This window comes from Lates calcarifer, linkage group LG12 (assembly GCF_001640805.2).
Source record: "Lates calcarifer isolate ASB-BC8 linkage group LG12, TLL_Latcal_v3, whole genome shotgun sequence".
NCBI classification, from domain to species: domain Eukaryota; kingdom Metazoa; phylum Chordata; class Actinopteri; family Centropomidae; genus Lates; species Lates calcarifer.
This window is the reverse complement of record NC_066844.1, coordinates 26090251-26296998: the sequence shown is the minus strand read 5'-3', so window position 1 is coordinate 26296998 and position 206748 is coordinate 26090251. Positions and strand designations below refer to the sequence as shown.

Here is a 206748-nt window from a genome sequence, read left to right as displayed (position 1 = left end):
AAAAAAAAAAAAAAAACAATAACCGCCTCGAGACGACACTCCTCCACCGGGGTCGGTGTGTTTGTGGAGGACAGGTGTCTTTTATTTGTCAGGTATTTGTGATATGCCACACACTTTAAGCACACATGGCGCAGCGGTGTCGTATTCTCAGACAGTTCATACCGCGCGCTCTGTTGCAGCTCCGCGAGATATGAAAACACGCCCGGCCGGTGGAGCGTCTGTGGCGGTGCTGGGTGTGATCCAACAGCAGACTGCCCCCCTCCCTCTCTCCCTCCCTCCCTTTTGATGTCCGGTTATATTTTCAGCTGTTAATGATGAAATTCAGCAGAATTCTTCTTTAGTCCGCGATAAAAACTTTTATTCACTGTTATTGTCTCTGATAGGTCTCTAACCTGTTTTATTTGATCAGTAACTACTGATTTATTTCGCTCTGTTCTACTGCAAATCACTATAATATGAGAATGAATCTCACAATAACAACATAGGCTGACACATCACACCAAAACAATAATATATAAGCATGTTATTATAGATTATAACAGATAAATACACTAAAAAAAACACACGTTATGTATATGAGATGCATTAAAAAGGTATATAGATATACAGTAATTCTTAAAAATAGAATTATACTAAATATTAGGAATATTTAGAATAGCACAATTCACACTTACAGACGAGCTGTAGTCCCCACTGTGTCATATTCACTGATAACCTATGATTGAATATTACAGCTCTGACACAACAGATTCGATAAAGTCACTATAAACTTATTAACGCGGACCTTAGTGTTTACAGATAAAGGAATCACTGATAGCTCTCAGTTGAAATGTTAGTTTAACCACAGAAGCTGCTTTTGATGACCCACTGTAATGTCACATTTCCTGATGTAAATAGCCTTTAAAAGATTATGTCGTTTACCATTGTTGTATTATTCAGAATAGTTCTGAATTGATAAAAGTCACTGAGGACGGTAAACACGATAAAAGTCGTTGATTTAAAAATGTATCGTTATGTAATGTGAGATTAAAACCATTAAGTTCAACAAGGTCACCCTGTCAGACATAGGAGGAGCCATACAGTGTGTTATCCTATGATAGTACAGTGTTGGATCGTGACCATGGAGAAGGTAAACAACAGCAGCGACCACCACCACAACAACAACATCAACAAAATAAACCCACGTTTCATCATGCTCCACTCTGCGATGCGGACTCTTCGTCCCGCTCCTGACACTTTTTCTGCCCTAATCCCAAACTCAGCACACACAAACTGTTTTCCATGCACGGTGCAACGTGCACGGCTCAACATGCACAGCCCCATAGCAACAGCGCCAAGTAGCGAATAGAAAGCTCAAATACTGTCTCTAGGACCCGGGTTAAAGCGCTGCAGGAAGCACCGCGAACACGTCACGACTTGAGTGGCTGTTGCTGAGTAGTTCAGCACACTTTCTCTACACCCCTCCCTCTCCACCCCTGCTGCCGTCTGTTTATTTTGTCAGTCCCGTCGTCTGTGTTGTATTCATTATAAAACACTGTTTACAACCGCAGACCCGGGCTGCCTCCTGTTCAGCTTTCTCAGAATAAAGTGATGATGATGATGCTCTGTGTTTTCAGATAATGAAAAAAGTGCATATAAGATAAATATACAACATTTCATAGATCACATACCTATTATTTATCCCGTATTCTGTTATTTATTTGTTGTCTTATGTTATTTTTATGACACTCGTCGAGCCACCTGAGGTCAGGCTGTAAACAAGCGCTCCAAACTGAGCAGTGCGGTCATGTGGATCAGCTTTTAGACGAGATTTCCTCTTCACTAATGGCTGTATTTGGAGATATAAGTTCCTATGGTGCTGCTGTAATGTTTTCTCCCTAAATTCCCTTTTGTCTGCTTGGTCATAAAAACAGAGAGAAATTCTGTTTTAATTGATGCTTTTAGCAGAGCTACATAACACAACGGTGTCATATATTACATCAGATATTTCTATCAGTAAAGCCCACATAACTTTATCAGACTGTGATATCATGGCAGTATCTACATGTCTATGTAGATATAGTTAAAATACTAAACAAGTAAAACAGCAACATTTTCAATACTAGTGAAAAATAATAATTGAATTGTAAAGATGGAGTTAAGGTGTGGACAGAGGAATTTGTTTTTCTTTGTCGTGCTGCCACACTGATTTAAAACAAATGCAGGTGTTTGAAATTGAACCAAAAATCAGCGATAGCAGAAAAAAAGAAGAAGAAAAGTCGACCGTGGTGGTTGTTAATGTTCTGAGTTATTTTTCCACCTAAAATCAAATCTTGGCTTTTGTTTTCTTTTGTTTTACAGAAAGAAAGAGTCTGGGGAATTTCCAGTCACCACACCACACTCCGGTCTTTCTGTCCTGTGCCCTTGGTCAAAGCTCCACACCCAGTTCCCCCTGACACACACACACACACACACACACACACACACACACACACACAAAGCAGCTGTCGGAAATCTTCCCCCTCTCTGAACTGAGACCAACTGATACAGCTGTTAACATGTACTGGTGATACAGTAAGTCCTTTCTCTTGGCTTCATGTGTTTCTGTGGCTCTCTGACCTTCTCTGAGATTTGGGGGAAAAAAAATTAAAAATGTAAAAATATCTGTCTGTGTGTTTCAGGTGAAATGTCTTTTAAAAGTTCAAAGTGGCAGTGACACACGGGTGAGATTTTAAGGCAATACAAGTGGGGATATTTGCCAACAATCATGACTAACAGTGCTTTGTCTTTAAGCTTTAGGTCCCTGTTGTTACTACATTCATCTTTTTTGCCAATGCCCATCACAGCCGAGTCCGATACTGCAGTTCCCTATTGTCTGATGACACTCATTAATCAACTTATTTGCATTTTATTTCCTGCAGAGGTTCTCCATCGATCATTTCCTTTACAGTTTAACGTCCAGTATTCACACAAAACAGAAAAACGATCTTAACGTACTTAAAGTTAGAAATGATTTCAGGTTTATTTGTGAGTTATCAAACTGCCCCACAGTCCCACCTCGTCCCGTCCAGGTTTAACAGCTAAATGTCACATCCACTTGTTGAGATTTCAGTGTTTGGAGCTTGAGGACGGCTTTGCCAGACAATCTTGTTACGTACGTTAAAACCCGCTCACAACCTGAGCGTCACCTATCTTTACCCTACCATCTCCGTCTTCCCCTTTTGTCATTCGCTACCAGCCTCATTCTGCCCCACAACGGCATCCACCCTGTTTTACCTCCACCCACTTCCCCTCTGTCCTTCTCTCTGCTTCACCACAGGCTCCTCACCTGTCCAGACTCATTCAGGAAAATCTGACAAACTGATGCAGAGGCCCCCGCATGATTTGTTTTTCCCCTCTCTGTATTTTTGATGTTCGTTTTTCTCCCTCCACTTCTAAATTTCCTTCCCTCCATTTTATTTCCATCATTGTTCTGATTAGAGATGTTCATACTGTTTGCTTTAAAGTGCTAATATTTGTGTTGTCAATTAGAATTTGTTAAATATTTGATTATATAACAACGGGATGATTCTGTAGTCGATTTCCACAACTATTTAAAATGCTCACACAGTTTTTACACACAGTTATTTTCATAATCTAAACTACATTGTCCAAAAAGCCTCAACAATACAGTCGCAGGTGTTATTATCATCATGTAAAACTACAATCAGCGCCTTGATTTCTTCATTTCCTTTCACCGACATATGTGCCAAAGATAAAACAAAACAACAAAAAAAAAACAAGCCCAAGTGAGGGACTGTAGGGCATTAAAGTTTAAAAGCCTGTCTGAACAGGTGGGTTTACTGGCAGCGAGACACACACTCACACACACCAGGCTCTAACTCCATCCCTCTCTTCCTCTTCCCTTTAGTTTTCCTCATATCAGCACTGGAAACAGAGATTTTGGAGCAATTGGTGCTCCCTGCAGCCTCTCTGTTCAGCTGCTCTGCGCTGCTCAAGACTTAAATATTTACTTTGTCCAGTGGAGTAAAGGTTAGTGGGAGCTGCTGTATTTATGAGTAGCTGTTTTTTTCTGGTATTTATATTACTAAAAGTCCACGGAGATAATTTTTTTGTTTGAATATATTACCTCATTATAAAATCGCCTGTTTTTCCTATAGGACTTCTGCCTTTATCGTTCATTCTTTGTCCTTTTATCTTCATTGGTATTCAGTGCCACAGCGAGAGCTACAGTGTGAAATCAAACTGTAATACTTAACGCCGTTGTTAACAACATTTTGAGCTGAAGCCTTGGTAAATCCTCAGCTGGTTAACTGTGCGGACACATATCTTAACAGACGGGTCCGCGCTGACCCGCTCTACCACACCTAAAATAGAAGGACAAATGCAGTATAATATGATATACAGTACACAGTATGTCTCTGTGCTCGTCTGGGGCATTCCCTTCTAAGTTGGAGCTCTGGATCTAATTCCCTGGAAGCCACACTTGATACGTCCAGTCGGAGCAGGCCGCCCCACAAGTAGGGGAAAGGGAAAGAAAGCTGGGGTCCATACTCAGCAGTTAAACCCCTCTGAAATAAAATATGACTCTGGCAGTGAGACGCAGCTGCTGACATTCAGTAGAAACCAGTAGCAGTGGTTTATCATATAGACATCTATCCAGCTAATGGGGACATTTAGCAACACTCTGCATCTCAGTAAACTATTAATCCACCTGTGGCGGCTGTTACTTAACTCAGGAGCTGCTGCGTCTGGATGACTCATCAGAGGCTCCTGATCTCTGCCCTACTGTACGTTATCTGTCTGCCCTGGACACTAATACCATCACCTGACACCAGACACGAGCCAGCTTTGTGTTAACCTGCTAATGCCTGATGGATCTGAGGTCGACCTCAGTGAGAGTCGGATAAAACACCTCAGGTTTGATCTCACTGACCTGGATACTTCATCATTCCACAGACATTTTCTTTGTGTCTGAACTCACTGTTGTACGACTTCATTCAGTGTCTAGTTGACTACAGTGCACAATGGTCTTATCAAGTTTTTAAATACTTAAAAACAGATTTCTGGGACCTTTGTTAAAGAGTGGATGGTAGAGAGTCCACAGAGTCATATACAACAGATTTAGTTTTAAACCCAGTTGGTCTGAAATGCCAAGTTACTGCTTTTTTAGGGATAACCCGACAAAAACAAGAGACTTAATGATTTAACATTTTCAGTGTGTGATAATTCTCTCTACAGGGAGTTTTAATGGGACTGAAAATGTGTTAAAGAATGACAGAACAGTTTGCACCAATATCTGTGGAGGCTGAATATCAGTGTACAGTAAGTTTGACCTTTTTTTAATTACATGTTTTGCTGCCACCTAGTGTTCATGATTGGGCATGACAATTATTTACCTACAAAGGAGTATTTTTTATAAAGATTTTGAACACCTGTATGGAACAGGTGAGAATTTAATAATGAAATAAATATGATTTTAAAGGTTGTAACTGTAAAGCACAACGCAAAGTGTTTTACAATACAAAGTCTGGTGTCTATACATACTCTGTGTTGCAAAACCAGCAGCTGATGAGTCATTACCAGGAATGTGTGTCTGTGCTTGTACCTTTTACGATGAAAAGTGTAAGTCATCTTACATCAGCTCTGCACTCATCTGAAACGTTTCACTGTTCAGGGATCTGTCAAGACATGTCCACATACGTAAGGGGAAGAAACAGAAACTTGAATCATTCCAACGCCTTCAGTAATTTGGTAAAGTTCATAAAGTTTAATAATGATAGTATCTGATTTATTATTTTCATCCATCTGATAAAAGAATGAGGTCAGTGATTATGTTTTTAACAGCGACCTTCAGCCCATGAAATCAAACAAGCCGAGTTTATCGCACTTTGTTTTTATTTATTGATCTGTTTCCATGACCACAGATGAACAATACAGTGGACTTGTAGGCAATGACAAAGCAGATTTAAAGTTTTGTCTGTGGCGTCTGGTCTCAGTCATATAATAATATAGTTACAAGCGACTGAGCGTGAAGAAACAATAAGGTACACAGGCATATTTACAAGCTTTCCTTCCGTCACTCGGCCCTGACACCCGCACAAACGTGCTCCTGCTACAACGCTACAGGACAATAGCTGATTTTTTTTCTTTTTTACACAGTCGACAACATCTTAGATGTGTCATCTATCAACCCGACACTACTGTGATCCATTTAATTTGACCAAAGTATACAGTACAAATCTAATATTAGTGTGAGGTTCAAAGGAATGGGAGGAATTTCTTCTGTTCAATACTAATAATTATAAAAACAATCCAGTCTAAAACTCAAGAAGCTTAACAGGGGACTGCGATCAGTGGCATGTATAGAGTGGAGAGATGTGTTTTCAGTTTATATCAATTTGATGCATGAAAAAGGAAGAAGGAAAGGAGGGTGGACAAGAACATTTGGTCTTTTTTTCTGTTATTCCATCTTTTCCAACTTTCTAACATTCCACTTAGTGAAAAAAGGCAGAGGCAGGAGTAGAGAGCAAGAGAGGGACAGCCAGAAAGAACAGAGTTAAACCCAAATCCCCCTCTCTGTGCTCTCTAGCCAACTCTTAATTTGTCCATGTTCTAACACTCCCCTGGACCGGCCCAAACTCTGCCACCGTTTATTTGGAGAGCTTCTTCATCCGCTGATCTAGAGCAGCAAAGTTCTCTTCTATAGCCACCAGATTTTCCTTCATCGTCTGCTGGACCTGGGGGAAAAGAAGCAGGAAATAAGTTAGGTAAGAAGAGACAGAGAGAGAAGAGAGGAGGTATAAGAGTTTGGAGGAGAGAGATACAAGACATTTGAAAACATCATCTATCAACTATCCAACAGGTTAATAAAAATTATCATTACATGCTGCTCTGTTAAATATACTTTTCATCAATCTGTCCTGAATATGCAAATTAAATTTCACAGAGTTAAAAGACACAAATGACTGAAAATGCTAGAGAAAGCCGTCATTATAAAGCATCCAGGAGGCTACAGAATAACTGGCTTTGCTCAATAAGAAATGATGTTTCTGTGAAAGCGTGTCAACGTCAGATTCAATAACCCTCTACAGCCATGGGCCATTTTAGAATACAATGCGAGTCTATGGAAAGTACGACCAGAACTTTTCTGACTTCAGAAGATTTCAAGTTTTAACAAACATCATCAAAAAATAAGGTTTGACTTGACAGGGCACTGCTTTGTCCATTTAGCCAGAAGCCTTGAACTGTGAAAGCACAGGTTGATTATTGACTGCAGAGCCTCTGTCCTCTTAACAGGCTGCTGCACTTTGTTATATTGTTACTGTTGGCCATGAAAAGCTGCCTTCGCTGCACTCTGAAGTGTATTAGAGGACACGTCTTACACTCAATATTCCACATACACAGGAGGTTACAGCTAAGTGGCTGAGTTTGTCACATATTCTCAACATTTTCACTTTTTCTATCAAAAAGAAAACATCTGTAGACAAGAAGATGTTCATCTTAAAAGAACCTGAGCTCCTCACTACATGAAGAGCTCAGGTCCTGTGAGGCTTTGTTCAGACTGCAGGTTGTTTTTAAAATCAGATCTTTAGGCACTATCATTTACAAGTGATCAGATCAGATTTGTGTGTCCAGACATCACCAACCGATCTGATTATCAAAAATCACATTTCATATTTTTGTTTTGTTTAAACAAAAAAAGCAATCTGGATAAGTGCTGTGTGCTGGCGGTCTGAACAAGGCCTAAGAAGTGAGCAGACCACACTCACACAGAGCTCAAGCTTCCTACCTGTGTTAGCAGGGTGTTATTGTCCTTCAGAGAGTTGTTGATCATCTGCTGAGTGGTGTCCAGGTGGGTCAGCAGCTGGCCAAACTGCATGGCTACGGGAACGAGGGGGGGGGTTGATGAAGTGAAATCAAAAGGCGGGAGAGGGGGGAGACAGGATGGACGAATAAGTGTGTAAAAAATCAAATATTGTTTCTGCTCTCAGTCGAAGTGGAGGGGAGTGGAAAGAAGTGTAATTTTAACCTGAAACTGATGAATGACTGCTTGAAAGATTAAACAGAGTATTTGGTTTTACTTGTTTTGCCTTCGTCAGGAGAGAAAAATGAAATCAGTGCAGCCAAACCTTATTGAGCGAGGAACACTCCAGCTGCAGACTGTGACAGATCGCCACAAAGAGAAGCTGGATGATAAATGACCTCTATCAGCTCTCAGAAATGAATTATCAATATAATCTATTAATGCCAAGGTTCTGCTTTCATGTGCTAAATAATAAAAAGATGATAATGTGATATATAATATCATGCATCTCTTTCTCCCTGAGGGGGTGTTTAAACAGTACTGCAAGATTTAGTCTAATTCTATTGCCATTTTCAGTCTCCCGTTCACTGATTTTTTGCCCTTTGTTTTAATAGAATGGCATGGTTTAGACTAATTCCATTATCCGTTTGAATCCTATTTTCGCGTAGTTTTCATCTTTTGTCTCACACACACACACACACACACACACAGACGTTCCCGTTGTGGATGCAAATCTTTCAGACCAAGTATTACTCCCCGGCACAGCGCTGGTTGAAACATGATCCGGGTTCACACCCTGTTGTTATGTTCAGTCTCTACATCCTACATATTTTGAATCTTTAATGCCATTCCCCACCCCCACTAACCTACATACATCCTCTCCTTGAACTCTCATGGGTGTCATTTCAAGGTTCTTCTCTCCTCACATAAAAGAGTAGAACATAAATTATCCAAGTTTTCATTGTTATGATCTTCACTGGGTGAAATCTGCCCCTGGAGCAGTACTATTACAATATTTGCAATATGAACCAATTACTCAACACCAGTACATTCATATAAAGTTATGGAGTAAAGTGATGTGACGGTAAACTCCTCCATTTCCTAACACCTCAATTACTAATATTGCCTCATGACTTACGGAGTCATGTGAGGACACAAACAAAGTCTCGAGCTACAAACCACTTTCAGCTCCTGTGTGTTACCTTGCTCATGCAACTCTTTGACAGCGACGAGCCTCTGCACCACCTGAGGTATGGAAGTGGACAAGGCGTCCCACTTCTGCACCACGTCATAAAGCTGCGACACCTGACAGGCAAACACACACACACACACATACAGTCAGATTAAAATAAAAAAAGCTCCAGCTAAAAGAACATGTTCACTTTGGGAAAAGCCACAGGTTTGCCAACTACAGTGTTATTGTGATCATTTTCATCATAGTGGAAATACGGCTGACACAGCCTGAGGTCACACACCGATACACAGGAAAAGACTGGTACAAAAAACAACCTTTAAACTGTGTAAGTGATTCAATGACATTATTATCCATAATGTCAAATTAAAGCATGTTTTTATACTATCTTCATTCTTTGTGAAGGTAATGATGTCTTACGTCCTGGTCAATAAGTCATAATTACAGTATTTTCTCAAACAGCCATATACAATAACCTGAAAATCTATAAACAGAAACCACTCTGAATGACTTGTCATTCACAGTGATAATATAATTAACACCACCTGCCCTCTACTGGCCTATTAAGGGTAAAACACTTCACACACATGAAAACATTACTCTGGACATGATGCTGAGCTGACACTCACTCATACTGTCTGATGATAAAACTCTCACTGGTTAAAGGTTGTGCCAGCTGTTCGTTAAAAACAGAACTAGATTCAACTTTAATATTTAACTCTCCACTGTTTAGTCTGGCTGCCACAGGCTACACTCTAAATTATTAGTGGAGATTTTCCTAATGAATATCTTCTCACTAAGTTAATGGTTATATTATACAACTTTGAACAGAAACTTCTCAGCTCTCATGAGCATGAGCATAGAGTGATTACTAACCTTGTTTTGTGTGTCAGCATCCTCAATCGCTGCCTTGTGTTTTGCAATCTCATTCATCTTACCGAGGACACTCTGAATGGGAGGAAAAAAAAACTTTAGCAGTCAGACAGATAAGAGGGAAAACAGGGATTCATTAGGGAATTGTCAGTACTGTTTCAGGGCACACTGCACCATCCAACCGTAGGGAAATGTAGCACATTTTAAAAGTTAAGAATCAGTCGTTTCAACAATTGCGGTGAGCCACCTAACTGCTGTCGAGAGACGTCCTATCACTACAGAATTAAAAAAGGAAACAACAAAACAAACAGCATGGTCACAGCTGCAATTGAAATAAACAAATACTTTCCAATAACCCCAAACCCCTTGCAGTTCTATGTCCTGTTTTCTGTTTTTACATTTGTTACACAATATACAACGTGTACTAGACGCTGGCTTTGATTTGCAGGGCGGCACCTTTGCCAGAGCTGGCCTGGCTGTTCCCACACTCATCCCTGTGCTCAGCATAAACAGATGAAATATTGAACTTCTCACTGAACTCTCGATAAGACAGCAAAACAAACACATCTCTCAAAATACTTCAGTTTTACATGCGGTGTGTTTATGGGAAACCACAATGCACAAATCAGTACAAAGCCTCCCTGTGCTGCATGCTGTGCAGGAATTAATTACCTGCAATCTTGCCTCCACTTGATCCAGAGTGGCAGAGTCCAGTGCGCTGACCCTCGCCTGCAGGAGATCTATGGTGTCCTGAAACACACACACACACACACACACACACACACACACACGAGTTATATATATGCTTGAGCACAAAACGTGGTGTTCTTGCTCTTACTACTGGCACAGCAGCAATAAACAAACTTGGAGGAAACTGATGTCATCTTTGAAGTATGACCCAGTTCTCTGGCTGCACATCAGATACACAGCTATGACAAACTCCATACAGTGTGTTCTAAAGAAAGTGGTCGACTTCTCACCATCAAACTGGCTCCTTGTACGCCAGCGCTCAGAGGTCCCTGCAACATAAACACAACGAAGGAAAATATATTTTTAACAGGAGGCAATAAAGCCATCCCCAAAAATTACACAAATCAAGTGGAAGGTTTTATTTCAATTTCACTTTGTGGATGACTACACAGCAAAAGAAGCATGAAAATTCTACTGGTGTGAGAGTGAAAGAGAGGAAGGAGATAAACAGAAATTGGTGTGAATGAGACCGAAAAGCATTAAAGAGGATGTGTGTGTGCGTGCGTGCGTGTGTGTGTGTGTGTGTGTGTGTGTGAGTCACTGTGCACCTGCTTGTCTGATCCTGAGCCAACAGCGATCTCCAGCTCAGCTAGACGCTTCTCCAATTCCGCCATCTACAGGGACAGAACAACAGGCAACACATTGCTGGTGGTGACAACGGCATCCCACAAAACACACATACACACACAAACACCCATGCATATACCTCTCTGCCTTTTGTCCTGTTTATTGCCATCAAATATTCTGACATTCCTCTCATGAGAATGAAAACAAAAACACGTCAAGGAGATCACACCACTGAACCATTTGCTCATTTTGTGAGTGCATTCATCCCAGACACTTGACTGCTGCCACCACCTCCCTTTCCACTTTACCTTGGCAGACTCATTGAATTTCTCCTGCTCTGGTCTGCTGTGCAGCTCGTACAGTACCACTCCATCTGGGCCCTTAGCTGATGGCGTCGGCTTGCTGTCTCCTGCAGCGCTGCCACGGCTGCCCTTGGCCGCCTCCAGCTGGGTGAGCAGACGCCTGTGGGAAGGAAGGAAAGGCGAGACACAAAAGGATTATATGTTCAATATTCTTATCAGTCCCTTTTCACTTCCAGTCTTTTCAGGATCTGTTGTGAACTACAAGGTCAAGGCCAGCTGCTTCGACACTTTTCATTCCTTTCTTTCACTCGTGTTACAGCCTCTGAGTTTCTCTGTGCCTCCTCTCACTTAATCGCTCACCTTCTCCAGCATTTATTTCCCTTCCTCAATCATCTGTCCATCAGTTCCTGTGCTCCCCAGGTGGCACTACACTGAGATCAGTAGGGTTTATGTGTGCAGATACCAGCTATACCGCCTTTTCTTTCTCTCTCTCCCTCTCTCCTTAAATCAGGGTTATAGTCCAGGGCACAGTGAATGAATCCATGCTGACCATCTCTTGCTGACTTTATCCTCTGCCTCTCTCCATCCACTCCCCACCTACTAGCTCATCACTCTGTCAGGGGTCTGATAGCTCGTAGCATCAGGTTTCAGATTCCAGATGCTTGTCTTCTTGCTTTATTGTCTTGTCACCCTCCTCTCAGCTCACCTAGCCAGCGCTCCATCTGGATCGGCCAGGTTGATGTGCGCCTGTGGTCCCAGCAGCGAGTCGAGATGGGCAGAAACCAGCTGCTGTTTGAGCTGGGCTGCCTGCTGGGCGAGTACCACCGGGGTCAGCCGCTCCTCTGCATTGCTTTCCTTTGTGGCAGCCTGCGAGAAAAGGGACACTGAAGTTAAGTACAATGTACAACCAGTAGGGACAATAAAGCCTGGAATTATTATCGTGTTTTTTCAGTTCTTCCTAGTAGTATATAACAATATCTTCTAATGATAAAGTCCATTAAATCAATGCAACCTGAACCCAGATAATGCAGCAGAAATGGAAGAATAGAATAATTAGTTTACTGTATGTAGCAGTAGCATCAGTGCTCGCTACAGGTCTGATGTAGCTGAAGGATTTAACAGGATGCTGCATGAACAATCCACTGTCACAACAATCCCACTTTTAGATTATGGGCATGTAACATCTCCAGACAGCCCACAGTCACACACAGAAACACTGGCGCTACTGCCTACGGCAAGCAAGAGAAAACATCTCATACTTTTGTAAATTACATTCAAAACTTTAAAAAGCCTTTTAAGGCCTTTTCTGAACAAACTCAATTCAGTGTAAGACCTGCAGATGACCCATTTAAAAGCTTTGGGAGGTTTGCAGTGCTTTCCCATGTAAGTGCAAGTAGCAAGTGCAAATTTTGACCACAGTCAGAACGGCCACAATTATGAGAAAAACCACCAGGAAGAAAAATGGCAGAATTGCCCTTTAACAGTCTTTGAACTGTCACTCAGATTCTGGTGATTCCTGCATGATAAGTTATGATGACACTCTCTCCCAGGCATGCAGCCTTTGACATTCACAACATTATCCCAGATGAATTCGAACACATCACTTGGAGCATGTCAGCTGCCCTGGGGAGGTTTTTCATAAGTCTAAATTGAGAGGCTGTGGCAGAAAAGCAGCTTGTTCTCAGAGTAAGACTGCATATTCTGTCAGTATGACCTGCATGAGCAAAAAACCAACAGATACTGTCACTGAAACTGCTCAGTCAGAGCAACAGACTCTGCTCTGTGTGCAGTCGAGTTGACGACACCCAAGGTTTAATTAGCTTCCTGGGTTGCAGGGTCTTTGTACGTTTGAAACACAGTTCTGTGCACTGGTTTTAATCAAAGCTCATTTTCTCTCGTAGGGATGTCAAGAGAGGCGAATGCCAAAGTTCAGAAAAAAGAGATGAAGATACTTCTCATTCTACGATACGATAAGTTCCACAGACATCGTAGGTAATATAGATGTCATTTTTCTAGGACTGGTGGAGGCAGCGTCAAATAGAAAGCTAAGAAGAAGGAAGGATCTGTGAACTGCGACACCACACTATTTATCTGTCACCATGTTAGTCCCTCTATTGTTTTCTATTTTTTGCCATGGTATCATATTGTGATATTTCAGTTATATTGGTACTGTACTGTTCTATTTAAAAAAGCACAGACAGCAAGATAAAGGCTAGATAGTCAGTGTCTGCCAAGTCTTATGGGCAACGGAGAAGTGTGCTTGAGGGCATGTGTGTCTTGTCACCTGGATGGCGTCCACCTCCTGGGTGAGTTCCTGGATCTCGTTCACCAAGCGCTGATACTTCTGCTGGGGCGTCTCCTTCACTCCACAGCCCTCTCCAAGCTAACAAAAAAAAAAAAATATGAGAGGAGGGAAAAAACACAACAACAAAGCAGGTGTAGCACAGACAGAGCCTCCCTGAAACGATCACACACCATGTCAGACTCTTTGACTTTATCAGGAAACACGTGTAGAATGTGAAATAAAAAGCATAACGATGCTGTTATCCTTGAAAGGGAGCATCTTCTGAGAGAATAAAGAGTACAGCAATGAATACAATGTACTCACAATTTCAAATTCTCCTGACTCATAGCCCACTCTTCTGCTTTTACTGATTCTGTCTGAGAAGTCTGTGAAAAGGAGACAAATGGATTTTAAGAGAAATCGAGAAACAGACACAAAAAAGCAGACCAGAGTCTGTATGAAGCCCAGACTGAGACAGAACAAGATCTGGGGTTTTAAATCACCAAAGAGATGGATCAGCTTTGTTACAGCCGTAACGGAGGAGCAGCATTTTGAAGCAACAGCAGCTGTTAACTGCTGTTAATACAACTACTGTTGTATTTTGTAAAGGATGCTGTGTGCAACGTTTCATGTTTTTTTAACATGTTTTTTGTTTACTTATAGTCAATTAAAGTTCCTCCTCCGTTAAGATTAAATCCTGCATTTTGTAGAAACTATTCTGAAAAGATAGGCAACGTTGTTTTGTGTAGTTATTTGTTTTGTGTATATTTACAATGATTTTAAGTCACTGATTGTTATCTAAAAGGAAACAGCAAACAACAACACACTAAGGCACGCTTAAAATAAAGGAAGGTGTGCTGATAATTTAGTGAAAGTCTTGTATATTTGTTGTTGTCAACCGATCCCATGAAAAGACCAAAACCAACGGTGTGTTCGTCCTGTTTTTTCTAACTTCCTCAGCCTGTCTGTTGCTCTCCATTTGTTCCAGCTGAAGATACAAATATTTAAAGTAGGTCAGTTTTATTTAGAATAGATTACTCAAAGAGTCACTAGGTGTATTTAATGGGGATCTTTTTCAGCCACAGATTCATAATGCTGGTTAAAATAAATATGTGCGATCAACTGAAGATAGACTGGACTTAAATGCAGGATCATCTCATCCAGTGCAACAGCTTGGCTCATTGTGTAATGTGTTTTTAATAATTTGTGTACGACAATGGAGGCTGAAAGCACAGAGAAATAAGCTGTATGATCCTTTAAATACATTGCTTCATTGCTGGTTTTGATCTTTTCAAAAAATCTGCTTATTATGACACGTATGGAGAATATCAGCAGGCCTGTCCCTTCAGTCAACAAGTCAACATGCACAGATAAGTGTTTTTTTCATCCACTGCAAACTGACCAAGTCCCTTGGTGCTGACGTGCTTGTCTTTGAACTTGTCATAGGCTGCGTTGGGGTTGACCACAATCCTCTCCACACTCTCACTGCAGAGCTCCTCCTGTCGTCGGAAACATCAGGAAATAAAGTCAGATGAGCGAACACAAAATCATAAAGGGTACGTTAGGACTCCAGAGACAGCAAACACTTAAAAATGAGCCTTGGCTTACTGAGTCAGTGAGCAAAAAGTCTCGAAGCTCAAGGCAAGTTTGAAAAATGTTGACAGGTTGGTAAGATCTGAGAGGAAATCCTACACTTGATCACTGCCCCAGAAATACGATTTCAAAGACACTGAATTATGCGTTTGAGTCCACGGGTGTGTAATCGCTCACCAGGGTCAGATACCCTCAGAAATGAAAAACCTTTGTAGGCATGAATCATGAAATTTCTTTAGGGCTGTCTTGGGGGGAACCAGATGATTTCAACATAATTTGAAGTAGCAGGCAAGAGACAGATGAGCAAAATTAGACATCATGGCCATGTCCAGACCATAAATATATACAATATCTTTAATATTTCAAGAAAAATACCTCATTATAAAAATATATACTTAATGAGGCATAAGTCTACTATGGTAAAAACAATGTTACATGACAACTAATGCTAGAAACTACTACATTCACATTTCTAAATGATGGTTTTTTGATTAGTGATTTTGGGGAGTACACAAGACTCATTTGATCAACACCTCCTTGTGATCAATAATGATGAGCTAGAGGCTATGGGTAGGATTAAAACACCACTGACACATACAGATCAATGACATGAGTCCGGGCTCACACAAAGATTCGGATAAATAAATAAAAATAAAAAAAGGACACACCAACGAAACACACAGAACACAAGACGGTTACACAGATGTCGGGAGGGAGGGAGGGAGGGAGAGGAGGAGGTGGAGGAAGAGGAGGAGAGTTAGTCAGGCTCTTACCAGCTCCTTGGGTTTCCAAAGAGAGTTAGAGAAAGTAACGGAAGAGCAGAGGGAGAGAGAAAAGTTTGGAGGGGGAGAGAGAAAGAGAGAGGGAGGGAGAGAGAGAGAGACAACACAGATTAATGTGGTTATCACATGCCATGCACACAACAGGAACAGTTGGCCAGGGTCGGGGAAAGATAAGAAAGAAAGCAGTGTTCTGAGAGTTTCTGCTAAAAACCCTGGAGACACTTTGTTCAGACAGCGTGTGATGTCTCCAGTTCTTTCTCTCTTCCCCAATGATCCATTAACACCACAGAGTAACTTTCTCTTTTGATCCTATACCGGACTTTATAATGCAGCGTGACCATAATGCTCTGACAGAGAGCATTGAAGGTCTCACAACATTAAGTTATGGATGTAGGGTGTTGGTGTTGAGTCATGAGTCAGAGTGAAGGGTAACGGGTGGTTTAAGGGCGCCTAAAAGAAGTCAAGAGATGAAAAAGGCTTGAAAATTCTAAAATGCATTCTGTTACAGAAACTGATATTTATCATAAATCATTCTTAGTTACATGCAGTTCACCTGAAATGAATCTGCTAGTATATTCAAGTTAAGGCCCCTGTACAAAGTGTGATTTTGGCCTGTCACCGACAAACATAATGATGTCTTTAATCATGACTCCAAAAGATGCTGTGATCCTACAGAGCGCAGAGAGACGTGTCCACCGACAGCTGATTTAGAGCTTTGGTGACCACAGATAGCCTGCTTCAAAGTTCTGACAGTGTTAGAAATATAGGACTATATTCTCAATGTGACTGCTGCTGTGACCAACATTTACAAACCAATCGATCTTAATATGACATCAAATTAGGGACATAAAAATACAATTTCATTTCCCGTGATATAACATGAGGCCAGGAACAGCTATGGCTCCAAAAACTGAGTCTGTAGCTCAAGACTGAAACTGACAAAGAAACTGTCATCTCAACATGTGATAGGCATAAACCAAAAAGATGGAGGCAAAACAAAAAGGAATTTGTGGAACTCTGGCAAAGAAGGAAATCTTGGTATTTTGTCTGCTTGTATTTTCAAAATGTTGATGATTTGTTTCTGCTTGCATTTGTTTTCTAATAACATCATGATGCTATGATTCATCCAATAATCTGACGTGAACCAAAGTTAATAATTAAGTCTGAAGCATATTGTGACTTACATTATATCCATCTCACAGTATGACATGCAGTGAACCAGTAGGATGTTAACACACAGTGTACAGAGGCCTTTAAACTGTCCAGTTAGTCAGAACAGAGGTTAGGTTAGCCAGGAAGCAACTGTTAGAACATGATGACAGGTTAACAAGGGAAATCTCTACAACAAATAAACACTTTTTAGTCTCTTCTCAGAGCCCCACACTCACACAGACACACACTTGAGCCTTCACTGCTTTATCAAAGCATGACTGAGTGAAAAGGAGAATTAAAGTGCTGCTGAAGACCCAGCATTATCCTTATAGCCCTTGAAAAGTTTAAATGAGCAACACAAATAGGAGGGAAAAAAATCAATCTCTTGCACTTCAAAACAATCAAAAAGTGATGAATTACAGAGTACAAAAGGGTCACTCCATTAATCTAGCTCTCATTTCATCACAATCAGCAGAGGTAGGAAAAGTGGACATGAGATTCGAAGAAAACATGCATAAAAAGCATGGCATTAAGCTCACTGAGAGTAAAATGGAGAGCCAGTCTTACTTGTACAAACTAGGGTCCCAGGAAGGGTGGGGAAGAGTCAAAACAAGGACAAGGGTATGGGAAGAGCAAATGTGGACACATGGAAGGGAAAATGCCAATTAGGATTCACTCAGCTGGTCAGTAAAAAGCCTAGACATGTTTAAAGCAAAGTCAGACCAGCTTCACCTGAATGTTTACAAAGCGTTTCCCAGTTAAAAAGGACTGAACTCTGCTCAGTGTTTAGGTTGGCTGACAGTGAAAAAAGCCATTTCTAAGTATCACAAAACCACCATCATGACCTATGATCATGTGAGCGATTTTGTTACCCGAGTCCTTTACAGATTGTGCATGGATGCTACTTTGGGAGAGAGGTTTACTGTCTTCCCTTACTCATTTCTCTCCATGCGTAAATAAGCAGACATACTAATCAGTGTTATATATAAAGGATAATTTTTACAGGTGCTTCAAAGGGCAGCTCAGTATCAAATGAAATATGAATTGGACATACTCTGACATAGTTACTTTGGAAACTTTTCAAATGAATTAGATTTATTCATGAAGTGTCATTAAGTCAAGAGGCAGTGATACACTCACTTATCAGTTTAGTAAAGTTTACTAAAACTAATGCAGTCTAACACTGCACTGTGTTATGTTCACAGGTGTTCCTAATATTTTGCACCCTATTCACATGACCTAAGGAAGGCTAAACAACAGACAAAGCCTCTTTGTATGGTGAAGTACAGGTCAACAGCAGAACTGTACATTAAAACTATGCAACACTGTTGTACGTTAGGTTTGGTTGGGTGTGCCTAATAAACTGACAAGTTGGTTTATAACCACCTCTTGACTTCATGACGACTAACAGCTCAATAATTAACATCAGGTAACATCAGATTACTTACAAGTACTGCTGATCTACAATCAGTGCTTTGCCATGTAGGCAGTAATACGGCTTATACTATGTCAAGAACATGCATGGTTAGGTATTTAATCGTAACAGGAATAATGTACACTAAGTAAAACAAAGAAATCAGCAGTTTGTCCTAGATTTTAAATAAAAACATTGGTTAGCTAGTTAGTTAGCTTAATGTGCAGCGAATTAGCTAAGTGACAGTCTGCAAACTGCCAAGCCCAGTGACAACAAAACGTCCACCTACCGACTCAAACTGTGCCTGGTCATCCTCTGGAAGGTCACCGGTCTCATACACGTCCGGCTCGTTGAAGGCCTGTTGAAACAATAAGGTAAACAATATGTCAAACGATCACATATTCCGTTTACTGATGTTAGCCTGGCCAACGCCCCGGCCCATTCAACAACACGCATCCAACTAGCCACCCTTTCTCCCAACTAGACTCTATTACACTATTACACAACAATGCTGGAAAAGCCTGACAACTAAAATATGCAACTATTAGTTGTATAGTCATTGCAAACAATAAGACAACGGAGGCAACAGCAGGGGTGTTAGCGAACCTAGCTGTCACAGCTTGCGGCTAGCGTTGCCACATAGCCATATAGCTAATCTGTCTGTTAGCATTAGCCACTTACAATTCCTGGCAAGTTCGCGTATTTAGGATCAGCCATTGTCAGCGGGAAGCAAAGACGAGACCAACAAAATCACGACAGAATCTGATAACAGTTCTTAAAACGTGTAAATTGTCGATGGACCGTATCGAAATGTAACAAAAGCTAACGGTAGATGAGCCAGCAGTCTCTCAGCCGGCGGACCCTTCCAGGCTGATGTGGTCACTCGCTTGATTTGACAGCGTGTACGTTGGGTTTCTCACAAGCACAGGCGCGCGGGCGGTGCCGTGTTCGCTTAAAGCATTGTGAGAGAGTTCGACGGCCTGCCAGCGGCAACAAAACAAACATCCCCGGGAAAGTGGCGCGTCGTTGCGCATGCGTTCCATTTGACCAATACGATTTAACGGTCCCGTCTCTGTTGTTTAGCATCGTTTTTTTTTTATTTCCCCTTCAAATACAATATTTTCTGCTGCACTAATGATTCATTTAACAACTATTTTACTTTAACAACAAAATTATTTTGTGTTTAATATCAAAAGGCACATGTTTGAATTGTAACAGAGGCGTCACATGGTGGCGCTAAAGGCACGAGCAAACAACTGAATCAATGGGCCAAAGATGGCAGACTGAGAAGATGATTCACTCTGTTGGAAAATAAAATACCCACCGTACCTAAAGTGGTTTCATACTATTCTATTCTCTGTGTGTGTGTTACATTTGTTACATAGCATGAAAACAAATTAATAGGAATTGCCTATCTTAAATTAATTATTACATTGCATGCACAGTGACTTATATGCCATATATTAACTGGTAACTCAGCAGCTGTTTTTTACACAATACTGGAAAATGAATGAAACTGTGTTTTGAGAAATCTGCTTTTCTTCCTTCCCATAACTAGTAGCCTATTACTGCTACTGTTGATCAATCACAAACAAATCTGTAGGGCAGTGCCAATGTAGGCTGATTAAGCTGCAGTGAAATCTCATGCACTGTGAGACATAGATATGTTTTCAGTGTAAACATACTACAAGTATCATTATTCATTCTTACTGTAGTTCTTGTCTTGTACATCCTTGGCAACGTGGGTGTGATAACAGTTATTAAAACATGTAAATTATCAATGAACTGTATCAAATAAAGGGACACATGAAGATCAGTTTACTCATGAGGGATAATAAGCCTGTGAAAACAGTTCATGTCCTCCTTGGACTTGAGACCTAAAAATTATCAGAGAGAATCTGTGTTACAAACTTGGGGTGTGGAATTTGAAGGACCTTTGTATTTACCACACAGGGAGTGTCTGATGAAAGTCACAGGTTTATCATGGAGAGTCCAAAATCCAGCTCTTTTTTAAAAAACTTTAACCTTATGAAGGACTTGAAATCAGGACATATTTCTAATCTGTCTTGCCTGCTCCCTGACTTTGAGCTGGTGCAGTGCTCCAACGATGGAGAGCCCTTTAAATCTTTTGGCAAAAATCATGGAGCCTTTGGTTCCCACATGACTATCCAGTCATGCAAAACAGCATTACCATGGAGACCAGTCTGGTGCAGACCTGAGAAAAAAGATGCTCTCACAACTAAACAGAAAAATACCTCCCCACATGCTGGTGGTACTTTGGGCATGTTGTGCAAGTTGCAGAAATATGGTTAAAACTAAAGGTGTCTCAACTTCTACATCGAGGCCAGAATAATTGAGGTAGCAGGAATAAAAGGTGGAGTCGGAGCTCCCTGCTCCTCGGTCCCTCTGCTCAGTGGTGCTGATGAGAGAGGATTTGAGTCCCTACTTTACCACGCCCCGCCCCCAGTGAGAGAGCAGGGGATGACAGCGATGCAAGGCATGCTTCTGAGGAGCCTGCAGCCTATCCAGACACCGCCGACCGGACCAGTGTGGACTCTACTTCCCCATTTACAACTCTCCGTTTGTTGCCCACCTGCTCAGCTGCACCTGAGTTTGGTTTGAGGGTATTTTAAACAAGAAAAACTCTCAAGCGGGGTTTCTTTTGCTTTTTTGGTTTTACATTTCTTCAATGATTTTGGCTGTAGTCTCTCCCAAAACTCGTAGTAGTCCATTCTTCCAAATGCCTCGCCTTCCAGTCTCGCTCTGCATGTGGGTATAGCCGATGGTCTCAGCCTGCGTCCTGGTGGCTCACGGCAAAAGCTTGCACAGGGAATTCTTTTTCAATCTTTTATAAATTCCTCTTTCTCTTTTGGAAGCGCGTCTACATATTTTTTTTTTTTTTTACCACAATGGCTGATGCTAATGCAGAATGCAATATCAAGGTGTTGTGTCGATTTCGTCCACTGAACCAGTCCGAAATTATCCGCGGAGATAAGTTCATCCCACTATTTCAAGGAGAAGACACTGTCATCCTCGGGGTAAGTTATTTCTAACGATCCCTTCTTCTTTTTTTCCCCTCACCTTTCCATGCAGTCCATGAACGCTAACGCTAGGGGTTACACTTTTCATCTCGCACACATCAAAAATTATTCTGGCCAGACAAGACCAGAGGCTTAAAGGCTCCTGACAGGGATCAAACTAAGTATAGCCCCCTATCAATATTCTGATCAGCATGTTGCATCATTCAGGTGTGTGCTGCTGCCACTAAAAGACACCAAGGCTTCAGTCACTCAGGCTAAGCCTTGCAGGGGGGAAAGGGAGTAGATCAAAATGATGAACAGCCACTCATGTCATGTTTTTAGATGATTTGCCAGCCTCATCTCCTCCTTTTTGAAATTCAGCCCAAAATCAATAAATTCCACATGCCTGAGCTCTGCCAACACAGTGATAAAACAAAAAGAAGTCAAAAACTCATCAGTTTCTAAAAATGCATCCTCACCCCACCTCAGTGATCCCACACTGTGTCTCATTATTTGTTTCTGTTGTATTGATCTGCTGGATTTTTGGTGAATCGTCTGTCTCGGGAAATTATGCAGGATTGATTGATGTTGTTGGTGTTTCCCGCAGACAGGCTTTAATGCACCAGTGAATTATCAGGTGCCGCAGATCTAATGAGAGTCCTAATTATGCTCTGTGGGTTGTTTCAGTCCAGTAAATGGTTTTTGGCTTTGTCTCAGTACAAACTGAACAGCAGCTAATGATTACTGTCCCTGCTTTGGAGCGGCCACGAAAAAATGGACCAAACTATAAAATGTTTATCAGGGTGATGGATACATGCTGGAGGCTGAGGTTAACTGTGTGATTTTGATCCCATCACCAATGACATTTTAGCAAAATGACTGGCCTGCAGGGGGAAGATTAGAGTGCTCTAATGGAAATGTACTTGTTTGGATGTAAAGCGCATCTGGGCCAAGGCTGACACACACACACACACACACACACACACACACACACACACACACACAGAAACTGAAGTGCATGCATGAACAGAAACATGCACATATGTGTTGAGTTGCTCCTGCTCACAAACACACTCACAGAGAGAGAGAGAGAGAGAGAGAGAGAGAGAGAGATCCACACCCATTTGGCCTGAGGGTTGACTTCAAGTGTTGATGAAGACAGCAGAAAATCCCTATCGGCTTACTCTCGTCACACACCTGCATGCACACACCCTCACACACTCACACATTGAAATGCAAGACAGCATTGTCGGGGTACTAGATATCCCTGCACGACTGCCTTGTATATCCTGGCTGTAGCAGCAGGACGTCTTCCACAAGCAGATTGAATGCTCATTATCACATTATTTTGAGGCTTTCTGAAGATGGCAGGTTGGCATTACAACAGCTTGAAATCGTTCATTACTGCATCAATCTTGGCAACTGTGTTTACTGTAAATATATTCGGGGTGTTTTTCGAAGACAGCAGCAGAATGGAAAAATCATTCAAATGGTCATTCATGCAGATTTATTTTTAACCACTGCATCTCCGCTGAAAATTTTACAGTCATTTCCTTACATAATTTATTTGACGTCAGTGCTTCTGTCAGACAGGAAATGTATACTTCATATCAGCCTATAGATGATGAGAGTTAGAAACTGTGCGGATATGAGGTGAAATCCTATTAGCCAATTAAGAGCAGTGTGATCTGTCACCATGAAAACATACACACTGCACTGCTGTGTGCCAGCGGCCTTCCAGATAATGTCTGGAAATAAAAGCGTGCGGGTCTGTGCTTATATTTCCAGTCATTTCATGCAGTAACTGCCCCTCAATTTCCTTCTATTCAGATGAATGTAATCACAAGCGCGCGTGCAGTTTTCATTTTTGTGAAAGTAATTACTTGGGAGGCCTGAAGGATGTGAAGGGTTTTTAGGTGTGCAAATGTATTCAGAGCGTGTGTGTGTTTTTCTTCTCTTTTAGCATCGGAGCACTCACAGAAGAAGTTGTAAAAAAAACATGTCTCCTGAGAGTTGAAATGCTGTGGTCGTCAGATTGGATCAGGATTTAAAATATCAGGCCGGCAGGCAAAGCGGCGTGCTGCAGCGACCCCAGTGAAACAACTAAAGCGCTCACATTCTGACGGTTGATAAAAACAATTCGCGTCCAGGCAGCGCTGATGGCCTCACATTTGTCTGCTGGAGGAAGGCTTCTCTTCCAGAACTTGTTAACTGACAGCAGCAATGATTTGGGTTTGTTGAGTGATGGTTTGACCGCACCTGGGTGGCAGACAGGAGGAGACTTGGAGAGATTAAAGATCGGGGAAGATGGTGTGTTGGTGTGCCCTGAATTGATGAAGGAATGTCTCTGGAGCCTCAAAAATGCTGGTAAAGTCTGAGTGGAGAGATGTGCAGTGTTTTCACACCAGAGACAAAACCTGAAGACTTGGGTGTGAATTTTGATGACCTGAACTTGAATTCTGATGTGAGCATCTGTCAATATAAAACTGCCTGAGAAAACAACATTAAAAAAAAAAAAAAAAAACAATGCAAAACTTGTTGTTCTAGCCTGGTGTTACCAAATGGTTTATGAATAACACAGCAGTTTACTCAAGTCATTCTGTTATCACTATGCATCTTTTGCTTTTTGTGCCACTTTATTTCTCTATCCCTCTTCCCCTAACCCGTTAAATAACAAAAAGCTTAAAATGCTCTGACAGAATGTGTTTATATCCAATCCCATGAGATCACAATAGCTTTAATTAATTAATTTGCTTTCAATGCAGTATTTTTTATGTATTCTAACAGGGAATACTTTAAGTAAGACCACTGGCAGGATAATGGCACATTGACTTCCCTTCATTTCCCAAAAGTCTGTTGAGTCCGTTTCTTAACAGACATTTCCATTAGTTTATTTTTGACAGGTGTAACAGTGGCAGAAATAGATAAGACACGTAAAGATAGTAAACTTCCTGAGAAGTGCTGCGATGCAATACCTATCTTTACAAGTTCTCTAAGCCTCCATAAGCTACCTGTCAAACCAGATGACGCTGAATTGAGCAAGGTTGTATTTTCTATCTTATGAATTCAACTTTTCATTTGTTTCCCTCTTTCAAAGGTTACATGGCCTCGCTTAAAAGCAGCATTTTCCAGTCACAACTTTGACATATCATCAGTATATAAAGTGCTTAGTGAGCCACTAGTAGCCCATGATTTGCTCTCCACCAGCTCCTGGGGGAAATATCTGTCTCTTTAGCTGCCACTGTGTTTGTGTGCTCTTTTGTTGCTAGGTGGGTAGCATACAGTGGGTTTGTCAGAGCATCTTCTTAGCTGCCACAGCAGTGAGCTACAATATGATAAAACACTCCATAGAGCTGAGGAGAACTACAGAGTTGGCTGATAATTCTATGTGATCAGTTTCTATTTTAAGATTATTGATTAGTTTTAAACCCAACATGGCACAAACTTGAGTACATCAACATTTCATGCTGAGGACTTAAGAATCGATTTGAACTGCAGGTTTGGTGATTTCACTGCCATATTAGAATATCTCCTACACTCGAATCCACTTGACACCAGTTGAGAGGAATCGATGCCATTTCTGAAGCAGCAGTGCAGCAAAAGCAACAAGCAAAACACAAGAGCACTGAGCAGAATCACTCAATCAACCCCGAACCCACTAACACAGCCGATGTTTGATCAACAAAGAAATGCATTTTTCTTCAAAATGAAGCAAAGAAAGGCTTTTACTGTGGATCCACATCGGAGACAGTCGGTTCGTCAGCACCTCTTTGAAGCACTTTCAGACACTGACACACCATCTCTCCCTGGAGTAATTTCAATGCCAACAGCAATGTGTCACATCCTCTACCTGTGTGACCCGTGTGACACCAAAATGAATGTTTATTATTATGAGTTTGTTTCTAGTGTCTTTTTTCATCTCACATGCTCGCCCACCTGTAGAGCCCTGCAGGGCTCCGTGGCTATCTGACAGTAATAACCGTACTCAGCCTGCGCTGCCCCAAGGCACGGCCTTTGTGTTTGCTCCACAGCTGGAGTGACACAGCTGTCTCTAGTATTTCACTGTCTGGAATAATGCGGCGTCACAGGGGCCAGATTGTCCCTCCTAATCTTCTGGCAGGCGAAAAAGACTGCCACGATGAATCACGCCTTGGATTCAGTTCTATGAATAAATAAATGATCATGGCCGCCTCAGAGGCAGCAAGATATGGAATTTTTTCTTTCTCGCTCAGCAGGCGATGACATACAGATATCACGTGCAAGTGCCATACGAGCTGTGCACAGGCTAGGCTTATTAAGAACAGACTGTATGCATGAATGCATCATACCAGTGGCACCACCTGATCATAAGAGATGAGTTAGGTGTCTGTGTGAAGTAACTGTCATTTCAGACCTGTGCTGTTCCCTTTGTGATAGTTTCTGTCGTTTATTATACTTAAGCTGCGAGAGCTTTAAGAGCCTCGCTGGCGCTCAAGAGGATAAACAGCATCATTTTCATCCCCTTTGTCCAAAATGAAATAATTTTATGGTTCATTTGGCTGCCATTGTTGCAAACCCTTGTGATTATTTTTGGCTACACGCTTGGGCTGAGTTTAACTTAAGGGGGTAAGGGAGTATGACACAACTTGTTAACACAGATTATTAGATCCCTCTTCATTTCTAAGCATAACTATTTTTGAGGGAGCAAGAGCAAAGAGCTGAAAATCTCCAGAGTGGATTTACTCCACAGCATCTCTTAAACTATAGGTCATTGTGTCTCTGAAACTGTGGCTCCCTTTTATCACAGGCCATTCAGGCTCTCCAAGTTTAGAGGTGCATTGAAATGAGTGTGCTTTCAGAGCGAGGCCGGGATGAATTAGTTTTGGATCGAAAACATAAAAACAAAAAGTCTCTTCTTCATGTTTGGTACCCAAACTGATAACTCAGCCGTTATCCCGTCACGGTCAACCTCCAGGTACGAGTGTGTGTGTGTGTATATTTGATAGTTGTGTTGACTGTAGTTTATAAAACTCATTACATCATCACTCATTGACCTCCCTGTCATTGTCATATCGAACCATTAGACTTTTTTCTTCTGGTTGACCATGACAGATAGTGAGGAGTGAGAACTTGTTTGAGATGAAATGGGTTCCTCCGCCCACGTTAGCACGCCCAATTGAAATCTGCGCATTAAAGAACTATTGATTCTCTATTTTTGGGCACACCATTTATAATTCTATGGATTACCCTTCCCTGCTGCTGTTCCCTTGTGTGCTTACAAGTCTTCTATAGAAACTCCACAGTGTTGGAGGCTGCTGTGTTCACAGCTTGTTTACATTTTTAGGAAGAATAGGATTTAGAGCAGCACTGTCAGAGAGGTTCACAGAGATGGAAGCTCCCAATTCTCATTTGGGCTTCGCACAAGAAGGTGCTTAAATTCTCCCACTGAGATTTATGAAAATGAACTGAGATCATATGGTGTGCTACTGTTGCAGAAAATAGCCATGTAATATCGTTAGGAATTAACCTATTCTTCATCAGCGGCCACTCAGCTTCTAAGACGTCTGATTTCTTCTCCTCCTATCGTGCCTGGCTGAGAGCTATTTCTCCTTTTCTTCCCTCCATCCCTTTCTTGATTAGGCACCACGGCAGAAAATAGAAATGGAAAACAGCTGCCGTCGAAACAAACTGTTGACAGTGCGTGTCGGGGCGCAGCGTTAAAGTCATCTACCTGTCTCGTACCTTTTGTTATTTATAGTTCCGTTGGAGCTGTTTTCTCCTCAAGGAGGTTTCTCTGCGATGGCTTTAACTGTCTGAAAACCAAACATAATCAGAAATGGAGGTCCAGAGGGCCCCCCTACTCCTCCACCCCCTGAGCACGCTTTAGTGCTCTAATTCTATCACTGCAGTGCACACACCCTATCCAATTAGGCAGTGTAATGGGATTGCTGTGTAGGGTCGAGATCTGTGCTCATTTCTCCCGTTTGGACACCACCATCAGAGCAGCTACCACTTGGGATCAGACCTCATCTTCTTCCTTCCTCCCTCTCTCTCTCCTCCTCACTGTGTTTTTCTCCGTCTTGCTGTATTTCATGGTGTAACGATTCTGCTGCTCATTTCCTCATGACTCAGCAGTATAGTTTTGGGAGGATGTGAGAGGAGAAGCTCAGTCTTGTCTGCCGTCTCATTAAGTTCAGTCGAGGCTGCGAGCGTGTTTTAATGGTGTCGGGGTGGGGGTGGGGGGCTCCAGCTGTCAATCAAGACTCTGAATATTAAGGGATCAAGTGACTGGTGAGGTTTACTTCATACCAAACTGCCTGTGAGACGTGAGGATGTGCAAAATGAGACTTGCACATCCTTTGGAGGGGGAAGTTGATATTCTAATCACCATTACTTTATGCCTAACTTGTTCTGCTTGAAACTGTAGGGAACCTAATCTAGCTAGCAGCAGCTCTCCCTCTCATCTTTTCCTTAATATTAACATTATACTGACACCAATTTAGTGAGCAGCCACACTCAACAGGATATTAGCTGCCAGTTCCTTCAGCTCATCTTTATTTTTACTCAGCGTGCACGTGTGCCAGGGTTAGATAAGCTTGTGCCAGTTCGCCCATACTTTTCCTGCCCATTTCTCTCCCCTTTATGACAGAAGTGGGCTGTGACTACCAGGCTTTCAGCTCCGGGGAGCGTTAATGGAGCATCCTCTCCTCATTAGCCACGGCCCTGCCCAGGATGCTGCTCGGTCCCCGTGTCTGCCCTCGTTGGCTTTCCGCGGGGCTGTTGGTCGTAACCGTCCGCACATGTTTGCACACGTGTCTGCACATGCCAGGACCCCCTGAGCGGTTGGTGCTGTATCAGCCTGCTAACGGCACAGGGAAGGAAATCCCAGGGAGAGGAAAGGAGCATCCCTGCCCCCTGCCAGCCCAGGATTTGTGTTTCCTTCAGTTAATCGCAGTTCAGTTTATTGAACTGACACTCGAGAACACTGACATCTAGTCTAGGTCACTGCTTCTTTTTCTCCCGCCCTTTCTCAGGGGAGCTGTGCTTTCAAACACATTCTCCTCTACTGTTTTTGGTCTAGGTTAATCTAATTTGCCCTGATTTTAGGATTTTATTCAAACTACATTACATTAAAGAGACTTGGAAAATCTTGGCAAACATCAATTTCAAGCTTATTTTAATCTTTCCATGGGCCAGGATTGGTCCCAACCCAGACTTTAAAAACACTTCTTCAGGCTACAGCACCATGATGCTGCTTCTCAGTGGCTCTCAGTGGGTACACTGATTATCACGACACACTGATTTTTTCCTCCATCTCTTCCTCTCTCTCTGAATTTCTTATTAATTCTGTTTTATGCAAACTTTTTTTTTTTGCCCTTTTATTATCCAAATTACCTCTCTGCATGGCTCAGTCATTAGTTGAAGCTGAATTACAAAGAGAATCTCCACAACCGTGTTGTTGATTTTTACAGCGAATTTAAATCATTGCTCACTAGTACTTCTTGGATTGCTCTGTTTTCCACATAGCTATTCCCCCAGCTTCACTGGGTTTAATAATTGCCGCCAGCGCACGCAAGTTAATAGAAATGTGTCCTCATGTTGCTGCATTTCACTCGCTCCTTCCATCCTATCCTTTTATTGTCTAATTTATTATTCATTCTCTGCCACACGTGGTCATTAACAGGGCTCATACTAATGGCGCGATGTAGCTCGTTGGCAATAGTTGGTGGATTACTGCATGTGTCTTCCTCTGGCACTTGTGCTTTTGAGGATCAGTCACAGTGTCGAGGCTCTGGACTCAGATTTAATTGGAACTGTGGACCAGGACCACACAAAATCTGTGTTTCAATTTGGCACAGAGCTAGAGATGTCTGCTGCTGCTGTCGAATTATAAGTTGCCTGCATTATCATTTCATCAGAGAATTACTTCTCGACTAAATTCAGCTGGTGCAGTTGGCTCACAGGTTTATGCACTAATTGAATTATGGGTAAAGAGGTATCGATGGCTCAGTTAAAAGCTTTCTGTCTTGACGTAGCTTCACTCTCAAAAGCAGTGTACGTTTTTGTGGAATATTGTTATTTCCTTTTATAAATGGAACAGTGTGCCTTCAGTTTAACAAGAAAACATGCAGATAAAATTATACTTGTGATGAATTGATGCTTTGCCCTGTTCCCTAAATGTAAGTGAGTGTTAATTGGATTATTTTACACATTCAGAGCTACATTAACACTTAACAGGAGTGATGCTTTTTCAAGGTAAGCTTACTGCCTGAAAACTGAGATTTCTTCAGCATTAAATGCTAAATGTGTTTGGCTTTCTTCCCTGTTGTGCAGCAGCAGTGCAGACAGAGACAAAGCTGCTGTCAGGAGTAATCTTGTATCCTGTGTGAATTAATTTTGACTGGATTTACTTATACACAGGTTCAGCTGAGAGCAGGTGACTGTCGGCTGAAATGGAGATAACGGCCGCAGAGTCCACAAGATACTTCCTTTGACATCAAATATTCCCTTTGAGAGAGACGACGGCTAATAGCCGGCCTCTCTCACACTGTCAGGTTCTGATCGAAGCTCTTTGCTCCAGGCTGAGGTCGCTGATCCCAATTCATTTAGACAACTCATTTCTTTCTCAAGGTGCACTTCTATTTTTTGTGTGGTTTCTATAAATCTATAACATAAATAACTGGAAGGCGTGTGAAGGCTGGAGGCCCAATCTAACGTGACATTGTAGGCAAGCAACCGGAACAGTCAAAGTGTCACTTAGATGATGAGGCGTCTTCGTCACCGCTGACAAGTGTTTCCCTCGCTTCCTCGGACTTCCCTCCCTCTCTTTTATTCTCTCTCTGTCTCTGCAGTATATACAATGGCAGCCTATTTGACCTGGGTATAATTCTCTGTGTGCTTTGCTGTCAGAGGATGTTCTAGCTTCTCCTGGGTATAAAGTAAAGCTGGATATCATCTGAGATTTTGTGATATCTCAGTAGTCATTCATAGACATCTGGTATCTTCCTTGGCCAGAATAAGACTGATCCTACTCTCATGTATCTATGATAAATATGAATCCAGCAGCTGGTTAGTTCAGCTTCACAGTGACGACAAGAAAGAGTTCACCCCAGTAAAACCACAACACTTCAGTTTTTGAATGGATAAAACAAACAAGATACAGCGTGTTAACTGGTGAGCTTTGGAGGTGCTGAAGTGGATTTAGTTTCCTTTGGACAGAGCCAGGCTAGATGTTTCCCCTTGTTTCCAGACTTTGTGCTAAGCTAAGCTAAGGTAGCTGCCTGCTGAAGTAAAAAAGAGTCGTAGATCTTCTCTAACTCTCAGCAAGAAAGAAAATAAGAGTAGTTTCCAAAATGCCAAGCCTTTTATGTGAGGATTTCAAGGGCAGGCAGATTGTGAGATTGCTTTTCAACTGCTGTTTCCCAACGTCAAGAATTAACTTTGAATCTCAACTGTCAAAACTAGTTTTTAAATCAGGAATCACCTGATCCAAAAATAACAAACATGATTATGAACAAACAGGCAGTCGACACCAGCTTTCAGTGCCTGACAATTTCTGATGTTCTTCTCTGTGAAGAAGCTTTGAGGTTTAACGCCCAGCTGCAACACAGGCAGGTTCGAGCTGTGGTGTCACCTCTGGAGTGGTGGCATTTTCCAGATGGCACTTAAGAGACTAAGAATATTTTTCATCAGGTTTATTGCTGTCTTTTTTCTTTCTCCGTCTATTATTCCTGTAATTTTCTGGCTGCTCTCGGTTCATCTGTTGTGGTTTGGATTCGGTTGCTGTCTTTATTGTCCTGAACTCAGTGATGATGTGACTCTAAATCTCCATCTTTCTCACTCTTCCTCTCGTCCAGAGGGAGGTTGGTGTTGCTCCTATTTTCAGGTCTGAAACTCAGTGAACAAAACCCAATCTTTCCTTCCCTCAGCTCTCCCTCTTCCCCCCTCACTCATCCTGATGAATTATGCAGAGTATTTCACTTTGATGGGGGACTAATTGCTCCACTTCCATGCGTGGATCTTTAATAAACAACTTGACGCAGGAAAATAAGTGAAATTATTAGATGAGTGTTAACAATGTAATTTTGGGTGGTAAACTTCGGTTCCCTAAGCTAGTGATTAAGTAAAATAGCTACAAAAATCGCTTTAATAAGTACAAGATAGCTGCAAGACAACTGGAAAAATAAACTGCCACTACTGGATCTCTGCATTCAGTCTCCACTACTGTATATCTGAGGCACTGAGAGGCGCTTTACCCTCGAGGCATTGTGCCAGTCGATTCTCCTTAGACTTGTCAGTGGAGTGAATTAGAAAATACAGTAATGTTTGGTAATATTGTGTGACTGGAGCTTTTGCAGTTGCGAGGGGTTTTCTGTTGTTGAGAGAGCCGCTAATGATGCTGTTATCTGGAGCTCGAAGCCTGATTAGCTTGACGGATGGAGCAGACATTGGCAGCCTGAACTCCTCTCTCCTGTCAGTCTCACTGTGCTCGTATGTGAATCTGTGTGTGTGTGTGTGTGTGTGTGTGAGGAGAGAGTGTAGAGTTGATGAGTTTGTGGAGGAGACAGATACAGAGACTGACACACACACACACACACACACACACACACAGTCTGATAAGAGAAAATAGGAGCCCTCCTCCTCCTCCTCTTCCTCCTCTGCCCTCCGTCGAGCTTACATACCAGCACCAAACCGCTGCAAACGAGCCATGGAGCAAAAAGAAGTGAGCAGCCGCCTTCCTGCCTGACAGTCAGCCCACCAACGTGTAGGAGGAAGAGGAACACATGCTTAATCTTCTTATCATCTCATCCAGCTCTGCCTTTAAAACACGCAGCTATACGTCTGCTGGTTAGTGGGAGGGACGCTTTGGGTTGAAACTAGGTGGAGAGGAAGGATGTGACAAGAATTAAAACCCTCTGAATGGAAGCTAAATGTGTGTGTGTGTGTGTTTGTGTGCATGCATTGGAGAGTATTGTCCCCTCTCAGCAAGTATTGGCAGTCGACAAACATTCACCATATGCAGAGGGTGTTGTTTTGTGTGTTAGCCTTTTCTTGTGGATATTGTTACTGCGTCTCTGAGGCTGTCCTCATCAGACAAATGAAGGCATTGGTCAATTGCACAGACGCGTAAAACAAGCTACATTTTCCTGACAGGTGACCTTTTGTGGTCGTGTGAATAATGCCTGTCGTCGGTCAGAAGCAGAGGTGGATGTAGCATGAAGTAAATATAGAGCTGTAAAACCTCACAGGGGCGGGAATTGGAAATAACGTGTGACTTTGACACAGGAGACAGCTGTCGGTGTTGGTTTTGTAACCTTGACTGATTTGTTTTAACCAGAATTGTGACCTCTCCTTAACTTCAGAGATGCCCTGTGAGGATTTCTCGTAAAGAATATTATGAGTTACTGTCTCGCATCCAACAAAAATCCTGGGTATATTTGATGCTTATGATACAAAAAAACAGTGAAATGTCTCAGCAGTCACTCACATCAGGATGAATTGTACTAATGTTAGTGATCCCATAACTCCTCATCAGGTCAAAGCTGTTATTAGTCTTCATCAGTTTATGACCAAACACCTGCTAAACTAATAACGTCTCTAACAGCATCTCTGTAGACTCTTGCTCTTGTTCTAGCGCCATATGCGTTTTGGAGAGCACTGGCAAACAACCTGTACTTTCATTCAGCTCAGAGGACTTGTTGGTGCCTTCATGGCAGGTTATTGTTTGCATGGGGACATAAGTACAAGATTTAAATGAGTCTGGACACTGTATGCCAAGCCCTCTGGTTAGAGAGGTGCCTCTTTGGTCCCCAGGGTCCTCCACCCTGTCTGCACAGCAGACCTCCATCTAAATTCAACAGCTGCTGCTGCAACCCTTCATCCCTCTCTTTTTTCCTTTTCCTGGCTCTTGTTAACTCATTTTCCTCCCTTCACTTGATTGCCTCTCGTTCTGTTTCCCTCACCCGTCATTTTTCGATCTTGATTGTGTTCCGCTCCCTCTGCCTCTGTTTGTTGCTCTGTTTATGCTGACTATATGTCTTGTTTTTTCTGCTATCATTACTTCTCATTGTTGTTCTCTCCTTGTGTTGGTTGTGTTGAGCTCGGTCTTGTTTTTCGGCTTCTTCTTGCCCAATGCCAGTGATTCTCACAGTTTCTGTTGATTATCGCAGTTTTTAATTCTCTCTCTCTCTCTCCATCTGTCTTTCTCTCTCTCTCTCTCTCTCTCAATGCCCACAACCCACCACCTCTTTGTCTCCTGGCAGACAGCAGCAGATTGCAGGCTGGACAGGGGATGTGGGTGTTTGACATCACACACAAAGCTGAGGGCCATGAACAATGTCTGCATGTACAAACATAATTGGATGTATTATTTGCACACATGTACACATATACACACACCACTCACATTGCACACTTTGCTTCCCACCCCAGCATTCTACATCAACCTGAATGCATATAATTGAAAAGACTCGTGTTAAATTATGCAGACAAACAAGTAAGTGTTTCTGTACCTGTCCAGACCGACAGGCCTGACAGAGAGATGGATGTGCAGATAGAGAGTTTACAGAATGTCCAGCACCTTTATGTTATTATCATATTTATGCAGCATGAGAGGAGATTAGTACTTTAACATGGAGCCAGTGAAACAAATGATTGGCAAAGGGCTGTTTCTCATCCAGCTTACATAACTGACTCATTTTATTCACCCCGATGAAGACCACATCACGACTCCCCCTCTCTCTCCCCTCTCTTATTTAGTGTGGTTTGCATGTGTGTACTGTGTAACATTACAAATGGCTCACAGGGAGCAGAGTCAGCCCTAATCAGTTCTGATGGGGAACTTGTTTGTACCTGCAGCTGTGATTACAGCAGCTGAAAACAACAGCTAAACAGTTCAGCTTATTAGGAAATGGAGGAGACGCGCTCAAAATTGAAGCTTGGGTTCTGCCAAACTGTCTCCACCTTCTGTCACAGACAAATTATTTTATGCAAAGCTAGGACTGTAAAGTGGGAGGTCACTGTGGAAATGTTCCCACTCAGTGTTTTGCTGAATTCAGCTGCAGCTCTTGGGAGTGGCACAAATTGCATTTTGTCTTCCTCGTTAGCGGCTGCTTTTCTTTATAAAATAGTTTAGAAGAGAAGCACCGAGTGTCAGGAGAGAAACACCTTGATTCTCTTGGCAGACCAACATAAAAGCTGCCATCTAACCTGTGGTGATAACAGGTGAAGTGACTGAAGAAATCAGTGTTTTTCAGACGTCATTTGGTGGTATGAGGCTTGGCAGCAAGTTAAACCATGGCAACAGTGAACGGCTTGTACAGCTGCTCTGTATAACAGTAACTATATCTCAATGATGTAGATTTTACAATTATTATGCCATAGAGATGTATAAAATTTGCAGGGCTACAAAACAGAGATAAACACCATGCACTCCAGCTAAAGCTAATTTAGCCCCATTTTCATCAGAGTAGCAGTTAACTGACTCCAGTGGAGTTCATGTGATTTGTCTGAACTACATTTAATCACATATTTAAATCTGTAGATTCATTTATTGTCTGTTTTGTTTGTTCAGGTGGAGAAGAGGCTTGTGTAGTTACTGCTCCAGTGTAGAATATTGGTGTCTTTATAAAATTTGTGTTTTCATCATTAATTTCTTCCCATAATCCATGTGAACAATAAAATCTTTTCTGTAGCAATGATGGAATTCACAGAAAAAAAAAAGTAAAAGCCAACATAATAAATGTATTGTGTTTCTGACCTGAAGGAAGAGTGAATTACACCACAAAAGCAATTCATCCTTGAAAGTCTGGAACAGAACTTATTATTCAAGCCACTGACAAAGTTGTGTGCGCAGGGATTTTGTGTCGAGCTTATTGTTGACAGTGTCTCTTTAAAGGGTTGAGAAGCAGCAGGGCCAATGTGTAATACTTTGAGGTTCAGGGGATTATTGGTGTATTTTATCTAAGACTGGTGGTGCAGACATAATCACGGTTTAGGGCCATGTTGCATGGCGTTTATGTAAAGGACAGAAACACATGTATTGGCTAAAATGTCATTTTCTTTATGGTAGATTATGTAACAGTACAAAGCATAAGCATTGCAGTTGGATGAGAGTATGAAAACCAATCAGAAATAATAACATGCAAGATGGTGCACAGTGTGTGAGAGCAGCTCTCCTTGTCAAAACAGCTTTAATCCCTACATTTTTCTTCTTTAATTTCCCTGAGGGATCAATAAAGTTTATTTTATTGCCATAATTCAAGCATTGATAATGTGTTACTCCCTCAGGACAATACTCTTTTCTTTCCTCGCAGAAATAGAACAAGACACACAGAGCCTGTATGAATTTAAGGCCTCGCTTATGTAACATGGCACTCCCACTTACTCTCACTATACAACCCTCAGGACAATAAGGATAGAATATAAAACTGCTGGTTTGTGGCCAGTATAAATCCTGTCCATTACCCAGTGTGTCCACATTACATAAGAAACCTTTATCATCAGTCAGGAGATGAAATGCTCATGAAGACAGAGCAGGATCGCGTGTGTCAACACCCGAGATGATCCTGGTTTGAGCTCAACACATCATTAAATGATTGCTCACTCTTTACTGTCACACTATTCAATAAACACAAAAATACCTCGAACAAAGGAAAGTTAAATGCAGGTCAATAAATCAGATAGAAAAGTTTGGAAAATGTGTAGAAATGTACAGTTGCAACACACGGCTGCTGTGATGTTAAACACATATGCATGCATCCCTGCACACACACACACACACACACTGTGCATTAAATTAGGCCTATTAGCAGTCAGGCATGTTTTATTGAAGAGACTAGATTTCTCTCGCTTCATCTTCATCACAATATCTTGGCTGATGACTAAATATGTCTGACTGAGTAGCTGACTGAATATCTGGGGTAACTGGCTTTTTAGGATCCTATCTTTTCTAGCTGTCTAATTAATTGGCTGACTGGCAATCCAAGCCTGTGTGTTGAATTAGCATATCTCCGGCTGGCTGTGTGACTTGTTTAATGGCTGATAGTCTAGCTGGTTGGCTGACTCGTTTGCTTCCTCGCTGGCAAACAGGCTGTTTACTGACATACGGCCTGCTCTCCTCTCTCTCTCTCTCTCTCTCTCTCTCTCGCCGTCTTCCTCACATGCAGACACTGGTTTCAGGTCATCCACTTTCTTCTGCCCTCTTTGCATTTCCACTCCTCTGCTCCACTTCCCCACTCCATTTCTTCTCTCCACTCCATCACTTCAAGTCTTCCAAGCCCTTGAACGCCGCCTCTAATGGCTTCACCTCAGATGTGATCTCTCTCTCTGTCTCTCTGTCTCTCTTGGGGTCACACAGGCTTTTGCTCAAGGTTTCATGCTGCACTGCGCTCATTCAAAAACACCCACTGCTTCTCAATAGCACAAAATACACAGAGGATGTGTACTGTGCCGCTCAAAAGGAGACAGATGGGCCTTTTAATGTGATATATGCACTGCTATTCAGGCCTAATACACACAGATGGACACAGCAGCTATAAAGCATGTTCACTGTGCGTAAAGGCAATATTGATGTGGCACTTTTTTATAGTGGCAATATGGTTTTACATAATGTTTTAGTGATAAACATGATGTGTGAGTGAAGTCTCCCTCTCTCTCTCTCTCCCTCTCTCAAATTCACACACCCTTGTGCTCTGCTTCACAAACTTCCCAGGGCAGATTTTACAGTGAGTCACAGGGGAGGCTGAGGTGTTGACAATAATCTAAAGGACTCTCTAAACTGTCTGCGCTGTGTAGCTGACTGTGTTTGTCACTGGCCTTCACAGGGGAAGTCGTACGTGTTTGACCAGGTGTTCCCCACCAACGCCACCCAGGAGCAGGTCTACAACACCTGTGCCAAGCAGATTGTCAGAGGTGAGTCTCACACACAGCTGATTCACCTTCAATCACTGTATTCTTGGGATCTCTGCATCAACTTTAGTCAGTTTACACCTCTGTTCTTTGAGTGCATGCTTTAATAGCTCCTAAGAAACAGGGAGAAAACCAATTTCCATGACACAGTGTAGTCACACAACCTACAGGTATGAGTGCAAAATGCACAGATGCACGGCAGTGAGTGGTGAATCCAGAGGGGCCCCCAGATCAAACGAAACCAATACCCCAGAGAGTCAAATCTTCTTTCCTTCGCCCCTCCCTCCGTCTGCATCTCTCTACATGTCTGCCTCTTTTCTTTTTTTTTCTTTTCCTCGGCTGTTAGGCTTTCATTTTTCTACCACCTTCAAAGTGACTCTGGAACTCAATTGAACTGGTCCTAGATGGAAGATGAGAAAGAGATTGATTTAGAGGGAGAGATAACTTATAGAGTGTGAGATTACCATGTTGGCTGAGGAGAGAAGAAATAAAGAGGCAAGATGAATCGGTGAAGGCCAGGAAAAATTCATGGTTAGGGGATTTAGGCAAAATGGAGGAAGGAGATGAGAAGAGAGATGTGAGATACAGAGGGCACGCCAGGCCAGAGAGAGCTGGTTTTAGAGAGGCAAACATGTTTTCGCTTTCTCCCCCTCGTTTTGTCTGTTCCTCTCTTTCTTTGCCTTTCTGCCTCTCCTCTCTTCCTCGTTTCCCTTTTCCTTTTGCAGTGGTCTCTCTTCTGTTGTCTAGCGTTCCCATTTCCCCCCGTCTTCATTTCCTTTCATGAGACATGCTCTTTATTCATCAGTTGTGTGTCGTGCACTGTCTCAGTCTCACTGTGACCAGCGCGGCAGCAGAGGAAGACATGTTGCTGAGCTGCGAGAGTACAAGCAAAAAGCACAGGAGTGGAGGAGAGGAGGTGGAAAGGTTGCTGCTGCACGGCTTCAGCTGAAAGCCTCTGTGATTAGTTTGTGGTCAGCTAACCTGTGGTGGCCCGGCCTTTCAAGGGTGATATGTTTTTCTTTATCCATGTTTGACTTTTACCACGGGGGTTTATTAGACTGTGTCAGCAATATGACATTCAGCAGCATGCTGCTTTATAACCTCAGCTGGTGAGGCGGTGTTGTTTTCACTGCAGCTCCCACCACATCAGTGGAGAGAATAATATATCTATGGTGGGCTGGTCCTTCACCGTGCGTCTCCTGGTGACTTTAACACTGCAGGTAGATGTTGTTTATTGTGTGCAGCCACAGAGGTCGTTCAGCTGCTAACCAGGCTTAAATACCATGTACCGCTCAGTGCACACAGTCTTTATGCTCAGTTTGATCGTCTTTGGAGCAAAGGTCAAACATATTTGTCTTTGTCTGGGCACTTGTCTGCCCTCCGCTTGCTGCTGATGCACCTGTCTGGCAAAAATTCTCTAATTTTCTTTTTGTCTGGGGCTCTTAAAGCCATTTTTCATTTCACATTGTTTTCTTTGTGGCTTTACTTCTTTATTTTCTTCTTCTTCCTTGTTTCAGATGTACTGGGTGGATACAATGGGACTATCTTTGCCTATGGGCAGACTTCCTCGGGAAAGACACACACCATGGAGGTACAGTATCGCTAAATAATTCAAAAGGTAGACCTCGTGCTGAGGTACACACACACATACACACACATTTCTTTATAGCATATCCCCTCCTCTGCTCTCCCTCCATCACCGTCATCGCTCACTATCTCACGTTCCCAGCCTTCTGTGGGAAGTAACCTCCTTTACAACTCTCTCTGGGAAACAACCCTGGTCCTTTTCAAGTCAAAAGCCTATCTGCTCTCCTTTCTTTTACTATTCTCTCTACCTAACTCAGCCCCTTGGGTTAGTGGGTTGAGGGGTTAGGAGTTAGGGTTTATCCCACTCTTCACTCACATGTTCTTATCTCGTCTCTTTCTTCTCATAGGGGAACCTTCATGATCCCCAGGGAATGGGAATCATCCCCCGGATCGCAGAGGACATTTTCGAACATATATTTGCCATGGATGAGAACCTAGAATTCCATATAAAGGTTGGTGTGGATTTCAAATTATGTCTGCTCGTGCGTGTATTTCTGCAGCTGTCACACACTCACAGGGATGTACATGTTCAATTTTGCTCTTACACACTGTGATGCGTTCAGTGGGAATTCGGCTTGAACCTCTGATGTAATCCTCACATGGATGGGCTGAATCAGCCCAGCATCAATAAATCATGATATATAAACCACGATAATCCTGCAATATTTGTTGTGCTTTTTCCCTTTTACACCACAGCCTTATAATAGAGGATAATACCTCACCACAGGAGGACAGATTACTGCTAAATCATTTTGCATATTTGCATTTGTCTCATTCTCATCATTTATCTGTATCAGCTTCTCTCTCCAATTTATTCCAAAGATCAGCTGCTCCATCACCTGTAACATCTTTTTGTTACAGGTATCCTACTTCGAGATCTACATGGATAAAATCCGGGACCTGCTGGACGGTGCGTCTGTGCACTAAAAAAATATGAAAACACAACTCACATTTATTAACAGCGTACAGCTCTTCTGCAGTACACAGATGGAAATTCAAACCCTTACAGCTACACCTAGGTGCATAACAATAAACTGTAACGATGTCATCAAGGGGGTAATATCTACTGAGGATTGGGACGGAGCATGTCTCCCTCATGAAATCCTATTTTATGCATCCTGAGAGGAAGACTGCAGACATATCTCAAGGCAGAAAAAAGTACTTAAACCACGTCTGCATCTTTTCTGGGTGAAACAATCTGTATTTTATTAAGAGCTGAGGTAATATATAAAAATAAGCTAGAATTGAACATCCTTTTAAAAAAATCGATAAGTAAAGCTCTGAGCTCTTTGTAGGAAAAACACAAAAACAAAGTTATCTATTATAAAGTATTAGGTCTCTATCAAGGAAAAGCAGGCTTTTATGAAGTCACCAGGCCAGTGCGATAACAATACTGAGGTTTACAAAGCACCGTAAATTTTTATTAGGGATTTTTTTATTAGTTTTATCATTAATAGTGTCCTCCTCACTTCTGAAACCAAACCTTGGTTGTCGTGGTAATGATTGAGATCTATGATAACAGTGCAACAAGTCAAGAAGCTTTGATTGATAAAGTTAAATTGAAAAAGTAAACAACCACAATGCCTTCCTTTATACCTTTGCTTATCTGCCTCACACAATAAAGCTTTGTGGTTTTCTGTGTTCCACACTCAGAAGCACCACAACATTGCAGTTCATAGTCTTATCACTGAGATACAGTGGGCTATATAACCACTGCGAGATGATGGAGAGGCCTGAACAGAGAGCTCTAGGTAGCATCCCTGTGATTACATCTTTAATGGAGCCAGAGACAGTGGTGAAAGCCCCCATCTGTATGCAGGGGAGTTCTCAGCGGCTGAGGAACATTTAAGCTATGTACAAAAAAAAAAAAAAAAAGAAAGAAAGTCGACAACAAGCGAGATGAATCGATGCAGCACAGAGAACACCCTGTGGAGGTATTTGCAAAGAGAAAAAGTGACTGTAAGGCGATAAAATACACAAACACGGACACACACCTGCACACACACAAACACACACCATCTCCAATGAAAAAGCAGCACCACAGTCCCGTGAAATTTAATTACCACTGACAAGATAGGACTTTCAAATGTGAAATGACTAATGCCGGAATTTGGGCCAATAAGTGGCTTTGCCAAAAAATTAGTATTTTGTTCGTTGACATAAGCAGAGGCACATGCTTAACCTCTCTGTGACTTTGGCAAAAAATAGTTCAGTCCCATTAAAAACATTCAGAGCTGCAGCCTCAAATGTTCTTTTCACACCGCATTAAGCCAAGTCTGACTCACAAACGTGAAGGGAACATAGTCAGGTCTGATCATAGTTGTGATGAGAGTAAAAACACACTTTCGCATGCCAGCGCTCATTTGCATACACACAGACATGTTGGCCTTTCTGTAGCTGTGAGGACACTCTTTGACATAATGCATTAAAGCTAATTCTAACCTGAACCTTAAAACCCAGTCTTAACCATCAAACGCTCACACACGTTATGCTTTGGGTAAAACAAAAACAGTAACTCTCTCCTTATTTCCCCTCACACTCCAGTGACAAAAACCAACCTGTCAGTGCATGAAGACAAACACAGAGTTCCCTATGTGAAGGTGAGTCATTAACTGTTAGGTATGATTCAGCATGGCAGGAAATACTCATTCATCTCTATAATGTAGATGTTGTTTGTGTTATGAGTGTACATGGGGGGGAATGGCTTGACAGTTTGGAAAATGTGCTTATTCCCATTCATTTTGCCATTAAACTACTACCAGCTGCCGGTTAGCACAAAGACTGGAAACAGGGAGAAACAGGTAGACTAGCTCTATTAACTTCTAACAACTTATTAACACCTTAGACCTAGCAGTGAGCTCTATATGGACAGAGTTTAGAGTGAATCTTCTCATCGAGGTAGCTAGCTAACGAAGCGCCAGAGGGTGGTGCGGGAATGGGCACTAAAACCCGGAAGTAAGTTAGCATTTTAGCACTCCCGGCTCCCTCCTTAAAATCAGTGGGTTCTTTGGTTAGATGCTTGAAATAAGGTCTGTGGTTAACGCAAGCTCAAGACATTTTCACGTTTCGTCCTACGACATAAACCAGAAAATACCCCACTTATGATTTTTAGCCTTTTACGTGAGACGTAAATGAGGCCACAGACGTTGTTGACGTCATAACGCTGCACACGAAAACCGCTCTACTCACCAGTTCACCTCCTTCTTCTTCTCTTTCTTCTCCTTTTCCGTCTTTCTTCTTTTTTGGCGGTTGACAAACAGCTGAAAGGACCAGTCCGTTACAGCCTCGTTTAGTTTTTACTCGCTGTCGTTCAAACTTTTACTAACTTTCTACTCAGAAAAGTTTTCGTAGAGGACGTCGGCGGTTAAATGACTCTGGTGGACGCTTAGCGGTGATGACGTTGACGTCACGCGACCGTGGTGTAGTTCATTTATAGCCTAGCATTAGCTTGTTACCTCTGGCGATTGTATTTAGCCTTCGAAAATAATATAAGACGTGTTCATTTGTAAAGATAAACTTTTGTTGATCATAGTTTAATTTTTGTAACGATCTCAAAACCAATGAAAAAATCCTATTGGCTGTACGTCGAAGGAAACTTCCGGGTTGGCCTATAAAAATCCCTGCAGCACTCTATAAGCTAATTTCCCAAGATGTCAACTTTTGCTCTAATGTTTGAGGGTAGTGCATCAAAGCAAACTGTATATGTTGATAGTTAAATGTGTTTTTTCACTGCACAAATAAAAGTGTTAACGTGTTTCTTTCACAAAGGGCTGCACTGAGCGCTTTGTCACAAGTCCTGAGGAAGTGATGGATGTGATAGATGAAGGGAAGGCCAACCGCCACGTTGCTGTCACCAGTGAGTCACACCATTGATCTTCCTGATGTTCTGACACTCGCACTGTCAGACATTTCACATCAGACTTTTTTCACAGTTAAAGTAAAATTCTAATAAGGTACAAAGGTGAGAAATACATGATGAGGTGCAAAGTGAATTCCTAGCTCGACAACTCTGTCTATTAGAAAAAATGTACTGACATTTTTGGTAAGGAGTCTGACTTAGTCTCTCCTCTCCTCATCCTGTCATTACTTTGTTCTTTAGACATGAATGAGCACAGTTCCCGCAGTCATAGCATCTTCCTGATAAACATCAAGCAGGAACACGTGGAGACGGAGCAGAAGCTGAGTGGGAAGCTGTACCTGGTCGACCTAGCTGGTAGCGAGAAGGTAGGATGCGTGGGGAATTTTCTCTAAGACACATTAAAACTAGGTCTTTACAGTGCTATTAACTCGCAATATTCACTGTCAGCAGGATTTTGTGACAGAGACCAGGCGTCCTCTCTCAGAAATGGTGTTTTCAGATATCAAAGAAGCAGATAAACAATGTTATTAAAGCTCTGAACTTCACGCTTAAAGCACTCACTTTATGGCACCGCACTGAATTTTTATTAAACTCTACATTATAGATAATCTGCCTTAGAGACTGAGGACTGGCTCTTACTTTGAGGGGTTGTTTTGACTTAGTCTGTCGCTGATGCAATATCTGTGTCTGTGTTTGCTCATTTTGAGGAATCTAATCGGTTCCACTGATGGAGACAAAAGATTATTTTCTGAGAACACTCAAAACTAATTTTTTTAAGGTCAGATCATCTCTAAAAGAGGTTTCAGCCAAGACAGAGGTCACATTGAAGGGACCCACAAACTAATTGTTCCCCTGTTTCAAGGCCTTTTAGGTGAAATCTGAGTCAACTGGCCTCATCACACAATCTATAAAACAATTTTTATCCAGGACATGGGTCACACTCTGGAAAGCAGACAGAAAACACATTAGAGACACAGCTGAACATGGCCCTTGGCTCCTGGTGTTGATAGTATTGATGCAAAATATAGAATAGTGTGTGCTTAGAGTAGTAGTAAATGGCCTTTTAGTCAGGATAGATGCTGACGGCTGCGGTTCGTAACTATAAGTGCTGATGCTGCATCTGTAAGTCATCCCTGGAGGGGGGGTTCTGCTCCGGCAACTTCTTAGACTTCGATACAAAATATTATGACTGAACAGGAAGCTGGTGCATGCTCCACAAAAGGCTTTGATAGGACGACTTGCTCTACTCTATAATTAAGCTCCTCATTATCTTGCTGTAAATAATTGTATCCCACAACGATTATGACACAGTGTGATGTGCCTTTCCTGTTAAAGTTACATGTCGAGCAGAAACCTTCTCAGAAGCCTGTTTTTAAAAATTCATGATACAATACTGGTATTTCCATATAATTATCTTGCAGGTGTCCTGGAAAGAGCAATGTAATTATGCACAAATTATGGGAAAAATAGAGACAATCCATGTATGTTGAATGATATGTTTTTTGCATGTTGGACTGACCTGCTGTTCACTAATGAAAAGACTCTCTCGATTAAACCAGCAATTAATTAGAATGAATTAATTGGATGTCTACTAATGAACAGTGTCAGCGTTTTCTCCATAATTAGAACCAAATTACATTTCCGGGAGCCTTCTTTTGAATTTACGGTTACAAATCAGTTCATTTTCCAGGGAATTATAAGAAACAACAGGATGTGTGAAATAAAGCATTAGAGGAAAATAGATATGGGTTTTTCCTCCATTTTTATGCTGATAATGTGCTTTACAAAATAATTCCTTCTATGTGTGTGTGTATCTGTGTCAGGTCAGTAAGACAGGTGCAGAGGGAGCAGTGCTGGATGAGGCCAAGAACATCAACAAGTCTCTGTCGGCCCTGGGGAACGTCATCTCAGCCTTGGCCGAGGGAACGGTACGTGGAGAAATCTCTGCAGTCTTTCTTTTCTATCAAGACTCCACGTACCTGAGCTCAGGCTATTTTCTTCTTGCTTGTTTGCTTTCAGCAGATACCTTATGCTTGTCGTGTTTTCCCAAATTGAGCTCAGGCTGCAGTGAATTAGCTGAAAGTATTAGATCAGGACAATTTAAGTGTCCTGAATGAGCAGATTTGTTTGGTACCTAATGCCACTGACAGTCAATCAAAGCCTGATCACAGCACACAGTGAATCAGCTAAATATTCCTGCACTGTAAAATATATCTTGTTTTAACTTAAGATATGACTGAAAAGGCTGCCTTAAAGTTGTTCTTCAGTAGTTGTCTGAACTTGCAAATCTACTTCAGCTTAAGTAAAACTGAATGTTGTGTAGACCTTTGTCCTGTTTATTTGATTTAAGTTTCTAACTTCCATTTGAACATAACTAATGCAGTCTATCTTGTGAAGTTTGTCTGGGTTCATTTTCTCAGTTTCAGTTCTCCTGTTAACTTACAGCGGTGGCTGCTCCTGTCAGAGCCACTTTGTGTCAGAGGCAGGAGAAAGAAGAAGAAGTGTGCAGGACGTAGGGACTGAATTCAGTGCTAACTTTTCATCGTGGTTAGCATTGTTTCATTTTTATGAAAAGAAACAACCATGAAAACGCAGAGAGTTTCCATCATGCTTGTCTGGTTGTTCTGGGAAATCTGCTAACATGCTAGTTTTGTTTCTTTAAAAACGTCTCATATCTGTACAGGAAATGTTAGGTTACCACCAGCAGCTGACCTGGTTACAGCGTAAAGAGTGGAAACAGGAGGACATAGCCTGGCTCTGTCCAGAGATAACAAATTCACTAAATGTGATCTGGGCTTTTGCAGAGTCCTCTCATGTGGACATTCTTGTCCTGTAGTTGGGTGGATGATGCAGTGACATGTGAACTAGTTTTCTGTCCCTTCATCCATAATCCTCAGTGCTGCTAAAGCTGGTCACTTATTTCCATATTTCACCAAATTCAACCAGTGAATTCACACAGCTGGTCCATTCCACCCACTCTGTGGTCCTTCCAGGGTCCATCACTGTAATTAAAACACTCACCATCTATTATTATGCAACTCTGAAGGCTTAGGGAACTCCTCATAAACCTAATGGAATGGCTCACAGACTGTAAATGCCTCACAAATCTTTCATAAATCTACTGCCATTCATTTTTTATTCACTGAGCAAGGACGCAGTCTCTTTGAAGGCGTTCCAAAGGTTAAAAAGGTAATTCAGTGAATGATGCAGCAGACGGAGAGAAACCTCTTCTTTCTCTGTTCTCTGCTGCCGCTCACAACATTTAGTTGTGTATTTTTAGTCTTGAAAAAGAAAAACTGGTGTGCACTGGTGCAGCAATTCAGAATGTGTTCCACAGCCTTTTAATCCTTGCGTTTTTATGCCTTTCTCGCCATTTCTGAGTCTCTTTCTTCCTTCCCCCCCTTTTTTTTTATCTCTTTGTAGAAATCCCACGTGCCGTATCGTGACAGCAAAATGACTCGCATCCTGCAGGACTCACTGGGCGGGAACTGTCGCACCACCATGTTCATCTGTTGCTCTCCCTCCAGCTACAACGATGCAGAGACCAAATCCACCTTGATGTTTGGCCAACGGTAACATGCTTCCATGCTAAGTAGCCATGGGCTGCTGCACCGTGTGGCACAGAACACATCCCTGTCTCGCTCAGCTGCAGCCGTCGGGATGTTTTCTGCTGAAATATGTTCAACTCAGATATGCAGTTCACATATGACTGCCTCTAACTTTGCTTTTGACGACCCGCACACAGCTTTAGAGGCAGGGTTTGTGTTGCAATTTGGTTTCTGATCAAGCTGGGATTGATTCCTTGAAGAATGTCTTTTCTAATCTTAAGAGTAAGCTGCACTCACACAGATGCAGAATTTTGGTTTGCTTGCCAGCTTTCTACTGCCATTGCTCACTGTCAACTCAAAGAAACTCACAGATGGAAAGAAAGAAAGAAAAAAAAAAAACCTCCTTATGCATCTCCAGCCTTTTCCCTCTACCAGAATAGAGACTGACATGATAGTGTTGGTTGAAATAAATAATGTATGACTGAGCAAAGGGAGTGACAGAATCCACAGCAGATATTTGAATTTTACTGAACAGAAAATGTGGTCTCTTATCTCCCTCTGTCAGCCATAGTAGCTGTTAAACGCCACGACTAATCTCTGTTTATTAAATCAATACGACGTCAAAATTACTGACACGATATTAAACACTTTATTCTGTTATCAATGAATCAAGTGACTGTAACGTGACAGTTAAAGTCTTTAAATGTACAGCTGTGATTCAGAGCAGGCTACTGAAAGAAAGAGTTTAGAGTTTCAGTTAATGTTAGAAACACAGGCTCAGGATTTGATGCACAGTCTAAAGACACAGCACATAAATAAGCTGTTACCACTTTGGTCAACATTAACTTTGTGTCACCTGATGTTTCACTATCCAAATAAAGTGGTATCTAAATTCTGATGTGATGACACGACTTTATATAGCGCTGTTTGTCTTGCTAATATCAGAGACTAAATGAATAAGGACAACAGTGTTTTCTCAGTGGAGTGTGAAATTATGTGATAGCCACTGATGTGAAATTCACAACCAGAGCTGAGTGCTGTGGCTGTGGCATCATGAGCGTTTCAGCTTATTTGCCTCATAATTAATCATTTATAGTCTCATACATGCTCTGTTCTCTTATAAACTGCATGATTATTATATTTTATGTGTGAATATATTTTAAGAGGTCTGAAGCGTTTGCACATTTTGAATTCTTACCTCAGAATACCTCCCTCTCCCTCCATGCACCATCAAACACAGTTGGTAGAAAGCCAATTTGCATAGCAATTAATGAGATGCAAGCCCATTTTCATTGAGCAGCCATGGCTGAAATACCCTTGTTGACAGTTCCTCTATTCTCTGCTGTTCTCTCACACTTTTTTCCTTTCCTTTCTATATCTTCTCCCCCCTTCCTCACCCTCCTACCCGCACACTGTTTCCTCCCTCCTCTCTCTTTCTGATTCTCCCTGCATCCCTCCAATTAGAGCCAAGACCATCAGAAACACTGTATCAGTGAACCTGGAGCTCACAGCAGAGCAGTGGAAGAAGAAGTACGAAAAGGAAAAGGAGAAGAACAGGTCAATGAAGGAAACGATTCAGAGGCTCGAGGCTGAGCTGAACCGCTGGAGGAACGGTAATAATTGCACTGGTATCATGCTGCCAGCTCACAAAACCACTCCTCCAGGGGAGAGCTGTGAAAATTTTTGCCCAGGCCTTTTGACATTATCAGGATTTTTTTTGTGTTTAATGTCAGAATAAAAATAAGTTCATATTTTTAACCGCACAGGCGGCCCGACATCTTTGCCGACTGGAATTATTTCAACAACCAGTGGATGATTCACCATGAAACAGTCATGGTCGTTAGAGGGTGAATTATTTTGACTTCTCATTTAGCCTCATCATCCGGTGGAGATTTTTGACTGAGAAACATTGCTGCAGCTGTCCCCTATATTCCATATATTCTCCTTCTTGTCAAACAGAACATTCCTGTATTTCCCACAGTGCAACTCAAACACCGACAGTTCAGTTGTTTTGGGTGTGTTATGCTAGTTGCAGCCAACGTAGCCTCAAGCTGCAGACTTCCATGTTGTAAAACCTACTCATAGCTACTAACGTGGCTGTGACTTGTCATCAAATTATGCTAATAAATGATACAGTTTTATAAAAACAGCTGTAAACCAGAATCCTGAATCAGGATTTTATGTTTGGTGGAAAAGATCACCTGACAAGCTTCCACTCAAAAGTAAGAGGGGTTTGTGCTGGAGGTCGCTGGTACAGCCGCTATATAATCCCCTATAGAAAAACCACTTAACTACACATCCCTGTTCCAGTCTCTCTAACTGCATGGAAGAGTACTCACTAACAGCAGCCTGCTCGCATGCAGACATTACTTCTCAGTCCACATAAGTGCAGATTTAACCTCATTCCAAATACATGCCAGTGGAGATATGGGAAGGGAGCAGCCAAACACACTCTCTGGACTTGTGCCCAAAACACTTAAAAATCCCTGTCTGGCTATTTCTGTTTCATATTATTCTGACTTTTACTCTTTGTATAAGTGGATTACCCTCACATTGTGCTGGAGGGAAGAAACACTGGAAGCTTTATGTTTTATGAATCTGTATGTATTAATAATCCTCGCAGCAACAAGGGCTAATCACATCTACAGAAAAGTCATAACTTACACTGGTCCTCTTCCATGTCTTCACGCACAACCTCTGTGTCAGTACACGCACAAGGACACAAGCTCATGAAGCGCTACACACACATACTCCCTCATAATTACACACACACACTCACACACACATCTATCCTCTCCTGCTGGACCTGAGGTCAATCCAAATGTCAGTGCTCTCAATGGCAGTGATTGGTTGACATTCAGGCAGTGTAATGAATCCCGTCCTGTGTTTTTCTAGAAGATCATTCCCTCAGCGTTTGATCCTGAATTTTAAAAACGCTGCAATGCATCTTTATCGAACAGCTATCAGTGAAAAATATTCCTTTTATCGCTTCATCCCACTCAGCTGATTCTCCTTCACACACACACACACACACTCTCTCTCTCTCCACTCCCTTCCTCTCCGTCTCTCTTACAATTTAGTACTTTTAATTTCCTAATGGATCATTTTGACAACATCATTGCCCCCACTCCCTCCTCACTGCTCCCTGTGTTGTTGCCCACCTCAGGCCAGGAACTCCCTGAGACGGATGCCGTTGACCTCCATCTTGCACCACATTACCCGACTCTTTAGTCAATGATGGCCCAAAGACAGGAGCAGCTGTCTCAACAGTAAATTCTCTCCAGTCTAGAGCGGGAATCTTGTACGGTGTGCAGTGCAGGTTTTTGTTACCTTTAACCTGGAAGCTGCTTTTAGTGATGTGCACACCCTCAACTACACAGGACAACCTAGGCTGTGAAAGGTGTATTGTCTTAATTGATTTTTCTTGACCTTGTCTAAAGCGCTCAGTTTCCACATTGATTCTCTTATCTTCAGCCACAGTTCATCATATCAGTCAAATCAGTGCTGAGTCACACAAGAACCAGAAGTAGAAGCTTCCCATATGGTTCTGTAATAACACAAAGAAAAACAGATGCAGAAAAGTGACATTTAATATGCTGGAGATGTGCACTTAATGAAGCTCAAGCTTAGCCCTCTTCAGACAGCATCAAGAGCTTTGTGTTGATGTAGAAATGTGGCAGGAAAGTTATATAAAACTGTGAATACAAGATACAGAATATAATCTTTCTACATAATGAGATATTAAACATTTAAAAAATTTACATCTTTTGTAAGCAAAGACATCCTGAAACACCCTTTGTCCTGATCATCCGATTATTTATGGCCTGCATAATGTAAAGTGTTTAAATGTTAAACATGTCATTATGTGAGAGGATCATACACTCTTGGTGTTTGTTGTTCAGATCACTTTCTGCTTTTGCCCATGTCTAAACACATCAGCATAAACCTGTTCACACTGTCTGAGGAGGAGCATCAGGCCTGAAATGCATCACAGTCTGGATTATCTGTCAGTCCGAGCTTTTGTCTGTGTTCATTATGCCATTAACTGCCTGTTCTTGAGCACAATTAGCATATTGAATTTTCTCTCTTTTCTGCACACTCCAGCACACTCCCTCCTTTTCTTTGTGGAACTCAAAGTCAGAGACAAGAAAACTGACATTCTAATATTTATAATTGTGGTATTTTGCATTGCTGTCGTGTTTGAGTGCATGAAAAGAGGATGCTCATTTGTGGCGCTGAAATATCTCAGCCCTGAGATTTAAATTCAGGAATAAGGAAAGGACATATGTTGACGATAAACCCACTAATCCCTTTTTTCATGCATTAATCCGTAGGGGAGGATTTTGCAGAGATAAGAGCAACATTTACCAAATAAAATCTAATATTCTGGTCTCTCATCTTTAGGTGAGGATGTTGTTGTGTCGGGGCAGTCGAGTGAGGGATTGGAGGAGGTTACCCTGGTGCCTCCGGGATCCGAGGAGCCGGTTCTCGACATCTGCAGCCCCTGCAGCCCCTGCAGCCCCTGCAGCCCCTGCTCCATTGCGTCGTCCATTGTGGTTCACATTTCTGAGGAGGAGAGGCAGAAGTATGAGGAGGAGATCCGCAAGCTTTACAAACAGCTGGACGATAAGGTGATGAATGAGTGCCACATGAGGACAATTTGTGAGCATGAATGTGGAGCTGATTATGCAACCGTGGCTGAGATTTTTATAACGGTATACACACATGAATACAAAGAGCGAATCATACATGTATTATTCATGTTAATGAATTCAGGATCAGACACAGTGGGGACTAATGTAGCAACTGTTAGGAATAGATGTCACTGGGGAAATAGTGTTATACACTGAAAAGCATTTAATCTTTAATTTATTGAACACATGATATCATCTGTGAATGTCTGCTGTGCTACTATAGTATATAGTATAGGAGCATATATGTGCTCTTATCACTTTTATGAAGATATTGCATTAAATATGAGCAACTTGTCTGTTGATACGTCGGCACAGTTTTGTGTTTTGTGCATATGAGTTTTTTAGTAACATAAGCTTACATTTCCACACAGGTCACACATATTGTACAGGGCAATCATGGGGATGCATATATTTTATTCTTCTCTACCTATGTAGTACACAAACAGTAGCAGACCTGATGCCAGGATATTCTATGTTACATGTTAAAGGTATTTATACACAGGACAGACCTGGATCATTTTTTCTCTTACACGTGTTTCTGGTTGAAGGTATCGATCAGTTCACCACAGACCATCAAATAGATGCTTTTTGAACAGTAGTTTGACAAGTGTAGCTATGACAGTGCACAAAGTATCTGTACAGTCTGAACTGTATTTATGTAACACGTCTCTTTACCACTAAAGGATGATGAGATCAACCACCAGAGCCAGATGGTGGAGAAGCTGAAGGAGCAGATGCTCGACCAGGAGGAGGTAAAAGACCTTTCTTCTGCTTCCTTTTCATCAGTTTGGTTAAACGGCCCACACCAGGCTGCATGTCTGCAAAACACTTTGAATAGAAAGTGGAGAGTTTTATCATCCTGTCCTTGAGATGAGTGACAAAAGAAAAAAAAAAGAAGCTCTTTTCAGGTGCCAGGAAGCACTCGAAGAACACCGAGTGACTTTGTTTAATCATGAGTGTGTTATTTATGTGTTTAAAATAGAAGATACATTTCAGTGGCTGCTCAGGGAGAAGAGATCAATACAAAAAATGATGATGGACTGAAGCAGGATGTGTAATACCTACAGTAACTGGTCATTCTGATACATGTTGTGTTTTTGTTCATGAGAGGGGAAAGAGTCATGTTACCTATTTTAGCTGAGGTGGCTGATAAACAAACAGGGACGTGCTCTCCAATAATCAGGTCTAATACGTTGTGATGATCTTTATGTAGCAGGAAACGGTTTCCCTTCTCACATACATTTCCACAGTAAACAGGCTTGTTTGTCTGTATATGCTACAGCAGTTAAAAAACCCTTTTATAAGGTAATTACAAACAGCATTTAAAAGCATACATTCCAAACAGTGAGCTAAACAACCTGAAACAGACTTTAGTGTGCCAGCACACTGCCAAGTAAAGGACTCCACATTAGCAGAATGAGTTCATTCATATCCCAAAATGGTCCTGCTGTGTGTTGAGCTGATGTGATAGTAAGTACCCAGCCTTAGTTTGTGTGCAGTAACGTGAATCTACATCCATTTGGCCAAGCTGAAGCTGTGTGCTACAGTGCAAACATGCAGGCACCCTGGGCCGAGCAGCATCTACATTTAATGACATCTATTTAGTGAAATGACCCACGGTGGACTGCAGCAGTGCAGATGCAGGCAAATAACATGGTGGCAAAGATGAATATTTAAAATGTGTTTCGTCTGTGAAATTACTCCTGTATTGTGTAACACATGCTTATCTCTTATTACCAAGACAACAGGGTAAAGCTCACAGTTATGTTTTATTAAAACCCAGCAGCTCTGACTCATGAATAATGTAGAAGAGGCTGATATTTGTTCAGAATATTTGACTTTGTGCATTTTCAACCAGATCTTTTTTTACTTACCGTTTGTATTAAGCTGTTAAACCTCCGTGCCTCTCAGCTTCTAGCATCATCCAGGGGCGACAGCGAGAAGGTGCAGTCGGAGCTCGGCAGGCTGCAGACGGAGAACGACTCTGCGAAGGCGGAGGTGAAGGAGGTCCTCCAGGCCCTGGAGGAGCTGGCAGTAAACTACGATCAGAAGAGTCTGGAGGTGGAGGAGAAGACCATGCAGAACAAGCTCCTGGCTGAAGAGCTCGCAAAGAAGATGGTGGGTCAGGCTTTCAGGAGGCTCGTTATTAATATTTGTTATTATAATGTATGTTGTGGCTGAAAATGAAAAATAAAAACAAAGAGGCTGACACCACAGAGGATTTAGAAATAATTGTCCTAGCTTTATCGAAAACTGATTAAGGGAGTGATAGACAAATGTACTGTGGTACATGATATACTGCTATGTTCAGAAAAGGAACTTTCAAGTATAAAATAATCTGTTCATCTGTGGTTTTAAGCTCCCGTCTTTGAGATTGTGTAGAGCAACTGGTTCAAAATGCAAATAGGGAGATAATAATAACTGTGGTGCCAACAGTTTTGAGCAGATATATGTAAGAAAAACAGAAAAATATCAGAGAAAAACGTGTTGTTGCACTATAACCAAAAACAAGTGTTAGAAGACGGTGACGCATTTCAAAGTAATCTCAACAGACCACGCCCGGATTTTTGCTGAATTGCTTGTTTGCGTGAGGGAAGCAGTCAGCTGCTGTCAAAGATTAAACTGTAGTTAATTAAATCTGGCACCGTTTATCTACAAAGCCTGGGAAATTTAGTTATTAATGATATTCTGATTTTATGGCGCAGAGTCTTTCAGTAACTGTGTACTGCAGCGTTTACAGTCATGTCATTTTTTAGAGGCTCTGAAAAGTCTGCATTTCAGTCAGATGGTCTTTTTTTTCCTCAATCACCTTCTTAGTAGGTACAGTAAGGTAAAGTAAACGTTTGCATGTGACTGGATCTTTGTGCAGCATTAATCAATGAGGCAAAAAGGAGAATAAGTCAAATAGAGATAGAACTAAAACAGAGAGTATGGGCAGAGCTGGTCAGTCCTTAGTGAAGTTATTGTGACTGGCTTAGTGGACAGAGCAGACCATTATTCACCTTCCTAAAACCTCTTCAATATTTCATGCGCCGTTTTACAATCTGCCATCCAGTCCTCCCCTCCCTCTCTGTCTTTCTCAGAAGCCTGTCCAGAAATTGATGAAAGGAGCCGACGATGTAACCACTGAGTGCACATTTTAGTCCGCTGAAACCCCCTTTTCCTCCTCAATCACATCACTTAGCGCATCTCATCTAAGGCTTTCTCCGTCAGTTATGCTCTGACCTCTCACACCTGACACAGCTTCTTCTGAGGGAGGCCACCTGCCAGTTTGACACGATGTGAAACTGAACACCATCTTAAAAAATAAAAAAGTACATTAAAAAAACCCGGCTCTCAGGGTCTCTTCCCAGCTTCATCTCCCCCTGACTCTTTAAGACCACCTCTCTCTCTGCATCCCAGCTGTTATGCTAATGTGCAGTGTTGCAGATTTTTCCATATCCACGGTTGAAATGGGGCGGCACTGACCTAAAAAAAATGTTGCAATGGAGCACATTCATTACCGTCCTCACCCCACCCGTCTCCTCATCTCTGCTCTCAGTGGAAACTCCTCTTCTTCTTCAGGAGGCCACGCCATCGCTCACTGCCACTGCCATTCACCTGCTCCTTTAAACACCTTCTTTCATCCATCTGTCCACTCCCTCTCTATCGTTATGATTAACTCCATTCATCATTCAACCGACCAATTCGTCTCTGTGATACCACTTCATAAATCTTTCCTCAATGAGACTGAACATTTTTCATTAACCTCTCCTCTCCCTCTCTTTTTACTTATTCACAAACGAATCGATTTCAGTTAATTATTTACTGCCATTTATATTGTGTTAATGTTTTGACGTGATAAGCGACCTGGAAAATGAACCCAGGGCTTAAAGTTAATGAAGGAGATGAAGATGGAGAGGCTGATAGAGGAGTAACTGTATTTAAGTTACTGTGTTGAAGAAGGTGGTTAATGGTGCTTTCAGATGGTTTGATGATGACGCTGTTAAAGAAAGAGCTCCGGTAGATTATTTCTCTGATAACAGATGAGCTACTAAGTATAAAATGAAACACCTGTGTCAACAAGAGTAAAAAAAACTCTCCAGGTTTAGTTACCATAGTAGCATCAGTATGGAAACTAGAATTCAGGTGTCGCTCGTCTTACTCATGTTGAAAAATTGAGGCCCAGTGTTGAAGAATTTGTTTCTGGGGTAAAATCCTTTGATTTCATTTAGTTAGTAGTAGTGCATCGCTTGAATCCAGATTGTTTCATTGTGTTCAGGCCATTGTTTAGAAGCTGCTCGCTGTACGAAACAGAGAAGGATGAAGTAAGTTCCATCATTCACTCTTTCATCCAGCGCTGACGCCATCAACCCCCGATCTCGGTAGTTTATTGATTTGTAATTCAGAGGCCATTATGTTTTTGCTGCTTGGATTTCTTGGATGAGAATGAGGTCAGGGGTTAAAATGCATCTCACAGCTGTTTGTGCTTTAATGTTAAAGGACTCTCAAACCCCATTTCTCCCCCACTCAGTATTCTCTGCCTTTACTATTCCCTTGTACTTTCCAATCTCCTCTGGCTCTACTCTCTGCCTGTTTGTGTTTCCCCTCTCACACCACCTCTGTTTTCACTCCCTCGTCTCACTTCTCTCCGCCCGCAGGGTCACCTGATCGCTTTAGAGGCAGAGTTGTCCCGTATCCAAGAGGTGAGCAGCCACCAGAGGAAACGCATCGCTGAGATTCTCAACGGGCTCATGAGGGACCTGAGCGAGTTCAGCACCATCGTTGGAAACAGGGACATCAAGCTGGTGAGTGGAGCAGAGGCTGCAGGTTTGGAGACGTTGCCAAGGAACAAACAGTGTCTGTAACAAAATAGAAAACACTGGAATAAAGTGCTTGAATCTGTGTCAACAGAAGAGAAATTTCAAAACATGTTCAGTGGGTTTATTTCTGTATTTTAAGCCTCTTTACTTAAACCTTTGGATCTCCATCTCTCCCTGGTATCAAGGCAAGAAAAAAACATTTAAATATCATAACTCAGTCAAACCAGTACATGCAAACAGATCACATGTGATTCACGTAATGCTTGAAGCAGTGCAGCTTGCTACCGATAGCAGTGATAAACAGCCATAAATAAGATGCAGATCATCTGGTTTTGAGCTCTGATCTTACTGGTAATGCTCAAATTTAAATGTTTTCTTCTATGGATTCTTCAAAATGTTAAAATAATCAGAGCTGACTTTCTGTATCCATCATCAGAGGCATGATGGGAAGCCTATTTCTGTGTCCAAACATGTCTAGCTGTAGTGACTTTAAAAAAAGAGTGGAAACCGAGTGAACAGCTAAGGGTTAACAGTGTCTAATTTATATGTACTGTATATTCTGTGTCTGTTTATCACACTTGCACAGAGTGAAATATTAAAACCTGAGACAGACCGGAAAATCCTCTACATCTACACACTTCTCTCTAATTTAGCTTGACGCACCTGAAGGGCCATACATCAAACAACAAAGTCAATATGCACTATATGGGGATGGTGTATAGACATACTCACTGTCATGTCTAATGTTTAGATTGATTTTGATGTGTAGGTTCATTTCAGAGCCTCTGAATCACAGCAGCTGTTAAATGATGCGGTTATCCTAATGGATGTGCGCACAAAATGCCAGAAAGTGTTTCTCTAAGATGCCTCCTGCTTCAACTTCCCAGCTGTCTTTAAATCGTCCCTCCACTCAATCTTAACCGAGCATCTCTACTACTCTCTGCCTCATTCATCTCCAGCCCATGGAGATCACTGGCGCGATCGAGGAGGAGTTCACTGTGGCTCGCCTCTACATCAGCAAGATAAAGTCAGAGGTGAAGTCGATGGTGAAGCGCTGCCGCCACCTCGAGAACCTCCAGATGGAGTGTCACCGCAAGATGGAGGAGACGGGGAGAGAGCTGTCCTCGTGTCACCTCCTCATTTCACAGGTGAGGGGCTGGTGAGAATAACAAGTGGAGGAGCTGGAATTTTAATCTGTTACTGCAGAGGCTAAACGTTGGTGTTGACGTGGAAGAATCAGGACAACAGACACTGAAACTTCCCAGTGCAAAATATGAATTATCACCAAAAATGACTGAGCTTGGTTTCGAGCACATTCCTCTTCATCAGTTTAATTAACATCGCACATTTCTATGTAGGCCTTTGTGTGATGTTAATTACTGCGATGAAGAGCTGTGTGCTCAAACCATCACTCAAATGTCTGTGGGAATAACAGATGTTTCGCATCAAAAGCTGTCCTGATTCTTAAAGAACTGTCTGCTCTGTATTCTGTGTGGTTGCCTGAAGTCATCATGGTACATTTTACTATCTTTGGTATTTAAATTAAATCCCCTGATGAATCAGAATCATAAATATTCAGTGTAAACTATACCCATCTACCATGAGTAAAAAGTACATTATATCCTTGGTGTAAAGTGTTCTCTTGGGTAGAGGTCCTTTGCTCATCAGTAAACTTCCTGCATCTGAAACTCTCTCTGACTTTCAGCACGGGGCCAAGATCCGCTCTCTAACGGAGTATATGCAAAACGTGGAGCAGAAGAAGAGGCAGCTGGAGGACAGCTACGACTCTCTGAGCGAGGAGCTGGCCAAACTCCAAGCTCAAGGTAGAGTAATGTATATCATTATTGTAAAAGACCGAAGTACAGTAGTAGCTGCCTTAATATATTGATCCAGTCAAACACCAATAACATTAGATAAACAGGTTTGGATAGCTGCACTGTGAGGCACAGTGAAGCTTTGACCTAAATGCTGATGTTGATGGTCATCAGGATTCATCCTCTGGGCACCATGAATATCCTCAGTACTTGACCACAATCCATCTCACAGCTGTTAAGATATTTCAGTCTGGACCAGCAAACTATCCATATAGCATGGCACTGCAGTGGCCAGCAAGACTAAACAGCAATTGATGTAAAATCTCAGCACAAAAATACTTGAAATATACAGTCAGCATATTTGTAAGAGTGCATGAATCAGGCTTTTGTGGCAAACCTGAAGTTCAAGGATCAGTGCTGCACTAACACGGTCAGAGCAGTACATATAAAATATACAAGTACTGTATTTGGAATAAAAGTGTCTTTTCCTGAGGCTCAGGTTGAGATATTTTACCTACGTGAGTGAAATATCAAACCAACAGCAAGAGTTTAACATTAACTCAGACCCTAAGGTGAAGGAGGAAAATATCAATACGGTCAGACAAGCAAACCCCACAGATTCATGGTTGATAAATCAGGCAAAAAAAACAAGGCTTCAGGAGTAAATCCACTCAACATTAAAACGATCTTCGCTCAATATAAATCTGAATAAAGCAGAGGTTTAAAGCTGCAAATTGTCTTAACTGAACCCCACATTTTTAATGCCACTGAAGGAATTAAAATGATAAATGATGATCTGCTAAACACTGTGTGACAGTCTTACTCACTGCGCAGTGACGGGCAATATTGAGACTGATCTACACTGTAAATCTTGCTGCGCTGCTGACTTTAGATGCCAAAGTTAAATTTAAGGTTAATGGTCTGACACAGTCAAACAAAATAATGTCAGGGCAAAGTAAAATGTAAAAAGACGACAAATCTGTCGCTGCGTCTCAGATCAACCGAGCCGGAAAAGGAAGGAGCTGCCTCTCTGCTTAAAACCACTTTATTGGCTTCAGTGGAGAGGTTTAGCCGGTGCCAGAGGCCTTTCTGTCCCGTCAAGAGAAAAGAAAAACAAGGATAAATTCTGATGAACAGCTTAGGCTCCCAAACACTTCACAGCCGCAGCATGAATAGATTAATGGTACGTTTGAGATCTGTGTGAGGTCCAGCTGACTGCAGATACTCCCAGGACACTGACACAATTCACAAATCAGGCCAAAGGCAATGTAAGTCATTCTTCCTGAGGAGTCCCACAGAACTGCATTAAATAACCGCTGGATTTAAGGGCAGGTAAATCAATTTTGGCCCTACTCCACACCTGAGCCGGCAAACTCGAGTCATTACAGAGGTAGATAAACTCGTAAGTGCCGCAGGTCATGTTGATCACACAGCCTGGTGGGAGGCAGAGAGCTCGTAATTTCATCATCAGACGCCAGGAACAGCAGCGAGTCAACAACAGAACGGGTCGGCGTGAGACAATAGCTGTCATTTGCAATAATAGATATTATTACACCCAAGGCATGACTGGGATCACGCTGACCTCGCTGTCAGCATCAAGCAGCCGTGCAGCTGTGATGTCAAAGTCAGGTCACTGTCACCTCTTTCATCTACATCAGTGTGTTACTCTCTTATCGGTCTGCCTTTCCCTTCCTCCTCTTTCTTCTCTTCTCTCTCTGTCTTGGTTTATCTCCCCATCAATCTCTCACTGTCTTCCCTCCTGAATGTGTGTGTTTCAGAGAGTGTGTCACAGATGACCAGGGGGGAGAACCACTCGTCTGTCCAGGATTTCTGTGATATAAAGGTAGTCATGGCTACAGTGATAGCATCTTAATGTAATGACCTTTTATCGCTCCACCTCAGCACTCAGCTAACTGCAGGTGTGCATGTGCGACTGCAGCCACTATATATTAATGTGCATCTAAACTACTGCAGGGCTGCAACTAACAAATAAATAAATAAATTAAGGAATGGTTTGACATTTCAGTAAGCATGTGACATGCAGTTTTCAGCTGCTAAACCTGTGCAGCTGTCAGTGTTTGTTGTTTTACATTATCTGCTTGTATTTGTGCACATGTTCATGAGCTGAGTTTCTGCATGTCAGTGTGTATTTGTGCAACATGTTCCTAGTTTCGTTCGTTCATTCTCAACAGCAGCGTATGACACAGTCTGCTGTTTGTGTATGTGTGTGTTCAGCGCCCATGTGGCCTCGCATGTCCATGTGTGCACTGGTGTGTGTAATTTCCTCCTCTCTTGTTATTTAGTCATTTTGTTCTCGTTTTGTTCCCACCTCTGGGTACTCTCTCTCTCTCCTCTCACATACTCTATGTGTCTCTCACCCCCTCTTGTTGCCCACACCCTCAGAGGGCTCTGGAGCAGCAGATGGAGTCACACCGTGAGGCGCACAGCAAACAGCTTGGCCGCCTGCGAGACGAGATCAATGAGAAGCAGAAGATCATCGATGACTTAACTGAGTCAGTACTTCATTGCAATTCTAGTCACAGACTGCAGTAGAAGTTTTTAACATGCACAGGAGTGTTACAGGAGACGTACAGATTATTTATAAGCAGAGGTATCAATGCACCAACATATATTTACTTCCATATTTGAGACTAGACTGTGGCCCAACACAGGTCGAAACATGATTCCAGAGGCAGACGACTTATCCAGTCTGTCAGCGATCTGTGGGCTCAAATCTGAAATTCAATTCCACTCTCATGAGCAGTGTGAAAATGCTAAAATTGGGGATACATGGTCTCAGTAGTTGAGTTCTCAAAAAAAAAGTATAAGCCCTGTCATAGCTGGAAGAGGGGCTGAAATCAATATGTGTGGGTGGTTTACATGGTGAGGAAACTGCAGTGTGGGAGGACTTTAAATCCAAGCTGCTGCTGAACCTCAAGAGTGAGGAGCCACTGGGCTGGTTTCAACCCTTTGAAAAGAGGCCCCCCCTCAGGTGCCTTGTTCTTGAATACGTTCTGTACCAGGCATGACCGTCTGGGAGGAGACTGCAGGGCAGACCCCTCTTGAGTACATTTCCCAGCTGGTCTGGGAGAGTCTGGCAACACCCAAAGAGCAGCCACAGAGAATTTCTGAATGAAAAGACGTTAGGGGCTTGTCCTGCTGGCACAGCCTGATTTGGATAAGCAGCTTGAAAATGGATGGATGGATGGATGTCAGTGAGGTAGAACGCAACTGAAATAGGAGCAGGGTGGCCCTCCAGATCCTTTTAAACGGAATGGAAAAAGCACAGATTCAAGGATCAGAAAAAGAGAGCAAACTCAAAAACGGTTTAAAAATCAGGGTACACACTGATGTGTACAGATGTGCACCTTTTTGCCAAGTGCCCTACTTTTTGTTAATGGGAAACTCCCATGCTTTAGTTTTGACCTAATGACACACACTGACACTCAGTCCTGTCTCAGAATCTGTACTAGACTCTTATCGATAGGACAAAAATAAATTCTTCCGCTGCTCATAGAAACGGCGACTCGTCATCATTTTTGCTCCTGCTACTTTTAAGGTTTGTGCACATCACTGGGATAGGAGCTTTTCATCCAGACTCAGGAGAGACCGTGTGTTTTTCACATGTGACAGTGAGGTGGTAGCAATCATCCCATTCTAAAAACCCTCAATAAACCTCTCTGATGACCCTAATATTTCTAATAAGTAGGCAAATAACCAAAATACACAGTGGTTAAATTCTAATACGAGTATGAAGTTATTTCTCAACAACTGAGTTTTCACTTTTTCAGCTGTAACCAGAGACAGCAGCTGGAGCTGGAGCAACTGCACGATGACTTTGAACGTCTCAGGAGCCAAGAGCATCACAAGAGCCGGCAGCTGGAGGAACTGACGTGAGTCTCTGCTTTACTGTCCTGGCCGGCTTTCAAACACTTCACCATATGGAGGCCTGGGGGCGAGCTGCCCCTTTTGATTCACGTCTTCCATGTCCCACTGTCATTTCTCTTCCCTTTGCCTATTCATTTTCCTCTCGCTCTGCAGCTCTGACTGTCATTCTATTTACAGTATGTGATTCTCTCTCTCTGTGTGTGGAGTAATACAATCACACAGGCTGTGGCTAAAATTAGCTGGAGGCTAAACCCTGTTAACCCTCTCTTTGCCTGTTTCTCTTTGTCTTTCTCTTGCTGTCTCACTCTCTTTGAATCTCCATTATGGGGTTTTGGAATAAGGTAGCAGCTGGCTGTTAATAGGCCTCTCTCTGCACTGACCTTTGCAACATATTGCATCAGATGGCAGCTGGGTAACAGCCCACGAGTGGGGCGGCCAGTGCCTGCTGCGTTTGTTCTTTGTTGATTAATTCTGGCAAGGAGCACATTTTGAAATTTCTCTCTTTCTGTCCGACTGTCTGTCTGCAGCTTTCTCCATGAGCGACATGAGCAGTCTAAACAGGACCTCAAAGGGCTGGAGGAGACTGTTGTAAGTTATTATTTGCTGTCACGATTCACTTGGCTCCCTCAGGGGCCACTGATCCACTAAATACTCCCTAACTGCTTTATCTGCAGTATTTCTTCTCTCTTCATACTGTAGGCTCGTGAGCTCCACACCCTGCACAACCTCCGCAAGCTTTTTGTTCAAGACCTCACGACCCGAGTTAGAAAAGTAAGCCAAACATGACTAAGCTACAAAACTTCAAACCTTTAATACTCTGTAACTACTGCAACCAGTATGTGGACTTTTTTATCACAATGCTAAAAAGATCTCTACTGCTTCTGTTGACAGAGTGCAGAGTTGGAGCCTGATGATACTGGGGGATATATCACCCAGAAACAGAAGATTTCCTTTCTTGAAAACAACCTGGACCAGCTTACAAAAGTTCACAAACAGGTAGCAACAAGCAGGAGATATAAAGCTGTAAATTATGACAGAAAACAGCATTTTACCTGTCTGCCACTGCTTTAGAAATTAGGACAAATCATCTGATTTCCCTCAGCCTGGAAGCACAGCAGTAAGGCAGAAATGTCTCACCTGGAAAGAATGAGAGGAGGACAAAAAGGAGTGAGCCAAATTCAAATACAGAGCAGTGTTTGTCATTGCTCTCCTATGGGCAAAAGCAACACCAGCACCATCAATCATCTTAGCACAGCACCTTCACATGAAAGTCTCCTTGAAAACAGAGCGGCAGGAGGTGTTAAACCATGCTGCCTTCAGGGAAAAGAAGCAACACAGCATAAAACTGTTACTAAGATTTGATAAACACAAATGAATTCATCCTCATGCAGGTACCCACAAACACTCTCGGTCTTTCTCTTCTCTCCGGCGGACACACACAAACTCTTAAAAGCAACTTCACACTCAAAAAGATTAGACCATAACCATACACACACTTACATCTTTCTTTAATATTTCCTAAATGGACTACAGCAGTGGACTGAAAGCGTTGATGTGCTAAACGCGCTGCAGACTGGCACATGCACTCAGGCTGACAGATTGGTGAGAGCTGCACTGCAGCAGTCTGTCAGGCAGAAAACCAATCCTAAAGTGGGTGCTGGGAGACCCCCATCCCATCCACCACCTGCTGATACGGGGGGGACGGAAGACAAAAGTCAGGGTCATAAGTCAGCAGACTCACAGTGGAAAGTGATGAGGCTCCCAGAGACAGGCAGTGGACACTGCACCGGGGGCTACAGACGAGTTTCTCTGCCTCTGCAAAGATATAATGACTGTCTGTCCGTCCATCTATCTGCACACACACAGCTGTCATGAGTTCTTATAACATCACTTCACCTCCTGTGGGGATCCTGCCTCTATTTCCTGTTTTTTCTTAAGTCACTCACCACCAAACAATAAACTAGTTCCATCAAGCCTCAGGTGAATCTATTGAATTTCTGGGTCGTTTGCTACTTTGCCTGTTAGATGACTTTGGCAGTTTGCTAAACCCTCAGGTCTTGTACTCAGTGTCTCTGCAGGATATGGATTAGTTTGCATGATCACGTAGCAGCAGACTCTCTGTGTTTAAGGTGCTCGGTCATGGATTTTTCTCGTTTACCTTTCCCACTTGGAGGGAACATGATGTGTGCAGCAACGTGAAATCAATAAATCTGCACATAGATTTTTCCTCATGGGTCATGAACACATACAAATAAGACCATTATATAGAAACGCCTGCCGGTATATTTTACATTAGAGGATTATAGAGGAGGATTTTTGTCCTGTTTTTACTGCCTAAAGCATACGTGTTGTACTTTCAGATTAGACAATTATGTAGTCAGTACTGCAATTCAGACGGAGACATGTATTAAAGAAAATCACATTATTCAGTTCAGTCTTAATTATCTCAGAGTGTTGGCACCAATCAAACATTTTTTGCAAGCAGTTGGTGCACAAGGTTTTGTGAAATGCAGTAGCTACTGTTACAAGTCTGTTCTGTGGTGAAGTAAACAGTAAATGGTTGATTAGCATTACTTGCACTCACCCTTAATGGGTTAAAACGGTGCTTTCAGGTGCACTGGCCTTCAATTTGAAGTAGTTCAGTGTGTTTTCAGTATGAGCGCTCTTCTCCTTAGACAATTTTCCCATCAGGTGACACTTGACATTCCTCTGTTCCACCCTGCTGCACCTATTGAGCTCTAAAGCTTCCAGTTCAGACCAGAGGCTTGTTGTTACTTCACTACATCCACTGTTGTATTTACGCTGTGTTGTACTTGGAGAGCAGTCTCAGAGAAAGCTTTTCCAGTGGAAGTGGTTGAACAAATTACATTATGAATATAGATAAATCACATTCACATTCAAGACAAAAAGAGCAAAACATGTTACCAAGGACACAAGTGCTTCGTTTAGAAAATGATTCTCCTTGACAGAAAAAATAGACATATTGCATCTCAGTAATATCTTGTCCCTCCCTGGGCATGTGCTGTGTTACAGCTGGTACGTGACAATGCAGACCTTCGCTGTGAGCTTCCGAAACTGGAGAAACGTCTTCGGTCTACAGCTGAGCGAGTTAAGGCGCTGGAGGGTGCGCTGAAGGAGGCGAAGGAGGGAGCCATGAAGGACCGCCGCCGCTACCAGCAGGAGGTGGAGCGGATCAAAGATGTGATGAGGGCCCGCAATCCCTTCCGCCGGCCCCATGCAGCACAGATAGGTAACACATACACCTCAGTCACAGATTTAACTCTTTCAAAATGGCTGAACAGACATGGCTTCAGTAGAAGATAAAATGACCATCCTCTAAGCTGTAGGTATCCATCCATCCCAGTCTGATCTGTGGTATCAATACAGTCACACACACACACACACACACACACATCTAAGACCTTCCATTTAATTTTACAGTGTCATAAAACAGTTCCTCTCATTCTCTTAAGCACTTTTCAAACAATAAGAACAATCATCACAGCAGTTGCTCAGGATTCTCAAAAAGCTCTGACTCATGCATCAAAATTAAGTAAATTCATTAACCATTGCATCTCAATTTCCCCTCATTTCCTAAATGAAGGCAGTATGTGTGAAAGGAATTATGGCGCTATGATCGAGTCCACTAGAAATTCTTTTACTTTATTTCAATTTGACTTCACAATCTCCCAGTAGTGCGGTCTTAATTTCCTCTGCAGTGATTTCCACCAAAGCACATACCACACAAGCCCTAGTTGTAAATCATCTCCACCAGTCCTCATGTTAGGCTCCACATGTAAACACTTGTGTGTATCTGACCATAACATTTCATCTACTTCTCATCTGATATTTGGCCTTGCAATACACTGTGAGAAAAAATCTTTTGCCTTGAAGCAACCATCCCTTTCATGTCTCTGTTGTGATTCCTCACGGGCGACATCCATTGTTGGATTTTCCTCCCCTCACTGCTCGGAGACTTCCCTCCTCTCGCCCTCGCCAGATCACCATATTCTCATACACCTGCATGAGCGAGCCGCTGTCCCTCTCGGACAGAGTTTGCTGTACCAATCTTGTTCCATATTCAGGACCTGAAACTCAGGTTCACCACCAGTGGAACAAACTGAACTCATGCGTTAGTTTGGCATACAATGGGAGAATATTTATGATCATACCAACATCTATGTTTGCAAAGGTATGACAGCTGGCTGGAATATTTAGCATGTAAGGATTTACACAATAAACACACTCCTCTGAGAAAAACACAGCTCGTTAGAAAAGCAGTGTAATCCCTTCATCACTGGTTCATCTGAAGAGAATTGCTCTTATGCATTTGAATTCTGTGTGAAATGAATAAGACGTGTATGCTACTGTGAGAAAATGAGCTATTGATTTGAGAGTACTTTTAGAACAATTATAAGATTTTCATTTGAGGATTAAACCAAAGCAGCTGTGATATTGTGCTGTGTATTAATATATTCTCAGTATTCCAGTCACATTATTCTGTGCCACAGTAGACTGTGAAGCACTGACCCTTTAGATAAATGATGCTTTTGTCTTCTCTGGATCAATAGATCAATCCTCTGTTATCTCTCACAGCCAAGCCTGTGCGTCCGGGCCACTACCCAGCCTGCTCTCCCACAAACCCCTTCTTCATCCGAGGCTACAGCGATCACCCCATTGCCTTCTGCAACACTGTTTTCCACAACAGCAACAACCAACAAGCGGCTGCTTCCGCTGCTCCGGCATCACCAGAGAGTGAGCCGCGGTTACCAGAGGACGACTCCAACCAGAACAGCCCTGTCAAACACCTCGACTCCCAAAACGACGACAACGACAACACTCAGAACAACATGTAAGTCAGCGGTTACAAAAGTAGGCTTCTTACAAACTCAGTGTGGATATTAAACATAAATCCAAAAAAAGCAAAAGAGAACTCAGGGGAGAACAGACAAGAGGCTGAACAAACCTACCACACCACACAGGAGCAGACACAAGACTCTGACAAACTCAACAGTGAAGACACAGGACTGTTTATTCAACTAACTGCAAATGAAACACAGGTGGGACTGAGAAAAGGAGGGAAACAGACAAAGTCAGGAAGTAAAACACAACAGACACACCAGGGAAGTAACTACAAAATAAAACAGGAAGTAGCAAAAACACAAGCCAAATAATCATTTCTAACTAAAACCAAGAAATCCAGAGTCATGACAACCAGACCTTTGTACATAATGGCTTCAACTACTTTTAACTCAAGGTCCACTTACTGACCTTTTCCCCAGGCTTTCAACCAGATCTCACCTGCCTGACTCTGGACATAGTGTCTTGATGAATGTTCATGGCTTAAGGTCTTTTTACCAGTTTTTCCTGAAGCTTTGAACCACACTCACCTTCTTAACTGCTGAAATAGTAGTTTTACAAAATTATTTTGACTCAAGGTCCTTGAAATAGCTTTTTATAAGGTCCACTGGTTTTTAACTATAAATTAGTTTATTCCATTACTGCTGTGTTCTGCATTATAATACCCATAAAACATCCAAGTGTCTTAAAGTTAAGTTATGACTGTGCTACAGTCTGCTTTGACAGTGATTTATTATTCTGTGGCTGAGTGAGTGCTGTGGTTCTCTCCTGTTTCCAGTTTTAATGACAATTTTGTTTAATTCTGAGATTAAGGTCAAGATTTCTAAGCAGCAGCTACACTGACACCAGCATCTGTTTTCTGCTGTTTGCAGGCTTCCAGCTGAACCGGCGAGCCAAGCAGACAACAACACTGCAGAGATGCTGGATTCAGAAAACGGTGAGCTCCACTCAGATAAAAGCCTGTTCCAATAACCAGAAATATTACGATCACAATCAGCGGGGGTAAATTCACTTATTTTTATGACCGTTTTTTAGTGATTGCCGTTACACCATCACACCAGCCATTATGTTTGAATGTTGTTTTATATGCTCTCGCCGTTATCGTAACAGCAGGGCATATTTTTTTGGTTTAGTTTTTGTTTTTTTACCTCGTGTTTTCATCCTCTTGTAGTCGGCAGATTTAACTGTGACTCTGAACCAGGAGGAGGGTTTCAGCGCAGGTCAACAGTCTTTGGATAGCGTGTCCATATGCGACTGTCATGTATTAAAAATCACCAAGGAAACGCTCAGTTCATTACTGGATATTGGTGCTGCTTGAGGCTTTTGTTCATCTTAATACAGTAGGTGTGTGTGAGTGTGTGTGTCTGTCTGCGCCCATCAGCAACAGACTCCAGAGGAGATAGATTAGGTTTGCAGCGTCATTACTCAGCCAGACAGATAGCCGACCAGACAGGCTGACTGCCCACCTCAGCCTCTGACCCAGTGATGACAGTTGTAGGGTTGTGTAACAACAGCACACCCCTTTGATTCTCCAGGAATATCAATAAAAGTCAGAAGCAGGGTTAGAGCCAATATGTCGATCTGCTGCGACAGTACCTGCCATTTTATTAAATATCAGATATCACTGATGTTGTCCAGTGATCCCTTGAAGAATTCAATCTGGCTGGATTTAGTTTTTGTTTCCTTGTGATGCTGTTTCTGCCAACAAAGAGAACACTTTGGGGTAGAACGCTGATATCTGTCTCTGTTTGGCACGAGGAAATACTCACACTCGATACTGGCAGTCGTTCAGATGCTATGAGTCATCTCAGGATTTTTGAGGCCAGCGTTAGCTTTTATCTATTCAGTTTCGTTTGTAATATTTTATTTATTACTTTCTCTCAAACGGATACATTGCATCTTGGAATGAAAGTGTGTATATACTGTATTCTGAGGTTAAAATGCTCTGTGCCGTGAATTTCAATAAGAGCTTACAGGAAAGTGTTAAAGCCAAACACCTCTGCAGTCCTGTACCTCATATTCCTTACTTTTTTTTTTTTGGTAATTTTGTGACTTCTTGAGATTTTTATTAACTGTCACTATATTTTTTTATACTTAAGAGATTAAACTCAGCAGCCTTATAATCCAGTCAAGCATGAGGTCCCTTGATAGTAGCCAACTCATCAACTTGCACACAAATTAAGTAAACTTGCCCCCATGAATAACAGTGAATAAAAATACACAGACTTCTCATTTGCTGGAGATTAGGTAACAGCTGAAACTTCCCGATACGTCTGGGTGTTGATGTGCCGTGTCACACAGCAAGCCGAGTGAATATTTGGTGAAATGAATCCCCTGTCAGGGTAGTTCAGGCACAGGCCTCTAAGGACTGTAGAAACACAGAAGCTGTGAGGAGTAGGACGACTTTTGACACAGCACAAAACAATTGGAAAATTTATTCAGCTCATTAAGCTCAACAGAATATAACTATGGCCACAAATAGAGCCATCCTGGAGACCCCATTCTCCATGTACGCGCTGTTCTGCTGGTCTGAATGTAGTGATAGTTGTTAGGAGGCTTGTGCTCTGCAAGGAAGCTCTCTCACTTTATTATTTCCATTATTAGGTGTAATAGCTGTAGTGGTGGTTTAAGTGAAAGTGCCCTCATCAGAGAAATGACAGCACTTGTCACTTGTTCAAACAGTGTAAAATGACACGTTTACATGTTCCCGACAAGCAACTTCTTGCAGCTGAACAAATAATGTCGGCTGTAGAATAATGACAGCACTGATCATTTGTTCAGCCGGCGTGAAATGAGTTATGTTTATGTCCAGTAGAAAAATGTTCTTACTCCGCTGTGAAAGCTCCTCAGGAGGAGGAGGGTTACGAAAAGCACAAATACTCCAACCAACCGTCAACACTGGTCTCCTTTAACTATGACGACGAAATGAAAAAGCGCTGCCGCCGTGTCCTTGCTGTGGTGATGGGAGAACAGATCTGTAAAATGCTCATGTGTTTTGTTTTTAAATGCACTGACAAACACCCTCCTCAGTCATTTATATATGAGAACCTGAGGGCACATTATGCAGCGGCTTGTTCCTAAGTCATCTATCTTCAGTGGCTTTGGGCTGTTTCAGTTAAACCCATGTGTGTCTGTGATGGACCCACTTCTTCCCTTAATTTACACACCACCAACCCCCCCACCCCCCCACCTCACTGTGCACCTGCCTGCCTCCTCATGCACCTCTCTCTGTCCACAGGAAACACCACAGATATCAATGACAACAGGTAAGAGTGCTGCACCTTATGTGATTACTGTGAAACACCTGCTGCTGTTTGTCGCTGTCTTAGCTCAGGCTTTCATGTCAGTGTCAGGCCCAAAGATCTAAACTGTACCTTGTGTAGGATTCTCACTTTAGACCGTCTGTGTTGGACTAGCAGTGTTTGGAAGCTTCTGAAATATTTCATTTACGGTACAGATAATGAGTTGTAAATTAATGTCAAAGCTAGAAGTGATTAACTTAATACCTCCACACCTGTACGGTTGATTATTGTCAGTTATTAATAGGCTGAAATATGGCACTGCCACATTCACTCTGCATGCACTGATCCCCCTTGTGTTTTAAGACCAATTACTCTAACATCACTGACTTGCTTCCCTCACTGCTGTGTCTCTCTGCTCCATCGCTGCCCCCTTGTTGCTGTCACTGCTACTGCTGCTGCTGCTGCTGCTGCTGATGGTGATGGATGGTGGTGATGATGCTGCGGGCCGCCTGTGATTCTGGTGTTTTGGGTAGCATGTGTCTGAATGTGAATTCTGTGTCCAGAACCGACGTCTGCGACAATCAGGACCCAGCCAAACTCTACAGCGTGCAGCCCGAGGCCTCGGCCAGCTAATACTCCTGAGCAGGTGAGAGGGCAGAGATTTATCCACTACACAACACAGCTGCATGAATCACAGGTCAAGAATGAGTCAATAAACCAAATGTCACAGTCAACCAATTAACAATAAAAGCCATACTGAATCTATCCACAACTGTTCTGAAATACCACCTGAAAAATCTATTCTAAAACTATTCTACTCTCTGGGAAACCGATAAAACTAATGAATTCTTGCAGATTGAAACTTTTTTCAAGTGAAATTATATCAGATATTCTCAGCACTGTTCATGTACATGTTTTGTATCCAAAAATCCAGCTTCTGACGCCAAGTTAAGATGTCAACAGCCACATACAAATTCAAGCCAAAGTTAATTTAAATTCATGTGAATAGAAATCCTGAGAACCACTGGCCCATTTCACAAAAGTGATTTACAGTCACTGCTCACATTCTGAAGACAACACCATCAAATCCCACACGACTGTGGTTTGCAAAATTGCAGAAAAAGCTGTGAGACCTACAGGGCTCTTGAATGCTAATGCATTGTAATGTGTGTTAAACTTAAAAGTAGAGGAAATTAATGTCACAAACTGCAGCTTGCAGGTTGAAACAGGCATTAGATAAAATGCTTTGGCCTTGATAGTGCGACTTCAGGTTTGCTTTGGTCTGTACCAGACTCAGTGTTCACACAACCTTGACAAATCCTACATTGCTTGAAAGCTCCAAGTCTCCTGATTCTATCTACTACCCACATCACTACAACAGTTGTTGACACTGTTACAGGTCTTATGTCCCTTCTTATGCCTATAAAATAGGTGAGGCAAAAACTTACATTTCTACCATGTTTGTGCCTCTGTAACTTTGGCTCAGTATCTCTTATCTTCATCAGACTTCTTGGTTGTAGAATTTACAGAGTTACCCTCAGAGGAGACCAGGTTTATGACTGTAATCAGAAGGAGTGATGAACAGTAACCTTTTTGTTTTGGGTGCATTATTTTCAGGCCTATAGAGAAACCTGGGGGTGACAGGTACCATGTTGAAGTGGATGTACAGGGTTGGGTGGTTAGGAGCAGACCCTGTCTTATAAAACATCACTCTGACTTTCACGGCTATTGGGGCTCAGCTCTGTGGCGCTCTGGGAGTTAGCAGCTGTAAGCCTGCCAGCTGCCAGGGTAAAAGAACAGATTGTTTTTTTGCTTTTTTTCTGGGGCCTCTCACACCAAAAATACCAACTCTCACTGTGAGACTTTACACAAAAATGCCCAACAAACAGCATCTGTCTCAGATCAGCACTCCTTTTTTAGGGAGGGGGGATTACGCTATAAATCCCAGCCGAGGGTTAAAGATTATACAATATTATAAATATTGCTTCTGGAAAGACCCATATGAAAAAGGGGAATTAAATGATCTCTCCTGGGTTTTACTTCAGCCCCCTACTTCTGCTCCTCTCACAAGGTTTCATTTGGTTCTCTTACATGTTAATATGTACTAACAGGGAGAACGAGGGAAGTGACAACTTTTGCAGACTTCATTTGCAGAATTAATTTAATTCAAAATGCATCATTTAGAACTAGTATATAACTCACAACCTGTGCTGCAGACTGAGGACCTAACTGTAAGTTTTATATGATGAAATATAAAAGTTTAATCTAACCTTTAAAAGCCTATAAGATGCTATAAAGTTTTCTGCTGAGTAAATATAAGTTTTGCTCAGTACTGTTGAATTTTACATCCTGTGAAGTCTAAATTTGGCCCCGGAGTGCTGCATGCAGCTCCCAGACACAACTAACTCTCAGTGTAGACACCAGAAATAAAACGACTAGAGATGTTTTTCTTGTGGCGATGTTAGCATGACTCACCGGCTGCTGTCTCTTCTTTTCTGCCATCTTTTGCTCTCCCTGTTTCTGTCAAATGTACCTGATGCAGCGTCGCTCTTACTCTCTGTTCTCTCTCTCTCTCTCTCTCCAGGCAGACGTTTTTTCTGAGGCCTCCTCTGTAAATCTGCATGCGACCGATCTCAGTCCTCCCCGACTCCCCTCCCTCTCCCATCCTCACCTGCTGTAAACAGACCTCTTATCTCTTATGTCTCCTCTCTTTCCCCTTGTTTGCTCCTCTGCCACCCAATCTCCTTCCTGTTCTTGATGTGTTGGGTGTGTGTGGGTATCAGTTTGGCAAGCACTGCATCTCAAATGCCTGACCTGGCAGCTTACATACATATTGCCCATATTGCTGCTGCACCCCCTCCACCATGACTTGGAATACAAAGGGACCACAAATAGAAAGGTGGAGAAGAGCAGGTGCAGTGCTGTAGGTAACCACTAGGGTGTGGTGTTTCTCACAGTGGACATAAAACTAGTGCATTAAACAGAAAACTGAATTTAGTCTTTATCTTCATAATTATCATAAACATGCGTATGAATCAGAAAACTCAAAGCTAAACTGTGTTAAACAACATGAATACAGTGTGAACATCAAGTTCACTTTACTAATATTTATACTTTTGACTGTGCATGTTGATTTTCGACGTTGGTCTTCAGCTTTTCTTGCAAAATACATCAAAGAAGAAGAAAGCTAGTAAGGCAACATGATCATGAAATGTCTCAGTCTGAACCACAGCACAGAGGAGTCTGTGTGAATTAGTGTAAATGGGATAAACACCCTTAAAAATGTTCTGTATGCTTGTTATCGTCAACAAATTCAATGAAAAGATTAAAAACCAACAATAAACGAGTCTGTCTCCGACTCTGTGGCTCTCAGCTCTGAGCCTGTTTGTTCCTACTGAGGACGTTAATATTTAAAAATATATATTTTTAAAAAAGGATGGAGACTGTAGTTTTTAGCAGGCGTTACTCATACTGGAGTAAATGTTGCATTTGTGAAGGTCTATTTTCAGCCATGGATTAATTCATGTTTGGAGCTTAAGTGACAATATCAGGCTGATTACAATCTGATTTTTTTTTTTTTTTTTTAGATACAGTTGTCATAGGAACAGTAGTCTATAGGTAGACCAACACACACAGAATGTAAAACACACACTAAACTAAAATACACACCTGTGGTAGTTGAAACTTGGCCGAGCCTTAATTTAGATTTCTTGCATTTGGCCATTTCTGCTCAAATTAAAGAGAAAAGTTCTGTTTATATTCACAGTACAGTGTGTAACGCCTCCAGACTCTTCAAGACACAGCTGTTTTGTATTTTGGTACTCTTACAGGATATATTTCAGATTCCCCATCCCATCTCGCCACCTCTCGCAAGTTTTAGATCACAGTTCTGGTAAAGACGTTTTGGATCGATGCTCCAGCTTGTTCTGATACTGGCACTATCTCACCAAGCACAGGAAGAACCACTGTGCTAATGAGGAAGTTGGTTAGAGCAGTGCTTAAAATAAAATACACACATATTCGGTGGTTAACTTCGGCTGCAGCAGCATGTCTGACTTTTGTTATCACTTGCTTTAACCTGTATGAAAAGCAGCTTCATGTGTGCCACATGTAAAGACAAAAACTGAGTCCTGATTGTTTTTAAGAGAATAACAGTGTGGCAGTAAAGAGACTTCTAAGCTGTAAATGATCCATAAATGTCATGTCATCCAAGAGCATGGCAGAGTAAAAAAAAACTGTGTAGCAACTATTTTTATACTGCTAGTTCTAGTTTGAAAGAAATCTATATTATTTATCATTTGCTCTATTTTGAATGTTATTTATTTGCCATTTACTCTGAATTCACAGCAGTTGTTAAATGTGAAGCATTTGTTTTAACGTGTAAATGTATTATTGTGAAATGTATTTCCTATACTGCTGAATGCTGAAGGTTTCAGGTTCCCAGTGTGTCGTCACTGAATGATAATGGGTGCACATGTGCAGCCGCCGTTCCAAAATGAATTTGTCTAAGAGATGACTAATCCTACGGCTCTTTACGAACCGTCTCAGCCTGAAACCAAAGCTCTGATTGTAGTGAGTCATTTAAAGAGGAACCTGCTCGGTAATAGCCTGCGTGAGCTCCGCTGGAGTCGTGAACCGAGGGTTACTGTAGGTTATCAAGAGCTGATACAGCCTTGTCTTATCCCTCTGACACACACACGCACACACACTCAGATGTAGCGCTTCATCAGCCAATGAGGTGTCTGACCTTTGACCCCAGAGTACAGATACTGTACATGACATATCCTGTATTACTCAGTTATCTGAGCAGACAGGTTGATTGATCGACTGTCTGCCGACACACTGATGCTCCGTCGTTCACGCCGCCCGTCAAACTCTCTCTGTTGACCTCCTGATCAGCCAGTCAGGATGAGAGGGTCAAGGGTGACAGTGGAGGGACTGTGCACATGTGTGTGTTTGTACATGTGTGTGTGTATTTTGGGAAAGAACAGGAGCTGTCTCTACATAGTAAAGTCTCTTCCTTTGTCTTTCAGCGATTCTTTTAAGAAAAACTGAGCAGGAACGCTCTCGATCACAGCCTGCAAACTACTCATTAAATATTTACTGGATACCTGGTGGCTACAGAGAAGGAGCACATACGGGGGTTACAAATTTGTGTTGAGGGACCTAGAAATAAATTATACTGTGAGTAATTACTTGGAACAAACTGTACATGTATTACATAACTACAGTAAGTAATACAGGTGCAGCCTAAATGTCAATATCACACCTATGTAATTAAAACACTGTGGAACTCATAAACTTTCATATAAAATATCATATGTAAACACTGATTATACACATACCTGAAACAGAGTCAGATCCAAAAATGTGACGATTGTCCATCAGGTTTTCTGTTGAGATCCAGATTATTTTCAACTGGTTTCCTCCATTTCTGCAGAAAAAGACAAGTCCTTTCATTGACACAGGGTCCAGTTTTTTCCAAAGTCATGACCTCTGAGATCAGAGATTTCCACATGGAAAAAGAAGGATGGTCTTCTCCTTCCTATTTCACCATTATGGCTTCTCTTGCTAACATCAGAGGAGACTGGATCACATCTTCCCCTAACATCAGATTTATTGTCAGTGGCCCCAAAACCACATTCCAGTTCCCCAGTAATCTATCATGAATTTAAACTGATATACAAGTCCTTTCTTTTTAAATACTTATTATGATATGTTATATTATATATAATATGTAACATTGATAAATGAAATAGAAACTTTATCATTAAAAAACACCTTCTGATAAACTTGCTTTTTTCTAACGCCCTCTTAAATACAAACTTGTTCTCCCCTCGTACAGTCGCAGGGACTGTAGCTACCCAAGTGTTGTATCGAGACCCTGTGTAATTATCACATTAACCAAAATCTAAAGCATTACCAACCTTAAACTGAGGCTTGTTATAAACGCATGGAGCACTTTATTATGTTATTTTCTTGATGCTTTCCTTCACCTCCTTTACTCTGAGTAACGCTGCAGCTGTCTGACTCTCTCCATAGGGTAAAAAAGGTCATTGAATTTAAAAGACTGCATTATCACTGAAGTTGAGTGTGTTTTCATAACCTATAGAAACCATGAGTTGAATGTGAATGGCCTTTTTTTATCCATCTGCTGTTAATCAGTGAAAACCACAGAGAAAACAACTACTCTCCTGACATGCACTATGGTTGTATACTGAGCTGTTGGATGACTGAGTGTTGAATTTATTTTCAGTCTTATCGTTCTGTTTGTCTTACAGTAACTGTGACCAATCTGAAAATATTCTGGAAAGGTGAATACTGTGTGATACTGTAGCCTAAATATGCAGAAATAGAGCTGTGACATGAATGATAGAGTGGTTTAAAAAAAGACAGAGGCAAAACTGTTGGTGTTTGTTTGTATAAATGTGCGTTGGTTGTTTTATAGTGTGTGATCTAGTGCATGCAGTACTCTCCTGTAGCTGCTGAGAAACAGTACTGTTATCTCATAAAAATGCTCCTTTCAATAAAGATGAACTGTGTACATATCATTATTACACTGTCCTGTCATCACTTTGCTGCTTTAAATCCTTTTTAACGGGCACGTAAAAAACAGATTTATCCTTTCTCAACAGTAAAACACTTTCAGATGGAGGAGTAATCGTCAGTAAATCCAAATTTGTGTTCTAGCAGGTAGTGGAGTAAAAGCAGCTGTAAAAACAGCTGTAACAGTGTGAGCAGTCTCAGTGTTGTCTCAGAAACAAATCAACAGCAAAACTACTTCACTTCCCGTTGTCACCTTGACTCTTGATGAAGTCTTTAGAAACAGAAGTACGACGGGTTCTCTGAGGATGTTCTCTTTGGTGTCCCTCCATAGAGAGAGGATTTAAAAACACATCAGCCAACAGAGACACTGTGACATTCAACCCAAAACAAATCAATAAGTGGAGCAGTCCAGGACCCAGAGGGGTCAGTGCTCTCAGGCCTGACATAAGTTACCAAAGAGGAAGATGTGTTTACTTTATACTTTGCTTTTTACTGTGGCTTTAATTTAGAAAGCTTTATACAGTTTAGTGCAAATTACACAATAATGCATTTTCACTGTGAGCAGTGACGGATCATGCATTTCACACCTGGTGTCTTACCTGAATAAACCCTCCTCTTAACACTGTCATTATGATGTCACCGTCGCAGTATAACAGAGCTTTGTAAGCAATACTATAAAAACCCAATTAACACATTTCAATCAGCCTTCAAACACTGCAGCCACAGCTGAGCCACACACACCATCTCCAGCAGAAGCAGCAATATTAACTCACACAATGACAAAAACATAAACAACAAAATAAAGGTAAAATGCATTTTACTCACCAAAACTGCTGAATATTTGTAGACAAATAAAAAAACGTTTCAGCCCTTGTTGACAGATAAACTTCTACAACACAGTCGCTGAACTCTTCCTCCTCCTTCAGCCTCTGTGGGTTACAAAAAACAGCCTTTAAATCTATGCTAACAGGTTTTTAGCTTGAGCTAGTAGCTTTCCATGCACTTTGCTAGCTCTGACCTGTACGCTCTCTGACTCTGACCATCCAATCAAATCACATGGAACTGCTGACGTCATGGTTCGTGTCCCGAGGCAGGAGTTTAATCGCCATGTTACAGGTGTTTGCACTGTTGATCCTGAAGGCCTCAGAGCAGATATCTGTTACCTTGGCAACACATGGCTGAAATCTGATTGGATAAAAGCTGTAACATTGGATCCAAGAGGAATGCAACGAGATAAAGAGAATAAACCACTGGGAACCATTAAATACACAGAGTACTGATGGGAAAATAACACATATAGAAAGAGAATTCTGTGATTGTGACAGCAGAGAATACCTTGCCCTGACGGCCCACCACTGGGTTTGAGTAAACTGACTTGTGTCGACATAAAAAGTATGTTAAGGAGCTTCAAGGTCTTTAAGTCGTTTTAATTTCACACACTGAACCTCACCTGTAAAAGCCAGGAATGTTTTTAATGCACTTTGTCCACAGTTTAAAACAAACTGATTGTACCATAAAGTCTATTTGTGTTGGACGTATTGCTGAAAAACAAACCCATTTTGCGTGATCATGTGTCAGTTAGTGGGACACAGTGTGTTTAAATATGCCAGCACTATATGTGACTACAGAGTGAATGACCCCTGCCATCACTTAATGATCCAGTTTGCATCGTGTGTGACTGGATCTTCCTGTTTGTCAGAGCTGTGGTACACACATTATTCAACTTCTGTATCAGCCTGGAATCAAACTCTCTAAAAATCCCCTCTGGACTAAGATACATAAAATTCTCTACCCACGAACTAATAACAAATTCTTAAAAGTACATCCAGCTCTTCACATATTTTGGGTGTAGATAAGCTTAAATGTATATTTGTATAAATGCTGAGCCAGAGTCTTGACTTTGCCTTTGACCTGGATCACTGAGAGCCTTCATATTTATAGCTGTGTCAAGTAAAACTGCACACAGTTCTATAATTAAAATAAATAATGTGGATATATTTTTACAATAACCATCTATCTGCTTGAATACATGAGACTTTAGGACACATCTCCACTGCTCTGCTGCATGACCTCATGCATCCAGCAGAGGAGGCGAAGCGGGGTTGGACATCTGAGGACCTGGCCTGCCCAGGGCCAGGAGCCAGAGGGGCAAAGTGCAAAGTAACAGCTGAGGAAAGGAGAGGACACCAGGCACGAGAACTGTGACACAGACTTACTTAAACACACTCCAGCAACTCTCTCAGCAGGAAACATTGACTGAAACAGTGCAACTCACCCTGTGGACCACTGACTGAGCCCGAGGCGAGAAGACTGTGTGAGTATGAAACTGACACTATGATAAATGTTCATCATGGACGTCACATCTGCCTGATACATCTGTGTCTGACATCTGTCACTGTCAGGATTTCAGCTTCGCAGTGCCTGCAAATTTGTACCAGCTGTAGTTTTAAACATACAGTATAGAGTGATGAAAATTCTTTGTAAAATGTCTCCGTTTGTTCTGTTTATGTTCGTGGATCGTCATAGAGCGGCAGTGATAAGATAAAGATGATCAGATTTTATTGTTTTCTGATTTTCTGACTGACTTTAAAAGTTTCTGTTCTGAGGGAAAGCGATGATTTAATCAACATACAGTATGTTAATATGATACTATATTTGTTTTATTCTCCCTCACAACAAACCATGAAGATATTTTATCCATCAATCATCAGTCAGCTGAAAACTCAGGTACATGTTCACACTCTCCATGTATGAACGTGACAGACAGCAGACCATAAATTCAATTGGAGTTCAAGGGCAGCTTTAGATAAATTGCTGCCAAAGCCAGAACGAACTCAACCACAACCGCCACGGCTGAAATGTGGACAGTGCCTGAAGCTATCACACCCCCAGTGTTAGCTGTTAGCACACAGGCGTCCTCCTCTCTGTCCACATTTGGACTTTCTGCCAGAGATGACAGTGAGCTATAAATCCAGAGGCCTGTGAGTCATGTTTTTCTCACAGGTCTGATGGGATTGACTCAGTAATACTGCAGACTTTGCTCCTGGAATCAGTTGATTCATAATGACTCTTACTTGCATTTTGCCTTTAGGAAAGTTCGACAGACTGCAGGTGGGAAAAAAGCCAATAAGTTTGTTTTCTTAAACATGACAAAGCATGATCCTTCACCCTCAACTTACCCACAACATGACTCTACAAACAACTGTTGCATCAGGGTTGATCTGTTTTCTTCATCTCTTTCTCTCCCGTCACATCACATTGTATATAATCTGTACATCTGTGCAGAGCTTATCTCTTATATTGACGTTTCTCCTGAGGAGTCTTTTAGCGCTGCCTGGACGTCTGTCGAACACATCTCTCCGTCAGTGTTATCTATAGTGTGTGAACTTCCACTGGAGGCAGATAGACCGCTTTTATCAACCGTTTACATTGTTTAGCTTGAACTACAATGACTCATGATGATACTGTCTCTATGGAAAACCACTGGAGGTAACCATAGTTCAAAACCTCTGACCTATATGTTCCTGTTTGTGTGCGTTTGTAGTTTGGGATTCACATGAGTGAGCTCACCTCCTCTGCACCGAGGCTCATCAGGAATATTAACTTGTTCCTGCATGAGGCAATCTGCCAGCAACAGGCCTGTGGCCTGATTTAATCTCTCAATCTATAGTCGGAAACCTTCGTCTCTACATCGCCAAAACCTCAACAGATATTTGCAGTGAATCACATGGGGTGAGAGACTGTTGCTGCACTGCTCTCTCTACATGTTTAAACATACAAGCACCTGTTGCACCTGTGTTCAGAGACGTCACAGACAAAGCCACTGATTTGACATCAGTTACTGGTGTTTCAAAACAATCCAGCATGCCAGAGGATTTGTGTTCAGAGCGATGTAGTATGGATTTACCTCAGATTATAACCAGGATCTGAGCGATGCATGAGTGAGGTCAAAGGATTCGGTTAGCGCTCTGAGGTTTTTCCCATCCTCAGGCAAAATGGAGAAAACACAAATCGGGCAGTTTCTGTTGCTCCCTCAGGCTTCACCTGATCAACAACAGCTCTCAGGTTTTAATGTGTGAGACTAACCTGCAGCTTTGAAATCACAGGAGATAGTCCAGTGTGCTGTGCCCTGCTCCAGTGGTAACCATGACGACTGCAGAGCCTCCAAATGGACTGTGCCACCGAAACATCAAGGCCCGTCAGTCAGAGGAGCTCTCCTCTCATGGTATGGTCTATAACATAACAATAATCAGAAGAGTTTGTTATCTTTTTTCCCTAAATTGTTGTGTGAAATGTTAAACTTGATATATAAGTGCTTTGATATCCTGAAAAACAAAAGCAGCTACATGCAGGATTATTACAGAAATATGAGCAGAGGGATGGTTTCTCATTCATACAGTGTGGTGGTTCTGACAGATGAACAATTTAAGCACCTTGTGTTCTTCTCTCTGCAGTTTGGAGCCGTGATAATGTGCAGGAGGACGATCTGAGACAGTGGCAGAGACATGCACAGGTAAGCTGGAAAACTCGGCCACACTCCCACTCTCTGCTCCCATAATGAGCAGAGTGTGGGCGTGCTGCATGTAGGTCTCATGTGTTGGTTGAAGGTAATAAACAGACATTTTTCCTGTGTAGAAAGTGAAGGTAAAAGTCCTGGAGCAGGTCCAGGATCAGCTCAGTGATATTCTAGACAAAGCTCTGACTGAGTCCGTCCAGCCGTTCACCCACATCCAGCCGCCTGTAAACGGAAAGAAGACAAAAAAGACCGCCATCCAGGTGAGAGGCAGAGAGGAGGAGAAGACAAATACACACCGATGGTTTGTTATTGGTCTGATAAATATCGGCTGTCAAACATGCAGCTTGTCAGATTTTCTCTCTTGCTCTGTTTCAGATCTCAGAAAATGGATGATGGCAAAGTGTTTATGGACAGAGCGTCACTGTTGGAGTAAGTATAAAAGATCATTTCCTGAACCTAAACATGCGAGTGCTGACAAGTCTGAACTCAGTACGACGAGTTATTATAAATATGTTGTCTTGAAGAATCATTTGGTGTCAAGTCATACAGATACAGATCACTGAGATAATCCCACAGGAATCTCTGCAGGTCCTGTCTGTGTATTTTAGCTTGATAACCCTGCAGCATGAACCACAGCACAGATATGCACAGAAACATAACACTGAGAATATTTTATATTCCTCTGTGAACAGTGAACTGTTTGAGATCAGTCACATCAGAACCATCTACCACATGTTCCTCGCCGTCCTCCTCATCTTCTGCCTGAGCACGCTGGCTGTCGACTACATCGACCAGGGCAGGTGTGTGTGACAGACTCATGTGTGTGTGTGTGTGTGTGTGTGGATGCACATTTATGACCCTGAATCAAATCTCATGGAAACTCAATTATCCTGCGGCTTTTAAAAACTTCATACCCACTTCTTATCTTCTTCTTCTCATTGTGTCGCTCCCTCCCTCTCTCCCTGCTCCTCTGTTCATCTGGTGGTGGAGAGATAGCACAATCAATCCCTCGGAGTATTATCTGCTGCTGCTGTGGGCAGCACAGTAATGATGTGTTTGCTGTTTGCAGACACACGACTGGGAGTTTAATTCCTATGTACCTCCCTGGAACAAAGTGCTGGAGGGCAGCTCCACCCTCAGTTAACATTGATTTTCATATGGGTAAATTGCTGAAATAGAAATAATAATATTGCACTTGCAAGTGCATGTTGAATTTTAAACAAATCCTCTGACATGCTGCAGTGAGTGCTCAGATGAAATCTATTATTATCGTCACCAGAGGGGTCATTTCAGACGGGAGAAGGTAATGGGAAAAATATTTAAAGTATTTAACGGTGCCTGAGTGTTTATTAGACGCGCTCATGCTTTAATATCATTAAAATAATCATTCAAAACCCAATTTAAAACTAAAACAGACCACAGTTTCTAACAGACTGCATCACCAATGTTTTCATCACTGGCAACCACTCACTTAACTTCCTGGACACCTCAGGAGCTAAAATCACTCTCAGTATTTAAACATCTTACTGTAGTGATCCTTGTTGTTTTTATGCAGTGTATCATTTACATGATGTCCAACTCCTCCAACTCTCCACTCATTCGTCTCAGGTTGGTCTTGGAGTTTGACCTGCTTTTCTTTGCCTTTGGGAAGCTGGGGACAGTCACCTGGGCCTGGGGGGTGATGTTTGTCTACACCCTGCTCGTTCCCTACTACGCCCTGGTGCTCTGGGGCACGTTGTACCACAGCTCCCCCTCCAAGCTGGGGCTGTCTCTGGGGACGGGGCTGATCCTGTCTGCCGTACAGACCTGTGTTCTGGGACTGTTCCCCATCTACGTGGTCGTTCACAACCAGCTGCCGCCAGCGTCGCGCTTCATCGTGATACTGGAGCAGGTCAGTGGTGAACTGCACATTCAGTACATTCTTCTTAAGGAAAAACCCAGGAGATAACATTGTACTCTGTAGATAAAATTATATTAATTGGCAATCCAAATTATAAATGCAGCCATTGCCACCAGCAGGAACATTGTGATAAGAAAAGCCTGCAGGCCAGAGACAGGAGCCCTTCCAACTGGAGAGACAGCGAGCAGAGCTGGGTGTCGCCAGCGTTTGAACATCACAGACTGTAATACCTCCTCATCCTCTCTTTTACAACGACCCCAGTCTCCCAAAACCGTCTTAGCACTAAGATCATTTTAGCTCCATTCGGTGGAGTGAGATAATCCCATGTGCTTAGATGCTTTTGGGATCCTCATCTGACCTGGGACCAGGCAGTCTATTGATGCATGATGCATGAGTGAATGATTTTAATTCACTAAATTGCCCAAAAAGAGCGAGTGGTTCCCTGCTGGATGCAGACTGGTGACGCATCAGGTCTAAAACTGCAGTTTATGACAGGCAGAAGAAGACAGAAGAGGTGAACACATCAAGTGACTGCAGCTGTAAAAACAATAAAGACAAACAATGCCGATACATTATGTCTCACTTCACATTGAACCCAATGTCCTTCAGATTCGATTCCTGATGAAGAGCTACTCCTTCATAAGAGAAACGGCTCCTGTTGTGATGAAGAATACGCCAAAGGAAGGTACTGTGCTGTATTGTACTGATGTCAGGTGTATTTACTCCTCAGGCGGTGTCATTACTCACAGTGACACTACCAGACGCCAGAGAAAAATGACTAAAACAGAGCTCAGCAGGTTCCCTCCTAATGATTCATGTAGAAGTCAAAACTAACAATGAGTACACCCACATACAATAAACAACCTGGAGTGTGTGCCACCCTGTGAGATCCTGTGATAAAGTGTGTTAGTGGGAGATAAAGCTGAGACACATGAAGTAAAGTCTCAACAGATGTGCGACTTTAAAACTAATAATAAAATGTGAATATTTCCTCACTGCAGTAAAATGAAGATACAGATGATGCTCCTGTGTTCTGTTAAAGGCAATTATCACAAAACAGCCGTCTCTTACAGGTTAGCAAATGTCATCAGTATCAGTACGAGGCTAAAACCAGACTGCAGCCAAAAAAAAAGATATTGCAGCTCATTTAACACAATGGCTTAACGATTTTGCAATAAACCCTCTGTCATTTCATTTCAGAGATGAGCCATTTGTTAACAGGTTCCCACATTAAGGCACTGTAAAGTTTTAGACTTCGTAAATTGAAATGTTAATGGCTGGTATTATGCCACACAGTGAAAGAGGAAAAATTAAATGAGAACCTCAGACCTTAAATCAGCTATTTTTAACCCCCTCTTTTTTAATAATTCAAGGCAGCCTGTGACTGCTGAAAGCTATCTGACAGCCACGTTTTAAGACTTCATTCTACTCTGACAGTCATAGTTGATTAATTGTCTTTGCTTCTCAGGAAAAAGTCCCAGATTTCCAACGTTTTCCAGCTATCTGTACTTCCTCTTCTGTCCAACTCTCATCTACAGGGAGTCATACCCCCGGTAAGACACACTGTGCTGTCCCCTCGCCTCGGATCACATTTGTTTTTCCTTTTGCTCTCACGTTTCACTAAATCATCGCATGTTATTGTTGCACCGCAAACTGACAAAATGCTGGAATTCAGAGCGAAGCGTTGGTCAGGATTTCTCATTCACATCATCTGTAAAAGCCATCAGAAGATACCTCAGAAAATAAAAACATATGTTGACTGGGGAAACTTTAAAACCATCAAAAACAGTAGTTGTCATCAAGCAATGTGGAACCCAAACACAGACACAGAAAGGCAGGCTGATGCAGATAAACAGACTTACAGGTAGAGAGGGTGGACAGTCAGGTAGATGACGAAGTGTAATTGGGGACAGGTGAAACTAATTGGGGGGGGCAGAAGGGCAGGAAGTACAACAACCAACAGACACATGAGGAAAGTCATTTCAAAATAAAATGGGAACTAAAAGCAGAGTCTGGGCTGTTGGTCACAGAGGGACAGATGATAGAAATGTTCTTTAACAGTGTCACATCGTTCATCTCTGTCTTTTCTTCACAGAAATACTCACATAAGATGGAAGTATGTCGGCGTTACTCTTGGCATGGTGAGACTAAACTCATTCAGTCTCTTCTTTTCAGATATTTTTATATTCAATTGTAATATGTAATCCACTGAACTAAGACGACTCAGTACAGATGGAGCTGGATTATCTGTTCATAGATCCTGGGCTGCCTGTTTTACGGATACTTTATCCTGGTGCGCCTCTGTGTGCCCGTCTTCAGACCCGAGACCAACCAGCCCTTCAGTAAACGGACTATGGTTCTGGCCGTGTTCCACTCAATATTACCAGGTACTGATTTTCCAGCCTGTATCAGGAGGTAGTCAGGTGTAAAACAAACTTCTAAATTAAAGTTCAAATGTGACTTCATCTGTGTTCTCTCTCCCTGGTGTGAGTCAGCACTGGTTAATATATTACTTAAAATGTGAATGGAGAAAAAGAGCTCCTAGTGAGAGAGATAAGATTAAAGATGCTGTTATGCAATCAGATACAGGTAATCAAACACTGGCATTTTTATTACTCTCTTTAAGTGAAGAGCTTTTTGTAAGTAAATAAAAGCATCAGCGTCAAGTTACAATTCTTATGAGGAAGCTTGGAGCGATGCCATGAGTAAAAGCTCTCCCTCCTCCTCTGTCTCTGTGTCTCAGGTATAATGCTCCTTCTGTTGTGTTTCTTCGCCTTCCTGCACTGCTGGCTCAACCTCTTCGGGGAGCTGCTGTGTTTTGCTGACAGAATGTTCTACAAGGTGTGTGGTACGCTTGATTTTCTGTGGCATCACCTCTCAAGTCCTGCTTTTGCAGATGGGGAAAAATTTGATTAATGACAGCAGGGTGGCTCGCAGGTCCCAGAACAGTTTAACCTTTCCGTCATTATATTCTGCTGATACTATTTTCTTATGAACAAGAGACTAAACTGTAATTTAGGCTGCGTCTGAAATACCTGCATGCGTGCTGTGACAGTGACTCTGGGTGATCATAGAGTTTACAGACGTAATGTCTAGTAGACTATGTGGTGCTAAGGGATGCAGCTCACACCTAGGTTTATTAACTTCAGGACAGCTTATAAGACTGGGAGACAAAAGTATAACGTAAACGAAAAGTAAACAACAAAACACAACTAAAACCAAACAGGGTGGAAGCCAGAGGGGAGGGAGAGGAAGACCAGCAGCTACCAGTTTATGTAGTGCAGCCTGACCAGGGGAGCTCAGGGTCAGGGTCTCTCAGAGGGAATCACTGGCTCGGTTTGTTCAGTTAGATAAGAAGGTTGATGCTACGTCATGTCTGTGTGTAAAGTATTGAATCTCTCCAAAGTTCACTCCACAGTAACACAGTGCTCTAACTACCTCTTGATGAACAACACCTGGGTCTGGTGACTTTCCTTCCACCTTGATTTTGCCTGGCTTCACTGCAACACTTCACACTTCACAGCAGAACATGAAACACACAGACATGAACTCGCTAACCAGCATATTTCCTAAAGAGCTGCACTATTCCTTCAAACAAATGAATACAGCGAAAGATGAGTGCTGTCAGTGAGTAAAGCCATATTTCATTAGATTTTTATGGGAATAACATCGTACAGGTTTGGCTTAAAAACAAACCAAGTCTGATGCAGATTGGTTTGGTATTTTTTGCTTAATCCTGCTGACAAACAAACAAACAAACAAACAAACATAGGTGAGAACATAACGTCCTTGGCTGGAGGTAATTATTTCATTACAGCCGTCCTACTTTTTTTCAAGCATCAAAACAAAGTCTCTATACTGTGCTCTGTTTTTATTTTGATCCACACTGATTAAATTATCTTTTCATTTCCCAGGACTGGTGGAACTCTACATCCTTCGCCAACTATTACCGAACCTGGAACGTGGTGGTTCACGACTGGCTGTATTACTATGGATACAGAGACTTCCTCTGGGTGAGCACCGCCACAGAAAACTACAATTAAAACTGATTAAATCAAGTTAATGTTGTATCCCAGTGGGTTTTGTCTGTATTTCCAAATTGGTGCGTCACATGATGAAGTGTGTGTAGCGGTTTAACACTCGTCCTCGTAAATCTACAGGACACAAAATCCACACTGAACCAGCCCGACCTCTGAACTCTCTGTTCTCTTTCTGATCCCTGCAGCTGTCGAAGAGGAAATTCCGAGCAGCTGCCATGCTCTCCGTGTTCATCGTCTCCGCTGTCGTCCATGAGTACGCCTTGGCCATGGGCTTCGGCTTCTTCTACCCCGTCATGTTCTGCCTCTTTGCTGTCTTTGGAGGTGAAGGATGTGCTCGTTTTACAGTGAACAGTTTTCTTTTTGTTCTCTGACCTGATAACCTTACTGCTTTAAAAAAAGAAAAAAGAATCATGTCTACATCTTTGCTAGTTATATAACACTATCTCTGAGCTGACTGTCCACAGCTTGTTAAAAATATGTAAATGTCCCCTTCTATATTCTGGACGGTGCCTTCAAGCCTTTTAAATTAAGTTCTGTAATTATTCCCTCTAACAGACATTTAGTAGCTGCTCTCAAAGGACGAATCTCATTATATTTTAAGAAGAAGTACACTGGTGCGTTTTCTCCTTTTCCCCTGGGACTGACCCTGCTATCGCTCACACCTCACAGCCACAACACAAATAAAGAGTTGCTGTTTAACTACAGGAAGGAAAAAATCAACAATATTCCCTCCTTGTCCTCTTCTTTTCAGTGGTGTTCAATTTTACCATGAACGACAAGCGTCAGAGCCCCGTGTTCAATGTCATCATGTGGGCGTGTCTCTTCCTCGGCCAGGGCGTCCAGGTGTGTCTGTACTGCCAGGAGTGGTACGCCCAGATACACTGCCCACGGAAAGGGGTACGTACTCTTACACGTCTCCTGGAAAGACCAGAGGGAGCAAAGCTGTGATCAGACTGATTCTTGTTCAGGTCATTTCTTCGTATCTTGATGATGCTGATTCTGCTCTTTATGATTGGCTTTACTTTCATTTAAAGTGGTACACAACCTCATGAAAAGTTTGTGAACCATGCAGTTCTTCTGCAGCTTACATGTGTCCACTGGGGCGTCACAAGCTTGACAAGACAGGCTCTGTTTCATAGCGACAAAAAATGGGTCAAAAACAGTTTTCTGTCAGGTTTTCTTAGAAACTTTACTGCTCTTGGCCACATCTGTGACAGAACAGGCATTTGTCTGAAAACAAATCAGGAAAACCCGACAGAAAGTGACGTTTGTGACCCATTTTACAGCAGAATATGAAGATTCTTCCTCTGAGTAATGTATCAGATGTTTGAGGGCATGTTTGAGATATAAAAACAGATACCATGTGACTGCATGTCGTTGTAGTACTCTACAGTGACGTCATTAGACTGTACTTCGACCAGAAAACTGAAATACAAAGGACGTTAAACCACTAAACACACTGTTACATACTACTTTACACCACTAACCCCTCTCACTGTTTGATCTGCTCTTATCTGCACTCATTCACGAGCATCTGTTACTACACACACTACATACAAAGTCACACATGTAGGAGAGTGACTGACGTTGTAAAACTCTGACATGTATTTAACCCTAAAAAAGCCCCCCTCCCCTTTCAACTGCAGGCGTTTGATGAAGTCGCAGATGTGGGGGATTTGCATGACAGATGGGCTCAGATGTATTTAACATACTTACTCCTCTGTGAACTGCAGCGTCTCTGTGTTTCCCCAGCTAAGGCCTCCTCTGCAGCCAGCTGCATCACTCACACACACAATGGCTTAACACAGATAACTGCCGTCTAAAAATAGAAGTGATGTCCGTAAAATGAGATTATTACGTGATGATAAATGGATGTTAAATAATACAGATAAATGTATAAAAGGATTACAGATAGGAGGAGGAGGAGGAGTGCTGTGTGAACACTCCTAATTCCTCTACTCTTCCTCATCAGAACAGTTTCTGGGAGCTGGTGACGCCTCGATCCTGGTCCTGCAGCTACCAGAGCTGAAGCTGCCTTTTGTCCAGGGCTGGAGGGATGAAGGATGAAGAGGTGATGGACTAAACGTCGACGAAAGCATCGGAAGGAAAACTGTAAATATTAGGGGTGTATCGGTTCCCAAACCAGGACTGAAACCGCGACACATGAGTCCACTATCTTGTAGACAGATCCACAATACGACCCCCCAGGCTAGCTGTTTCCCCCCGTCTTCAGTCTTTATGCTAAGCTAAGCTAATTGCCTCCCAGCACAATCTCCACATTCAGTGTCTTCTAAAGTTCAGGGGGGAAATGTGTACTGTATATATTTTTCACAAGTTCTAATCTAATGCTTTAAATTATTAAATGTATTTAAATATTGAATAATGAGCCCTCAAGGCCTCAGACCAAAGAACAATTTATTGTAGAATAAAATGTGTAATTAATTTTTATTGCTGCTGTGTTTGTATTAAAGCTAGACATGGTTACAAACCCTGAATGAAAGAGCTGTCTCTATCCTCGTCTTTGATTTTACTTTTTGTAAGATGTTGGAAACGTTTCACTCAGAACAGGTCAAATCAGTGACGACAGGCTTTGCCACAGCAAGGGCACCTGCAGTGTGTGTGTGTGTGTGTGTGTGTGTGTGTGTGTTTAATCCTGCGTTGGTCGGCGTTCCAGATGGGAGGGATTGGTCGGGAGAGCAGGTACGTTAACCAACCAACCACAGGGAGCGCAGCGTCTTATCAGTCTGCCACAAAGCCTGTGTTTGTCTGCCTGCCACGTCCCTCTGAAGTCACACAGGAAGAAGAGGATTAACGTTGGTACAGTGTTTGCATTAGTGATGTAATGCTCTGTAAACTGATATACCGTAATACCATAAGAGCTCAGGGTGGTGTAGCAGGACGTGGAGTTTCAGAGGCAGTGTTAGCAGCAGTCGAGCTGAATGTATTTGTGTCTGCCATGGACATGGTTCACCAACATTTGAAAATAAAATCCATCTGTTTTTTCTTTTCTAATTCAACATTTTGTGTGACATCTTTTATCTGCAGCTTTCTTTCAACTTTCACATCAAAGGAGCTGCCACACATTACATTTCTCTGGTGGATGCAGTTGTCAGTGTTTGCCAGTAATGAGCCAGAGCCTCCATCTTCTGTCATGTCATCTTTGCTGGGGGAAGTTGTAAAATAAAAAAGTCCTATACATACCTTTTTAGCAGACTTCTGGACATCTGACAAATGTGAATCCAGTTTTCCTTCTCCTTTTAGCTCTGATCTGTGCTTTTTAGCAGCTAAATGCTCGACTGTGTTCATCCAGCTTTGTGTCTCTGCTGCTTAGTGCTGGGCTGTAGCACACAGCTTCTCTGCTGAGAGCAGCTGCCAGCTGTGACAAGAAGGACTGATGAGAGCAGTGAGACTAAACTGAAACAGTGAAGCTGTGAGACCAAAACAAGCTGAGAGATGCTAAAATGCCCCGGAGAACTGAGAGGAACTGCAGAGTCAGCAGTAATATCTGTGGATCTGTCACTAAGAGTAACTCTACACAGTCATCTGATCCATTGTTAATATGAAATATTGATTATTCGCAGCATTAATTTAGCTTTGCAGTGTTTTATTGATGTGCTGCTGCCTCATCCAGCAACAGATTAAGAATGTTTGGTCTGTAAACTGATGATAGAGAGGAGGATATTTTCACGAGTCTGTCTGGAATGGATTCTAATGACTTGATAAATGGAACAATTACACAATAACTGAATACAATGAAGCTGTTAAATGAGATATTGAGCAGGTAATGTAGCCGGTATAAATGCCATCAAGCTTTATGTTCAACCATCAGCATTTCACAGCTTCTATTAACTCACTGCTCTACAATGCTTCCTGGCTTTGGTCCGACAAATGAAAGCGCAGTTTAAACCAAAGTTTTTGTTCCACATGACACAGTTTTCCTGATTTTCCTGATTTACTTTTTTTAATTCTTTGTCTTCTGTAACCACATAAGATGATCGTTTAATGTCTGCATCACAAAGTGCTGAGAGTTAACTCCAGCTGAAATACAAACCTCCGCTTGGCTCGTCCCAACTCGGGAATTGCAGCAACCACAAGAAATGTTTTGGCTTTTTCATTCTATATAGATGGAAAATATGCTCACAACTAGCACATGAACACTTCTTCAGACAGATTGGATTATTTTCCTCCCCGCAGAATGTCCTGCAATACCTCACATGTCTCCAGCGGCCTCTGACACGAGCATTTTCAGGTTCTCTGCTGAAGGCAGACTTTAAGTCGCAGCGGTGGAAAACGAAAGAACAAGTAAAACCGGAGTGACATTATAAATCCAGAGTGGTTTATTGGTTTTATCAACTGGCAGGTTTGCCAAAGCACCATAAGAAACAAACTGAGCAATAACCAATGGCAGCAAGATGCATTCAGGGGCAGTGGTATTAAAGCAAGAGTAAACAATCCCAATAAAACAGAACACCTTCATGAGAGGGTTTAATACAACTTTACACAACTTAAACAGCAGTTTTCATTGTGTGCAGGCTGTGTGCTACACGTCTGCAGCTGGCTGTAATTCTCAGAGAAGTGAGCCACACTGACTCTGTAACACACACTGAGAGAGGGGGGAGGGGCAGCCATAAACAGGGATTAGACAAGAACACACAGATACACACTGACTTCCATCTGAAATGCCAGCCAGCACCGTCCTGATGCTGCTGCTGTGCTGCTGAGTGCACGTGCATCTGTTTGCATGTGTGTGTGCGTGCATGCAAGTGTGTAATCATGTAGTGGGTGGGTCAAATCAGCTTTGAGTAGTTGATCTGGAACAAAGTGGCTCAGGAAGCGAGCAGAGCTGTGATTTTATTCCCTAATGTTCGTGAACATTTATAATCGGGGGTTTATGGGAGCACAGGTTAGGCAGGACGGGGGCAGATTTACACATCCCACATGGAAAACCAAGCGGGAGACGAGGGACAGACAGACAGTAAAGAGACACTGAGACAGTAAAGTATAGCTCAGTGCAAGCAAATTTAGAAAAGCCAAAGCCAGAGAGCGAGCGAGAGATTTGAAATAATTTCAATGAGAGAGCTGCGAGCTGGGTAACAACAAATTTGACTTTCCTCCTCCTTACCACCAACATGTATCAAACCTTAAATCACACAATGTGGCCACGCATGCATGACCAAACTTTTCTTAAGTGTTACTTTCAACAGGAAGAGGAGGATGGATTTCACTCATTTTAAGTGCGCAGACACAGTAAATCTGTCCAACAGATTTCTGCGGGATAGCAGCGGAGGCTACACTCATAATAGGTCTTGGCAGCAGAAATGTGTGGCCTGGACCACATGATGGCTACGATGACGACTATAGTGAGACTTCACTAAACTATCTAGTCGTATGACTGCGGCTCATAGGAAACTTTCACCGCGGGGACAGAATCCTGAACACAACAGCTTTCCTGTCACTCAGTGTAACAAACGGGGAATTCTTTTCTCACAGCACTGTCTCTCAGTCACTTGTCGAGAGCAGAGGAGCCATTAACTCGCTCAAAAAGAAAGAAGAAAAGAAACACTCACAAGTACTCGCTCAGGAACAGCAAAGAAATGACTTTTCAGCTGGAAAAAAATCAAGTAAAAGAAAGATACAAAGGGGCTTTGGTCCCAGTCCCGTTTTTGTCCAAGTGCTTCAAAGGAGCAGAACAGACTGCTGCAGAATGTTAAACACACAGGTGCTTTATCAAAGACGAACATGGCGCTACAGCATCGATTTACTCACATTAAGAAAAATAAAACAGCTAAATTCCAGAGTATTTACATATTTCAGTCAGTGCATAATGGATAGCTCCTCCATTTCTCTTTGTCAAATCTATACAAGTCCGTATAGAAAACCAACTACAGCGTGAAGCGTCGCAGGCGAGGAATGCTTGTGTTTAGAATTGGTACTCAATTGGTCTTAGGCATCAGAAAGTCCCCAGCCAGCGCCTTCCTTATTAAGCAACAGACAGAGACTTTGTTTACATGCAGAGTGGTGCCGGACTGCAGGCGGTGGAAGGTCCCTGCTCATATTACGTTTCTGGAGGCTGAGCTGCTCCCATCAGCATTCATGTGACCGTCAGTGGCAGTGCTACAGGCTTATTACATTGTTGGGTTTTGTATTCAAAGAAAAAAAACATGCTGTTTCACAGAGGAACAACTGGAACAATTTGCAAAAACAGAGTGGTGTGGTACCATCATGTGACAGGCTGAGTAACATCTGGTAGCATCTTACTGTAACAATCAAACCACCTTCTTTATGTTTGACCTTGTCACGAATGTCTTGCCTCTGAATTTTGGATCCAGTTAAAACAGAAAGATGAGCTGGGACAGAGGGATCGTTAAAAAGGTGGAGAGTTGTGGCTTAGGTGGGATATTACGCCTACTGGTGTGTGACAGCAGCAATCACTAAAATATGTTAGTCAGAGAAGGTTTGGATATAAAAAATACACGAGAATACAAAACAGAATCTTTTGGCATTGATTGTTAAACAGGTAGGTCAGAACACAGAAAATCATCAGCTAACAAGGTGGCAGTTGTTTTTCTAACTTCACCTTTGTCTTGAAGTTGTTTCTCGGCCATTTTCGTCCGTCACATTCTGCGCGTCGCCTCTTTCTGCCTCTTCACAACCGACCGGGTTTCAGACGGCAGCAGTGGACGTCTATTTTCGAGCACGCTGCCTCGCCAGGCGCCTCATGAAGCAGCAGGTCACTGCCGCGATGATGACGATGCCCACGAACAAGGCGGAGGAGACGCCGATAACCAAGGGGATGAGGAGGAGGTCGGCAGCTGGAGAAATAAGGGCGTAGCTATGTAAACTGACATCTGTATGAAGACTGCACAGCTACTGTTACCATCTAATTCCACATAAATAAATATCAAATACACAGGGGAAACAGGCCTTTAGGTAGATTGATTTGTTTGGTTGAAATTCATACAGGCAGCACACATCGATGACCAAAGTTAATGGACTGTGCTGCTGCTGCAGGATAAACTAAAAGCCCAGTTTGCTCTGGTGACTCACTTATCTAGAGCAGTCCATTAAGCCCTGGGTGCTTTATGCTCAACAGGAAAAAAGGTCCAACAACTAACTTTTGACAAATAATGTGTACATACACATTCCACATTCTGGATATTCAGACTGCAGTTAGATCACAAGATGCAGTGAAGATCATTTCACCCACAGATGCAGCAGATTCACATGAGGACAGATTAACGTATAATCTCCTCTGGTTGTGATGTCTCTAGCAGCACAACACAACCTCTACTCACATCCACACACACTCCATTCACAGCAAGCTTTACCTACACATTGTTCCTGTAACATACTGATGTAAGCTGACAATAAAAACCTTAAAGAGACATGAACTGTGCAGTAAAGCTGTCAAGTTATGAACAGAAAATACATCCGCAACTATTTTTGGATTAGTAGTAGTCTGTCAGTTTAATATAACACAATGTAATTTTATGGTTTCAGCTTCTCAAATATGACAAATTGCTGCTTTTCTTTGTTGCGTTGGACATTAAGCATCATATCTCTGGGTTAAGGACAGTAAACCAGAAAGAAGAGAAATCAGTTGCAGCCTCGCTAACAAGCAAAGTCTGAACCCTCAGCTAGTTTTCTTTCATTCAGGAAATCAGCGTTTTAGTGGCTCAGGTCAGGATCAAGCATATCTAAGTATTTATAATGTAAATCTAAAGGAACCTGATAAGGAAGGATGTAGAGGAGAATCAATCTACTTTAAAAGTGTAGACACCATTCAAGGTCAAGAGGAAACGCTGGAAATTTTCAAGGGATGTTTGCTGAGCGTAGGTTTGACCCCCTGTTCGATCTGCCGGTTCAATACCCAAACAACCAGATTAGATCTGGGTGGGGAAGGTGAAAGAGCAGCACTTGCCCTGTGACCCTGTGGAGCTGCTCAGTAGCTCGGATGAATGCTTTGGTAAAGAAGGTGTGTTTATCCACTCTGACTGCCATTACTGTATAAAACAAACCCATTAGGAGACACTCACCTCTGGCGTACAGGTAAACAGTCACTGCATTTGACTCTGTTTTGACCCCTGTGTTGTACCAGCCTCCGTGCGGGTCCTGACCCCACGCCTCCGCATGGCACGCGTACATGCCCTGATCCTCCATCGTCGCAGAGTGGACCCTCAGTCTGTAGCTGATAGCCGACAGTCGGTCGACGCTAATCTCGCTACCGTTGGCGTAGATGTTGGCAACGCCGTCGTACATGAGAGCAGCTATGAGCCTGGGCTTTTCTTCGACAGGTGGATTCGGTGGAGCGACATCAGATCCTGGACTCTGTCCCTTCTTGAGAACTGGCTCAGGGATTGGCCACCGCAGCCACTGCACCTGAGCCTGGGCGCGGCCTGTGGTTGTGATGGTGGCGTTGCAGATGAGGGTGACGGTGCTGCCTCGTTTTAACAGGGGGCCGCGAGGGAGCTGAGCCACAGCTGAAACCAGCACGTCTGTGAAAGGAAGTGATACAGGGTGAGCTACGAATATATAAAACTGAAGTGTTTGATTTTCATCTGCGGTGAAACAGATGTTTTACATTTTCAGCAATCATCTTAATAAGGTGATGTTAACCCACGTTTCGCTAACAATGCATTTCTGAGGAATCTGAGGAGAGTCAAACCACAGATTCAAGTTTTGGCGGTCCACCCCCGAGCCAACAATCACTGGAATACCACGCTAACTTATTATTTATTCCTTTCTCAACTAAACCATTGTTCAGAAAATATAAAGTAAAATATGTCATAAGATGAATCAAGATTTTGTGGGCAGCTATGAATGCTTTACAAATTTTACACATTTATTAGAAACTTGGAGACAGACTGGTTTTATTGCAGACTTGAACCCAGTGCACTGCAGCCAAATGGCCCGAAGCCCAGACCACTGGGCCACCAAGACACTCAGTGAATCCAAAGTTTTAAATCATTTCTCAGGCCATAACAATACAGCAGCGCCTGAACAAAAAAATGCAGTGAGCAGTGGAAAGAAAACAACACGTAGATGGGATCCAGTAACTGTGCGTCCTTCCATTTACTCCACACGTACAGTCTGAGGATGCGAGCACCGCCCCTCACCTTTGGTCTTCAGGTTGACGGTGACTCCCTCAGACCTCTGGGTTAGTGTCGCGGGCGTAGACGGGCCGGGGTTGCTCCTTCCGGCGTACACGCTCACCACGCACCGATACACCCCCGTGTCAGAGGGCCGGGCCGAGAACAGCTTCAGAGAGTACCGCCCCTCCGCCACTTTCTCCATTGAGCCGCCGCTGGCTCTGCTGAGGTCGTCCCCCCAGCTCACGACCCCGTCTGGGCTCATCCGGGCCACTTCCACCTTAACACAAAACACCAGGTCTCAGTACGTGATTTATTTTGAGCCACTGACTAAAAACTGTGGATGCTTTCTGTTCTTGCTAAATGTTTCCTGAATCATGCCATAGGAGCAAAGACCAAAGTCAGTGAAAACTAAAAGACAGTTTCTTCACTTCTTGAATGAAAAAGGTTGTTTTTTGGCAGCCAACTCTCAAACGGCATTTGTCAAAACTTTGCCTCCAGCACTTAAACGCACCACACCTGAAATATTTCAAACGTACCTGTGATTTCAGCTGAATAACTACACAACAATAACACAACTGACAGAAAATACAAGAGATTTAATCGTGACTGTGATGGATTACGTTCACTGTCAATTATAATCTGTTAGTTTTCAATGAATCACATTAGTCTGAATGAGAGAGAGGTGTGAATGAGTACCTCAACTCCCCCGGCACCGTCTACATCGCTGCTTACAGATCCTCTCTTCATCCACTGAACCAGCAGACCTGAGTTCACTTCAGACGGCAGCCCCAGCACCTCACAGATCAGGACGAGAGGGGAACCGACCTGCAGGGTCACCTCCCCTCTGGGGGAGGACGTTACACTCAGAGACTCCGCTGGGGAGAGGAAGAGGACAGAGGGAGAAGGCTCAGTTTAGGTACCGGAAATCCTCCTTGGTGGAGAGCATCAAACAAGCACTTCGACTGTGACGGTAAAGATCTGCCATCATTTCTGTGGGAAAGTTAGGATGGCCTCTCTAGTACATCACATATTTAATGACCAGGATAAAATGGATTAACTACTTCAAAAGTCATTATAGTGTGTGACAAAATGGAGCACAATGATTAGAATATTCATATTTTCTGTACATACTGTATTGGATTTTCCATCTCAGTGGTTCCTAATCTGTGGGTCAGGACCTAACAGAACTATCAGATTTTTTATCAGACTTTTAGTGGAAAGTCAGGCCTCTAATACTGAACTGGTCACAGTTCAGGAATCACCAACCTAAAAAACCTGGCACCTCTGTTGTAGATGACGTGCACTGTCCATATCTGTAGAGTGTTTTACACAAATATCCACCTGTTGTAAAATACATTATTACCTGAACTATGACTAGTTTACAGAATAATAACACAAATGTGTGCACAACTTTTTTAAAGAATTGAAAATGTTTCTAATAACCTGTATAATCAACACTGATCCACTGTGTGAGCAAAGCCTCATTTAACCACTTCTCTAAACACAAACCACTTCTGCATCTGCTCAATAATAGACGTGTTATTTTCGTAAACAAAAGCAGACATGTCAGAGCATTGTATTAGTCAGACAACAGAAAATGCATCATTAAGTAGTGCTTGTCAGCGGGTGTCTGTGAGGAACAATGTGTGCATTGATGAGCGCTAATGCTTCAACTTCTGCTTCCATTTTATGGCTGAGGAGAAAAAAGTACGACCTAAATAACTTTTTGCTTCACTCCTCAGTTACTCAGTATTAATACGGTTTTGTACCTTTCATCAACATCAAATGAAAAACATTTGGATAAAATAAGCCAATAATTTAAGTGCCTCGAGCTACATGTATATTAATCAAAAGTAAGAAAATAATTTGTTCAAGGCTGGAAAGGTAAAACATTGACACAACTTCCTGTGAACATACAAGAACATATGGAAGAGGTTAACTTCCCTTCCCAGCAGGTGTTTGAGGAAGGACGACTGGACTCGACAGAGTTGTTCTAAGTGATAGAGACGTCTGTCTGACAGAGAGATTGTCATCCTCTTTGAGGCCAAGGTGGGAGAACAGATCACTTAATCCTTTAGATCTACACGAGCGCTTTAGAAATTAAATTGAGCCGAGCGGCGAGGCAGCAGGCAGTCATCCAGCTGCCCGGCCAGCGTGCTATCGACCTATCAAATCCAGCTGGATAATCAACATAAGAGCTGAACATTTAGCTTGTCAGTCATGTTGCTGAACAGCAGACAGAGCTGCAATTACACAACTGACAGAAAATTAATTGGTACCTATTTTGATAGTTTAAGTCATTTTTCAAACATAAATGCAAAGAAAATTGATAGTTTCAGATTCTAAAATGGGGAAAATATGCTAATTTTCTGCATTTTATAGTGGTTATACAGCAAAGGATTAGTGATGGCTGCTTTTGTTACATTTACAATATAAGAGGTTAGAATAAAAACACCTCTTCAGGGCAGTCTGAATGCTACAGTGACTTGCTATTGGAAACCAAGGAGACGGGTCAGAGCTGGGGATAGTTGATTAGCATGCTAACTTCAGAAAGAAAGAAAAGAGGTGATAGAACTAAAAGTAAAACACTGCCCTCCACCACTGGAAACAGCTCCTGGTGAATAAAGTAAAAAACATAGAGCACCTTTACTCAATAAATCAAGAGCATAATTTGCTATATTCCTAATATTTAGCTGCGTCTCTAATAGCAAGATGTCCGTTCAGCCATCCATTCAGCTTCAGAAACCCACAACTCACTGTATCTGAGCAGCCAGCCAGCACAAGTTAAATACAGAATGTGGATCCAGTTATTTAATCAGCTGCCTGTCCATTCAGTCAGCAAACTGCTGAGTCAGCCAGCCAGCGAGCTACACATTCAGTTAAGCTCTGAGTTACACAAACATCCAGGACTTGAGTCTGAAATCTGGAACGAGTCCATCGTACTCAACAGCACTGCAAGTCCAGGCCGCCTGACGCCACTTCCTTGGCAACAACAGAGAAAGAATCAAGAGCCTTGAACTGACAAGTAGAAACCAAACTTCAGTTACAGTGTTATTGATTTATTCTGTAACTATAGCAGCCAACTTTATGATATGAAATAATCTGTCTTTACTGTGGTTGACTGTGTCACTAATTGCCTGCTGTAAGATTTTATTACCAACCTCATCTTTTAAATGTTGTTTGAACAATGACTGAAGCAGAAAATGATCAGCTGTGGTGCAACGTGTGTGCTGCAGTGTGACCTTGGCACTTGCTCCATGCTATCACAGTTGTATCAAATACCAGCACGAACACTGGCACAGTTTCTCTGTCACACTGACCTAGTTGCTGAACAGTCAAGTTGCCAATATCCAGCGTCCTCTGTGCAATCTTCTGCCACGATCGATCGGGATCCAGGATCCACTGCGAGGCCTCACAGAAATACGAGCCGGTGTCATCTGGCTGCACCGCTCTCATCTTCATCACGTACACGCCCTGCCCGCCCTCGCCGTTCCTCTTCTCCAGCGTGATCTCCCCGTCATCGTAGCGCTTCCTGTAGGAACGCCCGGGGACGATCCCCAGCATTTTGTCGATGGAGATGATCTCTCGGACGGTGCTGACCCCGCCTCCGGCTCCGCCCCCGGAGCTCTCTGCACCGCCACGCTTCCCGAACGTGATGGACAGATGGGTGAGCTGCTCCGACTGAATGCTGGCCGAGCACGTCAGCATTAACTCTGCCCCCTCCGGCACCGGCTGGCCGGTGAGAGAGCGGGAGTAGCTGATCTGGAGAGTGTCAGGGATCACTGCGGTCACACAGGGAAGACACAGACAGACAATTACATTACATCAAACTGCTGCAGGAGCCAGATGGGAGGAAAAAATGTGCCAAATGTAATTTCTATTGTCTGTGTGCTGTTTAGACATTTCTATGTTTAGAACACTAAAACAAATCATGAAATAATGTTTGTGAGAGTGACTCTGAGCCTTTTACCACCATTGGCTTTGGGCTCTGGAGAAAGGAGGATTAGCAGGCTGGTATGAAGATAACACGCTCAGCTGCAAAACCAAGACTTGGCATCCTATAAACATAAACTCAGCGGTGCACAAAGAAGATGAGGAATAGAAACAGAGATGGAGTAAAACCACTTCAGTATTTTAAACTTCCTGAGCAAAGAGAGAAAGAAAAACAGAAAGGAAAAAGCAGAGTCCAAACTCCAGATGGTAACTATAAATAAAATCTTAGAATGTGGAATCGTCATGCACCAAACACATAGTACAATTCATCATAGAAAAATGTCGTCCATCTGGCTGATACAGTGCAGAGTTGCTGATAAAGTCTTCTCTTATGATAAACCCCGTGACAGAAAACGAACATGTCACAACTAAACCATGACTGTGGGAGTCACAGCGAGGCCTGGGGATCGTCTGACATTATGTGATAGTAGCTGGTGATACAGTACAATACAAGGGTCTTACTTACACTAAAACGACGCCTTGCTTTAAGAAACGTTATCACAGCTGAAGCCACTGATCTCAAATTAAGTTAAAAGTCTAAACACAGGCAGCTGCGAAAAAAACTGTGCCTGTTTGAGCACGTTTTACTATTTTATCCATCCATTTTTACTTAGGGTTAACCCCTAACCCTATTTTAAGGATTTTTATGTACTTTGGTCACTTTAGTTTTTCAAAAACAACAATGAACCTCTCTGACTAACAGGTATGATATGTCTTATTACTCTGTGTCAAACAGCTGCTTCCTACAAGCTATTAAAACACATCTGTGAGCCACAGCGTTGCACTGGGTGACACTTTCCTTCATTAAAATCATGGACACTGTCGTTATTGAGTCTATCCCACATACACTTTATTGCTGCAGTAAATACGTCCTAATGCATCACAGCCTCAGCAGGAACCAGTGGGCTTGAAGCTGAGAGCCACAGACAGGTTTAAGTGCTGTCATACAGACTAACACATTGTTTTCTGTCAGTGACAGATGTACAGAAAATCCACAGCCCTGACATTTGCTTAACTTGTTTACCTCACCTTTGACAGTCACAGTGCCGCTGTAGTTCCCCTGGTAGGTGCTGTCCGTGCTGGGTGTGTAGCACTCGTACTTTCCCTGATCTTCAGCCCTGAGTCTCTGGATCACCAGCCGGACCTTGTCCCCAGAGTCCCTCTCTATCCTCACCTCCCCGTTCTTCACCCGGGCCTGGAACGGAGCGTAAGGGAAACCCTTGTCCCTGGTGGACACCACTCCCATCTGCCTGCCACCAGCATTATCCCTGTACAGGAACCACTCAAATTCCTGCGTGCGCGGGCCTTCGTATCCTGACACGGTGCAGGGCAGGGAGAGGGGGAACCCAGCCACGCGGTAGAGGGGTCCAGCGGGAAGAGTTACGTCACGACACACGGCACACTGGAGCACTGTGAGAGAAAAATACAGAGCATGAAAGACGTGAAGAGCGGAAGAGATTGGAAATGGTAACAATGTCAGTTTGTGTGGGTCAGAGTTTTGCCTCGCAGCATGTTTGGTACATGGACTCAACAATCAATATCCTGAGCTGATGACTGACTAACAGGGAATCAATACATTAAATAGCTGTGGAGAAAAGCACCAGGGCTGGGGCTGGGCCAGTTTCCGCTGAGTGCAATGACATGTTTAATAAATGAATACAATCATCTCTGAGGACTTTTTCACTCCCTCTTTAATTATTTGTATGGATTAAGGAACAGTCACAAAAACAAAAACAAAAACACACACATATACAAACGTAGAAAACAAAAGGTCATTGTCTGGGTCGCACTGCAGTGAGCTGAACCTGATATCCTCTGCAAATCACACTGAAACTGAGTGAAAAGTCTCCTGAAGCGCCTCAGGGCTGATACCAGTCAGACTCCAGGTTGGAGCGTCACTGTATCTCAGGCTCCATAACACACGTCCCCTCACTTCTCTGAAATGGTTTTGGGCTCAGACCAACCTGGAGAAACCCTCAGGTACTGAAACCTCTCATTTTATTTCGAGCCTGATGATGTAGTTCCTGATGTTTGTTTGGGTTGTTGTCTGCAGATGAAAGTCTGATGCAGCATTTTGTTTAATCATTTCTAAATAAATCATGTGCTGTTGTTGTTTTTAATTAAAAAGAGACAATGAAACTGACATGTTTTAACAAAGGACTGATGCTTGTGATTTAACTTTAACAGTGCTCTTACTCCAAACTATAGAAGCTCTTTACATTAAAAACACAACGTGGTTCAACTGGAACTTAATTAAAACAAACAAATTCAAAGCAAACACTAACCAGTAACCAGCAAGTGAGAGTTAAAACAATCTTTTAACCATTATCACAATAAAATGTAAGAAAAGATTTTGAGGACAGCAGACATCTCTAATGTCGGCTGAATCCTTTGGTTGATTTTAATCTGAGGAATAACTTCATCATCTCCAAATGCAAATGAGAGGAGTCTCCCCAGTCACCAAACACACACACCCACAAAACTGACACTGAGCTGAACAAAGGAGCTTCTCCAACTACCCCACCCGCTGACTTCACCTAAAACTGATAACTACTCGAACAACTAGAAATACTAGACAGGTTCGTTTTGACACTCCCTGTCTGTGTGTGTGTGTGTGTGTGTGTGTGTGTGTGTGTCAGGCCTAAAAACAAATGGAGCGTTCTCACAGGCCGAGCCGTGGCCCGATAACGACACGCCCATAGATAATGACATGGGAGACTAGAGGGAGGCTTAAGCGGATCAAGTCCTAATTAACATTGGGCTCGGACTGATAGGGCAGGGGGACACAGCAGCTTCGTCACAATGCTCAATACTGTCTGGATTAGACGCTGAGCGATGAGGGGGGGCCGACAAAGACAAATACATGATGGACCATCACACAGTTCTGTCCCAGAGACCCCCGTCTGTTTGGGTATTAGATAAGGTTCATATAATTATTAACGCAGTGAGCAGGGGATTAGAAACCCATACACATTCTGTCCTGTCAGGACTGTACCATTAAAATAAGCTCAAGAATGTGAAGTACAATGTTAATAAAACAGGACAAGCTCCTGTTAGCAAAACAATAACATCAGTTTCTGTAGAACTAGGTTGTGTATCCTGTGTTTATCTGAAAAGAAATGCTTATTTCAAACTTTTAAGCACCTCAGGTTGGATTATTTTCCTAATCGTGGCCACTCAAGATTCAAAACTTTATTGATGTGAATCTGCGCTCACATGAAACAAATCGAGCAAACTTGGAGGACGCAGTATGACCACACTGAAGAGATAAAACAGGTGGTAAACACATAACGAATGAGGTAAAACCAGTGCTCTGTAGAATAAATACAGTGTTTACAGGTAAATAAAGAAATACCATCACAGTGCCCTGACCTGACCTGACAAACACCTGTCTCTGTGTCACATCAGGCTCAGCATCCATCAAACAATAAACAGTCATATTTGTTTGATAGTGAACTGCCCCATCAGTCACAGCTGCTGTGGGTTGGAGGTAATAAAATGCAGACCACAGGAATGTGAGAGGTGCTGATAACTGCCCCGGTGGATGAACGGGCTCTGCACAGCGGGTAAAAGACGGCAGGAGAATAATAAGACGCTGTAAATGATGCCTAAGTGAGCAGTGTGAGTGGTGGGCATGAAGGAGAACAATCAGGCAAATGCATGTCGGTGTGACAGATGGCGAGGCGGTTTATTTTCTGATCACTGTGCGCACAGAGAGCAGGTACAACACAGACGCTGCTGCACTCACCCCAGTGTACAAACAAGAATAATGCAGTTTGCACCGAAGCCATCATGGTCCTCATCTCCCCCCTGATGTCCAGATGGATTATGTTGAGTCAGATTTCTCTCTCCGTGTTCCTCTGCTCGTCTACCGCCGATCATAGTTCACATCCCGCCGCGGAGAGCGACTGTCTTCAGGGGAAACGACACACATGATCGGATTAATATTAGTATTGTAGTAATGTAACAATGTAGCAGAGATGAGTCAGAGAGGAGAGTTAGCGCCATCAGCTAACTGCAGAGGCGGAGGAATATTAGTCCAAGAATCAACGTGCAAAGCTGCAAATCTAATCACCTTGTGTTTCATGCACCGCCGCATCTCCGTCAGAGCACCGACTGGTCCATTATATCCCCCCGGTTCGCTTTTAGATTAAACCGCCTCGACAGGCACGCCGTCCGGTCCAGTCATGGAGCGGCTGGCATCACAGGGGGTGAGGGTTAGGGTGTGTGTGTGTGTGTGTGTGAGTGTGAGGAGGAGGAGGAGGAGGGGGAGTGGTTGGTAACAACAATGGGAGGAGCATTTTCAAAAAACGGCTCTGGGAAAAAGAAGTTACGCTGGTGCCATTGGTCAAGAAAAGGACGATGGCATTTTGATCCAATGAGAATGGAGGATGTTGAGAAGAGGGTCAAACAACGTCAGACCGCAGGGGGGCGCCAGAGAAGAACATATGGAGTCAGGTGGTTAATAATTAGTGAGAGGTAAAGAAGCAGGAAGTAGGTTACTGAGGTTATTTACTCAAAATACTCCAAGAGAAGTCAAACCCACAGAAGTAACATCAGCTAAATGTACTTCAAGTATCAAAAGTAAAAGTACTTTCTCCCCCTGTGGCTGATATATCATCAAATCATTACAGGATGAGATTATTAATATTGATGGATTCATTTCTAGCTAGTACTTTACTGTTATTTACTCCTGTAAATTCAGGAGATACTGGTTGAGCAGAAAAGAGTCAAATGACTCCAAAACGAGAACTAATGTATTTCCTGCACTTTCAGGCTTTTGGTTTTCAGCCCACGACACAATCAGCCTAATTAATGCACCTGAGCAATCAGCCGACACACCTGTTATTAATTCCCTGTTGTTTCCTGACACCTCCACCTGCTGCTGCTGCTGATGAAAAACCAGTGTGAAGCTGCAGCAACGTCTCCATCCTCCTCAGGTCTGCAGATAAAATGAGAATCAAAACTTTTTAATCAATATCCATTCACCATTTCACTATGCATGACAAGAGACAAAATTACATTTAAATTTTCATGTTTAAAAATTGCCATGTCAACCTGATACAGAGGAAGCAGGGCTCGTAGTGAGCTGCTTCAAAATAAAGGCACAGAAGTCTGTTTTTAAAAATACTAAGCCAGCCTTTCTTTGGGCTTAATAAAAGCTGACACACACAAACATCAGAAATAAAGGTATAAACTCAGTCACCCTCTTTAATGGAGCTGCTGGTTCAGTTTTGTTTCTGTCCTGAGCAGGTACAGGTGTGAGCGGCCTCTCAATGGGCTCGTTACTGAAACCAAAAACAGGTTTGGAAATTACAGAGGTGAGAGAAATAGTCTAACCACCATGAATTTACAGCTGCACAGTGTGTTCTCTACAGTACAGATTACACACTGTGTTGGACTTCTGCTTGTCTATACTGCTGACATGTGATACGTTCACGTGACACCAGTATAGGAGGATATTTCTAGAGCGCCCATGGGAAATACGCTTTTAACAAACACACAGCTTTTATCCTGTGTCTGTTGATGCGTAGTTGTGCTTGTTGCACAACACGCCTCTTTGACAGTTTGACATGTCCCAGCAGGAGAAACACAGGTGTAAACAATAAAATTAATGATGCCTGAAGTCCAAATCCAATTCCCTGGTCCTGGTATTGTGAAATCTGGTAAAGCCACGACACCTGAGCGGAACAGACACCTGTGCTTTCCCCACTACAACAACTCAAAATATCTGCTGCGGGAAAAAATCTATTGCTCAGTTATTTCTGTGTTGCATGTATTATTTTGAAGAATTAGAAGATTTGTGTTTTTTTTTAATATGCTGTCATGAATTGTGTTTCTGTGCACATATCTAGTGAGTCAGGGAGCGTTATATTCAACCACAAGATGGCGACATTCAATTACCATACAGAGCGCTCCAAGCATTTACATCATGTACAGGGACTGTGAAGGTGCCACAGAGAAAACTCCAAAATAATGAAAAAATAAATGGGAATTTTACCAGAAACCTAAATGAATTGACAGGTTTGTTTTCTGTCCATTAGGTAGATGACTGTTTGTACTCATATTGATATCCAACTCCCATTATTTTTAGTTCTTAGTTCCTAAGACCTGAATCATGCGCATGTGAGGTTTTTGCAACAACAACTTTCATGAGCTGACAGTGATGTAAAACAGTGATAAAACCCAGCTAACATTTCTGTGGCCTGCAGAAGCAGCGCTGCTTTATTCCCGCCTTCTCTGCCTCTTCTTTGTATTTCCCCCCAAAGGAAGAGCAATAAATGAGTCTAATCAGTTATTCAACTATTTTTCCACACTTGAAGTGGAGTCAGGGGGAATATTAAAGCACAGGGGAGACAAATGGAGCGACATCACAGCCGAGTCAGGCAGGATATGGTCCTATATGTGGTTATGAGTGTAATGTATGTGGGATGTTCATTAGTGGACAGGGCCACTCAGATGCCTCGCTCTCTAAGGAGGATTTATGCCATCAGAGCACACCTCATTAGTGGTACCAGTGGTCCCCCAGCCTGTCTAGTTTCCTTTCCTTTCCCCTTTCCTTTCCCTTCCCTCCTCTCTCCTCTCTCCTCGCTTTAGGCTACATGGAAACATGGATGACTTCACAGTGTGGCTCGACAGCGAGAGAGGGGAAGTCATTTGGGTATTCTGGGTTAACAAGGCGGCAAGCAGGATATGCAGACTTCAGCAGGAGCCTACACCAGCGCTGAGGGATGGCACTCATGCAGAGTAAACTTCCTCAGTCGTATGGCTTCCAATGTATCGCAGTTTTTAACCGAGTTGGACAGTTAGAGCATGATGTAGTCTGAGCCACATCCAGGGAAATAAACCCTCAGAAGGCTGCATTGATCTGCCACAGTTTGCCGTGTGTATATGTCTGTGTATTATCCCAAAATCCCAAACTCCTTGCTATTCAAGTTTGTATTCTCTAGCTGTTTAACTCTGCTTTAATGACTTGTAGTGCTTATCAAATGTCAAGTATCAGTTTTTACTTCCAGACAGTGGTGGAGAGCGACTCCTTATATTTACTCAAGAGCTTAAGTGCTTTACTTTCCATTTTATCCTGCGCTACACTTAAACTCCAGAGACAGCTGTAATTCCACTCCACAACATTAAGTTATCAACTGTGATTAAATTTAAAACTGATTTAAAAGCGTTTTTAAAATGATAAACTCTTATACACTAGTATATAACATAATGTAGTCAAAATTAGCTTCAACACAACAAACATTAAAATTCTGTTTACGTAATACATCAGTAATCATAATCAAATAATAAATCTTTCACATTATATACAGTCATATCTTGAAGGTGCTATATTAGTTTTTGCTGTCGCTCCATAGCTGCTGTTAGCATTAACAGGTGTGAGTTCAGCATTAAACTTCATTCCTTTACTCACTCAGATCTGTCTCCTGCAGTGGTGGAGAGCAACGCTAATGTCAAGGCTTGTTTTTCTTTTGTTCCTCTCACCTCTTTTCTTCTACTGAAGTTAGCATGCTAACCAGCTAGCCTCTGCCAATCCCAAGTCATAATACCATCTGGGGGCAGCAGACCAGTTCAGAAGACAACATCTAACATTATCACCTAATGACGTTAATGCAGCAAATGTTTTAGCAAAAATTCACAACTACACACCCAGCAGCTTTAAAATGGAGATGTGTTTTTGGCAAACGTCAGTCCAGTGTTCACTGTCTTTTTAGCTCTGTCTGGAAAATATGTCTCTCTAGCTTTACAGTTGTTTGGCTTTGTTCATCTGCACAATTCAGGGCCCTGAAATGAGTCAGGTGATAATTCTCTGTGGGTTCATCACTGTTGTGTGACACCTCTCATATTATACATTTAATATAAAAGGTAGATTAGTGCAGCTTTAATAAAGGATTGAAATACTTCCTCCACCACAGGAACATACTTCTGCTCCAGGATGAGCACCTTCTTTCCAGTTTCCATATTCCTTCTCCCTCTCACCTTCCTCTTTGTGCACTCACTCCCACTCTGTCTCTTTTAAGGCCACTACAGACTAAACTGTGACCTACTGGAGACTGTCTCTAATTACTTTGTGCTTCAGTCCCTACAGCTAGGCAAACACCCCTGTCATCGCAGGGACCTCACCATGACTGTCAGAGAGGATCCTCTCACTGTGTGTGGCATTGGTTCAGACTCCAGGTCAGCTACATACATAGGTTGGCACCTCTTGTTCATTCATTTTGCTCATCTTGCTCTGAAATTATTTTCATTGGCACAGCCGGGCTAAGTTTCTGTCTCTTGGTGTTTGTTTCTTTCTCCACATCACCATCCTCTCACCATTTCTCACGTCCACCTTGGTGTAAATACCTCCTCGGTTTATTTCTCTCACATATATAGATCCGGGGCCTAGAAACACATCCTGGTAACTGACTATAGCTCATCCCTCCACAAGTCCAGCACATGTACACATGTACTATATATGGGCTCCATTTGTTCTCCACGCCTGTCAGCAGTTATATCACCATGCTGTCTCAGTCTCACCGCTACAGGGGACACACACTCAGCCAGCAGTGGTGGTGGAGGGACCACTGCTAGACAAAACAAAGAGAGGGAGAAGGGACATGTACAGCTAATTTACTGCTGACAGGATATTAATAACTTTCTCTCAAAGGGTCTTTGGTTTTGTAGGTTTCCTCTCCTTATTACAGAATGCAATAACAATGTTTAGCTAAGCTTTTGACCGCATCGTTTGACTTCTTTTGGTCACTGTCTTGGACTGGAAATGTGTGAGACTCATCAGTCCGTTTTTGTTTTTTTTGGAACAGAGGGCTTTTCAGTAACACATATATAGCATGCCACTGGGTAAAACCAGATGTCATGTTGCCCCTTGATGAACTGTGTTTTTTGTTCAGCTACATGATGAACATAAAACATACGTACATGTGAACTCAGCTAAAGCCATTTACATTTTAGTATCATCTATTTACCCGACAGGGTGTTTTTCAGTTTGGGTACAATAATGAATTAAACAGAAGCATGTATCCCCAAAAACAGCTTCTTCTAAGTGTGTGTGTGTTTGTGTGTGAGGTGGACTTCACTGGCTCCTGGCAGCTGTGCAGTGTAAAATGTTAGAAGTGGTCTCCCATGGTGTAATTGGCGTGGACTGGAGGATAGTTTCAGCTTGCTGCCACGCCACAGGCCGGCACATACAGACAAACAGAGAGTCTAATGGGCGATTTGGTGGACATGGGAGACAGACGGAGAGGAGAGGAGAGGAGGAGAGATGGGAGGGCAGGAGGAGGCCAAAAGAGGAGAGGGAAGGTCTACAAGGGGGAATTGGAAACATATGCAGTGGTCTGACTGCTGGTCTTCCCCCCTCTGCCTCATCCAGACAACCACATACAACAAAGACGGGAGATGGGCCAGAAGTGGTGTGAGGCAGTGAGCGAAGGTGATGATACATGCACAGTGACTGGCACTGTTATAGAGGAAAGCTGGAAACCAGCAAACGCTAAACAAACGCAGATGACACAGTGTGCTACGAGTGATATGAAAAAGAAAGAATAACTGTAAGCAAACAAAACCAAATAATGATGTTGTATAAAAGGGAGGGAATAATAGTTGTTAGTAATTGTAATTAGACCTCTGAAAGGTTCATTCTGACTGTGAAACATTCTTTTAAACATCTGTCACACATCCACAGATTGCCTTCTCCTTTTTAGAGGGCAGATATGACAACTGATGCCACTGCATTCTTCAGCTGTAGCTAATTAATTTGATGAGTTGGCCAAATTACAAAATGAAGCTCTTGGCTGTTGTTGTTGTTTTTTTCTTTCTTTCTTTTTTTATGTGCTCTGCATGCTGATGTCTGTACCACGTCTGTGCGCTCTGCCAAAGATGGTTCCCTAAAGAAAGACACACCAGACCGGACTGCGTGTCTTTGTTGCCCAAAACCAAACCGACAGAACGGCGAGTCAAAAGGTCTTTCTCTTGGGCAACAACCCAACCACAGCTAAGAGTGAAAATGACACATCGCATTTTGATTTGGTTTGTTCACAACTTATCATTCCAGGCATAGTTATGGTGAACAGGCACTGGACAGCATCGGTGGCAACTAGTTAGACAGAAGTGAAACGTTACTGACAGACAATGACTGGAATCTTCACGTTTTTACACTGTAATACCAATATTTTATTTTATTAGTGGTAAAAACAGACAGCTGTCAACAGTATAATTTAGTGGCTGTCAGATATGAAGACTATGGTTGTTTACACTGTAGAATACCAGCACTTACTTGCCAGGTTCATTTATAAAATACTGTAGATAGTATTTGATTTTTCACTTTGGAATTTTATTTGACAAAACTATTATTGATCAATTCTTATACATTTACTATTTGACTTATTATTAGATTCCTGTTTTATAGGATTTAGTCTGTTGATTTTGTTTGGATGTTATGAAATATATTAACTCAGAAATTAAATATCAGTGTGTCACTGATATTTGTAGCTGTAGTTTGGAGGATTATTTAATGTTTATAGGTTAAGAAGTAACGCAGGAAATAAGACACACTTTAATAACATGGATTAAAGTAGTAGAAAGACAGTTAGTGTTAAAGCCACAATCTGCAGCTCATGTACTGAACAAGCACATATGGTCTGTATTCAGCTGTGGACGACAAAACAGCAAAACAACCTGTCTCTTATTATTTTATAATATAAGAAATGTTGGACATGTATTACTGGAAACTCCCCACCGTTCTCCTCCTGACGAGACTTTGATTGAGACTAAGCATAAAGTTACACACCTGTCGAGTCAATATGAGCCTGTCTGTGTCTTCTGTTCAATATGTGATTCTACTTCATGTTTATATGTACAGCTGTATTTTTAAGGAGTATTTTGAGCACATTACAGATTTTAAGACTGGGTGAATCTCAACTATAAAAATCATGAAATGTACAAACAAATAACAGAGACTCATCTGAACAAGTAAAGTTCTTCCATAAAGTAAAACTACTTTTTCTAATTGAAATGATTTAATTGTTAAATAATCAGAATGAAATCATTTGTTGCCCTGTTCCTTTATTTATCTGTTCTTATTCACTCCCTTATTTCTCTCACTTCTCTGGCAGCTTGTATCTAAATAATATATTGACCATCTTTGTACCATCTTCTCACTGGTTTCCTGTAAAGTTTAGAAGTAATTGTTGAATTTTAATGACCAAAAAACCCAGTTACCATCTGGAACAGAATCAAAAGTGGTTCCTTTGTACCACTGACTTTGTGAATTCATGTAAATTATTGTGGCATTTTTCTTGCTTCACAACAGTAAAACAGAACCGAGGGCGGAAACGATAAATTATTCATGTATGCTTAAGCAACATTATGCCAATGTGTGTGTGTGTGTTTACGAGCACATGTGCATAAATTTAACACAAGTTGCACACCTGTGTGGAGCTGCTGCCTTCACGTGTGCATGCAGCTTGATGCACTTGCACAAGTGTGGCCGGAGTGTGCCTGAGTGCGTGCAGTGATTAAAGTCAGGGTCCACAGAGAGAGAGAGAGAGAGAGAGTGTATGTATCATCAGTGCGGTGATGGTGGTGGTGGTTACAGAGGGGGAGGTGGGGGGGTCGGACACAGAGAGACAGACGCCAGCCTCGGTTTGGAGCTGAGCCTGAGGAGGGACTGTGGCTGACAGAGAGCGGAGGGACCGGGGAACGAGGGAGAGGAGGATGAGGAGAGAATTTGGGGATTGAAACGCTGAAATAAAGATGAATTATGGAGGACAGGAGGAAGCTGCGTTGGCAACGAATGAGCTGAAAGAGCGGAAAGAGGCAGCGGCAGAAAGGAGAGAGATGTGTTACATGAGAATACTAAAAGTGTGGGGAGGCTGGGGGAAGGAGGAAGGAAGGAGGAGAAAAAGGAAAGAGGAGAACAAGAAGGAAGGGGGGAGAGGCTGTGTCGTACGAGCTTGCCGCTGGAGGGATGCCGAGGCTGGGGAGGGGGGGTGAGGAAGAAGAGGGGGAGGAGGAGGAAAGGGGGGGAGAGGGGGCTCATTAACCAGTGCGAGATTGGAGCCTCAGTGGCTTGCTCGCATTCAACCACACTCGGCCTTTGATGAGGGCTGGATCCTCAAGCTCAATCAGTCCCACATGAGTCCAACTGAGAGGGAGACGGAGAGGCCAGAGAGACTGAGAGAGGGAGACAGAGGGGGTGGTAAAGGGGATGGAGAGAGGGAGCCGAGGGAGGGATGGAAGACAGGAAAAGAGACAGGAAACGGTAGATGTATAGAACAGGAGGGAGTGAAGGAGGAGTGACAGCCCAGGGGAAAGAAAAGAGCAATAAAGGAAGCTAACGTCAGGATACGGCTAAACGGTCCGCTCACAAAGAGCCACAGAGAACTGGGTTTGGGAGTTTTCCTTTTGAAAAACAAACTACTGTCCGGAATGAAATTGTTTTCTTAATACAAAAATATTTGAGTGGATACATGAGTCATAGAGAGGGAGGATTCATAACAAGAAAACACACAGGGATGTTTGTGACTGTGCATATATTTGCATCACCCAGGACAGCAGCACTGTGGACTGGATGTTTGCACATCTCTCTGTGTCTTTTGCTCGGTGTCAGATAGTGTTTGTTTGCACATTCAATACAAGTTAAACTCTTTAGGTTGATTTAAGTCTAGAAAACTTTTCTTGAGTTATGTCCCATGTTGTGTTTAATGTCTCAGCATGTTTGTGCGCACGTGCACAAATTCGGACACAGCTCAGTGAACTTGCAAATCATTTTGGACAAACAGTGAGACAGAGACTGATTGCTAATACCAGTGCACACTCAGTATCTCCACTAACATCAGATTATTGCAATCACAATGTCAAAATATGGTTAGCTCATTTTCTAACATCACCGAACAAACCAACACCAACTCAAGGTCCACATACTGGTTTTTTCCTCAGCTTTCAGCCATGTCCCACAGTCCTCATCAGAGGATGGAGTCTGCTCAGTTCTCACAGAGACAGTTCGCTGACATGTGAGCTCCACTGATATGATTTCATCCACAGGACTTTTAGGATTTCTTGTTCCTGTTGGTGAAAGTTTATATTTGACCTCGGAGAATGTAGTTTGATAAATCAATGTGCAAACTTCATCCACTGATGATGATGTTCTCTGTATTTGTGGTGTGTTTATTGTCACAAATCTGTTGTGAAATTTGGTGAAAGTGTTTGGAACATTTCTTCATGTTTTGTTATTTGCTTTTCGTGTTGTAATAGGCTACCTGATGTGTATGTGTTTCAGAGCAAGAGGGGTGTGTGTGTGTGTGTGTGTGTGTGTGTGTGTGCCCGATCATGTGACTGCCGTGTGGCATGGCATGACTGCTGTGGATGAATGTGGCAGTATTTAGTGGTTCTCCTGAAGCTCAGGTCTCTCTCTCTCTCTCTGCACCACATCAGCAGCAGAGGGCCACAGGATCATTACCCCATTACCCCGTCTCTTCCAGAGGCAGGGTTAAACTTACTGCCCCATCTGCCTCCTTCCCTCTCCTTTCTTCTACACCGCCTTCTGCAGGAACCAATTAATTGCAGCAGCCATGAGGGTCGCAATTAGTAAGTGTTTAACTGAATCACAACATGTCCCTCTCACTGCTTCTCTCTCCTGCTGTCAGTGGACGTAAACATTGACTTATCTAATGAGAGCCCATTAAGCCGGCTGAAGGAGAAGACGACAGGACGTTAAACTGACGAGGAACGAGCTCATCCCCGAGTGAAAGCACAGGTTTTATATGATGTCCTGCTCCTGTTATGGCAGAGAGCAGAGCAGCAGCAGAGATGTGGTATAAAACTGGATGATGTTATCTGGATGATAACCTAAAGGCTGGATGTAACTCTATACTCCCCAGTTGAATCCCCTCTACCACTTGGCAGACGTATAGAACTGAGGTTGCTTTATTGGTTTCTCTAATTGGTGCCAGTTTCCATTTTCATTTCCAAAAATTACAGCGGCGTAGCGTTCTGTTCATTCTGCCCACATCCATACCGTGTGTGTGTGTGTTAGAGAAGAGAGAGCGACATTGAGAGAGAGAGAAAGAGAGGGGGAGGGTGAAAAAGAAAAACAGAGATAGAGGGAGCTGAGAGACAACTCTGCTGCGCCGCATGTGTAAACGTATGCAGCAACTCTGTGATGACTGTTTGTGCTTTGTTCTGTTTATGTGTGTATAATGAGTCATCAGTGATTGGCCAAGTTGATGTGGTCAGCGATGGAGGCAGAGGGAACACTTTACAGTAAGTGCATCAATGGAAAAGAACCTCTCTGGGAGGGGAGGGGAGGGGTGGTGGGGTATGGGCAAGAGCAGAGGAGCACATCATTCCTCCAAATGTAGGAGTAAATTACACAAAAATACACAAAACTCACCACAGTTGAGCACAAAAGCCACCGTGACGGAGGAGCAGAAAAAAGAATACTTCAGATTTGGATAAACACACGTGCAGGGGCTGCAGGAAAAGTAAACAAGGCAAAGAAATTTCTGGCTGGGACGAGAGCATCAGTGGCGACGGTGAAGCTGAGATGGAGGAAGGTATGACTGCATTAAACTGCGTGTTCCTCAGGGTAACGTGTTGAAGGCAGGTTTAGGGAGGGAAAGGAGGATCAGAGTCACAGTGAGGTCTGGTTTGGAGGGAACACGTAATTACCGCTCGCTATTCAAACATTAGTTCATCACATGATTAATCATAGAGAGCAGCTCAGCTCTGAGAGACAACTGTAAATCAGATGTTTTCAGGTTTCTCTCTCCCTCTCTTACCCACACACACACACACACACACACACACTCTGGGAGGGGCTGAATAAGGGAAGATACACCACTGCCCCGCTGCTACACCCACTACGACCCATTATTCAGCAGCTCTTCCCCGTAAATGTGATAATTATATGCTTGCCCATTCGCAGAACAGCACAAATATACAAACCATGCTGCTCCTGTTTATTCTCCCTGTAATTCCTCCTTTATTTCCTCCAACACGTAGTTAATCCCTTATAAACCAACACAGTTACACCATTAAGCACTTTTCTCTGCGAGCTATTACATGTATCAAGAATATGGAGCTATCATGAAGAGTGAATTTTAACAAAAATATGCTGGTAGGGTACAAACACATATGTGCATCTGGGCTTGCATGCTAATCTGCGGGTGTGTGTTCAAGTATGCAGAGCATGCTTGTGTATGAGTGTGTAAGTGCACGTGCGTGTGCGTGTGTGTGTGTGTGTTTGTGCGTGTGTGCTGGCAGGCCAAAGCACCATTGTGTAGCAGAGACCACAGAGCCTCCCCCCACCCCCCTCCACTCCAACCCACCACAACAAAGAGCAATTAAACACCGCTGCCTTGCCAGCTGAGGAGCCAACCGCCAGCCACACTTCCACAAACAGGCAGATCTGTTTTAAAACCAAAGGGGAGAAGCAATAAAAGCCAACCTACCGAGCACACCCCCCTCCCCTCTCTCTCCCCCACTCCAGTCCCCCCTTTTCTGCTGATTCAAACCAGAAGGTGACTGGCTGGCTTCACCCCATCACTCACTATCACCGTTCAGGCCGCGTTACCGTCACACACTCAGTTTTACATGCAAAACTTAACCCCAGTGCCATGATGTTGTACACATGGTAGCATCAGCGGTACAGTCAACATGATAAGATATGATATCGTGCTCACGCTGCATGACAAAGCCTCCTCCAACACTTCAGCTGTCTCTGTATTACAGGGTTTTAAGATGTTCTTCAGGGTTTGTTGCTGCGCTGTATGTTTCTTTCAATGACAGGCTACTCCTCTACAGGATGCGTACATGGAATTGCTCTGTGTTTGTTTGACCTGCCAGAGATCCTTTTAAGGATTAAAGCCTTTTCTTCACCACATTAAAACAGTGGAAATGGTAGCACATAGCGCACCAGCTCATTTCATGCTCTCATTTTTTGGCGTCAGTCTTTGCCAGGCACCTACTACTGACTGAGCATATTGTCTGTGTTTTGCATAAGTGTACTGTGCCCTATTTGTTTTTACTTCAGATGTTACAGTGGTGGAACTTGTGATCAGATTGTCTGGTACTGGCTACTGTGTACTCCATTACAAGTACAGAAGTACTGTATGGAAAATATACATATAGGTATGAAAAAGGCACTCAGTGTGGTGAAGAATGGCTCCTATCAGTGTTAGTACTACTGATGCTTTAATGTGTGAGCACCTTTTTACTACTGGTTCTGCTTGAGCCACATTATATACTGTGGGCTATTTTAACTTATAGCACTGCATTACATTTTATAAACTCATCAAAAGTCCAAAAGTAAAATCTTGATCTTCAAAGTAACAAATGTAGAGCAACAAAAGCACAATATTTCCTGCAAAGTGTTGTGGAGTTTAACGATAAACTAGCATAAATATTCTAGAAAAGCGCTTGTATAATATGAGTATACTTCTTCACATTACTGTAATGTTGCAGATGCAGTTGATGATTAAATGTCATATATATACAGAAGTCAAGTCTTTGAATTTTTTTTTTTTTTTTGTGAAGTGAAATCGATATGTGGAGACAAATACACAATAAAACACAAAAGAGAGAAAAAGAACATTTTGTTGAAATGCTTTTCAGTTGCTGTGTTTGTCAGTTTTCTTTTATAAACTTTCAGTTTGAAATACACGGCTTTGATGGCCAATTCTCTCTCTATCTTTTTTTCCGCACATTATTTCGTGTCGTCTTTATTCCTCTGTGACCCCAGCAGAGGGCAGGAGTGCAGGAACCTGCCATAAAGCAGCTGTGGATCCTGTCCTGGCCCCGGCCTAGCCCAGCCCACCCTAGCCCGGCTCGGCCTGGGTTCAGCGTGGGCCGCATCGCGGTGTCTCTGGTCAGGCAGCCTGGAGCCCTTGGGCGCTGGCAAGGGGTGCGGGCGTCCGGGAGGGGCCCCCTCAAAAGCCATCTACGAGGGGCCACACCCACACGGCCATTACGGTGGAGGCTGTTCTGGGCTTCTCCCGAGGCCGCCCGCCTGCCATTTTTAGAGCAGCAACAGAGTAGACCACATGCTGTGGCTTCAGGCAAGTGGGGGGAAGGAAGGTTTCTTCTTTATTTTCAGTCAAAGCGCCATGGGCTTTGGGAGAATTTCTACATTTGCACTCCAGTAGTCTTAGTCAGTGTGGAGAAATTGTTTATCTCTTGGATGAAACAGGAAAAAAATCCCATCTTGCTTCCTGATCAAAGTTTTTGACCCAACTTTTGTTCAACAACAGAGCATTTTTCATTCAATAGAAATTAAATTCCACATCCCAGTACCTTTAATCCTTCTGTTTTATTTGTGTGGTTTGGTGTTTCTCCCAATCATAAAAGAATAGATGAACTGAAAGTATTAAACTTAGTTCCAAGATCTTGTGAAATATGTGAAGTTTGGTTGATGCAGTCCTGCACAGTCTCAGTGTTTTTCAGGAGAGTGTGTGGGTGAAGCGTTGGGTGGTCTAAAGGAGAGAAGACGTGAGCTTCCTCTTGCACACATATGGTGCGGCTTGGCCTTTCTGTTTTGATTTTAGGGGTTTTAGGTTATAAGTAATAAAGTCCCCTTTAGGTACGACCTGCTTATTTTACCTACCTATAATGTCATTCTATTTCTGTATCGTACGCCCTACCCACTCCTCTCACCATCTCTGTCAGAACTTGCAGCCTTTTTCCAGTCATACATTCAATCTCTGGACCTTTTGCATCATGTCAGTCGCTGCTTTCGACAGTCCTTGGACCCTGCTTCGAACCACAGCCCCCGTCTTTCTAACCTTGCTTTTGCTCGTCTTCATCCCCTTCTCTCTCTCCTCTCTTCTTGATCAGTATCACCAGGAAGTCCCCACATCAGTCTCCCCTCTGAAAGAGGAAACACAAGTCAAGAACACTTCTCTTCTGCTCCATACAATCACTCAATAGACAGGGACATCTGATACTCTTGGTCACCCTGTCTAGAACACAGAGGCGAACGCGCTCTCCTGACCCACTTGAAGATATTATCCCTCTCCTGCAGCGCAATATGTCTCTCATAAATAAACGATAGTTCCAGTCCTCCAAACCACATCGTTATGGCACTAAGACATCAAATGTAAAGCTCTGAACAATCCTCTGTTAGGAGTAGAGGAGCTAAGAGAGATGGAGGCTTTGTCTTTTGAGTGGCAGACCACAGAGCTGATCTCATGAGAGAGAGAAAAATGCTATACAGAAACAATCAGGGTTATAGTTACTACAGGCCCTCACAATGTGCAAGGTTTTTTTTATATGAGATTCTTTGAGTAAGAACTTTTTAAAATGTAGAAATGATCATTTTAGATGAGCAAAGACAGCTGTTATAAAATTATTTATAGACAAAAAAAAAAAAAAAAACACAAAATAAAGTAAAATTCAGATTATTTCAGTACAATATCCAGGAGGAGAGTTAAATGAAGGAAGTGATTTCCAGGGTGAGGAGACCGGAGGAGACTGCTGGTGGCACACACACACGACACATGGAACAGATCACACGACGCATGGAGTTGGATTTGCCCGTACGAAATAAAATAACCCAAAAAAGAAAACCTCAATTTACTCCCTTTAAAAAACCCTCCCCTCTTTTTGGCAGGGCTCCGCCAAGGAGTAATGAGCTCCCACCCAAACCTCAGCACCAGCTGCTGTCAGGGTCTGGGGGCACTGACTAAATATGTATAAACCAGCACAGGGGGTGAGGTGGGGGAGAGAGGGGAGGGAGGAGGAGCGGGTGGTGGTGGTGGTGGTCTGCCCTGTGGGGTGCAGTACAGTTCAGTACCCTCTGACACCACAGTGTTCAAAGAAATCAATAAGAGTTATCATCTGAGAGATAAAAGCAGCTGACTGATCAGAGGGATCACAGCACGGAAACACACTTCACTGACAACTCATTTCAAAGCATCCAGGCACACACACTCACACACACACACACACACAGGGGGTACAAAATTCATTACATTTTTTACTTTTTAACACAATAAGACAGAGTTGCTTTCAAGTCATTCAGAGCGAGTCTCTGTCAAGTCTTCGGGCTGGGGGACGCCTGAAACCAACGAGTTCATACAGGGTTTATAGCTGCTCCAAAGAGAAGCTGCTCAGACACAATAGTCATTCAAACAGCTTGAATAACACACTTTTCTCCGGACTGTCCTTGAATGTTTTCACGGTGTTAGACTTGTTCATGAGAGAGAACTGTAACCCTCTCTTTCATTTGAATGGAGTCAGTCCAGGTGACGAGGCAGAGTATTTCTAATGCTTACCCTCCAACTACTGTGACAAAAGATAAAATAACTGTCAGCTGATCACTTTCAACAGTAATAAAATCCAGTATAAGAGTATTATAAACTTTTGAGCAGTGTTTTAGATTCTGACCAGCCTTCAGTTTCACAGATCTTCCTTCCTGGTTTGAATTTGCACGCCTCATTGCTGCTTAAACCGACACAGCCCCCTGCACCATTACAACACAGGGCTGTTTCTGGTCAGAGCATCCACTCAGACGCTGTTTGACAATCTGATAAATATCTCATATGAAGCAAACTGGAGGCCTTTAAGTCCTTCAAGCAAATTCAATCAGTCCTTCAGAACCTCATCTCTCAGATCTTATTTGAACATTTTCTTTTTTTTTTGTTAATAATGGCTTTAACTTTATCTGAGACACACAGGTCAAACAATTTGGTGTTGACTCTACAAGCCTGCCTGATTCTGTCTTTATTATTCTTCAGTATTCTGAGATTTTACCAGCTCCAAAAGGAGGAAGTTTTGCTTTCAAGTTTCAAGTCTAATCACGTCTTTAAGGAGTAAAGTCGAGTAGAGCTAAAGCCTGAATTTTTATTTCTGTGACTTCGGTTTGATTTGAGTTGAACATCAAGTATATAGCCAAAAAATAACAACATATTTTTAATACAAATTTCAAGATCAAATCAGTTAAATAAAGAGCCTAGAGTGTTTGGGGCTCTCCATCCACATACATAAAATGTCCTTCATAACTTCTAGTAGAGTTTTCTTTAGATATTAAGGATAACATATGTCAAACCCTGTCACACTGCAACCTGCAGCGTCCAGTCAAAAACACAGCGCTCCTCAAAGTCCCTCTCATTTCACAAAGTATGTATAAAGAGATATTGAAAGAGACTGTCATTGCTGTCATTGCGCCATCCTGAGCAATTGCACGCATGACGCCTGTTGGGGCCATTAGGTGGCCGCAGGTCTCCTCGACAGACAGGGAGATTACAGGCCAGATGTCGACTTGTATACAGCAAGAAGGCGGCGGACTGGGATTTGTTTGGGAGTAGATGGACCTTCTGTGTTTCTAGAGCTGATACTTGCATGTAATACCCTGCATGACAAACAGCACATTCAGCATGTTACACAACATTTGCGATTCCAAAGAGGGGATAATAACTCTGTCATTCTGCGAACAGTAAAAACTATCCGTAGAGGAGAACAATTAATGTCTCCCCAGTGCCATGTGGGATTATTCCTGACATGTGTGGTCACTGAGACATCACAGCGAGACAGGAACGAGCGAGGCTTTGCTGGGGGTGGGGATGTCAGACTGAAATTATGCTGCTCTTTTAGAAACAAGATTCAGAGCAGGAAATGTTACGCTTCATTTCTATTTGCATTTAGTACAAAGGTTCATACACAGAAAAAGCAAAAAATCAAGGATGACTTTCTCCTCGTCGCTTTATGTAATTACCATCATGTCTGGTGACTGAACATGTTCTGTCCACTGGCTGAAATGCAGCCTGTTGGTGGTTGAATTACTCAAAACCACCAACATGCCCCAAAGCAGAGACAGACCACTCACACTGGGCAGGTCATTTTATTAAAAGCATGTTGTCGCTTTTCATGTCTGACTCAAAAAGGCCTAAGTGACTAACATCTGATGCTATAATCAGCAGCATCAACAGCAGCACAAATGAACATGATATGAACGCTGGTAGGTTGTGTAACCCACCGCCCTGTCTCTCTCTCTCTCTTCTCTCTCTCTCTCTGTCTATACATCTCCCTCTTTCTCTCCTCTCCCCCACTTCTCTCGCTCTCTCATTTTCCGTTGACAAGCTCTCTGAATCTTTGACCACACAGCCTGGAAAAATAGCACGGAGTCATGCTGCAAGGCAAGTCTATCCCTGACCCTGATTCCCTCTCACCACATTTCCATCAGCAGCGAAGTAAAACACATCTAATCATTTCAATTTTCCCCCTCCGTCGCAGTATTATTAACATTGTTAATTTTCTGAGGGTTGCAGCCCAGAGGGGAATGTCAAGGGAAATGCATTATGGCGAGATATTCCATTGATCCACCATTACACACAGTTACTCGGTCGCTGTAATGGCCTAATGATACCAAGAGGCCAATTTAAAACCAATGTAGAAAACAGAAGGCTATTCACCCCCCAAAAGAAAGATGCATTAAAAACCAAGCGTGTGATGTCAATGTATAGACATGGCCTAACCTCCACTGAGTCCCACTGCTTTGTCTCATGCTTGTTTGTACTTTTATGCTGTCGTGTTACCACCAAGACGAATTATCTGGCAAAACTTTGACTACTATTTCGAGAAAGATGCCTCCTGGATGAACTTGCTTGTACTTAAGTGCACAGAAGGAGGCTACTGGGAGTACTGCTTGTCTGCAGTGTTTGAAAGACTTCTGTAATTCCCTGCAAGCAGAGCTACTCTACTGATATTTTACGTTTCCTCATAAAAAGAAGTCTAAAATTTTAAACAGTGTATAAGTGGAGATTTATTTTATTTTACTGAGATACTCATTGGAAGTCAAGACATCTTTTGTGTTCAATGTAAAAAATCAGAAACAAAGTCAGGTTCTTTTCTCTTTCTTTTACCATCGACTGTGAGCTGTCCACTTTCTTTTCTTTAACAAGTTGTACACACCTTCAGTACAAATAAACTCTACTACCAAGTATAATATAGTACTGTCGTGCAGTACAAGTATATGTTTCTTGGGTATAAAGATTATTGACAGGTTTTTCTACAAAGCCTTTTTTTATTTAACAAAATAAACCAAACTTTCAAAATGAATTAATGTTTAATTCTTTCTTAACACAAAACATGAGCTTTGCTTAAGTTAAATATAATTTAAAATTATCATTATATTTTCAGTTAATCTGTGTAACACATGATGTGTTGACTGTAATCAGGAAATATCTGATTTAAAAAATCAGTAAACAGGACCAATCACTTGTTGCTATGGAAACACTTTGTAAAGTGTTTGCGATTTAATTTGTCATCAGTTACTTTTGGCCTTCGATGCTTCGTCACCTCTGACCTCTGTTTCCCCTTTCACACACACAACAATAAGCCTCTACCACCAGCAACTCTCACCACCTTCCTCCAGTTCTGTGGTGACAACAACACAATGTAAACCATGTGGCATCGAGGAGCAGCCTCTATCTCTGCTCAGAGGACTCAGAAGGATGCAAGCAAACAAACTGCACACTCACTGCCGTCACTTCAATCAACTCATCACTGGGAGCGGTTTCGTTTTCTATGGAGCAGAGCAACCAGAAGACGTTTCGCCAAAGTGAAACAGCTTGACTACAAAGTTTGCACGGAAAAGTTGACCACTGCTGAACATGATGGAGACAGTCTATGTTGGAGACAGTCTTATTGCTTCCTGTTTTCTACCAAAGTGAAATATTCCCTGAAAAAAAGAGAAGAATTCTCTCAGTAACCTTATAATTGTGATCTGGTGACTGGTAAATAGTCTGCAAGCACTAACAGGACTACAACATGTTGAACATGCTCACCTACAGGACATGACTGTATACAATATCTGTAATCAAGATGTCTTAGGATTTACTTTGCTTATCAGTTTTGCTTTTTAATTTTTGACTTTTTGAAGCGGCAGTGTCGGGAAGGGAAGAGTAAACAAGGCTGCAACAGAACCACAAAGAAAAAATGTCCACACTTAGACAAAAGAAGAAGCTCGTCAGACACAGGTCCAATGTTTTCCATTTACACAGCTCAGTAACTGTCAAACACACTGATCAGTTCAAAGCCAGAGTATTGGTATATCTGCTTAATGTAGGTCTCAGCTCTGAGACACCCTTTCTGATGTGTGTCACTGATTACCTAGTCTTTCTGCGAATCATGAACTTAATATAAACAGGACTTGTTAATGCAGTAATCACATGCCACTGTCTGCGTTCAAACGACTCGGGCTAATGAGTTATACTACAGAAACCTGCAGCTACTAATACATGTGATAGCTGTCATATGGACAATAACTATCCATACTAAACATGTAATCAGCCCTGGGGAACATAATGGTGCCCACCCAACGCCCCAAGGTTCATCAATCCTGCAGTGCCAACTGTACGTACCCAAAAATCTAAACCACACAGGGCAGAAAATAGTAAATAGAGCAGAGAAAGCTTTTTGAAGAGGCTGTTAAGAGCTTAACGCATTCTCTAATTATAGATCTCACTTGCTCTCTTTTGAAGAGAACTGTAAATGGGAACACGCCAAAGTTTTAGATTACAACAAGTCTTATAAAAATGAGGAAAAGCAGCCCACTGTGGACCACTTTTAGCTAATGTAGGAGCTCGTTTACCTCCCCTCTCATTTCACTTAAATGTAAAACATAAAGCATTAATGAACACTAAGAAGAAAAGGAACACTTCACTTAAAGACTCGCACCAGTAACAGAACATGTGTCAAATGAGAGGGGAAGGAAATGCCTCAGAAAGTGTGAAAAGATTGCCACGTACAGCACACGTAGCACATGACACGGTATGGTACGCCCAGGAGACATTATTGATTATTTATCTTATAGATTTCAATAAACAGATACACAGCAGGTGTTGTCATCGTCGGCCTCCTGAGACACTTTGCCCTGAGTTTGAGGTGAGGTTTATAGGTTTATATGAGTTGTGAGTTCGCTCCTGCAGGAGTGTGTGACAGTGTAAACTATTGCATGTAGCAGCCTTTGTTCTTCTACTCACACCCCTTCTGGAATAAAAAAATAAAGCAATGAAGGTCAGTTGGAGAACAGACTGCCAAATATAGCCGCTGTGTTCATGTGAGGGCCAGACTCTCCAGAACGACAAGCCCAGCTCTGACCATGCCCTGTAATTGAGGAGAAAATAAGGACAGAAATTATATGTTTATTTTTGACAACAATTTTAATCTTCTGTGCTCTCCTTCAGAAAAACGAGACGCCCACAAAAAGGCACTGAGAATCCGTCTTACTCGAGACTGAAAGTTGAGTTTTTTGAATTTTTCAACCAATAAATGAAATCAATAAAATGTAAACAGCCAAAGAAATCTGAATAACGGTTTAGGATAAAAGCCTTTTCTACTGAGACACAGTTTAAGACCTGAATATAACTGTACTTTAAACTGATGAAATAACAGCAGACATTGCTCATTAAATACTAAATGATATCCAAACATCCTGATTAAGATAGATTAGTCTTTTTTAAATAAAACTTTTCTCAGAATAAAATTTTCAAGATGATACTTTTTTTCTCTCGTGTTGTGATGCTGTTTTTACACCATACATGGACAAATTAACTTAAAGTTAATGATTTGATGGTTGTATTTTAAAAGTAACTGTAAATACACTTGTTTATTTCTGCTATGATGTGTATGAATATTTGTTATATGTCAATATATGCAATAAAAAAGCTGTGTCATCCAGTAAAGAGGAGCACAGCTTTGGTTGGTTTGTGATAGTTCACTGCTGAATTTTGTTTTAAAAATAAAATGAAAAGTTCTCTGTTCGAGTTTCTAATGGATGAATATACAGTTATGATTTTTGTCATGATTTTAAAATTGTTTCCACAGAGTTTAACAGACTGCTGTCATTAGTTTTCATGCATGCAGACGTATGTTAAATTGGTGAAATCAGGTTGATACATATTTTTATATTTTCCTCTGAAAAGGTTCGAACATTAATAATGATTTAGAGTAGAGAGATATTTGGACGCTGCAGAAACGTCTTTGGCAGGACTTTCTGCTGCAGCCTTCATCCTTCATTTCTTCCTCTGTTTTATCATCGGCGTCTGTCTTGAGGAAACAATCCTGCGAGTCTTTCCCCCTCGTCAATCCGCCGTATGAGTTCATTTTATTTGATGCGATAATCTCTTCTTTATTTTATTTAATGACTTGATCATTTTCTTCTTCGCCTGTCTCTGTAGTTCAGTCTCTTTAACCATCACAGTTAATGTCTAAAATGGCAGTTAACTGCATTTAAGAATATTGGAAACAGAGAGAGGGTTGAAACCAGAATAATAAAATCTCGGATGGAAACCACAGACTCGGTCAGCTTAATTTTTTTTGATTTATGTGGCGTAGGCCGAGGCTACATGTTCTTTTGTTATTGTTGCTCTCTCAGAGGAGGCCGGGAGAGAGAGCTCTGCCCCACGTTTTATTTACAGCTCTCCTATAGTAATGCGTCTAATGGCATGAATACAATTTACAGTTGATCTTTGTGGAGAAATCCGCTTCGATAATTCTCTGAGAGATGATGTTAAGTGTGTGTCTCTTGCCTCAGACTCCACTGGACTAATCCCAGTGGAAAAAATAATGCCTGCGAAATTGAAATAATGTCCACACGGTGATTGATGAGTAACCCATTCATGCGTTTATCTTGAAAAATGATTCGACACTCTCCGTTTGGGGAGGTGGGATGTCCTCTTTTTTATCCACCAATCTCCGTCCATTTTCCTCCATCTCTGGGTTTTTATTGCTTCTTAGCGAGTCTTCAAAGAGCCTCAGAGCCTGTAATTAGGGGGCGGGCTCCCTGCGCCTCAAAACACTTCCCCGCGTTAGTGCCCAACTTCTTCCAAACTGTCCCGGGACTCCGAGCTGCGCTTCTCCCGCTCTCCTCAGCTTCCTTAGGATTTTGTTTCTCAGGGATGGCCGCATCTATTCTGGAGGTAGGGAATGTAATTGTAAGTAGACTTCGTTTTTTTCTTCTTCCTTCATCCAAACGCAACTTTTAATGATGTGAATATTGTTGAAACTCCAGCTGGAACTTTTTCTGAAGTCGTGTAGTTTAAAGCTGATGTGAGGAAACTTCAGCCCTGGAGTTTAATCTGAAGGTGTTCAGCGTGAAGATAATATGACTGACTGTAAAACTGTGCATTAACAGAATAATGAAAGTGATAATGTGCATTAGTGAAGAAAGATCTGAGGTCTTTGCTAAGTGATTTAAAGTGAAGGTTTAAGGTCGAGCTGCTGACAGAGTTGCTCTGCTCATCTTTTCCTAAGCCTGGGATTTTCCATTTCCTCCAGGCACATTCATCCTAAATCCTAGGACAAACAGATTATTCCACAGATAATCTAACAAAGCGTTATGTCACATGGGCACAAGAAGCTTTACAGTCACCAGCAGTGGATGAAAATGAAGAAGACTGCAGGGACTGTAGGAGCAGAGAGGTCTGTGATCAAACAGTGTTAACCTGAAATCAGAGCAGAAACAACAGGATGCAAAGGGCTGACCTCGGGGCATGTTGTGAGAGAGGGGAGATAACCACTGACCCCCCCTTTGAATGGGAGGTCAGTCTGTGTGGAAGTACTGATGTAAAGTAGAAATACTATAAGAATATACAAGTGATATTTCATTAGTTATATCCACATGTTCAGATGTAACGCCTCTGACATGTTGTGCTGTGGCAGAAGAAAATAAAAGTATCAACATCAAATCATTTTTATATTAAGTTAAGCCTCTTCAGTGGTGTATTTCAGATACACTCGAGAACGTAAAGCTTCATTTTCTAAAGGGGTCAGTGATTCTTGATGTTTACAGGAAATCCCACTGAATGTGATCATAAACACAGACAATGGTTACATCTAAATCTGTAGGAATATAAACAGGATAATGTTGAGACCGTTGTGACACAATGTACCATGAGGTTGTCTGACCATCTTTAATGTTTGACAAGATATCTGTGTCTGTGCAGGGTTTAGATACATGAGTACACAGTGTGTATTTTTGTATGTCGCCGACTGTGGAGACAGGTGGAAAAACTTTAAAACAAACATGAATGTAAATTTAAGAATAGCTCGTAGACAGCGGTTAAAGTGAAACAAAGGAGCGAGGGAATTCTGCCTTTGCTGAGCGGAGCAGAACCTTCACAAGCGTAAACATCCACTGCTTAAAATTGCCCTGACCACTTTGAAAACGGAGAGAGCAGGAAAAGCCAGCGGTGGCAGTCAGACATAAGTTTTTTATTAGAGTTGACACTGACAGAAGCAGCAGCAGCAGCAGCAGCAGCAAGCAGCCATTTCCTGCAGACAGACAGTCTCATTTTCCCCCTTGTCTCCTCCTCCTCAGGAAGACGCACGCTATGGCTCCAGTCCTCTGGCTATGTTAACTGCTACCTGTAACAAGTTTGGCAGCACCAGCCCCGTCAGGGATTCGGCTACACCCGGTAAGACCGGCAGCACCACTCCAGTAAAGAAGCCCTACACCATGACCTCTGACCTTCAGACAGCTAAGAACGGACGGACCGCAGACGGCAGTGGCCTGGCGGACTCCTACACTGGCTCCTTCACCACAGCTGGAGGAGGGGGAGGAGGCGGCGGGCTGCTTACCCCTACTGGAAGCCCCCCTCCTTCAGCCGGAGGCTACACTACAGAATATAATCCTTTCTCCCACTCCTTCCAGACCTCTGTCTCCCAGGACCCGTCTCTTTTAGTGTCCAAGGCCCACGCTACGGCCGACTGCCTCACCAGTGTCTACACCTCACTGGATATGACACACCCTTATGGTTCCTGGTATAAAGCCGGTATCCACCCTGGCATTACTGCTGCCCCTGCTAATGCCACATCCACCTGGTGGGACGTCCACCCCAACTCCAACTGGCTGTCAGCAACGCAGCCCCAGGCGGACGGAGGTCTGCAGGCCTCCCTGCAGCCTGTGGCGCCACAGGCCTCCCTGAGCCCACAGCTGCCAAGCTACAGCACCGACTTTACGCCCCTCAACCCGGCACCTTACCCCTCTGTGGGACTGGGCTCCTCCTCACACCTCCTCCAGCCCTCCCAGCACATGCTGCCCCAGGACATGTACAAGCCCAAGCCTGTGCCAAGTGCAGGGCTGATTGAGAGTCCCATGGGCCTAAAGCCTGCCAGGGGATCAGGGGGCTACAGCGGAGGGGGGACGCCCACTAGGTCCTCATGTGACTGCCCCAACTGCCAGGAGCTGGAGAGGCTGGGAGCCTCCGCCGCATCCCTGAGGAAGAAGCCCGTCCACAGCTGCCACATCCCGGGCTGCGGGAAGGTGTACGGCAAGGCCTCCCACCTCAAAGCCCACCTGCGCTGGCACACCGGAGAGCGGCCCTTTGTTTGCAACTGGCTGTTCTGCGGGAAGCGCTTCACCCGCTCGGACGAACTGGAGAGGCACGTGCGCACCCACACGCGGGAGAAGAAGTTCACCTGTCTACTGTGCAACAAGCGTTTCACGCGCAGCGACCACCTCTCAAAGCACCAGAAGACCCACGCGGATTCTGCGATGCAGGGGAAAGCCGTAGCCGTGGAGGGAGACACGGATCCTCGGAGCGAGGAGACCACGGAGCTCAACACCAGCGCTGTACCCACCAATCCTGTCGCTGACCAAATCACCAACGGAGATGAGAAGACTGGCACGCCTAATGGAGTGGAGAACAGCAGTGGACTGCTGGAGATCTGACTTCTTTAATTCCTCTGTTCAGTACTATTTTGAGACATGGTGGGTTAGTTTTTATGGTGAAGAATCCACCTTTAAATAAAGAAAAAGACAGTATTTTGTTTCAAGGCATACGAAGGACAAAAGACCAAGTTTAAAAAGACTTGATATGATAAATGACTGAGCATGTTGCAGGTAGCAATCACTTCATTTTCTCTGGACCACACACACACATAAGCACACAACATGAGCAAGTCTGCAAACATATACCAATGCACAAATGTATGCAGGCACACACGAATCTGAGCAACCACACCAGGAAATACACAAACACAGATACAGATGCATGTGCACATACACATGAGCAGAGATAACTATGAGCAAATGTGTAAGCATATATAATGCATACATACTGTACATGCAAGTACACACACACACAAGTAAACATGCTCATGCGCACATTTTGTAGCCTACACACATTTTCTGCCTTTCAAATGAGACAAACCACTGGGGAAATTTAATCTGCAAAAGCAGAAGGAAAAGAGCTCTGAAGCCGCAAAAGGAAAGTAGTTTTAGAAGGAGACTTATGGTTAAGATGATGGAGTTGATGGAGCATTGCATGCCTAGAGAAAAATCTGATTTACAGCTGTACTTTGATACTTATTCATTATTCTTGAAACAATCAAAGGACAGTCTTAACTTACTGCTTCTTGTTGCCAAAGACATTTTGATGTAAAAGATTTTTGCATTTCACTTTTGTTTGCTGTTTTCTTCTTACTATGTCTTAATTTAATTTCATATTTACATAAATAATCTAATTTATGTCTTAAATTATACACATTGAAGATTATCTTGCACCATGCAGGAAGTATAATGCCTGGGGAAAAAAAAAACGCAAGATGGTTGAAGCTGGCCAAAAAGAAATTAAAATGCGTTAAATTAATACTTTTTTCTTATTTATTAGTTATAATGTGGAGTCTGGGGCTTTGTTTTTAAAGATTTATTTATAGATCTTGAAGTTAGATGTGCGTGTAAACTATTTCTATATCATCTTTTAATTGTGAAGTCTTCCACACCTGGCAAAGTAATGATTAATAAGGGCATGTCCTTGTTTGTACATACTATATATTTACAACAATATATAGAAATTGTTAGGTGTGTTATTTTTCTACTTTTTTATGTATTTTCTACATTTTGTGTAACTTCCATGATGAAAAAGATGTCTATGTTGCTTCAGTTAAAAGAAACATAAACCCGTGAGCTCAATGTGGTGTTCATAATTTTGCTCGTCATGGTAGAGTTGAACTGCCGGTGTTTGCTGATCTGTTGTGAAATGAGTGTAAAAGATACTGTAAATAGTGATAAAGCATGAAACCTGGCAAAGGTATACATGTTGTAAGAGTTATGGTGTGGAATCATGACTATTTCGGTGCTTTTAAAAGTAAAGAAATTTGAAAAGCATTCCCTCCGCTGCTGTTATTCTTACACAGCCACATTCGAATCTGTCAGCTCGACTCCACACTCGCTCACTGTCGTTCTTTTCATATCTTACTATATTTCCACCTCACCTCGGCCAACCAAATACTTTCATTATCTTCTGCAGCACAAACAAAGCCATCCACTGAAGTGAAGTCTTAACTCCACACAATGACCCCCTTTCAGAGAGCCACTGTAGTTACACTCAAGACAATTACTCCACTCTCCAGCTCGAGAGGGGTAATTACTGAGAGCGATGCTCCAGCCGAGTCAGGAGAGAGGAGGAGAGGGGATTAGGACAGGGGAGCTGTGGTTGTATTGTTTATTGAGGGAGGTGGTCAAACAAAGGACCCCAATTAAGGCAGGATGCAGGACGAAAGACGTGATGAGGAGATACGAAAGAGGAGAAGGAGCCGGGCTGAGTATATTTTACAGTCAGAAAAAAACCCTCCGAGCTGACGTGCTGCTGCCTCTGTACATGGCACTTTCTTGTGTTTGTGCTCGAGTTTGAATCAGGACAAGTGGCACTTGTGTGTCTTCCTGTCAGGTCATTCAGGCTGTACTGCAGACTAATAAAAATACTTGAGGTGGGTGGACTCCCCACTCTGCATTAAAGGAGAGATAGCCTCAGGAAAGACTAAACGAAGCCTACAAAAGATGTGTTCTGCTCTGTAGCAGCGCCAGACAAAGAATTACAACAGGAGTTAATCTTTATGACATGCTAATAAGCATACGGGAAACAGGTGATGTTTTAAAAGACTGATAAGCACATAAAACACATTTAGAGATATGTTACAATCCATCCGCACTTGGACTTATTTAACCAGTCATAAGGAACTAAAATGCATCAGAAACAAAACATTTTCAGAATAAAAGCGAGGATCTTCACGATAGAAGATCAGACCTGTGCAGCTGGAACCCCCCTGAAGCTAGCGACTCTCCTGTTGTAACATTTACACTTCCCTGGCTGCATGGTTCCAATTTAGAGCTTCTAATGAGCTGTAGTTGAGGTCAATTTATATAAAACGTCCCGGGGCCGACTCTGTCATCAGGGACCGACATGTTTATGGTGGTCTGAAGTGGGCGCACGGTCGAGTCCACAACATAAAAGGCAAACAGGGAGAATGGGGTATGGGTAGGGTGTGTCCGGCCAGCGAAGTGAGGGTGGGGGGGTTAAGAAGACGTTCAGTGGCTTTTAAAAACCTCGGCTGCTACTGGGTATTTTCTGCCTTTTTTTAAAATACACTCCCTCAGCAGTGGCGGTGGCCGTACTGTAGCCCTGACTTTATTTTTACTTCTTTTATTTAGAAAGCCAGGAAACATTAAGTGTTGCTTCAAATAAGGTCATAAAAAAGGAAAATATACATGCAGTGACACACAGCGGGAGAAACCGGACAATCTGTTCCATATGGTTTTGCCCACTCGTGCCCCTGCACTCCATTTACAAAATCGAATCACTGCAGGCTTAATGGCACTAAAAAAAGGTTATTCCAGTGGATCCCAGACACACCTGTTAAAGCCATCACACAGCCCATTTCCGACCAAACTAACACAAAGAAGTAATTTTAAAACAGTGACTCGAGCAGTGTTTAGTTAAGTCATGACTTGATGAGTTAGACAAACTTAATGAATTACCCCAGGAAGGTGAAACTTTCAGAGAGACTCAGATTCCAGCTCTTTAAATGAGAGAACCATTCATCATGATGTGTTGAAATAAATGCTAATGAACTTCCTTCTCTTGCTATTATCTGGTCCTAACTGAGTAGTTAAGTAAAACAATGGACTGTGCTCTGACATAGCTACAGGCACAGGCGCCTACAGCTCCCTACCTTGTGTGTGCAGGGCAGGAGGGGGGGGTTGTGGTGGGAGGCATGAGGCAGGACAAAAGCACAGGTGTCCGCAGGTGTGGCTGGGTCTCTGCGGCAGAGAGGGGGGAGAGAGGGAAAAGAATGTCAGCACGCCCAGAGGCTCAGCGGTCAGGCTGTAAGTAAAAACAAGATAAGGTTTTTTTTGGCAAAGGGGAAAAGCAAAGTGACCTGAGTGAACCATAACATGACCTGGAGAGCAGAGGAGGTCAGGCTGAATAAAACAGGGGTTAAAGAGGAAAACATACCAGATAAGAGAGGGCAGAAGGTAAGAAGGTCAAGCTACCTTTCAGATGTATTTTATGTCCCCTTTGCTTATCATTTCAAACCACCGTTTACATGTCAGGAGAGGAAGCAGCGGCATGTTACAAAGAGGCACAAAAGATGTGCCTCAGTCATCAAGTATCCTCTCTTCATTCATGCAGTAAATTCAGGTCACGCTGTGGCAACATGCCTTTGAGTCCAGCTGATGCAACAATGCTGCATCTTGCTGCACTCCATCCTATCTCTCCTCGCCGCGCTGCAGTGTATGAATCATTATTACACTGGTGATGGAGGTTAGACCACCCTCACTTTTGAGAAAAACAAACAGTGGCCTGTGCGCCTTGCATCATCAAACTCAGAGTGCTTCTCATATTTCCAACTCTAATCACACAATGTCACAGCCTTTCCTAGCCCGAGATCTGCCTGCCTTTAAAGTTTAAAGGGAGTCCTCCCTTGTTGCCCAATGCACCAAATGCACCACTAAATGAGGCCATTTTGTTTATAGGAACTGTGGGAGGGTTGTGGGTGACTCTGTGCCCCTTTAAAAAGATAATATCCTTCCCATTTAATGGCCTCCGGATGACAAATTGCTTCCAGGGGAAAATTAAGTTAAGAAAATTGCATGTGTGACACGTAAAGACATATCCACTCTGCTTAAGATGTTTGACATCCATAATTCAATTATACGCAGCAGTAGGTGCAGGGAGGATTTTTGGAGAAACCACATTTGCCCAGGAGTGCATGATGTGATCTCAGGTATTTCTCATCATGTAACATCAATGTAAACTTCTAATTATGATGAATGATTAATTCTACGTACAGATTCAAATTTAGGGAGATGTGTAGTGAAAGCACACACAGTAAAGGTGTCAGGGTTTACTTGATTTTAGCCTCAATGTAAAGTTTGTAAAGTCTCTTGGTAGAAGATTGGAAAAACACTTAGAAAATTGATGGTCCATTATAACCTAATACCCTTACAAATATCTCAAACACCCATAAACTGTTCTTTCCTTTTCAAAATGCTTACTATCTTGACGGTATTCTGACCGACATACAGCCCAAACCATTCCTGTTTGCTTTTTTTTTTTTTTAAGTTCAAGCCACTAAATACTTCCTTGGAACATTTAAAGTGAAGGGATTTAAGAGAGACAGAGAAGAGAAGGGCTGGTGGATATGTACAAAAACACAAAACCCTCAGGAGAAAAAGGTAGAGAAAACACAATCAGAGAGACCTGCCACTAAAAGTACAGCGGTAAGTGAGAAAAGAGAAGGCAGCCAAATAGCAAATGAATCTGGACTGGGATCAACTGAATGAGGAAACTGTAGAAGGAAAAAGAGTCGGGGAGGAAGGAGGGAGAGGAGGGAGAGAGAGACAGTGAGACAGACAGAGAGAGAGAGAGAGTCAGAATGCAGAGAGAGAACTGAGTGATTTGGGTTGGAAGCGGGAGCACGGAGCCAGGGTTGGCAGGGTTTTGGTGGAGGAGTGTGGTGGTTCAGAAGTCCTCCAGCGCGAGGCGCCAGTGTGTCCGGCGGGGGCCCTGACCATGAGCTGCCTCACCCCCCCAGAGCCACGGCCACAAACCCCCTCTCCCCCTTCACCACCAGCACCGCCACCCATCCAACCCAAAACCCACTGGCAGGCAGCGCTTCACTGAAGCTGCTGCTGCTGCTGCTGCATGTTTATTTAATATTCTGAAGAAATTGAAATATCTTTGTGGGCTAACTCACATACATACACAATTACATATCACTCACCCACACACACACACACACACACACACACACACACATACATACATGCACGCATACGTTCACACACATTACCACCACAATATATAAATAAATAAAGTAGAGTAATAACGTTCTCTTGATCTGTGGCCAAGAATAGAGTTGGAGAAAATCTTTTTCAAATGGTGTTTTCAGAAGCGTAGAGGGAGGAGCGTGAATGTCTGACACTGCATGTTGCCTGAGCAGGCAGCATGTCTCAGACTGACTCCCACAGAGGAGAGAGAGGGAGAGAGCATTAACAAAGTGGTTGACAAACAAGAAATAGTTCCCATGTGACAGGAACTGGCCGACTGCGAAAAGTAAAAATATCTAAATTTCATCGTACATGGATGGCGCTGATTCTATGAAAAAGTACACACTTCACATGTTAAGAAATCTAGAGACTGTGAGAGTGTGTGGTCTGTAAATGAGAACATGTATATGAGGTGTTTGTGAAGTGCTAAATGTACAAATGTGGATGCCAGCCTTTTTCTGTAAGTGTGTGTGAGTGTGTGTGTGTGTGTGTGTTGTGTGTATTCACGCTCGAGGGCACACACGCACGCACATCCATAATGAGTCTCTGATCATTACAAAGCAATTCCTTCAGACAGAAATCCCTTAAACAGCCTCGGTTTTGGGCTCCATGCTACCCCCCCTCCTCCCCTCCCCTCTCCTCCCCCCTCTGTCTCCTCTCTCCTCAACAGCCACCAACCACTGCTGCTGCCAAAAATAACACGGGAGCGCCACTCGAACCCGCGCCTCACCACAGCACAGCTTGGCCGCAAGAGAGGGATCAAAACACACACAAAAAAGGAAACACATCATATTGTGGAAGGAGGGAAAAAGAGCATTCATACAGCTCCATGCTTGAAGATATCTACTGATGATTTTGGCAACCAAAGAACCACACATACTAATGCGCCAGGCCAAGACAGGGAAAAGGAAAGTGTGTTTGTGGATGTGTGCGTCTATGTGCACATACGTTTTGGATGAAGTATATTGCAACTGCTAAGACAGCATTCATTTCTGATCTCATTCACTCAGTGATTTAACCGCTAGCTCAATAAAAACACTTACATTATCACGTTATAGGTCAATAAATTAGGGCCTTCAACCGACAAACGAAGGCCCGGCGAACAAGGCAAATTAACGCTGAAAGTATGAATAATGAGTAGGAGGGGTATGCTCTGGTTGCAGATAAATCATGGAGCTTTGATTGTAGGTTTGGGAGTTCAAATGGGAGACAACTTTACTCATTGTCATGGCCAGTTCACTTTGTGTTGCATTTGGCAAAACCTGCTTATCCACACTGACACGCCGATGCCAGTGAATGAAGCCATCAGAATCCAAGCTGCGTTTCAACGCCGGCCAGCGGGGGTTTACGAGCAAACCATCACGGGATTAATTGTGCAGCCACAGAAATAAAGGAAATGATGGAAAGGTGGAAAATGTACTGAAATATTTTATGGAAGTGCTGCTACATTAGTTGGGCAGGAGGTTCTGATCTTGCGGGTACAAAAGATTTTAAGGGTCTGCACAGTTCCTCTGGGTATTCACCAGGGGAAAGGGATTCAAACTAAACAGAGAAACTGGACTTAAATTAGTATTGCTGTCAGTCTGCAGTGTTATTCTGTAATCAATTTCACTGCCATCACTTTTTGTTTGCCTAAAGAATTTCTACCCCACTACATACAACACACACACCTATCTTTAAAGTGTGGTCAGTCCAGGTAGTTTTCAACATGTTATCTGCCAGGCTTTGCTTTTATTTTCTTCTATTTTGTTTTTAAACTGCTCAGCACTATTTTGATTTGGGACTGGTGCTTGAGTGGGAACTTTCTATTTCATTTTTTGTGCTTTTAATCGCTTAATTATATTAATATTGTACTGCCAAAAGTGTTCCCATAATGCACCTTTTATCTTGGTTTAGATGGGTGCTGTATGAGACATAGAGATTCATCTCTGTAGGATTGAGTTGACACACTGTGTACCTGGGTCCAAACCCTCGTACTCAGCTTCACAGTGCTCAGTCTACTAAACTAATTAAATGTCTCCATGTTGGTCCATGGTGGAGATGACAGGTGCCCGGCAACTCAGGGGCCCACAGCCCGGACAGAGAGGCCCGTCAGCCGGGCAGATCAGCAACTGACTGTCGCCCTCTTCTGGTTGACTCCAGTCATAACAAATGACTGCACAGACTTGGTGCAATAAAACTTGTCAAGCACAACAAATACCTTTTTATTGCTGTAACCTACAATTAAGAGCAAACTAAAACAACAACAAAACAAAAAAACAACAACTAGCAGTTCAACTGGTTACCCCACGTAGAAAACACAAACTGTGGGATAATTACTTTCTCTCACGCTGAACAAAACCAAGATTAGCCTACAAAACGAGGCAGAGACAACAAACATTTTCTCCAGTACAACTGACCCTGGTACTTACTTGAATACTTCCGCACTGTGAACACACTGTGTCCGGGGCAGTTTTCTGAGAGCAGCAGTTTGAAGAAAAGTGGCTGCAAAAACAACACCACACTTATTAAGTACGTTTTTTCTGCTGCAACAGTTCCTGTACTAACGTTAAAGATTGAAAACAGTGAAATGGACAATTTACAAGGATAAATGTATTCCCTGTGGTTCTCTGTTTACATTAATGCTAATTTAACCGCACTAGCTAACGGTAGGTAAGTAGCTAGCTGTGTACATTCACTTCGCTACTAACTACTTTTAACTTAACATTTTTACTTTTTTATATTTTGTGAACAGTAATACTTTAGCTCCACCGGCAGATTCACCTGCTTCTGTTGTTGTAAGGAAAATAACCGGCCGGTAGTCGCTGCACATGAGCGCCTGCTCTTGTCTTTTGCCTTTTACTGTCCGCTCTCCGTCGGGGCCTCCCGGCATACAAACCGAACCAACCCGCGGTTTTTCCGGACCAATGAGAGTTCGAGTTCCGCCGGGATACGTCCTACGTCATATCTGTTTTCTGTCGGAGCGGAGGGCGCCTCGTCTGCTCTTCACATGTCGCTGCCCCATCATCTGTCTGGGAAAACACCGTCTAATGAACAGAAAAGCGTCCGTTTTGTTGGGGGGATTTGCCATCCGAAACCGATCGGCTCTGTCTGCGTGAAATAGGGAATGAACGACGAGACAGCATCGGACAGCTGGAAGAGAAACTCCGGGTGCTCCAGGTGAAGCTGCAGCAGAAGCTAAGCTAACATAGCACTGTCCATTAGATCTTTATGTTAGTAGGTTTTCTGGACGGCCTCTAATATTAAACTGCTGCTTATGACTCTTTCTAACAGAAATCAGTCAGTACTCTACTCAGCCAGCTACACAGCGGTGCCACATCTGTATCTGTATGATTGATCAGCGTAACTGCTAATGTCTTAATCACTGATTATGAAATCTATGGAAGCTGGATCCACAGACCTTCACGTGTTATTAGATATCTGTAGCTTAATATGCAGCAGTATTAACAACCTGCAGCAGTGTCCTCAGACCCTTAATCAGATCAACACAGGGGACAAACTGCTCTGACTGTAGATTAATCTGTGTCTCTCAGACAGTGTGGTCCACTTTACAGATGTCAGTGCACAGACCTGCAACTTGTTGCATCCTGCAGATGAAGCCATTAGGATTGTTTCTCTGTGTATATCATATATGTGTGTATAAAAGTATTCATTCTCCTGGGAATCTAGCCTAATGGATGTATTCAGGTTCATATCAGCTGCTGTCAGATATTGTTGGAGAACACAGTGAGGTTCTCTGGATTTGCGGAACCAGGACTTTTGGAGAGGCACAAGTTGGGAGTACTATTCAAACTCCCTTCAGATGTCTCAAAATCTTTTGTAATATAGGTGAGTGACAACAATTTAGCCTTAGAAGAAAAAGGAGAAACAAACACTGGCTGGCCTCATGCCCTCTGACACGCTGCTGTCAACAGTCTGTCTCACGCTTTGGGTTTTCTTTTCTTCAGTATTGAGCAAATGCTGGCTGTGAATCCCGGAAAGACGCCCATCAGTCTGCTGCAGGAGTATGGAACGCGGATAGGCAAGACCCCAGTGTATGACCTGCTGAAGGCCGAGGGACAGGCCCACCAGCCCAACTTCACGTTCCGCGTCTCCGTCGGAGAGATCAGCTGCACCGGCCAAGGGCCCAGCAAGAAGGCAGCCAAGCACAAAGCAGCCGAGGCTGCTCTGAAGATGCTCAAAGGAGGTCTCGGAGGTCCCGCTGGAGTTGGTGTTGGAGTAGACGGGTTTATTGGGGTTGACGTGTCTACTGATGGAGACGGGTTAGTTAGTTTCCTGGCATCAGCTGATGTTAGATAACATCTGTGTGTGCTCTGTGTGTCTAATGGTGTGTCATCTGACTGATGTGTTGAATGTTGCAACACTGAACAAATGCAAACTTGAGATCTGTGTGGTTTCATTACTTCCTCCTCTGAGTTGTTTTATCTCATCTTCTGTGCAGCTCCCAGTCAGAGATGAAGACCTCAGGCAGTTCTCAGCAGTCTGAATGTAACCCTGTGGGGGCTCTGCAGGTGATTAAACAAAGACAACTACTGAAGTCTAACTTTGTTGTTTGACTTTCTTCTAATGCATACTGTCATTGTGTCATCTGTCATCAGTTTATGGCTTCACGCCGTTGTGTTTATCTTTTTATCTTTTAATTAAGAATGTGTCCGTCCTCTCCTCCTCCAGGAGCTGGTGGTGCAGAAAGGATGGCGTTTGCCAGAGTACACGGTCACTCAGGAGTCTGGTCCAGCACATCGCAAAGAGTTCACCATGACCTGCAGAGTCGAGAGATTTGTGGAAATTGGTAAAAATGCGTTATGTTTAATTCCATGAGCGTGTGAGTTGTGTGTCACTTTCCATGTTTGTTTTTTTTGGAAGCCTTTGGAACACTGCTCTCTCGGTGTCTAAAGAAGTCTGACAGGCCATCATTAAGCCAGTAGTCATTATTTGTGCAACATTACTCATAATCTTCAGTTCATCTCTAGGAAGTGGTACGTCCAAGAAGCTAGCCAAGAGAAATGCAGCAGCTAAGATGTTATCGCGTATACACGACGTCCCAGTAGACCTGAGGACCAGCAACGACGCCGACGCAGAGGATGACACGTTCACCATGGTGAGAAACATGATGCAAATATTCTCTGTATCTGGACCTGTGGAAATCCTGTATGGTAAATTATTCAGCACATTGCACAGTTCTGCATAATATGTGACTAAAACCCACCATTTATTATACTGAGTTCTGTTCCCTCTGTACGCAGATGTTATATTTGCATTATAGTGCTTAATAATGTCTGCTACTTCCAGTCGTTTATCCTTCAGATACACACCTGATACCCCATTGCTCATAAATCTCTCTGGCAGATAATAACAGTGTTTATTAACTGCTCTATGAATTTCATCTCTCCTGCTCACGCAGCACATGGGGAACAGAGCCGAGTCGGGCAAAAGCAAAGGCTTCAGCTGCACGTGGGACTCTCTGCGTAACTCTGCCGGAGAGAAGATCCTCCAGCTCCGCAGCCACCCTCTGGGCATGCCCTCCGACTCCAACTTCTGCTCCCTGCTGAGTGACCTGTCTGTCGAGCAGCGCTTTGACGTCAGCTACCTGGATCTAGGTGAGTTTGGAAACGGTAGCGAGGAGTTTTTTCTAGAGGAACCAGTGTCCTGATATCAGGAGGTTAAAACTCCTCAGTGTTGATGTGTTTTCAACCTTCGTGCTCTGTCTTTGTTTCAGAGGAGCGGAGTCTGAGCGGCCTGTGTCAGTGTCTGGTGGAGCTGTCCACGCAGCCAATCACAGTGTGCCACGGCTTTGCGCCGAGCATAGACGCAGCTCGAGCCAACGCAGCCCACAATGCACTGCAGTACCTCAAAATCATGGCCGGAGGGAAGTGACCTTCCTCCTCACAGACTCGAACTTGCCGCTACGCATTGCCAGGATAGTGGACGACGGAGGCACTTTTGCGATGAGTTCAAACACCATGAATTACCTCACATTTGGAAATAGAGACTTTTTCTGTCAGATTTACCCCCGGAGCGCTTTTCCACTCACTTTTCATTTCTAATTGTTGCCAATGAACATTTAGGTGCCCAAAACTCATATATCCTCCTCTCCTCGCCATTTTGCATACTCGTCACAAATTATTTTAAAATGCAATTTCATTATTTTTATTCGTTCTTGCTCGTCATCCATACACAGCGCTGTGTGTTCCTAAAATGTAAAAGTTGACAAAGTCTTTATCTGAAATTTTAAATGGTGCTTTTGTGACGAGCTCCCACATAACTGGAGAAGATACATTTTGGTGCAATGAAAAAGTGCCACAGGTCAAAGAGATTTGTTGAAATTGGACTACTCGCCAACCACGGATGGACATGAAGAAAAAATAACAGCCAAGCTGCTGAATCAAGGAGAAAGAGACTCTGCTGAATAAATATCAGAGGAGAATTATTTTAAAGACTGCCCCTTTTACACATGAGCTCGTATGAATGTGGCTTTTCTTGTATATTCATTTGAAATCCCTGGAACTCAAACTGTCTGTGATGTTCTCAGTGTTTGGCCTTAAAGACTAGAAGTTTGGACGTTTTCATTTTAAAAATCAGTTCAAGATTTCAACCAGTCAAAACTTATTTGATCTGTACTTAACAGACATTTTGAACTCATTAGGTTTATTTGAAATGAACCCTTTCTAATCATGTTACTCTTTGGCATTTACTGACATAGAATCGTGAGGAAGATGAGTCGACTCAGGCGATGGGAAATTATATGAATTGCTCGTAAATGTTTGTAATGTTGCTTCCCCAGGTTGATGACTTTCACATCACTGTAGGAACTCTCAACACGATCATCAGAAGCTTTTTCATTTCTGAACACTATGAGAGAAAATAATCAGATTATGTCTTTTAGTTGTGAGGATGAAAATTCTCTCACAGCATCGAAATTAGTCATCTTCTCTATCACCCTCTGCATTAGGACATGTGTAAATCCATTTACATATTACATATTCTAATGTGGAGTTTCAGTGTTTTTAAGCCCAGTATTACATCATTTATAATCATCATTTTCTTTTCTCTTTTCCGTCAACGTGACTGTGATTCCTGTAATGACATTTGAAAACCGATCACGGTGATTTTCCAGATTATTTTCTCAGACTACCTGTGTCATAAGGTTTCATATCTGTCCATGTACTGCTTTGCACTCTGCTGGTAATAAGTACTGAAAACAGTTTGCACTACTTGAAAAGATAATGTCCTTTGCACAATGCAGCCTGACCACGTTTCTGTACATCAGACACTGCCTGTTCAGTCCAGTCGCTTTGTCTGATGTAACACTGACCTAGTTTCCTCTGAAAAGGCAGAACTGCATCTCATTGTTCTGATTCCTGAAAGGAGGAAGTTTAACAGCTGGTTTTTAGTGAATTTTTTAGGTGCTGACACCGTTGACGTCAACACTGACATTATTAAATTTGAAATAGACTTTGTCATTGTAGAAAATGATGCCCAGTTTTAAAAAAAAGCAACAATGAACTAAAGTGTGAGCTCCATGTGAAATTGACTTTGTTTCCAATAAAACATTTTCTGTAAATTTTACTGTTGTAATAAATTGATCATGCTGTAATTCCAGTGAGACTCACCTTTCTATTTAAATATGAACCACACAGTATTTCATCAAAGCCTCTCAGTGACTTTATTTACAGGATTCTGGGAGTTAACTTAATGCTTTGCATATCCTCAACTTTTCCTAATGGGAGAAAGCTTCCTCAGTCTACAGCCTCTCTTGCTGCGATGCACTTTCCAAACCATGAGTTGTAGAAACTCAAATCTTAAGTGCAGAAAAAAAGTCCACAGTTGAAAGACGACACGTCGTTTGCGTGGAGCTCTGTGTTTCCCGTCACCTGCCGTGTCTGTCCAATGAGGGACTGACTTCTTCGTCTGCGTAGCCGCTGCTGTCTGACTGCACGCTGTCGCCCCGGACCACCTCACCTACAGACACAAACACAATCAGCTGACAGCTCCCTGCTCTGTACCACTGCACAGATGCAGCTGCAGTCTGACCTGAACTGGTACACAAAGGCACATTCAGCATGTTCCCACTGTCGACTACACCTGCACAGTGACCTGCATACACTCCTGCCTCCTCTCCTTTTCTGCATGAGTCTGGTTACAGTAGCTGCTACAGTGTAAACTGACAACATGCTTCTCTTCTCTTAGAACCATTAGAACCGTGTTTTTGCTGTGAGTGGCATCAGCAGTTTGGTGGCCACACAAACTAGCTTATCAGTGTGTTAGAAAGAGCTATTCTAAAATATGACAAGTCATGTTCCTGTCCGACATGACCACAGTGTGACAGTTATATATACCACTGACTATGATCTTCTGTGTTCGTGCAAAGAACCTCACTCACACACCAAGAAAATTTAATGCACTGTACCTTTGTTCTGATGCTTTGTGGACGACGGTGAGGTTGTTGTTTTTGCAGCGTCCGTCTGTCCGAATTCTTCCTCTCCTGCACTGTGCACCTGTTGAGACAGACGCAGACATTTCTCACTGTATATCTGCTTTGACGCTTGAATAATTAGAGGTTCAGTGGTAGCATTTGTTCATCTCTCCTCCTTATGACAACAACAAATCTAATCCATCTGATAAGTAACTTAATCTTGATCTATTTCCTTTTTGTTTACTGGTTTTTGTTTGACTGATCAAAATCATTCTCAGAACTTAAAACCAAAGGAATAAATTTTAAAGTAAAAAATTAAAATGTTGTGGAGCAATAACAGATACTGTGATGACAGTGTTTTCAACCGTTGGCACAACATGAAGCAACTTATTTAACAATTACCCACAAACACCACACCGTGAATCATGAGTCTGAATCCATCCACTGAGGGAAAGAGTTTAAACTGAACAATCTGAATATGAGTTTACAAACAGGTCCTTTCTGTTAGAGAACGATAAGTTTGTAAATATATCTGGAGAAAAGGTGTATTTTTCCTTCATAACATCACATCTTTCCACCACTGTTCAGCCAGAAATTCCTGTACATGTGCAGTACTATTGTTTTATTATCGCACCTCTTCCAGTTCAAAAGAGTTAACCTGTTGTAGGCTATTGGAGAACTGCCCCAGGCTCTGATGTGTCAGTGGATTCAGGTACTGGCTTTTCCCCTCATTAAACGACTCCTTACGCGCCCCAACAGGCGGAACGGTTGAAGTATGACTGGAATCTGGTGCGTTCAAGGAAGAGGAAGAGGCATCGTCCCCCTCCCAGCCCGTCACAGTGATAGAGTAATGGGTATAGCTGCCGTTGGGGACCAGGACAGGAAGTGATCTGGATGCCTGCCTGGCAGAGATAGGGGTTGGTGTTTGGGGTTTTTGTGATCCAGGACGTGATGTATCTGTGCTTTGTGTCTCAGAGCAGATAAGAGGCAAAGTGTTTGTTTTTGGAGCGTGTGGGTTTTGGCAGCAGAAAGGAGCCTGATGTACGCTCTCAACTATCTGCGGGCAGATAAGATCGTACGTAGCCTTGGTAACAGGCTTTAGCTCAGCTGTCCTCGTGTCACTTGGAGTCGAATATGAGTCCGGCTCTGCCTGACGATTTGTTTCTATCACAGTTTCTCCTGATAACGATGAGGCCAGAGATGTTCTTATACTCTGAGTCCTGTCAGCCTCTGTTGCCTGGACGCTGTTCTCACCAGCATCAGCATTATCTGTTTGTTTGCTGCTCTGCATCTCCTTATGACAGATTTTACTCTCATTCTGAAGAACATCCGCGGTCTTCTGTGATTCCTCTTCTTTCCCACTCTTAAAGGATTTATCATCATCTGTGACTAGCCGAACATCCACAGCTGAATTGCTCCTGTTAAATTCCCCCAGATCCAGTCTCTTGGTCGCCCCGGTCTTGACTTTCACCAGGACTATATCCACAACGTCAGGGAGGCTGGACCTCTTCCTGGGTGAGGGCTGTGGAGATGTGGAGTCTGACCCGCGTGGAGAGCCTGTGTAGAGGCACATCTTGGAGACGGTGTCTTTCAGCCTCTCCACCGGAGAGCGCGGCTCGCTGCGGATGCTGCTCCTGAAGCGCTCGATCCTCTCCACGGGGGACGAGAAGGAAAACTCCGGCGTGGCCAGCTTCTGAAGAGGGGTGCGGGACACGTGGGAGTAGAGGGAGTAGAAGGCGTTGGCCATCGCTGTGAGCACCTGGACTTGTCTGAAACGGCCTGTGGAAAGAATAAGATGTAGATTAATACAAGTTATATGGATCACACAACTACAGCAGTGACTTCATGAATCCATAGTCTTACTCGCTAGAGAGAGGCTGGGGTCCTCCTCTCGTATCCGCCGGAGCTGTGAGTCCAGGAAGAGGCGGAAGTTGATGCCCTGAGCCTGAGAGGGGAAGGTGAAGAAGCGAGGGGGGATGCGAACCGTGACCTGCGGCTCATCGCAGCCGAAACCCAGCTCGTACAGCGTCTCCTCTGCATCCTCCGAACACATCTGCAGGACCTCTGATACACTGGTGCATGTGTGAGAGGACGGGGGAGAAAATGCTGAGTTCAAAGAACAGAATAAATAGAATAAAATGGCATGTAGGCCCACTGTCTGATTCAGGGAAAAGCCAGAAAAGGAGAAATGTTGAGGAGGAAACCTGATTTGATAAGCTGCAACCTGTCGAGCAGGTCATTCAAGAGCAAAGGGCACGGTTATCAGTCCACAGACCTGCAGAACAAAGGCTGCAGCCTCACCTTGATGTGGTTTTACAGGTGGAGGAGGAGAGGCAGCTGGAGGCCATGCTGTGACCCAAGTTCAGCGACGGCAGACTTAGTCCAGGACGAGGGGTGCTGCAGACAAGACGTGGAAAATTACATCGCATATGACCCACAAATTAGATCAATAAATAAAGAAAAAACAGATAGTCAGCTGACATTTCTAAAAATAGAAAAAGAAAACCTCCTAAAAATTCCTATGACAATAATCTGGAGGTTCTACTTTCTGATCTGGTCTTTGGTGGAGGAGTCTGGGTACTGACCTGCTGCTGAGTCTGCTGTGTCGTCGTGTCTTGGGAGTCTGCTGTGCAGGGCTTTGAGGTCAGCACAGAGTGAAACAAATAACAAAAAATAATATAAATATATAATAAGAACAGTCCATTCTGTGCAGTTGCTTTAGTGATGAGTGAGTTCCATCTGATTCACACTTCTAAACCATTTCACCAGAAACAGACTCAGTGTGAAGGGGTGTAACCAGGAACTAAAAATAGCAGTGAGGAGACTTGTTCATTTGCCCTGAGATCTCACCACAACACAACATCAGCATCAGTTAATTTCTCTCCTAAATCAATTGTGTTTTTCTGCTGCAAACAGGACATGGAGTTAAAAATACAGACTGGCCTCCCTCTGTACAATGATTAAAGCAATGTGGATTCATATTAACTAATATTAACTAATTCAATAGTCCTACATTCCTCACTTCTCGTGGTTTTGTTGTTTCATTGTTTTACAGTCTGAACTCACCCAGCATCCAATGAGATTTCTCCACCATTTAACACAGAAGCTGGAACAAAGAATGAAAAGAGGAATGTGTTGATATGCATCTGAATGCCTGTTCATTTGCAAACCTTTGTCCAGTCAAATATTTATCTGGCTGTGTGTGTTGGCCGTGTTGCCCTGGTGAAATTTGGATTAACATCACAACTCTTCCAGGTGTGCATCCATTATCACTTTGTGTCTAATCATGTCAGGTGCATGTAATGCAAAACCTGATCCAGGATGTCACTCAAAGATGAATTTATAACTCATGTTCGGTAAAGGGAAAGGGATACAGGTGTAATATTACGGATACTGCACACAAATGGATGTTTTGACTTTACAGTAACAATTATAGAACTGTTTTCAGCCCTGATATGGCTAGTAGTACTTTCCATCCAGCACCTTCTCAAACACCAGCACACATTCTGTGAGATTTTACAGTTGATATGAATAAACAGGTCAGTGTCGTCTACCGCTATTACAAACACAACAAACACAAGCTCGAGCAGAGAATAAAAAACATTCATGATGCATAACTCATTTTCCTATAAGAACATTTCCTGCTTTGTTAGTTTCCTTTGTGTCTGTGTGTGTGTGTGTGTGTGTGTGTGTGTGTGTGTGTACACTTTGTGTGCACTTACCATCAGCACCAAGACTCAGGTCATCGTCAAAGTTGCTGGCTTTGAGCACAGCCTCTGAAGAGAGGACACAGAGGCTTCAGATCGAGTTGTTGCACGTTACATGTTCATTTCTGAGTGTGTGGAATGTAACTAAGTACATTTACTCAAGTACACCACCAAAACTAAAGTGTATGGTTAAACTGTATACATTAGATTTGCATTTAGCACAAAACTGACTCTGTGTCAGTTCATACTCACCAAAGCTCAGCTGTTTGTCTGAGCAGGCCCCTGACCTGAAAGACATATTCCAATATTTAATGTGTAAATACACACACATCCATTCAGTGTTATCTGCATGTTTCCTCTGTCATATTAGAGAATGTGTTTGTATGTGATAGCAGCGTATCCACAGTCCAAGGACTCAGATCTCCTGTCTAATCAGCTCTTAACAGGCGCTCAGCTTCCTCTTGAAGAAATGTTCACATGCTGAGCACAATTAAGGTCGACACCTCCAAACCAGCTCGGTCATTTTCATCACGTCGAGTTCTCAGAATTCATTAACCATCACACCACTCTACTGTTAGTGCTGGATGCTGACACACTGAACGTAGCACCTAATTGTTCACCACAGTGCAGCTTCCTTTTCAGTGATTAAACTACTAGACATGAAATATCGTCTCTGCACTGACCTTCCTCCAATCAGTTTCATAACAGGAAAAGAGAACTGTTATTTCCCTCTAGTTATATAATTATTTTATTCTAAACCTCAAGGAAATATTTAAGAAGTCAAAGCCTGATTGTATCTACATCCTGAGACATTTATTACATTTATAACATTAGCTGTGAGTGAACTCTCCTGAGGACAAACTTTGAGGTCAGCTCAGAGCACTCTTATATTATGTTTTTCAACAAGTAAAAGAAGCTTATTTTTCCAATGGAATCATAAAAGTGCATCATCTAAGGCTATTGTGGTGAAAAACAAACCTCACTGCACTGTCTTCCTGGAACACCTGACCTCAGACAGTTTCCACTTTCTGCATGCTGTTGTTTGTTAAACCAGTTTCCAGTGACTGACACCTTGTCCTTGAGAATCCGGGGTTAAAAATGTCATCTTGCATTCATCTTATATATTTTTTTAAAGTAGTAAAGTGAGTTGACTCACCCACAACCGAGAAGCCAGTTCTCAATCTTTCCTGTGAAGCATCCTGTGGAAATCATACAACATTTATCTTTATGAGTAATCCTCATTAGATAAACAGCTCTGCAGGCTTTTTTTTTCTTTTATAATATGGGACAGCTTCTGTTATGAAAAAGTGGAACCTCTGATTACTTTGAAGTAATCCTGTAAATTATAGTGTTTCTAAAAGAACTTTTTATCATTTTTTATCATGTAATAAAAGCAAATACTCGACTTGTGACGTGAGTTTGCACTTACCATCAGAGAAGACGTCGTCGTCTGCTATAGAGGCAGATGGGAGGTTGCACAGCGGCCCCTCTGGGTCCAGCTCCTCCAGAGTGGGCCACTGTCGGCTGCTGTTAATCCAGGCCCGCCGCCTCACCGTGGAGGACGGGCTCTCCATCGCCTCAGTTCACAGACCACAGGAGGACATGCTGGGACTGAAGCTACAGAGACACAAGGATGAGGAGAAACACAGACACTGTGTTTAAAAAGGCTGAGACCAAACACCACCTTTACACTGAAGTTCACAATAGCTGTTATTTTCTGTTGATATATTTAGTGACATTAAAGCTGCCTGAAATGATCCGCAGTGTGCTGCGCTTCCTCATAAATGGTATTATCTGACAAGTTGGACAAACAGCAGACTATAGTGACTTCTGACAGATTAATGACATTCTTTTGCATGGACTGCAGCAGCCACCACCACATATGGAAGTCTCTTCATTACTCATTTTACACTCTTTTTTCTGTCGCTAAACATTACTGAAGAATTAATACAACAACATAAAACTCGTATTTTACCCTGGATACCATTCACTGACACAGAAAGACTTATTTAGAAAGTGAGTATCATCAAAGACTTTTTAAAAAATCATGGTTACAGTGAAATATTGAGTGTAGAAGTGAGAAAACTTAGACATAAAAGAGATTTAGTCCAAAAAGCCTGAAGTGCAGTAAAGAAGCTGAGTGTGCAGCAGGAACATAAAACAAAGTACAGACAGGACACAGATGGAAGCTGGAAAATGTAAAGTGATACAGAGCAAAGGAGAAGATCCATGAACACTGAGAGACAGATCTGTCCAAGTCCATTTAATTAAAGCTGCAGAGGATAAATGTTACATCGCTTTAGTTCATGTCTAATGTAGAGCTCAGTGAAACAGCCTGTTAGTGTAGACAAATACAGTTTGAAGGTTTAGATTAGATTAAATAGAAATGATTTACAGGCTACAGGTTATTGTTACACAGAGAATGTACCGTATCGAAAATAAAGATGATTGCCTCAGTGATTCGGTCAATAATAAAAAAAAATCCTCAGTTCATTTAAATATGAATCAGAGTTTCTCCACAGGTTGTATTAACTGTCAGGAGGCGTTTTTAGCTGAATTACCTTTTCTCCCAGAGTAATCCTTTGAAAGGTAAAGTAGTGAATAAAGTTGGCAGAAGCAGCAGCTTCACCTTCATCGACGCAGGTTTCAGTTCTGTGTCAGTGGCGCTCTTTCTCTCGTTTCCTGTTGTCGCAGGCTGAGCAGTGTGTAACTCTGCAGGCTCTCTCACCAGCATCCAGCCTGCGCTGCCTGTCACTGATTACGAGTTTCGGGTAATTTCCTCCGAAGCATCGCCTGGCAGAGTGAGTGAATGTGCGCGGATGGGGTCTGAGCAGACTGACTGGAGGAAGTGACTTTGCATCTCATCTGAAATACAGCAGTTTGATGAGCGTGGGACGCAGCTGCGACACATCCTGCAGAAACAGAAGCTGACAGACTGAGACAAGCTGCTGGAAATGTCAGAGGTAAAGACTGAACTAAACCTCAGAGAAGATTACAGCTTCAATAACAACACACTTCATGAGGGAGGCGAACTGTGAACTGTGAATTTAAAAATGTTTATTTTGCATTCATAGATCATTTCATCTGTTTTCATTCACCTGGGTTTGGGTTATTTTAGGTGACTGAGCTGACAACCTGCTGCTCTCTGCTTCATTAAAGACTCACAATCATCATTCTTCATAAACTTTATGATACATTTTTGGCTGCTACTTTCTAATAAGTCACTCTTTACAAAGGGTTTAAAAACTGTGACTAATGGATTTACCAGTGGTTTCATTTCAGACTGATAAAAGAAGGGGAGTAAATCTGATTTCATTTGAAATCAACACACAGACTAATATTTCCACTCCACAGCAAAAGTTAATTATATAAATATATGTTTTACTCCACTATATTTACATATCACATGGGCTATTTTTCTTAATTATGACTTGTTTTACTTGATTATTTAAATACATTTTGCCAATAATAGTTATATACTTTTATTAGTGACATTTTGAAAGCAGGACTTTAACTTGTAATTAAGTATTTTGCACTGGTGAAGGAAGTTAGCGCCTGGTGATGAGGTCCTGACAGTGTGAGGGCGGTGTTGGGAATGAATAAAGGAAAAAAAAAAAGGTTTGTATGGACCCAGACTATCAGAGTGTTTGGGTGCAGACAGAGTAGGGTGGATGCAGGCCTGGCTTCAGGATGAACTCCACCCTCTGTCCTGTTTACATGGGCACATGTGCTGCTTCACTGACAGCCCCCTCACACATCCCAATCGTAAAAGCCCTCCCACAACCGGGCCATTTTCTCCTCCCAGCGCGGTCACAGCCAGTGTGCGACTGTGATGGGGTCTCTTCCCCTCCACCCAAGCTGACTCCTCCCGCCTCCTTGCTGATTCCCAACCCACAAGGCGCCTCCAGGGAGTGGCCAGTAGCCACGGAGGCAAGACTTAAATGCCCAGTCCGCCTTCCTCCTTCCTCACCTCTGTGTTCAGAGCAAGAGATGAGCCTTTGAATCGTTTCCCTGCTGAATGATAAGACGATCTCCCGGACAGAGCAAAGGGAAATATCAGTATTTATGTGAATATATTTACTCATGGCGTCTTTTAAGCGGAAAACAGATAACCCAACGTCAATCATACTCAGGAGTACAACCTACCATGCTTAGTCCCGCCCTAACCTCCGCCTTTGGCCCAATTACATTGGCTGGTAGATGCTCGTAGGCAGAAACAACCTTTTTCATTGGACAAGAGCAGCAATCATTCACACGTAGCTCTCGAAGGGATGTGTTTCTTTTTAGTACGGGGATCGAGCGATATCACAGTCACCAGGCGCCAAAAAGATTTATTTTCAAACGCAACACAAATTATTTCTATTATTACTATTAATAAATGTAATATGATATGGACGTGTTGTTTACTATTCTGACTGGCGGATTATGAGTATCGATACAGTTTAGTTTTATCTCATCACTTTTTCTTTGTCACAGCAACAAAATAATCTGTGTTTTGGGCTGGTGGACAAACAAAACAGGACATTTAAAGACATTTCGTCTGTTGGAAATTACGTCGGGCGTGGATAAAACAAGTGATCTAAATATCATAATAATAATAATAGTGTAGTCATACATTTTTATCTGGTTGGTGTAAATAACTAGCTTACCTTCTTTAAGGTTTGAGTCCGAGGCGTCAGTTGTCGGTTTCTGTTGTTAATTTCAACTGAAAATCAACTTGTATCGTCTACAAATGCTAATTCAAAGCCAAGTGTGTTTATTTTTGACATTGAAGAAACCTTTTCATCGGATCGAAAGCAAGTTCAGGTGCTTTTAAGGTATCACCATCTGCTGGTCGATGGTCGTGCAGTCGGAAGGCTGCGCGGGCACATAAATCGAACGCACCTGTGTTTTTCTCCTTCAAAGCGGGCGGCCCGTCAAGTTAGTGTGAAGTTGTGAAAAGTTGTCAACCCGAGAAAAGAGCAGAGAAACTCCTCCCGTCTTCAAATTATGAGCAGTAAGTGAACTTTTTAAACTCAGTGGCTCGTTGTGAACCAAGCATTAAGTTAACAGTTCGAAGTCAAATCAAAGTACAGTTTTTTAAGTGTCCTCATTGTTGTAAATGTGATGTTTAATTGTTTTCTAGCTAGCGTCTGGAGCAGTTTAAAAGTACCAGCTACTTAACTGCTAATTGTCGGTACTTAGCTAACAACATTTAGCCAGCCAAGTAAAGCTGGCTACCTGGTTATCATTAACGTTACTTCTGCTCTTAAATGACACAACCTACTCACACAATAGTTAAATTTAATCCAGTTTACTTGAGCTAGCGAAGTAGTTATACTAAGTTGTGCCATTGACACTCTGTAGCTAATACTTAGCACTTTTCCTCAACATTGCTTGTTGTGGTGAGTTCATGTTAGCTTAGCTTAACAGGCTAGCTGGCCCTTCGAGCACTTGTGGCATGGATTTGCTTGCATTTCGTAGCTGGATCTGTTCTCGTTAACTGCAAAAAAGTTTAGTTTTCTTTATGGAGTCGACCATGCGTTTACTGTGGGACTTTCCCCGCCGCTGTTGGACACAACGTTAACTCAGTTTAATGGTCCGCTGGTTCAAAGCGACGAGCTACTTTCCTGAGGACTGATCTTACTAACTCTTCTTCCGCAGATCAGCAGCAGGGTGAAATGGCCGCTGTGGGGAGCGGTGGAGGCTTCAGTCAAAAGCGAAACACAAACTCTCAAGTAGGTTAACTGGACACATTCACTTGCGCTACTGCCAAATCAGATGGTGAACATTAGCTGTGCCCTCCAGTCATACTTACTGAACCCGATATTTATTTCCTGTTCATTTAATTGGGTCTGTAGCTCATCTGTGTCGGGGCTTGTACGGGGTTGTTGATTTTTCTCTCCGGAGCACATGTCACCGGGGTGGGGAATGGGCAGGTAAATTTCGCCCACACGGGGTGTTCCCGTCAAACCCCGGCACTTCGTGTGCATTTCGCTCGGCCCATTTGGCTGGCCTTCGAGGGGGTGGCTAGAGGAGTGTGTCAGTTTATAGGGCAAAATAAAGTGTGGGAGGGAGATGGGTGGGTTTGGGGGGAGGGGAAGCCGAGCCCGCCGCTGCTCTGGAAAAAATGTGGTCCCTCCCATACTCTCCCACCCTGTTCTCCCCCTGGACTCACACTCCAGCCTACTCCCTGCGAAGTGCAGGAAAGACTTGCAAAAAAGTGGGTGTAATATCATGAATGGAGTTGCATGTTTAGATTTTACAAAGCAATATAATACGTTTATTTTATATTTAAAATTTCTTTTGGCTATTCCAACCCTCTTTTATCTTCTCCTAGTTTTATCAGATCCACTTTAAATCATGGCTGTTTGTGTCCTAGCTTTTTATTACTTCTTTTTAATTTAATTTACCCAGAAAATCATGCTGTAAGTTTGCTTATTTCATGAATTTCAGTCAACGTGATTGGTATTATTATTTCCTTTAGAATACAAATTTGAACTGCCTCACTAAGATTTGACAGTTATTTATACTTTATGTCCCAACTGCAGCATTACATGTACAGTAGACAGTAATGTCGTATTTTCACTTTCTAAATTCTCTCTCTCCCACTTTTCCTTTCCTTCATTCTCCCTCCAGGACTCACAGCAGCCATCTCCTCTCGCTTTGCTGGCAGCCACATGCAGTCGAATTGACACCCCAGGAGAGAACGATTCGCCCACAGACCAACAACAACAACAAAACCAGCAGCAACAGCTTGACCTAAACCAGGGTGTTTTCACCTCCAGTGCCAACGGCTGGCAGGTCATCCCTCTCAGCGTCCAGTCGTCCTCAGGCACTAACACGGTCACCACCGACACTTCAGGGGTAATGACAGGAGGAGACCCAGGCAAGAGCAGACAGGTGCTGTCACCATCAGCAATTGCTGCGAGCACTCAGGGACAGCAGCAACAGCCACAGCAGTACGTAGTGGCCCAGGCTCCATCGATGCAGGGTCAGCAGGTGCTTACCACCATATCAGGCGTGATGCCCAACATTCAGTACCAGGTTATCCCCCAGTTTCAGACAGTAGATGGCCAGCCTCTGCAGTTCACACATGCTCAGCAGGATTCTGCTGTACCTGCTGCTGCAGCATCAGGGCAGCAGTTTCAGATAGTGTCCTCTCCTAATGGCCAGCAGATCATAGCTGCAACCAACAGAGCTGGTGCAGCAGGAAACATCATAACGATGCCCAGCCTCCTTCAGGGAGCCATCCCCATACAGAACATAAGCCTTGGCAACGGCGTGTTACAAAACCAGCCCCAGTTCCTGGCTAACATGCCTGTGTCACTGAATGGAAACATCACTTTGTTGCCTGTCAGTACTGGAACAAGTGGTACAGGAGGAGATGCAAATAGTGGAGGGGATACAGGGGGAAACCAGCTTATACATCAGCAATCGCAGCAGCCAGTGTCTTCCAACAGCGGAGTGAGTTACATGACAAGTGCATCCACCGTCACCACGCAGACCACCTCCTCTTATGGAATGACCCAAACACAGAACAGCAATGGAGCAGTGACAGGGACATTTCAGCAGAACACTGCATCTTCTCTGGGTGTCCCGATACAACCGGACAACAGGGACGGGCAGCAGCCACAGCAGATCCTTCTCCAGCCTCAGCAGGTGATCCAAGGGGGAACGCCCCTGCAGACCATCCAGGCTGGTACGGTAGCAGGCGGTCAGGTGTTTGCGGCTCCCACGCTCAGCCAGGAAGGGCTTCAAAATCTTCAAATCATGCCAAACACAAGCCCCATCCTCCTGCGCACCGTAGGCCCAAACGGCCAGGTGAGCTGGCAGACCATTCAGATCCAGAGTCCGGCGGGAGCGCAGATCACGCTGGCCCCAGTGCAGTCTCTCCCTCAGCTGGGTCAGGCTCAGGGAGCTGCTGCAGCTGGAGGAGTATCAGTCAACACCGTGCAGATCCCAGGAATCCAGACCATAAATCTCAACACGCTCGGAGGCTCCGGGCTTCAGATGCACCAGCTGCAGGGTGTTCCCATCACCATCGCCGGCACAGCAGGTCAGTCAGGAGCCTGCTGTCCAGGATACTGTTTACTATTGACATAATATTTTGTGAAGTGAGCTCTGTTAACATTTAGTATATTAAATCAACATTTTTTTTCAGACATTGACTGTTAGTGACTCAGGGAAACTCAGTCGCCTCATGAGTAAAGAAAGTCTTTATTTCTTCTAAATGACTCAAATATTTGACTTTTCCTGCAAATGGTTACAAATATATTACTTGACTTCATCACTTGTAGTCATTCCTCCCCCAGAAATGTTCTTTCCATTGGCTTGAATCAAAACAACAAAGGCTGTAATTAACATTTTAATTCATTTTCGATTGTGGTTAATTTTCATTATTTAAAAAAAATGGATGAGTTCAGTCATTGTAGTACACAGTATTTATACAACTGACTGGCAGTTGGGTTGAGTAAATATCTTAAATAGTGTAGAAAATTTACTCACTGTGTTTTTTCCCCAGATTTTTGCTCTGAAATGCAAACTATCCTGTATCTCTGGATGTGATCTCTTTAGCTCTTTGTGTAAAGTTCACTGTACTGGTTTAACCAGTTCAGCCAGCCCACTGTTTTCCTGAGTGCTTCACTGCACTGCACGTGTTTGTTTTCCTGTTTAAATGTTTCTCTTTTTTTCCCGGTAATACGACATCTCTTCTTACTCGACCACAGCGTCTTTGTCATAGTAGGGCTGTAACCAGTCCAAACCCTACTGAAGTTCAGTCATCGACAGCCCCTCCCATTATATTTAAACACTTATTAGTCCACTTTTTATCAGTTACTATTGTTTGTGAGGAATAATTTGGTCTGTCCTCCTTATTCTTCTTCTCATTATTATTATGCAACCATGTGCCTCTGATCAGTTACAGTGTTATATGTAGCAGGCTTTGTTTGGATTACATCGGTACTGTTAGGATCTTCTGTTCGTCAGACATTAAGCTAACGTTTATTTTAGCACAGCAGTTAAAGCCTTGGGGACTCAGGCTCTTCAGCTGTTACTTCTAATATCTCTCAGATTCAATTAGCACATCTTACAAGTGCTCATGCTGCTAATCAGACTGTTCTGAAAAGCTTTTCTTTAGCAGAGTTGACTAAATTATTCTTAAATGAGGAAGAATCAGGGGGGTAAAAGGTGAAATTCCTGATTCTTCGTGTCACTGGAAATGACCTGCAGTAGATCTTATCAGAAGTGACCCAGAGTATTTAGTTACAGGCAACATACAGTTGAGGATAACACTCATTTTTAACATGCATAGCATACCTTTTGATACCTCTGCTTTTACACTAATTAAAGGTCACTTTAAACCAAACATTTGATATTTTAATAGGTTCCCAAACACAAACAAGCTGTAACTTATTTGAGGAATGAATGAATGAAATGTGCATAAACCAAGAACATCTCAGAGCATTTTATTAATTATCTTGCACTTGAATCTTCCCCACAGGAGAGCAGGCGTTACAGACGGGTGGAGAAAGTTTGGATGATAGCACAGCCATGGATGATGAGGACATAAGCCCACCACCTCAAGGACGACGCAACCGGAGGGAAGCCTGCACCTGCCCCTTCTGCAAGGACGGAGAAGGACGGTACGTCACTGAGTCAGCCTACTGCCTTCTCAGCCAAATGCACCACAGTTTTACTTATCACATGGAAAGATCACTGTTTTTCTGACACTGCTTTTTTTTTTTCTTCTTTTTTTTTTTTTTTTACATCAAGCAGTGACCCTACAAAGAAGAAGCAGCACATTTGTCACATCACTGGCTGTGGGAAGATCTACGGCAAGACGTCCCACCTGAGGGCCCACCTCCGCTGGCACACAGGGGAACGACCATTCGTCTGCGGCTGGTCCTTCTGTGGAAAACGATTCACCCGCTCAGACGAGCTGCAGCGCCACAAGAGGACGCACACAGGTACAAATGAGCTTTGCCGTCATGATTAATGATCTTCTTGAATTTTACGTCATTGAGATTATTTTTAATTGCCGTACAGTGCATTAGTTCTTTGTGAGAAGTGCAGCCACGGCTCTGCTATCGTCTGTTTTACACTGATTGTTGTTACTCTGCCCTCTGCAGGTGAGAAAAAGTTTATTTGCCCGGAGTGTCCCAAACGCTTCATGCGCAGCGATCACCTCTCAAAGCACATCAAGACCCACCTGAACAAGAAAGCAGGAACCGCCACCACCAGCAGCACCACGGTCACGACCGACGCCACGTCGCCCGCAGCAGGAACAGAAGCCGGCTCCGGAGCGGTGTCGGCCAACGACCAGCACACCATCGTCACCATGGAAACCTTATCTGCGGAGAGCATAGCTCGGTTAGCCAGCAGCGGGATCAACATGATGCAGGTGGACCTTCACCAGATTAACGGCAACAGCTACTAAAGGAGGACGGCGGAGGAGCAGGGCGACGGGCTCGATGGATGTTGCATTCGGACATTTGGGGTTAAAAAGGGCACGTCTGACTGCAGACGCAGAACCTCTTCAGTCAGGAGACATGCAACACAACAGATGCTAGTGAATTTGAAAACTGAGGCAGGAATGTGATTTCCATCTTGTGTTTAGATACCAGTGGCATTGAAGGGTCAGAGGTGGATGAGCTGGATTAAAATGTTAGATTAGAGAAGACATCATGAATTTTTATTTCCCCTGAACGGAAATGGCACTACACTAACATTTGTCCCACACAAAGACCCAATCTTACCTGATAGTGGGACAGCAATAAAACACACAGACCAGCACACTTGATGTTGAATTGGTAGCTAGTAATACTCTCTCTACAGGCTTCTTTAGTACAGAGATGACACTACTAAGTCAGACTCTCACACTTTGTCTCTGAGGCTGTGAGCTTCGCTACTTGTCCCTCTTCAGCTCAGGTGTTTCCTGCCCTCTCAGACCGGGCTGCTGTACCAGGCCCACATCATTAGGTTTAACTACCCTCTAAAACTGAGAGTTTAACAATGTGGAGCGGCAAATATTTGCTGCTCAGATTTCTGTGTGTTGGGAGAACTGGATGTTTTTCACAGACCAGCAGTCCCAGTATCACAGGAGTAATATGCAAAGTGTTTTAGGGGCGGACCGTTTAGAAGAGGGCGGGAATACATGAGGTCACGACCTGGTCAGAGCCAGAAGCACTAATCAGTGTGAGGATGTAGGTGTGTCAGGGCACTGAAATCCTGAGAATAACTCTTTAACCTCTTATGTAGGTACACACATTCAAGCCATCATGCTTTGATATGTTTATCATAGCAAAAACATTTTGATTTTTTTATGTATATATATATTTTTGGTAATGTAAAGGCTGCAGAAATCCTTAGCATAGGCAGGATCATCTTACATGACTGCAGGAGGTTGCCTTTCAGTTGTATGAACCTCTCATGCACAATCAATCTTAAACTTATGTTATTACTTTTATATATATTTGTAGATGAACTGTGTAAACTTCAGAGCCTTTCTGTCATAGAATAATGTATTCTATACAGTCCAGATCTTCCCTGTACTTCTTTTCCTGTGGTATACTTATGAGACTCTGCCTTGCAGTCACGTCAGTTTCTGTTTTCCTCCGGTGACGTACTATTTCTTGTTTAGTCGTATCTGGTCAGTGAGGAGTATTTTGTAATAATGTCCAGACAGCATAAACATGTAAGCTCAAAACCAAAGGTTCATACTCATTTTATAAAAGAAAACTAGGAAATCTTGCTTTGGTCCATGAATTTTCTAATACGTTTTACTCTTGATATGCATATGTTAAGCGTTCTAACTGGAAAAGATCCAGCTCGAGGCAGATCTCAGACACACATCCCTTTGTTCTTCAAATAAATAAGTTGCAAAATGCATTAAGGTGACCCAGTGGTTACATGTTTTTCTAAAAAGATGTGATTCTTACCTCTGTTGTTTTCTTTGCTTCTGTATTCTGCTTCATTTGACATAACTAAATTGTAACTTGTGTAAAGTATGTTTAAAAAAAACTATCCTTTGAAACTCTATAGAGTAAGTTCATCAGACAACAAGTGCTCTTAACTTTTTTTTTTTTTTTGCCCCGTTTTAAATAAGGGATTTTATATTGTGTGTATACAACTACTGCAAATGCCAACAGCTGGATTAAAATTATGAATATACTTTGTCTCATTTCTTTGTCTCAGTCTGACAAACACGACACTCAGCTGACCAGAAAAACACTTTATTCATTTAAAATCTCAACCCTAAGCCTATTCTATTCTATTCTAACTAAAACCAACACTGAAAACTTCCGCACAGAGCAAATAAAACATGGCGAACAGTTGCTCCCCCTAGTGGTGAAATCACATCTCTACATCGTCACTCTCGCTCTTCAGTTTGCTACGGAGGCTGGAGAGAGAGATAACAGAGTTTAGATGTTTTGTCAGGTTTAGGAAACGTATCTTCCACTGTAAAAAGTGTTCATTTGAATTCTGTTCTTCAGATAAAGTGTTATGGTGCAGCCCCTCACCTGCTGAGGTAGGAGTGGACGTCAGAGAAACCGTGGTACTGAGCCAGGGGGAAGAGGATGCCGGTCGGACAGCGGCCCTCACGCTGACGGCAGAAGCTGCAGTTGCAAATGCCTCGACAGGGAGGGCACTTCCACTCCTGGGAAAAAACAAAAAGAAAAGGTTAAACACTAAGCTTTCTATAGTGTTCATCTCATTAGTCAAACCTATCCATCAAATAAGCTCAGTGTGGTGACTGTAGGCACGCTTGTCTTGAGTTAAGGTCAACGTTAAATACAGATGTGTTGATGTTTTTTTCCTCTGCACATGTGTAGAGTGTGTGTTGGTGTATCAGAGGTCTGACCGGATCGAGCAGCGCCTTCTTGACGTCCTCTCCGTATCTGTTCCTCAGGCACGGCCCGCAGAACTGACCCTGAATCCCCCGACAGTCCTCGCTGCGGCAGCACGTCTTGGTGTCAACAGTTTTCTGACGGCACTGATGACACGTGGAGCCCTGAAAATACACAGAGAGGTACACCGACAGATTTAAAACCTCTCTGTCAAATCACACCGCCTGCATCATCTGTTCATTAGTGGAGAGACTGCCACCTGGTGGTGACTCAAACTCTTCTTACTCTGAATCAAAGCTGCTGCAGTGATTTTGTTAGTGCTAACACATTTACCCAGAAACTAGCCTGAAGTCCAGCTGTGAACTCACTGTTTGTCTGTTGTAGACTTTATCAGTCATGTTGTCTGCGACCAGCAGCAGCTCATCCTCCGTGATGTCTTCCACAGGACGGATGAAATGAGGTTTGCACTGATTTGGCCGCGGGGCACCTCGGCGCTGTGGGGCTCTGCGAACCTGGAACACAGAGGTGAAAATAACGACGTATTTAGCTTTAAGTTTTACACAGAAACTGACAGGACACTGAACTAAACACAGAGCCACAGCACTGAAGGGCTCTCAGTCCTTTTCTAAACTTTTTTACCTGGTCCTTTATAAACTGACCTCCAGCAGCTCCTCTTCTAAACTCTGCTCAAGTTCTTCCTCCTTTGGGGTTAATGGATTCTCGACTCCCCCCATCGAGCGGGTCTGTCTGCGGGACGCCCGCTCTGGGTTCCTCCTGGACTCTTCTCCAGCTGCACCGGAGCGAGGTGGACGCTGCAGGTGAACAGATTAAAATCACTAGAGTGTGTTAGTCTGCAAAGAATATTCAGGCCTTTACTGACTGAATTATGAGGAGAAAGGAAAGATTTTTGGCCACTTCTTTCACTCACAGAGCTTCTCTCTTTTGCCTTCTGTTTGCCCGCCTGTTTTTTCATGAACGCTGCACCTCCTGGCATTTTGTGCAGGTCTGCCATCAGCTGAGCCAGCTGTCAGGAAGCAGGAGATAAAAAGGATTAAAACATGGCAGATGACAAGCATCTCATGTGACTGTAGAAGTGCAAACTTTCCAGACCTTGAAAATTAAATATCACCAACCTAAAGTCATGAAAGAGTCAAGTCAAAGTGTCAGAAATGTGTCTCGCATCAACAAAAGGATCTCTTGTAAGTAAAAGTCAGTAAGTTCACTGGTTGCTCAGTCACAGTGAGTCTGAAATGTCATTTTCTCTGGGACCGTGTTGATGTTTCATCACTCTGCTGTATGTGACTCTGTGTCTGGTTTACCATGGCTTTGTTGGCCTTGATGTTCTGCTCTCTCTTGGCCAGGAAAGAGTGCGACGCATCCTCTGCCAAATCAGATCCAGGATCCGGCCAGGCCACCGCTGCCTCCTCATCTTCAAACTTAACACGTCTTGTCTTTCCTGCCTTCTTCGCCCCTCTCTTTTCTGCCCTCTTCCCTCCCTCCTCCTCCTCTTCATCAGACTGCAGGGTAGATGAAGCAGAGCGGAGCGCCACCCTCAGCCTGAACGGTTGGGGACCAGCAGATGGTTTTGATGTGGGTTTCTGCTGCCTGGGGGAAAGGTCAGGCTGGAGGTCATCTTCAGCTTCACAGTCCTGGAGGATTCAAACAGGTGATTTCTCATCACACAGCTCTTAATGACATTTCACTGTGGAAATGATCTGTTTTTGTCTCTTAGCTGCACTGAAGTGACGGTGACTGAGCTAAATGTCAGTCTCACTGTGTCTGATTCTGTATCTGGGGATGTGGAGGTCCTGGTCACACTCAGAAACACCTACCTTCTCAATAACTTCACTGTCAGAAAAGCCATAAAATGTTCTATCACTGTCAGAGTCCTCCGCAAAAACTTCAGCTAAAAGCCGAGCCTGAAGTCAGAGACATCAACAGAACAAGGTTAAACCGTTACATGGACGTACAGTGCATGTTTAGCCTGGTAAATAAGTCACACGAAGACATTTTTACCATCTTATTCGTGGCTAACAACAACTGCTAGCTTGTGAGTTTGAATAAGCCCCGCCCGCGCGCAGGTAGCTCTCCAATTAATCTGATTGGAGATGGGATGCGTTTGTTTTCTACGTCACGGCAGCGCACAGAGCAGCGGGTTAACGTCGCCTTCCTTAAACTCCGCCCTCACGGGATGAGCTGAACAGCTAAACGTGCAGCTCTCGAAAAGACAGAACAGTTCTCTTTAAATTTGGTTCAGTTATGGGATAAATCACATGAATTAAAGAGTGAATCCAGGATAAAAATAACTGATTTGTCTGAGTAGAGTGAAATAGTCTCATCATTTTGACTTGGTCAGGGAAAATCTTGAATTACTGTCTCACAAGTTGACTCAGAAAGTCATCATTTTGACTGATCCTCACACAGCATCACATAAATGTGGCTTATTTTGGTAAGTTTTTACTCTGCAAAGCTGAATTACGAGCTTCTACACCATAATTTAGATTTACCACGAGTGCTTTTCCTAACGTTTAATCTATTCTAAAATGGGAAAACAACAAAACTCATGGATGTTGTTACCGAGTGAGTTTGTCTGAAAGGTCTTTGGTGCTGCCGCTGTCGCAGGTGTGCAGCAGTGGGAGTGATGCAGGGAAACGTGGGAAACTCCTCTCGCATTCCCAGAGCTGACAAACACTCCCTGCCCGGCTGCTTCGCTCTCAGACTGACCATGATCCTGCAGCAGTGGCAGCTGATTCTGGCTCTGGGTGAGTTTTCAAAACCACAAACTAACAACTTACACACACAGAAACCCTCCAGGACCAAGTCATAATATGACAAATTCAATAAGCTTGGGAATCTTAGTTTTCTAACAATGCAGAGGGCAAGAGTCACTATAAAGTTTAAATCCCATCTGTTTGTCTTTCGTCTTCCTCTTTCCCAGAATGCATCTTTGTATGTATCTCCAGCCAGTTTTTACTTGAGAAGAGACGTTGTGTGTTCCAAGTGTCGCCACAGAACGAGAGATATCTGAGCGCTGGTAACGTGAGTGGGTCGGTGCAGGTCTGTGAGAACACGTCCTGCTGTGTGGGGTATTTTCTGGTCATCGATGGGCAGCCAGAGGTCGACGTCCTCGGTAAGGAAACTTTAAAACTCATTAGCCTGGACCGAGGCCTGTAAACTGCCTGACTCGTATCAGCTGATACTGTCTCCAGGTGAAGTGCACTTCTCTCTCCTGTGGTTTCTTTAACTCGTCTGTTGTGTTGCTGATCTTTCTGCTGCAGCTTGTGACGTGGCTGAAAAGTCTTGTCCGGATGCAACCTGCAAGACACAAACACGGTTCGGCGGACGCGTCATTAAATGTGTTTGCAACACTGACCTCTGCAATGACAAAATCACCTGGACCCCCGACTCAGAGCAGCCTCAACTCGCCTGCTCTTATTCTGTAGGTATGATGATAATGCTGTTTTCTATCCTGGTCATCGATGGTGAGAAAATACTGGTCTGACATTTTACCAGAGAAACATATTTTCTGCCATGTCTCCTCCAGACGAGCTTTGAAAGTGTGACACTGGGAGGATTAGACTGAAAAGGATTCAAATGAAGCTGATGCCATGTTTCTGTTCATGTTGTTTTTACCTGCTATTCTCACTTCATGAATACAAATAAAGACTCAAACTCCTCCTGTCAGATTGCACATGAATTGGACATGTTTCCTCTTACATAGTTTTGACAAACCGACTGAATTAAAGTGGCTCTTATTCATCATTCACAGAGAATATGAAGTTACACTTCCTGTTTTCTTCCCAGATGAAATGGTGAAAGCTGCTGTGATAGTTCTGGTTGGAGCTTTGCTCGTCCTGTGCTTCACGATCGCTGCTGCCAGATGGAGAAACCTCTTCAAAGACAAAAGTAAACTCTTCTGTGAATTCAACAACACTGAGATAGCACAGAAACAAAACATGAGACTTATTTTGAGTTTCAGCTTTAAATTGAACTTTGTATTTTAGTGGACAATGCTGGGAATAGAGTCTGAATGTCCAGTAACCACACAGAGGAGGTGTTTGCTGTCTTTTTCTTTTCAGATGTAGAAAACAAACTCAGGCTTCTCACGCTGCTCGGTCCATGAAGATGCAGTTACTGAGACAGCTCCTGAAGAGTCACTCTCACTGGATTCAGAACAGAGAGCCTGTGTAGCTGCGTAGATAAAATTATTCTGTATTAAATGCTCTCTCTGCTTCCCAAAGGATTAGAAAAAAGCATTTTAAACTCAGATTCACTTCTCATGATGTCTTTGTTTGACCTTGGGCCTGTTTCATTCTTTGTGCTGGACCGACTTTGGTCTTTATCTCTGCTGTTACACTCCCTTTTACCTCTGTCCTTTCTTTGTTACTCCTCTCTCAGATTTCTCTGTCTCGTCTGCGGCTTTTCACTCAGGCTATTTTAAAATGAATTGTGACTTTATTGCAGAGTCACATTACCTTCAGTGAGTGTGTGTTAATTACAACTTTGATTATTTTAGCAGAGAATCTACAAGTCGTCCCTCATGATTACAGTGTCTCGCCACTGTGCTCCTGCCAACAAACAACGAAAACCTCTGAGATTGACTTAGCTGACATTGAAATACAGCGGGTAAGCCCAGCTATCACATGGATTTATACTGTATGATCTGAAGCATGCAAAATATTGGTTAATCAGACTGTTGCTCATATATTTTACAACACTCTTTCACCCGTGTTTTCATATCTTTTTTCAGATTTTGGGTCAAGGCTCTTTTGCAACTGTCTGGCAGGGGAAATACCAGGAATCCACAGTGGCTGTGAAAGTTTTCCCTGCAGGCTGGAAATATAAATTTACTGCAGAGAGGGAGGTTTATGAGCTGCCACTGATGAAGCATGCTGGGATTCTGCACTTCCTGGGCACTGGGAGGGAACCGGATGCTGGCAGTTTGTTCATTGTTCTGCAGTTTGCTGAGTATGTAAGTGGCAGCTGTGGGTGGACAGGCTGGATCATTCAAAGTGAAAAATCAATCACTTACTAAATTTAAATGAAATCTACAGTATCTCATATCTTTATTGTGCACCAGGAGCCCACGAGGCTGAACTCTGTAATGTCCACGTTCTTGGACATGAATAAGTGGTGTCCCTTTGATTTCAGGGTTCTCTCCATTCCTTCCTGTGTAAACACACCACCACCTGGACGCTGTCACTGAAGCTGTGTCAGTCTTTATCACAGGGACTTTCCTATCTCCACTCTGACCTTCGCAGATATGGTATGTAGAAATGCCTGCACTATCATGTACTGTGATTGAACTGTTGGAGCATAAAGCTGCATTCAAACAGCTGATATATTAGAGAAATTTACAGTTGCCAGCCATAAAATCCACTGCAGTTAAATATCATAGGAGTCTCATCACAGCCACACGTGTGTGTATCTCTTCTTGCAGATGTGCATAAACCTCCTGTGGCCCACAGAGACCTCAGCAGCTCCAATGTGCTCGTGAGAGCCGACGGTACCTGCGCCCTGTGTGATTTCGGATGCTCCACCGTCCTGTGTTCCTGCTCAGAGGCAGCCAGCCGGCACAGCCACACAACGAACATGAAGGTAGAACAAATCACTGCCAGCTCACCAAAGATATAAAATGTAATGAAGACTGAGACACACACATTTCTGTCTGCGGACAGGGTCGTCCTCAGTGGGGCACACTGCGCTACATGTCCCCTGAGATCCTGGAGGGCTCTGTGAACCTGAGGAGCAGCGGGTGTTTCACGCAGGGGGACGTCTACTGCGTTGGGACTGCTGCTGTGGGAGATCTGGATGCGCTGCTCTGATTTATTTGAAGGTGAACTTCCTCTCAGTCCTCCTGAGAGAAAGAACCCAGGTACGGTGAATAATCATGAAAAACCATCAGTGACCGAGATAAAACTCACACAGATGTCTCCATCTGCAGGCAGCATCGCTCCACAGCATCTGCTGCCTTATGAATCTGAGCTGGGAGCTGACGTCTCGCTGGAGAGCCTCATCGTGTTTGTGTCTGAGATGGACAAGAGGCCGTCCATACCCAAACACTGGGAGCTGCTGCCACAGGTATTCTCACACAGGTGCTTCTTACTGATTGTGTTGGCTCAGGAGCAGTGGTCCGCTGAGTCTTTAAATGTTCTGACTGAAGGTTTAAAACTTTCAGGGACCTGCTCTGCTGCAGCTCCTGGCAGATTGTTGGGACTGTGACCCGGAGGCCCGACTGACAGCTCCCTGTGCTGTGGACAGATTAGTTTCTCTTCAGTCCTGTTTCTCTCCATGACTCAATCATTTGCACTCTTCTCTGTGTCACTATTATTTTTAATCAGGTCGAACTCTGCAGGTAAACACTTTGACTTGAGCGTGTTTCCATTACTCTCCTTCTCTCTTTACATTATAGAAAAATTCAAAATGAAATCCACGCTGTCATGCTGTAAATATAAATATAATTTGGGTTTTATGATTAAATAATAATAATAATAATTACTCTGTTTTTCCTATCATGACGTCTAATTACTGTATTTGTATTTACATTAAAAGACATGCTGCACATTAGTTTGTTTGGTCATGTGGGTGAATAAAGTTTTGAGTTATTCTGGTCAACATCTTTGTTGTTTTTGTTCAGATGAAAACAACGTGTTTATCTGTTTCCTCCTGGCTCCTGATGTAATGGATGAATGAGATAAAGTCACGTGTCTCTGGCTTTTGTGCTGTGGAAACTAGTGGATCAGCCTCTGATCCAAAGTGTGCTGGAGTTTTGCCATTACGTAAATAACGCGCGTGGCCTTTAACAACGGGCGTGGCCTCGTGATGTATTTCTGCTGTGCGGGTCAATGCGGAAGACAAACACGAACCGAGTTTCTACCTTGAATTCTTCAGAAACCCACCCAGACCCGAGGCACCTTTCTACGGTAAGTTTGTGAATGTAGACAGACGGTGTTTATAAGAAGCTAAACAACCTGAAAACACAACAGTCAGATGACTTTGACCTGTTCAGGTGGATTTATCAAGAGTTGAGTGGGGAAAGTGTGAATTTACAGGTGGATAAGTTTCTCACGTGTGATGCTTTGCTGCGTTTCTACATTTTAGAAAACTGTGACAGTAATAAGAAGACATCTTCTGTGGCTTTGGGAAATCATGCACATTTCTCCCTGTCGTTTAAATCTAATGAATAACTGACAGAATTAATCTGTGAGGAAAGGAATGATTATCTGACGCTCTAGATGAAATCAAATTTATAGGATTAAATATTAGTATTTAGATTGAACATGAGTTTATGCCGGTTTCCAGCTCAGATAAACAACCACAGACCTGCGTTGTTTATAGAAAGTGTGTATATGCTAAGATACAGTTTGGTTACACCGCTTAGAAAAGTAGTTTTGTACCAGTCATATAGTTTTAAATGAAATATTCATTGTATTTAATTTCTCACTGTTTCCCCCCCCCGACCTGTCAACAGAACCATGTGGCCAAATCAAGGTGGGATATCACATAACCAGCTTATAACTATAATATTCTATCACGTGTTTTATACTTGTTTTATGATTTAAGTGTGTTTGTTGTTATGTGCATCAGGACCTCCCCCCCCACCAAACCCTGCCTACCCTCCTGGCTACAACCCTGCGTATCCTCCTGTACCTCCTCCAGGAGTCTTCCCCCAGCCTCCGAACCCAGCGTACCCACCTTACCAACACCCAGCTGCCATGACCCCAGCTGTGAATGCATGTCCAGGGGTGATGCCTTACAGACCTCCTGGACCTCATCCTTATCCTATGGCTCCATGTGGATATCCAGCAGTCCCTCCTGCATATGTTCACCCAGGTCCATACCCACACTCCCCAAAATGGGGTCACCATAAAGGTCATCAGTGTGGAGGGATGTATCCCATGACTGGACCAGTAGCCGGAGGACTGACGGGAATGGTGATGGGAATGGTCGGACACAAAGTCAACAAAAAGATGAGGAAGAAGATGAAGAAAGCACATAAGTACAAGCACGGGCACTACAAATGTGGCAAGGTGAGACTGAGATTGAAATGGCTCCTCCTGCAGGTGAAACATTGACGCTAATACAAGATAAAAAGAAGTCACCAGATTGTATTGACTAAACAGTAAAGATTCTGAGGATGCAGCAGTTTAACCCAGTTTAAAGTGTCACCAAGGAAAAGCTTATAAACCAAAGGGAAAGCCTGGAATAGTTTGTGATAATGGCATTCCTTCCACCTCACCGTCTGACTCATACAACCCTCTGATTAATGGGCGGTCATCCCCAACCTTTCACCTAGTCCGTATTTAAGATTCGACTGCAAACTTTGCATCTGTAAAACGCAGCTTAAATGAAATGAACATATGTTTTGTCTTTCTCTCCACAGTCCTCGAGCAGCAGCAGCAGCAGCGACTCAGACTGAGGACACCAGGTCGACAAGGCTTTAACAGAAATGCTCCTTTACAAAATGGCAGCCTAACTATGAATTATAAACACACAAAGGTCAACTTTCTAACTTTTAACAGGATAAATACAGAGTTTTATCATATCTAGTTTGAGCTGTTCATAACACTAGAATGTGTTTCTTACTTTTGTATTTTTTATTTATCTTTTTGGTGGTGTTTATGTCTGTACCTACAGTTTCTGTCCAGCAGTAAAAACACAAACACTAGTGTGAAAACATGCTGAAGAGGAGCTCTCTTCATGAACAGCATGATCAGTCTTTGCTGTGAGAAAATGTTACATTGTGACTTAATAAAAAAATGTAAATATTTATTTTCTCAGGAAGATTAACCTACAGAGGTGGAGGTGATACATGAATTTAGTGTCTTTGTAAAAGATTGTAATTATAAAAACACCTGCAACTCACAACATAAACAGATGTAATGAGACGTCTAAGATGTGTGTGTCATTTGTATTGTTTGCTTATTTTTATGGATTGTGATGTATAATTTGTGTTTTTATATATGAGTAATAGTGATAATAGTAAAACATACTTAGAGTCAAAATTTATCAAATGAAATGAGGCTAAATTCCATTTAGCTGCTTCAGTTTCTGGGTCCTGGTACTGTCCATGCTGGCTCACTGTCACATGCCTTATTGGGACACACCAGGAGGACAGAGTCATGTTAATGTTGTTAACAGCTTAGCTTAGCAACAGCTATGCTACTCCTCCTATGACAGTCAAACTGTCAGCTCACCTGAACCCAGTAACTGACACATCTAAACTGAATGCAGCCATTATTATTCTAATTAACTATATTTTATTATTATATATGAACTACAATGTGTTTTATCCTAACTTTTCTTTTAACTATTGATCCATGATGTAATGGATTTGTGTGTGACTTTGGAGTGTGAATCATGAGTGTGAATCATTTCATGTCAGGTCAGTGTGTGTGTGTGTGTGTGTGTCATGGAAAACTCCTCCCTTTAAAATACATGGTTGGGAGTAAACAATCATTTCATTATCTCTGTCTTTTCTATGTCTTTGCCTCCCATCCAAAGTGTGTTGGAGTTCTACCATTGCGTAAATACCGTGCGTGGCCTTTAACAACGGGCGTGGTTTCCTGATGTGTTTCTCTCTGCTCCTGCCCCGAGGTTCAATGCGGAAGACCAACACGAACAGAGCTGAGGGTGAATTCCTGACAAACTCACCCAGACCCGAGGGAAGTTTCTAAGGTAAGTTTATGAAATCTAGTCACTGACTGTGTTTCTAAGGAGCGTGCATGTTCGAAAACAACCTGAAAACACCGCAGTCGGATGAGTTAAACCTGAGCGTTGGTGGATTTCTGTCGTATCATACCTGTAATACTGAGACAACTGGAGAAAGTGTGAAATTCCTGGTGGTTGTCGAGGGATTAAATAAACATGACGTTAGGACGTGAGATGAAAAATGCATCTGTGTAATATGTTTGAAAATTACTAAACTATCGCGAGCAAGAAGGGTGTGTTGTGTGTTGTAATTTTATTTGTTAGTTGCTGTAATAAAGTTTTGTAACAAAGTGAGCTCATAACCTTCATCAGATCTACACCGGGCTGCACCTGCAGCTAAAGATAATGTAACAGCCCTGCAATAAATCCTGATGGAGGAAACATGCGGAGCTCTTACTCAAGTAAAAACAGCAAGACAACAATAGAAACTGTAAATGTAATTAAAAATAAAAGCACTCATTATTCAGCAAAACCGTCCTTTAAATGTTATATTATGAATGAATGTTCTGGTGGGATGAAGCTAATAGTTTATATACTTATTTGAATCAGTAGCAGTGTATCGTATTTTACAAAGTGGTCACATATTTTGTGAGTAAAATCAGAACTAACTGTTCTGTCCAAATAATAATAATTAATGGAGGTTGTAATTCAACTTAATGGTCAAGAGATGGACAAAATATTATGAGCATGTCTGAAACAGTTTTAACCAAAACTGATCTTCATAACCTTCATGAAGGGTTAGGGTTACACAAAATAACTTTTAATTTAAGCAGTAAATCCCAATTTAGAGCAAATCTAAAACACAAAGGCTGTGACACCAGGAAACACGTTAACCCACATGGATCAGGTGCAGAACCTAGAATCAAATTTGACTAAATATTCACTGTATTTCATTTCTCAGTCTGCCCAGGTTTCCACCCCTGAAGCGTTTGACCTGTCAGCTCAGAGAACAGAACCATGTGGCCGAATCAAGGTGGGATATCGCACATAACCAGCATTTAATCATAATATGTTATGACTTCCTTATACCTGTTATATCTGTATCATATGTGTGAAGAATAAGGTGTGTGTTTGCGTTTATGTGCGTCAGGACCTCCCCCTCCAGTGGGCCCACCAAACCCTGCATTCCCTCCTGGCTACAACCCTGCATATCCCGCTGCACCTCCTGGAGGAGTTTTCCCGCAGCCTCCAAATCCAGCATTTCCACCGGGCCAGTTCCCAGCCGGTGTGAACCCAGCTATGCCGAACGCACCTCCAGGGGCAATGCCTTACGGAGCTCCTGGACCTTATCCTATGGCTCCAGGTGGATATCCAGTGGTCCCTCCTGGAGGTGTTCACCCAGGTCCATACCCACACTCCCCAAAAGGGGGTCACCATAAAGGCCACAAAGATCATCATCATGGAGGGATGAATCCAATGTTAGCCGGAGGAATGGCAGGAATGGGAATGGGGATGGCTGGACACAAAGCCCACAAAAAGATGAAGAAGATGAAGAAAGGACATAAGGCGCACAAGCATGGGCACCACAAACACGGCAAGGTGAGTCTGGGTTTAAAGACACATCATGGAAGAGCCGTTTAAAATGGCTGAAACACTGACGCTGATACAAGATTAAAAGATGGAACCTGAACCCTCAGCCTCAGGACTACTTTTCATCAAACAATATAAAGGCAGTCAGAACTCAACAAGTGCAAAGTGCTGCACAGATTTACTATTATTATTAATAGTATAATGTTATTCCCTCACTACACCTTATGTGTTTAATATAATGTGGCAACTAAAGATCAGTTTCATTGTTGATTATCCAGCCAAACCCTCAGTAATAACACCCACCACAAGTTCCCACAGTGTGAGGTGAGTTTATTATCATATAAGACAAATAAAATCTTTAACCTGCAGATGTTTGTCCTGGAATTAAAGACCTAAGCAGCTAATTGATTTGTCAGAATTTAGATTTCAGTTACCTGTTTCAGCTCCACTCAGATATCTCTGCTTTGAGTAAACATTTACAGGAAGGAGGAAACTGAGAAAGAAAAGGCAACATGAAACTACTTTACATCAGACTTCAGTAACTGATTCATAGTAAGCCTTCATTAGTTCACCAGGTGAACACAGCTGCACGTCTGTCCAGTTAAAGAATTCTTTGGAAACGTAATGTGACGCTCGCTCTGTCATTCTGGATTTGACTATCTTAGATCGTTTGAACGGGTTCAGTTAAGTCTGAGGAGTTTAACACAGAGCAGTGGTTGAAGTTAACACGGGTGCTGTGAGTAGTATTGAGTTTTTAATTGTTAAGGCAGCTGAAATGAAATTAAACATCTATATTTTTCTGTTTTCCTCCAGTCGTCCAGCAGCAGCAGCAGCAGCAGCAGCAGCGACTCAGACTGAAGACGATGAAATGCTGCTTTACAAGAGCTCAGCCTTACTGTTAATCATAAACACTCAAAGGTCATTCTTCTCACTTTAAACAGGATTTCTGAAAACATACAGTATTTCATCACATCTAGTATGGGCTGTATATAACACTAGACATGTATACATAGACTGTGAGCATCCCCACAGCATTAATCTGTATTGGTATTCCACCATGCCATTATTCTCTTTATTAATATTATTTGTAGTGTTTATGTAAAACATTCTGTAGTTATGATTTCTGTCAAACAGTAAAAACACAAACACTGGTTTGCAAATATATTGAAATACTCTGAAGAGGAACTGTGGTAATGTGCAGACAACTTTCTTCATGGATGTCGTTGGACTTTTGAGAAAATCTAACACTGCAATTTAGCATAAAAATAAAGCTGATAATAATAATAGTTAATTATGTTTGTTATGTTAAATTAAAGGTGGAGATGATGAAGGTATTGACTGTCTTTATTTAGACCTACTGATTGTATTGTCATTATTGTACATGAGTGCAGAAAAAATATTATTCTTAATTATTTTGTGTCTGTAATTATATATAAATGACCTTCAATTAATTCTGCTTAATAAATAGATGTAAATGAGAAGTCAAAATAAGTGTGTCTTCCCTAAACTGAAGTTGTAAACAGTTGCAGTACACTTTACGCCCACTAGTGGCCCTATAAATAAGTATTTTATTGAAGTTAGTAAATATGAACATATTAGAAACACTTGTAAAACATACGCCTGTTGAATAATTAATATTGAGGCACATGTAAAACATGTGAGCCATCAGTTATTTCCAACAGCAGATCTTCGCTGTTTTAAACCAGTGCAGTGTTTCTATTGTGCGCAATAACTCTTTATTTTTTTTAAATGACATATTTGCATTTAACCTGCCATATTGTAGCATAATGATGTCCTGCTGATGTGCTGCCGTAAGTTTTTTAAGGACGTGATTTCGGTGCGTCCTCGGGTCAGGCTCGGGATGGGGGTTTGGGTTGGGTGAAAGGGGAAAGTTCAGAGGTGATAATTTTGTTGTCTTTGTGTAAAGGAGTGGAGCTCGATCTCACATCACTCTTCCCTCTTCCCCGAGTCCTCTCTAAACTCTCCCCCGGGTTTCTACCCTCCCGAACCTCTCCCCTTCTACCCTTACAACCCCAACCCTCCCCCCGGTCACTTACCAGCGCAGGAGTCAGGTGAGTTTAATCTGGATGTTTGGTGTTTTTTCTGTATATTAGTTGTTATGGTCAGAAGTAGCGGAAAGAAATCGCGCCCAGCAGCAGCAGCAGCAGCTAGCGGCGGCTAGCAGCGGCTGCTCACCCAGCGTGCTAACAGGCCGCACGGCGATGAGCACGCAGTCTCAGCTCGGGGAAGTTTGATTTTAATGTCGCCCTTAAAAACTGCCGTCTGCTGTTTAGCGCTTGTGCTAAATTAAAAGAGGACCCAGCTACCATGCCACGAGGGGTGCCGGTGTTTGGTTAGCTATTGATAAGGTTGAGTAATGAAGCGAAGTAGCTAGCTTTGCTAAGTAGCGCACGCATGCTCCATTCATTTTCCCAGCAACCAGAATGCTAAGCGGCTAACAGACTTACAACAAGCGTTAATAGTTAAATGGACTTAACTTTAAACCAAAAAACACACGCGTAGTTAACAGATTATATGTTTGCCTTTCATTCCGAACATACTTGTGAGTGTATTTAACGAAATATAGCTCTAAGTGTGCTAATGAGGAAGGTAATTACCCGCACGTTTGTTGATAAACTTGATTTACAGCTAATGATGAAGGCAGCGTTAGCATACAAACCATATGTTTTTCAGTTAGCGCTGAGGTGGATTTAGTGCTAATTTACTTGTTTGGAGTCAGGTAACTTGTGTCGGAGCAGCATTCAGATGTTTGGAGATAAGATGCATCTAACCAGCAGCGTGTAGTTGGCACAGTGGAAGTACCCTTAGCCATTTTTTTTTCTGTTTCATCGTAGTACGCATCAGTTTTGATGAGCTCCAACGTTAGCATGGGCTGTTATCACACTTTCTGAATAAGTTTTTATTTATTTCCGAAGGGGAATTTTGTCTAATGGAAAACTAACATGTATGTAACATAATGTGTTTTTAAATTTGTCATCAAACTGCACATTTAGCCAGAGGATGTGACTGAACTGAATGTTTTAATATGTTATATAATTAGCAAGATGGGGATAAAATACCTTGTGTTCTCAAGAATTATGATATTGAAAATTATGATATTGTATAAATTATATATATATATGATAGATTATTAACTCACCATGGGTATAAATGTTGCTGTCATTTAATGCTTTCAGTGTTAACCTCTTTGTTTGTTGTGTGTCAGTCAGATCACTTTCATACATGATATAAAGGCACACAGCTTGTCTTACTGTTGTTGCCCCTAATCTGCGTGCATGTTGTGTTTTTCCTCTTTACTCTGCCACAGCTCTTATGGCATGATCACCGTCGGTTTATAATTTCCTAACGTCTGCTGTGTCTCTCTGTCCGTCCCTTTAGATCCATCTCGGTGACCAAAGACCCCAGTTGTATTTGGACTCCTAGGTTGCAGTTGCAGTTATGGACTCCGGTGTGATTGAAGGAGGGCTCAATGTCACCCTTACCATTAGGCTGCTCATGCATGGCAAGGTGAGGTCATCCATCAGCTGCTTGTGTCGGCACTCTAATAGCCTATGACGTTATATTTATGGATATGAATCCTGTGGGGATGTTACGGGGCAGGGACTTTGATGTGATGAGTAAGGGTATTGACATGGTGATGGGATCCTGTATCTCGGAGCGAAGTGGAGTGGTGTTTTAGCGTGTTTCTCTACCGGGGCTCACACAAATGAGATCACGTTTGCCTCAAGTCTAAATGTGTTACCTCCCAAGTTAGACTCACTGTGCTGAAATATTAAAAAATGTTCCTCTTTGCTGTTATCTCAGAAATAGCGAGCTGTTTCCTGAGAGCAGAGTTATGCTCCTCATCAGCCCCTCGAATGAGCAGTATATTCTTTAAACATTTTCCCCTGCGTTCCTCTCTGAATGACCACAGAGCAGCTTGAGAGATCATGTGACATTGCAAGCAGCCATTTCTACATCTCTATCAAACATTTGGTAAAATTTACAACCAGGAGGTCTGACATTGCATTTGCTGTTATCACTAATCCATCTGGCTTTCACCACAGAGCCATAGCCACACACTTGTTGCATCTCAAGTTCCGCAGTGACCTGTTGTTATTGTGGTTTCAAATGCTGAGATGCCATGTGGCAAGAAGCGGCTGCTCAAAATCTGACTCTGACACGTCAGCTTATACTGCTGTCAAACCAAACTGTGATAACATCCCCCCTCCAAAAAAAAACATGATCCTGCAGAAGCTCGGCTAGCTCGTGGTTTTCTGAAACAGGCCCCGGTTTTGTCTGTTCATTAGCAGCTGACGGAGAGCGTGTGCTTGACTGCATCCCGGGTCTCGACGTGTCAACAGTGCCATCTTAAGTCTCTGTGGGATTAGATGGAAACAAAAACTGCTTGAGCCAGAGATCTTGGGAATTTGTGATGGATCAGGCTGAGCATTTTCCTCAATTTGTAACAAGCTCTGTCCTTTCTCCAGATAAACTAGTCAAGCTGTAGCTGGAGACGTTAGACGTGTCCTGCTCTGTGGTAGTAAAAAGTGGGAAGTGTGAAGAGATGATTAATCTGCCTAATAAAACGGTATCTGTTTTCCTCTTTTAGGAAGTTGGAAGCATTATCGGAAAGGTAAGCTGCTGCTTCATGTGATTGAAATGTTGATGGTCTGTCATTATCTGTGTTGATCTTTGTGTTGACTTTTGTTGTGATCTTCTGCTAATAGAAAGGCGAATCTGTGAAGAAGATGAGAGAAGAGGTGAGGTCTTTTCTTCCCGTTTCTTTCTTCTAGTTATTCCACAGCACAATGGGCTGTAATGTTCTATTTACCAAGAGGCTCCTCTCTTTTTGTCTGCAGAGTGGGGCTCGCATCAACATCTCTGAGGGCAATTGTCCTGAGAGGATCATTACATTGGCAGGTCCAACCACCGCCATCTTTAAAGCATTCTCCATGATCATCGAAAAGCTGGAAGAGGTAGGTCACAGTTTTTACCGTCTGGTGGATTTGCAGGCCAGCAGTAACCAGCCTGAACACAGAACCGGATTAACCTTCATCTTCACATTTCTGCCAGGACATAAGCAGCTCAATGACAAACAGCACAGCCACCAGCAAGCCCCCAGTGACCCTCCGCATTGTGGTGCCTGCCAGCCAGTGTGGCTCCCTCATCGGGAAAGGTGGCTGCAAAATCAAGGAAATTCGAGAGGTAGGCAAATGTAATACAAAACCTGTAAAACAAAAACACATGAGCTCCAACCCCTGCGGCGTTAACTGACCGTCACATCTCTATCTGCAGAATTATACACAGCAGGGCTTAAATTCTCATCTCATCTCCCTGCGTTTGTATGTTTCAGTCAACCGGTGCTCAGGTACAAGTGGCAGGAGACATGCTCCCCAACTCCACGGAGCGTGCCATCACCATCGCTGGCACTCCCCAGTCGATAATTGAGTGTGTGAAGCAGATCTGTGTGGTCATGCTTGAGGTAAGTGGACTCATGAAAGCAGTGAAGCGAATGAAGTGGCAGCTGTTGACCTGTAAATTAATGATGGGAAATACTGGGCTCTCGGCTGTTGTGTGTTGGGTTTGGACCAAGAATGTCTCGAGCTGATCGACAGGATCGGGGCTGATGTGTTTTAAAGATACTGTAAAAACACTTGGACTTGTTGAGGAACATGTTTAACACTGATTACACTGTATTTTCTCAGAGCATCATGTGAGACTATGAGTACACAACGCAGCTGTCTAATGAAGGAGAATATAAACAGCTGAACAAAGGATAATGCAGAACTAAATTAAGACATTCCTAGTAGAGAATTTAAAGACTGTTGACTGTTGTACTGTTTGACGACGTGGATAGTAATATAATGACACATGCTTTGTCTCCCGTACAGTCTCCCCCTAAGGGGGTCACTATCCCCTACCGACCCAAGCCTTCAGGATCCCCCGTCATCTTTGCAGGCGGACAGGTACATACGACACTTCAGAGGGACATGGGATCCCACCTGTGTATTCATGATGTTTTTTGGGGGGGTATTTGTTGCTGCAGTTGTCTGTCATTTGGATTACGATGAGTGTGAGATGCATATATGTGCAGAATATCATACAGTTTGGCTCGAAGTGAGCATCCTGAAAGACACATCTAGTCTTGATACTATACGTGATTGGGCGAGTTTAAAAGACTAGCTTGAAGAGATTAAAGTTTAGAAAACAGTTGCAACCAGAGCTGCTTGTGCTAATTCTTTTAAAAGTGTGTCAGCAGCTTTGGTCGTCTGATAATAAAACATTTGCCCTTGAGGCTTTTTGTTGCAGGACTTCCTATTTGTTTGATCGCTCCGAGTTTGTTTCAATCTTTTGAAAATTTCAAAAGTGAGGTGGCCTATTTCCTGCTATTGTTGGTCTGAACCAAATGCTTTCTGGTGCTTGTTGGCCCTAACATTACCAGGTCTTTTATCTTACTAAATACCTTTTTTATTCTTTGAGGAAAAAATCTCTCCCTCTGGTTTTCCTTGATTCTGCTGCAGTGTCTCTGAAGATTTCTCTTTTCCCAGAAATGTGGAGACTTTGGACAAGACATAAGTGTTGATATTCTTTTTTTTAATGAGTCGGAGTCTCAAATAGATATTTCTACGTTAGGAGGATGTAGCTGGAGCAGTGACCTGTCCGATAAAATCAGATGCGAGGCGTATGAAAGCTTTGTTTTCATTTGTTTCAGGCATATGCCGTACAAGGACAGCACGCGATTCCACAGCCAGATGTAAGTGCAGTAGACATTCTTACATGACCCCTCCCACCTCCACCACTCCCACCCATAATTGCAACTGCCCTCCCCAAAAATGTGCAACTGCCCACCCGCCCGCCCACGCCTCCTTTTACAGCCCATAACTGTAGATGCACTTGCCCCCTACTTTTATTTTATTGTGCCTCCCTTCGATCTACTGTTATCAGACTCTGTAACCATGTAGAGAGCACTTCATGTTCGTGTAGTTCCTCAGTTTGACTGGCAGTCAGTTGTTAATTAAACTGACATTTGTTGTTTGTGTTTGTCCAGACTCTCCACTGTTCCATGAATAATAATCTGTTCCTGCTGCTCACTCTTTTTTTTCCTTTTTGTTCTGTTTTGTTTTTCGTGTTTCGTTCATTAGTCTGTCCCGAGGCAACATGTTGTTCTTTTCCCCTCTTTATTAACTCTTCATTATTACTTTGTGCTCTGCCCACTGTTCACTCAATTAATCTTTCTCTCTCTCTTTTTTTAATGAGCTTTAGATTTTGCTTCAGCAGTATTGGTTGTCTTAGACCAGATATTAGTATTATCTGCCATATTGTAAATATTAGCAACAGAGTAAGGATATAATCAGATATAAGATATTATGCAGTGAAAATTATACAGTTCAGATATGTTTATTTCTTTTAAAAGGTCAGTAAGCACTGTGATTACTCTAATCTTTGTTTTTAAAGTAAAATCTGTTTGTTGAAGAGACACACAGACCTCATCTCTTCTTTAAGTCTTTCCATTACCAGCTGTAGTGGTGAAAACAGGTTCAGTGTTAAGCTAAGTTGAGACTGTCAAAGTTCATGTTTGGGTCTTGTATTGGTGTTGGTTAGGAAATCCCCTGCACATTGAGCGCTCCCTCCCTTGTGTATTGTGACTTTCCCCTGACCCTGATGACTGCGAGAAAGCATTACCAAGAGATGCAGCCTGCACCTTGGAGGAATACCTGTGGGGTACCCTACATAGACAAGTCATAAAACACACTGATCAGACACCAGTTCTCCAGCTTTTTGAAAGGATAAGAGACACACTATTAACTGATGTGTATGTGTGTGTGTGTGTGAAATCTCTTTTTTCTTTGGAGGTTCTTTGTGTAGCTGTCTGTACTGACTGTGATTTTTTTGTTCTGTTTTTCCCCTCTTCCTGTGTTTTCCATTTCCTCAATTTCTCTCCCTGCCTCCTCTCTCACTCTCACAGTCTTCCTCTGCTGCTATCTCTCCACAGCTCACCAAGCTTCACCAGCTGGCTATGCAGCAGAGCCCCTTCCCCATCGCACCAAGCAACCAGGGATTCACTGGTATGCAGCATGACACGACCCCACCGGCTGTCGGTGCAACATTTTACTAACTCGTTTGACTTTTTTGGACACAGGGGTCATATTGGTTGTTTTAAGTACTTTAATATTGATCATGCATCATTTTAGAAATGCACTGATTAACCAGGGAAAGAGCCTCTCTTCACTGGAAAGGAAGTCAACAAAGAAAGTATCATTTTTGTTTTTGACGCTGACACAGGACTTCCCCTGCGGATTTTTGAGGCTGCTTTTTGACGTCTTGTATTGGCCTGCGTTGTGTTGAAAGGTCATTATAATTCAGTAGAACAGCAGAAGCAACACATGAGCTGTGAGGGCGGAAAAAGGAACCGATTTTAAACTTTGAGCTTTGACAGAGTTGTAAAAATGGAACGAGTCCATGCCTTGCTGAAATACACTGAATATATGAGTGCCCAGTGTATTAATAATATGTCCTTTCATTCCTATAATCAGTACAGTTTAATGTTAATGCTGTGTGTTGTGTTCACTGTCACTCAGTGCATGCATGTTTCGCAGCTCTCCTGATGGCATATTAATCTCACTACTTTCTGAATTTGTTACTGATAAGAGCATCTGCTCCTCTGTCGTCCAAGTGCTCCTCTCTTGATATTGTGTGTGTATTGATTAGAACTTTTTGATTATTGTTGCTTATCATTTTCTTGTTTATTAATCAGGGATAGATGCTTCTGCTCAGACCAGTTCCCATGAGATGACCATTCCAAATGATGTAAGTGTAAAAAGTACATTTTTATCACTGGTAAACAGTTGAAGTGTATCGCTACATTTCATGTTTTTCCCACTTAATTCCAGGTTGCTAACTTTACCTGAGGCACGTGTTCATTACTCAGGATCTGTTAAGCTTTCCTGTCACTAAACTTCCTGACTCTTCTCCTCTGTAGCTTATTGGGTGCATCATCGGCCGCCAGGGAGCCAAGATCAATGAGATCAGGCAAATGTCGGGTGCCCAGATCAAGATTGCGAATCCAGTGGACGGATCGACTGACCGCCAGGTCACCATCACAGGCTCACCTGCCAGCATCAGTCTGGCGGAGTACCTCATTAACGCCAGGTGAGATAATCACTTGTATAATATGTTGGCTCCCAACAGGTGATTCACAGGTTTCAATAAATCAAAATAATGTTGCATTGCCGCTACATAAAGTTAGATTTAAACCTAGTTAGTTGGGCCGACCTGACTTTTCTTTTTTCTCTTTTCTAAATTTGGTCCTTCTGTTCAGTCCCACTCTCACATTTCATTTCTCCTGATGTCTCAGTGCTACTGTAATTCACCAAAGAGTGAAATAGTTTCAGTGACCAGCCTGTCTGCTTATGTGTGCAATGCAACAGCTTTTCTAGTCTGGATATTTGTGCAGATTCTTTCAGTGTTTGTGATCCATCACAAGAGAAGTGTTTTTTTTTCTCCCCTCTTTGCTTTTCTTTTTAACTGACACATTTATTTCTAATGAAGCTTTTTGTCCTGTGTTTTGGTCACATCCCTGAGTGATCCCCCCCCACACACACACTCCACCGCTCCTCCGACCCCTTACCCCCCACCCACCCATTGCTCACCAGCCTGCCCTGTGACCCATCCCGACTGTGTTGTCCCTCTCTCCTTGTCTCTCTTTCTACAGTGTAGAGTCCTCTAAACCTCCTCCCTCCTCCTCCTCCTTGAACCCTGAACAGACCAGCCTGTGCCCTCCCTCCACCTCTACTACTACTACTACTACTACCACTACTACTACTACTACCACCACCTCCTCTGCTGCTACCTCCTCCTTCTCTTCCTCCTCCTCCTCTTCCTCCTGTGTGGTGCCCCCCTCAGCCTCCATCCCTCTGTCCTTGTTGGCTCCAGGGCCGCCTCCTCCCTCCTCTTCCTCCTCCTCTTCCTCCTCCACTGATTCCCTGCTCCCCAGCTCTCCTGCCTGTGTGTCAAGTCTCCTCAGTCTCAAGCCCCTCCCTCTCCTGGCCCTCCATGTTGTCAGTGGGGCCAGTAACCCTGCACACCCAATCCCCACTGAGCCCAAAATCGCCCCAGAGCTCGGCTCCAAGTCTAAAAGGCGAAGGCTCTCCCCTTACTAACGAAGGAAACATAAGTCATCTACTACTAAAGTACTGACAATGCTCTTTGTTGTCTGTACCTGCACTTGCTTTTGTATCTGGCTGTGCCATGCCATGCTTACTACAGAAAACAAATGCACACAAACAAGTGACACACAGCCAGAAAGGTGGTTGCTGCCATATTTATAAACTAGATATCTGTAGCTTGATTTGGCCTGTCTCCTAAAAGAAATGACATGTTGAGTGCATTATATTTTTAAAATGACTTTGAACTTAGCATGGACAGTGAATTATTTCACTGATTTACTGAAGCATTTCTCTCTTTGTGTAAGCTCTGCTCAGGTAGCGGCTCTCTTTAAGATGTCAAATTGTATTTATGGGAATAGTTTTTCTTGTAGTGAATTTTAAGTGACTAATGTTAGCTGTCATAATGGAGAGTAAATGTATCACTTTTTTTCTGCATATGTAAGAAACTATTGTAATTTCATTTCCAACCTAATCTGCCCTCAGGTATCAAAGGCACCAAATCATCCTTTAAATCACGATGTTGATATGAAAAATAACCAGTTCAGCTTCAGTTTAAAGGTTGGACAGTTCAGGATGTGCACTTTCTCGCTTTCTTCACAGGATTCTTTTACAGTGAACATTTAGCTGGAGCCAGAAGCTGGTGGGCTTAGCTTAGCATCGAGCGAGGAAACGGGGAAACAGTCAACGAGGCTTTGTCCAAAGGAAACAGAATCCACCCACCATCTTTGAAGCTCAGTTAGCATGTTTTAATGCATTAGTTTAATTTGTGTAAAAACAACAGTTTCTTGGCAGTCACTTCCTGGAGTGATAAGACAACACAAACTTCCTCCCCCAGCCAAGAAACAGTCAATAGCTCGTAACTCCCTTGTACACCTCAGGTTGTGTATAGATTAAGCAAACAAGATACAGTATATTTAGGTGGTTTGTGTGGTAGAGCTAGGCGCTGTTTCCCCTCATTTACAGTCTTTATGCTAAGCTAAGCTAACCAGCCAATCGTGGTATTGAACTTCAAGGAAGAAAGCAAAAAGTGCATGTTCCAAAATGTTAAACTGTCTCTGTAACACAGCTCCATTATCAAACCATTAACGCTGTTTGAGGTCGGACTGATCAGCTGTTGAGAAGAGTTATCACTGACAGTGGGAGCAGCCAAACTGAACACCCAATGATTTTTTTTTTTCCTATATCGGTGCAAACATTTCCCATTCAGTAAATCCAGCTGATCACCTTATACCGAACTTTATTCTAATGATGTAATGTACAGTTATTGAGGTTGACATTTATCTCGTCTGTCTGATTGCATGCCTTATTCTCTCTCCCTCCCTGGTCTCCGGGTGTCTCTCTGTCTGTTTCTCCAGGCTTTCCTCTGAGGCCACAGGACTGGCAGCCAACTGATAAGACACTGCATCTGCACTAAATCTCACTTTTATATCATCGGCTACCATAAAGCAGTCAATGCAACTATCCAACTTAAGAGTTTATATATTATACTGCCTCTTCCTCATTTGAAATCATGTCAACCACCACTGATTTGATCCGCTGAGTTCATTATTTATTTTCTTTGTTTTTGGTTTTAGTCAAAAGAAGCAAACAATTAGGTTTTTAATTCCCTTTTTGAGTCGAGTTGGAGGTTTTAATGATTTATTATTAGACTTTTTTTTTTCCCCCCTTGGATGGATCCTTCGCTCTCTTCCCTTTTCTTTGCCATCACAGAGGAGTAGAGTTGGAAAAACTCTGAATAGGCATATAGATTTAGTTCTGTACAGTCAGTTTTTTTCTTTAAAAAGGAAAAGACAAAAAAGGTAAAATAAAAAAAACGTATCAAAAATAAGAATAGAGTGACTGTTTTATTCTGTGTTTATCTTTTCCCCCTCACCCAGTTCCACAAGTCGGGTCTGTCTTATTTCATGTCCATACTCACTTGCTTTAAGTAGACACAGCATTCTCCCCCTTTGTCACCTTTTTTCAACTGAAGTGCTCGTAACATGAATTACACTCGTGTCACTGAGGAGAATACGTAGCTGTACATGCACTGTCACTGATTATATTTGGTTATGAAGACAAATGTTCTAACACTCACAGTTGAATTTATCCAGATAATTTAAAAATGTGTATTACTACGCATGTCAGTTTATTTCCCCCACCTATACATGTCATTCCTGCCCCCTCCCCTCCTCCTCTCCACTCTCCTGGTCCTGAATCATGTGTTGATATTTTGCTGGGATGGGAGGGTTTTGGGGTTTGGGCTCGGCTCCAGGGATCGGAAGCAGAGGGTTCTCCTCGCTTTTTTTGTAAAGACTGATATATACTAAAAAAAAAAAAAAAAAAAGTTGGAATATTTGTTTTAAATGGAGGAAATATTTTTTTTTAACTACCAAAGGGGGATTAACTCCTGGACACTGACTGATCTGTCTATTAAATGTGATGAGGCTGAGAACTGAAATCATTGAAGCTCTGGAACTAGACAAAGAAAGGGTTGTGAGTTAACACTAGTTTTCCTGCTCTTTGCTTTGCTCAAGTCAGAATTTTATTTTATTTTTTATTTGCAGGAAAGAAAACTTTTGTGCACGTTTTTGAGACTGTAGACCTGGGTGCCACAACATTGTTTAAAAAATACAGAAATAAAGATGTGAAATGCTCAAACCACCGATTGTCTTAAGTCCCTGTCGTGAGTAAACCGAGCACACGAGTTTGAGATTTTACAGGTTTGATTTTATTTTAAATTGTTTCTTAAATATATTTATTGTACAGTTACAATAATGCAGTATAAAAAGCAAACATTTTCAGTTCATACCGGGTTGTTTCACCTCCACAGTCGAGACACTAGAGGGCAGTAGTTTTGCTTTTTGGCAACATTTTCTCCTGCAGGAGGATTTTTAGCTTTAAACCTTTGGGGGGCTCAATCAGTTTAAAACGCTGTACAAATTTAAACTTAACATCAGATAAAAACTAAAAAAGAAGAAGAAGCTGCCATTTGTAGCTTATTGAGTTTGACCTGATCAGTCATGGATTAATGGAACAGGATGTAACGTGCTGTTGTACAGTCATGATTGAACCACGAGCACATGAAGAAGGCTTGTCAAGGGACACAAGTACATCAGAACTACAGTTTCATGTATCATACTGTTGATTATGGAGGAGCCCTTACACATTTGTGAGAAATCTGTTGGCTTAAATTTCAGCTGGCGAGGACAATGTCAGTAAACTGAGCGACTGCACTGTGGGCTTGTATGTAATCTGCTATGTTGAGAGCTGAAAAACTGCAAAGTTGAGGTCCAGAACTGTTCAGCATTTTTACCCCCTGATGCTGAGTAAACCAAGAGTTGTTCTCTGTGATTTATCTACTAAAACAACACTACACCCACAGTACAGAACCACAGGGCTGTTTGTATAAATGAGCCACATTATTACGTTTCCCAAAATGACACCAGCTCCAACATGACGTCCTCTCTGTGTTAGCACACTGCAAACACAGCGTGGCTTCGTGCTGGGGCCGATCGAGGGCAGAAGAAAACCATGAATCTTATTAATCAGTTATTCTGAGATCTGTTTCAGTGTCCCTGTCATCCATACGCCTTCAGTCATTAAATGCCTGCAATAAATCAGCAGTGTCGCTGCATTTTTTTCCTCTGTGGGTTCGGTCTAATTCTTCATTTTGATCTGAGTCCCAAACTGTGACAGCTCATAAATATCCAATGGGCCATCCATACCTTTTCACAAGCATGCTCTTCTGATGCTATATACACACCTAGATGCTCAGAAAAGGAATTTCAAACAGGTATTGTGTTTTAATACAACAAACACTGCAATACTAATTTAAAAAAAAGCCTGTCTGCCCTGAATGAACCTGGATGTGGTTCCTTTGACCTGCGATACGACAGGACATACTGTACCAGAGCAGACATATTGCTTTTTTCTTTGTTCACATGTTGCTCCTATTTTTTTTCTCTGTGTTTCGATGCTCAGACATGAACAGCAGCTACAGTACATTCTACTACCATAAGCTTTTTGAGGTTCAAATAGAGTAGCTCCACCTAATTAGAAACATCAGCACCTTTAAATTATACAATCTCACATTTTAAAAATTTGTTCATTGTACAACGTCACATATTTACATGGATATTAAAACACAGAAGTAGAAAATGGCAACATAATCCGCATTACAAATATAAATAAAAAATGTAAACGTCACAAATGAAAAATGTAAACTTTGTTTCTTTAAAATGTCGATGGATTCTCTGTAAATTAACAATAAATTAGTCAGTGCATAAAGTTTTGAGAGGATATGACACAATGACCACGTGGACATCTGAACATTTCATAAAATTAATTAAGTGCAAGTAGCAACACCAGTGGGAGTCCCAGTGATGTTGATAGTTGAAACGTTAAAATATAATAGAAGCCCTGATAGGATTTCATAAACATGTTCACATATGACACGACGTGAAATAACACGACACGTTTTTCATGACGGAGATGAAAATACAAACTTGACATGGAAGATGGCGGGAGACGTGACCGGGCGGTTGTGTACGTTGGCCTCTTTCTGACCGAGGCCTCTGTCGCTGAGGTGTCGTTCATGTGTTTTTGCGAAGCTGATCTTGGTTGCCAGTTTCTGTGAGCAGAGGAGGCAGCTGCTCCGGCAGCTCGGCTAACGCCTCATTTCAGTTCCACAGGATGGGATTTAATCAGGGCTTGTTTTGTGTTGCTGCTTGTGACGAAGGAGGCGGGCCTTGGTTTCCTGCCTCTCTGCTGTGTCCCTGATCGTGACTCAGTGTTTCGCTAAGGTCTGTGAGAGTCAAAGGGGCGTTCGGAGGCCGAGCATCTGAGTGGGTTGAGGTGTTGGGGGAGGTTTTTCACCAGTTGGCTGGAGGCTGGCTGGGCTCTGCGCTGCCTGAGTGGTCGAGCTCTGCACTGTCACAGTCTGAGTCGTCATACAGGCCCTGGTTTGGAGCAGACACATGAAGTATTTGACTTAGAACAGCAACAGATTCTTTAACACTGACCTACATCAGATTGTTGGTTAAGTACTGGAAAGCAGCCGTTGTCTGTACCTTAACATCTGCATGTCTCTATACTGTTTATCTGACTACTTCCTGTTCATTCACTCTTTCTTTGCCTACCTCATAATTCAGTTCATTTGAAGCGAGCTGGGTTTTGACTTGTCGCAGAATGGCCTCCTTCTCAGACAGCCTGTCGGAGCCCAGCTGGGTCAGGTCAGACGGGTCGGCGGGAATCTCCGAGCCCTGAGACAGGAGGTCGTCGCTCTTGTCGTCCAGGCGCTCGTCTGTGTTGGTGCTGACCACGTCCGGCGTGCCGCTGTGGGAGTGGTCGGTGGTGTTTCCCTCCTCGCCGTCCGAGACCGACAAGTTCTCGGAGCTAAACGTCGACAGGGACTGGCATTTGGTCATGCTCACAGGACGCCTGAGGGGCCAACAGCATAGGAGAGGGGCGATATACTCATCAAAGATTTCTACATGGAGTATTCAGTAATTCTATGTAACACTTTTGAAAGCTCTTACCGTCTCCTCGGCAGCTCCACTTCACTGTCCACCTCTCCTTCCTCTTCCTCTGATGACACTCCACGTCTCTGTGGGGAGTATTTACAACATCAGTGTTTACCTGCTTCACTGCAGACTAACTGCCAACAACCCTGCCAAGATTTTGGAGCCATCTGGTGAGACATGACCCTGATGACACTCTGGATACATATACTACTGTTGAAAAGCTCAGTGAATTCAGGTTTTGAATCGACTGAGCTGGAGGTTCATCTTTCCGCCCTGATCTAACATACATGTATAAGTCTCACCTGACTGCGTGTCACTGCCGCCCTGTAGAGCAGTGCTGCGGGCGTGAGGCGTTGACTTCTGGGCGAGCGTGTGATCACCGTCCCATCCTCCTTCTCCTCACCCTCGTGGGGGGTGCGGGGGCTCCCGAGGACGGACGCCCTCCCGGCGGCCGCTCCCCTGCCGCACGGCGAGTCGGGGCTGCTGGAGAACGGGATGGAAGCTGCGTCTTCGCTGGGTGTGTCACTGCGTGGGGGTGTCTCCGCCAGGTCGTCGGTCCCCACGCCCACGTCCGGCCCTTCCCCCGGCCCCCCAGGTCCTCCTGCTCTCCCCCAGTCCGGCTGAGGCGCTCTGACTGCCTGCTCTGTCCAGCCCCGGCCTCGCCTGCCCCTTCCTCCGGCCCTCGGCCTCCAGGGTGGTCGAGATGAGATCGGGGCTGGAGGAGGACATCTTCTTGAGCAGCAGGTCGTGCTGCAGGCCCCTGAGGGCCGCGCTGGGGTCTAGATGGTGCTTGCTGCTGGGAACGGACGAGGTGGCGTTGACCATTGCTAAAGACGAAGACAGTGTGGCTTTCAGCTGAGCCAAATCCCCACTGCTGCCTTTTCCAGCCTTCCTGTAGCGGGGTTTTCCTCGGCGTGAGCGACCAGGGGAGGTAGAGCCTTTGTTGGGTATCGTGACCTGGGTCATGGACGAGTCCAGTTTGGGAAGAATGACTTCTGACTTTAACAAATCTGGCCTGGAAAAGGCAAGCACAGAATCAATTAAAAAAAAGATATTCTCGATGGTTTCCCTTCTTTATTTTTCACTAAATGACTGATAAGTTCCCTCCCGTCTCACCTCTTGCTGTGTGAGGGCAGTTTCTGAGGTACGTTGCGTTTCTTCATGAGTTTCTCCATCGAGTTGGAGGAGGCTGACTGTCTGGAGCTGTGGTGCTTGAAGCAGCCTGGGTACTTCTTATCCAGTGACTGCTCCCTCCTGATGTTAAAACACAGAGCCAATAACCATTTAATGGATGTCAATGGATACTCAGAGGTGTATGAGAGCACTTTGTTACATGCAGTGGCCCCGTGTGACTGGTTATAATGGCCATTTGCTTCATGTTAGAGATGATGCAGTACCTAGGACTTAAAGGTAACATGCTGCCTTTATTTCTAAGCTTTGCTGGATTGATCTGTTACACTGAAATCAGAGTCAATGTTTTCGTACTTGAGCAGTTCTTTCTCTTTGATCTCCAGCTGCAGCATGATAGCATTCAGCTCCATGTACAGATTGTTGGCTCTCTCCAGTTTCCTCTCGTAGTGCTCCCGGATGTCCAGTGCATGTCTGGATGGAGAGAGAAGGGGGGAGATACAGACATAAATACACAGACGTGCACATTTATCTACTACTACTATAATCGAATCAGCTCTTTTTTCCCTTATTGTCTTTAATTCTTGGCTGACCTGAGTTCCTCTCTGCGTCGTTTGATCAGCTCCTCGTCCAGCCTGTGAAGACACGTCCCCTCAGACTTGATCTTCTCAAAGTGGTGCCTCACCTCGTCTCTCCACTCCGCCTGGTGGGACACATCAAACACACCCATCAGAACAGGATTTAATGACTATTAATTTCTCTATTAAAATGGTTCAGATAGTTTTAAAGCACAAATGGTGTCTAATATTACTTCACTACTATCACTACTACCACTGCTGTTAATTGTGTTGTGGATGTGTCTGCGCATCAATTCAAAACCAGAGATGCCTATAAAAACAGCACAATAACAGGTTTTAACCAGAACACAGCAGCCTGCACTTGAAGGTTTTGCAAAGTAAAGTCATCGTAGTCGCTCCTCTCTGTAGCTGACATCAAATCACATAACAAATTAAATCCTGTTTTTATTAGATGTGGAAGTTGCTGCCATTCCTGTGTTTTCCTCCAGGATAATAAAGTATGACTGCACTTCATCTGACTAATGATATTAACAACAAATGATATTTATACTGCGATTAAATTTCATTGCACCTTGATGCAGTAAAAAAAAGCTCTTAATTTGCAGACTGACTTGAGGTTCATGTGTATCACTGAAACCCATTAGGCTGTCAGAGGATGATCAATACAGAGGGAGCAGAACTAAACATGAACTGACATGACATGAAGACAAAAAAAAAAAAAATGCAGCGTGGGCATTTTCTTGCTCACACTGAGGCGTGACAGCTGTTATCTGATACCTGTCATATCAAAGGACAAAGGAAGTCAGATATATGAGCGCGTGCATGTACACCCACATGTGTGTACCTTGTATGTGTGTGTGTATTCCTGTCTGTGCGAGTGATACTGTTCTTATTAAGCTAATGGACTCTGTGTGCACTCCCCTATGTCTCCAGTCCCCTCTTACTCCCTCTCTCTCTTTGCTCTCTGCTCCCTGCCCATTAAAGCAATCAATACACTCCAGCAGAAAATACTTCTTTCCAACGTCACAAGAAAAATCCATTATGGGGCAGAGAGGAGAGAAACTGTGCAGGGGGAAGGGGAGAAATAAAGGATCAAGGATAAGTGGAGAGAGTGAAAGAGGTTTGTGTTTTGCATCATACGAAAAAAAAAGAAAAAAAAGGGCAGGGCGATTGCAGCTAAGCAGCAAAATATAATCTTATTTATTTGTGTGTTTGTGTGCACAAGAGTCGCATGATCGCACATGCATGAGCTATAAATGCATCTGTGCTTTTAAGACATATCTTCCACACAATTACACTTTTCTAAGTCTCCTGTCCTTCATCGTTTCAGGTTCTGCTGTTGTCTAGCATATTTGTCTTTGGGCCCCATCCCCCACCCAATCACACACACAAAGACACACACACTCCCTCCCTCTCCATCACACGCAGCAGACCTTCTCATTTTGATATGATGGGAGGTTGGAAAAGGTCCTCGCTTTGACCACGAATCAGCACTCGCACGTGACAAGGAACAAAGATGGAGGAATCAACAATAAGATGTTGTGATCGAAAGGACAGGTATTATTAGTGGGCTCCCAGGAGGCCTGAGGCCCCAGGCAGCTGCACACTGCCTGAAATCACTGCAGCAGACTGGAAACAAATGGCAGTGGCTTAACAGCAAAATGACTATTAGAGATACTGGATGTTGTTGACAGGAGGTTCCCTGGTAGAGAGACGTATAGAGGTCATTTCTACTCTTGTCTGGTGTCAGTTTATTTATTATTTGACCAGGGAGACTGAGACTGAGTAAGACAGGTCGTGTAGCTTCCAAAGTTACAGTAAATTTAGTGCATATTTTTCCTCATTCTCTCCACTGCAGCTCACTGAAACTGAGAGGATCTCACACTAAAAACACTGTTGATTGTTTGACTCTGCTGAGGGACAGAAGAGCTTACCTGAGACTGAAAGTAAGTTTCCTGTGGAGTAGATAAGATGTCTGCTGAGGCGATGTCCAGGTGCAGGAGAATCTGTCGAAATCGATGGCCTGTTTCTTGGCTTGCAGTTCCTGTGAATGGAAGCCAGTAGCATGATTACCTTTCTCATTACTAGTTCTGTCTTAATGAAACATCTCTTTATGTTTTTATTTTTTCTTCTCTTTCCTCGCCCTCACCACTTTCACTCTTTCAGCCTCTTAACTTTTCCACTTATAATCTCCTACTTGCTGACGCCTCAGCTTTCTTTTTCCATATCACTCTTCTTCCCTCCATCTCTCTCTGGCTCCTCTCCCCCTTCCCTTCCTCCCAGCATGCTCACCAGCATTGCCTCAGGAGCAGTTTGAAGCTGTCTGGACAGCTATCAGGCACAGGCAGCTGTAGACTGTTGTTGCCCACTCCCCAGATGATAGCAGAGGAGTCCACATCCTTATAGGGCACCTCTCCTGTCAGCATCTCCCACAGCACGACGCCAAAAGACCTGCAGAGAGATGTGGCACATTTACTCTCAGATACACTGATAATGATGTGAAGTGAACAGATGAAAGGCAGCATGACTGAAATGTCACACTTTCAAACTTAAGGCAAAGAAATCTGCCTTTTACCTCTAAGATTTCTGTAACTACACTTTATCTCTGTGAAAAGATATTTATCTCTCATGAAAAAGACTTTATAGTTTCATCAATTCGGTTTTATGAAAAGTGTTGTCACTGGTTGTAAATGAATAATAAGAAGACATAATGCTTGTTCATTTTATAATGTTCTCTCAGGGCTGTTCTTATTTTTGTCCCTTTGGCTTCATTATGGAATCGGATGCTTTTATTTTGAAGGCAAAACGCGGCAGGAAGTGACAAAAGTTCAAAGGTCAAGGGGTACAAGCGTGTATCCAAGTAAAGGTTTTTTTTTTATGGAGCACCTGGCCGATGAGAGCACCAGGTACGTTAACGTTTCGTTTCATTTTGTGTAATTTTGTGTCACAGGTAATGCTCTTGTTAAGTCGTTTGTTCAAAGTTTGAAACGAGTGCGTGTAAGCTAGCTTAAATGCTATATTAGCCAAACAAATGGAAATTCTGTTGTGTTTGTAAAGAATCTAACTTTCCTCGGCTAAACTGAACCTGATGTTCTGGTTAAGGTTTTGGCTTTTTCAGTAGCTACAGTAAATTTAAATGTGGAGGAAGCTGCTAACGCCATATTTTATATTTGATTTGCACCATTTTCTGTGGTTTATATTGACTGCGGCCGAGCCACAGCTTGAGGAAACAGTTTAAAAAAAGATTATCATGATTTGCCAGACAGTTCATCGTGTCTCATTGATGAACCGCTGAACTGTTTTGTATGAGAGCAGGACAGCAGGCCCATGGGGGTGGTAACTAAGGCAAGTCTGTTGTTGGTGACTCTCTGGGTTGCCATGGTGACCATGTACAGTATCCAAGGTGCCAATAGCATCACATGCAGCACTGAGGGGGGGGTGGGTGGTGTTGTGTTTACATGAATATTTTTAGAGTCCATCCATCCCCTTGTTTATGAGTCATGATATAAATGCATGTTATCAACCAGACTGAGGAAGAGCTGCTGCTGAATTTCTATACAGTTTGATATTAATTAGAAAAGTAATGAATGATCTGCAATGATGTGTCAGTTCAGTGTGGTTTATCTTTACAGAAAAATGTGAAAATACTCCATTATACTGTCAATAAAAGTGAGGCAGTTCATAAAATGTATTTTGTTTATATTATTTTATACACAGACCTATAATATATATAATTATACTGACAGAAATTCTTACTGTTACAGTTATTTCACAGTATGCATACTGAAGCCAGTCAGGTTCCACTCTTTTCCAGTGGCCTCATGTTAAGTAAAATTACCTTATATTGTTGTGCAACAATAGACAGATTTATTTATCAAGGTATTTATTGCCAAATATAATTTTTAAGCTTATTGTGTTTGATTGTTTTTAACTTTGTGATTAACAGAGTTTTTTCTTCCTTTTCATATTTATTGTATGTTTATTTATTGACCTGGGTGCTAAGCTGTTGCATACAATTCCCCCTGCTGAAATAAATATAATTGGGCTGAACTGAGTTAAAGTTACGCAACATTATTTATTGTTTAGCTATTTGTATGTTTGTACTAAAAACATTAAATTCTACTTTTGGTTATTTAGTATAGTCCTTACATAAAAGTCAGATGTGAACATTGCACCAGCTGTCACAGTATGTCACCACAAACAAAACTGACTAGAAACAACATGATACTTCACCACATCCTCTCCTTCTCTTTTGTGGTATGGAATTAATTTACATAAATTTAAACAAAACTGTACAGTATACACCCATGTTTTGCTTTTCTCTCTACATCAAAAGCTTTTTAATCCTATTTTCACTTCTCTGCTAATGCACTGCTGGCCCTGGGCCAAACCATCCGCAGGCTTGGACGCTTATTCCAGCCTCTCCTGAGCACTGCAGCATCTGGCAAATCAATTATTAAATTAGCCGGCGTTCCTTTCAGGACGGAGAGGAAGAGTGATGGAGAGATGTAGGATGGAAGAGGGAGAGAGGGAGAATGTACTGGGGGGAGATCAGGGCTTCACACAGGGCGACCCATCAGATACGGCAGAGACCCTATAGAATTTCATGTAATGAGATATTGTACATAATACTGAATAGATTTTCTGGAAATGGGATCCTGTGCTCTGTACTGTAGCAGGCTGTAACTAATGAGATTCTATGTTGATTCTACCACAGATAAGACAAATCATGAGGGAGATTTTGAAAAGGTTCACCAATGCAAGAGGACAGTTCATAAGGGATTTTGACACCTACCAAATATCCACCTTCTCCGAGACGGGTTCGTTGCGAATGACCTCCGGAGCCATCCAGGCCACCGTCCCAGCAAAGGACATCTTGGTGCTCTTGTCGCTGAGCTCTTTGGACGTGCCGAAATCAGAGATCTTCACCGAGTCGTCGTAGGTGATCAGCATGCTGGATGACACGTTAAATGACACATTTGTCAGGTTTATGTTTGAGTTCATATGTGCAGAAAAACTAAAAACAGATAAATCAGATCAGCTGAAATCAGGACTGTGCCTACACACACCTGAGGTATGTGACCTGTTTGCTCTGATATTATCATTTTCACCAGGTCTACAGAACTCACTTTGGTGACTTGAGGTCTCTGTGGATGATCTTGTGGAGGTGAAGGTAGTTCATGCCCCCAGCGATGCCCATGGCCCAGTCCATGAGCAGGGATGGAGTGATCTTCCTGCCCGCTCTCAGCACCTCGTACAGCTGCCCCTGAGCACAGTACTCCATGATGATGCAGTAACACGGAGCCTGGGTACAAATACCTCTGAGAATGTAGAAGAGCAGGTATAACATGTTAGGATAAAACATATTAGAGTAGTGGAATTGACATTGATCATATAACTGTCCTGTGACATAATAAACCAAGGGATCATTTCGACCTACTTGAAAGTGATGATGTTTGGGTGTTTGAGCTTGCGAAGGTGCTTGATGTCAGTCTCTTTGATGTTTCTCACTTTCTTTACTGCCACTTCCTGTCCGTGAAGTTTACCCAGGAAGACGGCGCCCTGGGCTCCGCTGCCCACCCACTGCAGGTCCGATATCTCCTCGAATGGGACCTCCCATGCCTCTGTGATTGGGGAAGAAGATGGTGGCAAAGTAAAGGAGTTGGTGAGTTCATTGGTGTAGTAACATGTTGATTATGGATATAGACTCGAGTCATGATTGTATTAATTCATTACAGACCAATTCCTACAACCTGAATGATAAAACGATGCCTCAGAATCATCTAGTTAAGAGCAGCTGATGTTTATAACTGTGAGAAAACAGAAATAAACTTCATGGTGTTTGTTTTTACACATTTTAGGATATTCACTGTCCCCAGAGGATTAATCCTAATGACTGTGGTGATTCCCTGACTTTTCCCTCAGCACCAAAAATTTTAATTTGTCCAATATTGTGGTTTATGACCAAATACCAGTAAGGCACTCAGCCTCAGCTGTCCTTTGTGTGTTAGCACCACTGTGCCTGAGCCTGACAGAGCCACTGGTGTGGTTCTAGATGCTTAGCCTTGTTTCAGTTTTTCTGTATTTATGTTGCAGTGATTATTATTGTGATTATAGTGATTATTACTCGTTTATTTTAATTCCTAACTCTTAACACTTTAATATGTCAGCATGTCGTGTGGTACAGCATTCTGTGTAGCACTTTGCAGCACTCTTACTGGTAAATGTTGCTCATAAAATGAAACACAGGAAGCCTCAGTCCATATCTAATCGCCTAATACCTTCAACAACTATATCAAAATGCAAAATGATTACATACTGAAAGAAAAAAACACCAAAACACTGTAACTTAAGCTTGTAAGTGGAAAATATACCACAGACGCTGCCACATCTGAACATCGTGTCACAGTTAAACCTGCTGTAAGCCCCAAAAACAGAACCACAGCTGACATCCTGTTCTGTAGTTGAACCTCACCTTAACCTAAGACTCAGGGAGTGCAGGCAGACACACAGGGAGCTCTAATCTCCTGTGAGTAAGTCCCCCTCAGCCTCCTAAATCCTGCTTAGTGCCATTGTGGGGCTGACGCAAAACAGGGGTCCAATGCGCGGGAGGGGGGTTGGAAGAGGGAGGGGATTTGAGAGCCTAATGTGGATGTACGGTGAATAGAGACGGTACGGTGAATAGAAGGGAAGTGATGGTGGTTGCTGTGTGTGTGTGTGTGTGTGTGTGTGTGTGTGTGTGTGTGTGTGTGTGTGTGTGAAAAGAGTAGAGATGGGAGGGGGAATCCCACGGGTCGGCAGGGGTCCATGTGGCCAAAGACAGACTGTTAATACAGAGAGAATTTACAGCCTGCTCCTCTGCTGTTCTTAACAAGGAGATAGAAGATTCAGACACATTAATCATATTAATAAGGATGATATGAATGATTAATGCTCTCCTCTGATTGATTGAGGGCTCAGCCTCTAATGAGCCCCTCAAATTTCTTACAATAAAGAACCTCATCTGATACACCAGAATTTCCCCTGGTCTGCTTTGTCTGATCTTATAAATTGAGGAAATTTAGCACATCACCAGACACCCCCAAAACCTCCAGAATCAATAAAAGACAGGCAATTTTCCTGCTTTCTATTGTGCTACATTGTTCCTCCCAATCAAAGCTTAATAATGGGGCATTGTCATACGGTAGGCAGGCAGTCAGTAGAAATACCCCTATTTATTTCACTTTTATAATATCCGTTTTGCTCTCCTCAGTGTGTGTGACTCCCTGTGATGCTGCACAGAGGAGGGGAGCAGCGAGGTGCAGATGGGCTGGGAGTGATAACAGCCCGGGATGAAAAGCAGAGGAAAGGAGACAATGAGAGAGGGGAGGAGGAGGGGAGAGAAGGCGAGATGTGGAAGTCAAACGGGTGATAAAATATCAGAACGCTATAAAGACAAGGAGAGATATAAAACTACCACCTTCGTGCCTGATGTGCGAAGCGATTGTGTATTTTAGCAAGTTTGTTTTTTGGCATCTTATCTGATTTTATGCGCTCACGTCAGTGCCAGATATTAAATGTTTCTATTTGTGGATGTGTGTGTGTGTGTGTTCATCCTTGGGCGCATGCTCACATACGTGTGTGCGTGTGTCAGGTTTGTGTTAATAGAGATGAGAGGCGCGGGGTCAGAGCGTGGCCATGTATAATTCATGAGGCAGATTTGGCAGAGGAGTCCCGGGGGAGCTCTGCGCTATTGTAGTGGCTGCAGACATAAACAACACAGCGTCACAGGGAGCTAGTTTCATTGGGAGGGGGGTAGTAGTGGGAGGAAGGTGGGGCGGGTGGGCACAAGCTGGCAAAAGGACGGGAGGGAAGGGGGGTAAATATCAGGGGAAAATAAGCCCTTTGCAGCTTTGATAGAGTCTCTCTCTGCGGCTGCAGCTCGTTCACGTCAAGGAAAGTGTTTGTTTACAACGTGGCCTTTGTGAGAGTCATTTTTCTACCAACTGTTTAATGTAATTAAACTGAGGGATAAGATCATTTAATTAGCATATCAAAGCGTCAGACTGGAATTAAATGCGAGCCAGTAGCTGCTGTTATTGGAAAACTAAAAGCAACCATTGATCCCAGTGTGTATGGAAGTGATTGTGTTTGCACTGTGTGCTAAAATGAATCTGACTGCTAGACTCACCGTCCAGGTCGTGTTTGTGCTCTGTGGAGTAGGCTTTGCCAATCATAGTCCAGACGGGCCGCAGACACCCAAACAGCCCCTCCAGGAACCCTCCGCCCCCTCCGGTGGACTGGCACTGTAGCCTGGCGTCGTCCGCCTGGCTCCTGACCGCGCTGCTGTCCGACCCCTGCCCGTCTCCCTCCGTCCTCCCAGGACTCCCGTCATGCTCGTGGAGCTTCAGGACGCTGTTGGCAAAGTGCTCCGGCTGTTCATCGCCCGGTGTCTGGTTGTGCCCGGCGGTCTGACCCTCTCCTCCTCCTCCTCCACCTCCTCCGCCCCCGGGCTCGATGGCGCCCCCGGTATCTATGGAGAGGACGTTGCGGAGGACGCACTGAGTCGGGGTCAGGTCCATTTCCGGGGTGCATGGCGTTTCAGCATCGAGCCGCCGAAAGGATGGAGGGTCAGAGAGGGGTGAGTTGAAGCCGGAGAGAGAGGGAGAGGGAGCACGAGGTTCATGAACGAGCGCCATGAGGGACTGTGGTCATCAACAACCAGAGAACAGGGAGCCTGGACGAGACCAAACAGAAAGAGAGAGAGAGGAGAATGAAAATCACAGTTAAATCATTGCTTTTCCTTTCTGAGAGTTATGAAGGCTGATTTAGCTGAATACTGAGTTTGTAGGAGGGTTTCATCTCTGGAAGAGATGTAAGTAGAGGCCTTTGCTACAGTTATGAAGTTATCACAAGTGACAGAGAAACTCAGTGGAGTGATTGTTCTGTCTGACACAAGCAGCACTGAACCATCTCAGATCAATATCACAGAAATGCACATTCACAGTTTCTGCTCTGATCTGATTCAGGCCATTTTGTCTGTGCAGCTTTCTGTAACGAAGGCCTTTAACGACAGAGAGTACACAACAACAGACTCAGTGGATGAGACAGTTCATCATCAGCACAGACGATAAATATCATCTCCTTAATCAGACTCTCTGCAGCACAGGTGCAGCGTTGTGATGAAGGTGAGAGTGTGGTGGTTATTACTCTACATGTGTTCAGGACGCTGACATTAACTAATGAGTCACGATGCATCTGAAGATATTAAATCAATACTACGATGTGAAACATGATGCAGGATGTGGGTGAAGGACAAAAGAGCAGCCTGTCTGGACCATAAATCTGAGGAAGCCTCAGCTCAGTGCTTCCTCTGATGAAGTGCTCAGCAGATAATAGGAGAGCCTGCTCCTCAGGTAACTTCAGCATCACAGGGAATGAATGAAATCATTCTCCATCTTATTGAGTGTTACATTAACAGTGTTCCAGTGCTGTTGTTTAGCATGTCCACAGTGCAGAGTGGTGCCACAGCTGGTGATTAACATTCTACATTTGAGTGATACCACCGGTGCATTAAAATGGATGAGGAGACGATGGCTGTGTAATACTGAGAGACTTCTGCGAGCCTGTTAAAAGCTTGTCATTTCTCCAAGGATGACGGCGTATACACGCTCTGTGGAGAATGAAAATGCATCAGTTCCTCTCAGAGCCTTTTGAAGTGATCCACTCCTCCTCTGCTGTCTGTGACAGGCGAGACTAAGAGGTGACAGGTTTTACCTGCTCGGTTAAATAATGATATTATTAAAACCCTTCTCTGTACTACAATCGTGTTGTTGTAGTGGAAATTAGACAAAAATTACAGTTTCCTCTAAACCTCAGGTTTATTTACATTCCCTGACAGTTTGAAGGTCAGTCAGAGTCAAAGTACTGATCTGAAGTGTATCTGCAGACTGTTATATTGAGCATCCTTTTCTGTGACAGTAACTCTGACTGAAAGTAATGCTGCTGCATCAGATGGATGAGCTACCAGCCCACTGTGCCATGGCACTGCCCACTGTATACAGGCTGTGTATAACTATCTGTACTCCATAAACAGGAAGAGAGAAATCATCCAGATGGTCCAAAACAAGAGAGGCACAGCAAGGCTTATTCATTAGCAGAGCAACAACCAGAAACCCTACAGCCTGGAAAAAATCATCCTCATTAGAATTTTCTGCGCAGAGAGAAACCCAACCACTGAGACACATCTGGCGTCTGAAACCTGGAATAATCATCACACATCATTCACATGCGACTGATCCTGTCTCCTAATAGTCCCGCTCCTGCCCTCACTTTATTTATTTGGAGGTATCAGCTGCGGGAGCCGCAGGAGCAGGCTACGGTCTGTTACAGGCCAGTGCATTGTGGATGAATCGGAGGGGGTTTGCTCTGCGCCCCGCCGCCTCTCCTCTCGCCTCCTGCGGGGTGAAGATCCCGCGGAGCATCACTGACAGCTCTGAAGTTGCTGTCACATACTGTAGCTTATTCTTCTACCTAAAAGGACAGGCTGCGTTATTTTGCGCTAAGACCAGCTGCCCTCTGCCATGTCTACCTGCCTATCACGCCGACCGAAGGCGACGTCTCCTACCTCAGCGCCGACAGCTCAGGTCCATCGCTGGTGAAATCCAAAGGCTTATTCCACGTCAGTTCAGGGTTTAGTCTAAAAAGCAGCGTCTGTAAATTCTTCCTTTCTGGGTTTGTCGGTGTAATCAGCATCCACGCTCTCCCCCTCCTCCTCCTCCTCCTCCTCTCTGCATCCAGTGAGGTTTCTCAGCCGTGGAGGACCGTGTTGAGGAAGTCTGCGTTTTTTTTCTCCTGCGTTTATCCCGGTGAACAGTAAACACAGCTATAGCTACGCTCCCTTGGTTCGCTTGTTTTTCCTGCTCCTACACCTCCTCCTCCTTTTCCACTCTCCTCTGAGGATGCGGTCTGCGCACACTCAGGAATTTATACGGCTATCTCACCTATAGTAAACACGACAGGAGACGGAGAGAGGATGGGAGGGAGGAGAGGGGGGAGGAGGGGGGAGGACCAGCGCTGATGTCCACCTATCAGAGGAGAAATGTGCTGTGACGAGCTCAGTCCGGTGAGACACGGGACAACCGCAGGTAAACGGGATGTTGTGTGTGAGTGAGGCCACTGTTAGGACAGGGAGGAGGTGGAGGAGGTGGAGGTGGAGGAGGTGGAGGGGGGGTCAGCCGGTATGTGAGGTGATCAAAATGATGTCATCCCTGAAAGCATGCAGCATTTGACTGGACAGCGCCGTGAAAATCCCCTCAAACCCTATTAACGCCCTCTGTATCTGTATCGAGTGTAACTGGTGCATAATCTGTGAGCACTGAGAGAGGACATGAAGGAAGGACGGCAGGTTTTTATTATCATCATCTCCAATCTCTGCTGACCCATTTCTCCCAGACTGAGGGAGACTGGGACAGCACGTGCAGGACCTAAATGGGACTCTCCCCAGGCGTGATTTGTTTCCCTCTGCGACTTTAATTAACCTGAATGAAATAAAATATCACACTAATTTAAACAACTGTCACCTTTCAACACGTATCTCATTTTGTGTTTGACACCCTCCCAGTACACGCAATAACACCATAACCTTGTCTTCAAAGCATCCTTTCATTCTTCTGGTTATTCTTACCATCATAAAATACACGAGGGAAGTTTTTTAATAAGTGTGTTGCATTAACTATGCACACACAACACCACAGAGTCATATGAGCCAGATTCAGAATGCTGTGTGTACATTTAAAAGCAACTGCCAGCCTTCAAGGACTCCAAAAATAAAGAAATCACAATCAGAATTTCAGATCTGTACGTCTACAGCAAAATTCAGAAATCACTGATAAAACTTGCTCTGTATAACACTGGGAAAACCAGAAAAAAGCTAAATAAATAATCCAACTTGGCTCCTTTTCAAGCTTTTAAGACAAAGTTTGCAAACTTAAACACATCAAAATTCAAAGTTTTGACTATTTCAGGGTTTTGTTGAGACTCTTAAATCATCATGGTGAGTTTATGTACGATGTATGATAAAAAAAAAAAAAACCCTCTCTCTCCACCTCTCCTAAATCACAGCTCATGCATCAAGTCAGGGCAATCCTGCGTGATGAACAGATGCCAGTTTGACTCTGCGGGCCGACTGGGAGATCATCGCTGTCAACACTGGAGAATCTTCCAAGAGTCAAAATATTTGGCTGACACACGAGGAAGATGTGAGTTTGTGGAACAGCTGGGGATCCCATGTCTGAGCCGCGTATTTACCCACAGTCGAAATGGTTGTAGCTACATGACCCTTTTTGAGTGCTAAATCCAAATCCCGGCCCTTATCTCCCAGATTAAGCTCATGTTAGGCTTAAACCCCGTAACGATGACCTCATCGTGCTGCTTGCAGACGGCGGGGGGAAACCCTAACCAGCGCACAGACGGACCATGTGAGGCTGAGAAACCTGCAGATAGACAGGCACTCAAAGCCTCCACCTCTTTCTCTTTTAGCTGTGCTTTATGAGATCCTGATGGAAAAAATAAGATCACTGCACAGTCTGAGTTAGATATCTAATGTGAAAACTGGCCGCTTCTGTTTCCTTTTATTCTTTTTTTTGAGTCACCCTCTGCCTCCACATGAAGCCTCACCAAATGAAAATAAGAAATATCTCATTTTCCCCTGTTTGTTCTGCAGACTGAGCCACAACTAGAGGTTTGTATCATACCCATCAAAGGGGAGCAGAGAGCAGCAGCAACATGATATGGTACCTATTTTTATACAAGTGATTAAATATTCAACTAAATGTTTTACAACATACATTATCGCAGTGTTACGTTTCTGAGATTAAGGTATCGTTTGCTTCACTTGTACATATTTAATTGCATTATTCTTGACACTAATCTTGATTTGTATGTTTTAATTTTCCAGTTTAATTTTAACATTATCTGCAGGTTCCCTGGCCAAAATGTGATTTATTAATATTTCATGTAGGTTTTAATATCATATGAAATAGAAGTAGTCTGATAAAAAGGCAGCAGCTTTAATCATTCTTGCTGTTTTATGCCAACCACATCTCCCTGCTCTGTCTTGAGGCAGTGTGTGAATGGAGCGGTACATTCTCTCTTCTATTTCTGTCTTAAAACTTTCTCCATGATTTATTTATTGGTGCTTGTATAGTTTGCAGCTCCTCGTCAGGGACGCTCAGGCCTCTGAGGATTGGTGCTGCCGCCTCTGATGTCCACCAACACGGCCTCTTCATCTGTTGTGGTTACTCCAGCAGAAACAGGCACAGAACGAACGCCGCAGGGTGCCACTCCTGATCAGATAAAAACCTCAAATCTACAAAGTGACAGCTTTTCAAAAATATATTCCACTGATTTTTTTAAGTAATGCACAGTGGATTCTGATCGAGCTTTGTGTGTCATGTTACATATCCAGACGTACATGCAAATAAGATGTTTTAAAAATGTGCCAAATTAGAAGCACACTGCTTTAACCTGACTACAGCAGACGCTGGGCGGCATCCATCTAAATGGCTGATGTAAAATGCTGCATTGTTTGGCAACATGCCTCATAATCTGTAGGAGGGAATTAGCAGAAGCCTGCAGTGAAAGATGTCGAGAGGAATGTCGTGTGTGTGCATGTGTGTACACATGCCTCTGAGTATGAGTGTACAGTATGTTGTGCGAGGCCCCGTGCCAAGTGGTCACAGATTGTCCCAGTCCGGTTCAGGGGGAAGGGGGTAGAAGTAGAGGTGTGTGTGTGTAGACTAGAGAATGAGGGGGAGGGCAGCTTCTGGCTCACTGGAGAGCCTATTTATGGATCCTCATCGAGAGCCCCTCGTGTTACTCATTGTCACTTTCACTCACACGCTGGTGAATAGGTGGCCAATCATCAAATCCACTCAACTCTGTTCCTGAAGGGAACACGAACAAAAGAAGCAAAGATAATTGGGACTCTGCTTCACCGTCATATCGACTGGAAACCAACAGCAGAACACCTCGGGTATTCTCTTGGCTTTACGACGAGAGAAGAAAGTGTGTGTCTGTGTGTGGAGTGATCCCTTCCTGTCAGTCGGGGGGAGGCAGATGTTGGACAGTATTGTCATCACTCAGGTTGCCACTGCTGTGTGTTTGATCCATACTGGCCACTGATGGGATTCATTAAGATTGGCGCCAACCAGTATTGGTAGGAGGCGAGGGGAGGTGTTGTGGGCGGGGGATTCTCCATCATCAGACAGGATGATCTCACCTCCTGTCTGCAGCCCAGGAAGAAGAGTTTTCATTCATAAAGTTCATCCATTCACATGCACGTGCACGCTCAGATGTGCACACACACACACACACACACATACATGACCAACATATCTCCCAACGGGACGCCGAGGAAACGTTTGAGCCAATGAGGCAATATTCAGGTGAGATCACTGCCGGACACCAAGGTTCCTGCTTCCGTTTAAAACTCTGCAAAGGATGAGTGTTTATCACCTTTCATCACTTGACCTTGTCTGTCTGCATTACAGCATCTCAGACTCAGGAGCGGAAAGAAGACGTCATATAAAACTAACTGAGAACAAAACTTGTCGTATAAAAGCTGCTAACGTTTAGACAGGAAGTGTCACTGCCCACATGTGTTTTTATGGCCACTGGGGGGCAGCAGAAACAAGCTATGAACACGTAGCAGTTTTTAAGTTGACTATGATGCACGTGCTAGCATACAGTTACTTATCTATACATCCAACAGACATGGAACAACACAGGTGTTCATTCAGAGTCATGAATCTGGCCATCAGATTAGTCTAAGCCCAATGCTGACTCTACTTTTTGCTTTGTTTTTGGTCTCTACCACCTCCTCAATCTTCCACTGAGTTCACCAGCTAGTTACTGACGACTGTGTCCGTCTACTGTTCGATGCTGAGCAGGGAGGGTAGAGTGGGTTTTTAGAGCGATTTCACTGAAAACAGCTGTAGCCGAAAATGAGAGGACAGAAAGAGACAAAAAACCCAAAGCAACGAGCAGAAAAACATACAGGGGAACTTCAGAGTAGGGTGATAGTCGTGAGCTCATTAAAAGTGAACCTTTTCACAATCAGGTACTCGTGTTATCCATTAAAATATCAATTATAGATATATACAGTGCTGTGCAACAGTTTTAGTTTCATATCCATCATGCAGTACCACCAGGGAGACATCTGATTGGTCCCAGGCTTATTCTGCAGCATGGGAATGAAACACACAGCCAGAGTCACAAAGAACCATCTTCAGAGACAAGAAGAACAAGGAGTCCCACAAAAGTTGTTGTGTTTTGCCTCCACAGAGCCCTGATCTCAGCATCATTAGGTCTGGGATCACATGAAGAGAGAGAGACACAGAACAACTGAGGCCAGTTCTCCAAGACATGAGACAGAGACAACCTACCTGCTGCACACACTGAGTGAGAACTTGTGCTGTTTTAAAGGCAAATACTGATTTGAATTAGTTGTTTTCTGTTGACTGTAGTTTGTGTGAAGTTAACTGGTGACTCAGACCTATTCATAAAAACTTCCTCATTTCTCTTATAGTGCCTGCACAATACTGCAGATGGTTTTAAACTTCACAGAAAAGCTAGAGGAAGTGTCCCAGTCAGTGGAGGAGCTACACTGACTCATTCTGGTGTGTTCTAAAATATGCTAATCCAACATTTAGATCAAGCGCTGCTTTGATCTTCCAGGCAGATTAAAGATGCATCTGATTTCCCTTTGAAACCTCCGAGAGGCCAGAAGCCAGCGAGGCAGCCTGCTGTGGAGAGAGAGCCTCTGGCAGCAGCCTGGTCACGAGAGGGTTAATGACAATAAAGGGGAGGCTGGAGAAGCCTTCCTGAAAGTCACGTGGTCTGTGCCGGGAAGGGGTGGGAGGGGGGGGTGTGAGAGAGGGAGATGGAGGGTGGGTGGGTGGTGGGGACGAGAGGGGGAGGAGTCCGGAGCGTGTTGCCATAGAAACAGAACCCTCAGTTGGCTGGTGTGAAGTCAGAGGCGTAATATTAGGCGGTGACTGCAGTTTGATGCTGCTGCTGCTGCTGCTGGTGGTGGTGGTGGTGGTGTGAGGTGGGCGGATGGGAGGGGAGGAGGGGGGAGAGATGAGGCAGTGGGGGTGACTCACACTGGAGGACGCACTCTGCATTCTAATGGATGGACACACACAGACACAGACACACACACCTTCCTCGGCTACATCACCTGAAAGCCTCAGCCATCAGTCCCTCGCTCATCTCAGAACCTCCCGTCTCTCCGCTACATCTACTGCTGTACAGCATGGCTCAGCATTATCCTGCAACACTCTGCTACACAACATATCATTAATTCATTATGCCGATGGAAAATCCATTAGTGTACGTCCTGGTGGCTTCACGCGCATTTGCTGATAAAGGGCATCTATTAGGGAGAACCAAATGCTTAGACGGGCTAGTAAACTATAGCCATGTAATTGGTGATGGTATAATTGCACAGCACACGTGGCAATTAAAGTGATAATATGTGTAAACCACGCTCAAGATTATCATTGGATTAACTACACTTCCCAAATGCCCTTGAGTGTAAGGGCTCACCAGCTGTTACAGGGGAAGTGTTAATAATTATGTCGACGGTTTTTAGGCTGTTGTCTTGTGGGTCTTCTCTCGTTTTTTTAGCTGCAGGGAAGTCACTTTGTTTCTCATTAGATGTGTTGTGGGGAGATACTTGATGTTAATGAACTTTTTCTCTCAGGGTACAGGACGCAAAAACACGAGCAGGAATACTAAACAGATACTTTGTCGAGTGCACAACTCTGAATCATAACAATTAAGAAAACACTGAGACGTGATGCTTCAGGGTTGACAAAATCTATTCTTTATAACATGGCAAAACAAATGTGTAAAATCACTAATTATGTTTCTGGATTCTCTTAATTCATCTATAGGCATCTATTTCTAGTTCTAATATTGTGATATTATTCATCAGCCCAGTGAAAGTGAGTCTGACAGAGACTGGAATAATTTAGCGTCAACAAAGAGTTAATGATATGGTCATGAAATATTAATATTTTAATGTAAAGGTCACTTGGAAGTTTACATCATCTTATGTGTTATTTATTTTTACTCTAAGGGAGACTTAGTTATGAGAACCAATGACCCTCTGGGAAAGTCAATTTGATTTCTCTCATTTTGACATGTTTAGGACATCATTTGAACACGTATTGTTTTTTTTTTTAGAAGTTATATATAGAAATGTTTCCTCACAAAAAAAAAAAAATAGTATCCTATAGACACATATATTCTCTTCAGTTTAGTATGTGACATCCATGGCAAAGACAACAGACTTTCTGCTGCTCGGAGCAGCCACTGCAGTGTTATAATGTGACGTACACTCGCCCTATAGCACATGATTGACTTTTTGATCGAGCGCTGCTTTGCTCTTCCTTTTAAGGAAAGCCAGGGCAGGTTCATTTCCCATCACTGCTGTGTGTAAAACTGGAAGCAGCAGGGAAAAAACCATGAGCAGCGTGACGTTTCCTCTGTCACCACCCACCACCGTATCTCATGGTATGGTGTCGAGCCAATGGGGAGCAGGCTCGCTGGCCGGTCAGCGATGGAGGAGGCCGGCCGATGTACATCATCCTCAGGCTTGTTTATTACCAATCTGCCTGTGACTGTGACTCATTCAATTTTTGGGAAAAAGGAGCAGCTACAGTACCCCCTGAGGCAAAAACAACCAGCTGACCCCTGACTCTCTCTCTCTATAAATGTAGTGATTCCTCCTGCTCAGATTGTCTTGATTTGAAGGATTTCTTCAAACATGAGGAGGTGACAAAGATAACTGACCACAACTTTCACAGGAGACTAGAGAAAACTGAATCTGAGAAATGTTTTTTCTCCTTGTTATCAACATAATCATCTTGTGATCCCTCTCATTTATCTCTCATTTATCTCTCATTTATCTCTCATTTATCTTACATATCTAATCGATCTGAGACTTTCCTTCTTCTGTCTTTGCAGCTACATGTCCGGCACTATCCTGTCACCACACATCATCCTGAATATACTGCCTGACATACTCAGAATAATAAGAGGCGGTGGCATTGTTTAACAAATTTGTATTCTGGATGGATACCGGTCACCAATTATACAGTGTGATGCTAATTACCCACTTGACTGGATCACATATTAGAAGTATTAAGGAGTCATTAATTCAGCTGCAGTAAAGAGGCCAATTATGATTCATTACAAAACTGTGATGGATGTGATGGCACATCAAGAACGTGAGGATGAAAAAGACCTTTGTCTCAAAAACAAGTCGCTGACATGAAGGAAACATGGACAGTGAAACATCTGGAGGACGGCTCAGCCTCAGCAGAGCGCTGTCCATGGTGCTGATCCAGACTGTAAAGTACAGCTGGTAACTGCAAAAGGTGCCTGATGTATTTACTCATCTAACCTGGGGCAGAGAGTAGGAATAAGGTGTTAAAATGCTGGAGGGTTGGAATAAGTGGTTTGACTGTTTTAGTCTGACGGGCTCAGTTTCCTGAAACACATGGAAACAGATCAGATAACATGGCTGTACTTTGGCCAAAATAATAAAAAAGATTCCTTCATTTAAGTGGCATAATCTTAAAAATTCAAAGTCTTTTAATAAAACTTTGCATCAGCGAGTGAAACTGCAGCTGAAACATTTCTTTCCTTGTTGGTAAATCTTGGCTTTTAAAGCTCAGTACAGATGAACAGTTTGGTCTCTGCACTTCAGCGTGGACCTCCATGTTCCAGAAACTGTTTCCACCACTCCCACTGCTGATTTGTTTTTAATCAAACCAAACACGAGATGACAGATTACCACAACAATAAATGGACTGGACCGTGGGCGTGGACTTTCTGAAGGTCTTTTCCATCAGAAACCCTACACCCTCCCCCTCTCTGGAAAATGGAAGCCCCCTCCCTCAAATCAATGTTTATCGATTTCATTATGCTGAAATAAAGAGTTGTCAACGTGCCTGGTGAGGTGGTGATAGGCGACCGAGGCCGAGCAGCTCAGCAGAGTGACTGACCCACAGCGCCACCTTGCTGCTGCGAACTTCACCTGCATCAGCATCACATATTATTCGACCACTAGATTTACTGTTAAACATATTGTCG

The 206748-nt window shown here is 42.9% G+C and overlaps 14 protein-coding genes and 3 long non-coding RNA genes across 29 annotated transcripts; 10 read left to right on the top strand and 7 right to left on the bottom strand.

The window, feature by feature from the left end:
- Positions 1 to 5859: 5859 nt before the first annotated feature.
- dctn2 (dynactin 2 (p50)) lies at positions 5860 to 19598 on the bottom strand. The gene is made up of 14 exons (XM_018678925.2): positions 19377 to 19598; positions 18985 to 19053; positions 15157 to 15253; positions 14079 to 14140; positions 13755 to 13853; positions 12177 to 12337; positions 11477 to 11630; positions 11150 to 11215; positions 10832 to 10870; positions 10524 to 10601; positions 9855 to 9926; positions 8989 to 9091; positions 7772 to 7863; positions 5860 to 6719 (listed from the first exon to the last, which is right to left on the bottom strand). The coding sequence occupies exons 1-14, from the start codon at positions 19410 to 19412 to the stop codon at positions 6633 to 6635; spliced, it is 1215 nt and encodes a 404-aa protein (XP_018534441.1). The 5' UTR covers positions 19413 to 19598; the 3' UTR covers positions 5860 to 6632.
- Positions 19599 to 21056: 1458 nt separating this feature from the next.
- Positions 21057 to 76451, top strand: kif5ab (kinesin family member 5A, b). Its single transcript, XM_018678930.2, has 29 exons — positions 21057 to 21733; positions 37519 to 37606; positions 39121 to 39194; positions 39538 to 39642; positions 40052 to 40100; positions 41735 to 41790; positions 42959 to 43046; positions 43290 to 43414; positions 44873 to 44977; positions 46473 to 46621; positions 48062 to 48210; positions 51002 to 51228; positions 51975 to 52043; positions 53203 to 53409; positions 55932 to 56078; positions 57053 to 57241; positions 57799 to 57916; positions 59686 to 59750; positions 60311 to 60420; positions 61699 to 61800; positions 62323 to 62383; positions 62495 to 62566; positions 62687 to 62791; positions 64829 to 65045; positions 66392 to 66647; positions 67528 to 67592; positions 69894 to 69921; positions 70431 to 70543; positions 72482 to 76451. Exons 1-28 carry the CDS (start codon positions 21605 to 21607, stop codon positions 70528 to 70530), a joined length of 3255 nt encoding a protein of 1084 aa, XP_018534446.1. The 5' UTR covers positions 21057 to 21604; the 3' UTR covers positions 70531 to 70543; positions 72482 to 76451.
- On the bottom strand, positions 48334 to 53313 carry LOC127143079 (uncharacterized). 2 transcript variants are annotated; one of them, XR_007814254.1, is made up of 4 exons: positions 53166 to 53313; positions 51967 to 52119; positions 50966 to 51163; positions 48334 to 50144 (listed from the first exon to the last, which is right to left on the bottom strand). It is a non-coding gene; the product is annotated as an uncharacterized LOC127143079 (long non-coding RNA). The 2 variants fall into 2 exon arrangements; XR_007814253.1 differs by lacking the exon at positions 48334 to 50144 and having other exon boundaries at positions 50170 to 51163.
- LOC108884836 (uncharacterized) lies at positions 53347 to 77445 on the bottom strand. The gene is made up of 5 exons (XR_007814255.1): positions 77269 to 77445; positions 75243 to 75331; positions 62848 to 62932; positions 55938 to 56132; positions 53347 to 53468 (listed from the first exon to the last, which is right to left on the bottom strand). It is a non-coding gene; the product is annotated as an uncharacterized LOC108884836 (long non-coding RNA).
- A 1145-nt stretch (positions 77446 to 78590) lies between these two features.
- Positions 78591 to 89399, top strand: soat2 (sterol O-acyltransferase 2). The gene is given in 17 exon segments (XM_018678931.2): positions 78591 to 78757; positions 80550 to 80668; positions 80898 to 80956; positions 81079 to 81207; positions 81209 to 81219; positions 81335 to 81388; positions 81652 to 81759; positions 82568 to 82850; positions 83469 to 83544; positions 84328 to 84412; positions 84955 to 85000; positions 85117 to 85246; positions 85603 to 85700; positions 86774 to 86872; positions 87085 to 87220; positions 87651 to 87796; positions 88872 to 89399. Coding segments are annotated over 16 exon segments (1596 nt in total). The 5' UTR covers positions 78591 to 78757; positions 80550 to 80589; the 3' UTR covers positions 88929 to 89399.
- A 1814-nt stretch (positions 89400 to 91213) lies between these two features.
- Positions 91214 to 136896, bottom strand: igsf8 (immunoglobulin superfamily, member 8). 3 transcript variants are annotated; one of them, XM_018678940.2, is made up of 13 exons: positions 136799 to 136896; positions 136447 to 136519; positions 131935 to 132022; positions 117765 to 117849; positions 104827 to 104926; positions 104060 to 104180; positions 103733 to 103896; positions 101014 to 101394; positions 99312 to 99773; positions 96688 to 96866; positions 96016 to 96268; positions 94936 to 95394; positions 91214 to 93711 (listed from the first exon to the last, which is right to left on the bottom strand). In XM_018678940.2, exons 7-13 carry the CDS (start codon positions 103785 to 103787, stop codon positions 93584 to 93586), a joined length of 1917 nt encoding a protein of 638 aa, XP_018534456.1. In that variant the 5' UTR covers positions 103788 to 103896; positions 104060 to 104180; positions 104827 to 104926; positions 117765 to 117849; positions 131935 to 132022; positions 136447 to 136519; positions 136799 to 136896; the 3' UTR covers positions 91214 to 93583. The 3 variants fall into 3 exon arrangements, with proteins under 3 accessions (XP_018534456.1, XP_050930644.1, XP_050930643.1); XM_051074687.1 differs by having other exon boundaries at positions 103733 to 103892; XM_051074686.1 differs by lacking the exons at positions 104827 to 104926; positions 117765 to 117849; positions 131935 to 132022; positions 136447 to 136519; positions 136799 to 136896 and having other exon boundaries at positions 104060 to 104285.
- sp7 (Sp7 transcription factor) lies at positions 124164 to 130088 on the top strand. Of its 2 annotated transcripts, none has more exons than XM_018678943.2 (2): positions 124164 to 125900; positions 127301 to 130088. In XM_018678943.2, the coding sequence occupies exons 1-2, from the start codon at positions 125619 to 125621 to the stop codon at positions 128651 to 128653; spliced, it is 1635 nt and encodes a 544-aa protein (XP_018534459.1). In that variant the 5' UTR covers positions 124164 to 125618; the 3' UTR covers positions 128654 to 130088. The 2 variants fall into 2 exon arrangements, with proteins under 2 accessions (XP_018534459.1, XP_018534458.1); XM_018678942.2 differs by having other exon boundaries at positions 124164 to 125915.
- Positions 136487 to 141601, top strand: tarbp2 (TAR (HIV) RNA binding protein 2). 3 transcript variants are annotated; one of them, XM_018678948.2, is made up of 8 exons: positions 136995 to 137194; positions 137705 to 137863; positions 137983 to 138297; positions 138477 to 138546; positions 138707 to 138824; positions 139006 to 139133; positions 139437 to 139632; positions 139752 to 141601. In XM_018678948.2, exons 3-8 carry the CDS (start codon positions 137993 to 137995, stop codon positions 139907 to 139909), a joined length of 975 nt encoding a protein of 324 aa, XP_018534464.1. In that variant the 5' UTR covers positions 136995 to 137194; positions 137705 to 137863; positions 137983 to 137992; the 3' UTR covers positions 139910 to 141601. The 3 variants fall into 3 exon arrangements, with proteins under 3 accessions (XP_018534467.1, XP_018534462.1, XP_018534464.1); XM_018678951.2 differs by lacking the exons at positions 136995 to 137194; positions 137705 to 137863 and adding an exon at positions 136487 to 136546; XM_018678946.2 differs by lacking the exon at positions 137705 to 137863 and having other exon boundaries at positions 136992 to 137194.
- Positions 141602 to 141674: 73 nt separating this feature from the next.
- tespa1 (thymocyte expressed, positive selection associated 1) lies at positions 141675 to 149282 on the bottom strand. 2 transcript variants are annotated; one of them, XM_018678939.2, is made up of 12 exons: positions 148785 to 149282; positions 147585 to 147772; positions 147312 to 147354; positions 146408 to 146442; positions 146171 to 146224; positions 145515 to 145554; positions 145034 to 145084; positions 144750 to 144845; positions 144312 to 144520; positions 143083 to 144227; positions 142443 to 142530; positions 141675 to 141994 (listed from the first exon to the last, which is right to left on the bottom strand). In XM_018678939.2, the coding sequence occupies exons 2-12, from the start codon at positions 147727 to 147729 to the stop codon at positions 141903 to 141905; spliced, it is 1998 nt and encodes a 665-aa protein (XP_018534455.1). In that variant the 5' UTR covers positions 147730 to 147772; positions 148785 to 149282; the 3' UTR covers positions 141675 to 141902. The 2 variants fall into 2 exon arrangements, with proteins under 2 accessions (XP_018534455.1, XP_018534453.1); XM_018678937.2 differs by having other exon boundaries at positions 148717 to 149279.
- Positions 149283 to 151019: 1737 nt separating this feature from the next.
- On the top strand, positions 151020 to 158305 carry sp1 (sp1 transcription factor). Of its 2 annotated transcripts, none has more exons than XM_018678934.2 (6): positions 151020 to 151151; positions 151799 to 151872; positions 152774 to 154193; positions 155637 to 155778; positions 155912 to 156102; positions 156265 to 158305. In XM_018678934.2, exons 1-6 carry the CDS (start codon positions 151145 to 151147, stop codon positions 156570 to 156572), a joined length of 2142 nt encoding a protein of 713 aa, XP_018534450.1. In that variant the 5' UTR covers positions 151020 to 151144; the 3' UTR covers positions 156573 to 158305. The 2 variants fall into 2 exon arrangements, with proteins under 2 accessions (XP_018534450.1, XP_018534449.1); XM_018678933.2 differs by having other exon boundaries at positions 155909 to 156102.
- On the bottom strand, positions 158145 to 161069 carry LOC108884844 (cell division cycle-associated protein 7). Its single transcript, XM_018678945.2, has 9 exons — positions 160999 to 161069; positions 160815 to 160901; positions 160302 to 160631; positions 159911 to 160006; positions 159642 to 159794; positions 159351 to 159494; positions 158997 to 159146; positions 158656 to 158792; positions 158145 to 158534 (listed from the first exon to the last, which is right to left on the bottom strand). Exons 1-9 carry the CDS (start codon positions 160999 to 161001, stop codon positions 158489 to 158491), a joined length of 1146 nt encoding a protein of 381 aa, XP_018534461.1. The 5' UTR covers positions 161002 to 161069; the 3' UTR covers positions 158145 to 158488.
- A 538-nt stretch (positions 161070 to 161607) lies between these two features.
- On the top strand, positions 161608 to 165590 carry LOC108884843 (anti-Muellerian hormone type-2 receptor). The gene is given in 12 exon segments (XM_018678944.2): positions 161608 to 161744; positions 161921 to 162112; positions 162261 to 162425; positions 162787 to 162888; positions 163499 to 163608; positions 163733 to 163954; positions 164134 to 164248; positions 164423 to 164580; positions 164661 to 164762; positions 164764 to 164818; positions 164927 to 165063; positions 165161 to 165590. Coding segments are annotated over 12 exon segments (1596 nt in total). The 5' UTR covers positions 161608 to 161623; the 3' UTR covers positions 165278 to 165590.
- A 178-nt stretch (positions 165591 to 165768) lies between these two features.
- On the top strand, positions 165769 to 167856 carry LOC108884849 (proline-rich protein 13). The gene is made up of 4 exons (XM_018678959.2): positions 165769 to 165905; positions 166454 to 166473; positions 166570 to 167012; positions 167366 to 167856. Exons 2-4 carry the CDS (start codon positions 166458 to 166460, stop codon positions 167399 to 167401), a joined length of 495 nt encoding a protein of 164 aa, XP_018534475.1. The 5' UTR covers positions 165769 to 165905; positions 166454 to 166457; the 3' UTR covers positions 167402 to 167856.
- Positions 167857 to 168489: 633 nt separating this feature from the next.
- LOC108884848 (proline-rich protein 13) lies at positions 168490 to 171714 on the top strand. The gene is made up of 4 exons (XM_018678958.2): positions 168490 to 168660; positions 169595 to 169666; positions 169784 to 170232; positions 171037 to 171714. Exons 2-4 carry the CDS (start codon positions 169651 to 169653, stop codon positions 171079 to 171081), a joined length of 510 nt encoding a protein of 169 aa, XP_018534474.1. The 5' UTR covers positions 168490 to 168660; positions 169595 to 169650; the 3' UTR covers positions 171082 to 171714.
- Positions 171715 to 172107: 393 nt separating this feature from the next.
- On the top strand, positions 172108 to 183037 carry LOC108884847 (poly(rC)-binding protein 2). Of its 5 annotated transcripts, none has more exons than XM_018678954.2 (13): positions 172108 to 172295; positions 173623 to 173751; positions 174836 to 174859; positions 174954 to 174986; positions 175086 to 175202; positions 175300 to 175431; positions 175580 to 175708; positions 176118 to 176192; positions 176939 to 176980; positions 178220 to 178292; positions 178982 to 179034; positions 179207 to 179376; positions 181748 to 183037. In XM_018678954.2, exons 2-13 carry the CDS (start codon positions 173683 to 173685, stop codon positions 181782 to 181784), a joined length of 954 nt encoding a protein of 317 aa, XP_018534470.1. In that variant the 5' UTR covers positions 172108 to 172295; positions 173623 to 173682; the 3' UTR covers positions 181785 to 183037. The 5 variants fall into 5 exon arrangements, with proteins under 5 accessions (XP_018534470.1, XP_018534468.1, XP_018534472.1 ...); XM_018678952.2 differs by having other exon boundaries at positions 172109 to 172295; positions 178193 to 178292; XM_018678953.2 differs by lacking the exon at positions 172108 to 172295 and adding an exon at positions 172440 to 172592 and having other exon boundaries at positions 178193 to 178292.
- On the bottom strand, positions 182601 to 198774 carry LOC108884837 (mitogen-activated protein kinase kinase kinase 12-like). The gene is given in 16 exon segments (XM_018678932.2): positions 182601 to 185332; positions 185513 to 185813; positions 185912 to 185979; positions 186199 to 186498; positions 186500 to 186911; positions 187013 to 187150; positions 187382 to 187498; positions 187618 to 187727; positions 189537 to 189617; positions 189619 to 189646; positions 189895 to 190053; positions 192398 to 192556; positions 192732 to 192923; positions 193043 to 193226; positions 195773 to 196318; positions 198209 to 198774. Coding segments are annotated over 15 exon segments (2844 nt in total). The 5' UTR covers positions 196281 to 196318; positions 198209 to 198774; the 3' UTR covers positions 182601 to 185245.
- On the top strand, positions 190067 to 192802 carry LOC127143125 (uncharacterized). The gene is made up of 3 exons (XR_007814325.1): positions 190067 to 190508; positions 192320 to 192540; positions 192717 to 192802. It is a non-coding gene; the product is annotated as an uncharacterized LOC127143125 (long non-coding RNA).
- Positions 198775 to 206748: the final 7974 nt, after the last annotated feature.

What these genes read in the sequence shown, in the direction of transcription:
- dctn2 (XM_018678925.2), bottom strand. Translation starts at nt 19,412, where the DNA reads ATGGCTGATCCTAAATACGCGAACTTGCCAGGAATT. An exon ending in AGGAGGTGGACGCCATCCAG is followed by an intron (nt 12,338 to 13,754) that starts GTGACAAGACAC and finishes CTTTTCTCGCAG; the next exon opens with GCTGCCACAAAGGAAAGCAA. An exon ending in ATAACACCCTGCTAACACAG is followed by an intron (nt 6,720 to 7,771) that starts GTAGGAAGCTTG and finishes CTTTTCCCCCAG; the next exon opens with GTCCAGCAGACGATGAAGGA.
- kif5ab (XM_018678930.2), top strand. Translation starts at nt 21,605, where the DNA reads ATGGCTGATGCTAATGCAGAATGCAATATCAAGGTGTTGTGTCGATTT. An exon ending in CAGCCTTGGCCGAGGGAACG is followed by an intron (nt 44,978 to 46,472) that starts GTACGTGGAGAA and finishes ATCTCTTTGTAG; the next exon opens with AAATCCCACGTGCCGTATCG. An exon ending in GTCACCTCCTCATTTCACAG is followed by an intron (nt 57,242 to 57,798) that starts GTGAGGGGCTGG and finishes TCTGACTTTCAG; the next exon opens with CACGGGGCCAAGATCCGCTC.
- igsf8 (XM_018678940.2), bottom strand. Translation starts at nt 103,787, where the DNA reads ATGAGGACCATGATGGCTTCGGTGCAAACTGCATTATTCTTGTTTGTA. An exon ending in CGTCAACCTGAAGACCAAAG is followed by an intron (nt 95,395 to 96,015) that starts GTGAGGGGCGGT and finishes TTCCTTTCACAG; the next exon opens with ACGTGCTGGTTTCAGCTGTG. An exon ending in TGTTTACCTGTACGCCAGAG is followed by an intron (nt 93,712 to 94,935) that starts GTGAGTGTCTCC and finishes TTATTTCTCCAG; the next exon opens with CTGCCGACCTCCTCCTCATC.
- sp7 (XM_018678942.2), top strand. Translation starts at nt 125,619, where the DNA reads ATGATTCGACACTCTCCGTTTGGGGAGGTGGGATGTCCTCTTTTTTAT. An exon ending in TGGAGGTAGGGAATGTAATT is followed by an intron (nt 125,916 to 127,300) that starts GTAAGTAGACTT and finishes CCTCCTCCTCAG; the next exon opens with GAAGACGCACGCTATGGCTC.
- tarbp2 (XM_018678946.2), top strand. Translation starts at nt 137,142, where the DNA reads ATGAACGACGAGACAGCATCGGACAGCTGGAAGAGAAACTCCGGGTGC. An exon ending in GTGTCTACTGATGGAGACGG is followed by an intron (nt 138,298 to 138,476) that starts GTTAGTTAGTTT and finishes TCTTCTGTGCAG; the next exon opens with CTCCCAGTCAGAGATGAAGA. An exon ending in CGAGAGATTTGTGGAAATTG is followed by an intron (nt 138,825 to 139,005) that starts GTAAAAATGCGT and finishes GTTCATCTCTAG; the next exon opens with GAAGTGGTACGTCCAAGAAG.
- tespa1 (XM_018678939.2), bottom strand. Translation starts at nt 147,729, where the DNA reads ATGGAGAGCCCGTCCTCCACGGTGAGGCGGCGGGCCTGGATTAACAGC. An exon ending in AGACAAACAGCTGAGCTTTG is followed by an intron (nt 146,225 to 146,407) that starts GTGAGTATGAAC and finishes TCCTCTCTTCAG; the next exon opens with AGGCTGTGCTCAAAGCCAGC. An exon ending in CCCCAGCCTCTCTCTAGCGA is followed by an intron (nt 144,228 to 144,311) that starts GTAAGACTATGG and finishes TTCTTTCCACAG; the next exon opens with GCCGTTTCAGACAAGTCCAG.
- sp1 (XM_018678933.2), top strand. An exon ending in AGCGAAACACAAACTCTCAA is followed by an intron (nt 151,873 to 152,773) that starts GTAGGTTAACTG and finishes TTCTCCCTCCAG; the next exon opens with GACTCACAGCAGCCATCTCC. An exon ending in TGCAAGGACGGAGAAGGACG is followed by an intron (nt 155,779 to 155,908) that starts GTACGTCACTGA and finishes TTTTACATCAAG; the next exon opens with CAGTGACCCTACAAAGAAGA.
- LOC108884844 (XM_018678945.2), bottom strand. An exon ending in TAGAAGAGGAGCTGCTGGAG is followed by an intron (nt 159,495 to 159,641) that starts GTCAGTTTATAA and finishes TCTGTGTTCCAG; the next exon opens with GTTCGCAGAGCCCCACAGCG. An exon ending in AGAAGGCGCTGCTCGATCCG is followed by an intron (nt 158,793 to 158,996) that starts GTCAGACCTCTG and finishes GTTTTTTCCCAG; the next exon opens with GAGTGGAAGTGCCCTCCCTG.
- LOC108884849 (XM_018678959.2), top strand. An exon ending in GGCACTACAAATGTGGCAAG is followed by an intron (nt 167,013 to 167,365) that starts GTGAGACTGAGA and finishes TTCTCTCCACAG; the next exon opens with TCCTCGAGCAGCAGCAGCAG.
- LOC108884848 (XM_018678958.2), top strand. An exon ending in GGCACCACAAACACGGCAAG is followed by an intron (nt 170,233 to 171,036) that starts GTGAGTCTGGGT and finishes GTTTTCCTCCAG; the next exon opens with TCGTCCAGCAGCAGCAGCAG.
- LOC108884847 (XM_018678952.2), top strand. Translation starts at nt 173,683, where the DNA reads ATGGACTCCGGTGTGATTGAAGGAGGGCTCAATGTCACCCTTACCATT. An exon ending in AAATCAAGGAAATTCGAGAG is followed by an intron (nt 175,432 to 175,579) that starts GTAGGCAAATGT and finishes TGTATGTTTCAG; the next exon opens with TCAACCGGTGCTCAGGTACA. An exon ending in GAGTACCTCATTAACGCCAG is followed by an intron (nt 179,377 to 181,747) that starts GTGAGATAATCA and finishes CTGTTTCTCCAG; the next exon opens with GCTTTCCTCTGAGGCCACAG.